The sequence below is a fragment of the Bos javanicus genome, chromosome 21 (assembly GCF_032452875.1).
Source record: "Bos javanicus breed banteng chromosome 21, ARS-OSU_banteng_1.0, whole genome shotgun sequence".
NCBI lineage: Eukaryota > Metazoa > Chordata > Mammalia > Artiodactyla > Bovidae > Bos > Bos javanicus.
Genome location: NC_083888.1, coordinates 5,623,385 through 5,911,742, shown reverse-complemented (window position 1 = coordinate 5,911,742; position 288,358 = coordinate 5,623,385). Strand labels below are relative to the sequence as shown.

The following is a 288,358-nucleotide window of genomic DNA, read 5'->3' as shown; positions in this document are numbered from 1 at the left end:
GCCCTTCCCACTGAGCAAAGACCAGCAGCCAAGTACCCCTGGGGCACAGGTCGGGTGAGGAGTTAACAGGCATCTGACAAGGACTCGGTGAAGTCAGAAGGAACCAGCCGAAGTCTCATCCACCACATGGGCTACGATGAAGGACTCAATCTGGATTAGAGGTGTCCTGAATCTATCCCACCAGACTTGTACCTGACTTACAGGAAGTCAGGAGAGGATGGAAAGCAGAGTGACATCTCCACTATCAGGTGGGGACTGAGTGACGCTCTTACACTCCTGCCGCAAGACATTTGAAACCAGGGGTGAACCGGAAGGAATTCAAGTCACGATCCAAGCCAACCCACCCAAACTCCTGATTAAACAGAAGGGTTCAGCTCCTCATCCCAGGGACCTCTTTATTACCAGAAGAGAAGCCAGCTAGGACAAAGCTGCCAGATACAGAACCGCCGTGGCCAAGGCTGACCTGAGGTCCAGCCTCCTAACTCAGCTCCAGGGGCCCATGGCAGTGACATCATTTAGTGTTTAAGCCAGTTTGATTTCTGTGGTTTCCAACCAAATGAATCTAAAGTAACACAAACACAATTTCCAACCAATATTTTTTTACAGAGTATATACAGGTATTATTACACATGCAAATTCTTGCATAAATTGGCAATACACAATTTCTGAGTCATTATGATATCCTCTAAACACTCACTAAAATTAACTTTAGAATGCTATAAATGAATGAAACAATACTATAAAATAACTGTACTATTTTTAAAATAATCATAACAAACTATAAAGTAGCCATCAGTGACTTCACAGAATGGCATTGATGTGTTTGTGTTCTAAAGAGCCCACCACCAAGCAAAACACTGCAGGATTCCTATTTTGACAGTGCCTCCTAGAAAACTAGTTTTATTATTTCACAATCTACTTCAACCACCCACAGGTTTACATCTACCATAGTGAATGAGAAGAGATTCAAATTATTACTTAAAAACCATGAAAGTGCTAGTGGGAAGATTCTAAACCGAATCTGAATGGAGAAATTAAAATAAGCATAGCAGGCAGACAAAAAGTTTTGGAGTCAAAATAACCACTCAAAAAATCAAGCATCTTTTCAAAACATCCAAAGTACCATTTTAGTGTTTAAGAATAGCCAAAAATATTTTCAAATACTCATGCTCACCAAAAAAAAAAAAAAAGAAAGGAAAAGGAAAAAAGGCTCACAGGCTCCATATTTTCATGCCAAGTTCCAAGCTGGAGTGATATTTTATGAATTAATTTATAAGGTCCTAAAAGAAGCTATAAAGGAAATAGGATCTGCCTGTCCCCTCTCTGGAAGCCCTGAATCTTTTAGCCTCTAGCCTCTGAGCTGGAAATGCAGCCTCTGTGGTACAAAATAGAAGGCAGTGATTCCTCCCAGCTGGCCTTCCCTGTGTCGGCCTCTCTGCCCCTAGCATGGTGGCTCACCTGGACTCAATCAGCGGAGCAATGAGTGCTTCACGGAGGAGAGAGTTATCAGACTTCTCTTCACCTGCCTGAGCCAGCTGCCCACTCCCAGGCCACGTCCAAGGTTGGGATAACACAAGATCAGTGACAAGGCACGATGACCTGGTGACTGCCGTGCTCAGCCATAGAGAACATGCTCCCATGGGAAATCATGAATTAATCTCATTAATCTTTCCAGGAAACTTCAAGAATGTATTCTGCTGGCACCCTGGTAAATTAATTTTTCCAGTTTCTAAACCCCCAATGTTTAAAAGTTAATCCAAACTAGATAGGGCCTAATTAACTGCTTATTAGCTAAGCCTCTTAGAAGGCCTGTTGTCTTTCTTCACACAGCAACAAAGTTTACTATTTCACACAAGCCAAGAAGGACCAGAAGCAAAATTTATACTTTTCTCCTAAGTCTGTGTTCCTACCCAAGACAGAGCCTGAGTTGGCATCACCTTAAACAAACACGTGCTCCTGCATGGCAGAGCATGTTGATGAGAGATCTGGGGGTTGGGAAGAGGATTATTTTCTAGGCAAATTCAGAAATTTCTCTCTGCAGCCTTGCATGACCACTCTTGTTTCAACTTAATTTCCATCACATCCTCCCTAGCCTGGCTTTGCACATTTTATTTCCTTCATTAAAGGCAAAACAGTCTCTCAAGAGTGCCTCCAAACTAACCTTAGGGACAAAAATGCAAATATCAGCACAATTTATCATTTTGTCAGCAATCCTTGGTATCACGACCCCAAAGAGGATGGCAGCTGGTAATCACACAAATATTCCACAATACCATCCACAGGCACCCCGAGTTTCTGGTCACTGACTAGCAGCTGACGAGCACCAACTCGAGCAGAGGAAAAGTAGGAATAAAACATATTTGCTCTTGGGTTTTACTCTGTGGGCCTGCTTGGTGGTCCTCACCCGGGAAAACCCCGCTTGCAATGGCCCACAGGTGCTATTACTCATGTTTAAAACGTCGGAGGGCAGCAGTTCTCAGCGCCAGCTGAACGTTAGAACCACCTGGGGAGGTTTCAAATCGCCAGATGCCCCGGCTGCACCCCAGACCAATAGAAGTGGCTCTCTGGGGGCAGGACCAGGGTGTGACTAGTTGTTAAGGCGCCCCACGTGATACCAATGGACAGCCAGTGCTGAGAACCTCTGCCTCCGAAACAATTTTTCAGAAATGCAGAAAACGCACAGATTTAGAATGATCACCAGTCATTCACTTTGAGAGGAGATAGAGAAAAAAATGATTCACCAAGACTGACCCAAAAGGGAAGAAGCACCACCCGCAAGCCGTAGACTATCATCTTCATCAAGGGACACCGACAGGCAGCCAGCCAGGGATCTAGCACCGTGAGAAGTCCTTAAACACCGACAGGTAATCCACAGGCTGCCCAAACAGAGCCGCAGAGTACAAGAACCCTGGGTTCTCAGCCCAAACTGCTCATCAGAACCACCTTTAAAAACACACCCAAGTCACACCAGACCAATTAGATCAGGATTTGTGGGGACTGGCTAGTGCACAGCACTTTTTAAAACAATGGCTCTCACACCTAACTTGACCAGATTTACCTGGACCCACCGCCATGGTTTCTGATTCGGGCTGGGCTGGGGATGGGTATATGAGAACACACAGTTCTAACAGGCTCCCTGGTGATGCTGGTGCTACTGGCCCAGGGGTCACACATTGAGAACCACTGTTTCCTAAGTTCCCCAGCTGACGCTGATCACTGCAGCCCAGTCAGAGGACCGCTGTATAAGAAGAGCATGCTCTGGCCATGGTGTCCAGGGAAGGAATTACTGTAGCTCTGCCACCAACCTTGGACTTGACACCGATAAGCCACTGAGGTTTTTCAAGCCTCAATTTGCTCCTGGTCTATAAAATTGAGATGTAACAAAAAGAGATACTTGGTACTTTCTACAAATGCCTTTTTCAAAGAGCTAATTACACATGAAACACTGATATAAACACACATAGAAAGGAAAAGAAAGTGGCCTTATGGGCAATTAAAAAAAAATAGCTTTCAAAACACAGGAAACCTAAGTTCTTGCTCACAGGATTTCAGTACATTTGGAGACACATCAATGGGGATGGTCTAGGGATGTGTGACAGTATCAAACAGGCACGTGCTGTGAGTCATTCACGCTGTTTCCCAGACTCACCTGTGAGGACCTTGCAGAGCTGCCCAGGTATCTGGGCCTCGGGAGAGGGGCTGGGTGTCAAGGACCATTTGCGTCTGACCAGATGCTCTTGTCCCTGGGAACTGTTGAGGGGCTGGATGAGCACCTGCTCCTGCCCAAGCTGGATGAGGCCAACCTGCCCAGAAAGAGAAAAACAGACGTCAGTCATCCTCATTCACGCCCGTCCAGGACCCCAGCGGCAGAAGCTGGGAAGGCCACCCAGCTGAGGCCTGTTCCCATGCTGGGGCTGCTGCTTTGCAGGTTCCGCTGATTCACGAAGCCCAAGAATGAGCTCATGTGTGACCTGAAGCACAGGGATCAAGCGACGGAAGGCAGAGGCTGGGGCACGACAGCACCCGTTTTCTGTGTTCACTTTCAAAGGTATATTATTCTGTTGTTTGTTTTTTTTTTTAAACTTTTTAAACTATTTTCATGTCATCCCCCGGATTATCCACTAGATCACTGAAAAAGCAAGAGAGTTCCAGAAAAACATCTATTTCTGCTTTATTGACTATGCCAAAGCCTTTGACTGTGTGGCTCACAATAAAATGTGGAAAATTCTGAAAGAGATGGGAATACCAGGCCACCTGACCTGCCTCTTGAGAAACCTGTATGCATGTCAGGAAGCAACAGTTAGAACTGGACATGGAACAACAGACTGGTTCCAAATAGGAAAAGGAGTACATCAAAGCTGCATATTGTCACCCTGCTTATTTAACTTATATGCAGAGTACATCATGAGAAACGCTGGGCTGGAAGAAGCACAAGCTGGAACCAAGATTGCTGGGAGAAATATCAATAACCTCAGATATGCAGATGACACCACCTTTATGGCAGAAAGTGAAGAAGAACTAAAGAGCCTCTTGATGAAAGTGAAAGAGGAGAGCGAAAAAGTTGGCTTAAAGCTCAACATTCAGAAAACGAAGATCATGGCATCTGGTCCCATCACTTCACGGCAAATAGATGGGGAAACAGTGGAAACAGTGTCAGACTTTCTTTTTCTGGGCTCCAAAATCACTGCAGATGGTGATTGCAGCCATGAAATTAAAAGCCACTTACTCCTTGGAAGGAAAATTATGACCAGCTTAGACAGCATATTAAAAAGCAGAGACATACTTTGCCAACAAAGGTCTATCTAGTCAAAGCTATGGTTTTTCTGGTAGTCATGTATGGATGTGAGAGCTGGACTACAAAGAAAGCTGAGCACTGAAGAATTAATGCTTTTGAACTGTGGTGTTGGAGAAGGCTCTCGAGAGTCCCTTGGATTGTAAGGAGATCCAACCAGTCCATCCTAAAGGAAATTAGTTCTGGTTGTTCATTGGAAGGACTGATGTTGAAGCTGAAACTCCAATACTTTGGCCACCTAATGCGAAAAGTTGACTCATTTGAAAAAACTGTGATGCTGGGAAAGATTGAGGGTAGGAGGAGAAGGGGATGACAGAGGATGAGATGGTTGTATGGCATCACCGACTCAATGGACATGGGTTTGGGTAGACTCCAGGAGTTGATGATAGACAGGGAGGCCTGGCGTGCTGCAGTTCATGGGGTCGCAAAGAGTTGGACACGACTGAGCAACTGAACTGAAGTCACCCCCCAAAAGTCAACCTGAGCAGGTATTCCAAAAATGTTGGGAATGAATGACAATTATATCCTTAACAGGAAAAAAAAAAAGTATATATGTATATCCCTGCTACTGCTGCTAAGTCACTTCAGTTGTGTCTGACTCTGTGCGACCCCATAGACGGCAGCCCACCAGGCTCCCCCGTCCCTGGGATTCTCCAGGCAAGAACACTGGAGTGGGTTGCCATTTCCTTCTCCAATGCATGAAAGTGAACAGTGAAAGTGAAGTTGCTCAGTGTGTCCAACTCTTAGCGACCCCATGGACTGCAGCCTACCAGGCTCCTCCATCCATGGGATTTTCCAGGCAAGAGTACTAGAGTGGGTTGCCATTGCCTTCTCCAATATATATCCCTCAGTTCAGTTCAGTGCAGCTGGTCAGTCGTGTCCGACTCTTTGCCTAGGCATCACTATTTAGACTATTTAGAATCCCTACTTAGACTATTTAGAATTTTATATAGAAACTTATCCCTGGGAATTAGTAGAATCAAATAGAGAGGATGGAGTCAGATCTTAGTGTTAATAGTTTGGTGATAGGAGATTTATAGATTTTCTTCAGTATTTCAAGAGAACTTGGCAGAGTAATGAATTAGATTTAGGTTCTAATTTAAAGTACATCAGTGATTTAGACCTGTAATTTTAAAATCTTATCAGGTTCGTAAGCAGTATCAGAATGTATAAGAGAACTTAGGACTTCTTTACAAGACTATTAACTCATTATTTACAAGAACCATTTAAGTTCTTGCAAAGGATTTATTCTTTAATCAGACTACAAAAGAACTTGAAAATGAAACTGAATATGCTAAATTTCTAAACATGGTTTTAAAGGTTTAAATGTTGTCATCACCAGATTTGTAAACAGGATCAAATGTTATCCAAAGGCTCCTTAAAAAGAATTTCAAAAACTTGCTACATTATAATGAGAACGTGATTTGTAAATTGAACAAAAAACAACTTGCCGCTTTAATAAAATGACTATTAATTCTTAAAAACATGTACACAATGCAGAGAACTTTTCCCTTCATTTGGAACCAATGCTGACAGTATTAAAAGTCTGCCCTCCTTCCCAGGATACTTGCCGCTAGCTTCCCTCTGAATCATCAACAAAACGAGGTAAACCTCCCACAAGGAACCTGACTGGCTATTATCTGTGTTTGCCCGCTGGACCCTGCAGCCCACGGCCCCTGCTCTGGGTTCATGGTTGGGACCACCTTTGCCAGCACAGATTCGGGAGATAGAGCCAATCTGTCTTAGGCTGTCACGAACATCCCTGCTTCTCTCCCCCCAACCCCACACACACACTACTTTCTAAAAGCTGTAAACGCACTAAAGCAATGGTTCCCAAACTCCAGTGTGCATCAAAATCACCTGGAGGGCGTGGATGCTCACCAAGAACACTCATTTCTAACAAGTCCCCAGGTGACACTGCTGCTGTAGGCCTGAGGACCACACTTTGAGAAGCACTGGTCTCCACCACAGCTCAGCAATTCCTCCAGCCTCAGGTACAAAGTTTACTCACACGAAAGGATACAGACTCCTCTACCTTCTGAAAGGATGCATCGATTCGAATCCTCTGGAAATAAATCAGATCAATTACGAAGATCGCCTACAATTTTAGTCCCCAAATCACAGGGTGAGACCATACTTACTGTTCTAAGCAGATTGCAAGGTTTCCATTTCATTAGAACTTCTGCCAAGAACAACTCAAGAGATTTTACTGCCCAAATAAAACTGTCTTAAAGTGGTACTGCATGACCTGCCGGGAAGCAGGGCTTTCTCCCCTCTCCTTTGAAGTTAAAACCTGAGTCTGTTCACTGTGATACTTCAGGGAGGTGGTTGTGGGGGGCAGTGCAGATCCCCACCGGAAAGCCTCAGGGCAGAACCCTGGAGAACTGTCACTGGAAACGTTCATGATTGAAACAAAGTTGGTAGATGGGCCCCACATGGAAGGAGGCCATGCTCCCTGGAGGACATGCTCCATTCTGACAGGGTCCCAAGTCTTCCCAAAATGCTCAGGCTGCGGGAGGGCAAAGCCCCCTTGTGTCTAGCACTTTCCAAGCCAGTTATCCTCCACTCAGCCCAGTGTCCAAGCTGCAGGGTAAAAGACCATTTAGCCAGTAGTTCTGATGTGACATAACACAGAGAATCTGTAAGAAAGCCTACGGGCAGGCACACATACACACACACACACAAAACCACGGTCCCACCTCCTGGTGGAGTTTTTACCTTAGAGGGTCGTTTTCACAGGGACCACATGGTGGTTTCAATCTACTCAAGAAAGAGACTAGCAAAGCTGCTGAGACAGACATATGGGCCAGAGACCTGTACTCAACCTGGCAGCCAGGTGCCCCAGGGCCCGGAATTTCACGCAGGCCTGTGGCCAGAACAAGCACCTGGAGGGGCCGCAGGGCATGGCCTGCCTGTCCAGAAGCCACCATGAGGAGGGACTCACCCCTGTCCTCCCCAAGCACTGCCACCGGGCACCCTGAAGCCTCACCAACACCCACTGGGTCATTGCGGGGGTAAGACGTTCTGTGAAAAGCGCTGTCTCCACCACCACCACCACCCTCCCTGCCACACACACACACACACATACACATACACACACAGACATACACACACACACATGCAGAGACATACATATACACACATACAAACACATACATACACAGATGCACACACACACACACACACGCCCCCCCACACATGTGCACACATATACGCCCACATATACACACATGCATGCACACGTGCACACATACACAGAGACACATATATACATACACATACACACATATACACACATGCATGCACACATATACACACATGCCCCACACACATACACACATATGCATACACGTGCACACAAACACATATACCCACACACACGTACACACATACACACAGACATACATACACACACACACAATCTCAGCATGGGAAAAACTTGTCAGCCCTTTCCCTAACCATCCTCTCCCTCCCCTTTCCCTACAAAAACCAATCCCCTTCCCTGGCACTGTATGTCCCAGCCCACTACCTGCTGTGTTAGAGGGCATGTGTCACAGCCCAGTGCGTAGTTTGTGTCTTTGAGGCCGGATCAGAATTATTCCTCCTTATTTTTCCAATGTCTGCCACATAAGAGTGACTCAAGAAAAATGTGAGTCAACTGGACTGTACTGGGATGGACTCAAATGAAATGGATGGAACAGAACGAAGTGGACGGACTGGCGCAGACTAGGAGGCCCCAGCACAGCACTCCCGCAGCCCCGCGCCCACATTCCTGTCCCCGCTGCACGCTGCAGTCCCTCGGCCGGTTCTGAGAACTCCTGAGGCCCAGGCCCCACTCCAGGCCACATGAGTTAGATCTCTGGGGGTGAAACTCAGGCACTGGTATTTTTTTAAGCTCACTGGGAGACGCTGATGCAGCCAGCATCAAGAACCACTTTCCTAGCTTTCAGCTGGCTGCTGGAGAGGTGGCCACCTCCCGCATCAATCCAGGACCTGGAGGTGCCCCGGGCATGGAGCGCCTACACCAGCCTGGGCCTTCCTGATGGGGCCCTCTGCCCTGTGGCCCCAAGAGCTGAGCAGGGCTTGCATTATTCCTCTGCTTACCGTCTATGTCGAGAAGGGAGCCACTGGGAAGTGCTCTTGCAAGGCTTCCCTGTTCCACAGACAGCAGTGAGGAAACGCCTCAGATCGCAGTATACGCAGGAGCGCTGCAGACCCCATCTAAAGGGGACTGGACTCCCACGGCGGACAGGACTGGAAGCCCAGAGGCCTCTGGCTTTTAAGGAGACAACAATCCTCAATGAAATGAAGAGAAATCTTACATCTTCTAAGATTTGGTATCCTACTAAAGAAGTTTGTTGAAGTTGCTCAGTCGTGTGCAACTCTTTGGATTCCCATGGACTGTAGCCTACTGGGCTCCTCCGTCCACGGAATTTTCCAGGCAAGAGTACTGGTGTGGGTTGCCATTTCCTTCTCCAGGGGATCTTTCCGACCTGGGGATCAAAACCAGGTCTCCCACATTGCAGGCAGACGCTTTACCTTTAAAGAAGTTTGCGGCAAATAAAATGTATCAGGTGTAACCTGATATTACAAAAGTTCTGAGTGGTTCCCTTTCAGTTCCCTTTGTTCTGGAAGCTGGCTTTGAGGGGTTTCAGTGCTGCTTTAAGAGAGCATTATAATCTGGGTATTATTAACCCCACCCAATCCCCTGAAGCAGGACTAGCTCTCCCTGCAGCTGAAAAAATGAGTGAAGGTCAGAAAGGTTTGTAACTTCCTAACATTAGTGAGACTTCTTTGCATAACATGAAAAATGCGTTTAAGAAACTCTGTTTCATGCATGTTCTGGAACCATCTGACGCTGTTCCCTCTGTCTGAGGGGACCTGCCTAGTGACTGGTGACCTCACTGTCCTACAAAGGCCACACGGGGACTTCAGCACCCAGGGAGCCTTTGAAGCCTCTCCTTTTCAGGAGGCCACGGCTTCTGGGTTCACTGGACTGGGCCTTCAACGGCCTCCTCCCTGTGGATGGGTGAGTGTAGGTGGCTGGAGAGGAGGGAGCAAGTCTGCTCCCAAGAAGGAAAAACAGTCCTGGGGCTGCAGGCCCTGCTACACTGGCCTCAGACTTTTGAGAGGCCTCAGCGGAATCTGGGGGGGCCTCAAACCTGTCCCAGAAGGAGCATCCCCGATACAGCACAGGCATGAGGGGCCTCCCAACCTCCACAAGGAGCCCCCCTTTCAGGGTCATGTTGCTGCCTCTGCAAACGTCAATTGCCTGAACACAGATTCTTGGTCTTGACTCCAAAGTCGGCCTCCCCATTTACAGCACTAGACAGTCACAGACCCCCTCCTTCAGACCCCTCTCCTGTAGTTTTCCTGTCTGTCTCCACAACCCAAGCCTTGAGGCCCATCACCTCACCCTTCCAAACGCCCCCTGCTCCTGTCCTCCCCACAATGCTCTCCCCAGGGACTTCCCGGTTAGTAGCCAGAAATGCCCCCTCATGGCCTCCAGGCCAGTGATCCTCAAAATGGTTCCTAACCAGCAGCAGCACCTGAGAACCTGTCAGAGCTCAAGCTCTCGGGTCCACCGCCAGATGGACTGGATCAGAAACCTGGGGGGTGGGGCCGAGCAATCCAGGTAGCAAATGCTGCCAGGAACTCTGATGCCAGCTCAGGGCTGAGAACCACTCATAAAGGATGAACCCCTCCCTACTCCCACCCTACAGGCTTAAGAGCATGCTCCTTCCCCTGCCAACCTTCCGAGACAGGGCCCCATACCCCACTTCTCTCTGAGGCTCACTGGGAGCCTACTGGAGGGTCCTACACACGGCAGGTATATGATAATGATCTGCTCATTTAGTCAACAGCCTTGACTGGTTGGCTGATCTATAAATGGAAAAGTCTGGAAACAGCCTGTGGGGCAAGAGAAGAAATGTGTTTCTAATGCCTTAACGTGCCAGGCTCTAGCTAACTGATTTCAGACTTTATCTTACTTCCTTCTCTCGACAGCCACACAAAGCCGATGCTATTTACCCTTGTGTGACTTCAGACAGGGGCATTCAAAGGACATAAGCGACTTGCTCAAGATCACAGCCCGGAAAAGTCTTATTTCCGAAAGAACATGGGTGTGATGGTGCACCTGTGAGCCCGTATGTGGAAACACACACGGGGAAGGTGCTGACTCTGAGTGGTTCCCCAGGACGTACTGGCTGCAAAAACATCTCCTGTTGCACATATCCAAGGTCAAGGAGCAGTAGTATCTCCAATTCAGGAAATAAGCTTCAAGAATGCTGTCAAAGAAGACATCTTCAGTCATCATCCCATCTTGTACTTCTTCTTTTTTAACAGGTTGCCAACTAAATACAAAGTTCAGGTATACACGTGTATACCTGTGGCAGATTCATGTTGATATATGGCAAAACCAATACAATATTGTAAAGTTAAAAAATAAAATTAAAAAAAAATACAAAGTTAAGATGGGAAAATCTAGCTACGTACCCTAGGTAAGTAACTAGACAGGCTTAGGTATCCGAGGTTACAGTCAAGGGCAGCCTGATGCTCACAAGCGGTGGGTACAGAGTTACCATCAAGCAGAGTGAGCATCCTCCCAGAGGAGCTGGTGGGAGGCCTTAGAATTTTTTGCTCCAGGTTCTCCTCTTCGATTTCTCCGCATCCCAAATCTCACAACTGTCTTTTCCCTCCTTGCTTTCCTTAACATTCACCCAAGTGATCCTTTTTACAAAGCTTTAAAAAATGTGTTTTGCATTTTCCAAATACATTTATGTTGTGCATGATAAATTCTTCAGTAACATTAGCTGCTGAAAGACTAAGGACTGCGTGCCTTCCCCACACCCGTATCAATACCATGATGCAGGATAACGTGCATAAAGGATAAGGTCTCTTTGCTCCCTTCCCAATGGCCTCCACACCACACAGCTTTTGCCAAGACTGCTTCCTACTCAGCTATAGTGATCAAGTAATGCTGCATTTAAAAGCTGAGCAATTTTGTGGGCAATGAAAAGCGAGTTGGGCAACTCTAAAGGGAGAGGCAGCAACCTCCCAAACTGGCCCCTTCATCACTGATATCACGCTGCCCTCTTGAGAGCATGGGCCCCCAACTCTTCTAAGCCACCTGCTGACTGCCTGGCTGACCTCAGTTCCACCCTGGTGTTATCTGGGCCACAATTGTTCCCTTATGGAAATGGTGAGCACTCTCCTAAAAGCTCCTGAGCAGACTGGAAGGAGGAGCTATGGGAACTAAGAGTGTGGGGAGCAGCACGGGCGAGGGGCTCCCGCCCCGGCCCTGCACTGTGGTCGGGCACTGGGCAGACAGAGCCCCTACCCTGTGGTCGGGCACAGACAGAGCCCCTGCCCTATGGTCGGGCACAGACAGAGCCAGGCTGGGTGGCCCATGAGGCCAGTGAGCAGCCTGAGTGACAGATACATAAGCCAGCATCTCTCGGAGCATGGATGTGACTCCAGAGAAGGTGTCCTGGGACCACCCCTGACCTTCTGTTCCTCCTGGGTGGCCTGGAGAAAGGGCCATGCCCCAGAGCTCCTGGGTGTCCCGTGTGGCCCCAGCATCTCGCCCACAGGGCACCCCCTCAGGCCACATGCTAACAGGCAGGCATGTTCCGGCCAAGGACTTCCCTGACCTGGTGCTTGTGACGCAGAAGGGCCCCTGTTCAGCAGACCAGACGCTCTGCCTGCCCGCCCTCCTCTCCTCTCACGTGGGGATGAGGACGGCCCCTCCATCCTCTTCTTTCCGACAGGCAGCACTGAGAGTCTTTTCAGAGACGGAAACTCGCTGTCTCTGGGGTTCCACCTCCACTGCCTGCTCTGGTGAATCTTAACCCGAAGTTTCTTCAGATTCCGCCAGCCTTCCATGATCTGGTCCCATTCACACAAGGCAGCTGATCCAAACTCACATAAATCCTCTGGGAGGGAAAATACCTTCTTCATATGCCCAGAGTTCATCGCTTTGAAGTCAAATACAGTTAGAGAAACTTCCCAAAACCTATGTTATGTCTGAGGACTTCTCTGAAATGTAAATAAAACGAAGATGCATAAATGTAAAACAATTAATACTTGAGCCCATGGTCTCTGAAGATCCAAAAAATGCAGCTTGCACAGCTTTTCAAGGTAAGACAGAGAAGGGAAACACCATAGACCCCCACCTCTGCCCGCTGTCAAAAAGCGGGGTTCCAAGGCTGGAGAGCAAAACGGAGTGTGAGATTTACTTCCCCTGCCCCCATGCACAATTAAGGAATGATCTATTCTAATCACGCATCTCCTTCAAACAGGTGTCAAATGTCTCCGGAGACAGCTCAGGGAGCAGAGGCTGCACACGCCTCCCTGCAGGCAACGCTCCTGATTAGGCCGTTCCGGAGACGTGAGATGCAGCAGGTTTAATTCATACTCAACACCGGAATAAAATTTTATCAAACACATACATGTCCACCTATCTCTTTACCTTCTTACGGCTGCTTCTGCACTCAAAGAGCAGTGTTGAGTAGTTGGGACAGAGACCATACGGCCTGCAAAGCCTGCAGTATTTACTACTTGGTCCTTTGCAGAAAGTTTGCCAGCCCTGCTCAACATGATTCTTCAGACACAACGAGCCTTTGGAATGCTCCCAGCTGTGGGCACCAAAACTCACCTACTGGGCATTATTCCTTTCCCCATACCTCATGGTTGAACCTGTCCTCAAAAACACACAACACCCGAGCGAGATCTCTATGGAGCTTCTACCACGGTCCAGAAGGGCTAACACAACGTTTCCAGCCCAGCGGAACTGTCTTAGGCACACTGAGTACCAAAATCAAAGTAAGGTGGGGTGTGCCTACATTCCTGCTGCTTTCTTTTCTAGAGGAGCAGGACCACTCTGCCACCAAAGAGGTCCACTCCAAGTCACCCGGCAGTCTCTGAACCCGTGCCCTTCCTCTATAGGGTGTATTAGAAAGAAGTGTCCAATGTCCAGCTTACATCTATGGGACGCACAAAGCAGACGAAACCACAGAAATACGAATTTTAAATCTAAAGTCTTAGAGGTGCCCCCACCACAGCTGGCACATGCTTAACGCAGCCTCTTTGCCTTGTTCCTTTATCTAAAGCACAGCGCCCTCACATGGTGCTGAAGGGAAGGGCAGTCCTGCTGAAAACCTGGAGGACAGAAGGGAACTCTCACAGCTCAGAGCCATGTGTGAAAGGGCCCAGCACTCACTCCGGGAGGATTTTAAATCAGTGTTATCCAGATATCCACTCTCAGATCCTTCGCAGATAGCGCCTCGCTGGAAACTTTACACCAAGAAGTATAAACTCTGACCTCTACAGAAACTCACTAAACCGCAGCAAATGGGATTCAGATGTTTCCATGTTCAGTACAGTGATGTGACCTAGACTTTAAACACTTTGGCAAAAACAGGAAAAATGATGTGGGCCTTCCAGTCCCTCCCAGAACATGATACAGCCTTGACCCGAGTCCTTCAGTGATCTGAGCCTTTCTCACCCCTGCTTAAGCCTCCTCACCCACAGCTCAGACTCCCTGCTGCTGTTCCACACTAGCTCCTACCAGGCTCCTCCACAGTCCCTTTTCCTCATTTAACCAAAGACGTCAATTTCTCCAGTCCAGCAAATGGAGATCATATTCTTATCAGAACTCAAAAAATCCTACAAGGGGAACTGGTGACGGCCAAGTTTAGAATTACTACCTAAGGTCCCCTACACTGCCGGGAAGGGAGCAGTCTTACATAAAGACTCTGACCCTCAGGGTTTCTGACCTCTGTGGCAGATTTGTGTCAACTTGTTGCACGCTATGTGGGTAAGGGCGAGAGAATTCTAGATGGTGGAGTGAGAGAAGGTGGAAATGGGGAAAGCAGTTTCCTGTGCCAGGAAAGGACAGACACAAAAGAGTATCAGAAACCACTTCCCCAGAAGATAGAGAAGCGTGCTCTGCGCCCATCCCAGGCTCTGCCGGGTGGGGGCAGCCCATCTGCCAGCCATCTGTGCTCCTTGGGGGCATGATGAGAAGCTGAGAAGTGTTGTTTGGGCACCAATGTAACCAAATGAGCCAGTGTGAGCAAAGGCAGGGCAGAGGTGCCAAGGACTTCCTCCCTCCCTCCGAGCACTTCACAGGTGCGGAAACCGAAGCAGTGGTGGGTAAGGGCAGATTACTGCCACACCCAGAGAGCTTCCAGGGACAGAGAGAGGGGCTTATAACCAAGGTCAGCATTCCTCAGGCCTAGCTGAGGGTAGGTGCCAACAAATGCCTGCTTGCAGCATAAGGTAAAAATATTAGGGACACCTTCTCTTTCCTGGCTCCTATGTTTTAACTAAGAAGAGTAGGTTAGCGGCCTGTCTGGAGACCCCTCCAAATATCCTTTCCTGAGTAAAGACTCAAAATTACAGAAAGAAGGCCAATGCTTGACTCGATCCCCAATTCAAGAACAGACGAACATACAGATCGGTGTTCCCCGTGACACACACACAGCACACCTGTGCAGAAGCAAACTGGGCTCTCTCTACATCCCGGCCAGGTGCACGTCTCAATCTAGGGGCCTGGCGGATTTCATCTGGGCATGACCTATGCTCCCTAGGCAGGCTGCGGCTATCTCGCGGTGCACCCCCACGTCGGTGCTGGCCTGACTCACCTCTGAATTTGCAGAACTGACAGCGCTGGGTAATGAGATGACTCCCCTTTCTTGCCCTCTGCTCCTAGACCCTCTGGAAGGTTGGGGGTGCTCCCTCCTGCCAGCGGCAGAGCACATCGGAGGCCCCACCGCCATCCCAGCCCTCCCCGGAGACCTCCCTTCACCCCCACCCTTGGCGCCCGGACAGATCGCCAGGCAGACCCGGAGGTGGCAAGAGCTGTACCAGGCCGCCGGCGGCGCCGCAGGCGCTGAGCGAGACGAGGGATCCGGGGTGGCCGAGCACGCTGCCGGAGTAGAAGCACAGCTCGGCTGACCGTCCATGGCGCCCGCCTGCGCCGGCCTCCTCCACCTCGAAGCCGCCGGACAGGAAGCGCAGGTCGCGGCGCAGCTGCAGGTACAGGTCGCGCCCGAAGGCCGGCAGGTGCAACAGCAGGGCGCGCTCCCCCAGCCTGGCGCGCGGGGCTGCGGGGGGCGCGCGGGGCCGTCGGCGCCTGCGGGGCCCGGGGGCGCCGGGTAGGGGCGGCAGGTGCACGTCTTCCAGGCGCACCCGCCGCGGGAGCACCACCTCCACGTCGGCTGCCGCGTCGCCGACAGCTGCGGGGAGAGACGAGACGCGTCAGCGCGGCGGGGCCCGCCCTCCCGCCCGCCTGCCGCTCGCGGGGGCCAGCGCCGGGCATCCAGCGCCAGCGCGGTCCCGAGACGGCGCCCTCGTCCCGTCCCTCGCCCGGGCATCTCCGCGCCGGCCAGCGCCGCCGCCTGGGCCCCGCGCCACTCCGGACGCGGCCGCCCGGGCCCCTCCGGGGACGCGGCACCCGGGGGAGCCGGACCCCCGGCGGCCGCCCGGAGCCGAATCCTCCGGCCGCGGCCCGCGCCCCCTCGACCCCGCGACTGTCAGCGGCCGGCCGCCGCGACGCGGCGGCGCAAGCAGGCGGAGGCCGCCGGGGAGGGCAGGCGGAGGGTGGCCGCGGGAGGCGCGGGCGAAGGGGCGGCGGGAGCGGGGCGCTACCTGTGCCCGGGTCCAGTCCCCAGAGCAGCAGCAGCAGCAGGGGTAGGGCCAGGGGGGGCAGCAGGGCGCCGTCACACATGGTCCTCGGGAGCAGGCGCCCCCCGCGCGGCCGCTGCGGAGCAGGAGCGCGCGAGGCGGCGGCGCCAGCCGGAGTGAGGCTCCCCAGCCTTCGGAAAAAGTAATTAGCGCTGCGGACAAACCCAACGTGGTAAATCGCAAGCCCCGCCTTCTTCTCGGGAGGCGGGCAACGATTGGACTCCCGCTTTCTCCCGCCCCGCCTTCCCCTCGCCTATTGGCTGGGACGGACCTGACCCAGAGTGCGTAGTTAGGTTGTAAGCACTTTCTTACACGTGGTTTCTGGGCAGTTGCGGGAATGGGGCACCAGGTGGCGCAAGGGAGCCGCGTGAAGCCGCGCGATCCTGGACCACTCGGGGAGACTCCTGACTGATGTTCAGTTTGTCCCCATATTTGGAACTCCATTTCCCTGGAAGACAGGCCAGAAATTGTCTAGCGTTAAGGGACTTCACCCATAAAGGCATATTATGTCTATATCTAAAGTAAAATGAGTTTTGGTTGTTTGTGGGAGAGCAGTTTCGTGCACAAGGTGTGCAACTTTGCACCTTGGAAGAAAAGCTATGACAAACCTATGGTTTTTCCAGTAGTCATGTACGAATGTGAGAGTTGGGCCATAAAGCAGGCTGAACGCCAAAGAATTGATGCTTTCGGAACTGGAAAAGACGCTTAGAGTCCCTTAGATTGCGAGGGGATTCAACCAGTCCATCTAAAGGAAATCAGTCCTGAATATTCATCGGAAGGACTGATGCTGAAGCTGAAGCTCCAATATTTTGGCCACCTGATGCGAAGAACTGACTTATTTGAAAAGACCCTGATGCTGGGAAAGATTGAAGGTGGGAGGAAAAGGGGACGACAGAGGATGAAATGGTTGGATGACATCATTGACTCCATGCACATGAGTTTGAGCAAGGTCTGGGAGATATTGAAGGACTGGAAAGCCTGGCGTCCTGCAGTTCATGGGTTCGCAAAGAGCTAGACACAGCTGAACGACTGAACAACAACTAGTCACATTCAAGGCAGTGATGTTTATGCAAAATCTTCACACCCCCTGTTGTCTTTATCTTCACAGAAGTCAGTGGAACTGGAAAGATCACACCCTCTGACAGGCTGAGAAACGGAGGGAGAGAGAGCTTAAGGAGCTTACTAACTCACCCAGTGAGTTCCTGTCAGAGCAAGAGCTGGAACTGTGGTCCTGACTTCCAGCCCAGTGCTGCTCACTACAAACAAGAGCCCCCCCCAACTCAAGCAGTAAGGAATTTTATCCGGTTTTACAGATTAGGAAACAGGCACACAGTGGCAAAGCCTGGACTTGGACCCAGGTCTTCCAGCAACAGAATGACTCCATTCTTTTCCTCAGAGTATAACTGAGGTCTTCAGGAAAGTTGACTCCTTTAGTTTCCTGAGGAGCATCTTGTAGAAACAAAAACGGAATGAACTGATATGCAGCCATTCTCAGCTCTCTCTCCTTCTTTCCCCGTCCTACCCGTTTTTGTTTTCTCAAAGCAGAGGGGCTACAGCACTTCTGTACTCTGCTGAGGGCCTCTCAGAATCTAAAACGTATCACAGGGATTACATGTCATCAGAAGGAATCCAGAGGTGAACACTATCCAGCTTTCGTGCCAGTTAACCCTAGGAGGGGACTGTGTCACTGACTCTTAATAAAGCCCAGCACTCTCACTACTGCTAATTCATCGTTTTGTGTTTCCCCCGGGCGTGGCTGGTGGAATCCTCTCCTGCTTTGTCTGCCCCACCCTCCACTGCTCCAGGGGCTGCCACTCATTGCTGGGCACCTGAAGCTTCTGAAAGTCTCCACACACTTCCTTTTTCTCTCCTCTGATAGCAGCCTCAGCCAAACGAAAGTTCAGCATCATCTTCTGGTGGAACAAGATATCCTGGTGAGCTTTTTGGTGCAGTTTTCTTGGCCAAAGTCCTGCCATTGAAATCCAGGGAGTAGCAGCCCCACTGCCTTTCAGGAATAGTCCTGCTGTTGGAACCCACCTGAGTTTGCCATTGTTAACCTATCAGATAGTCAGCGGTCTCCAGTCCTTTTGGCACCAAAAGGATCGGTTTCATGGAAGATAATTTTTCCAACAGGCGGGATGTAGGGAGGGCAGAGAGCAGATGGTTGGGGGATTATTCTCATAAGGAGCACGCAACCTGGGTCCCTGGATGTGCAGTTCACAGGAGGGCTTGTGTTCCTACAAATGCCACCACTGATCTGACAGGAGATAAGAGTTCAGCTGGTAATGCGAGCGATGGGGAGTGGTTGTCAACACAGATTCCCTCACTTGCCTCACCTGCCTGCCCGACACTCACCTCCTGCTCTGTGGCCCAGTTCCTACCAGGTGGGGGGCCCCGAGATAGGTGACCCTCAAACGCATTAGTCTATAGGGATGTGGAACCTGAAGCAACAGCAAGATGACATTTCATCTTCCAGCCTGTCTGAAACATAAGAGCTTGGAAATATCTTTATTTCCCTTGGTAACAGGATTGGAGAGGACACTCTCCTGCCCGTGGATAGGGGTGTACATGGGTGCAGCCAATTTGAAGAAAAAATAGACAAACTGTAGTCAAATTTAACATGTACACACCCTACAACTCTGCTATCTGTTCTGGTTAACTACAACAGACAAACTGATAATGTGTAAAAGAATGCTCATCAGACAATGTTACTAACAGCAAAAAATTTTGCAAAAATCTGAAGGTTAATCATTAGATAAATGGCGACTAGAGCCTAGAAATAAACCTGTGCATATATAATCAACTAATATTTTACAAAAGAGCCAAGAATACTCAAGGAGAAAAGATAGTTTCTTTAATATATGGTGGTGGGAAAACTAGAAATCAGTTTGCAAGAAAAATGAACTTGGACCCTGTCTGACCCCATCACAAAAAACAACTTGAAATAAATGTAAAATTTGAAATGGTAAAACTTGTAGAAGAAAACAGAGGAGAAAAGCTCCTTGACATTGGTCTTGGTAACAATTTCTTAAACGACAATTAAATTGCAAGAAACAAAACAAAAATCAACAAATGGCACTGAATCAAATCTCAAAGTTTCTGCAAAGCAAAGGAAACCATCAACAAAATGAAAAGGCTACTTACAGAATGGGAGAAAGTATTTACAGACCATACATCTGATAAGGGTTTATTATCCAAAATATATGGGATATTTATGCAACTCACTAGAAAAAATAGCCATCCAGTAGAAAAATGGGAAAAGAACCTGAATAGTTTTCTAAAGAAAATGCCATACAAATGGCCAACAAGTACATGAAAAATTGTTCCAGGCTAAGGGATTGGGGGCAGGAGGAGAAGGGGACGACAGAGGATGAGATGGCTGGATGGCATCACTGACTCAATGGACGTGAGTCTAAGTGATCTCCGGGATGGAGTGACTGAACTGAACTGAACCATCACGGAAATGTAAATCAAAACCACAATGAGATATCACCTCATATCTTTTAGGACCAGTCAGTTCAATTCAGTCCATCAGTCATGTCCAACTCTTTGTGACCCCATGAACCGCAGCACGCCAGGCTTCCTTGTCCATCACCAACTTCTGGAGCTCACCGAAACTCATATCCACTGAGTTGGTGATGCCATCCAAGCCTCTCATCCACTGTTGTCTCCTTCTCCTCCTGCCTTCAATATTTCCCAGCATCAGGGTCTTTTCAAATGAGTCAGCTCTTCACATCAGGTGGCCAAGGTATTGGAGTTTCAGCTTCAACATCAGTCCTTCCAATGAACACCCAGGACTGATCTCTTTAGGATGAACTGGCTGGATCTCCTTGCAGTCCAAGGGACTCTCAAGAGTCTTCTCCAACACCACAGTTCAAAAGCATCAATTCTTCGGTGCTCAGCTTTCTTCACAGTCCAACTCTCACATCCATACATGACCACAGGAAAAACCATAGCCTTGACTAGACGGACCTTTGTTGACAAAGTAATGTCTCTCCTTTTTAATATGCTGTCTAGGTTGGTCATAACTTTCCTTCCAAGGAGTAAGAGTCTTTTAAGCTCATGACTGCAATCACCATCTGCAGTGATTTTGGAGCCCAAAAATACAAAGTCAGCCACTGTTACCCATCTAATTGCCATGAAGTGATTGGACCAGATGCCATGATCTTACTTTTCTGAATGTTGAGCTTTAAGCCAACTTTTTCACTCTCTTCTTCACTTTCATCAAGAGACTCTTTAGTTCCTCTTCACTTTCTGCCATAAGGGTGGTGTCATCTGCATATCTCAGGTCATTGATATTTCTCCCAGCAGTCTTGATTCCAGCTTGTGCTTCTTCCAGCCCAGTGTTTCTCATGATGTACTCTGCATAAAAGTTCAATAAGCAGGGTGACAATATACAGCCTTGATGTATTCCTTTTCCTATTTGGAACCAGTCTGTTGTTCCATGTCCAGTTCCAACTGTTGCTTCCTGACCTGCATACAGGTTTCTCAAGAGGCAGGTCAGGTGGTCTGGGATTCCCATCTCTTTCACAATTTTCCATAATTTATTGTGATCCACACAGTCAAAGGCTTTGGTATAGTCAATAAAGCAGAAATAGATGTTTTTCTGGAACTCTCTTGCTTTTTCAATGATCCAGCAGATGTTGGCAATTTGATCTCTGGTTCCTCTGCCTTTTGTAAAACCAGCCTGAACATCTGGAAGTTCACGATTCACGTATTGAGGAAGCCTGGCTTGGAGAATTTTGAGCATTACTTTACTAGTGTGTGAGATGAGTGCAATTGTGTGGTAGTTTGAGCATTCTTTGGCATTGCCTTTCTTTGGGATTAGAATGAAAACTGACCTTTTCCAGTCCTGTGGCCATTGCTGAATTTTCCAAATTTGCTGGCATATTGAGTGCAGCAAGAGCTCCACTAGAATTCTATCACCTCCACTAGCTTTGTTCATAGTGATGCTTCCTAAGGCCCACTTGACTTCACATTCTAGGATGTCTGGCTCTAGGTGAATGATCATACCATCACTATTATCTGGGTCATGAAGATCTTTTTTGTACAGTTCTTCTGTGTATTCTTGCCACCTCTTCTTAATATCTTCTGCTTCTGTTAGGTCCATACCATTTCTGTCCTTTATCCAGCCCATCTTTGCATGAAATGTTCCCTTAGTATCTCTAATTTTCTTGAAAAGATCTCTGCTGCTAAGTCACTTCAGTCGTGTCCAACTCTGTGTGACTCCAGAGACGGCAGCCCACCAGGATCCCCCATCCCTGGGATTCTCCAGCCAAGCACACTGGAGTAGGTTGCCATTTCCTTCTCCAATGCATGAAAGTGAAAAGTGAAAGTGAAGTCGCTCAGTCGTGTCCGACCCTCAGCAACCCCATGGACTGCAGCCTACCAGGCTTCTCCGTCCATGGGATTTTCCAGACAAGAGTACTGGAGTGGGATGCCATAGATCTCTAGTCTTTCCCATTCTGTTGTTTTCCTCTATTTCTTTGCATTGATCTCTGAGGAAGGCTTTCTTATCTCTCCTTGCTATTCTTTGGAACTCAAAGAATAGCATTCTTTGCATTCAAATGGACTTATCTTTCCTTTTCTCCTTTGCTTTCTGTTTCTCTTCTTTTCACAGTTATTTGTAAGGCCTCCTCAGACAGCCATTTTGCCTTTTTGCCTTTCTTTTTCTTGGGAATGGTCTTGATCCCTGTCTCCTGTACAATGTCACGAACCTCCATCCATAGTTCATCAGGCACTCTGTCTATCAGATCTAGGCCCTTAAATCTATTTCTCACTTCCACTGTATAATCATAAGGGATTTGATTTAGGTCATACCTGAATGGCCTAGTGGTTTTCCCTACTTTCTTCAATTTAAGTCTGATTTTGGCAATAAGGAGTTCATGATCTGAGCCACAGTCAGCTCCTGGTCTTGTTTTTGCTGACTGTATAGAGCTTCTCCATCTTTGGCTGCAAAGAATATAATCAATCTGGTATCGGTGTTGACCATCTGGTGATGTCCATGTGTAGAGTCTTCTCTTGTGTTGTTGGAAGAGGGTGTTTGTTACGACCAGTGCATTCTCTTGGCAAAATTCTATTAGCCTTTGCCCTGCTTCATTCCGTACTCCAAGGCCAAATTTGCCTGTTACTCCAGGTGTATCTTGACTTCCTACTTTTGCATTCCAGTCCTCTATAATGAAAAGGACATCTTTTTTGGGTGTTAGTTCTAAAAAGTCTTGTAGGTCTTCATAGAACTGTCCAACTTCAACTTCTTCAGCATTACTCACTGGGGGCATAGACTTGGGTTACCGTGATATTGAATGGTTTGCCTTGGAAATGAACAGAGATCATTCTGTCATTTTTGAGATTGCATCCAAGTACTGCATTTAAGACTCTTTTGTTGACTATTATGGCTACTCCATTTATTCTAACACATTTTTGCCCACAGTAGTAGATATAATGGTCATCTTTTAGGATATCTATTATCAAAAAAACAAGAGACAACAAATGTTGGCAAGGATGTGATAAAAGGAACTCGTGCTTTGTTTGAGGGAATCTAAATTGGTACAGCCATTGTGGAAAACAGGACAGAGAAAAATCTTAATGGTACTACCACATGATCCAGCAATTCCACTTCCGGGTATATATCTGAAGGAAGACATTAAATGAAATAAGTCAGTCACAAAAAGACATATACTGTATGAGTCTGCTTATATGAGGATATTAGGTGCCTAGAGTAGTCACATTTACAGAAACAGAAGGAAGTCTAGTGGTTACTAGGGGCTGGGGGGAGGAGAATGGAGCGTCAGTGTTCAATGGAACAAAGTTTTGGTCTGAGAAGATGAAAAAGCTCTCAAGGTGGATGGTGGCAATGGCTGCACAACAATGTGAGTGTAACCTAATACCATTGCACTGTACACTTTAAATGACTTCAATGGTAAATTTTATGTTAGGTATACTTTCCCAAAATTAAAAAAAAAAAAATTTGCTTGAAAAAGGAAATCACTACTATTTGCTATGATCCTGTTTCATCTTAACACACAAATTTCCTAATTTTGTGGAAGAGCGGTGCTTAATCTCATTTCACACATGGAAGAGGGCTGGGAGAGATTAAAAGCAAGGCAAACAAGCAGATAAAAGGCCTATAGATGGAAGTAGCAGTTTAAATCTGATGTAAGGGAAGCCCTCTTTTTTTGTCTGGGGGTCAAAGCTGTCTATTGCACTCACAAATGACAAAGATCCTGAGTGTTTCAGCTTGTCTGGTGCTTTTTGTGAACTGCTCCATTCTCGTGTCAGATCACGTTTTCTGATCATGTTGTCTGGAACTGAGTCCCCAGCAGGCCAGTTATGTTGATTCTCATGGCTTCTTGGATGTTTGCATGCTGGTGACCATCATCATGACCACTACTGTTGTTACTGAAAGCAAGACAGTCCCCAAAGCAGCACAGACTCTGCCAAGAGATGCCATGTTCAAATGTCAAACTTAGAAACAGAGGGTCAGGGACTTCTTTGGTGGTCTGATGGCTAAGATTCCCAGCTCCCAGTGCTGGGGGCCTGGGTTTGATCCCTGGTCAGGGAACTAGATCTCACATCCTGCAACTAAAGATCCTGCATGCTGTGACCAAAAGACCCTGCACACCACAACCAAGACCTGGCACAGCCAAATCAATAAATTATTTTTAAAGAAAAGAAAGAAATGAGGGCCAAAGACACAGACTGTGCAGGCTCTTCAGCCGAACATGACCCTCCCTTAATTCCCCCCACTGCGAGCTTTCTTGAGCTGATGATTGATGGGTCCAGGTGCCAAGATTCACGTGCAAACTTGATCTGTATGCAGGGGGAAGAAGACCCTGTGCTCCAGATATCACTAGGCATTGGTAGGGTGCTGAGGAGAGAGGGGTACTCCACATGACAACCTCCTCTTTGAGACTAAATTCACTTGGATTTTGAGGCAAACTCTCCTGGGGGCTCGGAGGGTAAAGCATCTGCTTGCAATGTGGGAAACCCAGGTTCGATCCCTGTGTCGGTAAGATCCCGTGGGGAAGGAAATGGCAACACATTCCAGTACTCTTGCCTGAAAAATCTCATGGACAGGGGATCCTGGCAGGCTACAGTCCGTGGGGTCCCAATGAGCTACTTCACTTTCACTTTTTCACTTTCCTTCCTGGGAGCCAGTCAGATGCCACATCCTCTCCAGCAGGGGGCATCCAGCGTCAATTCTGTCTTCCCACACCACATTTGGTGTGAAACGCAGGCCCCAGCTCTGTTTGTTCCAAAGTCCTGCTTTTTCAGACTTATATTTTGCCCTTTCCTTGTTGACCTTGGATCCTCCCCCAAATTCAGCTACTTGGCTGTCAGCCTGGTCCCCAGGTGAATATGACCAACCTCTCCCTGTGGGTTTCCAGGCCCTTTCCTGGTTTCAGAGCTATGGCGGTGTCAGCTTATTTTGAAAGATACCCTGGCCGCATGAAGCCATCCCTGCCTGACTCGGGCCCCTGTTCTGTTATGGCTGAAAAATTCTAAGTTATCACTCCTCTAACCAACTATCTTTCAGTATAGCTGTTACTTGTTCAATCAGGGTTGTGTACTAAGGTATTTCTAGCCCTGCCCTTTCCCAATATCCTGGCTCTTCTGCTCCCCTAGAGTATGCTCCTGAGGTCTCAGCCTGCCTTAGAGTGAGTGTCTGTGGCCTTCAAGTGTCCTCATTGTTGAAAAGACAACTCCATCCTTATGTCCTGCTGAAGGTCACCAGAGGCATCATCTAACCAGGAGGCAAGCCTTGCAGCCCACATGTCTGAATGAACAGGATAAGGGTCTTCAGTGCCAGACTTGAGCTCACAGCTTCATCCCAACCAACTCCCCTTGATGAGGATGATTGAGAAAAGCAACATACTTTTCATTGTTTTGAAAAACACCTTTCCCTTTTCCCATGTCTCTCTCTTCTTTTAGCTTTTCCTCTCGAGATTCCCTTCTTTCTCTCCTAGTCCTTTCTTTGCTCAAAGAAGTCACCTTCTCTGGTATACTAGGCTAAAACATAATGCAAGTAAAGACTGAACAGTGGGATAGACACAAATTTATATTTGATTTTAGCTATGGTTTTTCCAGTGGTCATGTATGGATGTGAGAGTTGGACTGTGAAGAAAGCTGAACACCAAAGAATTGATGCTTTTGAACTGTGGTGTTGGAGAAGACTCTTGAGAGTCCCTTGGACTGCAAGGACATCCAACCAGTTCATTCTAAAGGAGATCAGTCCTGGATGTTCTTTGGAAACAATGATGCTAAAGCTGAAACTCCAGTACTTTGGCCACCTCATGCAGAGAGTTGACTCATTGTAAAAGACTATGATGCTGGAAGGGATTGTGGGCAGGAGGAGAAGGGGATGACAGAGGATGAGATGGCTGGATGGCATCACTGACTCGATGGACGTGAGCTTAAGTGAACTCTGGGAGTTGGTGATGGACCGGGAGGCCTGGTGTGCTGCAATTCATGGGGTCGCAAAGAGTCAGACACGACTGAGTGACTGGACTGAACTGAACTGAATGGCTGAAATTGGAATGATGATAGACTATTCAATATGAGATTGGATGATTATAAACTTGGACAAAACTTAAGTTAGATTATATAATGCTTTTAAAATATATCTGCTCATTATAACCCCTTACCCTTCAACAGGTGGAATCTAACTCTTCTGCTTTGAAAGTGTGGAGGAAGGGTAGAGAAACACTGACTTGCTTTTAATGCATAGAATGTGTTAGGAATGCTTTTTTGTGATTTCTGGGGGTAGGTCATAAAGAGAATAGAACTTGGCCTGTTCTTCTCTAAGATTACTTACTTTGGTGGAAACCATTGGCATGAAGACACTCAACAAGCCCTGTGGAAATGCCCATGGAAAGGGAACCAGTATGATAGAATTAACAACTAGCCATGTGATGGAGGCACTTTGGAACCAGATCTTCCAGACCCCGTCAAGCTTTCAGATGATTTTAGTTCTCAGCATTAAGATTCTATCCAGAATATTGTGAGCAGAAATAAGCCACACCCACTGTACCCTGAGTGAATTCATGACCCACAAAAACCAAGAGAAAATAAATTACATTAGTTTTTTAAGGCAGTATTTTTGGGGGGGGGATATAACTTGTTGTGCAGTAATAGCTAACTAATACAGATGCAGAGCACATGCTAAAATTAATTCCAAGATAGATTAAAGATTTATATGAAAACATTCATAAGTATAGGAAGTGGCCATCAGGAGTTTAGGGTACCTAGAAGCAAAATGCAGAGTAAGCAAGTTGACTACATTCACAAGAGCAGTCAGATGGTTGGTCCCTGTGCATGGCTTCTACACCAAGACTTGACTCAGATCCAGATGAAACTGACCAGCTTGTCTTGAAAGAAACGAGTGTGGATGCTTGTATCTGTGAGCACATGTGTTTGGCACCATCAGAGAAAAACCAGTACCCAAGGTAGGCAGAAATACTTTTTAAAACATGTCATACAAGAGGATTGGTTCAAGACGACAGAGAGAAGGATGTGCACTCATCTTCTCCTACCAGAGCACCAAAATCACAATTAGGTGCTGAACAACCATCAACAGGAAGACACGGGACCCACCAAAAAATAGATACCCCACATCCAGGGACAAAGAAAAAGCCACAATGAAACAGTAGGAGGGGCACAATCACGATAAAATCAAATCCTATACTCACAGGGTGGGTCACCCACAAACTGGAGAACAATAATACCAAAGAGGTTGTCACACTATTGTGAAGATTCTAGGCCCCATATCAGGCTCCCCAGCCTGGGGGAAGGGCCTGGGAATCCCCAGGAAACCTGATTTTGAAGTCCAGTGGGATTTGATTACAGGAACTCTACAGATTGGGATGTTAGTTCTAAAAAGTCTTGTAGGTCTTCATAGAACTGTTCAACTTCAGCTTCTTCAATGTTACTGGTTGGGACATAGACTTGGATTACTGTAATATTGAATGGTTTGCCTTGGAAATGAACAGAGATCATTCTGTCGTTTTTGAGATTGCATCCTAGTACTGCATTTTGGACTCTTTTGTTGACCATCATGGCTACTCCATTTCTTCTAAGGGATTCCTGCCGGCAGTAGTAGATATAATGGTCATCAGAGTTAAATTCACCCATTCCAGTCCATTTCAGTTCGCTGATTCCTAGAATGTTGACGTTCACTCTTGCCATCTCCTGTTTGACCACTTCTGATTTGCAAGGAAGTGAAACTTTCCAGAGTTCCCAACTTTCCACCAACTCCTGGTGTTCACTCAGACTCACGTCCATCGAGTCAATGATGCCATCCAGCCATCTCATCCTCTGTCGTCCTCTTCTCCTCCTGCCCCCAATCCCTCCCAGCATCAGAGTCTTTTCCAATGAGTCAACTCTCCTCATGAGGTGGCCAAAGTACTGGAGTTTCAGCTTTAGCATCATTCCTTCCAAAGAAATCCCAGGAGTGATCTCCTTCAGAATGGACTGGTTGGATCTCCTTGCAGTCCAAGGGACTCTCAAGAGTCTTCTCCAACACCACAGTTCAAAAGCATCAATTCTTCGGAGTAGCCACCATGGTCAACAAAAGAGTCTGAAATGTAGTACTTGGATGCAGTCTCAAAGACGACAGAATGATCTCTGTTCGTTTCCAAGGCAAACCATTCAATATCACAGTAATCCAAGTCTATGCCCCAACCAGTAACGCTGAAGAAGCTGAAGTTGAACGGTTCTCTGAAGACCTACAAGACCTTTTAGAACTAACACCCAAAAAAAGATGTCCTTTTCATTATAGGGGACTGGAATGCAAAAATAGGAAGTCAAGAAACACCTGGAGTAACAGGAAAATTTGGCCTTGGAATACAGAATGAAGCAGGGCAAAGACTAATAGAGTTTTGCCAAGAAAATTCACTGGTCATAGCAAACACCCTCTTCCAACAACACAAGATAAGACTGTACACATGGACACCACCAGATGGTCAACACTGAAATGAGATTGATTATATTCTTTGCAGCCAAAGATGGAGAAGCTCTATACAGTCAACAAAAACAAGACCAGGAGCTGACTGTGGCTCAGAACATGAACTTGTTGTTGCCAAATTCAGACTTAAATTGAAGAAAGTAGGGAAAACCACTAGACTATTCAGGTATGACCTAAATCAAATCCCTTATGATTATACAGTGGAAGTGAGAAATAGATTTAAGGGCCTAGATCTGATAGATAGAGTGCCTAAAGAACTATGGACGGAGGTTCATGACATTGTACAGGAGACAGGGATCAAGACCATCCCCATGGAAAAGAAATGCAAAAAAGCAAAATGGCTGTCTGGGGAGGCCTTACATATAGCTATGAAAAGAAGAGAATCAAAAAGCAAAGGAGAAAGGAAAGATATAAGCATCTGAATGTAGAGTTCCAAAGAATAGCAAGAAGAGATAAGAAAGCCTTCCTCAGTGATCAATGCAAAGAAATAGAGGAAAACAACAGAATGAGAAAGATTAGCGATCTCTTCAAGAAAATCAGAGATACCAAAGGAACATTTCATGCAAAGATGGGCTCGATAAAGGACAGAAATGGTATGGACCTAACAGAAGCAGAAGATATTAAGAAGAGATGGTGGGAATACACAGAAGAACTGTACAAAAAAAATCTTCATGACCCAGATAATCACGATGGTGTGATCACTCACCTAGAGCCAGACATCCTGGAATGTGAAGTCAAGTGGGCCTTAAAAAGCATCACTACGAACAAAGCTAGTGGAGGTGATCAAATTCCAGTTGAGCTATTCCAAATCCTGAAAGATGATGCTGTGAAAGTGCTGCACTCAATATGCCAGCAAATTTGGAAAACTCAGCAGTGGCCACAGGACTGGAAAAGGTCAGGTTTCATTCCAATCCCAAAGAAAGGCAATGCCAAAGAATGCTCAAACTACCACACAATTGCACTCATCTCACACACTAGTAAAGTAATGCTTAAAATTCTCCAAGCCAGGCTTCCTCAATACGTGGGCCGTGAACTTCCAGATGTTCAGGCTGGTTTTACAAAAGGCAGAGGAACCAGAGATCAAATTGCCAATATCTGCTGGATCATCGAAAAAACAAGAGAGTTCCAGAAAAACATCTACTTCTGCTTTACTCACTATGCCAAAGCCTTTGACTGTGTGGATCACAATAAACTGTGGGAAATTCTGAAAGAGATGGGAATACCAGACCACCTGACTTGCCTCTTGAGAAACCTATATGCAGGTCAGGAAGCAACAGTTAGAACTAGACATGGAACAACAGACTGTTTCCAAATAGGAAAAGGGGTACATCAAGGCTGTATATTGTCACCCTGCTTATTGAACTTCTATGCAGAGTACATCATGAGAAACGCTGGGCTGGAAGAAGCACAGGCTGGAATCAAGATTGTCGGGAGAAATATCAATAACCTCAGATATGCAGATGACACCACCCTTATGGCAGAAAGTGAAGAGGAACTTGAAGCCTCTTGATGAGAGTAAAAGAGGAGAGTGAAAAATTGGCTTAAAGCTCAATATTCAGAAGACAAAGATCATGGCATCCGGTCCCATCACTTCATGGGAAATAGATGGGGAAACAGTGGAAACTGTGTGACTTAGTTTTTTTGGGCTCCAAATCACTGCAGATGGTGATTGCAGCCATGAACTTAAAAGACGCTTACTCCTTGGAAGGAAAGTTATGACCAACCTAGATAGCATATTCAAAAGCAGAGACATTACTCTGCCAACAAAGGTCTGTCTAGTCAAGGCTATGGTTTTTCCAGTGGTCATGTATGGATGCGAGAGTTGGACTGTGAGGAAAGCTGAACACCGAAGAATTGATGCTTTTGAACTGTGGTGTTGGAGAAGACTCTTGAGAGTCCCTTGGACTGCAAGGAGATCCAACCAGTCCATTCTGAAGGAGATCAGCCCTGGGATTTCTTTGGAAGGAATGATGCTAAAGCTGAAACTCCAGTACTTGGCCACCTCATGCAGAGAGTTGACTCATTGGAAAAGACTCTGATGCTGGGAGGGATTGGGGGCAGAATAAGAAGGGGATGACAGAGGATGAGATGGCGGGATGGCATCACTGACTCGATGGACGTGAGTCTGAGTGAACTCCGGGAGTTGCTGATGGACTGGGAGGCCTGGTGTGCTGCGATTCATGGGGTTGCATAGAGTCTGACACGACCGAGTGACTGAATTGAACTGAACTAACTGAACTGAACAGACTGGGAGAAACAGAGACTGCAGTCTTGGAGGGCACAAAGAAATCCTTGTGTGCACCAGGACCCAGAAGAAAGGAACAGTGGCCCCAACGGAGATTCAGCCAGACCTTCCTCTGAGTGTTTAGGGTCTCCTTTAGGGGCATGAGTTGGCAGTGCCCACCATAGGGACAGGGGCACTAGTGGCAGCAGTCCTGGGAGATGTAACTCAGTGTAAGTCCTCTTGCAGTTTACCAATGGCCCCAAACTCCAAGACTGTGTCACCTGTAAATTCCAGGACTGTGTTGCCTTAAGCCAGACAACTAACAGAGAGGGAGCCCAGCCCCACCCATCAGCAGACAATTGGATTCAAGTTTAACTGAGTGTGTCCCTAGTACCCAAGGTAGGCAGAAATACTTTTTAAAAAATGTCATACAAGAGGATTGGTTCAAGACGACTGAGTAGAAGTCTGGCCACCAGAGCAAGACCCAATTTTCCCCACAGCTAGTCCCTCCCATCAGGAAGCTTGCACAAGCCTCTTATCCTCACCCACCAGAGAGAAGACAGAAGAAACAAGAAATACAATCCCATCATCTTCCAGAATTAATACCATAATCACAGAAAGGTAACCAAAATGAAAATAAATAAGATTATATCCCAGATGAAGGAACAAGATAAATACCCAGAAACATAACTAAATGAAATAGAGATAGGCAACCTTCCACAAAAGAATTCAGAAAAATGATAGTGAAGATGATCCAGGATCTCAGAAAAATAATGGAGAAGATGCAAAACAAAACAAAAAAAATGTTTACCAAAGACCTAGAAGAACTAAAGAACAAACAAACAGAGATGGACAATACACTAGAAGGAATCAATAGCAGAATAACTGAAGCATAAGAATGGATAAGTGACCTGGAAGATAGAGTGGTGGAAATCAATGCTGCAAATCAGAATATAGAAAAGAGAATGAAAAGAAATGAAGACAGCCTAAGAGACCTCTGGGACAACTTCAGACATACCAATATTCACATTATAGGGGGTCCCAGAAGGAGAAAAGAGAGAGAGAAAGAACCCCTCAAAAATTTGAAGAGATAATAGCTGAAAACTTCCCCAATATGGCCAAAAAAAAAAAAAAAATGGTCAACCAAGTTCAGGAAGTGCAGAGTCCCAGACAGGATAAACCCACGGAGAGAGACATAGTAATCAAACTGACAAAAATTAAAGACAGAGGTAAATTATTAAAAGAAACAAGGGGGGAAAGGCAAACAACATACAAAGGAAATCCCATAAGGATATCAGCTGATTTCTCAACAGAAACTCTACAAGCCAGAAGGGAATGACACAATATATTCCAAGTGATTAAAGGGAAGAACTGACAACCAAGAACACCTAGCAAGACTCTCATTCAGATTTGATGGAGAAATCAAAAGCTTTCCAGATGAGCAAAAATCAAGAGAATTCAGTTCAGTTCAGTCGCTCAGTCATGTCTGACTCTTTGCGACCCCATGTACTGCAGCATGCCAGACCTCCCTGTCCATCACCGACTCCCAGAATTTACCCAAACTCATGTCCATCGAGTCAGTGATGCCATCCAACCATCTTATCCTCTGTCATCCCCCTCTCTTCCTACCTTCAATCTTTCCCAGCATCAGGGTCTTTTCAAATGAGTCAGCTCTTCACATCAGGTGGCCAAAGTATTGGAGTTTCAGCTTCAACATCAGTCCTTCCAATGAACATTTAGGACTGATCTCCTTTAGAATGGACTGGTTGGATCTTGAAGTCCAAGAAACTCTCAAGAGTCTTCTCCAACACCACAGTTCAAAAGCATCAGTTCTTCAGGGCTCAGCTTTTTTATAGTCCAACTCTCACATCCATACATGACCACTGGAAAAATCATAGCCTTGACTAGATGGACCTTTGTTGGCAAAGTAATGTCTCTGTTTTTTAATATGCTGTCTAGGTTGGTCATAGCTTTTCTTCCAAGGAGCAAGTGTCTTTTAATTTCATGGCTGCAGTCACCATCTGCAGTGATTTTGGAGCCCCCTCAAAAATGAAGTCTGCCTCTGTTTCCACTGTTTCCCCATCTATTTCCTATGAAGTGACGGGACCATATGCCATGATCTTAGTTTTATGAATGTTGAGCTTTAAGCCAACTTTTTCACTCTCCTCTTTTACTCTCATCAAAAGGCTCTTTAGTTCTTCACTTTCTGCCATAAGGGTGGTGTCATCTGCATATCTGAGGTTGTTGATATTTCTCCCAGCAATCTTGATTCCAGCTTGTGTTTCTTCCAGTCCAGCGTTTCTCATGATGTACTCTGCATAGAAGTTCAATAAGCAGGGTGACAATATACAGCCTTGATGTCCTCCTTTTCCTATTTGGAACCAGTCTGTTGTTCCATATCCAGTTCTACTAAGCACCACTGGGGGAGCCTGATGGGTTGCTGCCTATGGGGTCGCACAGAGTCGGACACGACTGAAGCGACTTAGCAGCCGCAGCAGCAGCATCAACATATATGATCCTTTGTTAATTGTTTTGGGTTTATTTTTGTAGATCTTTCCATTCATTTATGTTTCCTGCCTAGAGAATTTCCTTCAGTATTTGTTGTAAAGTTGGTTTGCTGCTGCTACTGCTAAGTTGCTTCAGTCGTGTCCGACTCTGTGTGACCCCATAGGCAGCAGCCCAGCAGGCTCCTCTGTCCCTGGGATTCTCTAGGCAAGAATACTGGAGTGGTTTTCCATTTCCTTCTCCAATGTGTGTGTGAGTGTGTGTGAAGTTGCTCAGTCATGTCTGACTCTTTGCAACCCCATGGACTGTAGCCTCTGTCCATGGGATTCTCCAGGCAAGAATACTGGAGTGGGTTGCCATTTCCTTCTCCAGGGGATCTTCCCAACCCAGGGATCTAACCCAGGTCTCCTGCATTGCAGGCAAATGCTTTATCCTCTGAGCCACCAGGGAAGCCAGAATACTGGAGTGGGTTGCCATTTCCTTCTCCAGGGGATCTTCCCAACCCAGGGATCAAACCCAAGTCTCCTGCATTGCAGGCAGATGCTTTATCCTCTGAGCCACCAAGGAAGCCATCCTTCTCCAGTATATGTTGATAATTGCTTTAAATGTAAATAGATTAAATGCCACAACCAAAAGACATAGACAGGCTGGGTGGAAACAAAAACAAGATCCATATGCACGTCTACAAGAGACCCACCTCAGACCTATGGGCACTTACAGACCGAACATAAGGGGATGGGAGAAGGTATTTCATGCAAATGGAAATCATAAGGAAGCTGGAGTAGCAATACTTATATCAGACAAAATAGACTTTAAAACAAAGACTGTTATAAGAGACAAATAAGGACATTACATAATGATAAAGGGTTCAATCCAAGAAGAAGATATAACAATTGTAACTATGTATAGACCCAACAAAGGAGCACCTCAATACATGAGGCAAATCCTAACAAACATAAAGGGAGAAATCAACAGTAACACAATGATAGTGGGGGATTTTAATACCTCACTTTCATCAATGAACAGATCATCCAGACAGAAAATCTGTAAGGAAATGTAGGCCTTAAATGACACTTTAGACAAGTTGGACTTAACTGGTATCTATTGAGCCTTCCATCCAAAAGCAGCAGACTACACATTCTTCTCAAGTGCACGTGGAATGTTCTCTAGGACTGACCACATGCTGGGCCACAAGATGAGCCCTGATAAATTTAAGAAAATCGAAATCATATCAAGCGTCTTTTCAGATCACAACACTATCTGATTAGAAATAAAATACAAGGAAAAAACTCTAAGAAACACAAACATATGGTGGCTAAACAATATGCTACTAAACGACCATTGGATCACTGAAGAAATCAAAGAAGAATTGAAAAAAACACCTGGAGACAGATGAAAATGAAAACACATCAGTCTAAAACTAATAGGATGCCCCAAAAGCAGTTCTAAGAGGGAAGTCCGTAGCAATACAGTGCTACCTCAAGAAACAAGGAAAATCTCAAATAAACAGCCTAACCTTACACCTAAAACAACTAGAGAAAGAAGAGCAAACAAAACCTAAAGTTAGCAGAAGGAAGGAAGTCATAAAAACCAGAGCAGAAATAAATGAAATAGAGACAAAGGAAACAATGGCAAAGATCAATGAAACTAAACGTTGGTTCTTTGGAAAGATAAACAAAATTGATAAACCTTTAGCCAGATTCATGAAGAAAAAAAGGAAGAGAACTTAAATCAGTAAAATTAGAAATGAAAAAAGAGACATTACAACAGACCCCATAGAAATACCGAGGATCATAAAAGACTACGATGAACAATTGTCTGCCAATAAAATGGACTACCTAGAAGAAATGGACAAATTCTTAGGTACAGTCTCCCTAGATTGAACCAGGAAGAAATAGAAACTATGAACAGACCAATTGTGAGCACTGAAATTGAAACCATGATTGAAAACCTCCCACCAAAAAAAGAGCCCAGGACCTGATGGCTTGACAGGCAGATTTTATCAAACATTTAGAGATGAGTCAATGCTTATCCTTCTGAAACTGTTCCAAAAAGTCGCAGAGGAAGGAAAACTTTCCAACTGATTTTATGAGGCCACCATCAGTCTGCTACCTAAACCAGACAAAGATATCACAAAAAAAAGATTACAGGCCAATATCACTGATGAACATAGACGCAAAAATTCTCAACAAAATACTAGCAACCTATATCCAACAATACATTAAAAAGATCATACACCATGATCAAATGGGATTCATCCCAGGGATGCAAGGATTTTTCATCATCCACAAATCAATCAATGTAATACACCATATCAACAAATTGAAGAATAAAAACTATACAGATCATCTCAATAGATACAGAAAGAGCTTTTGACAAAATTCAGTACTCATTTATGATTAAAAACAACCTCTCCAGAAAGTGGGCATACCCATTTAATACCACAACATAATAAAGGCCATATATGACAAACCTACAGCTAGTATCATGTTCAATGGTGAAAAGCTGAAAACATCCCTCTGGGATGAGGAAGAAGACAGGTATGTCCATTCTCACCACTTTTATTCAACACAGCTTTGAAAATCCTAGGTATAGCAATCAGAGAAGAAAAAGAAGTAAAGGGAATCCAAATTGGAAAAGAAATTGAACTGTCACTGTTTGCTGATGACATGATCCTATACATAGAAGCTCTTAAAGATCTACCAGAACACTACCAGAACTCATCAATGAACTTGGTAAAGTTTCAGATTACAAAATCAATACACAGAAGTCTGTTGCATTTCTATATACTAACAACAAAAGACCAGAAAGAGAAATTCAAGAATTGCATTTACCATTATATCAAAAAGAATAAAATACCTAGAAATAAATCTACATAAGGGAAAAAAAACCTGTACTCTGAACACTGTATGATGATGATGATGAAAGAAATTGAATAAGACATAAACAGGTGGTTAGACATACCATGTTCATGGGCTGGAAGAATCAATATTGTCAAAATGACTATACTACCCAAGGCAATCTACAGATTCAGTGCAATCCTTATGAAATTACCAATGGCATTTTTCACAGAACTATAACAACAACAACAAATCTCAAAATTTGTTTGGAGACACAAAAGACCCTGAAATAGCCAATGAAATCTTGAAAAAGAAAAACAGCTAGAGGAATCAGGCTCCCTGGCTTCATACTATACTACAAAGATATAATCATCTAAACAGTCTGGTACTAGTGCAAAAAGAGAAATATAGATCAATCAATATAGGACAGGATATAAAACCCAGAAAAAAGCCCAGGCACCTATGGTCAATTGATCTGTGACAAAGGAGGCAATACTACACAATACTGGAAAGACAGTCTCTTCAACAAATGGTGCCAGGAAAACTGGACAGCCACATGTATAAAAATGAAATTATACCATTTCTTAACTCCAAACACAAAAATAAGCTCAAAATGGATTAAAGACCCAAATGTAAGACCAAAACTATAAAACTCCTAGAGGAAAACATAGGCAGCACACCCTCTGACATAGGCCACAGCAACATCTTTCCTTGCAATAACCCTGTAAAGGAAAAACACTGTCTCTCATTTCAAAATAGGCAAAGTGAGCTGAGAAATACTAATGATTTGCCCAAGGTGAGTTAATAAGTTATTGCCTTAAGAGTTATAAATTTTTAAAACTTTGACCATTTTCACGCAAACACCATGAGGTAGAGTCCCACTTTATGGAGGAAAATGTAAGGTCAACAAAGATAAGAAATTTTCTCTGAGATCCCAAAGATGTGGTGGATGAGCATGGTTCCCACTTCCTTCCTGCTTTGTCTGGAGGAAGTGATGACCATCAGCACATACATCTGAAAGCTGGAAATAAGAGAAAGAAGACCAGAAGCAAAGGCTTCATCATTACCCTTTAATGATGGCTATTATTAACCACATTCTACAGATGGGGCCATAGTGCCAGGCAGAAAAATCATTGTGCTTTTCAGGGTCACAAAGATGCTTACTGGGGCAGCTGGGATTTGACTCAATGTTGGAGCCTCTTTCATTAAGTTTAGAGTGGGGATAGGAAGATACAGAAAGTTCAAATGCCCGTGAATTTCTTTTCTCAGATCCTCAGTTTTCTCATCTGTAAAAGGAAAGGGTGACTTAGGTTATCTCCCTTTCAAACTTAAACTTGATTTTAGCCTAGCAATTCAAGCCGTTCTTGGAAACAAGAGCCTAGGGGTATTCTGGTACATTATAGGTGCTGATTCCTGTTTTTTTTTTTTTAATAAATGAATAAATAAAGAAAACAGCCATATAAAATCATATATTTCTGAAAACTAATATTTGTTGGGTGGTCAGAGATGATGACACAACTTAACAACTGAACAACCAGCACAACAACAAAGATGAAGAAGGATCAAAACCACCCTGCTCTCTAGATTCATTTATTGTCATTCTTCTCTGGGGTAATTTTAATTCACCAGGCTCATGTAGGCTTAATTAAAAAAAAAAAAAAAACAAAGGCTCAGATATCAAAAAGTTTTTCAGGCTCATTAGAAAAGGAAGCTCTCCATTATTTGAATAATACTAATATTTCTTCACAACAATCCCTCGCTGGTCATTACATCTCATGAGAGTGTATTTTAGCACCTAACACCTGAGGCATAGCTCAATACATAGCAAGCACTCAAAGAATATTTGCCAAACCAATAGGTTAAGGATTTTTTCCCCTTTCTTGTATATTATCCAGAACTGTCTTCCAAGATTAAACTGTGAAATACAAAGCTTGACAGAGAAGCTATAATCAGATCTATTCATCAGAAAACTTTGGTTGGTAATATCACATATGAGTACAAGTAAGCACAAAGAGGATGTTTGTTATAAGGTATTTATTTAATATTTTAAAATCAATCATTGCAACTCACAGTATTAACAAACTGAAAAAGAAAAATCCTATTATCATCATAATAGACACAGAAAAAGCACTTGGCAGTCCAATACTCATTCCTGATTAAAAAAAAAAAAAAAAAAAGCCCTTGGGGTGTGGGAAGGTAATACAGGAGTAGGGGGGAAAGGTTATTATGGAATTATATGACATCATGTATGTGAAACATTAAAACTGTAAAGCACTATAGAATTTTTAAAATCTTTTATTTAAAAAAAAATCTCAACAAACTAGCAACCTGAACCTACAGATAATATACTTAACAGTAAAAGATTTAAATACTTTCTCCCTAAGATCAAGAAAAAGTGAAGGATGTCTGGTTTCATCATTTCTTTTCAGTGTTGTACTAGAAATTCAAGCTAATGCAATCAGGCAAGAAAATATAAAGAACCTAGGTTGGAAAAGATAACTAAAATTGCCTTTATTCACAGATAGTATGATCATCTTTATAGAAAATGCTTTGAAATCTATTTTTAAAAAGGTATTAAGACTAATAAGTTCAGAGAGGTTGCAGGATACCAGACCAATATAAAAATTTCATTTGTGGACCTCCCTATTGGCACAGGGGTGAGAATACATCTGCCAACGCAGGGAACACAGGGTCAATTCCTGGTCCAGGAAGATTCCACATACCACAGAGCAACCGAGTTCATGTGCCACAACTGCTGAGTCTGCACTCCAGAGCCCACGAGCTGCGACTGCTGAGCCTGCACATCACAGCTACTGAAGTCTGCATACTCTAGGTCTCTGGAGTCACAACTTATGAGCCCCTGTGCCACAACTACGGGAGCCTGAGCCTGGAGCCCGTGCTGCACAAGAGAAGCCACTGCAGTGAGAAACTCGTGCACCATAAGAGAGTAGCCTTCATTCTTCACAACTAGAGAAAGCCTACATGCAGCAACAGAGACCCAGTGCAGCCAAATAAATAAATACAGCAGTGTGTACCTGTCAAAAAATCAGAAATAAATGATAGATTTAAAAAATTTCAATTGTATCCCTATACAACAGCAACAAACAAACAGAAACTAAAATTAAGAAACAAAACCACTTACAATAGCATAAATACTATGAAATACTTAGGGATGTGCCTGACGGGATGCAAAAGACCTGTACATCAAAAACTACAAAACATCATAGAGGAAAATTACAGACGACTGAGATAATGGAGGAAATGAACAGTGTTTATGAACCTCAACATTGCTAAAATGTCAGTTGTGGAAATTCCCTGATGGTCCAGTGGTTAGGACTCTGTGTTTTCACTGCCATGGGCCTGGGTTCAATCCTTGATCAGAGAAGCCAGAGAGCATGCCAAAAAAAAGTCAGTTTTCTGCAAATTGACATACACATTCAATGCATCCAAAAAATAGCCCAGCAGATTTTTGAAGAAATTAATAAGCTAAGTCTAAAATTTATGTGGAAAAGCAAAATCATAGAAAACAACTCTGAAAAAGAACAATTTGGTGGATTATCTGATTTCAAGATATTGTAAATCTACAACCATCGGGGCAGCATAGTGTTTGCATGATGTTAGGATAGATCAACGGAACATAATATAAAGTTTAGGTACATCCACATGTATGTGGACAGTGGAATTTTGAGAAAGGTGCAGAGGTAATTCAGTGGAGAAAACATGGTCTTTAAAAAAAAAACTGGATTAGAAAAATCAGATATCCATAGGAAAAAATTAGCATGTATAAACCTTCCCAAGGCACTGGTTCAACTCCACTCACAGGGGGCAGACTCCACAATTAAGAGGAACTGCAACTTAGCAGCAGCAGCAGCAGCCAACCTTCCAGCCAGCAGAAAGGGCAGCATAATTTACCCCAAACACAGTAAATTAAACAAAATTAAAAGACAGAGAAATATACAGCAGATGGAGGAATATGGGGAAAACTCACAAGACCAAACAATTGAAGAGGAAATAGGCAATCCACCTGAAAAAGAAGAGTAATGATAGTAAAGATGATCCAAACTCTTGAAAATAAAATGAAAGCACAGATAAATAGACTGGAGGCATGGATTGAGAAGATGAAAGAAATCTTCAAGGATTTAATTTAACAAATGACCTAGAAGAATTAAAGAATAAACCATCAACACAATAACAGATTAAAAATACATTGAAGGGAAACAACAGCAGAGTAACTAAGGCAGAAGTACAGATAAGTGAGCTGGAAGATAGAATGGTGGAAATAACTGAAGCAGAACACATTAAAGATAAAAGAATAAAAAGTACAGTTTCAGAGAGCTCTGAAATAATATTAAGCATAACAACATTCAAATTGTAGGGGTCCCAGACTAGGAAGACAAATGGAAAGGACATGAGAAAATATTTGATGAGATTATAGTTAAACACTTCCCTAAAATGGGAAAGGAAATATCCATCCAAGTACAGGAAGCCTAGAGAGTCCCATGGAGGATATATATAAGGAATATCAGGCCAAGACACATATTAATCAAACTAACAAAAATTAAACACAAAGAACAAATTTTAATAGCAGCAAGGGAGAAGCAACAAATAATATACAAGGAGATCCCCATAAGGCTAACAGCTGATCTTTCAACAGAAACTCTGCAGGCCAGAAGGGAATGGCAGGATATACTTAAAGTAATGAAAAGGAAATATATACAACCAAGATTACTCTGTCCAGCAAGGATCAATTCAGATTCACAAAAGAAATCAAAAGCTTTACAGACAAGCAAAAGTTAAGAGAATTCAGGACCACCAAACTAGCTCTATGGGCTTCCCTCATAGCTCAGTTGGTTAAGAATCCACCTGCAATGCAGAAGACCCCAGTTTGATTCCTGGGTTGGGAAGATCTGCTGGAGAAGGGATAGGCTACCCACTCCAGTATTCTTGGGCTTCTCCTGTGGCTCAGCTGGTAAAGAATATGCCTGCAATGTGGGAGACCTGGGTTTGATCCCTGGATTGGGAAGATCCCTGGGTTGGGAAGAAGGAAAAGGCTACCCACTCCAGCATTCTGGCCTGGAGAATTCCATGGACTGTGTAGTCCATGGGGTCGCAAAGAGTTAGACACAACTGAGCGACTTGCACTTTCACTTTCAAACTAACTCTCTAACTTCCTAGACAGGAAACGCAAAAAGAAGAAACCTACAAACACAAAACAATAAAGTAAATGGTAATAGGATTGTATGTTGTTGATGTTCAGACACTCAGTTGTATCTGACTCTTTGCGACCCCATGGACTGCAGCATGCCAGCCTTTCCTGTCCTTCACCATCTCCCGGCGCTTGCTGAAACTCATATCCATTGAGTCAATAATGCCATCCAACCATCTCATCCTCTGTAATCATCCCCTTCTCCTCCTGCCTTGTATCTTTTCCAGCATCAGGGTCTTTTTTAATGAGCTGGTTCTTTGCATCAGGTGGCCAAATATTGGAGTTTCAGCTTCAGCATCAGTCCTTCTAATGAATATTCAGGACTGATTTCCTTTATGATTGACTGGTGTGACCTCCTTGTAGTCCAAGGGACTCTCTTCAACACCACAGTTCAAAATCATCAGTTCTTTGGCGCTCAGCCTTCTTTATAGTCCAGCTCTCACATCCATACATGACCACTAGAAAAACCATAGCTTTGACTAGAAGGACCTTTGTTGGCAAAGTAATGTCTCTGCTTCTTAATAGGCTGTCTAGGCTTGTCATAGCTTTTTTTCCAAGGAGCAAAAATCTTTTAATTTCGTGGCTACAGTCACTATCTGCAGTGATTTTGGAGCCCAAGAAAATAAAGTCTCCCACTGTTTCCATTGTTTCCACATCTATTTGCCATGAAGTGACAGGATCAGATGCCATGATCATACGTATCAATAATTACCTTAAATGTAAGTGGGCTAAATGCTTCAACCAAAAAACACAGATTGGCTGAATGGATAAAAAAAACAAAACCCCTATATATGTTGTCAAAGAGACCCACCTCAGACCTAGGGACATATACAGACTGAAAGTGAGGGGCTGGAAAAAGATAATCCATGCAAACAAAAATCAAAAGAAAGTGGGAGTAGCAATACTCAGATAAAATAGACATTAAAATAAAGACTGTTATAAGAGACAAAGAAGGACTGCATAATGATCAAGGGATCAATCTAAACATAAGATGGAAACAATTATAAATAAATATGTACCCAAAAAAGGAGCACCTCAATACATACAGCTGATGCTAACAACAATTATGTGGGAAATCGACAGTAACACAATAATAATGGGGGACTTTAATATCCCACTCACACCAATGGACAGATTATTCAGACAGAAAATCAGTAGGGAAACACAAGTTTTAAATGATACATTGAGCTAGTTGGACCTAATTGATATCTACAGGGCATTTCTTCCAAAAACAATAGTTGTTGTTCAGTCACTGGAAAAACCATAGTTTTGACTATATAGACCTTTGTCGGCAAAGTAATGTCTCTGCTTTTTAATACACTGTCTAGGTTTGTCATAGCTTTTCTTCCAAGGAGCAAATGTCTTTTAATTTCGTGGCTGCAGTCAATGTCCTCAGTCATTTTGGAGCCCAAGGAAACAAATGTTTTCATTTTTTTCCTCTTCTATTTGCCATGAAGTGATGAGACTGGATACCATGATCTTAGTTCTTTAAATGTTGAGTTTCAAGCCAGCTTTTTCACTCTCTTCTTCCACTCGCATCAAGAGGCTCTTTAGATCCTCTTCACTTACTGCCATTAGAGTGGTATCTTCTGCATCTATGAGACTGTTGATATTTCTCCCAGCAATCTTAATTCCTTTTGAACTGTGGTGTTGGAGAAGACTCTTAAGAGTCCCTTGGACTGCAAGGAGATCCAACCAGTCCATTCTGAAGGAGATCAGCCCTGGGATTTCTTTGGAAGGACTGATGCTAAAGCTAAAACTCTGATACTTTGGCCACCTCACGCGAAGAGTTGACTCATTGGAAAAGACTCTGACACTGGGAGGGATTGGGGGCAGGAGGAGAAGGGGACGACAGAGGATGAGATGGCTAGATGGCATCACTGACTCAATGGACGTGAGTCTGAGTGAACTCCGGGAGTTGGTGATGGACAGGGAGGCGTGGCATGCTGTGATTCATGGGGTTGCAAAGAGTCGGACATGACTGAGCAACTGAACTGAACTGAACTGAATCTTAATTCCAGCTTATGGTTCATCCAGCTCAGCATTTCACACGATGTATTCTGCATAGAAGTTAAATAAACAGGGTGACAATATACAGCCTTGAGTTACTCCTTTTCCAATTTGGAACCAATTAGTTGTTCCATGTCCAATTCTAACTGTTGCTTCTTGTCCCACATACAGATTTCTCAAGAGGCAGCTAAGGTGGTCTGATATTCCCATCTCTTTCAGAATTTTCCACAGTTTGTTGTGATCCACACAGTCAAAGGCTTTAGTGCAGTCAACGAAGCAGAAGTAGATGTTTCTTTGGAATTCCCCTTTAACTGTTTCATGGCTTTTTGTTTCCATTATTCCTTTCTTCTCTTGATTCCTTTCTTTGTGATTTGATGGTTTTCTGTAAGTGTGTGCTTTGATTGCTTTCTAGTTACCTTTTGTGTATCTACCATAGGTTTTCGTGTTATAGGTGGGTACCATGAGGCTCACAAAAAAGCATCTTTTATTTATGAGTCTATTTTAAGCTGATAACAATGTTGAATGCATACTAAAGCTCTACATTTTTACTCTTCCCATCATTTTACTTGTTTGTTGTTTCAATTTACCCTTTTATCTTGTGTATTTATTATTATCATAGTTATTGTTGTTTTTAATGCTTTTCTCTTTTAACCTTCAATATAGATTTATATGTTATCTACCACCATTACAAAATTAGAGTATTCTGATTTTAACTGTATAGTAAGATTTATATTTTGATATGTTTTCCTATCACTAATTAATGTCTTTTCTTTGCAGTTTGAAGTTCCTTTGACATTCTTATAAGGCTGCTCTAGTGGTGATGAACTCTTTCAGCTTTTACTTGTCAGCTGCTCAGTCGTGTCCAACTCTTCATGACCCCACGGACTGCAGCACACCAGGCTTCCCTGTCCATCACCAACTCCCAGAGCTTACTCAAACTCATGTCCATTGAGTCAGTGATCCCATCAACCATCTCATCCTCTGTCGTCCCCTTCTCCTCCTGCCTTCAGTCTTTCCCTGACTGAAAGGCAAATAATGGGATAAAATTCTGACAATTCTTTTATGTATTTAAATCTTAAAACAACACTGTATTTTGAAAATAGAAAGTGGACTAGAAAAACATAGATTAAATAGTATGTATTCCTCTACCTCTATAGGACAGTAGAAGATGAGGCATCAAAGGGAAAATAATGGAGGAAAACAAAGGAGTCTTTGGGTGGCCCTATGAGGAAAACATGCACAGTCTGATTAAATCAAACCTGTCCAACTACGATCCTGTGGGCTTGGAGGACTGTTGCTGGGAGAAAGAAAGCTGGAGGGAGGACAAGAGAGAAAAAGAGAATTGTAGTGGCAGAAAACCAAAGGGGAAAATAGAGGGGTGGGAGGGACAGACAGACACATCAAGCTGAAAGGTAAATGGATTTTGTAGAAATAACTTTCGTGTTTCAGCTTTGCAAACACACACTTAGTTAATGGCCAGACAAGGCCTGAGCTATCTGCTGGTGAAGTAACGTGGCTATCAAATTCCCCTTCCCTGGAGCCCTTGGAAGTTGTTGCCAGAAACAGGAGGGGAAATCCATCTGTCTGTCTCTCCTTTCTTCCTTGGACTGGATTTCCTGTTTCCTCTCTCTATTCCCCCCAGGGAACCCTCCAGCCCCCACTGCCTCCGAGAGTAAGACACGAGATTTGGGCAAAGTGTGGAGTGAGGACAGCACTTGTGACTAGAGTTTCATGAAGCTGAAAACGGGCTCTCTGGGCCGGGTGGGAACCCAAGCCCATGCACCCCCTGCCTCTTTACAGGCTGAGGTTAGCAGGGTCCCCCACCCTTGCCTTCCTTCCCCACCTTCCTGGGTGCCAGGGGATACTTGACCCCGGGGGCCCTTGCCCCTCCTGAGCCCCAGCACCCAGCTTGGGTGAGGGTATCCTGGAGCCCGAGTCTTTCCTGCCAGGGGTGCAGGCTGGGGGAGCACCCTCTCTTGCCCCAGCCCCTCTCCACGCACAGACACCTCCCATCCACCAGGCTATGGCAGCCTCTCTGGGTCACTAGGTTGGAGAGCAGAAGTTCGCAGCCTCAGGGCAAAGCACGGACTGGGCTCCCTGGCGGGGGGGGTGGGGTAGGTCACAGCCCATTTCCACGTGGCCGGGGCAGGGCCCGGGGTTGCAGTCCCCTGGCTGGGCAGACAGGCAGGGGTGGGGCGAGGCCCTGAACTTGCCCGGTGCTGGGGCCTCCTCTAGTGTCGGGCAAGGCCCCCTCTTCTCAGACAGGAAGTCTTCATCATGATCAAGTTAGGCTCCCAAGTGTATTGCTGATCCTGTTAGCGCTGCCAATTGTCTCGCTGTTCACACTGTTCACTGAATCCAGGATAGGCAGGGTGTGAGCTAAGAGGCTGGAAGAAGACTCGAGGAGCCGAGGAGCCGTGGGAACTGCAGACGCGTTTATCCTCTCCTGGCTGATGCAGCAGCCACAACATAACCATATCGCAGCCATAATGTACTCAGAACACAGCCTCATGTAACATAATCGTGATGTCGGTCCAAGGTAGTCCCATTGCAGCAGTGGCCAGGGCTTTCGTGGTGAAGCTCACAGAGGCGTACCACACACAGCAGCCCGTGACCAAGGCAATGCTTTGTGACGTGCATAGGCAGTGTTACAAGTCATCTCAGCTGTTATATTACAACATGTGAAGGCAGAGCGAGAAGCCAAGGGGCAAGAGAGCCTGACCGTGACATCTTGGCTCATCTGCTCTCTCCCTACACCAAGGCAAAGTCAAATCAGCTGCCAGATGCACAGGACAATCTTCAGGTGGACGGAGTCACCAGCTCACTGTGCTGGGAGCAGACGACAACACTGAACAGAACAGGGTCGTGAAGGGCAGGGCGTGCTCGGGGACTTCCTGGAGGGTTGGGGTTAGAAGCGAGAAGAAGCTGAGGGGGCAGAGGTGGGCGCGTCAGGATGAGGGGCATGCGCAGGGCCAGGGATGGGAGTGAGGAGGTCTGGACGGGGAGGGGTGGACAGAAAGAGCCTGCAGACGGGGAGGGGGAGGGGGCCGTCTGCCCAGTCCACCCCGAGACCCGCGCCGCCCGTTCCACTGGCTCTCTGTGCTCCTCTTTTCCCTCCTCCCCTCCCAGGTGGTGCCTGAGAGCACAGACTCCTCCCCACAGTGGGGCCAGCCAGGCCTGTTCCCTGAGAGCTCGATTCAGAGTGGCTACGTTGACCCCTGTGTTCTTGGCAGTCCCTTCTGGACCCAAAGGCCACAGTTTAACTTGGTTTACTAAATTGTTCCAGTGTTTGGTGTTTTGGGGTTTTTTTGTTTTTTCCTTTTAGAGACAGGTATAATGAGATCATGGTCATGGTCCATTTAAGAGAATCAGGGATCAAAACCCAGCCATCATTCATCCTCTCTGTTTGTCCCTCTAGCTTGAGTTCCACTGCTGGGAGGGGAAGGAGCTAGCCTTCCCTGTCATTACTTATCCTGCAGAATCCCAACTTCTGCTGAGACTTGACAACTATGCTACATTTACAGTTATTCCCAGTTTATAACAACAAAAATGCTGAACTGCAATTGGGAGAGAGAAACTTCATGAGGTTCCGGGTGCATGCTTGCATGCTAAGTCGCTTCAGTCGTCTCCAACTCTGTGTGACCCTATGGACTGTAGCCTGCCAGGCTTCTCTGTCCTCAGGATTCTCCAGGGAAAAATACTGGAGTGGGTTGCCCTGTCCTCACTAACTTTCCAGGTAGTGGAGAGCAGAGCTTGGATTTGTCTGACTCCAAGCCTCTACTCATTCATTCTTGCCTACTTAATTCTATTTTTAAACTATAGAAGTTATCACATGTACAGAAGAGTACATAAAAGATATATGTACATTTAACAAACCCGATGGCTCAGTGGTAAAGAATCTGCCTACCAATGCTGGAGATGTGGGTTTGATCCCTGGCTCGAGCCTGGTGGGCTACAGTCCATGGAACCATAAAGAGTCTGACGTGACTTAACAACCGAACAACAACAATAACAAATAAAATGAATACCACTCAACCTATTGATCCAGCTAAGGAATAGAACATTATCAGTACCTTAGAAGCCCCCACCCCCATGCTCCCTAAATTCCTGCACCCCACTTCCCACCAAGAGACAATCATTCTCTGGACTTCTGCATTCATCTCATATTCCTTCTAAAGAAGCTGTGAATGAAAAATATCACCTGCTTTTTCAGTAGGTAAAAGATGTTGCAGTCATCAAGCCACTATAGTCACTCCCACAGTGAGCCCAGAGGAGGGAATTCAGGATGGGGAAGAATAGGATACTGGCCCTAGTTAGCGGAAGAAGTGGAAGCGTTAGTCTCTCCAACTCTTTGCAAACCCATGGACGGTAGCTGGCCAGGCTCCTCTGCCCATGGAATTCTCCAGGGAAGAATACTGGAGTGGGTTGTCATGTCCTCCTCTGGGGGATCTTTCCAACCCAGAGACTGAACCTGGATCTCCTATGTCTCCTGCATTGGCAGGCAGGTTCTTTACCATTAGCATCACCTGGGAAGCCCTTGAGGTGCATATCTAAGGCGTGATTTCAGTCAGCTCAGACTCTTGGATCTTCCCATCATAGAAAAGTCCTAGATTCGTTGACTTGAGATATCTGGTTTTCTTTAATTAACAGTAATCTTTTGGTGTTCTGACTACCTGGTTTTTGTGGGGAAAAACCTCTATATATCCTTGGCCCCTGCCTTGTCTCTTGGGGAGCAGTCCCTCAGAGCTACCTGAAAGACTGACTCCTGAGCTTGAAGTCCTCAGAAAGTCTGCTAAATAAAATATAATTCCTATCTTTCAGGTTGTGCTTTTTTTTGGATCAACAGTTTTGGCCACCAACTACAAAGGGAGCCAAATCAGATTTCTCTCCTTGGCTTGAACTCTATGAGGATCAAGAGGCTGGTACCAGTAAAGGCCTCTTGTGGAGGAGGCCTCCACCTCCTCAGAGACCAGATGAATTTGGGTGAGTCTCTCCTTGTTCTTAGTACTCTTGCCTCAAAAATCCCATTGACAGAAGAGCCTAGTAGGCTGCAGTCCATGGGGTCGCTAAGAGTCAGACATGACTGAGTGACCTCACTTTCACTTTTCACTTTCATGTATTGGAGAAGGAAATGGCAACCCACTCCAGTGTTCTTGCCTGGAGAATCCCAGGGGCAGGTGAGCCTGGTGGGCTGCTGTCTATGGGGTTGCACAGAGTCGGACATGACTGAAGCAATTTAGCAGCAGCAGCAGCTCCTTGTTCTTGGATCTCCAGATTATTGGTTGATGATACTGAGTTTTATTTGGAGACATCAAACACTTTGAAAGATATTGCCGAGTGACTCCCCCTATTGGAAAGACACCAGAGGAGTCCAGTGGAAAGACTGGGAAGATTCTCGCTCAGTTTAGACCCAGAGTGGTTTTGTTAGGGGAAGTACACTGACTGAAACCAACCACCCTGGACAGGCACCCTAGTAACCATTTGCACGAGTTGTTTTATGACAGGAGGTCCTGGTAAGGAACACAAAACTAATAAGCCACACCAACTGGAAGAGTTCAGGAAAGGTCAAAAGGAGACACCACGTGTCTGACCACTTCCCAGAATCCTTCTCTCTGGCATCCATCTTGGCTGAGTGATTCGTGCTCAGTGATGCATCCACCAGGAAGGACTCTGAGTCAGAATGATTGGCTAAAAACAACCCGGAAACTAATCCCATCAACATAAAACCTGAGACTGTGGCAGAGCAGTCCTCCTGGGTCCCCTCACCCTTGTGCTCTCTGCCTGGGTGCCCCTCCCCAAGAAAATCTCTTGCTTTATCAGCACATGTGTCTCCTTGGACAATTCATTTCCGAATGTTAGACAAGAGCCCACTTCAGGCCCTGGAAGGGGTCCCCCTTCCTGCAACAAATGGTGACTCCCCGACTGGGTAAGGAACAAGAGACTTTACTGACCTCTCTCCCCTTCTGTCTCTCTTTCCTCTCCTTAACCCTTCCTATCCTATCCTTTTTCCTGGTCCCGCGGTCTCAGACACAGGAATCTGGTCGAAGGGCCTCAGCCTGAGCTGAGGATTGGAGCCCGATCATCTCCTATTGGCAGAGAACTCGAATTCTGGTTCTGTTCTGGTCTGGTTTCTGGTAGGGCTGAGTTCCTGTCCTCTTTTCTCTGGAGGCCCAGGGTAAGGTCCCGTAATGCTTGGGTGTGCAGGTGGCAGGAGACGTCTGTAAGGCCACCCCTTTTGCCTCCTCTCCCACCTCCTCCCCCCTCTTATTTCAACCTGGTTTCCTTTCCTCCCTTTGAAATCTTTGAAGACCTGAGATATTTTCATTTGTTCTGTTAGAACTTGGATCTGAAGTTCTGTGTTTCTATAGGAGGTTTTCTGAGAGACTATAATCTTGTATTTAAGGGAGTGTCTGATGAGGACTGCCAGGTCTATGTGTGTGTTTTATGCTCTGTGTTCTGTGCTGTGACTTGTGATGGCCATTTTGCTTTGTCTGGCCCCTGTTTGGTTTAGACCTGCCGCCATTTTGTTAGAACTTGGCTTTCTTTCCTTGTGCCTTGAGACCAGGGCTCTCAGGAACACTTATCTAGACCATCTCTAACTCCTGAGACTGAGGAAAAATGGGAAGAAGCCTTTAAAATTTTATTTATTCCAACTGTTATTTATAAACTAGTGAATTTTATATTGTAATATCTATTTCATGACTAAACTTAGAAAATGAAGCTTGCATTGTGTCTGTCTGAATATGTGTGTCTCAGTATGTCTTTGTTTCAGGATAATATTTTGAGTTAATTTGTAAATGAGCACTATTTAATTGGCTTTAGAAAAGTAAGCACTTACAAATCAAATAATTCTAAATTAAACTATGAATTCCAGGTTCATGTGAACTGGGAAATATTCAGTATTAAATTAATGCCTGGTAACATAGACATGTCTTTAGATCCATAAGTAATTCTGTTCTACCTAGTTTTACTAGTGGTCAAATAAGACTGTATTTGGTTATAAATCTGTCAACAAGAAATGTACCTCATTGAGGAAAATACTTTAGGGAAACTAAGAAGTGTTTTCAGTAGGAGAAAATATGAAAAAAAATACTGAAAAGAGTTATACATGATAAAGATTTTCTAAAATTGGATTATAATTAGTTGGATAGATGGATTTGTTAGGAATGACACAGCCATAGGAAACTGGTTAGAGCCAACTAGGCCCAAGATGGCTGAGTAGACTTTCACTTGGCCTTGAGACTCAGTCAGTTCATATGCCTATTGTGACATATCAGCAAGCTAAATGATACACCCATCAGCATTGATGAAATCTGACTGAATGTTCTAAAACCCTTTTGACTGATTTTTTTTTTTTTTACAAAAGTTCCTAAATTGAATTCTTTTGATCTTTAGCTAACTTTGGGTTGTTTTAGAGGGCCACTGAAACATTCCAAAGAGAGATATTGAACTAACTGTGTTTATTTGGTTGGTTAAATGGAAAATGTTATCAAATGAGTAATAAATCCTCTCATGTTATAATGTATGGTAAATATTACTAATATACATATTCCTAACATTCTGATGCCAAAACCTTTGACTGTGTGGATCACAATAATGTGGAAAATTCTGAAAGAGATGGGAATACCAGACCACCTGACCTGCCTCTTGAGAAATCTGTATGCAGGTCAGGAAGCAACAGTTAGAACTGGACATGGAACAACAGACTGGTTCCAAATAGGAAAAGGAGTACGTCAAGGCTGTATATTATCACTCTGCTTATTTAACTTATATGCAGAGTACATCATGAGAAACGCTGGGCTGGAAGAAACACAAGCTGGAATCAAGATTGCCAGGAGAAATATCAATAACCTGAGATATGCAGATGACACCACCCTTATGGCAAAAAGTGAAGAGGAACTAAAAAGCCGCTTGATGAAAGTGACAGTGGAAAGTGAAAAAGTTGGCTTAAAGCTCAACATTCAGAAAACGAAGATCATGGCATCCGGTCCCATCACTTCATGGGAAATAGATGGGGAAACAGTGTCAGACTTTCTTTTTCTGGGCTCCAAAATCACTGCAGATGGTGATTGCAGCCATGAAATTAAAAGACGCTTGCTCCTTGGAAGGAAAGTTATGACCAACCTATATAGCATATTGAAAAGCAGAGACATTACTTTGCCAACAAAGGTCCATCTAGTCGAGGCTATGGTTTTTCTAGTGGTCATGTATGAATGTGAGAGTTGGACCGTGAAGAAGGCTGAGCGCCGAAGAACTGATGCTTTTGAACTGTGGTGTTGTAGAAGACTCTTGAGAGACCCTTGGACTGCAAGGAGATCCAACCAGTCCATTTTGAAGGAGATCAGCCTTGGGATTTCTTTGGAGGGAATGATGCTAAAGCTGAAACTCCAGTACTTTGGCCACCTCATGCAAAGAGTTGACTCATTGGAAAAGACTCTGATGCTGGGAGGGATCGGGGGCAAGAGGAGAAGGGGATGACAGAGGATGAGATGACTGGATGGCATCACTGACTCAATGAACGTGAGTCTGAGTGAACTCTGGGAGTTGGTGATGGACAGGGAGGCCTGGCATGCTGCGATTCATGGGGTCATGAAGAGTCGGACACAACTGAACTGAACATTCTGATATGTTCTGGTATTCTAATGGGAAAACTCATGACTTCACAAAGTTAACAGAAGGACTGAATGAACCAGTGAATATGCTTATAACTTTTATAGTTTCTATCTGAAAAAAATTACAGGTTTGAATCTGTGTTTTATGGAAGTAGGGAAAACCATCCCCTCAAACTAATTATGACAGTAATTTGGTAAAATTAAATGTTATAAACAAATTAAAACAATTATATTTTCTCTCTATCTGACTCCTCCAGAGATTGGAAATTCTTAGGTTTCCAGTAATTTTAACAGGTAGGTTTAGGAAGGTTATCTCACTAAGAGGTACAGAAATTTCAAGGAATTTTTGAGAACATGAAAAGAGCACTCTGTAAGGCAAATCTATGATAAGCCTTTGGCATGACTTTCCTAGTCCTGGAAGGTTTTACTTTAAAAGTTCAGTCTGAGACTCTATAAAAGTTTCAGCAAAGCAAAAAGATCTATGATCAATTATGGTTATATAAATCATCAGGCCAAGTTTATTGAGACCATACCTATGTCATAAGCAAGTCTTAATTTGGTTATATTTAGTAAAAAATGATGGTGATTTCAGGAAGAAAAAGGTGTTTGTTTCAATGAATGTTAAATACCAGTTTGTTTGGAGATCTGTATCTAGTAAGACTCATTTCCTGGATAGTTCTTTGCTGTTATGCAATATTAATGTAAATTTTAATTGAATTCTTTAAAAAACACCCTAAGTTTGTTTCTGAAGCTTATCTCAGTAATCTCTCTTGGGATAAAGATCAGATGCTTCATAAGCTGCAATCAGGACTGGAGAAAGACATAATTTAAGGGGCTGTCTCCAACCTGGATGGAAGGACCTTTAAATAAGGTACTCTTAACTGGCTCATTCACAGTGAAATTGAAGGGAAACTGACTCTTGGATTAATTCCCACTTCTAAAGGCCCCTACACTGGACTGGTCTATAGAGAGGACAGCTGACCTGATCTCACCTTAAAGTGGCGTTCAAACAGAGGAGAAACCCCACTATACCAGAACAAGAAGATGACATAAAGGCAGACACCTTGCCCAAGATGCTGGACCTGATACATGTGATCATTTATAATATTTTGTTGACTTCTTAGACCTTTGCATATAAATCAAATGCTTTTCTATCCTAGGCCTGATCCTAAGCTAGTTTTAGAAATCAATCCAATTGTTGGGTTTGTGGCCAATTACTTGTGTCTAGTTCTGGGTTACCTTGGTGAATTTCTCTATTCCAAGGCTGTAGCTGGTTGGCCCTGAGAAAATTTACTTGAAAAAATTATAGTTATATTCAGGTGACTACTGATATTGCTAGATGGAATCCCATCACCTGGCCAATTAATAATGCCTGCTCTGACTCTGACCATAAATTTGAGTTTTCTCCTTCTATTTCTTCTATTACTCAAGCTCAACCAGAGCAACAAGCAAAGTTTCAGCAAAGGGGAAAAAATCTCCCACAATTAGGGAATGGATTTATATAGATCAGATCAGATCAGATCAGTCACTCAGTTGTGTCCGACTCTTTGCGACCCCATGAATTGCAGCACGCCAGGCCTCCTTGTCCATCACCAACTCCCAGAGTTCACTCAGACTCACATCCATCGAGTCAGTGATGCCATCCAGTCATCTCATCCTCTGTCGTCCCCTTCTCCTCTTGCCCCCAATCCCTCCCAGCATCACAGTCTTTTCCAATGAGTCAACTCTTCGCATGAGGTGGCCAAAGTACTGGAGTTTCAGCTTTAGCATCAGTCCTTCCAAAGAAATCCCAGGGCTGATCTCCTTTAGAATGGACTGGTTGGATCTCCTTGCAGTCCAAGGAACTCTCAAGAGTCTTCTCCAACACCACAGTTCAAAAGCATCAATTCTTCGGTGCTCAGCCTTCTTCACAGTCCAACTGTGACCATAGTCCATACATGACCACAGGAAAAACCATAGCCTTGACTAGACGAACCTTTGCTGGCAAAGTAATGTCTCTGCTTTTCAATATGCTATATAGGTTGGTCATAACTTTCCTTCCAAGGAGCAAGCGTCTTTTAATTTCATGGCTGCAGTCACCATCTGCAGTGATTTTGGAGCCCAGAGAAAGAAAGTCTGACACTGTTTCCACTGTTTCCCCATCTATTTCCCATGAAGTGATGGGACCGGATGCCATGATCTTCGTTTTCTGAATGTTGAGCTTTAAGCCAACTTTTTCACTCTCCACTTTCACTTTCATCAAGAGGCTTTTGAATTCCTCTTCACTTTCTACCATAAGGGTGGTGTCATCTGCATATCTGAGGTTATTGATATTTCTCCCAGCAATAGCACCAGGCTATGGATAATTTAGGTTTAAAATCACCTCTGTGTTGGAGATTAAATTAATTAAATCATATTAAGGATAATCAATCTAGTAACACTAAAAAACTGGGCTATGTGCCTTATAGACAGTGCCAATATATAATTTCCCTGGAAGATAAAGATTCGTACAGAGTAGACTAAGTCAGATGACCTGGGATATACTGGGCTACATCTAATGGAAGCTCTTAGCTTAATTCTTACTTATGACTTTACTAATACTGCTGACTATGTTATTTGTATTTTGCCTGTTTTATAAAATTGCTATTTCTTACACTGAGAAATGTGTGACTGAGGCCTCCGATAAAATAATATATAGTTCCATAATAGACTGACTATGGTAACAGTATAACTCTAGATATGGGAAGAAGCAACAAGAAAAAATGTTTTCCTGGACCAAGAGGCTGATAAGACAGGTGGTCCAGAGAATTTTGGATACTGCTTTATGACCAAGTCCAGTAACAGCATATTGAGTGGCCTGTCAACAAAATCTTTGCCAGAACCTGAGAATGGACATTCTCAGCACCATGGAATGAAATGGTCATGAAATGCCCCCCTTAAAATCATGGTCAAGTTTAATCAAGAAGGGGGCCTGCCAACTGAAAACTGACACTTGCCATCTACCTCTACAAAGATTAAATCATGGCCACTGCAGCTGCTGACCTTCAACTCCCCCGAAAGGAGTTCAGGGTGGAAATCAGGAATGAGGCACTCTGCTCTGGGAGAAACTGGCAGAACAGGCCTGCAGGTAGATAGATCTTTTCAGGAGAAGCTTTTATGAGTCCCAATTCTTGCATCTTCTCATACCTAGAGAAACACTGACATCATTAATGGTGACATCTGCTTTGGCTATTAAGGAGAATTTTACAATTAAAAGTCAAAATAGAGTAGCTATGGTTCAGACATCCAAGGAGATAACTAGGTGATTCTATGGGTGTAATTTCAGACTAGACCTTGTATTGCTAAACACTTGTATTTTCTGAGTCGTATCAGGCTTGGATACAACCATTCTCAAAACAACGTCTGCTGGCAGCTAGTAACTGCAACCTTACTTTTTATAAAACTAGGCAACTGGCTACCTGGCTACAAGTCTCCCTGAAGCGCCAGGTCCAGACTGGGTTTCGGCCTATACTTCTAAAAACAAATGAGATTTATTTCATCTATTAAAATTCCAGTTGTCACCCCTCCAACTACTTCTAATTGGGTCTGTTGCACCAAAATGGCTGACAAGGGTTTGAGAGTTTAATCATATTAGACTCAGACCTAGGACTTGGAACTCAGGAATACTTCCAGTTCAGTGTCTGTTCTCCCAGCTGAGGCAGTCCTGTGCCCCATTTTGACAGGAAGTTATCACAGTCATAGTTGCCCAGTTCCCTGAATTAAAACTGAGCAGGACTCCGTGGGGCTCGAGAGTACAGATCTGTTCTGTGTTCTCCATTTCTTGTCTGTAGGATACCGGCTTCATTCAGCCTCATGACCTTCCCTGAGTTCCAAAGGGTAGATTTAGACAGTTGCTAATCAGGGAAGTGAGGGGATACAGAAACAGAGGAACAGTCTATTGTTGGTACAGCCTTGAGGCAGGGTCCTGGTTCCTACTCAAGAAATGTGCAAATATAACAATATCTTTGAGTTCTTCTGCAGAACTGGGGCCCCCACCCAGGTGGAGGATGGTAACTTCAGGCTGAGCACCAGATTCCTGGAGCACCGCGCTGTTGCCTCACCACCAACCAATCAGAACAAGGTCACACACCCTGCAGCCCTCACCACAAATGTTGCCTTCTGTTTCTGGGACCAGTGATGACCACCATCCTTTTAGGTCTCCTATTTGGCCCTGTATATTTCATCTCTGACAGGGGCCAACAGTTTCAAGCTAAATTGCTATTATTATAAGGATGAATGCTGGTTTCAGGCAAAGAATACCTCAACTTAGATTAGGTTAAGAGAGACTTCTGCTCTGCTAGGCAGGCCTACACCCATGCACAGCAGGAAGAAGTTACAGAAGAAAGAGACCTCCACCCCAGTTCCCAAGAAGTATCTTGAGTATGAAGTTTCTCAGGGGGGAGTTGTTAAGGGGAGCACACTGACTGAAACCGCCCACCCTGGCCAGGCACCGTAGCCACCATTTGCATGAGTTGTTTGATGACAGGTGGTCCTGGGTAAGGAACACAGAACTAATAAGCCACCACCAACAGGGAGAGTTCAGGAAAGGTCAAAAGGAGACACCACCTGTCTGACCCCCTCCCAGAATCCTCCTTGCTGGCATCCATCTTGGCTGAGTGATGCATGCACCACCAGGAAAGACTCTGAGTCAGGAAAATTGACTAAAGACACCCTGGAAACTAATCCCATCACCATAAAACCCGAGTCTGTGAGCCACGTGGCAAAGCAGTCCTCCTGGGTCCCCTCACCCTGCTGCTCTCCACCCAGGCGCCCCTTGATGATAAAATCTCTTGCTCTGTCAGCACATGTGTCTTCTCGGACAATTCATTTCCGAGTGTTAGATAAGATCCCACTTCCGGGCCCTGGAACAGGTCCCCTTTCCTGCAACAGTTTCATCTTCAGTTGAAAGAACCCTGAGTAGGATTGGATGGTAATTAAAGGGAAGACTGGCCTGTCATTTTTCCTTAAATTGGCTACACTAGCAATTTTATTTCAACAAACCAACCTCTGAATGGGGAATAAAGCTTTCAAAACAAGACAAAAAAGGAACAACAGATTGCCATCCTCCAACAAATACCCTAGCCAGAGGCTCTTTTATTACATACACAGTTAAATTAAAAAGCCAGCTTGATGAAAGCATCTTTTCAGAATATTGACCTTAAAAAAACAAAAGCCCTTCTGGGGGAACTTGCATTTCTCTTCCTATGCCTTTGAAATGTAAATGTTCTACTTGATCTGCCAGCATTTTGTGTGTGTGTGTGTGTGTTCACACGTGCGTGCATGTGCATGCGTGTTTTTGTAGCTATGTTTTGAAAACTTGGTCTTTGTCATCCAAAATGTACAGGTATGGTGTACGTTTGGCAGCCAATCAAATAAAGTGGGATTTTGAATGGTCTTTTGTCTGTTTGTACCAACTCCCAGGCTTTTCTTTGTTTTTCCTGTCATCTTAACTTTTGTTGTGCTGGCCTGTACAACGAAGGCCTTTACTTTCTTGGACTGTTTTTGGGAGGAAACTCTCTTAGGGTCTTGTTTAGGCAGCATCCTCCCCACTCTCTTGTGGGGAAGCCTCTTGTGCCTGATTGGTTTGAGTCACTATTAATATATATCTCATTATCGGCCAGATAATAGATGCTTTAAATTGGAGAGAGTTTTAATTGGAGAAAATTGGTAAATTTTTTGGTAACTATGTAAAAAATCAGAAGGTGGAAAATAAAAGTGTATATTTTATGTGTGAAAGTTGCTCGGTCATATCCAACTCTTTGCAACACCATGGACTGTAGCCCACCAGGCTCCTCTGTCCATGGAATTCTCTATTTTAGGCCAGAATACTGGAGTGGGTTGTCATTCCCTTCTCCATGGGATCTTCCTGACCCAAGGATTGAATCTGGGTCCCCTGCATTGCAGGCAGACTCTTTACCAACTGAGCCACCAGGGAAGCCATATACATATATATATATATATATATATATATATATATATATATATATATGATGATTAACCTAAGAACTCCCTTAGTTTAAAACAAACAGGAAAACCATCTTGGGAAATGTGTTCTCCTCTTCCCCTCAATGTGTCTTACACATGCTAATAAAATCATTAAATAATTAATGTTATTTAGGTTGTGTTCTTGCCTGGAGAATCCCAGGGACGGGGAGCCTGGTGGGCTGCTGTCTATGGGGTCGCACAGAGTCGGACACGACTGAAGTGACTTAGCAGTAGCAGCAGCAGTAGCAGATTGATTAACAGAAAAAAAAAAAATGTAGGGAAGAGCCAGAGATTCCTTTCCAACAGGTAGAAATTTTAAGGAGACTTATCCCAAATGTATAAAGAAATCTTTAGATGATTATTTTTATTTTCATTTTAAATTTTATTTATTTATATTTTGCTGCACCCTGTGGCATGGGGAAATCTTAGTTCCCAACCAGAAATCAAACCATGCCCCTAGCACTGGGGGTGCAAGAGTCTTAACCACTGAACTGCCAAAGAAGTCCCTAAATGGTTATTTTTAAATGGGACAAGTAAAACAGACATTTAATAGGTCAGAAGAAAATCACACAGAGACACCTGACCAACAATTCAGTTCAGTTCGGTTCATTTGCTCAGTTGTGTCTGACTCTTTGCAACCCCATGAACCGCAGCACGCCAGGCCTCCCTGTCCATCGCCAACTCCCGGAGTTCACCCAAACCCATGTTCATCGAGTCAGTGATGCCATCCAACCATCTCATCCTCTGTCATCCCCTCCTCCTCCTGCCCTCAATCTTTCCAAGCATTAGGGTCTTTTCAAATGAGTCAGCTCTTCGCATCAGGTGGCCAAAGTATTGGAGTTTCAGCTTCAACATCAGTCCTACCAATGAACACCCAGGACTGATCTCCTTTAGGATGGACTGGTTGGGTCTCCTTGAAGTCCAAGGACTCTCAAGAGTCTTCTCCAACACCACAGTTCAAAAGCATCAATTCTTTAGGGCTCAGCTTTCTTTATAGTCCAACTCTCACTTCCATACATGACCACTGGAAAAATCATAGCCTTGACTAGAGGGACCTTTGTTGACAAAGTAATGTCTTTGCTTTTTAATATGCTGTCTAGGTTGGTCATAACTTTCCTTCCAAGGAGTAAGCATATTTAATTTCATGGCTTCAATCACCATCTGCAGTGATTTTGGAGCCCAGGAAAATAAAGTCAGCCACTGTTTCCACTGTTTCCCCAGCTGTTTGCCAGATAATCATGATGGTGTGATCACTCATCTAGAGCCAGATATCCTGGAATGTGAAGTCAAGTGAGCCTTAGGAAGCATCACTACAAACAAAGCTAATGGAGGTGATGGAATTCCAGTTGAGCTCTTTCAAATCCTGAAAGATGATGCTGTGAAAGTACTGCATTCAATGTGCCAGCAAATTTGGAAAACTCAGCAGTGGCCACAGGACTGGAAAAGGTCAGGTTTCACTCCAATCCCAAAGAAAGGCAATGCCAAAGAATGCTCAAACTACCGCACAATTGTACTCATCTCACATGCTAGTAAAGTAATGCTCAAAATTCTCCAAGCCAGGCTTCAGCAATACGTGAACCATGAACTTCCAGATGTACAAGCTGGTTTTAGAAAAGGCAGAGGAACCAGAGATCAAATTGCCAACATCTGCTGGATCATCGAAAAAGCAAGAGAGTTCCAGAAAAACATCTATTTCTGCTTTATTGACTATGCCAAAGCCTTTGACTGCGTGGATCACAATAAACTGTGGGAAATTGTGAAAGAGATGGGAATCCCAGACCACCTGACCTGCCTCTTGAGAAATCTGTATGCAGGTCAGGAAGCAACAGTTAGAACTGGACATGGAACAACCGACTGGTTCCAAATAGGAAAAGGAGTATGTCAAGGCTGTATATTGTCACCCTGCTTATTTAACTTATATGCAGAGTACATCATGAGAAATGCTGGGCTAGAGGAAGCACAAGCTGGAATCAAGATTGCTGGGAGAAATATCAATCACCTCAGATATGCAGGTGACACCACCCTTATGGCAGAAAGTGAAGAACTGAAGAGCCTCTTGATGAAAGTGAAAGAAGAGAGTGAAAAAGTTGGCTTAAAGGTCAACAATTAATTGGGGCAATAGTTCGGCCAATGAAGCAAGTTTAAAGATTGACATAGGACGTGACGGTCTCAGAAAGTTTGCCGAATAAAACATAATTCTCAACTTACACGTTGTACTTTCTTTTTAAGTCAACATAAGTATCCCCAAGTAATACATTGTTGAATGTGGGGAAACTGAGTACCAGTAGAACCTCTGCTAGAAAAAGGCTCTCAGGAAAAGAGAAACTGAACAGTGTCCCCAAGTCTTAGTCTGATTTCAGTTCATCTGAGAGTTTCCCAAGGGCATTTTCTGGGAAAGTATGAGGGCAAGATTATGATCAAGTCCTAGAAACACAGGTCTCCCCACATTCCGTGTACTTAGAATGGCTCCAATGGGCAGGGATTGGTCTTCTGTCTGTCATATGCAGAGAACGGAATGGGATACTTAGTAACTTATTTTTAGGCTTGCCACAGCTGTTGGAAGAGAATTCCTCCAGGGGCCGTTTTCACTTCTGCGAGTCTTGTCAAGAGTCATTGATCACTTTTGCCCTAGACTATACCTATGGCTGACTCATGTTGAGGTTTGACAGAAAACAACAAAACCCTGTAAAGCAATTATCCTTCAATAAAATATAAATAAAATTTTACAAAAAGTTAAAAAAAAAAAAAAGACTATCTTTCAAAGGATATTTGTACAGCAAACAATCTTGGGAACTGACCAGGATAATAAAGATCATGTCTCCCTCTGGGACCAAGGTCAGGCCAGTTTGCTAGCAGACCCCTTGTTAATTTTATGTGTCAAATTTGACTGCCATAGTGGCACCCAGATTAAAAATTGTTTCCAGGTGTGTCTGTGAAGGAGCTGCCAGATGAGATTAGCATTTGAATCAGCGGACACCATTTAATCCACAGAGGCTTGACTAAAACAAAAGGTAGAAGAAGCAGGAATTTTCCCCTTTTTTTCAGCCTCACAGCTTGAGTTGGGACATCTTACCTCATCTTCTGCCCCTGACCCGAGTTTCACATGAAACTTTACCAGGCTATAGCAGTTTTTGACAAATCTATCTCCAAATCTTCGGAGAAGGCACTGGCAACCCACTCCAGTACTCTTGCCTGGAAAATCCCATGGATGGAGGAGCCTGGAAGGCTGCAGTCCATGGGGTCGCTAAGAGTCGGACACAACTGAGCGACTTCACTTTCACTTTTCACTTTCATGCATTGGAGGAGGAAATGGCAACCCACCCCAGTGTTCTTGCCTGGAGAATCCCAGGGACGGCGGGTCCTGGTGGGCTGCCGTCTATGAGGTCGCACAGAGTCGGACACGACTGAAGCGACTTAGGGGCAGCATCTCCAAATCTTAGGAGTACACTGAGAGTGCTTCCGTGGGGTGAAATGAGTGTCTTCAGCAGATCCAGGCAGGAGGGCTTGGAGGGGGAGCAGGAATTTAATCAGCATGAGTGAAAGTGATAGTCCCTCAGTCAAGTCCCACTCTTTGGGACCCCATGGATAGCAGCCCACCAGACTCCTCTGTCTATGGAATTCTCCAGGCAAGAACACTGGAGTGGGTTGCCATTCCCTTCTCCAGAGGATCCTCTTGACCCAGGATTGAATCTGGGTCTGCCGCATTGCAGGCAGATTTCTTAGCCTCTGAGCCACCAGGGAAGCCCCAGTCAACATACGGTCAGAGAAAATGAAGAACAGGTAAGAGCTTGGGCCACACTCTGGGGTATTCTTGCTCAGGTTATGGAGGTACTACAGAGGTGTTATTGTGGTGATGACAGTCTCTCCTGAGTCACATGCTGCATTTGGTAGTCAGCTCTCATTCTGGCAGCTGTCTCTGCAAACGCCCCTCTGGGCATCCTTTCACCAGTCTCCTCTCTGGGATCTCCTGGTTCCTGACTCCAGTCTTCCTCTGTCTTGCTTTCTCCTCTCATTTTGGTGAAGCACATCCCCAGTAGTCTCCTAAGAAGCATGCAGAGACATAAGAGAGAGTTTCTGAGAACTTGTGTATCTCAAAAAAAAAAAAATTTTTTTTTTTTTTTTGCTTTTTCCTCCTATTTGACAGTTTGGGTATAGAATTTGAGGTTGAGGATGATTTTCTTTCAGAACTTTGAAGGCATTGTCACCCTGTCATTCTGTGTCCAGTGTTGTTAAGTAGTCCAGGATCATTCTGATTCATAATTCTTTGTATGTTACCTGCTTTTTATCTCTGGACCCATACAGTGCTCTGAAATTTCATAATTTTGTACCTTGGTGTGGGTCTGTTTTCACATGTTGTACAAAACATTTGGTGGGTCCTTTCACTCATACATCACTTATCTTTCAGTTTAGAGAAGTTTTCTGGAATCATTTTGTTTTTTACTTCAACACATTTTTAATAGACTATATTTTTAGAGCAGTTTTAAGTTCACATCAAACTTGAACAGAAGGTACAGAGATTCTCTCGTACCCCTCCCCTCTGCATACAAATAGTATCTCCCACTATCAACGTGGGTGTGTGCTCAGTCGCTCAGTCACGTCAGACTCTTTGCAACCCCAAAGACTGTAGCCCACCAGGCTCCTTTGTCCATGGAATTTTCCAGGCTATAATACTGGAGTGGGTTGCCATTTCCTCCAGGGGAACTTCCTGACCCAGGGACTGAACCCGCATCTCCTGTGTCTCCTGCATTGGCAGGCAGATTCTTTACCCCAGAGCCACCTGGGAGTCTGCTCCCCGCCCCTCGGCCCCCACCCCCGACTATCAGCATCCCACATCAGAGTGGCAAATCTGTTAAAGTTGATGAACCTTCATTGAAAAACCGTTATTACCCAAAATGCATAGTTAAAATTAGGATTACTCCTGGAGTAGAACAAATATATAATGACACGTATCTACCATTACTGTCATGCAGAATGGTTTCACTGCCCTAAAAATCACCATGCTTTGCCTACTTATTCCTCTCTCTTCGCCAACTCCTGGCAAACATAGTTTTGCTTTTTAAGAATGTTGTGTAGTTGGAATTACACAGTATATAGCCTTTTCATATTGGCTTCTTTCACTTAATAAAATATTTAACATTCTCTCATGTCTTTTCATAGCTTGATAGCTCATTTCTTTTTAATGCTGACTAATATTCCATTGTCTTGATGTACCACAGTTTATTCACTTACCAAAGGACAATTTGGTTGCTTCCAAGTTTTGACAATTACGAATAAAACTGCTATAAACATCCATATGCAGGTTTTTGTGTGCACACACATTTTCAACTCATTTGGGAATGAGAGTTCATGTTGTTCCACATCCTTGACAGCTTTTGGTATTGACAGTGTTTTGAATTTTGCCTGTTCTAAGAGGTGTGTAGAGGTATTTCAGTGTTTTAATTTACATTTCCCTGATGACTTCATTCTAGTGGATTATATGGAGCATCTTTGCACATACTTATTTGACATCTGAATATCTTCTTTGGTGAGGATTTGTTAAGATTTTAACCCATTTAAAATATGGCTGCTTACTTTGCTTATTGTTGAATTTTAAGAGTTCTTCATATGTTTTGAGTAACAGTGCTTTATCAGATGTGGGTTTTTTTGGCAAATATTTTCTCCCAGTATGTGGCTTGAATTCTCATTCTCTTAACACTGTCTTTCACAGACAAGAAGTATTTAATTCACTGAATCCCAGCTTATCAAGTATTTCTTTCATGGATCATGCTTTTGGTTTTGAGTCTTAAAAAGGTCACCACCAAACCCAAGATCATCTAGATTTTCTCCTATGTTATCTGCCAAAGGGATCTCCCTTGTGGTATAGTGGCTAAGACTCCATAATCCCAATGCAGGGGGCCTGGGTTCAATCCCTGGTCAGGGAACTAAACCCCACATTTCACAACTAACAGTTTCCCCTTCCTGTCCCTTGGTGGCTCACATGGGAAAGAATTGGCCTGCAAAGCAGGATACCTGGGTTTGATCCCTGGGTTGGGAAAATCCCCTGGAGAAGGAAATGGCAACCCACCCCAGTATTCTTGCCTGGAGATTTCCATGGAGAGAGAAGCCTGGTGGGCTGTAGTCCATGGGGTTGCAAAGATTTGGACACAACTGAGCGACTAACACTTTCACTTTCTTCTAAAAGGTTTATGGTTTTTATTTGTTTTACATTTAGGTCTGTCAACAATTTTGAGTCATTTTTATGAAAGATATAAGGTCTGTGTCTAGATTCATTCTTTTGCATGTGGATATACAGTTGTTCCAGTATCATTTGTTGAAAAGACTATCTTTTCTTCATCCTAGTAACTTAACTCCTTTATCAAAGATCAGTTGACTATATTTGTGTGAATATATTTCTGGGCTCTCTATTCTGTTACACTATCTATTCTTTCACTAATAGCATGCTGTCTTCAGTACCGTAAATTTATAGTAAATCTTGATGTCAGGTAGAGTCAACCCTCCAAAGTTGTTCTTCTCCTTCAATACTGAATTGGCTATTCTGGGTCTTTTGCCTCTCCATATAAACTTTAAAATCAATTTGTCAATACTGACAAAATAACTTGCTGGGATTTTGATTGAAATTACCTTGAATCTGTAGATCAAGTTGAGAAGAACTACATTTTGACAATAATGAGTCTCCCTTCATATCCTAAGAGGTATGAACATGGAATATCATTCATTTAGTTTTTTTATTTTTTTCATCAGAATTTTACAGTTTTTCTCATAAATATCTTATCCATATTTTGTTAGGTTTATACCTAAGTATTTCATTTTGGAGATGTTAATGTAAATGGTATTGAGTTTTAACTTCAACTTCTACTTGTTCGTTACTATTAGATAGGAAACTGATTGACTTTTGTGTATTAAACCTATACCCTATAATCTTGTAATAATCACTTGTAAGTTCTGTGAGTTTTTTGGGTTTTTTTTTTAGATTTTCTACCAATACATAATCATGAAAGTTTTATTTCTTCTTTCTCAATCTATACACTTTTTATTTTCTTGTCTTAGGCAATAGCTAGGTCTTCTAGTATGATGTTGAAAGGAGCAGTGAAATGGGATAGCCTCACCTTGTTCCTGATCTTAGTGGGAAAGCTTCTAGTTCCTCATCATTAAGTATGATGTCAGCTGTAACTTTTTGTAGACCAAGCTAGGGAAATTTTTTATATTCCCAGTTTGCTCAGAGTTCAGTACAATTTGATGAGGTGTAACTACAAACAATAAAGTGAACAAATCTTGTGTTCATTTTGGAACAATGTATACCCCTGTGTGACTGCCAAACATGACATAAAACATTTATATCACCCCAGAAAGTTCTATTGTTCCCCTTTCTAGTCAGTGCCTCCTATCCCAGAGGCAACTGTTTTCTGATTCGTATGATCTTAATTTTTTCCTGTCTTTGCTGCTGCTCCTGCTGCTAAGTCGCTTCAGTCGTGTCCGACTCTGTGCGACCCCATAGATGGCAGGCCACCAGGCTCCCCCGTCCCTGGGATTCTCCAGGCAAGAATACTGGAGTGGGTTGCCATTTCCTTCTCCATTCCTGTCTTTGAACATTACATAAATGGTCATATGCAATATGTATCTTTTTCTTCTGATGTCTTTTCCCCAATATAATATTTTTTAGATTCATACATGTATAGCATATATCTCTAGTTTTATTCCTTTATATTGCTGAGTAGATTCCATTGTATAACTATGCTTTAGTATATTTATCAGTTCTCTTGGAGATATTTGGAGGTATTTCCAGTGTTCAGCTATTGCACTGGTGTCTTCTAATGAACAGAGACTTCTAATTTAATATTTTACTTCATGGCTAGTGTTTCTCATGTCCAACCTAAAAGTCTTTGTCTACACTAGAGTTATAATCATATTTTTTTTTACTGTAGTTCTATTGTTTTAGTGTTCACATTTAGATATATGATCCATTTTGGTGTGAAAAGGTTTATCTTTTTCCCATCTGGTTAGTTTTCACAGCATCAATCATTTTTTTTAAAGGCAAGAAAAAGTTCTTTCCCCCATTCAATTGATTTCTCACCTTGATTTTTTAAAGTAATTAACCGTATATGTAAGTAACTGTGATATGTGGATATTAAATTTGTATGGAAGACTCTTCCTCCTCCCACAGCTCTAACCAAGATGAAATCAGTGGTGGGTATCTTCCTTCCTAAAAAGAACTTATGACTTTCTAGAATTTTGTTCATCTCTGTTTGTACACACAGGCATTTTGATTAGCTTTTTAAAAATCATGGTTTTAAACCATTATTTTGTAGCTTATCTTGCTTCTTCTCATTGTTAGGGTGGGAGTGATGGTCTTTGAGACATTTTACAATTTAGCCAGAAGGGAATTTTCATAGTTCATGAGTTCTTTTCTTGATGATTGCCTCTCTTTGTTTATTCCAAACATTCTTTATGGAAATCATACTATTTGGATATTGAACTTCCTGGATTGGTTTTTAGCATTTTCTTAAATATTTCATCCTGTTTTCCAATTCTTTTTACTCTACTTTCTAGAAGATTTCCTTGACTTTATCTTCCAATATTGTTTTCATTTCAGCTATTATGTTTTTAACTTCCAAGAACCCCTTTCCATTCTCTGAATGTTTCTTTTCTGTGGTGTCTTGTTCTTATTTAATCTCTTCTCTTATGTCTCTAAGATTAATAGGTTTCTTGTTCTTGCACAGTGTTTCCTTCAGTTGCATTTTTGTTATGGTTTCTTTTGGTCCCTATCATCTTATTGTGGGCTGAATTCTGTCCCCCTCAAACACAGAATGAGACTGTGTTTAGAAATAGAGTCTTTAAAGGGGATATCAGTTTAAAAGAGGTCATTGCTGCTGCTGCTGCTACTACTGCTAAGTCGCTTCAGTCGTGTCCAACGCTGTGCAACTCCATAGACGGCAGCCCACCAGGCTCCCCCCTCCCTGGGATTCTCCAGGAAAAAACATTGGAGTGGGTTGCTGTTTCCTTCTCCAATGCATGAAAGTGAAAAGTGAAAGCGAAGTCGCTCAGTCGTGTCCAACCCAGGGACTGAAGCCCACCAGGCTCCTCCGTCCATGGGGTTTAGGATGACCTAATCCAATATGCTGAAGCTGATGCTGATTCTGAAGCTTATGCTGAATCTGAATCCAGACTGACACTGAAGCTGAAGCTCCAGTACTTTGGCCACGTGATGCAAAGAGCTGACTCATTGGAAAGGACCCTGATGCTGGGAAAGATTGAGAGCAGGAGGAGAAGGGGATGACAGAGGATGAGATGGTTGGATGGCATCACCAATTCGATGCACAAGAGTTTGAGAAAACTCTAGCAGTTGGTGATGGACAGGGAAGCCTGGCATGCTGTAGTCCATGGGATTGCAAAGAGTTGGACATGACTGAATGACTGAACTGAGCTGAATCCAATATGACTGGTGTCCTTACAAGAGATTAAGTTACAGACTTACATAGAGGGAAGATCCTGTGAAGACACAGAAAGAAGATGGTCATCTCCAAGCAAGGAGAAAGGCCTCAGAAGGTACCAACCCTACTGACACCTTGATCTTAGACTTCCAGTCTTCTGAATTGCGAGAAGATAAATTTTTGTTGTTTAAGTCACGCAGACTAAACAGCTTTGTTGTGGCAGTCTTAGGAAACTAATATACCTCTCTCTGAGGTATTTCTCAGATGTCTGATAATGTTCCCTCATCTGCTCCTAATTAAGAGGAACTAAAATAATCACTGAAACTCTGGGTCTGTAGGCAGGACTTATTGACTTTGAACATCACTGTTCAGTCGCATTACAGGAATATTTGGGGGCAACTTCTGAAGTCAGTATCTTGAAGTCTTTTCCTGTTGGCCTGGTTAGATTCTCCAAAGAAGAATTCTCTAAGAGACTGTCTGGAGGGTAAGAGTTTGGCTGCATACCTCTGGGAGAGAAATAAAGTTTGCCTCTACATTTATCATTCAGTATGCATATGGTCACTTAATCCTTGTTTTGAGTCTGGTGCTCCCTTTCTAGATTTTCTGTTTTACCTGCTCCAGAGAATAAACATGCAGAATTCCATAGGGTTGGGGAGAAGCAGTTGCTTAGGAACATGAATGGGAAGAAGGATCTAGAGATGAAACTGCTCTCAGATCATTCATTCATGTTATCCTTATTTGAGGGTAAGATCCTTCCCACTTTTGGGCTTCCCTTGTGGCTCAGATGGTAAAGACACCTGCAGTGCAGGAAACCTGGGTTCAGTCCCTGGGTTGGGCAGGTCCCCTGGAGAAGGCAATGGCAACCCACTCCAGTATTCTTGCCTGGAGAATTCCATGGACAGAGGAGCCTGGCCAGCTATCATCAGTGGGGTCTCAAACAGTCAGACACGACACACACGCTTCTCACTTTCAGCTGCAGAGGTATGTGATGGTGCTATTTCTTGTGCATTTTAAAGATTCAGCAGGATAATTCAAATCAACTCTTAGGTTTCCCCACTGCTTTCTAGGGGTTCAGTGCTCTTGTGCTTATTAAATCAGTTTTTATTTGTTCATTTGTTTTTCAGCTTCCAAAATGGTGCTGCTATCTTAGGGGTTTACGTCTTTTTTTTTTTTTTTAAAGAAAACCCACAGCAAACATTATTCTCAATGGTGAAAAATTGAAAGCATTTCCCCTAAAGTCAGGAACAAGACAAGGGTGCCCACTCATACCACTACTATTCAACATAGTTTTGGAAGTTATGGCCACAGCAATCAGAGAAGAAAAAGAAATAAAAGGAATCCAGATTGGAAAAGAAGAAGTTAAACTCTCACTGTTTGCAGATTACATGATCCTCTACATAGAAAACCCTAAAGACTCCACCAGAAAATTACTAGAGCTAATCAATTAATATAGTAAAGTTGCAGGATATAAAATCAGCACAAAGAAATCCCTTGCATCTCTATACACTAACAATGAGAAAACAGAAAGAGAAATTAAGGAAACAATTCCATTCACCATTGCAACAAAAAGAATAAAATACTTAGGAATATATCTACCTAAAGAAACAAAAGACCTATATATAGAAAACTATAAAACACTGGTGAAAGAAATCAAAGAGGACACTAATAGATGGAGAAATATACCATGTTCATGGATCGGAAGAATCAATATAGTGAAAATGAGTATACTACCCAAAGCAATTTATAGATTCAATGCAATCGCTATCAAGCTACCAACGGTACTTTTCACAGAGCTAGAACAAATAATTTCACAATTTGTATGGAAATACAAAAAACCTCGAATAGCCAAAGCAATCTTGAGAAAGAAGAATGGAACTGGAAGAATCAACCTGCCTGACTTCAGGCTCTACTACAAAGCCACAGTCATCAAGACAGTATGGTCCAGGCACAAAGATAGAAATATAGATCAATGGAACAAAATAGAAAGCCCAGAGATAAATCCACGCACCATGGCACTCCACTCCAGTACTCTTGCCTGGAAAATCCCATGGATGGAGGAGCCTGGTGGGCTACAGTCCAGGGGTTGCTAAGAGTCAGACACGACTGAGCGACTTCACTTTCATTTTTCACTTTCATGCATTGCAGAAGGAAATGGCAACCCACTCCAGTGTTCTTGCCTGGAGAATCCCAGGGACGGGGGAGCCTGGTGGGCTGCTGTCTATGGGGTCGCACAGAGTCGGACACAACTGAAGCGACACAGCAGCAGCATGGGCACCTTATCTTTGACAAAGGAGGCAAGAATATACAGTGGAGAAAAGACAATCTCTTTACCAAGTGGTGCTGGGAAAACTGGTCAACCACTTGTAAAAGAATGAAACTAGAACACTTTCTAACACCATACACAAAAATAAATGCAAAATGGATTAAAGATCTAAATGTAAGACCCAAAACTATGAAAGTCCTAGAGGAAAAATAGGCAAAACATTCTCTGACATAAATCACAGCAGGATCCTCTATGGCCCACCTCCCAGAATACTGGAAATAAAAGTAAAAATAAACAAATGGGATCTAATTAAAATTAAAAGCTTTTGCACAACAAAGGAAACTATAAGCAAGGTGAAAAGACAGCCTTCAGAATGGGAGAAAATAATAGCAAATGAAGCAACTGACAAACAACTAATCTCAAAAATATACAAGCAGCTCATGCAGCTCAATTCCAGAAAAATAAATGACCCAATCAAAAAATGGGCCAAAGAACTAAATAGACATTTCTCCAAAGAAGACATACAGATGGCTAACAAACACATGAAAAGATGCTCAACATCACTCATTATCAGAGAAATGCAAATTAAAACCACTATGAGGTACCATTTCACGCCAGTCAAAATGGCTACTATCCAAACGTCTACAAGCAGTAAATGCTGGAGAGGGTGCAGAGAAAAGGGAACCCTCTTACACTGTTGGTGGGAATGCAAACTAGTACAGCCACTATGGAGAACAGTGTGGAGATTCCTTTAAAAACTGGAAATAGAACTGCCTTATGATCCAGCAATCTCACTGCTGGGCATACACACCCAGGAAACCAGAAGGGAAAGAGACACGTGTACCCCAATGTTCATCGCAGCACTGTTTATAATAGCCAGGACCTGGAAGCAACCTAGATGTCCATCAGCAGACGAGTGGATAAGAAAGCTGTGGTACATGTACACAATGGAGTATTACTCAACAATTAAAAAGAATACATTTGAATCAGTTCTAATGAGGTGGATGAAACCGGAGCCTATTATACAGAGTGAAGTAAGCCAGAAAGAAAAACACCAATACAGTATACTAACACATATATATGGAATCTAGAATGATGGTAACAATAACCCTGTATGGGAGACAGCAAAAGAGACACAGATGTATAGAACAGTCTTTTGGACTCTGTTAGAGAGGGTGAGGGTGGGATGATTTGGGAGAATGGCATTGAAACATGTATATTATCATATGTGAAATGGATCACCAGTCCAGGTTCGATGCATGATAAGGGTGCTTGGGGCTGGTGCACTGGGATGACCCAGAGGGATGAGATGGGGAGGGAGGTGGGAGGGGGGTTCAGGAGGGGAACACGTGTACACCCGTGGCAGATTCATGTCGATGTATGTCAAAACCAATACAACATTGTAATGTAATTAGCCTCCAATTAAAATAAATTTATATTAAAAAAAAAAAAGAAATCTGCTATTTTAGTTTTAGTGCACTTTTGAGAAGGAATTAAATTAGATACATGTGTTCAAGCCAATATTAATACATAAGCTGAGCCCACGTTGTCTTGTATAAAAGGACAGTGTTTAAATACAATAAAGTTGATTGTAACTACTACTTATCTTGTTATAATTGATTCAAATACTGTGCCCAGTGATCAAACCAATCTCATACTACCATGTGGCTTATGTTTAGAATGGAAGATACTCAACAGAGAAAAAAAAGGGATCAGAACAAAGGTGTACATAGGTTGATGCATCCGAACATTTCTGAAAAATCTGCATGTAGACTGAATTCTTCCTAACTGAACTGTGCTTTAAAAAGTACAGTGGGACTATGCCCCTTTAAAGGGAAAGCTGCAAGGGAAGTTTTTGTAAAGTTTGGAAATTGCCCAGATTTCTCCTTCAGTTAAGTCCCCAATAGCAGGATTTTCTTCAAATAGAACTCACCTACATTGAGAAAATAAACTTGAAATTTTATTTATCTTCAAATAAAAATATATGGTGATAGGGATGACTTTGGTGCTATTAGTACAAGCTTCACATGAAATAGGGAAGGTCCTAGGCTAAGTGCTGTCATTTCTGAGCCCAGCTCTGCTTATGGAACTGGGTCACTGTATTCATTTATTCCTGACTGTGCTGAGTCTTTGTTGCTGCCCGGGCTTTTCTTCAGTTGTAGCAAGCAGTGGCTGTTCTCCAGTTGTGGTGCAAGGGCTTCTCACTGCAGTGGTTTCTCCTCCTGCAGAGCATGGGTGCTGGGGCACTCAGGCGTCAGCAGATGTAGCATACAGGCTCCGTATCTGCAGCTCCCGGCTCCAGAGGACAGGCTCAAAAGCTGTGGTGAAGGGGCTTAGTTGCTTTGCGGGGCCGCACGTGGGATCTTCCAGGATCAGGGATCCAACCCCTTGTCTCCTGTGCCTCCTGCATTGGCAGGTGGATTCTTTACCACAGAGCCACCAGGGTTTTGAACAGGTGTTTTAAATCTTAACACAGTCCAATTTAAGAAATTTCACTTTTATTAGTGCTTTTCATATCCTCTTAAGAAATACTTGCCTATTACCAAGTAATGATGATATAGCCTATGTTTTCTTCTTAAAATCTAGAAAACATTCTGGATTTATCTCTAGGCTTTCTATTTTGTTCCATTGATCTATATTTCTGTCTTTGTACCAGTACCATACTGTCTTGATAACTGTGGCTTTGTAGTAGAGCCTGAAGTCTGGTAGGTTGATTCCTCCAGTTCCATTCTTCTTTCTCAAGATCGCTTTGGCTATTCGAGGTTTTTTGTATTTCCATACAAATTGTGAAATTATTTGTTCTAGCTCTGTGAAGAATACTGTTGGTAGCTTGATAGGGATTGCATTGAATCTATAAATTGCTTTGGGTAGTATACTCATTTTCACTATATTGATTCTTCCGATCCATGAACATGGTATATTTCTCGATCTATTAGTGTCCTCTTTGATTTCTTTCACCAGTGTTTTATAGTTTTCTATATATAGGTCTTTTGTTTCTTTAGGTAGATATATTCCTAAGTATTTTATTCTTTTTGTTGCAATGGTGAATGGAATTGTTTCCTTAATTTCTCTCTCTGTTTTCTCATTATTAGTGTATAGGAATGCAAGGAATTTCTGTGTGTTGATTTTATATCCTGCAACATTACTATAATCATTGATTAGTTCTAGTAATTTTCTGGTGGAGTCTTTAGGGTTTTCTATGTAGAGGATCATGTCATCTGCAAATAGTGAGAGTTTTACTTCTTTTCCAATCTGGATTCCTTTTATTTCTTTTTCTTCTCTGATTGCTGTGGCCAAAACTTCCAAAACTATGTTGAATAGTAATGGTCAAAGTGGGCACCCTTGTCTTGTTCCTGACTTTAGAGGAAATGCTTTCAATTTTTCACCATTGAGGATAATGTTTGCTGTGGGTTTGTCGTATATAGCTTTTATTATGTTGAGGTATGTTCCTTCTATTCCTGCTTTCTGGAGAGTTTTTATCATAAATGGATGTTGAATTTTGTCAAAGGCTTTCTCTGCATCTATTGAGATAATCATACGGTTTTTATTTTTCAATTTGTTAATGTGGTGTATTACATTGATTGATTTGCGGATATTGAAGAATCCTTGCATCCCTGGGATAAAGCCCACTTGGTCATGGTGTATGATCTTTTTAATGTGTTGTTGGATTCTGATTGCTAGAATTTTGTTAAGGATTTTTGAATCTATGTTCATCAGTGATATTGGCCTGTAGTTTTCTTTTTTTGTGGCATCTTTGTCAGGTTTTGGTATTAGGGTGATGGTGGCCTCACAGAATGAGTTTGGAAGTTTACCTTCCTCTGCAATTTTCTGGAAGAGTTTGAGCAGGATAGGTGTTAGCTCTTCTCTAAATTTTTGGTAGAATTCAGCTGTGAAGCCATCTGGACCTGGGCTTTTGTTTGCTGGAAGATTTTTGATTACAGTTTTAATTTCCGTGCTTGTGATGGGTCTGTTAAGATTTTCTATTTCTTCCTGGTTGAGTTTTGGAAAGTTGTACTTTTCTAAGAATTTGTCCATTTCTTCCACGTTGTCCATTTTATTGGCATATAATTGTTGATAGTAGTCTCTTATGATCCTTTGTATTTCTGTGTTGTCTGTTGTGATCTCTCCATTTTCGTTTCTAATTTTATTGATTTGATTTTTCTCCCTTTGTTTCTTGATGAGTCTGGCTAGTGGTTTGTCAATTTTATTTATCCTTTCAAAGAACCAGCTTTTGGCTTTGTTGATTTTTGCTATGGTCTCTTTTGTTTCTTTTGCATTTATTTCTGCCCTAATTTTTAAGATTTCTTTCCTTCTACTAACCCTGGGGTTCTTCATTTCTTCCTTTTCTAGTTGCTTTAGGTGTAGAGTTAGGTTATTTATTTGAGTTTTTTCTTGTTTCTTGAGGTGTCCCTGTATTGCTATGAACTTTCCCCTTAGGATTGCTTTTACCGTGTCCCACAGGTTTTGGGTTGTTGTGTTTTCATTTTCATTCGTTTCTATGCAAATTTTGATTTCTTTTTTGATTTCTTCTGTGATTTGTTGGTTATTCAGCAGCGTGTTGTTCAGCCTCCATATGTTGGAATTTTTAATAGTTTTTCTCCTGTAATTGAGATCTAATCTTACTGCATTGTGGTCAGAAAAGATGCTTGGAATGATTTCTATTTTTTTGAATTTACCAAGGCTAACTTTATGGCCCAGGATATGATCTATCCTGGAGAACGTTCCATGTGCACTTGAGAAAAAGGTGAAATTCATTGTTTTGGGATGAAATGTCCTATAGATATCAATTAGGTCTAACTGGGTCTATTGTATCGTTTAACGTTTGTGTTTCCTTGTTAATTTTCTGTTTAGTTGATCTATCCATAGGTGTGAGTGGGGTATTAAAGTCTCCCACTATTATTGTGTTATTGTTAATTTCTCCTTTCATACTTGTTAGCATTTGTCTTACATACTGTGGTGCTCCCGTGTTGGGTGCATATATATTTATAATTGTTATATCTTCTTCTTGGATTGATCCTTTGATCATTATATAGTGACTTTCTTTGTCTCTTTTCACAGCCTTTGTTTTAAAGTCTATTTTATCTGATATGAGTATTGCTACTCCTGCTTTCTTTTGGTCCCTATTTGCATGGAAAATCTTTTTCCAGCCCTTCACTTTCAGTCTGTATGTGTCCTCTGTTTTGAGGTGGGTCTCTTGTAAACAACATATGTATGGGTCTTGTTTTTGTATCCATTCAGCCAGTCTTTGTCTTTTGGTTGGGGCATTCAACCCATTTATGCAGTCCCACTGCTGAGCATACACACTGAGGAAACCAGAAGGGAAAGAGACACGTGTACCCCAATGTTCATTGCAGCACTGTTTATAATAGCCAGGACATGGAAGCAACCTAGATGACCATCAGCAGATGAATGGATAAGAAAGCTATGGTACATATACACAATGGAGTATTACTCAGCCATTAAAAAGAATACATTTGAATCCATTCTAATAAGGTGGATGAAACTGGAGCCTATTATACAGAGTGAAGTAAGCCAGAAGGAAAAACACCAATACAGTATACTAACGCATATATATGGAATTTATAAAGATGGTAACAATAACCCGGTGTACGAGACAGCAAAAGAGACACTGATGTATAGAACAGTCTTATGGACTCTGTGGGAGAGGGTGGGAAGATTTGGGAGAATGACATTGAAACATGTAAAATATCATGTAAGAAACGAGTTGCCAGTCCAGGTTCGATGCACGATACTGGATGCTTGGGGCTAGTGCACTGGGACGACCCAGAGGGATGGTATGGGGAGGGAGGAGGGAGGAGGGTTCAGGATGGGGAACACATGTATACCTGTGGCAGATTCATTTTGATATTTGACAAAATAATACAATTGTGTAAAGTTTAAAAATAAAATAAAAACATTCTGAAAAGCTAGAGAGTGCTCTTAAATCTAGAAATCTTTCTAAAAAATCCATATTTCCTTCTTATCTTTAACATTTAGATTCATTGTCTATAGAATTAATTTTGCACATAGTGCAGGAATGGGCAAAGATACATTTTCCATATGTATCTCCAATTGAACCAGTTCTGTTTACCAAAAGTAATTGTACCAGTTATCAGTTCATCGCCTCTCAGCCCCCAGTGCACCTTGCAGTGCTCTCTGCAACAGCGGACAGAGCTCTTTAGGCGGCTCTCCGTTAAGGGGGCAGCATGGTAACCTTCAGCTTCCCTCATAGCTAATTTGGTAAAGAATCTGCATGCAATGCAGGACACCTGGGTTCGATCCCTGGGTCGGGAACATCCCCTGGAGAAAAAAATGGCAACCCACTCCAGTATTCTTGCCTGGAGACTCCCATGGACAGAGGAGCCTGGTGGGCTACAATCTATGGGGTCACAAGAGTCCACACAGCTGAGTGACTAAAGAGAGCGAGAGAGAGGGGGTAACCTTTCTCAGCAGAGACAGCTGGAGGGAGACCACCAGGGGAAGGGGCTGTCCTGCACCTTCCAGGGGCTGTGCACTGAGTCAGCACTGCAATGGGGGACACCCAGCGATGCTCACCTAAGCCACACGGCCAGGACACGTTTTCCTCGGCAACGTGTTAACCCCAGCACAGCCTGCTTCTCCCCTCCCCGTGGCTTTCTTGGAGACAGCACAATCCTGGCCTCCCATCTTCGTCAGCACCTCCACTCCTCCTGCACGCTTCCCTCCCAGCTTCCAGCTGTGGCTCGTCTGCCTCCCAAGGTTGCTTTCTGCTGGCTCAGCAACCATGGTCCAGCTCTGCTCTAGGCAAGGCCCGGAACTTCTCCACCAGGGGTGAGAGCTAGGCTGGGACCTGGGACCCTCTACTGGAGTGCTTGCACTTGCACATAGATGTCTACTCCATCTATATTCCAGCACTGGAAAACCGAGAAGCTACAAGGGAGTCAAAATAACTGTATACAGGTGCGAATGCAGCAATTATGAGCAATAAGATTCGAAAAGGCCACAAATCAACTGCCCCTTCTAAGTGCCAGGAGCATGATTCCTGTTTACAGCACTGCCACAAGGGTGTGAGAAGACTACCTAAACCATTCCTCTGGCCAGGCCCACCAATGCCCCCACCCTCAGCCCATTTAAAGAACCACCCCACTCTCCTCCAAGACCCAGTTAGGCACCTGTTAACATGTTCTCATGGTGAAGTCTTACCTGAATTGCTCATCAGACCTCTTCATTTCTACTGATTAGAGTCCAAGGACCATGGTTGATAACACTTTGAAGTTTATTCCTCCTTGGGCACTCTTCCTCAGTCCTAGGGTTCCATTGTAAGTTATATTTTCTCTTTTATCATGGCTTAATAGTATAGCTTTATATTAAACTTCCCTTGTTTAAATCACGTGTGGTTTCTGTTCCCGATTGGACACTAACTGATACACTACCATCACTTCCTATTGCCGTGTGGCATAGGTCCCTAGATCTGTGTTGGTGATTTCGTGGAGTCTGTTCTGCTTCATTTGTCTTTGTCCCTCAGCCCCTGCTTTATCATTCATTTTACAGTATTTTCAGAGGCTTCCTGGCTGGTTCACTGGTTGAGAGTTTGCCTGCCAATGCAGGGGACACGGATTCAATCCCTGGTCCAGGAAGATCCTACATGCCTCAGGGCAACTGAGCCTGGGCACCACAATAAGAAAAGCCCCCAGGATGAGAAGCCCACCTACTACAACCTGACAGAGTCCACACACAGCAACGAAGCCCCAGCACAGCCAAAAATAAACAAACCGGTTAATTTAAAAATATTTTCAAATTTTTGTTTGTAATTTTTGAACCTGGGTTATTTATAACTATAGTCTTTAATTTCTAGGCAGCTGGACATTTTCTAATATACTATAGTTACTGTTTTCTATGAACAAGAACATACTCTGTCCTGTCACAGAGAAATATACTGTGGCTTTCTTTCTGGCCCAGCATGTAGTCGATTTTGATTTGTGTATTTGACGAGAATGTTAACATTTTACCAAATGTTCTCAATGTGTTAATTAGATCGTTTGTTGATTGTCTTATTCAGATCATCTGTACCTGAATCTTTTTTTAATATTTTGTGGTCTGCTGCTTCTGTTATTAAAAGAGGTGAGTTTTAGTCTTCCACTAAAGTGAATTTGCATTTTAGTTTTGGAAAATTTTTCTGTAGTAAATTATTTTCCATGATTCTAGTTCAAACTTTCTATGTGCTTATATTTAAAGTGTATCCCTTGTAAGCAGCTTAAGGATCAGTCTGTATCTGGCTCACGTCAGGCCCTAGAATGTAAACATGGAAACTGCTTCTGGCCTTTCCTCTGAGAGCTTGGTGGGTCTTTGTCTCAACCCTAAGGTACTGCAGGAATGTCCTCTCCATTCTTTCACTGATTTTAGCTTAGCATTTTCTTCTGTGCAGTTTAACAATTTGACCAGTTCTTACCAGGTCTTCTTGTTGGGCCCTGCTGTCATCAGAGGATGTGAGAGCTCCCCCTTCTGGTCTTCTATCCTATTTAATTGAGGTTTCTGTTTATTAATTTTTTTTTTTAACAGAAGATAGGAAAGGAGGGAGAATTCAGCAAACCATAAACAAAGTAAAAAGGCAACCAAATATATGCAAATGAAGTGACCAATAAGGGATTAATCTCTAAAATATACAACAGCTCATGCAGCTCAATAACAAAAACAAACAACCCAATCAAAAAATGGGCAGAAGATCTAAATAGACGCTTTTCCAAAGATAGCCATAAAGCACATGCAAAGATGCTTAGTATCACTAGTAGAGAAATGCAAACCAAAACTCCAATGAGGTGATCAGCTCACATTGGTCAGAGAGGGTACCTACCTGCTAAGTTGCTTCAGTGTCTGACTCTTTGTGACCTCATGGACTGTAGCCCACCAGGCTCCTCTGTCCATGGGATTCTCCAGGCAAAAATACTGGAGTGGGTTGCCATGCCCTCTCTCCTCCAGGGGATCTTCCCAATCCAGGTATCAAACCCATGTCTGTTAAGTCTCCTGCATTGGCAGGTGGGTTCTTTACCACTAGTGCCACCAGAGTGGCCACCATCAAAATATCTTCAAACAATATATGCTGGAGAGGTTGTGGAGAAAAAGGAACCCTCCTAAAGTGCTAGTGCGAATGTAAATTGGTACAGCCACAATACAGAACATTATAGAGATCCCTTTAAAAAACTAAAAACAGAAGTACCATATGACCTCACAGTCCCACTACCAGGGATAAATCTAAAGAAAATCATTATTCATAACGATACATGCACCCAAATGTTCAGTGAAGCACTGTTTACAGTAGACAGGAGACAGAAGCAGCCTAAATGTCCGTCGACAGAGGAATGGATAAAGAAGATGTGGTACATATATACAATGGAATATTACTCAGGCATAAAAAGATCAAAATAATGCCATTTGCAGCAACATGGATGGACCTAGAGATTTTCATACTGAGTGAAGTAAGTCAGAGAAAGAAAAACGTCATATGCTATTGCTTGTATATAGAACCTTAAAAAATGGACAAAGTAACTTATTTCCAGAACAGAGAGAGAATCGTGATGTAGAAAACAATTTTATGGTTAACATAATTTTATGGGAGCTGAATGGGGGAGAAGGATAAAATGGGGCATTGGGATTGACATATACACACTACTATATATAAAAGGTCGCACAGAGTCGGACGCGACTGAAGTGACTTAGCAGCAGCAGCATATATAAAATATTGTGACTTGGCCAAAAAGTTCATTCAGGTTTGTGATAGTGTACAAAAACCCGAACAAACATTTTGGCCAACCCAATAAAGTGAAAGTTGTTCAGTCTTGTCCAGTTCTTTGTGACCCCCTGGACTATAGCCTGCCAGGCTCCTCTGTCCATGGAATTCTGCAGGACAGGATACTGGAGTGCGTAGCCATTCCCTTCTCCAGGGGGTCCTCCCAACCCAGGGATAGAATTCCAGGTCTCCCGCGTTGCAGGTGGATTCTTTACCATCTGAACAACCAGAGAAGCCCGAGTAGCTAACTACTATATGGCATAGGAAACTACTCAATACTCTGCAATGACCTACGTGGGAAAAACATCTAAAAAAGGGTGGATATATAAAACTGATTCCCTTTGCTGTACAGCAGAAACTAAAATCAACTATACCCCAATACAAATTTTTTTTAACTGAAAATAAGATTACAGAGAATTTATAACAAATATAACTATGGAATTAACATGAAATAAAAGTCTTCTGGAGTAAATAAATGCACTTCTCCCTGTTCTTCCCACTAAGCACAGTTATAACCTCTGGATACTATACATCAAATGAGAGCAAGAAGACACTGAGAGGTGGAGAAAAGCAGTCAGGCTGGCTGGGACCACAGGACCGAAGAACAACACAGAGGCAGGTTCCTTGGGTTTTCTTTCTGCCTCCTGTGTCCAACAGTGGGAGCTGGAGAAGCCAGCTATCCAGAAATAGCAACACAGACAGCCCTCCAAAAAGCCTGCTCTCTCCGTCTAGAACATGAGGGAAGGGGCAGCCTAGCAAGACGGAACACTTCTAGGTGATAACTCCCCTACTCCAGTCAAGCACTGTGGAAAAAACAAGGGCCTCACCCTACTCCTGTAACCAAAATATAAGAGGGGCCTAGACGCTCACAAGTTGTGACAAGACACACCCCCACCCGCAATGGGTTGGTGGTGTCAGACATGCTGGAGTGGGGAGCTGAGACTTTTATAGCCTCCCGACAACAGTGAGTCCTTATCCCACTCTGCAGTGTCAGTGTCAGAGTATGGAAGCACCAGGGTGGTGTTTGTGTCAGCGAACATCTAGTGGGGACCCTGAGGTCTTACAGTAACGGGGCACCTTCTGTCCCTGGGTGTCAGCACAGGCAAAGTAGGGTCGCTGAACTTCTACCTCCAGCAGGCAGTAAGTAGGCACTGATAAGACAGAAGACCTGAATAAAAGCTAGTGTCTCATAACACAATACTCACAGTGTTCAGGATTCAATTGAAAATCATTGTCAGAAAATCTCAACTTGAATGAGAAAATACAATCAACAAACACTAATTTTGAGAAGATGCAGAAGTTGGAATTATGTGACAAGGAATTTTAAGAAACTAATTTGGAAGAAGATTTACAGTAGGTAGGGAAAAACGTATAGTACATCCTGTGTGCTCTGTACCCCTAATCCCACGAAGGTAGCATTTTGCGTGACTATAATATCAGATCCATGATACTGACATTAGTACAACCCACAGAGTTTATTAAGGTGTTGCCAGTTGTATAAACAATCATGTGCATGCGTGTGTGTGTGTGTGTGTGTGGTTCTATGAAATTTGTCACATAGGAGCTTTGTGTATCTAGCATCTTGAGGTCCAGAACTGCTCCGTCACCGCAAGGCTCCCTTGGGCTACCCTTTTGGAGCTAACCCTCCCTCAAATCCTAACTCCTAGAAACCACTCATTGGTTTCTCATGTCTATAATTACATTAGTTTAAGAGACCTGGGTTGGATCCCTTGGATTGGGAAGATCCTCTGGAGAAGGGAAAGACTACCCTCTCCAGTATTCTGACCTGGAGATTCCATGGACTGTATAGTCCATGGGGTTGCAAAGAGTCAGACAAGACTAAGCGACTTTCATTTTCAAGAATATTATAGAAATGGAATCATTCAGTATGTAACTTTTGGAGATTGGTTTTTCTCACTCAGCATAATTTCCTTAAGATCTTGATTGTTGTGTGTAGTTTATTCCTTTTTATTACTGAATAGAATTCCATGATACAGATGTACAAATTTGTTTAACCATTCATCCCTTGAAGAACAACTGAATTGTTTCCAGTTGGAGTTATTTTTTTTTCTTTAAACATCTTTATAGAGCAGCATCCAAACTCCAGATCCAGTGGCCAAGGAGACCTATTTTGCTGTGGGTACCAGCTGGGGCATGCAGGCGGCTCAGGCTTCCCACTCTTCTGTTTAGAGACAAGGGTGGTGGGCGCTTTTCATCTTTGGCTTCCACAATGCTCACGTCCTCAGGCAGAGGCTTCTTAGGACCAGTCTTACCAGCTGGGTCCCAAGGCAGCATGCTCTTTCCCTTGACGCCCAGCACACCCTGTCTGAGCAGCATAGGGCACACAGCAGGCTCAACATAGTAGTTAACAGGTCCCCACTGTGGCTCATGAGGCCATCTGCGTGGGCTTAGCCATGCGTGGATTTAGCCCTCTGTCCTCAGAGTTTCCCAGACACTACCGCCTCGCAGCCTTTGGCCCCCCTCTCCAGGAGGAGCTGCAGCGTACCACGGCAGGCCCGCCGCACAGGAAGTGGAGGACCGACCAGTCTATAACACAGAGACTCTGCCTGGGAATGGCACACAGACCTCCTGTGGCTCCCTTTTCAGCATAAAGCTCTACTCTGCCGTCAGGGAAGCCAAATTTCTTCTGAACCACAGCAGTCAATTCCCGGAATCCATCGGCCCTTCTCACCAAGAACATTCTGTGTCCTGGTGGCCAAGATAAGGATTTCTGTCCTGGTTGGTGTAACATGGACCTCACCTCAGCCAGCTCCTCAGTGAAAGACTCATTCAGTTCACCTTTGAAGATGCCATCAGCGACGAACTTCCTCTTCTTAGCCCCAGTTGGAGCTATTACTGATAAATCTACTGTGCACACTTATATATACATTTTTGTGTGAATTGAAGCTTCCATTTCTCAGGGATAAATGCTCAAGTGCAGTTTGTGATTCGTATGGTAGTTACCTCTTCAGTTTGTTTTTTGTTTTTTAATTGCTAAACTGTTTTCCAGAGTGGATGTTTATTTTACATTCCTACAAGCAATAAATGAGTGATGAAGTCTCTCTGCCTATTCAGCATTTGGTGTTATCAATATTTTTTATTTTAATTATTTTGGAAGTTGTGTAGCAATATCTCATTGTAGTTTGAATTTGTAAATTCAAATGACTACTGATATTGAACTTCTTTACCTGTGCTTGTTTTCCATCTATATATCCTCATGAATAGAAATATCTGTTCATAACTTTTCCCCATTTTCTAATTCAATTGTTTTTTTGACATTGAATTTTGAGAGTTATTTGTATATTCTGCATACAAGTCCCTTTTCAAATATATGATTTGCAAAATTTTTTCTTAGTCTGTAGATATGCTTACCTTTTCATCCTCTTAACAAAGTCTTTTACAGAGCAAATATTTTAATTTTGATGAGGTATAATTTATCAATATTTTTCTCTTATGGATCATACTTTTGGTGTCAAGTGTAAGAATTCTTTAGCACAAGAACCTCAAGACTTTCTCCCATTTTTTTTTCTCTAACAGTTTTTATTTTATACTTTTAAGTCTGTGATTCATATAGACATGATATTTGGGTTGAGGCTCATTTAATGTCTCGTTTCTCTAGCACACTTTCTTGAAAATGCTATCTTTCCTTGTTTGAATGGCTTTTCACCTTTGTCAACATAAGTTGGACATATTTGTGTAGATGAATTTCTGGGATCTCTCTTTGGTTCCATTAATCTTTGTGTCTATCCCTTGCCAGGCTTCACTGGTGACTCAGATGGTAAAGAATCCACCTGCAATGCAGAGCCCCAGGTTCAATCCCTGGGCCATGAAGATAGTCTGGAGAAGGGAAGTTCAGTTCAGTTCAGTTCAGTCACTCAGTCGTGTCCGACTCTTTTCGACCCTGTGAATCGCAGCACGACAGCCTCCCTCTCCATCACCAACTCCTGGGGTTCACGCAAATTCATGTCCATCAAGTCAGTGATGCCATCCAGCCATCTCATCCTCTGTTGTCCCCTTCTCCTCCTGCCCCCAATCTCTCCCAGCATCAGGGTCTTTTCCAGGGTCAGCTCTCCCCATGAGGTGGCCAAAGTATTGGAGTTTCAGCTTCAGCATCAGTTCTTCCAATGAACGCCCAGGACTTATCTCTTTCAGGATGGAGTGGCTGGATCTCCTTGTAGTCCAAGGAACTCTCAAGACTCTTCTCCAACACCACAGTACAAAAGCATCAATTCTTCGGCGCTCAGCTTTCTTCACAGTCCAACTCTCACATCCATACATGACCACTGGAAAAACCCATAGCCTTGACTAGATGGACCTTTTTTGGCAAAGTAGTATCACTGCTTTTCTCTGTGCTATCTAGGTTGGTCATAACTTTCCTTCCAAGGAGTAAGCATCTTTTAATTTCATGGCTGCAGTCACCATCTGTAGTGATTTTGGAGCCCAGAAAAATAAAGTCTGACACTGTTTCCACTGTTTCCCCATCTAGTTCCCATGAAGTGATGGGACCAGATGCCATGATCTTCGTTTTCTGAATGTTGAGCTTTAAGCCAACTTTTTCACTCTCCTCTTTCATTTTCATCAAGAGGCTTTTGAGTTCCTCTTCACGTTCTGCCATAAGGGTGGTGTCATCTGCATATCTGAGGTTATTGGTATGTTTCCCGGCAATCTTGATTCCAGCTTGTACTTCTTCCAGCCCAGCATTTCTCATGATGTACTCTGCATATAAGTTAAATAAGCAGGGTGACAATATACAGCCTTGACGTACTCCATTTCCTATTTGGAACCAGTCTGTTGTTTCATGTCCAGTTCTAAGTGTTGCTTCCTGACCTGCATACAGATTTCTCAAGAGGCAGATGAGGTGGTCTGGTATTCCCATCTCTTTCAGAATTTTCCACAGTTTATTGTGATCCACACAGTCAAAGGCTTTGGCATAGTCAATAAAGCAGAAATAGATTTTTTTCTGGAACTCTTGCTTTTTCGATGATCCAGCGGATGTTGGCAATTTGATCTCTGGTTCCTCTGCCTTTTCTAAAACCAGCCTGAACATCTGGAAGTTCACGGTTCATGTACTGGTGAAGCCTGGCTTGGAGAAGGGAATGAGAGAGCTAGTTCTTAGGTAGGTAGATAAGGAGTCTAGGGCTCTTGAGGAGGAGTAAAGGACAAACTTTTTTTTCTACTCTCCTTTTTCTTAGTCATGTAAGATTTTTTTTCTTGAGCTCTGAGTTGTTATGGCAACAATCTATTTCTTCTAAGACTAACTTTCTTTAAGCCCAGAGCTAATGATTACACAATAAAACAACTCATCTTACTCAGAGGTATGTTTTTCCTTAAACTCTGTACTAACAGCACAATTGCACTCATCTCACACGCTAGTAAAGTAATGCTCAAAATTCTCCAAGCCAGGCTTCAGCAATATGTGAACCGTGAACTTCCTGATGTTCAAGGTGGTTTTAGAAAAGGCAGAGGAACCAGAGATCAAATTGCCAACATCTGCTGGATCACGCAAAAAGCAAGAGAGTTCCAGAAAAACATCTATTTCTGCTTTATTGACTATGCCAAAGCCTTTGACTGTGTGGATCACAATAAACTGTGGAAAATTCTGAAAGAGATGGGAATACCAGACCACCTCATCTGCCTCTTGAGAAATCTGTATGCAGGTCAGGAAGCAACAGTTAGAACTGGACATGGAACAACACACTGGTTCCAAATAGGAAAAGGAGTACATCAAGGCTGTATATTGTCACCCTGTTTATTTAACTTATATGCAGAGTACATCATGAGAAACGCTGGACTGGAAGAAACACAAGCTGGAGTCAAGATTGCTGGGAGAAATGTCAATAACCTCAGATATGCAGATGACACCACCCTATGGCAGAAAGTGAAGAGGAACTAAAAATCCTCTTAATGAAAGTGAAAGTGGAGAGTGAAAATGTTGGCTTAAAGCTCATCATTCAGAAAACGAAGATCATGGCATCTGGTCCCATCACTTCATGGGAACTAGATGGGGAAACAGTGGAAACAGTGTCAGACTTTGTTTTTCTGGGCTCCAAAATCACTGCAGATGGTGATTGCAGCCATGAATTTAAAAGACCCTTACTCCTTGGAAGGAAAGTTATGACCAACCTAGATAGCATATTGAAAAGCAGAGACATTACTTTGCCAACAAAGGTTCGTCTAGTCAAGGCTATGGTTTTTCCTGTGGTCATGTATGGATGTGAGAGTTGGACTGTGAAGAAGGCTGAGCGCCGAAGAATTGATGCTTTTGAACTGTGGTGTTGGAGAAGACTCTTGAGAGTCCCTTGGACTGCAAGGAGATCCAGCCAGTCCTTTCTAGAGATCAGCCCTGTGATTTCTTTGGAAGGAATGATGCTAAAGCTGGAACTCCAGTACTTTGGCCACCTCGTGTGAAGAGTTGACTCATTGGAAAAGACTCTGATGCTGGGAGGGATTGGGGGCAGGAGGAGAAGGGGACGACAGAGGATGAGATGGCTGGATGGCATCACTGACTCGATGGAGGTGAGTCTGAGTGAACTCCGGGAGTTGGTGATGGACAGGGAGGCTTGGTGTGCTGCGATTCACAGGGTCACAAAGAGTCGGACATGACTGAGTGACTGATCTGATCTGATCTGAACAGTTGTATAACAACAATGTATCTTGCTCGAGGACACGTTTCTTCTTAAGAACCTTCTGACTAATCCTGTTATCTTAAGATGCATGTTGCCGAGTGGGTTTGTTAAGACCTTTCTATTGTTAATAACCAACTGAAAAAGTATATAAAGACAGGCCTGATAAGACAGGCCAGTGGGGCGCTCTCTGCCCCTTCGATGTCTGTGTCAAACACTCTCTCTGTCCCTTTTTCACTGTGATAAAACTTTTGCCACATGAAGCTCTAAGCGCCTTAAGCCTTGTCTCTGGTCCCAAAGCTAATTTTTCTTCTTCGGAGGTCTCGTATCTGACACCATTCACCATAAGCTATCAGGAATGGCTCCCCACTCCAGTATTCTTGCTTGGATAATTCCAAGGACAGAAGAGCTTGGTGGGCTATAGTCTATGAGGTCACAAACAGTCAGACATGACTGAGCAGCTAAGCACACACACACATACACACAGACATCCCTTTACCAGTACCACTCTGTCCTGACTACTGTAAAGCTATATAGTAAGCTTTAGTATCAAAGTTTTTCCTACGACTTTATTCTTTTCAAGTTGTTTTACCTACTCTACTACCATACCTTCCCATATAGATTTTACAAAAAGCTTGTTGATGTCCACAAAAACAAACAAAATTAAGTGGTGGTTTGATAGAAACTTTATTAAAACTAGAGAATTTGCAGAGAATCAACATCTTTACTAAGTTGAGTCTTCCAATCCATGAACGTAGGACTTATCTTCTATTTTTTAAGTCTTTCTCTATTTCTTTCCTTGGAATTTTGCAAATTTAAGTATACAGACCCTGAATGTGTTACACTTATAGGTAAGTCTTTCATTTTATTGGGAAATTAGAAATGGAATCATGCTTTAAATTTGTTTCTACATGTTCTTTTTTAATAAGTAGAATTTCAGTTAATTCTTTGATGATTTTATGTCCTGTGACCTGATGAACTCATATGTGGTGAAATTTTGTGAGGATTTTGTAGATTCATTAGTATTTTTTACATAGATAATGTTATCAGAAAATAAGGAGTTCTTTTCTTCCTTTTCAATCTGTGAGCATTTTGTTTCTTTTTACTGTCTTATTACAGCAGTTAGGACCTCCAATGCCATGTTGCCAGGTGGTCAGAATAACAGTGCTAAGAGGAGACATCCTTGCCTCAATCACAGTCTTAAGGGGAAAGCATTGTCTTTCCTTTAACTATGATGTTAGTTATAGGTTTCTTTGTAGGTGCTCTTCATTAAGTTGAAAATTTTCCCTCTATTACTAGATTGATGAGAGTTTTCATAATGTGTTTATTAGATTTTGTCCAATGCTCTTCCTGCATTGATTGATAAATCATATATTATTTGTTCTTAACTTGTCCATATGGTTGCTGCTGCTAAGTTGCTTCAGTCGTGTCCGACTCTGTGTGACACCACAGATGGCAGCCCACCAGGCTCCCCTGTCCCTGGGGTTCTCCAGGCAAGAACACTGGAGTGGGTTGCCATTTCCTTCTCCAATGCATGAAAGTGAAAAGTGAAAGTGAAGTCACTCAGTCATGTCCAACTGTTAGCGACCCCATGGACTGCAGCCTACCAGGCTCCTCCATCCATGGGATTTTCCAGGCAAGAGTGCTGGAGTGGGGTGCCATTGCTTAAGGTAATTGATTTTCAAACATTGATCTAGTCTCACATAGCAGGAATAGTCGCATTTGGTGATGGTATATCATTTTAAACACACACACACACACACACACACACAAAAACCACAATGCTGGGTTCAATTTGTTAGCATTCTGTTGAGGAATTTTGCAACAAAGTCATGGGAGATTTTGATAGATGATTGTATTTTCTTGTACTGTATTTGTGGTAATTTTTGAGGCAGTACTGGTTTCAGAAATGTTTTCACCTTCTTATCTTGCTGGAAGAGATTGTGTAAAATTGGTGTTAACTTTTAAACATGTTTGGTAATTCTACAGTTAAACTGAGAATCAGCTCATTGCATTGCTTTTTCTTATTGTTTTTGCTTTCACTTTTATTCATTTCTACTTTCATTTTATTATTTGCTTCTTGACAAACACTCTAAAGCAGTTCTAAATTTTAAAAATGCCTCAAGGAACAGTTACAAAATTCTGTAAACAAATGTAAATGTGAAAAAGTTTCAGCAATAAAGATATAATAATAAGTTTCAGTAATAAAGATATAAATGAAAACCAAATAGAAATCTTAGAATTAAAAAATACAATAACTAAAATTTTTAAACTCAGTGGAGTTTTATGTTGTTTCTCTCAACAACAAAATGGAGAGGACAGAGGAAAGAATTCATGATCTGGAAATTAATACAGTAAAAATTGTCCAGTCTAAACAAGAAAGAGAAAATAGAGTGAATAAAACTAAAATCAAAACCATGACCAAACCAAAACCTCAGGGGCTTATGGGAGTCTAATGAAAGTGCTGACATTTGTGTCATTTGAGTCCCAAGTGAAAAGGAGAAAAAGAGGGGGCTGAATAAGCCTTCAAATAAATAATGACTGAAAATTTTTCAGATTCAGTAAAAGACATAAATATACAGATTTTAAAAGCTAAGCAAACACATACAGGATAAACACAAAGAAATTCATTATCAGTACATGTCATCAGCTCAGTCGCTCAGTCATGTCCAACTCTTTACCACCCCATGAATCTCAGCACACCAAGCCTCCCTGTCCATCACCAATTCCCGGAGTTCACTCAGACTCACGTTCATCGAGTCAGTGATACCATCCAACCATCTCATCCTCTGTCGTCCCCTTCTCCTCTTGCCCCCAATCCCTCCCAGCATCAGAGTCTTTTCCAATGAGTCAACTCTTCGCATGAGGTGGCCAAAGTACTGAGTTTCAGCTTTAGCATCATTCCTTCCAAAGAAATCCCACGGCTGATCTCCTTCAGAATGGACTGGTTGGATCTCCTTGCAGTCCAAGGGACTCTCAAGAGTCTTCTCCAACACCACAGGTCAAAAGCATCAATTCTTTGGCGCTCAGCCTTCACAGTCCAACTCTCACATCCATACATGACCACAAGAAAAACCATAGCCTTGACTAGACGAACTTTTGTTGGCAAAGCAATGTCTCTGCATTTGAATATGCTGTCTAGGTTGGTCATAACTTTTCTTCCAAGGAGTAAGCTTAATTTCATGGCTGCACCTGCAGTGATTTTGGAGCCCCCAAAATAAATTCTGACACTGTTTCCACACTTTCCCCATCTATTTCCCATGAAATGATGGGACCGGATGCCATGATCTTTGTTTTCTGAATGTTCAGCTTTAAGTCAACTTTTTCACTCTCTTCTTTCACTTTCATCAAGAGGCTTTTTAGTTCCTCTTCACTTTCTGCCATAAGGGTGGTATCATCTGCATATCTGAGGTTATTGATATTTCTCCCAGCAATCTTGATTCCAGCTTGTGTTTCTTCCAGTCCAGTGTTTCTCATGATGTAGTCTACATATGAGTTAAATAAGCAGGGTGACAATATACAGCCTTGATGTACTCTTTTTCCTATTTGGAAGCAGTCTGTTGTTCCATGTCCAGTTCTAACTGTTGCTTCCTGACCTGCATACAGATTTCTCAAGAGGCAGATCAGGTGGTCTGGTATTCCCATCTCTTTCAGAATTTTCCACAGTTTGTTGTGATCCACACAGTCAAAGCTTTGGCATAGTCAATAAAGCAGAAATAGATGTTATTCTGGAACTCTCTTGCTTTTTCCATGATCCAGTGGATGTTGGCAATTTGATCTCTGGTTCCTCTGCCTTTTCTAAAACCAGCTTAAACATCTGGAAGTTCATGGTTCACGTATTGCTAAAGCCTGTCTTGAAGAATTTTGAGCATTACTTTACTAGTGTGTGAGATGAGTGCAATTGTGCAGTAGTTTGAGCATTCTTTGGCATTGCCTTTCTTTGGGATTAGAATGAAACCTGACCTTTTCCAGTCCTGTGGCCACTGCTGAGTTTTCCAAATTTGCTGGCATGTTGAGTGCAACACTTTCACAGCATCATCTTCCAGGATTTGAAATAGCTCAACTGGAATTCCATCACCTCCACTAGCTTTGTTCATAGTCATGCTTTCTAAGACCCACTTGACTTCACATTCCAGGATGTCTGGCTCTAGGTGAGTGATCACATCATCGTGATTATCTGGGTTGTGAAGATCTTTTTGTACAGTTCTTCTGTGTATTCTCGCCACCTCTTCTTAATATCTTCTGCTTCTGTTAGGTCCATATCATTTCTCTCCTTTATGGAGCCCATCTTTGCATGAAATGTTCCCTTGGTATCTCTAATTTTCTTGAAGAGATCTCTAGTCTTTCCCATTCTGTTGTTTTCCTCTATTTCTTTCATTGATCGCTGAAGAAGGCTTTCTTATCTCTTCTTGCTATTCTTTGGAACTCTGCATTCAGATGCTTATTATCTTTCCTTTTCTCCTTTGCTTTTCGCTTCTCTTCTTTTCACAGCTATTTGTAAGGCCTCCCCAGACAGCCATTTTTCTTTTTTGCTTTTTTTTTTTCCATGGGGATGGTCTTGATCCCTTTCTCCTGTACAATATCACGAACCTCATTCCATAGTTCATCAGACACTCTATCTTTCAGATCTAGGCCCTTAAATCTATTTCTCACTTCCATTGTATAATCATAAGGGATTAGATTTAGGTCATACCTGAATGGTCTAGTGGTTTTCCCTACATGTCATAATCAAACTTAAAAACTAAAAACAAAGGAAAAAATTCTTGTAGCAGCAAGACACAAATAATACCTATCAATAGGGTATAAATAATTCAAATCACAGCAGATTTCTCATCAGAAACCATGAAGACCAGAAAGAAGTGACACAACAGTTTCCAAGTGCTGAAAGAAAATAACTATAATTTGATAGTTATTTAAGTATACATTTATTCTGTAATTCTATATTCAGTGAACCTGTCCTTCAGAAATGCAGGGAAAATGAAAATGTTATCAGGTAAAGGAAATGAAATATTATAAGTACCTACCCTAAACAATGTTCAAAGAGAGTCCTTGAAAAAGAAAAACACAATAAAAGAAGGAATCTTAGAATCTCAAGACAGAATAGAATACAACAAAAAGGGTACAGGTGAAAGCAAAGATGTAGCCTTCTTTGTTTAACTTTTCTAAATTAACTTTGAGGATTGGAGCAAAAATTATAACATTATCTGATGTGATTCTCAAAGTATATACAGGAAATATTTAAACAATTATAAATGTAGGATGGTAACGAGACAGAGGGAAATAAGATTCTCGCACTTCACTTGAACTTGTAAAAATGCCAAAACCAGTGATCAGTTATGTATGTAAAATGCAATACTCAGAGCAAGCAATAACAAAAAAAAAAATAATAATAATAAGGGAAAGAATACAGTAAAAAAGGAGCAAGAAAAGAACCTTCCAAATTTTTCTTTATCAGCTCTACACAATATTTATACAAAGAACATTTAGAACAAAAGTAGAAAACTGTAGAAAAATACTTTAATAACATTCATTCTAAAATGTTCAACAGAATATTAGCAAAAACATATTTTCAGTAAATTTTAAAATAATACATGACCAAGAGTTGGTTCCCTGAATACCAGGCTAGTCCGGTGGTGGTGGTTTAGTCACTAAGTCGTGTCTGACTCTTGCAACCCCATGGACTGTAACCTGCCAGGCTTCTCTGTCCATGGGATTTTCCAGGCAAGAATACTGGAATGGGTTGCCATTTCCTCCTCCAGGGGATCTTCCCAACCCAGGAATTGAACCCGGCTCTCCTGCATTGCAGGCAGATAGCCAGTAGTAAGAAACTAATATGAGATCACATTAACAGAGTAAAAAACTACTAGATCAGCACCCCAAGAAATGTAATTAAATATCCACATCCATTCCTGATTTTTAGGAAGAGCTGAAAACCAACATCCAAGGAGTGGCGGTGGCGTGGGTGTAGGAAGGCCAAGAGGAGCTACTCCACGTCCAAGGACCAGTGGCTGCGCGGGTGCAGGAGGGCCGAGAGGAGCTACTCCACATTCAAGGTCAGGAGGGGCAGCCATGAGGAGATACCCCTCGTCCAAGGTAAGGAGCAACAGCTGCGCTTTGCTGGAGCAGCCGTGAAGAGATACCCCACGTCCAAGGTAAGAGAAACCCAAGTAAGATGGTAGGTGTTGCGAGAGATATCAGAGGGCAGACACACTGAAAGCATAATCACAGAAAACTAGCCAATCTGATCACACGGACCACAGCCTTGTATAACTCAATGAAACTAAGCCATGCCGTGTGGGGCCACCCAAGATGGGAGGGTCATGGTGGAGAGGTCTGACAGGATGTGGTCCACTGGAGAAGGGAATGGCAAACCACTTCAGTATTCTTGCTTTGAGAACCCCATGAACAGTATTAAAAGGCAAATGATAGGATACTGAAATAGAAACTCCCCAGGTCAGAAGGTGCCCAATATGCTACTGGAGATCAGTGGAGAAATAACTCCAAAAAGAATGAAGGTATGGAGCCAAAGCAAAAACAATACACAGCTGTGGATGTGACTGGTGATTGAAGCAAGGTCCCATGCTGTAAAGAGCAATACTGCATAGGAACCTGGAAAGTCAGGTCCATGAATCAAGGCCAATTGGAAGAAGTCAAACAGGAGATGGCCAGAGTGAACGTCGAATTTTCTTGTTACTCCAGGTGTTTCTTGACTTCCTACTTTTGCATTCCAGTCCCCTATGATGAAAAGGACATCTTTTTTGTGTATTAGTTCTAAAAGGTCTTATAGGTCTTCATGCGAAGAGTTGACTCATTGGAAAAGACTCTGATGCTGGGAGGGATTGGGGGCAGGAGGAGAAGGGGACGACAGAGGATGAGATGGCTGGATGGCATCACTGACTCGATGGACGTGAGTCTCAGTGAACTCTGGGAGTTGGTGATGGACAGGGAAGCCTGGTGTGCTGCAATTGATGGGGTCGCAACTAGTCGCAACTAGTCGGACACGACTGAGCGACTGATCTGATCTGATCTAATGCTAAAATAAATGCAAAACATATACTTGACAACTATAAAAGATGGTGGACAGAAATCTAAGATGTAAGTAATGGGAAAATATCCCCTATTTGGACTCTTTTGTTGACCATTATGGCTACTCCATTTCTTCTAAGGGATTCCTGCCCACAGTAGTAGATATAATGCTCATCTGAGTTAAATTCACCCATTCCAGTCCATTTTAGTTTGCTGATTCCTAGAATGTCGAGTACATTATGAGAAATGCTGGACTGGAAGAAGCACAAGCTGGAATCAAGATTGCCGGGAGAAATATCAATAACCTGAGATATGCAGATGACACCACCCTTATGGCAGAAAGTGAAGAGGAACTCAAAAGCCTCTTGATGAAAGTGAAAGTGGAGAGTGAAAAAATTGGCTTAAAGCTCATCATTCAGAAAACGAAGATCATGGCATCCGGTCCCATCACTTCATGGCAAATAGATGGGGAAACAGTGGAAACAGTGTCAGACTTTATTTTTCTGGGCTCCAAAATCACTGCAGATGGTGACTGCCGCCATGAAATTAAAAGACGCTTAGTCCTTGGAAGGAAAATTATGACCAACCTAGATAGCATATTGAAAAGCAGAGACATTACTTTGCCAACAAAGGTTCGTCTAGTCAAGGCTATGGTTTTTCCTGTGGTCATGTATGGATGTGAGAGTTGGACTGTGAAGAAGGCTGAGCGCTGAAGAACTGATGCTTTTGAACTGTGGTGTTGGAGAAGATTCTTGAGAGTCCCTTGGACTGCAAGGAGATCCAACCAGTCCATTCTGAAGGAGATCAGCCCTGGGATTTCTTTGGAAGGAATGATGCTAAAGCTGAAACCTCAGTACTTTGGCCACCTGATGCAAAGAGTTGACTCATTGGAAAAGACTGTGATGCTGGGAGGGATTGGGGGCAGGAGGAGAAGGGGACGACAGAGGATGAGATGGCTGGATGGCATCACTGACTCGATGGACGTGAGTCTGGGTGAACTCCAGGAGTTGGTGATGGACAGGGAGGCCTGGCGTGCTGCGATCCATGGGGTCGCAAAGAGTTGGACACAACTGAGTGACTGAACTGAACTGAACAGGTATATGCACCCATCACAAGTCAATTCTAGGACATTTTCATCCAGTCCTTTAGTTGTCACCCCTCTGCGCCCCCACTGCAGCCTTCAGCACTCATTATCTACTTCTAGAGTCCCTATTCTGGATCCTCCCCTAAAAGGAATCACATAGTAATGGCCTTTGGTGATTGCCTTCTTCCTCTACTGAATGGTCTTGGCACTCTGGCTGAAAGTCAGTTGACTATAGAAGTGTGGGTTCATTTTTCTGGCTGCGCTGCATGACATGTGGGATCTTAGATCCCCCATCAGGGATCAAACCTGTGCTCCCTGCAGTGGAAGCACAGAGTATTAGCCACTGGACAGCCATGGATTTCCCCATGTGGGTTTATTTCTCACTCTCAGTTCTATCCCATCGATCTCTAGGTCTATCTTTGTGTCAATAAGTACCATGCTGTCTGGATTACTGCAGCTCAGTAGTAAGTTTTGAAATTAGAATGTGTGAAACCTATTGGATTCTTCTTTTCCAGGATTGCTTTATCTTTCTGGGTACCCTTCAATTCCATATGAATTTTAGAATTAGCTTACCAGTTTCTAGGTGACACTTCCCAGGTGGGGAGGGTGGTAAAGAACCCGCCTGCCTATGCAGGAGATGCAGGTTTGATCCCTGGGTCCCAAAGAACCCCTGGAAGAGGGCATGGCAACCCACTCCAGTATTCTTGCCTGGAGAATCCCATGGACAGAGGAGCCTGGCAGGCTACAGTCCATGGGGTTGCAAAGAGTTGGACACAACTGGGCACACACACACATCAGTTTCTACAAAGACGTCAGCTGGGATTCTGATCGGAATTGTGTGAAATCTGAAGATCAGTTTGGGAAATAGGGGCATCTTAACAAGATTAAGTCTTCTGACATAGGAATAGGGGATATTTTCCCATTTACTTACATCTTAGATTTCTGTCCACCATCTTTTATAGTTGTCAAGTATATGTTTTGCATTTATTTTAGCATTAGATCAGATCAGATCAGTCGCTCAGTTGTGTCTGACTAGTTGCGACCCCATGAATTGCAGCACACCAGGCTTCCCTGTCCATCACCAACTCCCAGAGTTCACTGAGACTCACGTCCATCGAGTCAGTGATGCCATCCAGCCATCTCATCCTCTGTCGTCCCCTTCTCCTCCTGCCCCCAATCCCTCCCAGCATCAGAGTCTTTTCCAATGAGTCAACTCTTCGCATGAAGACCTGCAAGACCTTTTAGAACTAATACACAAAAAAGATGTCCTTTTCATCATAGGGGACTGGAATGCAAAAGTAGGAAGTCAAGAAACACCTGGAGTAACAAGAAAATTTGGCCTTGGAATACGAAATGAAGCAGGGCAAAGACTAATAGAGTTTTGCCAAGAAAATGCACTGGTCATAACAAACACCCTCTTCCAACAACACAAGAGAAAACTCTATACATGGACATCACCAGATGGTCAACACCGAAATCAGATTGATTATATTCATTGTTTTGGCATAGAAGGACCCATAAAACAAACTTCAAATTATCAGAAATAATCTGACCTTGCCTTTCCCTCACTGCTCAATGCCACTCCCCTCTAGGTGCTCTGTCTTACTGCCATGGACAATCAGCTCGGTTTGTCTCAAAAACAGGCTGCATTGGGGATGTTTGGGGAGCTGGCATAGCAAAAAAAATTCAGGTTAAATACTCATGTTTCTGAATGTAATCATAATGAATGTCAAGAGTGCTTCCTTTTTGCAGAGAGCTTTTCACTTTTCATTTAATATTAATACATATTTACATTATTACTACATTATTTGAATGCTCTAATTATGTACAGGGACTTCCCTGGTGGATCAGATGGTAAAGCATCTGCCTACAATGCGGGAGACCTGGGTTCAAGCCCTGGGTTGGGAAGATCTCCTGGAGAAGGAAATGGCAACCCACTCCAGTATTCTTGCCTGGAAAATTCCATAGAGGGAGGAGTCTGGTGGACTACAGTCCATGGGGTCATAAAGAGTCGGACACAACTGAGCAACTTCACTTTCACTTTCACATTATTACTGCATTATTTGAACGCTCTAATTATGCACATGCATTACTCATTGCATGCATGTATGCTTAGCCTCAGTCGTGTCCGACTCCTTGCGACCCTATAGACTGTAGCCTGCTAAACTCCTCTGTCCATGGGATTCTACTGGACTGGGTTGCCATGCCCTCCTCCAGGGAATCTTCCTGACCCAGGGATTGAACCCATGTCTCTTAAGTCTCCTGCATTGGCAGGCAGGTTCTTTACCACTAGTATCACATGGGAAGCAATTATTTTAGATGCCAATGGGGATTACATGGTAGTAAGACTATGGGCTTTTATGTATATCTTAAGATAGGTACTTTTGGTATTAAAATTTATATTGCAAAAGAAGAGACTGTTGTCTCTAAACATCAGCTGTCTTAGAAAGGTAAGGACTTAAAAGTAGCTAGTTTCTGCTTTTTCATTTTTAACAGCTTTCAAGAAATTGTAATGTATATACAGAACATCATACTAATCCTAAGTGTACGGTTTGGTGATGGATCAAACTGAATGCACGCATGGAAGCAGCACCCGCGTCAAGAAGCAGAACATCGCCAGCACCCGAAGTCCCTTCAGGCCTCATCCAGGCACCATTCCTCTCTTCTCCCCAGAGCTAACCTCTGCTCTGAGTTTTACTATCATAGATTGGTTTTATCTGTTTTTGAATGTTATAAAAATGGAAACATAAAACATCTATTTATTTTTCATTAGAGTTTTTTTGCTAAACATGAAGATTGTAAGAGGAAGCTACATTGTTGTAAGTACCAGTTGGTTCATTTCCTTGCAACACAGCATCCCTTGGAGTAAATAGACCACAATGTCCACTTTACTCTTGGTGGACATTTGGGAAGTGCCCCTTTGAGTTACTGTTAACGTTGCTCGTGTGAACGTTAACATGCATTGCTTTGGCGCTCTTGTGAGTGTCCTTCTGATATGTGCCAGGAATGAAATTGCTCGGCTATATGTGCCTATGTTCAATTTTAGGAAATAATGACAAATGGTTTTTCAAAGTGGTTATAATTGTTTAAACTTCTCCAACAGTGTGTGAGTTTCCATTGTTCCATGTATTGCCATCTGGTACTATGAGTATTTCTAATAATGAGATTGAGCACCTTTTCATATGTTTATTGGTCATTTAGATACGGCATTTTGTAAAGTGTTTGTTGAGTGCCTTGTTCATTTTTTTTTTATCGAGTTGTCAGTATCGGGTTTGAGTAGGACTTCTTCACATATATTGGATATGAGCCATTTGTCAGTTTTAACACTCCATGGCTTGCCTTTTCGCTCTCTTAATGCTTTGTTGAGAAATAGAAGCTCTTTATTTTCATTTAACCTGCTTCATTAAGATGCTCCTTTACAGACATTGTTTTCAGTTCAATTCAGATGCTCAGTTGTGTCTGACTCTTTGAGACCCCATGAACTGCAGCACGCCAGGTCTCCCTGTCCATCACCAACTTCCAGAGTCCACTCAAACTCATGTCCATTGAGTCGGTGATGCCATCCAACCATCTCATCCTCTGTCGTCCCCTTCTCTTCCTGCCTTCAATCTTTCCCAGCATTAGGGTCTTTTCCAATGAGTCAGCTCTTCGCATCAGGTAGCCAAAGTATTAGAGTTTCAGCTTCAACATCAGTCCTTCCAATGAACACCCAGGACTGATCTCCTTTAGGATGGTCTGGTTGGATCTCCTTGCAGTCCAAGGAATTCTCAAGAGTCTTCTCCAACACCATAGTTCAAAAGCATCAATTCTTTGGCGCTCAGCTTTGTTTATAGTCCAACTCTCACATCCATACATGGCCACTGGAAAAAACGTAGCCTTGACTACACGGACCTTTGTTGACAAAGCAATGTCTCTGCTTTTTAATATGCTGTCTAGGTTGGTCATAGCTTTCCTTCCAAGGAGTAAGCGTCTTTAAATTTCATGGCTGCAGTCACCATCTGGAGTGATTCTGGAGCCCAGAAAAATAAAGTCAGCCACTGTTTCCACTGTTTCCCCATCTATTTCCCATGAAGTGATGGGACAGATGCAATGATCTTAGTTTTCTGAATGTTGAGCTTTAAGCCATATTTTCACTCTCTTCTTTCACTTTCATCAAGAGGCTGTTTAGTTCTTTACTATCTGCCATAAGGATGGTGTCATCTGCATATCTGAGGTTATTGATATTTCTCCCGGCAATCTTGATTCCAGCTTGTACTTCTTCCAGCCCAGCATTTCTCATGATGTACTCTGCATAGAAGTTAAATAAACAGGGTGACAATATATAGCCTTGATGAACTCCTTTTCCTCTTTGGAACCAGTCTGTTGTTCCATGTCCAGTTCTAACTGTTGCTTCCTGACCTGCATATAGATTTCTCAAGAGACAGATCAGGTGGTCTGGTATTCCCATCTCTTTCAGAATTTTCCACAGTTTATTGTGATCCACACAGTCAAAGGCTTTGGCATAGTCAATAAAGCAGAAATAGATGTTTTTCTGGAACTCTCCTGCTTTTTCAATGATCCAGCGGATGTTGGCAATTTGATCTCTGGTTCCTCTGCCTTTTCTAAAACCAGCTTGAACATCAGGAAGTTCACAGTTCACATACTGCTGAAGCCTGGCTTGGAGAATTTTGAGCATTACTTTACTAGCGTGTGAGATGATGCAACTCTGCAGTAGTTTGAGCATTCTTTGGCATTGCCTTTCTTTAGGATTGGAATGAAAACTGACCTTTTCCACTCCTGTTGCCACTGCCGAGTTTTCCAAATGTGCTGGCATATCTTGAATGCAGCACTTTCACAGCATCATCTTTCAGGATTTGAAATAGCTCAACTGGAATTCCATCACCTCCACTAGCTTTGTTTGTGGTGATGCTTCCTAAAGCCCATTTGACTTCATATTCCAGGATGTCTGGCTCTAGGTGAGTGATTATACCATTGTGATTATCTGGGTCACGAAGATCTTTTTTGTATAGTTCTGTGTATTCTTGCCACCTCTTTTTAATATCTTCTGCTTCTGTTAGGTCCATACCATTTCTCTCCTTTATTGAGCCCATCTTTGCATGAAATGTTCCCTTGGTATCTCTAATTTTCTTGAAGAGATCTGTAGTCTTTCCCATTCTGTTGTTTTCCTCTATTTCTTTGCATTGATCTCTGAGGAAGGCTTTCTTATGTCTCCTTGCTATTCTTTGGAACTCTGCATTCAAATGGGTATATCTTTCCTTTTCTCCTTTGCTTTTCATTTCCCTTCTTTTCACAGCTATTTGTAAGGCCTCCCCAGACAGCCATTTTGCTTTTTTGCATTTCTTTTTCTTGGGGATGGTCTTGATTCCTGTCTTCTGTACAATGTCACGAACCTCTGTCCATAGTTCATCAGGCACTCTATCAGATCTAGTCCCTTAAATCTATTTCTCACTTCCACTGTATAATCATAAGGGATTTGATTTAGGTCATACCTAAATGGTATAGTGGTTTTCTCCACTTTCTTCAATTTCAGTCTGAATTTGGCAATAAGGAGTTCATGATCTGAGCCACAGTCAGCTTCTGGTCTTGTTTTTGGTGACTTTATAGAGCTTCTCCATCTTTGGCTGCAAAGAATATAATCAATCTGATTTCGGTGTCAACCATCTGGCGATGTCCATGTGTAGAGTCTTCTCTTGTGTGCTGGAAGAGGGTGTTTGCTATGACCAGTGCGTTCTCTTGGCAGAACTCTATTAGCCTTTGCTCTGCTTCATTCTGTACTCCAAAGCCAAATTTACCTGTTACTCCAGGTGTTTCTTGACTTCCTACTTTTGCATTCCAGTCCCCTATAATGAAAAGGACACCCTTTGGGGGTGTTAGTTCTGAAGGTCTTGTAGGTCTTCATAGAACTGTTCAACTTCAGCTTCTTCAGCATTACTGGTAGGGGCATAGTCTTGGATTACCGTGATATTGAATGGTTTGTCTTGGAAATGAACAGAGATCATTCTGTCATTTTTGAGATCGCATCCAAGTACTGCATTTCAGACTCTTTTGTTGACTATTATGGCTACTCCATTTCTTCTAAGGGATCCCTGCCCACAGTAGTAGGTATAATGGTCATCTGAGTTAAATTCACCCATTCCAGTCCATCTTAGTTCGCCAATTCCTAGAATGTCAATGTTCACTCTTGTCATCTCCTGTTTGACCTCTTCTAATTTGCCTTGATTCTTTGACCTAATGTTCCAGGTTCCTATCAATATTGCTCCTTACAGCATGAAACCTTGCTTCTATCACTAGTCCCATCCACAACTGGGTGCTGTTTTTGCTTTGGCTCCATCCCTTCATTCTTTCTGGAGTTATTTCTCCACTGATCTCCAGTAGCATATGGGCACCTACTGACCTGTGGCATTCATCTTTCAGTGTCCTATCTTTTTGCCTTTTCATACTGTTCATGGGGTTCTCAAAGCAAGAATACTGAAGTGGTTTGCCATTCCCTTCTCCAGAGGGCCATATTCTGTCAGACCTCTCTACCATGACTCGTCCGTCTTGGGTGGCCCCACACGGCATGGTTTAGTTTGATTGAGTTAGACAAGGCCATGGTCCATGTGATCAGATTGGCTAGTTGTCTGTGATTGTGGTTTCCGTCTGTCTGCCCTCTGATGCCCTCTCTTGGTGTCAGCCTTAATCTTTGACATTTATGTTTAAATTTACACACAACACAATGTGTGGGGTTTTTCTGCATATATGTTTGCAAGAACAATTTTTATTTTTTCCTTTTGAGCCTTGTAATTTTTATTTATTAAATATTATATTGACTGAAATGAAAAATGTATGTTGAATATATTCAGGATGATGAGACTCCTTGCAGATAATGGACATTTTTGTCTAAGTGATAATAATCTCAGGGGGATAAATCTCAATATCTCCCTATTATAGGATTACATGATACTGAGTTTACAGTTTTTGAAGATGCTGTTTATCAGATAAACAGCATCTTTTCTATGAGTTTTTTTTTTTTTTTATGAGTGGGGGTGAATTTTATCTAAGGCTTTTGAAAATTTGGCTTTTTCCTTTATTCTTTTTAAATGGTTAACAACATTGTTTTTCAAATAAAATCAGCCACATATTCCTGAAATAAACCAAACTTGTTTGTCGTGTACTATATGTTACTTTGTTTAGAAAATTTGCACTTATGATTCTGAATGACTTGGCTTATATTTGTTGGGTCTTTTTCTCCAAATATCTTGTCAGACTTTAGTATCAAGATTATGCTGGCCTTGTAAAACAAATGTGGAAGCATTCCTTCCTTTTTTCTCTGGAAAACTTTCTGTAATACTTGTGCTGACTCTTCCTTAAATATTGGAAGAATTCACTGGAAAAGCCATCTGGGACTAAAGATTTGGGGGAGTAGATTTTTAAAATTCAGATTTGTTTTGTATAGAAGACTATTTGGATATCTATTTCTTCTTGTGCTCATTTTGACAAATTAGTTTTTTAATTTGACAAATTAAACTTTTGACATAAAGTTCTTCATGATGTTAGTTGCTCAGTTGTGTCCGACTCTTTGTGACCCCATGGACTGTAGCCCACCAGGCTTCTCTGTCCATGGAATTCTCCAGTGGATTGTCATTTCCTTCTCCAGGGGATCTTCCCAACCCAGGGATCAAACCCGGCTCCTACATTACAGGCAGATTCTTTACCACCTGAGCCAACAGAGAAGTTCATTGACATAAAGTTGTTTGTGATATTCTCTTATTATTTGTTAAATATCTGCTTAATCTATAATGACAGATCCTTTTGATTCCTCATATTATTTGTGTCTTAATCAGTCTTGCTAGAATTTTATAAATTTCTTTCTTTTAAAGAAACAACTTTTGCTTTTATATTCTCTATCATGTGTTTGTTTCCTATTTTACTCATTTCTCTTCTGTTTTTGAGACACTCAATCGTTGATTTTCATCAGTCTTCTTTATTTATAAAAGCTTTTAATATTATAAAACTTCCTCTAAATTTGTCACTATTTGAATCCCACCTTTTATTATTATTATGCATTTTTAAATGTTTTATTTCCATTGTGATTTCTTCTTTGCTACATGTAGAAGTACATTGCTTAACTTAAAAATATGTGACTTTTTTCTAGTAATTTCACTGTGATCAGTGATTATACTCTATAGATTTAAAATCTTTGAAATTTTTGGGATATTTTTTAAGGGCTGTCATGTGGCCAACCTGGGTAAATATCCACGTGCACTTGAAGAGAATAACTGTCTGCATTTGCTGGGTACAGTGCTCTCTGCATATATCAACTGGGTCAGTTTTGTTCATTTAATTGTTCACATCTTCTATATTCTTATTGCTTTTTGGTCAGCCGGTTTTATCACATACTGAAAGGTGTGTTAAAACCACCCAGACATAATTATGACTTTGTTATGCCTTTTAATTCTGTAAACTTTATATATTTTAAAGGTATATTATTCAGTGTCTCCAGATTTAATTTTTAAATATTTTCCTGGTGAACTGATCCCTTTCACTGTTATGAAACATTCCTCTTAATATCTGCTAGTTCTTTTTGCCTTCGTCTGATATTAGAATAGCTATGTCAAGTTTGGGGGGATAGAGTTTGCTTGGTATACCTTTCTCCCTCCTCTTACTTTCAACATTTCTTTTTGGTTATATTAATAGCATATCTCTTATAAGCAGCTTATAGTTGGGATTTTAAAAAGTCTAATCTGATACTCTGTTTTTCAATGGATGTATTTATTTTTTTAATTAATTATTTTTAATTGGAGGCTAATTACTTTAAAATATTGTAGTGTTTTTGCCATACATTGACATGAATCCGCCACAGGTGTACATGTGTTTCCCATCCTGAACCACCCTCCCACCTCCATCCCCATCCCATCCCTCAGGGTCATCCCAGTGTACCAGCCCTGAGCACCCTGTCTCATGCATTGAACCTGGACTGGAGATCCGTTTCACATATGATAATATACACATTTCAATGCTATTCTCTTAAATCATCCCACCTGCGCCTTCTCCCACAGAGTCCATAAGACTGCTGTCTCCATCAGTCTCTTTTGCTGTCTTGCATATAGGGTCATCGTTACCATCTTTCTAAAGTCCATATATATGCATTAATATAATGTATTGGTGTTTTCTCCACTGATCTCCAGTAGCATATTGGGCACCTACTGACCTGGGGAGTTTCTCTTTCAGTATCCTATCATTTTGCCTTTTCATACTGTTCATGGGGTTCTCAAGGTAAGAATAGTGAAGTGGTTTGCCATTCCCTTCTCCAGTGGACCACATTCTCCCAATATGCTACTGGAGATCAGTAGAGAAATAACTCCAGAAAGAATGAAGGGATGGAGCCAAAGCAAAAAGAATACCCAGCTGTGGATGTGACTGGTGATAGAAGCAAGGTCCCATGCTGTAAAGAGCAATATTGCATAGGAACCTGGAAAGTCAGGTCCATGAATCAAGGCAAATTGGAAGTGGTCAAATAAGAGATGGCATGAGTGAATGTTGACATTCTAGGAATCAGCGAACTGAAATGGACTGGAATGGGTGAATTTAACTCAGATGAGCATTATATCTACTACTGTGGGCAGGAATCCCTCAGAAGAAATGGAGTGGCCATCATGGTCAACAAAAGAGTCCAAAATTCAGTACTTGGATGCAATCTCAAAAACGACAGAATGATATCTGTTCGTTTCCAAGGCAAACCATTCAATATCACAGTAATCCAAGTCTATGCCCCAACCAGTAACGCTGAAGAAGCTGAAGTTGAACGGTTCAATGAAGACCTACAAGACCTTTTAGAACTAACACCCAAAAAAGATGTCCTTTTCATTATAGGGGACTGGAATGCAAAAGTAGGAAGTCAAGAAACACCTGGAGTAACAGGAAAATTGGCCTTGGAATACGGAATGAAGCAGGGCAAAGACTAATAGAGTTTTGCCAAGAGAAGGCACTGGTCATAACAAACACCCTCTTTCAACAACACAAGAGAAGACTCTATACATGGACATCACCAGATGGTTAACACCGAAATCAGATTGATTATATTCTTTGCAGCCAAAGATGGAGAAGCTCTATACAGTCATCAAAAGCAAGACCAGGAGCTGACTGTGGCTCAGATCATGAACTCCTTATTGCCAAATTCAGACTTAAATTGAAGAAAGTAGGGAAAACCACTAGACCATTCAGGTATGACCTATATCAAATCCCTTATGATTATACAGTGGAAGTGAGAAATAGATTTAAGGGTCTAGATCTGATAGATAGAGTGCCTGATGAACTATGGAATGAGGTTCATGACACTGTACAGGAGACAGGGATCAAGACCATCCCCATGGAAAAGAAATGCAAAAAAGCAAAATGGCTGTCTGGGGAGGCCTTACAAATAGCTGTGTAAAGAAGAGAAGCGAAAAGCAAAGGAGAAAAGGAAAGATATAAACATCTGAATGCAGAGTTCCAAAGAATAGCAAGAAGAGATAAGAAAGCCTTCTTCAGCGATCAATGTAAAGAAATAGAGGAAAACAACCAAATGGGAAAGACTAGGGATCTCTTCAAGAAAATCAGAGATACCAAAGGAATATTTCATGTAAAGATGGGCTCGATAAAGGAGAGAAATGGTATGGACCTAACAGAAGCAGAAGATATTAAGAAGAGATGGCAAGAATACACAGAAGAACTGTACAAAAAAGATCTTCACAACCCAGATAATCACAAAGGTGTGATCACTGATCTACAGCCAGACATCCTGGAATATGAAGTCAAGTGGGCCTTAGAAAGCATCACTACGAACAAAGCTAGTGGAGGTGATGGAATTCCTGTTGAGCTCTTTCAAATCCTGAAAGATGATGCTGTGAAAGTGCTGCACTCAATATGTCAGCAAATTTGGAAAACTCGGCAGTGGCCACAGGACTGGAAAAGGTCAGTTTTCATTCCAATCCCAAAGAAAGGCAAGCCAAAGAATGCTCAAACTACCGCAGAGTTGCACTCATCTCACATGCTAGTAAAGTAATGCTCAAAATTCTCCAAGCCAGGCTTCAGCAATATGTGAACTGTGAATTTTCTGATGTTCAAGCTGGTTTTAGAAAAGGCAGAGGAACCAGAGATCAAATTTCCAACATCTGCTGGATCATGGAAAAACCAAGAGAGTTCCAGAAAAACATCTATTTCTGCTTTATTGACTATGCCAAAGCCTTTGACTGTGTGGATCACAATAAACTGTGGAAAATCCTGAAAGAGATGGGAATACCAGACCACCTGACCTGCCTCTTGAGAAATCTGTATGCAGGTCAGGAAGCAACAGTTAGAACTGGACATGGAACAACACACTGGTTCTAAATAGGAAAAGGAGTACGTCAAGGCTGTATATTGTCACCCTGTTTATTTAACTTATATGCAGAGTATATCATGAGAAACGCTGGACTGGAAGAAACACAAGCTGGAGTCAAGATTGCCGGGAGAAATATCAATAACCTGAGATATGCAGATGACACCACCCTTATGGCAGCAAGTGAAGAGGAACTAAAAAGCCTCTTGATGAAAGTGAAAGTGGAGAGTGAAAAAGTTGGCTTAAAGCTCAACATTCAGAAAACGAAGATCATGGCATCCGGTCCCATCACTTCATGGGAACTAGATGGGGAAACAGTGGAAACAGTGTCAGACTTTATTTTTCTCGGCTCCAAAATTACTACAGATGTGACTGCAGCCATGAAATTAAAAGGTGCTTACTCCTTGGAAGGAAAGTTATGACCAACCTAGATAGCATATTCAAAAGCAGAGACATTACTTTGCCAACAAAGGTTCATCTAGTCAAGGCTATGGTTTTTCCAGTGGTCATGTATGGATGTGAGAGTTGGACTGTAAAGAAGGCTGAGCACCGAAGAATTGATGCGTTTGAACTGTGGCGTTGGAGAAGACTCTTGAGAACCTTGGACTGCAAGGAGATCCAACCAGTCCATTCTGAAGGAGATCAGCCCTGGGATTTCTTTGGAAGGAATGATGCTAAAGCTGAAACTCCAGTACTTTGGCCACGTCGTGCGAAGAGTTGACTCATTGGAAAAGACTCTGATGCTGGGAGGGATTGGGGGCAAGAGGAGAAGGGGACGACAGAGGATGAGATGGCTGGATGGCATCACTGACTCGATGGACATGAGTCTCAGTGAACTCTGGGAGTTGGTGATGGACAGGGAAGCCTGGTGTGCTGCGATTCATGGGGTTGCAAAGAGTCGGACATGACTGAGCGACTGATCTGATATGATCTGACTGGTGTTTTTCTTTGACTTACTTCACTCTGTAGAATAGGCTCCAGTTTCATCCACCTCATTAGAACTGATTCAAATGCATTCTTTTCAACAGCTGAGTAATATTCCATTGTGTATATACACCACAGCTTTCTTATCCATTCGTCTGCCGATGGACATCTAGGTGGCTTCCATGACCTGGCCATTGTAAACAGAGCTGCCATGAACATTGGGGTACACGGGTCTCTTTCAATTCTGGTTTCCTCACTGTGTTTGCCCAGCAGTGGGATTGCTGAGTCATATGGCAGTTCTATTTCCAGTTTTTTAAGGAATCTCCACACTGTTCTCCATAGTGGCTGTACTAGTTTGCATTCCCACCAACAGTGTAAGAGGGTTCCCTTTTCTCTGCACCCTGGCCAGCATTTGTTGTTTGTAGACTTTGATAGCAGCCATCTGACTGGCATGAGATGGTGCATCATTGTGGTTTTGATTTGCATTTCTCTGATAATGAGTGATGTTGAGCATCTTCTCATGTGTTTGTTAGCCATCTGTATGTCTTCTTTGGAGAAATGTCTGTTTAGTTCTTTGGCCCATTTTTTGATTGGATCATTTATTTTTCTCGAGCTGAGCTGCATAAGCTGCTTGTATATTTTTGAGATTCTTTGTCAGTTGCTTCATTTGCTATTATTTTCTCCCAATGTGAAGGCTGTCTTTTCACCTTGCTTATAGTTTCCTTCGTTGTGCAAAAGCTTTTAAGTGTAATTAGGTCCCATTTGTTTATTTTTGCTTTTATTTCCATTACTCTGGGAGGTGGGTCATAGAGGATCCTGCTATGATTTACATCAGCGAGTGTCTTGCCTATGTTTTACTCTAGGAGTTTTATAGTTTCTGGTCTTACATTTAGATCTTTAATCCATTTTGAGTTTATTTTTGTGTATGGTGTTAGAAAGTGTTCTAGTTTCACTCTTTCACAAGTAGTTGACCAGTTTTCCCAACACCACTTGTTAAAAGTTGTCTTTTCTCCATTGTATATTCTTGCCTCCTTTGTCAAAGTTAAGGTGCCCATAGGTGCGTGGATTTATTTCTGGGCTTTCTATTTGTTCTGTTGATCTATATTTCTGTCTTTGTGCCAGTACCATACTGTCTTGATGATTGTAGCTTTGTAGTATAGCCTGAAGTCAGACAGGTTGATTCCTCCAGGTCCATTCTTCTTTCTCAAGATTGCTTTGGCTATTCGAGGTTTTCTGTATTTCCATACAAATTGTGAAATTATTTGTTCTAGTTCTCTGAAAAATACTGTTGGTAGCTTGATAGGGATTGCATTGAATCTATAGATTGCTTAGTGTAGTATACTCATTTTCACTACATTGAGTCTTCCGATTTATGAACATGGTATATTTCTCATATTTGTGTCATCTTTGATTTCTTTCATCAGTGTTTTGTAGTTTTCTATGTATAAGTCTTTTGTTTCTTTAGGTAGATTTATTCCTAAGTATTTTATTCTTTTCATTGCAGTGGTGAATGGAATTGTTTCCTTAATTTCTCTGTTTTCTCATTGTTAGTGTATAGGAATGCAAGGGATTTCTGTGTGTTAATTTTATATCTTGCAACTTTACTATACTGATTGATTAGCTCTAGTAATTTTCTGGTGGTGGCTTTAGGGTTTTCTATGTAGACAATCATATCATCTGCAAACAGTGAGAGTTTTACTTCTTCTTTTCCAATCTGGATTCATTTTTCTTCTCTGACTGTTGTGGCTAAAACTTCCAAAACTATGTTGAATAGTAGTGGTGAGAGTGGGCACCCTTTCTTGTTCCTGACTTTAGGGGAAATGCTTTCAACCTTTCACTGTTGAGGATAATGTTTGCTGTGGGTTTATCGTATATGGCTTTTATTATGTTGAGGTATGTTCCTTCTATGTCTGCTTTCTGGAGGGTCTTTATCATAAATGGATGTTGAATTTTGTTAAAGGGTTTCTCTGCATCTATTGAGATAATCATATGGATGTAATTACTCATAAATTTGGATTTGGTAATTTGGGCTTCCCTGGTCACTCTGTGGTAAAGAATCCATCTGCCAATGCAGGAGATGTGGGTTTGATCCCTCGGTTGGAAAGATCCCCTGGAGTAGGAAATGGAAACCCACTCCAGTGTTCTTGCCTGGGAAATCCCATGGACAGTGGAGTCTGGCAGTCCATGGAGTTGCAAAAGAGTTGGATGCAATTTAGTGACTAAACAAACACACAAACAACAACACTGCCATTGTACTAACCAGTGTATCACTCTTGTAGTGTTTTCTATTTGTCTTGACTATTCTCAGGTTTCCTTTTTTCCTTTATATTTTATTTGGATTTAGTCTGTATCATTGTCTATTCTCGTTTATTAGTATATGAAACTGCTAGTGAGACACAACAGCATGCATGCAAAGTCCACACAGGAATAAAACTAGGTGGGGGGTCACACAGAGTCCTGATTGCTCTTCAGAAGTACCTGGGCTTGGTTAAAATGCAGTTTTTTCCCTCATCCCAGAAGTATGAAATAAAATGTGGAGCAGGCAAGGTATGTTTTAAGCTCAACAGGTAATTTAGTTGAACCATCAATAGACCCTATTTCCTCCTCCACCTTTGAAGGGTAGGTACAGAAGAGAGGGCTGAGAAAACACCTTTAGGGCCATGCTCTTCAGCATTTCCTCAGGGCCACACATCACAGGGCTCAGGCTAGTCTCCAGTCCACAAGTTGGTGTCTGTCTGCACTGCACACAGCTGAGAGGCTCGCCCTCGTCAGGCCTGGTCTGTGTGTCTCCTTGTCTGCTGTCTGTATCCCAAGGCCAGTGGCCCTCAGGTCCTAACTTGGCTCTGGTCTCCTCACTGTTCCTCCTGATTCCCCACAGGGTATTTCTAGAAGACTGACAAGTCTTTGTTTCCACCACTCAATAAGACCAGAAATAATCTCTAGGAAGCCAAGCTGAATCTACTCAATCACCACACACACACAGGGCTCTGTCTTTGTTTTACTGTAAATCATTACCATTACAATAATACTGATGGCATGGTGGACTACATTTTTATAAAGCCATTTGGTGTATAGTATGAGCTTTTGTTTGCTGTAAAAAATAGAGGTCAGCCTTAAAATTAACCACAAATGCCCTAAAAGATGTTACAAAACATGAATCTCTACCTCTTCAGAGGTAGTTTGGTGCTTCCAGCTCTCCACAGGCAGTTGGAGTTCGCTTATCAAATTTTACTTTCGATGTTCAAATAAGAAAAAAAAGAACTGGAGGATAATGAAACGACTAAACACTTTTTTACTTCAAGCAAGAAGATATTTGGTACAGAGACTGAAATAAATCAAGGAAAATGTTTCTGTTAACTGGAAAATAAAAGTAATATCTTAGTGTGACCTTTCACCAAAAAAAAATTATAGTAATAATTCAAGAGCTATGCTTGAACAGCTGTAACTGGAGGCATTTTAGATTTATAATATACATTTACATATAATGTTATTGTACTCATAAAAGCAGATATTATACAGAGAAACCCGACACATTTTTTCTGTTGTTCTAACAATTCCTCAAAAAGAAATTTTGTTGGGAAAGAATTCTGAAGGTTACCATATACAGCCTCTTTTGTGCTGCAGGGGCTGCGGCCCCCATGGGTGGAGCCTGTGTGGGCTTTACTAGTCCCCGAGGTCTCAGCTTCCACTTACTTAGCTTGGTAATACAGACCCTTAGCAAAACAGGATGAAGATGCAAAATGTGACCAAAAAATATGAGAGACTGGGTGGGGAAAAGTTGCATATGCTGCTCAGCTCTTCCCCTGTAAGGTTCTGCTTCTCCTCAGTCAGCAACCTGAGAATGCCTGAGGTGCCTCATGCGAGCCTTAGGAGAAGCACCCCTGTGGGGGCTGAGAGGTGGCTACTGACCTACCAACCCCTACCTGTCCTTCCAAAGAGGTAGGTGGCCTAGGAGGTGATGCTGACTTGGGGGCATTCTCCAGACTTTCTCTTATTCTGTGTTACTGCTTTGCACTCTGTTTGGCTTGGATTGCAGAGATTTATAGTGCAGCATCTCCTTCTGTTTCCAAGATCTCCTTCGCTCAGGAGCTCAGGTGCATGCTGCACTCCAGATGCTGGGCTTCTTGAGTAATGGTGACTCGGGGAGCAGCCTGACCTGGGTCCAGTGCCCTGGTGGACCCCATGGCCTGCTGGGTAGCTCTGCTGGCTGAGGGGGTGGCTCAGGACGCAACAGGGACACATCCCTCTCGGAGAGGAAACAAGAAACCAGCAAAATACAAGGAGTGGGGCCCAAACTCCCTTCTCTTGGCCATGGAGCCTGAGGGACGAGAACCTGGGGGATGTGAAAATTACCTTTGGGGAGCTAACAAACAGTCACCAGATTAAGTGGAAACAGCTTTCTGGGTACTTGCATTTCTAGGTGTCTCCAGACACATTTAAAAGGAATTCTTCAAGACTATGCCTTTTGTTCAGGCCCATTCAGTGTCAAGTTTCACCACGCTGCTCTCCCAAATAGGGCTGGGATCACAGTGAAAGGAGGGCCAGGGCTGGGGTCAGAGTGGAGAGAGGGTCAGGGCTGGGGTCACGGTGGAGAGAGGGTCTGGTAATAGGAACACCACAGCCTACAGTATGCACTCTCATGCCCATTATTATCTCATTTGATCCTTACTCCATCCCTGTGAGGGGAAAGGGCACGTCTGGTTCTTCCGACTGGAGAGACGCAGCACACAGCATGGAAGGCTTAAATACTTTCCACGGCAGAAGGGAGCTTGTGAGCCCTGAAGCCTGGCCCCTTAGTTTGGTCCTGCCACCACTGTTCCTTTGCTATCTCTAGCTCACTTTTGGGAAGTGAGTCATTTCTGTGGCCAAACACACCTGGAAAAGGTGGGTTGCCTTAGCACTTCTCAAATCATCATGAACACAGGCAAGGTGGGAAGGGGAAGGCCCACAACCAAGTTGGCTCCAAGTGTCTCAAATGCATGAATGGGCACAATTAGAACTAGAAGGGTTCTCTGGAGAAATCTATGAAGCCTGAGTCCTAACTCCAGTAAAATCCACTGGTATGCTTATATTCAACATTTTAACACAAAAACAACATTTTGTTAAATATATCTTAGGAGGGGGGAAGGTGGTAATAACGAAAGAAGGGCAAAATCTGTGGTCCCTCTGGGTCCTGAGGCCACAGCAGTGGAGAAGGGAGCATGTCCCACTCCCAGCAGCCCTCGCGGTGCGCTGTGCACTGGGAGCTACGTGGCCTTCAAGCTAACAGCCATGCTGACCATTGGGGATGAGGTGCCTGTTGGCTCCAAGGCTGTTCTTCAAACGGTCTGTCTCTTTGCCTTCCCTGGCTTCTTTCTTCTTCTCTTCCTCCTCTTCTTCCTCTTCATACTCATCCTCACTGTCACTTCTCACATCCCGGATGCTCTGGACAAAGAAAACAACGGGCTGTGAGAGACAGCTTTCCAGAAAGACTCTTAGGTAAATAAGCAAACAAATGGGCCCAGTTCAGAGGTATGACTCCCTTCAGAGAAAACACATATTCATTCACACAACCAAACATTCACCAAGACAGAACATATCAGGAATCATAAAACAAACCTTAACAAACTTAATTGAAATTATGAAAAGTATCTTCACGTCCTAATGGAATTAAGCTAGAAATCGTTATCAAAAAATAGTAGGAAAATTTCAAAACACTTGGAAATTAAACAACACCTTATAAATAAATCAAGGGATCAAAACAGTAAGTCTCAAGGAATACTAGAAAATACTTTTAATTAAAATAAAAATACAACACATTAAACTTGTTCATCTAGTTAAAATAGTGCTTAAAAGGAAATGTATACCTTACAAATGCTTATATTAGAAAAGAAGAAAAGGCTCTATTGATATGAGCTTCCAACTTTAAGAAACTAGGGGAAAAAAGAAATGAAAAATAAGCCCAAAGTGAGCAAAAGGGAGGAAATAACAGGGATGAGAAATCAATGAAATTGAAAACAGAGGTTACCTGAGTAGTCTTAAAACTATGAAAAAGAATTAAATATGTAGTTTAAAATCTTCTGAAAAAGAGTATCATCAGGAACAGATGGTTTCACTGGCAAATTCCATGAAACATATAAAGGAGAAAAAACACCAACTCTCTTCCAGAAAAAAAGAAGAGGGAACACATCCCAAATTACTTTATGAGGCCAGATTACCCTGATACCAAAACCAGACAAAGACAGTATAAGAAAATACAACTACATACTGATATCTTTAATGAACACAGACTTTAAAATCCTCAACAAAATGTTCCAAATCACAACTAGCAATGTATAAAAAATAGTACACCATGAGGTTTGTCCCAGTAATGCAAAGCTGGTTCAATATTTGGAAATCAGTGAATGTAACCCATCATATTAATAATATAAAGAAGGGAAAATGATTACATTAATTGATGCAGAAAAATCATATGACAAAATTCAACACCCATTCATGATTTAAAAAAAAAAAAAAAAACTTTGAAAACTCTGCAAAGAAGGACTACTTGATGGTGAATGACTGAATGCTTTCCCTCTAAGACTAGGAACAAGTCTGGATGTTCACTTTCACCATTCCTATTCACACTGCATTGGAAATTCTAGCCAATGAAATAAGGCAGGAAAAAGAAACAAAAGTCATACAAATTGGGAAGAAAGAAATAAAAATATCTTTATCTTCAGAAGACGTATTTTTTTTTAACGTTTTACTTTTTTGCTCATGCCATGTGGCATGTGGGATCTTAGTTACCCAACCAGGGATCGAACTTCGACCCCCTGCTTTGAAAGTGTGGAGTCTTAACTGCTGGACTGCCAAGGAAATCCCCAGATGACATAATTATTTATATAGAAAATATAAAGAATCAACCCCAAAATTCCTAGAATTAATATATGAGTTTAAAGGGTCAACATACACAATCTGTCTCTCTGTGTGTCTGTGTATCTTTATGTCTCTGTTCTCTTACTCTCACACACACAATCTTGACTTCTAAACACTAATGTAAATTTAAGTAAGTTAAGTCGCTCAGTTGTGTTCAACTTTTTGCGATCCCATGAACTGTAGCCTGCCAGGCTCCTCCAACCGTGGGATTTTCCAGGCAAGAATACTGGAGTGGGCTGCCATTTCCTTCTCATGTAATAAGCTGAAAATGTCCTAAAAAATATTATGTCTTAATTCCTGTAATCTGTGACAGCTAATTTACATGGTGAAGTTTTTTGCACATGTGATTAAATTAAGGATTTTTAGATGAAAGATGATCATGGCTTCATAAGAGGGGCAGAGGGGATCTGACATAGAGGAAAGGAATATGAAGACAGAGGTAGAAACTGCAGTGATGTAGCCATAAGCCAAGGAGTGCTGGCAGCCACCAGCAGTTAGAAGAGCCAAAGAACTGATTTCCTTCATGTGTGAACACACACCTGCCACACAGTTTTGATTTCTACTCAAAACTGATCATAGACTTCTGACCTCCAGAACTTCAGAAAGTAAAGTTTTGTTGTTTTAAGCCACCAAGTTTGTGGCAGTTTGTTACACCAGCCATAGTAAACCAACATGACTAGAAATTTCCAACTAAAACAGAAAGTTAAAAATGAGGAACATTTACAATAGTTTTATAAAACAAAACACTTAGGTACAAGTATAACAAAGCATGTATAGGATCTTCATGTAAAACTCTGATAAAAGAAATCAAAGATCTAAATAACTAAAGAGACATACTATGCTCATGACTTGGAGTTTTAATACAGTAAATATGTTAATTATCCCCAAATTTATGTATAGATTCCACATAATACCAATTAAAATCTTTCTTATAGATAAGCTGATTCTAAAATTTATATGGAGATGCAAAGGAACTAGAATAGAGACAGCAACAATGAAAAAGAAGAATAAAATTGGAAAACTTGAATTACCCAATTTTAAGACTTGACTATAAAGTTACAGTAAAAAAGACTGGATGGTATTAGCAAAGGGGTAAACACATAGATCAATGAAACAGAAAAGAGAATCTAGAAATAGACTCACACAAATACGGCCAATTGAGTTTTGACAAAGGTACAAAAACAATTCAATGGAGAAAGGGTAGTCTTTTCAACAACTGATGCTGAAGCAATTAGAAATCCTTAGGCAGAAAGTAAATTTTAACCTTATACAAATGTTAACATAAAATGAATCATAGATTTAAATATAAAAAATAAAACTACAAAACTTTCAGAAGAAAACCTACAACCTAGGGTTGAGTAATGAGTTCTTTGACATGATACAAAAAGCATATTCCATTAAAAAAATGATAAACTGTACTACATCAAAATTAAAACTTTTGCTTTGTAAAAGAAACAGTTTAGAGAATAAAAATACAAGTTGCAAACTGGGAGATATTTGCAAATCCCATATTCAACTTGTAGGATAATAAAACATTCTCATAACAATGTGAAAAAAAATTTTAATGGGAAAATATATAAAAATAGACACTCTATGAGGATAAAGGCTGTCCACGTGAAAAGATGTTCAACATCATGAGCCATTAGGAAAATGCAAATTAAAATCATGATTAAAAATTTAATTTAAATTAAAATCAGAATTTTATTCTAAAATTAGAATTAAACTTAAAAATTCTGAGAATACCAAGTGCTGACAAGGATGCAGAGTGACTGGAAGGAACTCTTATACATTGCTGATGGAAATGCAAATTGGTATAGACACTTTGTCTCAGCATTCCTACCCCTGAGGATCTATCCTAGAGACAGATACAATATTAATGTTCACACAAAAGCAAATGTTTACAAAAACTCTATTCATAATTGCCAAAAATTGAAAGCAATCCAAATGTTCTTCAACAAGTAAATTAGTAAGCAGTTGTACATCCATAGAGACAAACTTCTGATATTTATAAGACACTGGATGAATCTCAAAGGCTTTAAGTCAAAAGTTTGTTTCCAAAGGTTACCTACCAAAAGACATACTAATGTACTTTTCATGACATTCTTTAAAAGACTAAACTGTCGGGATGGTGAACAGGAAAGTGCTGCCAAGAGCTGGGGTGGAGGGAGGAGCTACTGGAGTGGTAGAATTATTCTATATCCAGATTATAGCAATGGCTACACAAATCTACACTTGTGTTGGAATTCATAGAACTGTACAACAGTACAAAAATATTTTACTGATAAGTTTAAAAATAAAACAAAAGCATTTCTTGTTATAAAGCAAACATGATGGTTTTCCCCAGTAAACATCTGCTAAGTAAAGTATTACTCATGTGGGCATTTTGGTTGTCAGGATATTTTTGCTTTGAGGGATAGGATGTTTCCTGTTTTCTTTATGCAGGAATGTCCTTCCAAGACAGTTCCTAATAAAGAGTTATATGTTTTTCCTTGGGTTCACAGTATTCTGAAAGGAATTTTGCCAGGAAAACTCCTAGAGGAATAAAATTGTTCCCAAGGAAGGCAGATGGAATTGTCACAGATCAGACTTCACTACAAAAGATAAAAGATGGTGTGAACTATTAAAACAATACCAAGAACTCAAGTTCTGTGCAAGGCCAGCGTTGGACATGATCTCTGACTCTCTAAGCTGGTTCACAAATGTATCTATTAACCCTAACCTAGAGCAGAAAAAAAAACATGGAAGGTGAGACTGTTTCCTCACACATCATTTTTCAAAATGACATCTATAACCATAAGGGTTTTCCCTTTTGTGACCTGAAGACTAAAACTGAATACCTCTGGAGCTTCTTGGGGTATGTGTAACCAAACACTTCTTTGTGCAGACAAAGGCCTAAACGACACCAACAACAATGTACACATTCTGCTGTCTTAATCACAGAAATACAACTCCATAGGCCCTTTTCTATACGTTCTGCTCTTTTCTACAACACAGAAAGTGTCTCAAAATAAACAAAGCTCACTGTAAACCCTGAGGAATAAACTTGGCATCACATCAGTTAAGATGCAACAGAGAGGGAGAGGGTGGGATGATATGGGAGAATGGCACTGAAACATGTAAAATATCATATGTGAAACGAATCGCTAGTCCAGGTTTGATGCATGATACAGGGTGCTCGGGGCTGGTGCACTGGGATGACCCAGAGGGTCATGGGGAGGGAGGTGTGAGGGGGGTTCAGGATGGGGAACACATGTACACTCATGGTGGATTCAAGTCAATCTACGGCAAAACCAATACAATATTGTAAAGTAAAATAAATAAATTAATTAAAAATAAATAGATAAAAATAAAAATTAGAGGGGAAAAAAAAAAAAACCAATGCAACAGAGAAAGGCAACCTTTCCACAACTGGCTGGGAGCCAGAATCAGAGTGCTGCCCCCTGCAGACAGAGTCCTTCAGGGGAGAGCCATGCTTGGTTGATGTTTGCTTTCATGGACAATGCCCCTTGGCTCTCCTTCTCATTATTTAAATGATTTTTGTAGGGAACAAGGGGAAATCTGAATCAGAACAAAGAAACTAATTTCTCCCTGAAAGTGAAAGTATGAACTGTTAGTCACTCGGTTCTGTCTGACTCTTTGTAACCCCCCTCCACTCCCCGTCATGGACTGTAGCCCACCAGCTCCTCTGTCCCTTGGATTCTCCAGGCAAGAACAGTGGAGTGGGTTACTATTCCTTTATCCAGGAGATCTTCCTGACTCAGGGTCTCCTGCACTGCAGGCAGATTCTTTACCGTCTGAGTCACCACTGACTCCACCCCTAATTTCTTCTTAGAAAGGCATACTAGCATCTTTCCACTCCATTAAAAGGTATTTATGTATTTACTTATGACTGTGTTGGGTCTTCTTGCTGCACTCGGGCTTTCTCTAGCTGCAGAGAGCAGAGGCTGCGCTCTAGCTGTGCTGCACAGGCTTCTCACTGCAGTGGCTTCACTTGTGGAGCACGGGCTCCAGGCGCACAGGCTCCAGTAGCTGCGGCACGCAGGCGTAGTAGCTGGGGCTCTCAGTCTCCAGAGCTCGGGCTCAGTAGTTGTGGCACATGCACTTGGTTGCTCTGCGGCACGTGGGACCAGGGATTGAACCTGTGTTCCCTGCACTGGCAGGTGTATTCTTAACCACTGGACCACCAGGGAAGTCCACTTCCACCCCTTTCTCAGGACTTGAGTAGCTGCTCTGGCTGAGAGATAAATTCACCCTGGAGGATGCTCACCACAGCCTGAAGCCACATCCTACATTCAGCACCCTCACCTCCAAGAAGAGGGCCTGGACCATATAGGGACTTTGGAAATGTATGACATCCTCACAGTCAGAAAGATTGACTTTCTGAACACTGTTGACTTTTAGTGAGCATTGGCTCGGGATGCCATACATCTAGCAATGTGCATGATACCCAAATGTCCTCCCAGACCTGCCTTGGTAATTATCCAGGCCTGGAACCGAACTCCATTTTACATTCAGGCACAGGAATTCTTGCATGGTTAATATATTCTCAATTCTTCAGGAATGCAACTACATACATAAATCAAAGGAAGACTATACTTCATTTTGTTCAGAACTTTACAATTTCAGAAAGCCATGTCACGGATGGCAACTCTACCAGTGGCATTTAAGACTGCACCATCTGAATTTGCAGCTGCCCCACTCATGGCGAGTCTCCACATAAGCAAACACAGCACCTGTCAACATGGCACATTCTCTAGTGCTCTCAGGTGCACGTTACACATGAAACGCATATTTTATTTCATCTTATTTCTTTTTTATTACAGTTGGGGCACTATATTGCTTTTTTGAAATCATGCTTTTGGGTGAGTGCTATTACTAGGAATTTAAATTCAGGCTAGTGAAGGGAGTGTGGGTCCAGTAGAATGGAGAACCGCTGCCCTTGGTGGTGAAGCTCAGAAAGGATTTCCTGTTACTAAGAGTTGTTAGATGCATGATGAATGATTGCACGTTATACAAACTTTAATAGTGTAAACTGGAAATTGAATGTAATGTAAATTGGAAATAAATATTAATAAAACCTCATATTATATTCAATTTCATCTTGTATATGCTACCTGTAATACGACAACAATGGCATCCTTAAAGGGTTATTTTTTTCCACTGCCTTGAAAATCCTCTGTTCTCTGCCTGCTCATCCTTCCCTCCTGCCTAATCACTGGAATCACTGATCTTTTTATTTTGCCATAGTTTTGTCTTTTCCAGAATGCCTTGTTGTTAGAATAATACAGTATTTAGCTTTTAAAATTAGCTTCTTTCACTTAGTAACAAACATTACTAAATAAAAAGAAACAAGCTATTAAGTTTTTTCACAGTTAATAGCTCATTTCTTTTTACTGCTGAAGACTATTCCATTGTCTGGATGCACATACCACAGTTATGCATCTACTCATGTATTGGAGGACATCTTGGTTGCTTCCAAGTGTTGGTAATTATAAATGAAAGTGCTATAGACACCCACACTATAAATGTGCATGTGCCAGGCACCAAACTAAGCAGTTAGTATGAACAATACCATTTCCTCCTCACAGCAATCCTAGGATATAGCACCCTTCTCTTTACTTTCATAGGGAGGAAAATGAGGCTTAGAGGGCTTGAGTAACTTTTTCAAGGTCACACAATCATGAGAGGCATATAGGATGAAAACCCTGATCTAAAGTTAGACACTTTGAACCACAGTGCTCTACAATCCCCTGCTGGAATACTTGGAGAGACAGGGCATCCAGGGGGTCAGACAGACACTGACATACCTTATTCTATTCTATTTCATTTAAAAATGATACAAAACTGATTTGGCAACCTATTAATGATCTTCAACCCCCAGTTTAAAAAACCTTGACTAAGGTGTGCTAGAAAAAAATGACGCTTTTCTAAATCAGCTGAAATCCGGAAAGTTTAAGATATAAACTACAATCTATATTCTGCAAAGTACCTTCTCAAAAGGTAAATCTTTTCCAGAAATTACAATACTTAATAAAAATAAAAAATAAGTCAAGCAAGCTCTAGGGGAACAAGGAATCTACTAATAAATACTTGTTAAAAGTCAAGCCACAGTGTTTTCTGGAACTCTACCTGTCTGCCTTGATGAGATGACAAGACTGCTTGTACCAGCAGCAGTGAGTCTTCTCTTGCAATCAGCCAGCTTCTTTTCTTGTATTGCCCTTCTCTTTGCTTGCTCTCTGCACACCAGTACCCCTTACTTCCCTATTTCTTAGTTGTTCCTGAGCTTGTAGAACTGGTCTCATGTAACTCGTTGGCCCTAACCCATCCCATAAATCATTAAGGACCAGAGAAAATCCATGCAAAAAGAAGGATCCAAAAATATCCAAGGATCTTCTTTGAAGAGTAAAGGGTGAATCTGGGCTTCAGCAAGCAAAGGACTGTAGTCACTGGGTGCACAACTCTTACATGTGCCAAGCATGTTGCAGCACACATGCTCCTTATTACCTGCTGCCAGCTGCCCTTGTTGAAGGGTTAGCTGTGTCATTACAGACATCACATTACTATTCTGATAACATTAGATAACTTTATGGAATTAGCAAAGATATCTAATACTTAACTGGTTGTTTTCCAGAAATGATGTGGGTCCTCTAGAATACATACTAACAATGTTATTCATTCCACAATTGGAACTTCATGAGTATAATTTCTGCAAGGTCTTTTAAAAGTACCTCCTTCCTCTTCTCAGCAACTCCCTTCAGTTATACAAAGTGATGGTGAAAATGAAGAACAAGTTACTTGTATAAAAGAGAACTTGTTACTGGTCTTAATAAGGGCTTTGGAACCCTCACATCACCAGTGGCACAAGTACTGGCAAATATCATTAGCCTGGCACTCCAAAAGGGCAGAGAAGACTTGCATTCAGAGGATGGTGTTGAAATCACAGTCACTGTGAAGGAAGGCGTGCAATCAGTCTGTCTGAGAGCATCCCATACCCTGAGAGAAACAGAAACTCTGCAGCTGGGACTGAAATATTCTCCCCTAGATTAAAGGCAATTGAAACCAACTTTCCCCTTTGAAAGGCATGTTCTAGGAGCAGGGGCACAGAGCTTAACTGAAGCATGTTCAAAGACTCATTCACCCAAGCACGGGAGAATCCTAAAGCAATGGACACACTTCCAACTTTTCCTAGTTAGCCTTTTTCTTTGGGAGTGGGGCTCATGAAAAAATGCTTGAACCTGTAACATGACACAGTAATTTGCTCTGGCTGGTGTCAAATGTCTCAGACACAGGGTACAGGACCAAGACCATGTCTCAGCTTCCTCAGTCCTGAGTTGGAGTCAGCAGTATTGAAAACATACCCTATAGCTGGCTTATTCATGGCTCCCAATTTTTTGCAACTGGTCTGTATACATAGAGTCCCTCTTCTTGATCTTCAGAACCAGGCTTAAAGGTTTCTTGCTTTGTAAACTGTCCCAACTCACCAGTACAAAATATATTCTATTTTCCACAGATGGTGTTTATTTTCATTACATTTGCTGCTATCTATATATCTAATTTCCTTAAGAAATTATTTCACTTTTCTAAGGCTTATAGGCTTTTAAAAATTAACTTCTAAAAGAAAAAGTAAGTTTTAGGGATAGGTAGATTCTGGAGAACATCTGGTCAGTCACATTTATTTTCCAGAAGAGATTAAAGCTACAGTAGTTGATCCCAGACAGCTCAGTGACTCGGTTTAGTGGAGAAGAACTCAAATTATAAAATGTGGCTCTTGATAAAAGTGCATGGGTTTCTTTAATATTCTCTATATTACCTGAAAATAAATTTAAAAGACTGTGTGGTAATTATCAAGTTGTGATGTAGAAAATGATTTGATATCATAAACATACTTTGCTTTGGGGATTAAAACCATTAAATTAAGCATATTTTCTATACATTCTGCATCCTTTCAACACAATTTTAAATTCAATAGCCTGAAAGTTCCACAACTCTAGTTCAGCAAAAATATACAAAACCATTTTGAAAAAAATCTTCAGGATTTAAGTAAGCAACATTTAGGAAATAACCATGAAAAGACAGAGGGTTAAGTATACAGCCCAGAAAATGAGTACTAAAATCTAAATGTTAAAGTTTGTTTCGAACGTTAGCATCAAATAAAGAATTCATATGCACCATTAAGAGAAAAAATTCAACATGACAGAAAAGCAGATAAAAGATATAAACAGATGACTCACAGAAGAGACGGCTATAGACAACTATACAAAATGCTCAAGCTTAGTAATAAGAAAAATGCTAATTAAAATAAGACAAAAATCTCATGTTCATCAAACTGGTAACTATTGAAATGTCTGATGGCGAGGATGTGGGGCAAGAGAGACTCTCAAAGATGGCAGAGGAGTCAGTGGATGTGGAGTACATCTCTCTCCACAGATACACCAGGAATACACTTTCAGACACAGAAGCACGCGCAGAACACCAGCTTAGAGCAGACAGGAGTAACTGACCAGTGGAAAAGAATATATAGAACCATGCAAAACTAGGTAGGACAAAGGAACTGGGGGAAAAACAGGAGTATTAGGAGGACTGGTGGAAAAGGAAATGGCAACCCACTCCATTATTCTTACCTGGAGAATTCTACGGACAGAAGAGCCTGGTGGCTAATTTCCATGGCATCACGAAGAGTCAGACATGACTGAGCATGTACACACACACACACACACACACACACATACACACACACACAGTAGAATTGGACCAGCCCTCGGTGGGTGGGGGAACTGAAGCAGGGGTCTGATCCCCACATCGGGACAACTGTCTGAGTCAGAGGAGAAACATTTAAGGCTGAGAGTGAAACAGCTGATCTATGGCAGCGCAAACTGAATGAGAATCAGACAGTTCTTGCTGCAGCCATACATATGCCGGGCAGGAACGTGGGTCTCCTGGAAGGGACAGCGACTAGAGTTTAGGGATTGTGGAACAATCCCAGGGCGAGGGCTGCTGTTGACTGCGGAGAGACGGACTGAGGGGATATGAGGGAGGAGATTGTGAGGGGAAATGCCTGTGGAGGAAAGCCAGGCAGCCACAGAAGCAAGAGGATACTGCTCAGTCACGCGTAGGGGGTGGAGCCATCACCATAGCCTCTCTCCCCCCACAGGCCAGTAACAGCAGCTGAACAATAGAGAGGCTGGCCCATCAAACTATGGAGGCACTGAACTACAGAGTAGGACCCCAGTCAGGGGGGCCCTCTATGTTCCTGACACACTGAACAACAGAGAAGGACCCTAGACAAGGGAGCCCTCTAAGTGCCTGAAGGGGCAGAGGTATGGAGAAAGACTGGCCAAAGAGGCCTTCTGATCGCCAGCTACAAAAGGCTCGAAAAAGACTCTGATAGGGCCATGACTCCTGTCGCGGAGGCAGTCAGAGTCCCTGCACACTTGGTGCTGCCAGGGTCCCTGCAAGTCAAACAGCTGTGCCACCTTCACGCTCAATCTTCAATGAGGCAGAGCAGCCACAGGCAAAAAATGTCTTGCGTCTATGCGTGCAGGGTCGCTTCAGTCGTGTCAACTCTTTGCGACCCTGTAGACTGTGGCCTGCCAGGCTTCTCTGTCAGGGAGGAGGGTTCTACAGGCAAGCATACTGGAGCATATTGGCCAAAACTGGTTGCCATACCCTTCTAGATCACTATATTTCCTGCTGCCCTAGCCGCCAACCCCGCTGAGTACCTGGTGCTGCCAGGACCCCTGCGACCTAAGCAACTGCACCACCTCCATACCTGGTGGCAAACCCAAGTCCTCCAGGGCAGCCTCAGGAGCTAACCCCAGTGGACGACCCACAGGTAGAGGTGGAAATAAAACTACAGTTGAGACCCAGGGACAGTGTGGCTAAGGAAGAAGACCCAAATCCCTCCCACCAGCTGTACAAGCTACAGATTAAATCCACACAATCAACTAGGCAGACTCTGTGTCTATGGAATATGTAAAAGGTCATTGAGAGCTCCTACAAAAGAAAACGCACTAGTTCTGATAGCTGTGGACCATGGAGGCAAGAACACACAGGAGTAGGACAAGATTGGAATCTGAGCTGCCCTACAACAAATCCAGAGATCAGCATAGTGTTGGAGGGCATCCTAGGGAGGTGAGGTGGACTGTGATTCCCAGTGAGGGAAAGAACTCTAACAGCAGTGACTCAAGAAAAACATTTATTATTCTTATGTTTTGACTTGTTCTGTAGAATCTTTTGGAATTTTTTTCTTTTTTTCCCCCTCTGCTGTAGTTGTTGATTTTATTGGCACTATGAAATCCAATTAAGCTTTTTATTTTTTCTCAGTCACATTTTTTATTGTTGTTATAAACCTCTGCCTCTGCATTGGGCTTTTGCAGTTCTGTGGAGTTTTCCTTTTTCTTTTTTTTTCTCTTTTTTACTTTTAATTTTTTAAACCTATTATTATTTTGTCTACATTTATTCCTTTGTTTGCTTTTCCTACTGTTCTTTTCCCCTTGCAGTTAATCTTAAACATATATTTTAACTTTGCATCTCTATTTTTCCTCTTTCCTTTCTTTCCTTTCCACTCAACATATTTGTTAGTTTTATTTTCATTGCTTTATCCCCAATTGGCACCTTGCTTTAGTTTTGTTTTCCAGTTTGTACTTTAGTTAGTTTTGTTCTGGTAGATATGACTTTTGGTTTCCTATGTTCACCGGGTCAATTTGCTTATGTGTGTATATGTATATGTGTGTATTCAGTCACACTTGTTATTGTTATAAACCTCTACTCTACATTGGGCTTTTGCAGTTCTGCGGAGTTTCCCTTTTTTTCTTTCTTCCATTTTTTTCTTTTCTCTTTTTTATAATTTTCATTTTTTAAAACCTATTATTATTTTTTCTATATTTATTCCTTTGTTTGCCTTTCCTACTGTTCTTTTCCCCTTGCTGTTAATCTTTAATGTATAAAAATCTTCTTCATCTACCTCGATTTAACTTTGCATATCTATTTTTTATTTCTTTCTTTTCCTCTCAACATATTTATTAGTTTTGTTTTCAGGGCTTTATTCCCCACTTGGCACCTTGCTTTAATTTTGTTTTCCAGTTTGTGCTTTAATTTGTTTTGTTCTTAACTGGTAAATATAATTTTTTATTTCCTTTGTTCACTGGTTCAATCTATGTACTTTATTTTTGTTGGACTGTTTTGACTTTGCTCATGGGTATATATGTATATGTGTATATTCCATTATTTTAATTATTATTTTCCTGATTTTGTAACTGTCATTTATCTGGGGATCATCTTTTGTTTCTCATTTTTGGATATTTGTTTTAATCTCACTTAATGCCATAACAAACCATTTGTGGAATCTTCGTTCCTGACCAGAGATCAAGCCCTGAGCCTTTGGAGTGGGGGCACTGACTCCAAGACCCTAGACTACCAGACAACTAACCCTAGGGGGTATCAAATAGTGAGAACTCACACAAAGGAAACCACTTGAATACAAGACCCGGCATCACCCAACTACCAGTAGCACCCTGTGCAGGACGCCTCATCTAAACAACAAACAAAACAAAAATATAAACTCAATCATCAGAAGACAGGATTACCACCTCACTCAGCCTTGCCCATCAGAGGAAAAACAAACAAACAAACAAGTCAGCACAAATCTCACCCTATACAAAGCTTACACAAACCATGGACCAATCTAAGAAGGGCAGAAACCAAAAGGAAGAAAGAATTCAACCTCTTTCAAGGAAAAAAATTCAACTTTCCTTGCAGGCTGGGAAAAGGAGACCTCAAGCACAATAAGTTAAAAAAAAAAAATGAAAAGACAGAGAAATACTACACAAATGAAGGAACAAACTAGAAACACAGAGGTCCAAATAAATGAAGCAGAAATAGGCAAACTGTCTGAAAAAGAATTCAGAATAATGACAGTAAAGATGATCAAAAACCTTGAAAACAAAATGGAGAAAATGCAAGAAACAATTAACAAAGACCTAGAAGAATTAAAGAATAAATATACAGAGGCAAACTACAGAATTACTGAAATTAAAAATATTCTAGAAGGAATCAATAGCAGGACATCTGAAGCAGAAGAACAAATAAGTGAGTTGGAAGATAAAATGGTAGAAATAACTTCTGAAGAGCAGAATAAAGTAAAAAGTATTAAAAGAACTAAGGAGAGTCTGAGAGACCTCTGGGACAATATCAAATACACCAACATTCAAATTATAGGGGTCCCAGGAGAAGACGAGAAAAAGAAAGGGTATGCGAAAACTTTTGAAGAGATTATAGTTGAAAATTTCCACAACATGGAAAAGGAAATAGTCAATCAAGTTCAAGAGGCACAAAGAGTCCCATACAGGAGAAACCCGAGGAGAAACATGTTAAGACATATACTCATCAAACTAACAAAGACTAAACACAAAGAAAGAATATTAAAAGCAGCAAGGGAGAAGCAACAAGTAACATACAAGGGAAACCCCATATGCTTAACAGCTGATCTTTCAGTAGGAACTCTGAAGGCTAGAAGGGAATGGCAGAATATATTTAAAGTACTGAAAGGGAAAAATCTACAACCAAGATTACTGTACCTGTCAAGGATCTCATTCAAAATTGATAGAGAAATAAAAAGCTTTCCAAACAAGCAAAAGTTAAGAGAATTCAGTGCCACCAAACAGTTTTATGACAAATGTTAAAGGGACTTATATGGTCAAGAAATACAAGAAAAGAAAAAAGATCTACAAAATCAACTCCAAACAATTAAGAAATGGCAATAGGAACATATACATCAATAATTACTTTAAATATAAATGGATTAAATGCTCCAATCAAAAGACATAGACTGACTGAATGGATACAAAAACAAGACCCATATATATGCGGTCTACAAGAAACCCAATTTAGACCTAAAGATACATATAGACTGAAAGTGAGAGAGTGGAAAAATATATTCCATGCAAATGGGAAGCAAAAGAAAGCTGCAGTAGCTATTGTCATATCAGATGGAATAGATCTTAAAGAAGATTACAAGAGATAAGGAAGGACACTACATAATGATCAAGGGATCAATCCAAGAGGAAGACAAAACTATTGTGAATATCTATGCACCCAACATAGGAGCACCTCAATACATGAGACAAACACTAACAGACATAAAAGGAGAAATTGACAGTAACACAGTGATAGTAGGAGACTTTAACACCCCACTCACACCAATGGACAGATCATCAAAACAGAAAATTAATAAGGAAACACAAGTCTTAAATGATACATAAGATGAGATGGATCTCACTGATATCTTCAGGACATTCCATCCAAATGCAGAAGAATACAACTTCTTCTCAAGTGCACATTCTCCAGGATAGACCACATCTTGGGTCACAAATCAAACTTCAGTAAATTTACGAAAACTGAAATCATTTCAAGCATCTTGTCTGACCACAACACTGTGAGGTTAGATTATCAATTACAAGAAAAAAAACTGTAAAAAACACAAACACATGGAGATTAAACAACATTTCTAAATGACCAACAGATTACTAAAGAAATCAAAAGGGAAATGAAAAAATTTCTAGAAGCAAATGATAATGAAAACACAACAACTCAAAACCTATGGGATGCAGCAAAGGCAGTCCTAAGAGGGAAGTTTATAGCAATACAATCCTACCTCAAGAAACAAGAAAAACATCAAATAGACAACCTAACTTTACATCTAAAACAACTGGAAAAAGAACAAAAAAACCCCAAAATTAGTAGAAGGAAAGAAATCATAAAGATCTAAGCAGAAATGAATGAAAAAGAAATGAAAGAAACAATAGTAAAGATTAATAAAACTAAAAGCTGGTTCTTTGAGAAGATAAACAAAATTGACAAACCTTTAGCCAGACTCATCAAGAAAAAAAGAGAAAAGAATCAAATCAACAAAATTAGAAATTAAAAAGGAGAGGTTACCATAGACAATGCAGAAATACAAAGGATTATAAGAGACTATTATGAACAACTATATGGCAATAAAATAGATAACCTGGAAGGAATGGACAGATTCTTAGAAAAGTCCAATCTTTCAAGACTGAACCAGGAAGAAATAGAAGTTATGAAAAATCCAATTACAAGCACTGAAACTAAAGCTGTGATCAAAAATCTCCCAAAAACAAAAGCCCAGGACCAGATGGCTTAACAGGAGAATTCTATCAAACATTTAGAGAAGAGCAAATGCCTATCCTTCTAAAACTCTTTCAAAAAATTTCAGAGGAAGGAACACTTCATTTCTGGGAGGCCACCATCACCCTGATACCAAAACCAGACAAAGACAACACACAAAAAAAGAAAATTACAGGCCAATATCACTGATGAACATGGATGCAAAAATCCTCAACAAAATTTTAGCAAACAGAATTCAGCAACACATCAAAAAGCTCATACACCATGATCAACTTGGGTTTATTCCAGGGACACAAGGATTCTTCAATATATGCAAATCAGTCAATGTGATACACCATATTAACAAATTGAAAGATAAAACCATATGATAATCACAACAGATGCAGAAAAAGCATTTGATAAAATTCAGCACCCATTTATGATTAAAACTCTTCAAAAAAATGGGCATAGAAAAAACATACCTTGACATAGTAAAGGCCATTTATGATAAGCCTACAGCAAACATTATTCTCAATGGTGAAAAACTGAAAGCATTCCCCTTAAGATCAGTAACAAGACAAAGGTGTCCACTTTCACCACTATTATTCAACATAGTTCTGGAAGTCCTAGCTACAGCAAGCAGAGAAGAATAAGAAATAAAAGGGATCCAGATTGGAAAAGAAGAAGTAAAGCTCTTGATATTTGCAGATGACATGATATTGTACATAGAAAACCCTAAAGATAGTGTCAGAAAATTACTAGAGCTAATCAGTGAATTTAGCAAAGTCACAGGATACAAAATCAATACACAGAAATCACTTGCATTTCTATATACTAACGATGAAAAATCAGAAAGAGGAATCAAGAAGTCAATCCCATTCATGATTGCAACAAAAAGAATTAAATATCTAGGAATAAACCTACCTAAGAAGACAAAAGAACTGTATAGAAAAAATTATAAGACACAAATGAAAGAAATCAAAGATGACATAAACAGGTGGAGAGATATTCCATGTTCCTTGATAAGAAGAATCAATAGTGTAAAAATGACTCTACTACCAAACACAATCTACAGATTCAATATGACCCCTATCAAACTACCAATGGGATTTTTCACATAAGTAGAACAAAAAACTTCACAGTTTATATGGAAACACAAAACACCCCAGAAAGCCAAAGCAGTCTTGAGAAACAAGAATGGAGCTGGAGGAATCTACCTTCCTGACTTCAGATTATATTACAGAGCTACAGTCATCAAGAGAGTATGGTACTGGCACAAAAACAGAAATACAGAACAATGGAACAAGACAGAAAGTCCAGAAATAAACCCATGCACCTATGGGTACCTTATTTTTGACAAAGGAGGCAAGAATATACAATGAGGCAAAGACAGCCTCTTCAATAAATGGTACAGGGAAAACCAGACAGCTACATATAAAAGAATGAAACTACAACACTTCCTAACACCATACACCACTTCCTAATACCATATAGACCATTCAGTTCAGTTCAGTTCAGTCACTCAGTAATGTCCCACTTTTTGCGACCACATGAATCGCAGCACGCCAGGCCTCCCTGTCCATCACCATCTCCCGGAGTTCACTCAGACTCACATCCATCGAGTCAGTGATGCCATCCAGCCATCTCATCCTATGTCATTCCCTTTTCCTCCTGCCCCCAATCCCTCCCAGCATCAGAGTCTTTTCCAATGAGTCAACTCTTCGCATGAGGTGGCCAAAGTACTGGAGTTTCAGCTTTAGCATCATTCCTTCCAAAGAAATCCCAGGGCTGATCTCCTTCAGAATGGACTGGTTGGATCTCCTTGCAGTCCAAGGGACTCCCAAGAGTCTTCTCCAACACCACAGTTCAAAGGCATCAATTCTTCAGCGCTCAGCTTTCTTCACAGTCCAACTCTCACATACATCCATGACCACTGGAAAAATCTTAGCCTTGACTAGATGGACCTTTGTTGGCAAAGTCATGTCTCTGCTTTTTAATATGCGGTCTACGTTGGTCATAACTTTTCTTCCAAGGAGTAAGCGTCTTTTAATTTCATGGCTGAAATCCTACAGTGATTTTGGAGCCCAAGAAAATAAAGTCTGACACTGTTTCCACTGTTTCCCCATCTATTTGCCATGAAGTGATGGGACCAGATGCCATGATCTTTGTTTTCTGAATGTTGAGCTTTAAGCCAACTTTTTCACTCTCCTCTTTCACTTTCAACAAGAGGCCTTTTAGTTCCTCTTCACTTTTTGCCATAAGGGTGGTGTCATCTGCATATCTCAGGTTATTGATATTTCTCCCGGCAATCTTGATTCCAGCTTGTGCTTCTTCCAGCCCAGCGTTTCTCATGATGTACTCTGCATATAAGTTAAATAAGCAGGGTGATAATATACAACCTTGACATACTCCTTTTCCTATTTGGAACCACTCTGTTGTTCCATGTCCAGTTCTAATTGTTGCTTCCTGACCTGCATATAGATTTCTCAAGAGGCAGGTCAGGTGGTCTGGTATTCCCATCTCTTTAAGAATTCTCCACAGTTTTGTTGTGATCCACACAGTCAAAGGCTTTGGCATAGTCAATAAAGCAGAAATAGATGCTTTTCTGGAACTCTCTTGCTTTTTTGATGATCCAGCGGATGTTGGCAATTTGATTTATGGTTCCTCTGCCTTTTCTGAATCCAGCTTGAACATCTGGAAGTTCACAGTTCACGTACTGCTGAAGCTTGGCTTGGAGAATTTTGAGCATTACTTTACTAGTGTGTGAGATGAGTGCAATTGTGTGGTAGTTTGAGCATTCTTTGGCATTGCCTTTCTTTGGGATTGGAATGAAAATTGACCTTTTCCAGTCCTGTGGCCACTGCTGAGTTTTCCAAATTTGCTGGCATATCTTGAGTGCAGCACTTTCACAGCATCATCTTCCAGGATTTGAAATAGCTCCACTGGATTTCCATCACCACCACTAGCTTTGTTCATAGTGATGCTTTCTAAGGCCCACTTGACTTCACATTCCAGGATGTCTGGTTCTAGGTGAGTGATCATACCATCGTGATTATCTTGGTCATGAAGATCTTTTTTGTACAGTTCTGTGTATTCTTGCCACCTCTTCTTAATATCTTCTGCTTCTATTAGGTCCATACCATTTCTGTCCTTTATTGAGCTCATCTTTGCATGAAATGTTCCCTTGGTATCTCTATTTTTCTTGAAGAGATCTCTAGTCTTTCCCATTGTGTTGTTTTCCTCTATTTCTTTGCACTGATCGCTGAGGAAAGCTTTCTTATCTCTTCTTGCTATTCTTTGGAACTCTGAATTCACATGCTTATATCTTTCCTTTTTCTCCTTTGCTTTTTGCTTCTCTTCTTTCACAGCTTTTGTAAGGCCTCCCCAGACAGCCATTTTTCTTTTTGCATTTCTTTTCCATGAGGATGGTCTTGATCCCTGTCTCCTATACAATGTCACAAACCTCATTCCATAGTTTATCAGGCACTCTATCTATCAGATCTAGTCCCTTAAATCTATCTCACTTCCACTGTATAATCATAAGGGATTTGATTTAGGTCATACCTGAATGGTCTAGTGGTTTTCCCTACTTTTTTCAATTTAAGTTTGAATTTTTCAATAAGCAGCTCATGATCTGAGTCACAGTCTGCTCCCGGTCTTATTTTTGCTGACTGTATAGAGCTTCTCCATCTTTGGCTGCAAAGAATATAATCAATCTGATTTCGGTGTTGACCATCTGGTGATGTCCATGTGTAGTCTTTTCTTGTGTTGTTGGAAGAGGGTGTTTGCTATGACCAGTGCGTTTTCTTGCAGGTATGACCTAAATCAAATCCCTTATGATTGTACAGTGGAAGTGAGAAATAGATTCAAGGGATTAGATCTGATAGACAGAGTGCCTGAAGAAGTATGGATGGAGGTTCGTGACATTGTACAGGAGGCAGGGATCAAGACTATCCCTAAGGAAAAGAAATGCAAAAAGGCAAATGGTTGTCTGAAGAGTCCTTACAAATAGCTGAGAAAAGAAGAGAAGCAAAAGGCAAAGGAGAAAAGCAAAGATATACCCATTTGAATGCAGAGTTCCAAAGAATAGCAAGGAGAGATAAGAAAAAGCCTTCCTCAGCGATCAATGCAAAGAAATAGAGGAGAACAATAGAATGGGAAAGACTAGAGATCTCTTCAAGAAAATTAGAGATACCAAGGGAACATTTCATGCAAAGATGGGCTTGATAAAGGAGAGAAATGGTATGGACCTCACAGAAGCAGAAGATATTAAGAAGAGGTGGCAAGAATACACAGAACTGTACAAAAAAGATCTTCATGACCAAGATAATCACGATGGTGTGATCACTCACCTTGAGGCAGACATCCTAGAATGTGAAGTCAAGTGGGCCTTAGAAAGCATCACTACAAACAAAGCTAGTGGAGGTGAAGGAAATCCAGTGGAGCTATTTCAAATCCTGGAAGATGATGCTGTGAAAGTGCTGCAACTCAAGATATGCCAGCAAATTTGGAAAACTCAGCAGTGGCCACAGGACTGGAAAAGGTCAATTTTCATTCCAATCCCAAAGAAAGGCAATTCTAAAGAATGCTCAAACTACCACACAATCCCATGCATCTCACACACCAGTAAATTAATGCCCCAAATTCTTCAAGTCAGGCTTCAACAGTACATGAACCATGAACTTCCAGATGTTCAAGCTGGATTCAGAAAAAACAGAGGAACCATAAATCAAATTGCCAACATCTGCTGGATCACTGAAAAAGCAAGAGAGTTCCAGAAAAAAAGATATATTTCTGCTTTATTATGCCAAAGCCGTTGACTGTGTGGACAATAAGCAACCCTGAAAAATTCTTAAAGAGATGGGAATACCAGACCACCTGATCTGCCTCTTGAGAAATCTGAATGCAGGTCTGGAAGCAACAGTTAGAACTGGACATAGAACAACAGACTGATTCCAAATAGGGAAAGGAATACGTCAAGGCTGCATACTGTCACCTGCTTATTTAACTTGTATGCAGAGTACATCATGAGAAATGCTGGGCTGGAGGAAGCACAAGCCGGAATCAAGGTTGCTGGGAGAAATATCAATAACCTCAGATATGCAGATGATACCACCCTTATGGCAGAAAGTGAAGAAGACCTAAAGAGCCTCTTGATGAAAGTGAATGAGGATCGTGGAAAAGCTGGCTTAAAATTCATCATTCAGAAAACGAAGATCATGGCATCTGGTCCCATCACTTCATGGCAAATAGATGGGGAAACAATGGGAACAGTGGCAGACTTTATTTTGGGGGGCTCTAAAATCACTGTAGATGGTGACTGCAGTCATGAAATTAAAAGACGCTTGCTCCTCTTAAGAAAAGTTATGACTAACCTAGACAGCATATTAAAAAGCAGAGACATTACTTTGCCAACAAAGCTCCATCTAGTCAAAGCCCTGGTTTTCCAGTAATCATGTATGGATGTGAGAGTTGGATGATAAAGAAAGCTGGCGCCAAAAAATTAATGCTTTTGAACTGTGGTGTCGAATAAGACTCTTGAGAGTCCCTTGGACTGCAAGGAGATCCAACCAGTCCATCCTAAAGGAAATCAGTCATGAATATTCACTGGAAGGACTGATGCTGAAGCTGAAAACTCCAATACTTTGGCCACCTGATCCGAAGAGCTGACTCATTGGAAAAGACCCTGATGCTAGCAAAGATTGAAGGCAGGAGGAGAAGGGGATGACAAAGGATAAATTGGTTGGATGGCATCACCAATTTTATGGACATGAGTTTGAGGAAACTCTGGGAATTGGTGATGGACAGCGAGGCCTGGTGTGCCACAGTCCATGGGGTTTCAAAGAGTTGGACATGACTGAGTGACTGAACTGAACTGAACACCATACACAAAGATAAACTCAAAATGGATTAAAGACCTAAACATAAGATCAGAAACTATAAAACTCTTAGAGGAAAACATAGGCAGAACAGTTGATGACATAAATCAAAGCAAGATTATCTATGACCCATCTCCTAGAGTAATGGAAATAAAAATAAAACTAAACAATTGGGACCTGATTAAATTTAAAAGCTTTTGCACAGCAAAGGAAATTATAAGGAAGGTAAAAAGACAACCCTCAGAATGGGAGAAAATAATCGCAAATGAAACGACAGACAAAGGATTAATTTCCAAAATATACAAGCAGCTCATACAGCTCAATACCAGAAAAGAAACAAGCCAATCAAAAAGTGGGAAAAAGACCTAAACAGACATTTCTCCAAAGAAGACATACAGATGGCTAATAAACACATGAAAAGATGCTTAACATTGCTCATTATTAGAGAAATGCAAATCAAAACTACAATGAGATATCACCTCATACCAGTCAGAATGGCCATCATCAAAAAGTCTACAAACAATAAATGTTGGAGAGGGTGTGGAGAAAAGGGAATGCTCTTCCAGTGTTGGTGGGAATGTAAATTGATACAGCCACTAAGGAAGATGGTATGGAGAATCCTTATAAAACTAGGAATAAAACCACCATATGACCCAGCAATCCCACTCCTAGGCATATACCCTGAGGAAACCAAAATTGAAATAGACACATGTATCACATTGCTCATTGCAGCACTATTTACAATAGCTAGAACACGAAAGCAACCTAGATGTCCATCGACAGATGAATGGATGAACAAGTTGTGGTACATACACACAATGGAATATTACTCAGCCATAAAAAGGAATGCATTTGAGTCCATTCTAATGAAGTGGATGAATCTAGAACCTATTATACAAAGTGAAGTAAGTCAGAAAGAGAAAGATAAACACCATATTCTAATGCGTATGCACGGAATCTAGAAAAATGGTACTGAAGAATTTACTTAGAGGGCAACAATGGAGAAACAGACATAGAAAATAGACTTATGCACATGGGGAAAGGGGAGGAGAGCGTGAGATGTATGGAAAGAGTGCCATAAATCTCTTTGTAACATATGGAAACACATTACCATATGTAAAATAGACTGCCAATGGAAATGTGCTGTACGGCTCAGGAATCTCAACCAGGGGCTCTGTATCAACCTAGAAAGGTGGGATGGGAAGGGAGATGGGAGGGAGGTTCCAAGGGAGGGGATCTATGTATACCTTGGCTGATTCATGTGATGTTTGACAGAAAACAACAAAATTCTGTTAAGCAATTATCCTTCAATAAAAATAAATAAATAAAAAAGAGAGAGACTGTCATACAGTTAGTTTGGCAAATTGTGTGGCAGCATCTGGTAAACTTGACTCAGGTACTCTACTTATAGAGAAACTCCCACACATTTCACCAGGAGACAGATGGAAGAATGTTAACAGGAGGATATGCAGACTTTAGATTATTCCATGATGGATTCTGTACAGGAGGGAAACGCACTGACCCACTGTAACACTGGCTTCTCTGGTAGCTCAGTTGGTAAAGAATTTGCCTGCAATGCAAGAGATCTCAGTTTGATTCCCGAGTTGGGAAGATCTGCTGGAGAAGGGATAGGCTACCCACTCCGGTATTCTGGCCTGGAAAATACCTGCACAGTCCACGGAGTCACAAAGAGTCAGTCACAACTGAGTGGTTTTCACTTTCACAGTAACATTTGTCAGTATGAATCATGTTATAATGAGTGAAGAAAAAAGTTGTACACTATATAAACTAAATCATACCATATATGTAAAGTTTAACAACAAAAAAAGCAATAGTTTAATTTTGGCTATATCCAAACATAACAAGCATTTAAAAGCATAGGTGGAAGGACATCAGCTTCCATGGCTCCCTCTGCAGAGGAAGAAGGGAGAGAGGAGGGGGTGAAATATACTGGGTTGTGCCATCTTCCTCCTCTAGATTTTCTGAGGTGATGCCATCCAGCACTCAGCAAGCACCCAGTGTATATTTGGTGAGTGAGTGAATGAACGAATCTAGTCCCACAAGATGAGAATCTTAAATACCATCTAAATGCAGGTAATCCCAAATTTGTATCCCAGCATGGACCTCCTTTCAGGCTTCAGGCCATTTCCTCTCAGCTGCCTGAGGCCTTGTAATATTCTAGGCTCCATTTACACTACCTTTCTTTTATTTTTTTTTGGCTGAACCACATGGGATTTTAGTTACCTAACCAGGCATTAAACCCATGCCCCCTGCAGTGGAAAGGTGGAATCTTAACTCCTGGACCACCAGGGAAGTCCCTTCACCACCTTTTTTCTCTGCCTTTCATGTTTCAGCACATGGCACTCCCATCCAAACAGCTGCTCCAGGCAAAACTGCCAGGTCATCCTCAGTCCAGGCCTTTATGGGAGACCTTGTTTCACTGCTTATCACATGTGAGGGGCTCTTTGACACAGATCCCCGAGCTCCTGTCTTAGTGGTTTACAAGTTACATCTAATCTCTGCGGTCACATCCAGATGCTGAGCTCAACTGTTCTGTTGGCAGGTCCCGGCCTAGGGCTTCAGAATTGGAGGGCAGAGCAGTCAGCCAAGCTGGGCGGTGCAGCTGACCCTCTGAGATGCAGCTGCACAGGTCTGGGTCCTGAAAGACCCCTGCTGACCCACAGTGTTCTGTAGTGCTACCTCGCAAGACTTGTGATGGCCACTGCAGATACCTCCCGCTGGACAGTGCTGCTTCAGATTCCTGAATAAGGAAAACTTTAAAATATCTAGCCTGCCTTTCTCTATGGATAGAGAAATATAATTTACTTTTAGATAACTCCCACCCACCAGCCAAATTTCAAAAGGAAATACATAAGTGGGTCATAGCTGAGCAGTCATAGTGTAGTGGGGTTTTTCTGTCAATACACGGCAGCCCACCAGGCTCCGCCGTCCCTGGGATTCTCCAGGCAAGAACACTGGAGTGGGTTGCCATTTCCTCCTCCAATGCATGAAAGTGAAAAGTGAAAGTGAAGTCGCTCAGTCGTGTCCGACTCTTAGCGACCCCATGGACTGCAGCCTACCAGGCTCCTCCGTCCACGGGATTTTCCAGGCAAGAGTACTGGAGTGGGGTGCCATTGCCTTCTCCATCAATACACGTGTTTTCCAACTGATGTTCCAGGAAAGGGTTAGAAGATATGCTGAGATACTGACCCGCTCGGGCCTTGGGGCAACCAGCAAAGCCCCAGGCTCCTCCTGCTTTGATAGTCCTGTCAGTTTCCCCCGTGTGCTGTACAAATGTTAATTTCTCTGGTGCCTGAGGTGAGGAAGCTGGGAAGCAGTGTCCTAGACTGACTACAGAGCTGAATGAAATGTTGCCTTAAGTAGCAGCATTGGAAGACTTCCTCATAAATGCAGAGGCTTGAATTAAAGATGAGAACCCATGTAGCTCCTAGGAGAGAAAGGTGTGTTCCCAGGGCAGGAGGTGAGAACTGGTTGCCTCCAGAACATGAATGATTCTGCTGGGGTAGACCCAGCATTCAGCAAGGTCAAGAGGAGAACAGTAAGGAGAGAGGATTGGTCACTAGGTGAATGAGAATGGATGAGGAACGCCCGTCCGCCATGTCCACCCTGCCTCACCCAGAGTGCCCTTCCCAGACCACCCCGCACAAAGCCAATAAGGAACAGAAAAGTGTGGCACCATCAAAGCCATCATTTTTCTCTCAGTTACACCTAAACAATTGAGCTTCCCTGGCAGTTCAGCTGGTAAAGAATCGGGAGATTTTTTGCAATGCGGTAGACCTGGGTTTGATTCCTGGGTTGGGAAGATTCTCTGGAGAAGGGAAAGGCTACCCACTCCAGTATTCTGGCCTGGAGAATTCCATGGACTGTATAGTCCATGGGGTTGCAAAGAGTCAGACACGACTGAGCGACTTTCACCCACACCTAAACAATTAGTGGCAATCTCATTCTCTCAATCCATCAGAACTTTCCAAATGAAGTTGTCTTATTTCTATAGGAAATGGTTGGCAGCCATCTGTGATTATAACTTGAGTAATCTTAAATTCCCCAACTTGAAGAAATTCTTAACAGTTAATTATGGAAAGCTAGGCACTCAAGAAACAGTGTGTTTGACTGTTCTTACAAAAACCTAACTTTTCTCTGTACAGGATGACACTGTCAGGTCGGAAAGCAAGACAATTTGGGATGAACACCAACTACAAAATGAAATCAATAAAAGGAGAGAGGAGTTTACCTATTCATTCCAGGGATTTCAGCCTGGGTACTCTTGACATTGTCAGCCAGTTAATTCTATAGGGACTGTTCTGCCCATTGCAGGAGGGTTAACAGTAGGTATTTCTGGTCTCTCTGCACTAGATGCCAGTTGTGACCACCAAAAATGTCTTAATGCTTGCTCAGTCGCATCCAACGCTTTGCAACCCCATGGACTGTAGCCCGCTAGGCTTCTCTGTCCATGGGATTATCTAGGCAAGAACACTGGAGCGGGTTGCTATTTTCTCCTCCAGGGGATCTTCCTGACCCAGGAATTGAACTATGTCTCCTGTGGCTCCTGCATTGGCAGGCAGATTCTTTGCCACTGAGCTACCTGGGGATGTCCCGGCAGGTGTTGGCGGGGGCAAAATCACTCCGAGTGAGAACCACTGATTCCAAAGATGTATCTTGAGCCCCTGTGCATTGTGTAAGACTTTGAGGATATAATAGTCTGTCTTCAAATAACTTACACTATGTTCAGTGAGCCAAACCCTAAGGTATCAAACACATATTAATATGTAGCCACACATTTGTAAGTATTATGAAATAGAGAATACATACCACAACATAAATTGGGGACCTCACTTAGATGGGAAGGAAGATCTTGCTAAGGAAATGGAACTCAAAGGCTGTAACTGGAAGGTTAAGGAGGAGTAGTCAGGGAAGATGGGATAGGCGTTTCAGGAAGAAGACATAGTGTGTACAAAGGCCCTGAGATGAATGGCATGCTCAGAGATCAGAAAGGCAGTACAGCTAAAATGTGATAAGAAAGATGATGCATGAGCTAAGAGGAAATCAGGGAGTATGCATGGACCAGATTATGGATTTAAAGGTCATGTTCAAAAGCTCCGAGTTACTTCTGTGTCCAAATGGGAGCTGCTGTGTAGCACTGTCTGAAGTATTAGGAACATATACGATACAAAAGACAAGGTCTGTATCCTCAGAAATCTTCTGCTTTCTGCGGAAACTGGTTTATATATAACAGTATTCTCTGTTGCTGTGTGAAAAGAGTTGGAAAGAATCCAGGGTGGCCCCAGGTGGAGCACTTATGAGGCTGTGGTCATAGACCAGGAGAGAAATTTCAGTGGCTTGGACTGGAGTGGTAGCATTTGAGGTGTAGAGGGGCAATTGCATAAGAAAGAATGGTGCCCAGAGGCCTCCAGATTTGGAGGGACTTTTAAGCTCATCTAATTTCTGGGGCTTCCCAAGTGGCTCAGTGGTAAAGAATCCACCTGCTACTGCAAGAGACACAGAAGATGTGGGTTCGATCCCTAGTCAGGAAGATCCCCTGGAGAAGGAAATAGCAACCCACTCCAGTATTCTTGCCTGGAAAACCCCATGGACAGAGGAGCCTGGGTAGCTACAGTCTATGGGGCTACAAAGAGTTGGATACGACTGAGCACACACACACACACACAATCCAATTTCTACATGATGTTGATATGCCTTTTTTTTTTTTTAACAACCAGAGCAGAAGATGTACATTCTCCTGCTTGTACATTTCCAGTAATTCATTACCTGTTTATTTTTCATATGGTGCTAAAATCTGCCTCTACCTAAAAGGGGTCTATGTGTTTCCTTCAGACATTGAAGTTAACCCCTCTTCAAGCCAAATATTCTCATTTTCTTCAGTTTATCCTCATGTGACATGGCACCAAACCCTTCACTACTCTACATATCTTACAAGTACCTATTTCCATCCACGGCCACCACCCTACTCTGGACTATCTATGTGTAACACAGACAGCACCACTCAATTAATACACAACTTACCACTTTCATATTCACCCCCCAAAAAAGTGAGTACAAATTTAAAGTCAAGCCCTGATGATGTCTATACTGTTAGCTTTATTTTTGTGTAATTTTGTTTCTATCTTAAGATTCCAGAATATATACACCTTTAGGAATTAATCATGATTTGTCCATTAGTGAAAGTAAGTAGCTGGCCCTGGTGTGCAGGCCTCAAAAATTATTGCAAGGATTACTGAACAAAATAAACTTTGACAATGAGAAAAAAATATGCTAAGAGGATAAAATTATGAATAATCTCTTCCACAGCACTTCCATACACTCTGGGAATGACATCTGCAACCACGGCTTCAATAAAATTGCAGAGCTGTGCTTCTGAAATGCCTTAGCTAAACTCTGTGCTTGGGAACCCGTGGCTTTACAGTAATGTCAAAAGCCCAGGAGGTCATGAATGACTCATAACGTCCCACTGCTTTTTGAATGGCTCCACATCGAAATCCACAGTTGGCAGTGAAACAAAGAACACTATAATAAGCACTTTATGCTGTTTTGAAAGAAACTTTTAGCTTTAACTGAATGAAAAAGAAATGTACTCAATAAAAGTTTTATTTTCTAAACTACTATCAAAATACATTCCTTTCTGTTATATTAGTTCTTATTATCCAAGTTGACAAGGTTACAGAAAAAAACAATTGAGTTTTTCCCTTTTCTTTTTTTCTCTTCAAAGGAGTTGCATTAAATTTAAATTGGATTCTCTGAAACTGGGCTATACATGGACATTTCCTGTCAGTTATCTGGAATATGAAATTTCTAGACCAGTGCTCCTCAAACTTTAATGCGCATATGAATCACCTAAGGTTCTTTATGAAATACAGAAAGTATCTAGTGGGGCTTGAGAGGCTGCATGTCTCATCAGCTCTGGATGATGCTGTGGCTGACAGTCAGGGACCACACTGTAGTTAGCAGGTGATTGCTGAGGTCAAAGACCCTCTCTAGACTGCTGCTCTTTGTAGAAAGAAAAAGTTGAAGTAGAGGGTTGCCTAAGGGTCTTTCACATTTTAAAATCCCAAGATTGCAAACAATTTTGATTTCCTTAACTCTGTATGTTGTGAGTCTTTTTAGAATAGAAAAACCACCAGAGATCAAATTGCCAACATCCGCTGGATCATAGAAAAAGCAAGAGAGTTCCAGAAAAGCATCTATTTCTGCTTTATTGACTATGCCAAAGCCTTTGACTGTGTGGATCACAATAAACTGTGGAAAATTCTTCAAGAGATTGGAATACCAGACCACCTGATCTGCCTCTTGAGAAATTTGTATGCAGGTCAGGAAGCAACAGTTAGAACTGGACATGGAACAACAGACTGGTTCCAAATAGGAAAAGTAGTACCTCAAGGCTGTATTTTGTCACCCTGTTTATTTAACTTATATGCAGAGTACATCATGAGAAACGCTGGACTGGAAGAAACACAAGCTGGAACCAAGATTGCCGGGAGAAATATCAATAACCTGAGACATGCAGATGACACCACCCTTATGGCAGCAAGTGAAGAGGAACTAAAAAGCCTCTTGATGAAAGTGAAAGTGGAGAGTGAAAAAGTTGGCTTAAAGCTCAATATTCAGAAAATGAAGATCATGGCATCCCGTCCCATCACTTCATGGGAAATAGATGGGGAAACAGTGGAAACAGTGTCAGACTTTATTTTGGGGGCTCCAAAATCACTACAGATGGTGACTGTAGCCTTGAAATTAAAAGGCGCTTACTCCTTGGAAGGAAAGTTATGACCAACCTAGATAGCATATTCAAAAGCAGAGACATTACTTTGCCAATAAAGGTCAAGTCAAGGCTATGGTTTTTCCAGTGGTCACGTATGGATGTGAGAGTTGGACTGTGAAGAAGGCTGAGTGCCGAAGAATTGATGCTTTTGAACTGTGGTGTTGGAGAAGACTCTTGAGAGTCCCTTGGACTGCAAGGAGATCCAACCAGTCCATCTGAAGGAGATCAGCCCTGGGATTTCTTTGGAAGGAATGATGCTAAAGCTGAAACTCCAGTACTTTGGCCACCTCATGCGAAGAGTTGACTCATTGGAAAAGACTCTGATGCTGGGAGGGATTGGGGGCAAGAGGAGAAGGGGACGACAGAGGATGAGATGGCTGGATGGCATCACTGACTCGATGGACGTGAGTCTCAGTGAACTCCGGGAGTTGGGATGGACAGGGAGGCCTGGCGTGCTGCAATTCATGGGGTCGCAAAGAGTCGGACATGACTGAGCGACTGATCTGATCTGATCTGATGTCTCACTTTATGTAATAGATGGTCGTTGAAAAATAATTAGTAAGTCATCTTATAAAATGACTCATGTCTTTAATTCTCCAGAGAAATATACTATTTAGAGAACTCTGGTTTTCTACAAAGGAAAGAATCTCAAAGTGCTTGATGCCTTGTTTCAGCTTTTTATTTGTAAGGATTTTTCAGCAGAGAAGATCTATGTAACACGAAGTCTACCACTCTTGTCAATTTTTTGCACAATGGGAGTATTTGCTGAGGACATGGGGAAGAGTGCAGCTACCTTTGTTTTTTAGAAAACAGATTGTGCAATCAGAGAAATGTCAAAGGACACTGGTGCGGAGTGGAAAGGACACACACAGCTGCGTTTCCCCACTTGATCTAGTGGCTCTCAACCTGAGGGACAGAGAAGAATCACTTATGATGAGGGAAGAAGAGGACTATCAAAATCCCCAGTGTTTGAGTCCAGTCCTTGTAGATTCTAGTTGGTCTAAATTAGGACCTGGCCATGAATATTTTTCTTAAGGCTCCACAGGTCAGTTTGGTGAAGTTGTAACTACAACTTCATAGTCAACATGAAACAAGCTGAACTGAAACAAAAAGTGGAAATCCTGGGAGACCTTTTGGAGTGAGGTCCAGAATGATACCTTATTTTTCAATCATCTTAAATTTGATTACAGTCTTCTCCTGAGCCAAAAAATAACTTTTCCCCCCATGAACTAGATTACATAGGATAGTTCTGAATTCTTTTAATAGGCCTTTTGGACAAAAGGTCTTCTGAAACATATAAGTACCTGTCACCAGATGTCATGCTTTCCCATTCTTAAACAAAAGGCTCAAATGATAAGTTGGTCAAGCAAAATGAAGTTTAACAAGAAGGAATATAACTTTCACAAAGGTCACTATCATCACAGACAATCCTGAGAGGAAATGTCGCCTGGCTTATGCAAAAAACACTTAGAGGTTTTAATCAATTTCAAGCTCATTGTGAATTAACAGCTAATGTGAACTACCAGCAACTCAAAGCGAAAGCACCATGCATTGATGCACTACAGTTTCACAGAAAGAGACATCAGACGTTCTTGGCCTTGTATTAGTCAGACCATACCTAGAAGAAACCAGTGCTCATTTAAAGAAGAATCTGGATAAAAAAGAAAAAATTACAAATTCCAGTTAGCTCCCACAGTCCTCTAGCTTGTTTCTAGGAAGGGAGCAGGAAGAGGAGATTGGAAAAGCAAGCAGCGTGGGAGTACAGGACTTAGAAGAAGCACAAACAAAATTACCCCCAGAAAGAAAAAGTGAAACCATTAATGACCTGGATGTTCATAACCCTTGCTAAAGAGAAGGAGGTCCCAACGTACGCAAGATAGGAAATGTCAGCCTCGGAGGAGCAGAACTTGAGGGAGAACTGGGTATAGAGATAAGAGTGGTACCTGGAGATGAGCAATGAGGGGAAAGAAGGAAATAGAAGAAGTAAAGTAAGGCTCCTGCAGAAAAGAAACAAAAATAAGACAAAGCATTGCTTTAAAAATAATGATCCTAAGAATAGTATCTACCTTCCTTGCTCACAAACTGGATAGGGTTTTTGAGTGGAAAGAAAGAGGTACAGCCAGCATGTTACAATTGAATATAACACCAAGGACCCCATGAGAACATATCCCACCACCTGTTGCATATGTGGTGGTCAAGAAGCATAATTGCTAGTCTAAAGCCAGAAGATATAACACCCAACGCAGCAGCCAGCCATTCACGTGTGCTTTCTGAAGTGTGGTTAGTCCAAACTCAGAGATGTTATATGTGTAAAATACACTGAATTTCAAGGACTTACTATGAAAAAAGGATGAAAAATATATCATTAATGATTTTTCTGTACTGATTGCTGAATGACTATATTAGCTTTAGATAAGAATTATAATCTTCTCCTGAATAAAATACATACCAGACAAAATATACTTTAGGCAAAATTGAAACAATAATAGTTTGCTTGTATAATGTTAAATAGAATATATTTTTAACTATTTTTATAATTACACGACTAGATAACTTAACATTATGTATGTGTCTCACACTATATTTTAATTGGACAGCACTGGCCTTGAGGGAAAAATCAGGAAAAAAGAAGGAATCACCAAATAGTTTTATTTATTTGAAAGGTAAAATACTACATCTCAGGAAGCATATTAAGTACAGCTATTTAGAAAATAAAATACTATGACTTCTGCTTTTGGCTATTATGGAAAAATTGGGACTAGATTATTCTACTGTGTTAAATAAATAAAAAACTGGATAAAACATGCAAAACAGCAGTTTTTAGACACTGGCCAATAAGCTCCTTGGGAGTGTGATTCCTGAGAAAAGGGAAATGAAGGTGGGGAGCCCCTCAGCTGCCCCAGTTACCACCTGGAGGAAGCTTCCAAAAGCTGAAGCATAACAAGGATGACAAATGGAGCCCAGTGGTGCCACTGAGGAGAGGAAACAGAGACTGGCATTCATCAAAGCCAAGGACGCTAGAATTCATGGGGCAGGATGCTGGTAAGAAAGGAGTTACACAGAGAGTGAGCTCCACAAATCTTCAGTGGGGTCCCCTTCAGCCTTTGGCTGAATATTGATCAGTGCATGTGTATAAGGAAACTACTGGAGACCAGGCCAAGGACCATCAGAAGGGAGTTGGCAAAACAACCTCTGGAGCCCACGCTGAACTGGCCATTTGTTGTCTTCTCACCACCCAGAGTGGAAAGAACTCTTTGTACACAGGCAGTAAGGATAATACTATGAAGGACTCCACTTAATAGCCATAGACTAAAGGCTGTTCTACTCTCATCTTCATAAAGCTAAAAGCAGGCTTTAAAAGTATCAAACTTACTACAAGTAACTTGGCTTAATGCAAAACTAAAATACACCAGCTGTGCTACTAAAAAAAAAAAAAATACTATCTGAAAGAATAGAACAGTATCTAGCATCTAATGCAGTAAATTCAAAATGTCTGGAATCCAATCAAAAACTACCAGGTTTGCAAAGAAGTTGGAAAATGTCACATAACTCAGAAAATTCAGTTAATAGAATCAGACCCAGAACTATTAGAGATGACATAATTAGCACACAAAGATGCTAAGATAATTATTATAAATTATGCCTCATATTCAAGGAGGTAGAGAAAAACATTAATGAAAGAAATGGAAGATATAAAAAAGATCAAAATGCAATTTATAGAGATGAAAAATAGAAATCTGAAATTTAAAAACACACAGGATAGGCTTAACTGTGGTTCAGATCAGATCAGTCGCTCAGTAGTGTCCAACTCTTTGCGACCCCATGAATCGCAGCACGCCAGGCCTCCCTGTCCATCACCAACTCCTGGAGTTCACCCAGACTCACGTCCATCGAGTCAGTGATGCCATCCAGCCATCTCATCCTCTGTCGTCCCCTTCTCCTCCTGCCCCCAATCCCTCCCAGCATCAGAGTCTTTTCCAATGAGTCAACTCTTCGCATAAGGTGGCCAAAGTACTGGAGTTTCAGCTTTAGCATCATTCCTTCCAAAGAAATCCCACGGCTGATCTCCTTCAGAATGGACTGGTTGGATCTCCTTGCAGTCCAAGGGACTCTCAAGAGTCTTCTCCAACACCACAGTTCAAAAGCATCAATTCTTCGGCACTCAGCCTTCTTCACAGTCCAACTCTCACATCCATACATGACCACAGGAAAAACCATAGCCTTGTGAAGATATAGCAATAGAAAATTTTCAAAATAAAACTGATCAAAAATAAAAAGGCTGAAAATGAATAGAACAGCAACGATTTGTGGGCCAGTAAAGTGGTAACTGAAGTCCCAGAAGAAGACAGAGAAAGAATGACAGAAGAAACTTTGAAAATGTTGTTGAAATTTGATGAAAATTATAAACTCCACAGATTCAAGAAGCTCAACAAACCTCAGGCATAAAAACATGCCAAGACATGTCCTAATCATGAAAACTAGTGCTAAAGAGAAAATCTTAAAATCAGCCAGAAGATACATTATTTAGAGTAACAAAGCTAACAGGATAGCAATATTTCACCAGAAAGTATGTAAGCCAGAAGACAATGAAGCAGCATCTTCACAGTAGTGAAAGAAAGGGGAAAAAAAGAAAAAGTAAATAAAAAAGAAAAAATTGAAGACTTTTTCAGACAAAAACTGACATAATTAATTACCAGCAGACCTGTACTACAAGAAATCAGTGTCTTCATGTGGAAAAAAGAACAGGAAAAAAAATGCTACCAAATGGATACTTATATTTACAGAAAGGAATGAAGAGAGCCAGAAATGACACATATGGAGGGAAATATAAAATACGTTAAGCTTTTTAATTTTTAAGTTAACTGTTCAAAGCAGAAAAGCAATATGTTATTTATAATACATATAACTAGTATTTACATATATTTGTTTTTTATATAAACATTACATAATTAAAACTATATAGAATTTATATAATTATTATATACAATTAAAATGCATGACAACAGTAACTCAAAAAAAAGGAGTGAGTAAGTAAATAAAACTGTTTCTGTGGTTGAGGAAGAACACATGATTTACCTCTACAGAAAAGGGAAAAGGATTTATGTGCAGATAGGAGGTGATTCCCAATCACGGAGATTTTTACCTGGGAACATCTGAGAACATCTGGAGACATTCGTGGTTGTCATGACTGTGGGTGAGAGTGTCACTAACATCTGGTGAGCAGAGCCCAGGGGTGCTGCTCAAACTTCCTACAGCGCACAGGACAGCCCCTACAACAAACAGTCGCCTGGCCCAGGATGTCTCACTGCTGAGAAGCTCTGAGCCAGAGACAGACCTGCTAACTTCAAGGATGCCTCTGGACACATGGGGAAGAGAGGCAGTCAGCACTTACAGGACCTTCTGTGAAGACTGGGAGCCAGGAGGGCCGCCTTCTCTACAGGTGATGAGAGTGAGCGGATGAGGGACCAGATCTACCAGACTCCAGCACTTGCCTCCCAACAGCTTTATGAAACTTCTTGGGAAGGCTCAGTCTGACTGCTGACCCCTTTACAGGGCAGTGTCCAGGGGCTCAGGCTATGCCTACTCACCCGTTCTCACTCCAAAAACCCTCATGTGGCAGGTTTTCTCACCAGACACCTCAGCAAAGTGTTTCAATGCTTCAGTGGGTGGGCCAGGGCTCAGTAATCTATTTTTCACAGCTCAAAAAGTATATACAACATGAGAGAAACAAGTGTCTTGGGAGTGACAGAGGAACAGGAAAATATACTGGGGTTGAGACTGACTTGGAATCATTGCAATGTTTGGTTCCATGATTATGACACTACCACATATTTCTCTATATCTCACAGTGTGGAGAGAAATTTCAGTTACTTTTGTTGTTGCTAAGTCGTGTCCAACTCTGTGACCCCATGGATTGCAGCACACCAGGCTTCCCTGTCCTTCACTTCTCCTGGAGTTAGGTCAGATTCATGAGCATATATCTAACCATCTCATCCTCTGTGCCCCCTTCTCCTTCTGCCTTCAATCTTTCCCAGCATGAGGGTCTTTTCCAACAAGTCAGCTCTTCGTATCAGGTGGCCAAAGTATTGGACCTTCAGCTTCATCAGTCCTTCCAATGAATATTCAGGGTTGATTTCCTTCAGGATTGACTGGTGTGATCTCCTTGCAGTCCAAGGAACTCTTGAGAGTATTCTCCAGCACAATTCAAAAGCATCAATTCTTCAGTGCTCAGAGCTCTCACATCTATACATGCCTACTAGAAAAACCATAGCTTTTATACAGATCTTTGCCAGCAAAGGAAGGCTCTGCTTTTTAATACACTATTTGTCATCACTTTCCAAGGAGCAAGTGTCTTTCAATTCCATGGCAGAAGTCACCATCCACAGTAATTTTAGAGTCCAAGAAAATAAAATCCACTTTCCCCCCTTTTATTTGCCATGAAGTGATGGGACCAGATACCATGATCTTAGTTATTGAATGCTGAGTTTTAAGCCAGCTTTTTCACTCTCCTCTTTCACCTTCATCAAGAGGCTCTTTGGTTCCTCTTCACTTTCTGCCACTAGAGTGGTATCATCTGCATATATGAGGTTGTTGATATTTCTCCCAGCAATCTTGATTGCAGCTTGTGCTTCATTCAGCCCAGAATTTCGCATGATATATGTAAGTTAAATAAGCAGGGTGACAATATATAGCCTCATCATACTCCTTTCCAAATTTTGCACTAGTCTGCTTTACCATGTAAGGTTCTAACTATTGCTTTTGACTTGCATACAGGTTTCTCAGGAGGCAGGTAAGACGGTCTGGTATTCCCATATCTTTCCAAAATTTGTTGTGATCCACACAAAGGCTTTAGCATAGTAAATGAAGTTTATGTTTTTCTGGAATTCCCTTGCTTTTTCTATGATACAATGGATGTTGGCAATTTGATCCCTGGTTCTTGTGCCTTTCCTAAACTCAGCTTGTATATCTGGAACTTCTTGGTTCACATATTATTGACAACTAGCTTGAAGGATTTTGAGCATTACCTTGCTAGCATGTGAAATGAGTACAACTGTGTGGTACTTTGAACATTCTTTGACATTGCCCTTCTTTGGGATTGGAATGAAAACCGATTTTTCCAGTCTTGTGGCCACTGCTGAGTTTTCCATATTTGCTGACATGTTGAGTGCAGCACTTTAACAGCATCATCTTTTAGGATTTGAAATAGCTCAGTTTGAATTCCATTGATTGCTCATAGCAATGCTTTCTAAGGCCCACTTGACTTTACACTCCAGGATGTCTGGTTCGAGGTCAGTGATCATACTATCATGGTTGTCTGGGTCATTAAGACCTTTTTTGTATAGTGATGTATATTCTTGCCTCCTCTTCTTAATCTCTTCTGCTTCTCTTATGTTCTTTATCATGCCCATCGTTACATGAAATGTTTCCTTGATATCTCCACTTTTCTTGAAGAGATCTCTAGTTTATCCCATTCTACTGCTTTCTGCTATTTCTTTGTATTGTTCACTTAAGAAGGCTTTCTTTTTTTTTTAATTTTATTTTATTTTTAAACTTTACATAATTGTATTAGTTTTGCCAAATATCAAAATGAATCCGCCACAGGTATACATGTGTTCCCCATCCTGAACCCTCCTCCCTTCCTCCCTCCCCATACCATCCCTCTGGGTTGTCCCAGTGCACTAGCCCCAAGCATCCAGTATCGTGCATCAAACTAAGAAGGCTTTCTTATCTTTCCTGTCTATTCTCTGGAATTCTGCATTCACATGGGTATATCTTCCCCTTTATCCTTTGCCTTTTGCTTCTCTTCTTTTCTCAGCTGTTTGCAAAGCCTCCTCAGATAACCACTTTGCCTTTTTTCATTTCTTTTTCTTGGGGATGGTTTTGGTCACCACCTCTTACACAATGTTATGAACCTCTGTCCATAGTTCTTCAGGCACTCTATCAGATCTAATCCCTTGAATCTATTTGTCACTTCCACTGTATAATCATAAGGGATTTGATTTAGGTCATACCTGAGTGGCCTATTGGTTTTCCCTACTGTCTTCAATTTAAGCTTGAATTCTGCAATAAGGAGTTTGTGATCTCAGCCACAGTCAGCTCCTGGTCTTGTTTTTGCTGACTGTATACAGCTTCTCCATTTTTGGCTGAAAAGACAATAGTCGATCAGATTTCAGTATTGACCATCTGGTGATGTCAATGTGTAGAGTTGTTTCTTGGGTTGTTGGCAAAGGGTGTTTGCTATGACCTGTTTGTTATCTTGACAAAACTGTTATCCTTTGCCATGCTTCATTATGTACTTCAAGACCAAACTCGCCTGTTACTCCAAGTGTCTTCTGACTTCCTATTTTTGCATTCCAATCCCCTATGATGAAAAGGACATCTTTTTTTTTGGTGTTACTTCTAAAAAGTCTTGTAGGACTTCATAATCAACTTCGATTCTTCAGCATTAGTGTTTGGGGCATAGACTTGGATTACTGTGATACTGAATACTTTGCCTTGGAAACGAACTGAGATCATTCTGTTGTTTTTGAGATTGCAAGTAATACTGCATTTCGGACTTTTTGTTGACTAAGAGGGCTACTCCATTTCTTCTAAGGGATTGTTGCCCATAGTAGTAGATATAATGGTCATCTGAATTAAATTCTCCCATTCCTGTCCATTTTATTTCCTAAGATGATGATATTCACTGATCCCCAAGATATTGATATTCACTCTTGCCACGTCCTGCTTGATCACATCCAATTTACCTTGATTCATGGACTTAACATTCCAGGTTTCTATGCAATATTGTTTTTTATAGCATCAGACTTTACTTTCATCACCAAACACATCCATAACTGAGCATCACTTCCACTTTGGCCCAGCCGCTCCATTCTTCCTGGAGCTCTTTGTAATTTCCCTTTGCTCTTCCCCAGTAGCATATTAGACACTATCCAATCTGGGGAGATCACCTTCTGGTGTCAAATCTTTTTGCCTTTTCATACTGTTCATGGGGTTCTCACAGGAAGAATGCTGGAGTGGCTTGTTAGTCCCTCTTCCAGTGGACCCCGTTTTGTCATATTCTTCACTATGACCCGTAAGTCTTGGGTGGCCCTGTACAGCATGGTCCATAGCTTCATTGACTTACACAAGCCCCTTTACTACAACAAGGCTGTGATCTATGAGGGAGAATTTCATTTACATCACAGCGTTTTATCCTTACCACAACCCTGTAAGGCAGGTAGGCAGTTATCAACTTGAATTAGAGAATGGAAGGTGGAGACTCAAATCAAGATGGCAGAGAAAGAGGACACAGAACTCACCTCTCCCCATGAACACATCAAAAATATACCTACTTGCGGAAAAATTCTCACTGAAATCTAACTGAAAACTGGCCGTAAACCTCCTATACAACCAAGACTGTAAGGAAGACACATGCAGGAAGGAAAGAGAAGCAACTGCATTTGGACCTGGGCCCTGGAGGGGACTCAGAGATAAAGGAGGTGACATGGGTGGAGATGCTTCCTAGGGAGTGAGTGGTTTGAGCCATATATTGGCCACCTCAGCCCTGGGGTGCAACAAAGGGAAGGTGAGACCCCTTGTCTAGTAGAAGGACTGGTAACACAAACAGAAGGTCTGAGCGAAAGCTAGACTCTGCTCATGAGAAGCGTGGGAACACTTGCTTGCTCCCAAGGCAGGGTAGAAAGACTGGATTGAGACCACATGGCTGTCTGACTGGTTTTCTGTGACTACTCTAGTGTGCCCCTCAGCCCAAGCTGAGTCAATACCCCAGCACTGTTTGCCTTGTGTTGCAACTCCACACGGGAGCATGGGCAATTACAACCAAGGAAAATCTCAACCGTGAAATGCTGCAGCAGCTCAAATCCAAGTGGCAACTGAGCAGGGAGCAGGCAGCCAGGCCTGGCGATTGCAGACACAGTGCCTCAGAGGCAGATCTCATCTCTGATGGCAGCTAGGCTGCTACAACCCCTGCCCTGACCCTCATTGAGTACCCAGATCCTCCTACTCCAACTCTGCTACCCTTATAAGCTGAGGGTGCCAGGGCCGGGACAGAGCACACACTTAGACAGAGCTTCTGCTCCAACAACTGGAGACATGAATCATAAATCATGAATTAATCATGATTTACCCATTAGTGAAAGTAAGCAGCTGGCCCTGGTGTGCAGGCCTCAAAAGTTATTGCAAGGATTACTTAACAAAATAAACTTTGACAACGATAAAAATATGCTAAGAAGATAAAATTATGAATAATCTCTGCCAAGCACTTTCACACACTCTGGGAATGACACCTACAACCACAGCTTCAGTAAAATTGCAGAGCTGTGCTTTTGAAATGCCTTAAGTAAACTCTGTGCTTGGGAATCTGTGGCTTTTTTACAGTAAGAGCAAAAGCACCAACAAAGGGGTGACACCCACTGGGCAGAGGTAGAAGCATTACCTCACCCACGGCTTTGGTTCTAGCTCCTCCTTCTCCAGGCCCACTTCCTTCCAAGGTGGTAACTGCCAGTTCACCCTGAAGAAAGGCATGACTCGTGTTCATGCCAAATCCAGCTCTCCCAACAAGGCCAGTGGGCACATGCAGACTGCATAGGGATGCTCCCCCATAAGGACACTCCTTCGAGACTGTGATAGGTAATTATTTTACCTAATTTCATAGAGAGAAGAAGACAAGCAAAATAAGACAGAGGAAAATCTGTCTCAACTGAAGGAGCAAGAGAACCCCCCTGAAAAAACAACACTAATGAAACAGTAATAAACAATTTACTAGATAAAGAATTCAAAGCATTACTAATAAGAATGCAAACTGAATTAGGGAAAAGAACAGATGAAGACAGTGAAAATTTTAACAAGGAACTAGAAAGTATAAAAAAGATCCAGTCAGAACTGAAAAATACAATAACTTAAATGAAAAAACAAAACACTGAAAGGAATGAACAGCAGACTGGATGATACAGAAGAACACATAAGTCAACTAGAAGATAGAACAATGGAAAGCACACAATCAGAACAGCAAAAAGAAAAAACCATTTTTCTTAATGGAAATAGTTTAAGGGATCGTTGGGATAACATCAAGTATCCCAGAAGGAGAAGAGAGAGAGAAGGGGATTGAACATGTATTTAATGAAATTATGGCTGAAAACATCCCAAACCTGAAGAGGAAAACAAATATCCAGGTATAGGAAGCACAGAGGGTCCCAAATAAGATGAACCCAAACAGACACACACCAAGACCGATCATAATTACGATGGCAAAAGTCAAAGAGCCAATTCTAAAGGCAACAGGAGAAAAACAAAGAGATACAAGGGAACCCTTTGTATATGATAAGGATAACAGCTGATTTTTCTGTAGTAACTTAGCAAGCTAGAAGGGAGTAGCATGATACACTAAAAGTGTTGAAAGGGAAACCCTGCAACCCAGGATATTCTACCCAGCAAGGTTATCATTCAGAATCCTAGTACAATTTTGTGAGGCTTCCCGGATGGCTCAGTGGTAAAGAACCCACCTGCCAATGCAGGAGACTCAGGAAACATTGGTTCAATTGCTGGGTCAGGGAAGATCCCCTGGAGGAGGAAATGGCAAGCCATTACAATATTCTTGCCTGCAGAATCCCATGGACAGAGGAGCCTGGCTGGCCATAGTCACAGGGTTGCAAAGAGTCAGACACGACTGAGTAACAGAGTGTATGTGCACATACACACACACGTACATGCACACACACACGCGCACGTGCACACACACACACAGAGTGTTTGTGGGATTGTATATTTATCCAGCCACTATGGAAAACAGTGTGAAGTTTTCTCAAAAAAACTAAAAACAGAATTACCATATGATCCAGCAATTTCACTACTGGGGATATATCAGAAGAAAACAAATACACTAATTTGAAGATATAGTGCTGCTAATGCTCATAGCAGCATTATTTACAATAGCCAAGGCATGGAAGCAACCTAAGTGCTTATCAACAGAAGAATGGATAAAGAAGAATGTGGTGTACGTATATATACTCAATGGAGTATTTCTCAGCCATAAAAAGAATGAAATTCTGCTAATCACAACATCAGTTCAGTTCAGTTGCAACAACATAAATGGACCTCAATGAAGTAAGTCAGATGGAGAAAGACAAATACTCTACATTATCACTTATAAGTGGAATCCAAAAGATGAAACAAATGAATGTATATAATAAAACAGAAAAGGTCTCATAGACATAGAGATAAAACTAGTGGTTACCAGTAGGGAGAAGGAAGCAGGAAGGGACAATATAGGGAAATGGGATTAAGAGACACAAACTACTATGTAGAAAATAAATAAGCAACAAGGACGTACTGTACAACGTGGGGAAATAAATATAGCCATTATTTGGTTACAGCCTTAAATGGTATATAATCTATAAAATATTGAATCACTCTGTTGTACATTTGAAACTAATAAATATTGTAATCAACTACACTTCAATTAAAAAAGAAAGAATACAGAGGATGGAAAATAAATAAATTCTTTGAGGCTTCACATCTAGGTGTTTGGGAGCCCATACCCTCTGATCTCTAGTCTGCCTCCCTACAGAGGGTAGACCGAGTTCTCTTTGTGGGGGCTGGTATTAGGTTTGGGGTAGGGCAGGCAGAGATTGGAGGCCATGTGAACCCCACGATGCACAGCCCAGAAGCCCATTCAGGACCACAGCTCTGATTTCCCAGCTGTGAGAGCTTCCAGCTGTGTTCTTCTCTGGTATTATCCTAGGCTAAAGGGAGCTCCCTTGACCAGAGTCATGCCCCTCTCCAGAGGGCAGCCACATCCAGTGACAGGTTAGTGCTGGGGTACAGAGGTCTGGCCCCACTGCTTTAGCTGTAATATCTCTGAAGGGCCACTCAGCTCTAGCGTGCTCTAGAGGGTGGGCTGAGGCCTTTGTAGCAACTGTACCACATTTTAATTTCTCCCTCTGCCCAGTTCAGCTCCCTTCTCTCCCTCACAGATGTGGAATCCCAGAGAACCCCTAAAGACCTCTGTGTATGCATCCACACACATACACACTCATCCTCGCACGTAATATGGGGAAGAAACAATGGCTACAGAAAGGAGATAAAGTCTGATTGGGTCTCTTCTATGCCTTCACTGAGTTTACCTCCCCCTCATTATTCTTTTTCTGGATAGCCAAGATCCTGGGGCCTCCCAGAGGCTGGACTTTCTCCACACTCTTCATATCATCTTGCACCCAGAGAAATGGGTAAATTGATTGTTGGGGGTGCAGAAAGGTTGACTGGCTTCTATCAAATCATGATGTAAGTAGCCACCTAGTGAAGCTACTGAGTAGGACCAGTATTCACCTTAGCCTGCAACCTCATTGTGGCCAGGCCTCAATGCAGTGCTCCAGTGATGGGATTGGAGGTCCCAACCCAGCCAACAAGGAAGAACAGCCAATTCCATTTCCTTAGAAGACCTGACCACGGTTTCCAGGTTCACACCAAAGACATCACAGAAGCACACCTACAGACCTGAGCTGCTCAGGGCAATGTTGAGGAGATGACAGGTCTCAGGGCAGACCTGCAAGACACACTTCAGAGCCACAGGAAGGGAGCATGTACCGAGTGCTGCTCGCTTTTAAGATTTCCTGAGCCTGACACGTGTGGCAAGGAGATACTAATTGCAGAAAATAGAAAATAGCGCCCCTGAAAGTCAGAGTTCCACAGATAGCATGCTTGCTATTCCCTAAACAGAACTCGGATAAAGCCATCTGCATCATAAATCATTCAAGTGCTAAAGCCCATATGATAAATCAAAATGAAAATGTTTTTTAAAAATGAACTAGTTTTATCCATATCTACAAGCAAAATGAATTTTCAGGAATAGGTTCCCTTTGTGTTATGTAAAATCCTCTCCTGAGTCTTATGCAGTAGGGGCACGGAGGGGTAACGGCCACGGAAAACCGTGGGAGAATAACAGGCACAGGATCGGCCAGGCACACTCTTCCCTCCATGTGCTCTGACCAATCTCTCCAGCCCAAGAGCCCATTAATAAAACTTTCACATTCTGGTGTGAGTGTGTAGATTTATTAAAAGCCCTTGTCTAGGCCGATACAGAAACCAAAACTCAAGTTCCATATAAAATATTTGTGTGTGTGTGTGTTTATGTGCATGTACTTATGCATTTGTTTCTCTACTAATAAAATGAAGAATATCTATTCCTTTTAGAAGTATATAAAAAGCCATTCCATTTTGTGAAATTATTTTTTAAAAACATGAGTATAAGAGATGTCGGAGTTTCTTTTATCTATTTTCACTTCGATCTTTCCCCCATAGTCCCCCTTCCTTTTCAACTTTAGCAATACACTATGAGAGGAGCATCAGGTCAACATTTGGGACAAAGGAACTAAAGGCAGGATTTAAGCACCCATTGCTGTCCTCAAAAATACTTCATGGGACAGCGCTCACCAGAACTGGAGCCCTCCTGCAACAGCTTCAGTTAACCGCTTGTCCATCAAATAACTTATGTAGTCCAGTACCTCCAAGAACAGCATCTTGATAACCATTGTTAGAAAACAGATAAGACAGGAAACTTAAGGGTACATGCATAGGAAGCCAAAACCTGATAAAGTAAGTGTGGAAAATCACCATATAATTACATAGTTCATGGGCAACTGCAGGAAAGGGAGGTTTGTCATTTTTAGACAGACACCCAGCAGCTGAAACCTCCTAGAGGGAACAGGTCCCACTCAGCTACTAGCACCCAGCTGCTTTTCATGCCTGATTCCAAAGGAACAGAGGGTAGCTGAAGAAAACTGAAATAAAATCTCGTTTTTACTTATTTAAAAATCCTAATATAATCTTTCTCCCTCAGAGGTCAGCGTGCTTGCAATTAAGAGCTGAAAAGCTACACTGTGGTGGTCAGCCGCAGGAAGAGGGGTTGCCTCCCAGTGACGGGTGTGCGTCTTGGTATACGCCTCCCAGTGACTGTTTGGACAGAAGTAAGAAACAGTTTAGAAAAAAACCAACAGAAGAATTGCCAAATATCTTAGAAAACATACTGACCCATGCCAGTGTAAGAAAATGCCTGCATAATGCTATCCTAGGGTGAAAAAGAGGTATTCCCTGAGAAGGATGCTGGTGGTTCCAGTCTGGATTTGCATGGCCTTAGGAAGTCCCTTCCTCCCTCCACGCCTCCGATTCCCCTTTGGGCAGGTGATCCTCTCCTTCCAGTTCTCTGCCACTTCCACCTCCACTGTGAATGTGAGGTTGAGGCTTCTCCCAAGAAACCACCTCAGGGTCCTGGCTATACATGTGGGCCTATTGCGGAGGCCTCTCAGTAGAGGGCGAAGCAGCATGGGTTCCGTTGCAGGCATGGGGCTTAGAAGAGGCCAGTCTGCTTGTGGGCTTGGCCCTCACTCAGGATATGTTATCTCTTTTATTATCTTTGACTTCTTTAAACAACTCTACACTCAGGTGTAAAAGAGGTTTATGATTGATTTACACCAGAAAATCTCCCAATGGGAATTTGCCCTCATTGAGATTTTCTGAAGAGCAGCCTCTATGAAGAGCTGGAATTAATTGATTATTTGCCAAGGTAACCAAGCAAAGTCAATGACAAGATCATGAAGTTTGTGGGAAGTGACCATAAGCCACACTAAACACACACACACAGATGGACACTGTTCCTGGGGAGGCAGAGAACAGCATTAATTTAACCTCAAGAAGCCCCAGTCCTGGGTGACCCAAACCACCATCCACATGGACGTGTGGGGTAGGCGGCAGTAGCAACACCGTGAGGGGACCCTGGTTTCCTGCCAGACACTTAGTGGTCTCTGCTAGCTCTGAAATCCTACACGATTCTCTACTTGTGGCTGGGCTGAACGTCAAGCATAAAGAACATTCAAATCTGAAATTCTTTAAGTCCAGTAACTTTGAAAAATTGTTTTTGTTATCAAATTTTCTAGATTCCACTGTTGTTTCTTGAATAGATAGTTAAACTAATTAATCTACATAATACCCAGATATATGGAAATACAAATCGACAGCATTTTTATAACACTGTACTTCAATGGTCAGTCTTTGTGATATTTTTATGATGTCTTGTTCAGCTGTTTTTACATCTACTATCACCGACTAACAAAAGAGAACTGAAGTCTTCTTGGAAGTTACAGATTTTATGTTTCTTCCCTAAAATGCTGATATCTGAGTGAATGTGTCCAAAGTACCATCTAGAATGTGAGTTGTGGAAGTCAACTGGCAGAAGACAGCTTAGGAAACTGTACCGGAGCCACTGGCAGAAAGTCAAGGACTCTGACCTCTGACATCAGCTGTAGCTTTATCTAAGCAAATGGAAGACAGAGCTTGACTGCAAGTAAACTGCCAGGTCACTTGAAACTCACAGGGTCTCTGGGATTCAGCACAAGGAGTAGTGCTGCTTTATAGCAGTGACAGTGATGATGGCAGCTAACATTCTCCATGTGGGCACTGGGTGCCAGACACTCTACTAAGGGCTTTCTCCTACAAGGCAGGCACTAATATGATCAGCCTCATTTTATAGGTGGGGAAACTGAAGCAATGAAGAGAAATAATACTGCTCAAGATATGAATCTACATGGAGCCATTAGTCTTAGCTATTACCCTAAATGCTTTCAGTTCAGTTCAGTTCAGTTCAGTCGCTCAGTAGTGTCTGACTCTCTGCAACCCCATGAATTGCAGCACGCCAGGTCTCCCTGTCCATCACCAACTCCCGGAGTTCACCCGAACTCATGTGCATTGAGTTGGTGATGCCATCCAGCCATCTCATCCTCTGTCATCCCCTTCTCCTCCTGCTCCCAATCCCTCCCAGCATGAGGGTCTTTTCCAATGAGTCAGCTCTTCACATGAGGTGGCCAAAGTACTGGAGTTTCAGCCTCAGCATCAATCCTTCCAATGAATACCCAGGACTGGTCTCCTTTAGGATGGACTGGTTGGATCTCCTTGCAGTCTAAGGGACTCGCAAGAGTCTTCTCCAGCACCACAGTTCAAAAGCATCAATTCTTCGGCTAAAGTGAAAGAGGAGGGTGAAAAAGTTGGCTTAAAGCTCAACATTCAGAAAACTAATATCATGGCATCTGGTTCCGTCACTTCATGGAAAATAGATGGGGAAACAGTGGGAACAGTGTCAGACTTTATTTTTGGGGGCTCCAAAATCACTGCAGATGGTGATTACAGCCATGAAATTAAAAGACGCTTACTCCTTGGAAGAAAAGTTATGTCCAACCTAGATAGCATATTGAAAAGCAGAGATATTACTTTGCCAACAAAGCTCCATCTAGTCAAGGCTATGGTTTTTCCAGTGGTCATGTATGGATGTGAGAGTTGGAGTGCAAAGAAAGCTGAGTGCCAAAGAATTGATGCTTTACTAGGAGGTAAAAACGTAAAGATTAAAAATCATTTAAAAAAATAATTACAAAACTATTTTATGCTTTTAAAAAGTTCAAAAATAAATTGAAAGATCTATGTTTTAATCTACTATTTTGATTATTCAGTTTGTTTCTGTACTCACTATTTTTTATTCCATACAACTATTTTAAATTAATTTTCTGGTTATTAATCTTCCCTGAAAAATTAGGAAAGGTTAAGTATTATAGGGCTTCCCAGGTGGCAAGTCTTAATGACCCGTGTGGTCATTCATCTAGAGTCAGACATCCTCGAATGTGAAGTCAAGTGGGCCTTAGGAAGCATCACTACCAACAGAGCTAGTGAGGTAATGGAATTTCAGCTGAGCTATTTCAAATCCTAAAAGACGATGCTGTTAAAATGAAGCACTCAGTATGTCAGCAAATTTGGAAAACTCAGCAGTGGCCACAGGACTGGAAAAGATCAGTTTTCATTCCAATCCAAATAAGAGCAATGCCAAAGAATGTTCAAACTACTACAACTGTGCTCATTTCACATGCTAGCAAGGTAATGCTCAAAAATTTTTCAAACTAGCCTTCAACAGTACACTGAGAAATTCCAGATGTAAAAGTTGAGTTTAGAAAAGGCAGAGGAACCAGAGATCAAACTGTCAACATCCTTTGGATCATAGAAAAAGTAAGGGAATTCCAGAAAAACATCTGCTTCATTTATTATGCTAAAGCCTTTGACTGTGTGGGTCATAACAAACCAGAAAATTCTTAAGGAGATGGGAATACCAGACCACCTGACCTGCCTCCTGACAAACTTGTATACAGGTCAAGAAGCAAGAGTTAGAACTGGACATGAAACAATGGACTGGTTCAAAACTGGGAAAGGAGTACCTCAAGGCTGTATATTGTCACCTTGCTTATTTAACTTATACAAAGAGTACATCATGCGAAATGCCGAGCTGGATGAAGCACAAGCTGGAATCAAGACTGCTGGGAGAAATATCAATAGCCTCAGATATGCAGATGACACCACCCTTTTGGCAGAAAATGAATAGGAACTAAATGGCCTCTTAATGAAGGTGAAAAAAGAGTGAAAAAGCTTGCTTAAAACTCAGCATTCAAAATATAAAAATAATAATGTTTTTCTTGAGTCTCTGCTGTCAGCGTCCTTTCCCTCGCTGGGAGTCACAGTCCACCTCGCCTCCCTAATATGCCCTGCAACACTGCACTGGTCTCTGGACCTGCTGTGGAGGCAGCTCAGACTCTAATCTGGTCCTGCTCCAGAGGTTCAAGAGAGAGGGGACATATGTATACCTATGGCTGGTTCATGTTGATGTCTGACAGAAAGCAGCAAAATTCTGTAAAGCAATTATATTTCAAAAAAATAAATTTTTAAAAATATCTCAACATTCAAAAAAGTCATGGCATCCAGTCCCATCACTTCATGGCAAATAGATGGGGGAAAAATGCAAACAGTGACAGACTTTATTTTCTTGGGCTTCAAAATCACTGCAGATGGTGACTGAAGCCATGAAATTAAAAGACACTTGCTCCCTGGAAGAAAAGCTATGACCAACAGCATATTAAAAAGCAGAGATGTCACTTTGCCAACAAAAGTCCGTATAGTCAAAAGTATGATGTTTCCAGTGGTAATGAATTGATGTGAAAGTTGGACCATAAAGAAAGCTGAGTGCCGAAGAATTGACGCTTTTGAACTGTGGTGTTGGAGAAGACTCTTGAGAGTCCCTTGGACTGCAAGGAGATCAAACCAGTCAACCCTAAAGGAAATCAGTCCTGAATATTCATTGGAAGGACCGATGCTGAAGCTGAAGCTCCAATACTTTGGCCACCTGATGTGAAGAACTGACTCATTGAAAAGCCCTGATGCTGGGAAAGACTGAAGGCAGGAGGAGAAGGGGACAACAGAGGATGAGATGGTTGGATGGTATCATCAACCTAACAGACATGAATTTGAGCTAGCTCCGGAAAATGGTGAAGGACAGGGAAGCCTGGCATGCTGCAGTCCATGGGGTTGCAAAGAGTTGTACATGACTTAGCAACTGAACAACAACAATTATAAATTAAAAGACTCAGGGTCTTCTAGTCTTGACCTTACCATACAATTACTGTGTGAATGTGGTTGGGCCTCAGTTTCCCTTATTAGAGTGTTCCTTTCTCTAACTAAAATAGTTCTGCATGTGTTGAAGTGTCATTCTGTGAACTTAAGAGACACTGCTTGTCAAGAGCAGATGGCTAGGGCCAGTTGCCAAGGCACTGGCTTCTCCAGCCTGGCTGTAACAGCTGCAGGCTACAGTCCCACCTCCATGTTCTGGCGATGTACCAGTCTAAGATGTCACAGAAACATGCTTAAGTTGGCCAGCACCCAGTATGATATTTAGAAGAAAGAAAATAAAAACTTAAGAATGATCAAGTTCTAAGTAATATCAAACAAAAGCATGCTACGCTTCTTCTAATTTCCTCTGAAAGCAGTTCTCATGTTTGCAAAGAGAGTAAGCTTAATATGTCAGCCCATCATACTTCCTGATGTGATGTGTGGGCTGGTAGTTCATCACAAAATCCTCCATTTTATAGGAACCAGTTAAGTTTCAATGCCAATTCTTGTTTTCAAAAGCAAGCTGCCTGATAACCATGGTGTGTATATGTTAGTGTCTTGAAATTACAACAATATTGTTAAAGTAGCAAATTCATCGTAAGTATGCAGTAATCCTATTGCTTAGGGAAAATAAGTTTTTCTTATTCTTAAAAAAAAATCACAATTTTTTTTAAGAATAATCACTTTTATCTTTTCAGTCTACCATGAAAATTCATAGAGACCATAAACAGATTCATAAATTATTTTGTAACTTGTTATTTTGTATACCGTGACTTCTTTCCCAAAATTATTTATTCATTTGCATGTTCAAAATTACTTATTAGGGGCCTGTCAGACATAAAGAACTTGAAAAGACAAACTCTCAGTCTCTGTTACAGGGTTTTTTAAAATCCTCCTATTTTGGAGGCCTACAGACCTCTGCAATTCCATTTTATAAATATCAAGAATTAGTCACCTTAGTAACAATTGTGTTGTGTGTAAAATGCTAAATGTTTATTAAACAGAATTGAAAACTGACTCGTTAGATGTCCTCTAAAAATTTCAGCTCCTGCCTCTATCCCTCTCCTCCCCTTTGCAATGCAACTACGCCTTCAAACAGCATTCTTTAAAAGGCGGCTTTATGGCTTTGGAGGAAGAAGCTGATTTCACAGCCAGATTTGCCACTGCTGTGGAAAACAGAGTGCACATGCAAGCCAGCTGAAGTCATAAGGGCTGCAAGGATTAGGGCCACGGGGGCCTCCACTGCTGCTGTCAAACTGCAATTGGAAACAGCTTTTCCAAAGTACAGCATGAGAAATCAGGAATTCCTGTCCACAGCTCCCCAACCCACAGGGTTTTTAATCAGGCTTGGTATTACCCATTAGAGATCAGAAATATGAAAATCATGATGAAACCAAACAAGAGTATTTTCTAGTTTCCAAGTTTTGTTCTGCCTGGATCCCTTCCAAGCCTGTAATTATTGTCACTCACTAGGAGATGTGGGTTTGATCCCTGGGTCAGGAAGATCCCCTAGAGATGGGAATGGCAACCCATTCCAGTATTCTTGCCTGGAGAATCCCATGGACAAAGGAGCCTGGCAGGCTACAGTCCATAGTGTTGCAAAGAGTCTGACATGACTTAGGGCCTGAACAACAACAATGACCAGTTAAAAAGGGAACCGCTTCTGACTGAGACAGGAGCTCTAGGAAGGCTGGACCCGAAGGCAGGGCAGGCTGAGTTCAGTGACCTGCCTTCCTTCCAACCCCTGGATATGCAGATTGTCTTAACTGCTCAAATTCAGTTATTTCAGCTGTACCTGTCACTTAGGGATAAAGTAATTTTTGCAGAGATCATAGAAAAACTATTGAGAACATTAATAAACTAGAATCATTCAATGAAAGGTTTATTTTCTAAGCCACTCAATGGCAACCCACTCCAGTACTGTTGCCTAGAAAATCCCATGAACGGAGGAGCCTGGTAGGCTGCAGTCCATGGGATCGCTAGGAGTTGAACACAACTGAGCAACTTCACTTTCAATTTTCATTTTTATGCATTGGAGAAGGAAATGGCAACCCACTCTAGTATTCTTGCCTGGAAAATCACAGGAACGGGGAGGCCTGGTGGGCTGCCGTCTATGGGGTCACACAGAGTCGGATATGACTGAAGCAACTTAGCAGCAGCAGCCAGCTAAAGAAAAGATATTTTTCTCAGGAAAACAAGTTCAAATCATCAATTTAGTTTAAAAAAAAATTCAGGATTTGATTTGGGGTTAATCCAGATGTAGCCTAATTTCCAATACCTTCGTCTAGATTTAGAAGACCTAGAGGTCATTTGGAGAAGGAAATGGCAACCCACTCCATCGTTCTTGCTTGGAGAATCCCAGGGACGGCAGAGCCTGGTGGGCTGCTGCCTATGCGGTCGCACAGAGTCGGACATAACTGAAGCGACTTAGCATCAGCAGCAGCAGCAGCAGAGGTCATTTACGGCAACCTAAACTTCATTTGTCAACTTTTCAATGATCCTTGAGACACAAATGCTAAACTAGGAAAATAAATTAATCAGAGATTTGATTTAAAAAATGAGCTTATCAGATAAACTACAAGCACATCTGTTACATATGTCACTCATTCTGATCATGATACAATGCTATGTTATACAGGGATTAGGTAACACCCAAAAGTGGGCCAGCTGTAACTTTCACCTTGAAAGATTCTTAATTAAAATTCCCTTAAATGTATGACTGCTAGGCAAGGAAGGAGTTATGACTTGATTTTTTTTTTAACTTGCCTTAAAAATTCCAGTCAAATTCCATCTATACAACCAAACTTTCCCTGGTCACCTTGAGTCAATTTCTCTTGTTTTTCACAGCAAGTTTCTGGGATCTCTCTTCGGCACATAACAAATATAGTTGCTGCTGCTGCTGCTGCTGCTGCTAAGTCACTTCAGTTGTGTCCGACTCTGTGCGACCCCATAGACGGCAGCCCACCAGGCTCCCCCATCCCTGGGATTCTCCAGGCAAGAATACTGGAGTGGGTTGCCATTTCCTTCTCCAGTGCATGAAAGTGAAAAGTTAAAGTGAAGTCGCTCAGTTGTGTCCGACTCTTAGCGACCCCATGGACTGCAGCCTACCAGGCTCGTCCATCCATGGGATTTTCCAGGAAAGAGTACTGGAGTGGGATGCCACTGCCTTCTCCAAATATGACTGTGGCTCAGACCATGAACTCCTTATTGCCAAATTCAGACTTAAATTGAAGAAAGTAGGGAAAACCACTAGACCATTCAGGTATGACCTAAATCAAATCCCTTATGATTATACAGTGGAAGTGAGAAATAGATTTAAGGGCCTAGATCTGATAGATAGAGTGCCTGATGAACTACGGAATAAGGTTCGTGACATTGTACAGGAGACAGGGATCAAGACCATTCCCATAGAAAAGAAATGCAAAAAAGCAAAATGGCTGTCAGGGGAGGCCTTACAAATAGCTGTGAAAAGAAGAGAAGTGAAAAGCAAAGGAGAAAAGGAAAGATATAAGCATCTGAATGCAGAGTTCCAAAGAATAGCAAGAAGAGATAAGAAAGCCTTCTTCAGCGATCAATGCAAAGAAATAGAGGAAAACAACAGAATGGGAAAGACTAGGGATCTCTTCAAGAAAATCAGAGATACCAAAGGAACATTTCATGCAAAGATGAGCTCGATAAAGGACAGAAATGGTATGGACCTAACAGAAGCAGAAGATTTTAAGAAGAGGTGGCAAGAATACACAGAAGAACTATACAAAAAGATCTTCACGACCCAGATAATCATGATGGTGTGATCCCTGACCTAGAGCCAGACATCCTGGAATGTGAAGTCAAGTGGGCCTTAGAAAGCATCACTACCAACAAAGCTAGTGGAGGTGATGGAATTCCAGTTGAGCTCTTTCAAATCCTGGAAGATGATGCTGTGAAAGTGCTGCACTCAATATGCCAGCAAATTTGCAAAACTCAGCAGTGGCCACAGGACTGGAAAAGGTCAGTTTTCATTCCAATCCCAAAGAAAGGCAATGCCAAAGAATGCTCAAACTACCGCACAATTGCACTCATCTCACATGCTAGTAAAGTAATGCTCAAAATTCTCCAAGCCAGGCTTCAGCAATATGTGAACTGTGAACTTCCTGATGTTCAAGCTGGTTTTAGAAAAGGCAGAGGAACCAGAGATCAAATTGCCAACATCTGCTGGATCATGGAAAAAGCAAGAGAGTTCCAGAAAAACATCTATTTCTGCTTTATTGACTATGCCAAAGCCTTTGACTGTGTGGATCACAATAAACTGTGGAAAATTCTGAAAGAGATGGGAATACCAGACAACCTGACCTGCCTCTTGAGAAATCTGTATGCAGGTCAGGAAGCAACAGTTAGAACTGGACATGGAACAACAGACTGGTTCCAAATAGGGAAAGGAGTACATCAAGGCTGTATATTGTCACCCTGCTTATTTAACTTATATGCAGAGTACATCATGAGAAACGCTGGACAGGAAGAAACACAAGCTGGAATCAAGATTGTTTGATTCCATGGGAGAAATACCAATAACCTCAGATATGCAGATGACACCACCCTTACGGCAGAAAGTGAAGAGGAACTCAAAAGCCTCTTGATGAAAGTGAAAGTGGAGAGTGAAAAAGTTGGCTTAAAGCTCAACATTCAGAAAATGAAGATCATGGCATCTGGTCCCACCGCTTCATGGGAAATAGATGGGGAAACAGTGGAAACAATGTCAGACTTTCTTTTTCTGGGCTCCAAAATCACTACAGATGGTGACTGCAGCCATGAAATTAAAAGACGCTTAGTCCTTGGAAGGAAAGTTATGACCAACCTAGATAGCATATTCAAAAGCAGAGACATTACTTTGCCAACAAAGGTTCATCTAGTGAAGGCTATGGTTTTTCCAGTGGTCATGTATGGATGTGAGAGTTGGACTGTGAAGAAGGCTGAGCACCGAAGAATTGATGCTTTTGAACTGTGGTGTTGGAGAAGACTCTTGAGAGTTCCTTGGACTGCAAGGAGATCCAACCAGTCCATTCTGAAGGAGATCAGCCCTGGGATTTCTTTGGAAGGAATGATGCTAAAGCTGAAACTCCAGTACTTTGGCCACCTCATGCGAGAGCTGACTCATTGGAAAAGACTCTGATGCTGGGAGGGATTGGGGGCAGGAGCAGAAGGGGATGACAGAGGATGAGATGGCTGGATGGCATCACTGACTCGATGGACGTGGGTCTGAGTGAACTCCAGGAGTTGGTGATGGACAGGGAGGCCTGGCGTGCTGCGATTCATGGGGTTGCAAAGAGTCGGACGTGACTGAGCGACTGATCTGATCTGATCTGATCTGATATAGTTGCTAGTAAATGAATATTCCCCAACTAGATTCTGAGCTGTTTCCCCAAAAGCAACAATTGTGTCTTATTCATTTCTTTAAGCCATCTCCTCCCCTGTTCTGAAATTAAAAAGTAGAATTCTAAATAAACAAACAAAAAATTTCTCTTCCATTGTCTAAAATGTATTATTCATTTCTTAGGGAAGAAAATATTTTCAGAAAAAGAGTATTGACAAATAATGGACAAAATTTCAGAAAGGAGAAGAAAGCTCATGGGGGGAGAACATTATGCACAAACTGGACGATCAGTAAAGGTGAACTAAGGATCTGAAACAGCACTTAACTCTCACAATAAAGCCTGCCCCAAACTGGAGCAAATTTAGACTCGTTAGGACTTTCTTCAAGAAGCAGCAATCAATTCTTGAATAAAAATTTTCCAGAAAATCCTTGTCCTCTAATAAAAGCAATTTCTTAAGAACACCTTGGAAATCTACTTAATGACCATAAACAGATTCATAAATTATTTTGTAACTGGCCATCCAAAATACTGCAACTTCTTTCCCAAAATTGTTTATTCATTTGTATGTTCAAAATTACTTATTAGGCACCTGTCAGACATAAAGAACTTGAAAAGACAAATTCTCAATCTCTGTTATAATATTTTAAAAAATATTTTGGAGAAATTCTCATCAAGATGGTCAAATCAAGAAATAATTCTTGGTCCATCATCTGGGCCTCACCTTTGTTCTGGCAATGAAATCTACTTGCTAAGAGCAATAAAACCTGAACGGCCTTACCTTCGTGAATATACTTCTTTTGAGCATCTTCAGGATCAAGTAACTCCAGTAAAGATTAAGAACTTGGAGGACCATGAGCTGTAGGTTGAGGAAGATGTATGAAAAGAAGGGTTGAAGGTAGTGCAGAGGCAGAATCAGCGTGCAATATAAAATCCTGAAAAACCAAACAAATGAGAATGTTTCGTTACAGTCAAAGCACTTCCGAATTTTCAGTGAGGAAACAGGTACTTTTTCTCTGAAAGGCATACAACATTTATTTAATTTCTAATAATGTTCAGGAAAGACCCACAAGAAAACAATATGGTAATATCACCTTTTATATCATTTTTGGAAAGTCACAAATGTTCCTCTACATCAGTTTGCTCTCTGCAAAGAGAACTGTATATCCTAACCCCACTCACCTTCCCGGGATTGGAGAACATGAGATAATGCATGTGTGCATGGGGTTATTATTGCCTTTTGGACACAGTCTCATCTATTTGGCATCAAAAGTGAACAGGAAATTTTACATCAGTAAATTTTCTGGATAAAACAGACTTTTTTATAGACTTTTATAGAATAAAAATTCTATTATTACTTTTATAGAATAAAAATTCTATTATTACTTTTACTTCCACTTTCTGAAGTGAATTGAATACTTTATTAATTTCATAAACAGACTCCTGGACACAATATGAACTGCCCTCAACGACCAGGATGCACAGTGCTTTCAGATACAATTGCAGTATGAAGGCTATCTGTTGTCTTCCCAAACTGCAAACATTGCTGTTTGTAAATATAGTTTTTTGTATATACGTTTGTAAATATAGTTTTTTCATACAAAATTGGAAAAATAAGAACGCTGCCCATAAAATTACAATTAAAAAAAATAATACTGTTATTTTGTGCATTCTTCTCTAACCTTTCTTACATATATTTAAATTTTATTTTTAAATTAACATATAGTAAAATTGACTATTTGGGGGTGTGCAGTTCTACAAATTACAATAAAAGCATAGATTTTTGTAACCACCACCACGATATTGAGACAGAGTGGTTCCATCAACCCCCAAACCCTGGTGCTGTCCCTTTATAGTCATGTCTCCAGACCTAGCACTTGGCAACCACTTGTCTAGTCCCCATCCCTTTAATTTTGTCTTGTCAAGAAGGCCATATAAATGGAATCATACAGGGTGTCAGCTTTTGAGATTGCATTCTTTCACTCAGCACAGAGCCTCTGAGATTCATGTAAGTTGTTGTTGGTCTCAATAGCACGATTTTTTTAAACTAGTGAGTGGTATTCCATTGTGTGGGTATACCCATTAGTGACCATTTGCATTGTTTCCAGTTTTTGATACTTGTGGACAGACTGCTATAAATATTTATGTAATATATATGTTTTTGTGTACACATGAGTTTTCATTTTTTAACGGTAAATACATACAGGTGGGACTGCTGGGTATCACACTGCCAAGTATACACTAAACTTTGCAAGAAACTGAAAACTTGTTTTCCAAAATAACTCTTTTGCATCCCAATCAGCAAAGAATGAGAATGCCAGTTGCTGGTCATCTTCAGCAGCACTTATTATTATTCTGTAGAGACTTTGCCACTGTAGTAAAAGTATCACTTGTGGAATCTTACATTCAGTTTCATTTAGCTTTAAATCAAAACAGTTTACACACAATCCCTAGAACCTTATTTCTGACAAACAGCAAGGAGATCTGGATCCACAGGTAGGGACAATGCCCACGGTCAGCTTGAAGCGGTTACAGAAGATGGACCATCAGCCCCTCTGCCACTTATAAGGTTTTAAGAGTCCAGACTCCTTGAGGGGGAAATCTTACAGCATGCAGGTAGCTAGATATGAGCAGAGAAAAGGTAGCAGGAAATCACATATCTTGTAAACAGCAGGGGTCCACAGATAGACAAAGCAAAGCAGAAACCTTCAGACTGATAGGAAATTGGGTGATGAGGGTCTGAATAGAAGACAAAGAAAGGTGGGGAAAGGTGGGAATCTCCTGTGTTCAAATGTAACCTTTTGCTCATTATGATCTTATTAAAAATAAAATTAGCCTTATAGATAAGAAGTACCCATCATGTACTGACACTTCTGATTTAAGCTAAATAAGGACAAAAATCCCTCTTCCTTTCAGGAAAATGGAGCTGGCATGAAAACCAGGGAAGATGCCCCCCAAATTACTCCTTAGTGAATATCATGCCCCTTCATTAGTATGCTCATCATAACCAGTTTAGCAAAGAAATCCAGTGTGGCAGCTCCTCACCTGCCTGCTCACTCTCCCTGAGAGCGTATCCTTACTTAAATAAACCCCCACTTTACGTTCTTAAAAAAAAAAAAAGTTTACACTGTTTGAACAATTTGGTGTGTTAGGGGAAGCACACTGACTGAATCTGCCAATCCTGGCCAGGCACCATAGTCATCATTTGCATGAGCTGTTTTATGACAGGAGGTCCTGGTAAGGACATGGAACTAGTAAGCCACCACCAACCGGAAGAGACACCACGTGTCTGACCACTTCCCAGAATCCTTGTCACTGGCATCCATCTTGGCGGAGCAATGTGTGCACCACCAGGAAGGACTCTGAGTCGGGATGATTGGTCAGAGACAACCCAGAAACTAATCCCATCACCATAAAACCTGAGACTGAGAGCCATGGGGCAGAGCAGTCCTCCTGGGTTCCCTTACCCTTCTGCTCTCCACCCTTTCCCAATAAAATCTCTTGCTCTGTTAGCACGTGTGTCTCCTCAGACAACTGGTTTCTGAGTGTTAGACAAGAGTCCATTTCTGGGCCCTGGAAGGGGTCCCCCTTCCTGCAACAAATGGTGACTCTGGTGTGGACTCTTCTTCACCACCACTGACATCCTGACTACTTGGGGTACTCAACTGACATACTGACCACTCAGGGTGCTTGGGGACCAGCTTGCCCACCAACGGACCAGACCCAGCAGCTCCAACTGGGACCCTTTTGTCCTTGGTCTCCTCCTGACGCAGACAACTGGCCAGGGTGCCCCGACCGGGTAAGGAACAAGAGACTCTACTGACCTCTCTCACCTTCACTCTCTCTTTCCTCTCCTTAACCCTTCCTATCCTACCCTTTTTTCTAGTCCCCCAGTCTTAGACACAGGAATCTGGTCGAAGGGCCTCAGACTGAGCTGAGGATCGGAGGCCAATCACCCCTGCTTGGCAGAGAACTTGAATTCTGGTCCTGTTCTGGTTTCTGGTTTGAATTCTGGTTCTGTTCTGGTCTGGCCTGGTCTCTGGTAGGGCCGATTTCTAGTCCTCCCTTCTTTGGAAGCCCAGTAGTCCCATAACACCTGAGTATCTGCAGGTGGCAAGAGATGTCTGTAAGGTCACCCCTTTTGTGCCCCCATCCCACCTCCTTCCCCCTTTTCTTTCAGCCTGACTTCCTTTCCTCCCTTTGAAATCTTTGAAGACTTGAGATTACTTTCATTCACTCTGGTAGAACTTGGATCTGAAGTTCTGTGTCTCTATAGGAGGTTTTCTGAGAGAATGTAATCTTGTATTTACGGGAGTGTCTGATTAGGATGGTTGGGTATGTGCATGTGTTCTGTGTTGTGATTTATGATGGCCATTTTGCTTTGTGTGGCTGCCATTTTGTTTAGACCTGTGCTGTTTTGTTAGAGCTTGATTTTCTCTTCCTTGCCTTGAGATCAGGGCTCTTAGGAACACTAATCTAGACCATCTCTAATTCTTAAGACTGAAGGGCAAATGGGAAGAAGGTTTTAAAAATATTATTTATCCCAACTGTTATTTATAAACTAGTAAATTTTATATTGTAATATCTGATTCAGGACTAGGTTTAGAAAATGAAGCCAAATCTTGTGTTGTGGCTCTCTGGATATGTGTGTGTCTCAGTCTCTGGATAATATTGTTGAGATTAATTTGTAAATGAGCTCTATTTAAATGGCTTAAAGAAATGTAAGTGCTTACAAATCAAACAATTCTAAATTAAGCTAAATGAATTTCAGGTTCTTGTGAACTAGGAAAAATTCAATATTAAATTAATACTTGGTGATATAGACATGTCTTTAGAACCATCAATAAGTATAATACTTCTGTTGTACCTAGATTTACTAGAGGTCAAATAAGACTGTATTCTCTTTGTTACAGATTTGTTAACAAGGAAAGAAACAAACACAACCTGGAAGACAAACTTTCAGGGAAGTGCTTTCAGTAAGAAAAGGTGTGAGAAATGAAAAAGTAGTGAAATGAGTGAGTTACGCATGATCAGGACTTTCTAAGACTGGATTACAGTTAGTTGGGTAAGTAGATTTTGTTAGGAATGACTTAGCCACAGGAAGACTGGTTAGAACCAACGGGGTCCAAGATGGCAGAATGCACTGCCACTAGACCCTGAGCCTTGGTGTGTACACCCACTGTGACACACGCAAGCTAAGTGACACACCCCACAGTGTTGGCTAAATCTGACTGGCTGTTCTAAACCCTTTTGATTTTGGGGGGACAAAATTTCCTAAATCAAATTCTATCGAAGTTCTTTTGACCTCTAGCTAACTTTGGGATGCTTCAGAGGGCCCCTGAAACATCCCAAAGAGAGATATATTAAACCAGTTGTGTTTATTTGATTGGTTAAATTACATGGGAATTATTATCAAATGAGTAATAAATCCTCTCAGGTTATATTGTATGACAAATGCTACTTATATAGATAACCTAGAACTTATACGGAGTTCCTAAAATTTTGTCATGTTCTGATATTCTAATGGGAAACCTGATGACTTTACAAAGGTTAACAAAAGGACTGAACTAGTGAACATGCTTATAACTATTATGGTTTCTATCTGAAAAAATTTACGGGTTTGAATCAGTGTTTCCCAGGAGTAGGGTAAATATTCCCCTCAAGCTAATTATGACATTAATTTGGTAAAATTATAAACAAATGGAAACAATTATCTTTTCTATATGACCCCTCCATACATTGGAAACTCTTAGGTTTCCAATAACTTTATCAGACAAGTTAGGAAGGTTATGTCACTAACAAGTATAGAAATCTCAAGGAATTTTTCAGACCGTGAAAAGTGAAGACTTCACCCAGATTTGTTAGGCAAAATCTGTGATAAGCCTTTGGCATGACTTTCCTAGCCCTGAAAGATTTTATTCTAAAAGTTTGGTCTGAGATTCCATAAAAGTTTCAGCAAAGCAAAAAGTCTATGATCAATTATTGTTATATAAATCATCAGGTCAGGTTTATTCACACCAGAACTATTTTGCAAACAAACTAGTCTTAATTTGTTTACATTTGGTAAAAATGAGGGTGATTTTAGGGAGAAAAAGATGTTTAATAAATATTAAATCCCAGTTTGTTAATGAAGGTCTGTATCTACTAAGACCCATTTCCTGAATAGTTCTTTGCTGTTATGGTATATTAATGCAAAATTCACTTGAATTATTAAGAGACACCCTAAGTTTGTTTCTGAAGCTTATCTCAGTAATTTATCTTTGGACGAAGATCAGATGCCTCACAATCTACAAGCAGAACCGGAAAAGGACATAATTTAATGGGCTGTCTCCAACCTGGATGGAAGGACCTTTTTATCAGGTACTCTTAACTAGCTCATTCACAGTGAAATTGAAGGTAAATTGACTCGTAGATTAATTCCCACTTCCAAAGGCCCTTACACTGGACTAGTCTATAGAGAGGACAGCTGACCTGATCTCACCTTAAAATGACACCCAGAGGAGAAACTGTACTACACCAGGATGAGAAGAAGACAACATTAGAGATAGACAGTTTGCCTAAAACGCTGCACCTGATTCATATGATCATTTATAATGTTTTCTCGACTTCTTAGACCTTTGCATATAAATCAAACGCTTTTCTATCATAGGCCTGATCCTATGCTAGTTTTAGAAATCAATCCAATTGTTGGGATTGTGGCCAATTACCTGTGTCCAGTTCTGGGTTATCTTGGTGAATTTCTTCACTCCAAGGCTCAGATTGGTTGGCCCTGAGAAAATTTACTTTACAAGGAAAATTATAGTCATGTTCAGGTCACTACTGATACTACTGGATGGGATCTCCTCACTTGGCCAGTTAATAATGCCTGCTTTGACCCTGGTCATAAATTTGAGTTTTCTTCTATTACTCAAGCTCAATCAGAGCAACAAGCAAAGTTTCAGCAAAGGAAAAAATCTCCCACAATTACAGGATGGATTAATATAGATAACACCAGGCTATGATAATTTAGGTTTAAAGTCTCCTCTATGTTGGGAACAATTAAGTCATACTAAGGATGTGAAAGTCGGACTGTGAAGAAAGCTGAGTGCTGAAGAACTGATGCATTTGAACTGTGGTTTTGGAGAAGACTCTTGAGAGTCTCTTGGACTGCAAGGAGATCCAACCAGTCCATTCTAAAGGAGATCAGTCCTGGGTGTTCTTTGGAAAGACTGATGCTAAAGCTGCAACTCCAATACTTTGGCCACCTCATGTGAAGAGTTGACTCATTGGAAAAGACTCTGATGCTGGGAGGGATTGGGGGCAGGAGGATAAGAGGATGACAGAGGATGCGATGGCTGGATGGCATCACCAACTGAATGCACATGAGTTTGGGTGAACTCTGGGAGTTGGTGATGGACAGGGAGGTCTGGCACGCTGCAATTCATGGGGTCACAAAGAGTCAGACATGACTGAGTGACTGAACTGAACTGAAGGATAATCAGTCTAGTAACACTAGGAAACTGGGCTATGTACCTTATAGACAGTGCCAATATATAATTTCCCTGGAAGATAAGGATTCATATGGAATAGACTAAGTCAGATGACCAAGGATATACTGGGCTGCATCTAATGGAAGCTCTTAGCTTAATTCTTACTTATGACTTTAATACTGCTGGCTATGTTATTTGTATTTCACCTGTTTTACAAAACTGCTGTTTCTTACATTACCAAGTGTGTGACTGAGCCTTTGATAAAATAATATGTAGTTTCATATGAGATTGATAACAGTGTAACTCTAGATATGGGAAGAAGAACAAGAGAGAATGTTTCCTGGACCAAGAAGCTAGTAAGACAGGTGGTCCAGAGAATTTTGGATACTGTTTTATGGCCTAGTCCAGTAATAGCACATTGAATGGTCTATTGGAGAAATATTTGCCAGACCTGGGAATTGTCAGCATTCTCAGTACCATGGGAGACAATGGTCATGAGATGTGCCCCCAAAATCACAGTCAAGCTTATGACCATGAAGGGGCCCTATCAACTGAAAACTGACACTTGCCATCTACCTCTACAAAGATCAAATCATGGCCACTGCAGCTGCTGACCTTTAACACCCCTGAAAGGAGTTCAGGGTGGAGATAAAAAAACAAAGTGCTCTGGGAAAAACTGCAAAAACAGTCCTTCAGATAGATATTTTCAGGAAAAGATTTTATGAATCCAAATCCTTGCAACTTCTTATACCTAGAAAAACACTAACATTGTTAATTATAGTTCTGCTTTGGCTATTAAGGAGAATATCACAATTAAACATCAAAATAAAGTAGCTATGGTTCAGATATCCATGGAAATAAGTAAGTCACAGTATGGGTGTAATTTCAGACTGAATTTGAGTTTTCTGAGCTGTGTCAGACTTAGATGCCACCAGACATTCTCAGAACAATGTCTGCAGGAAGCTAATAACTGCAACCTTACTTTTTATAAAACTAGGCAACTGGCTACCTGGCTACAAGTGTTCCCAAAGTGCCAGGTCCAAACCTGGTTTCACGCTTATTCTTCTGAAAAGAAATGAGATTTATTCTATTAAAATTTGAGCTGTCACTCCTCCAATTACTTCTAGTTGGGTCTGTTACACCAAAATAGGAGACCAAGAGATTGACATTTTAAACATACAAAACTCAGATCTAGGACTTGGAAATCAGAACTACTTCCAGTTCAGTGTCTGTTCTCCAAACTGAGGCAGTCCTATGCCCCATTTTGACAGGAAGTTATCAGTCATAGTTTCACAATTCCCTGAATTAAAACCAAGCAGGATTCTGTGGGACTCTAGAGTACAGATCTGCTCTGTGATCTCCATTTCTCGTTTGTAGGATCTAGGCTTCACTCAGCATCCTTGACCTTCCCTGAGTCCCAAAAGGCAGATTCAAACAGTTGCTGATCAGGGAAGGGAGGGGATACAGAAACAGAGGAGGAGCAACCAAATGGTGGTACAGCCTTGAGGCAGGGTCCAGGTTTTCATTCCAATCCCAAAGAAAAGCAATGCCAAAGAATGCTCAAACTATCGCACAACTGCACTCATCTCACACACTAGTAAAGTAATGCTCAAAATTCTGCAAGCCAGGCTTTAGCAATACGTGAACAGTGAACTTCCAGATGTTCAAGCTGGTTTTAGAGAAGGCAGAGGAACCAGAAATCGATTGTCAACATCTGCTGGATCATCTAAAAAGCAAGAAAGTTCCAGAAAAACATTTATTTTTGCTTTATTGACTATGCCAAAGCCTTTGACTGTGTGGATCACAATAAACTGTGGAAAATTCTTCAAGAGATTGGAATACCAGACCACCTGATCTGCCTCTTGAGAAATTTGTATGCAGGTCAGGAAGCAACAGTTAGAACTGGACATGGAACAATAGACTGGTTCCAAATAGGAAAAGGAGTTCATCGAGGCTGTATATTGTCACCTGCTTATTTAACTTATATGCAGAGTACATCATGAGAAATGCTGGGCTGGAAGAAGCACAAGCTGGAATCAAGATTGCCAGGAGAAATATCAATAACCTCAGATATGCAGATGACACCACTCTTATGGCAGAAAGTGAAGAACTAAAGAGCCTCTCGATGAAAGTGAAAGAGGAGAGTGAAAAGTTGGCTTAAAGCTCAACATTCAGAAAACGAAGATCATGGCATCCGGTCCCATCACTTCATGGGGAATAGATGGGGAAACAGTGGAAACAGTGTCAGACTTTATTTTGGGGGCTCCAAAATCACTGCAGATGGTGATTGCAGCCATGAAATTAAAAGACGCTTACTCCTTGGAAGCAAAGTTATGACCAACCTAGATAGCATATTGAAAGGCAGTGATACTACTTTGCCAACAAAGGTCCGTCTAGTCAAAGCTATGGTTTTTCCGGTGATCATGTATGGATGTGAGAGTTGGACTGTGAAGAAAGCTGAGCGCCGAAGAATTGATGCTTTTGAAATGTGGTGTTGGTGAAGACTCTTGAGAGTCCCTTGGACTGCAAGGAGGTCCAACCAATTCATCCTAAAGGAGATCCGTCCAGGGTGTTCACCTGACAGATGTTGAAGCTGAAACTCCAATACTTTGGCCACCTCATGCAAAGAGCTGACTCATTTGAAAAGACCCTGATGCTGGGAAAGATTGAGGGCAGGAGGAGAAGGGGACGACAGAGGATGAGATGGTTGGATGGCATCACCGACTCAATGGACATGGGTTTGGGTAAACTCCAGGAGTTGGTGATATACAGGGAGGCCTGGTGTCTGCTGCTCATGGGGTCGCAAAGAGTTGGACATGCCTAGCGACTGAACTGAACTGATAAGGACACAAGCAATTTATGAAAGAAGAGTTTTATTGAACTCTCCAGCCAGTACCAATTCGGTTTAAAATTTGCTAATTTAAAAAATAAAACAATTTCAGCTTGCATTATTTGCAACCTTTGACAGTTCCCTTAGTAGTTCTACTTCCTTTTTTTGTGAGTTGTTAATTCAAGATTTTTATTCAAAAAGCAATGATATGAACTCTGAACTCAATAGTCATTTATCCATTTTACTTACGTAATTTTTTTAGAAACTTAGGAATTACAGAAAATATAAAGAGGTTAAAGTAAAAATCACTTAAAATCTCACAACTCACAGGTACCCAGTACATACTATGTCTGATAAACATAATTCAAAACATCTTTCTGAAAAATACATTTTTAAAGTGTTTTGTCCCTTCCCTATTACCACGTGGTCTTATATAACAGATTTTGTACCCTGCTTTCAGGCTTCCCTGGTGGCTCAGGGGTAACGAATCTGCCTGCCAGTGCAGGAGGCAGAGTTTTGATCTCTAAGTTGGGAAGATCCCCTGGAGAAGGAAATGGCAATCCACTCCAGTATTCTTGCTGGGAAATCCCATGGACTGAGGAGCATGGTGGGCTACAGTCCATGGGGTCACAAAGAGAGTTGGACACGACTTAGCAATCAAACATGTTACAGAGAGCTTTCCATGTCAGTGAGCATATTTATAAATTAGGGATCAGCAAACATTTTTTAATAGGGACAAATAATAAATATTTCAGGCCTCTGGGCCATTTGGTCTCTGTTGCAACTGCTCAAGTGACCACTGCAGTGTGAAACTAGCTATAAACAATGTATCAGTTAGTAGGTGTGGCTGTGTGCCAATAACATTTTACTAGCAAAATAGTTCACCGAACTGGATTTTGCCTATGAGCCAATTTGCCAACCCCTACTATATACCATTCTATGTAATAAATGCACAGAAATCCATTTATACATATCATAACTTATTTAGCTAATCTCTTATTGATAGACATTTAAGTTGTTTCCAAATCTTCATTACATTATGAAGAACACTGTGAGAATGTTACTTGTGAAGACATTTTGATTAAATTGTTCACTTCCTCCCAAGTTGCTAAAATTCTGAATCAAAGAGTATATTCATTTTATATTTTAGAGTGTATTGCTAAGTGCTTTCCATCAAGACTACACCAATTTATATTCTTGCACCAGCCATGAAATTAAAAGACGTTTACTCCTTGGAAGAAAAGTTATGACTAACCTAGATAGCATATTCAAAAGCAGAGACATTACTTTGCTAACAAAGGTCCGTCTAGTCAAGGCTATGGTTTTTCCAGTGGTCATGTATGGATGCGAGAGTTGGACTGTGAAGAAAGCTGAGTGCCGAAGAATTGATGCTTTTGAACTGTGGTGTTGGAGAAGACTCTTGAGAGTCCCTTGGACTGCAAGGAGATCCAACCAGTCCTTTCTAAAGATCAGTCCTGGGTGTTCTTTGGAAAGACTGATGCTAAAGCTGAAACTCCAATACTTTGGCTACCTCATGCGAAGAGTTGACTCATTGGAAAAGACTGTGATGCTGGGAGGGATTGTGGGCAGGAGGAGTAGGGGATGACAGAGGATGAGATGGCTGGATGGCATCACTGACTCGACGGACTGAGTCTGAGTGAACTCCGGAAGTTGGTGATGGACAGGGAGGCCTGGCGTGCTGTGATTCATGGGGTCGCAAAGAGTCGGACATGACTGAGCGACTGAAGTGAACTGAACTGAAATGAACCCAGTGTATGAGAGTGTCTGCTTCCTGGGATCTTGATCAACATTGTAGTCTGTCAGCTTTTACTAAAATAACATTACACTGCTTATATATTTACATTTTTATTTCTTGTGAAATGAAGATATATATGAGTTTTTAAAAATTATTATTATGATTTGTACGTTTGTGAACTGCTTCTTCATGGTATCTGTCCAATTTGGCCGGGGGGGATGTTTACTTTTTCTGCTGACTCCTAAATGCTCTTTATATATTAATGATAATGCATTACTTTTTAATCATGTTAAATGATATCACATGGTCTGATTTTTACAACTTCATTTATAATTTTTCTTGACTAATTTATAAAACAATTTTGTAACCAATATTATCAATTATTTCCCTTACAGTTGCTTTCTCTATGTTATGCTTTAAAATGTTTTTCTCACCCCTAACATTATAAAATATATCCCCAATATTTTCTTAAAATCCTGACTCTATGTAAGCTGAGTCACTTTTTTGTGTATATTCTAAACTACAAAATGGAAGCAATAAATACCTACCTTATTCATTCACTAAATATTTATTAAGCACCAAAATGATACCAGGCACTTTGTGGGAGCCAGGATGAATAAAACAGACTGAAATTCCTGAGCTAGTAGGGCTTACATTTTGGTGCCTGCATCCACAGGGGTTAAGGGAAATAACATAAATAAAGCCTATTTGCTATTATGATTTGCTGGGTCTTTAAGCAACTGTGTGCCTTATTTTGCACTCTCTCAGTCTAGAATGCCCTTCCTTTTTTATCTGAAATTCTTCTCACCTATCAAAGCATGGACTCCTCTACAAAAAAATATCTCCTGATCACCTCTTATAACTTTCTTCAGGGCTCCTCTGCTACGAACTTCTTTAGAGCATTGGGCTGATTCACTCTGCCTTACAGTGAAAGCTTTTATATGAGCTGACTCCTCATTAGCCAGCAAGCTTTCCACAGGCAGTGGCCATGAAGCCTTCATCTCACATGTATTCTCCCATCGCCTACTCCAGGACCTAGTCCCATACAAGGCTCCCTAATGGGAATTTGTCACTGTCAAAATTAACAAAGGAATCTACTCAAAAATACCTCCTTTATACATCCTATCAAGAATGTAAATAGCTACCTAAACCTACAATTTAACTGTGGTCCATGCAAAGAAAAAAAGAAAAGAATAAGGGAGAATATTCCAGGGTTTTGACTGAATGGAGATTTCCCTCTTCTCTCTATAGCTGAAGGGGAGACAGAGTTGGAGGGAGTGACATGTACAAACTCTCAGGTGGAGGCATTCTGGAAAATTCAAGGGCTAAAAAGAAGACCGGTGTGGCAAGGTGGGTAGGGGCAGGGGGTGGGATGGGGTGGAAGAGGGGTGACGTGGGCTGGGTGTGTAAGATGAAGATGGATTGGTGAATGCAGCCATCTCTCACTGGCCTAGAAAGCCAAGGTCAGAGGTGTGGCCTTCCCTGAAAGAGCTTTGGGAACCTCTGTAGGTTTTAGGAAGGAGAGTAATATAGGCCCTTATACTCAAAGCTATGGTTTTTCCAGTAGTTACCTATGGATGTGAGAGTTGGACCATAAGGAAGGCTGAGCACTGAAGAATCGCTGCTTTTGAATTGTGGTGCTGGATAAGACTCTTGAGAGTCCCTTGGATTAAAAGATGATCAAACAAGCCAATCCTGAAGGAAATCAACCTGAATATTCATTGGAAGGACTGATGAAGCTGAAGTTCCAATACTTTGACCACCTAATACAAAGAGCTGACTCACTGGAAAGGACACTGATGCTGGGAAAGACTGAAGGCAAAAGGAGAAGGAGGTGGCAGAGGATGAGATGGTCAGACAGTACCACCGACTCAGTGGACAGGAATTTGAGCAAACTCCGGGAGATGTGAAGGACAGGGAAGCCTGGCATGTTGTATGTGGTCCATGGGGTCTCGAAGAGTCAGACACGACTTGGCGATTGAACAACAAAAACAATACTTGGCCTAGCATCATCAGAGCTGGGCTCTGGGACTGAGGCTGCTATTTTTTGCCTGGCAACCTACACAACCTCCTGTTCCTTGGGTGAAACTAACCCCACCTCTCTGACTAAGGCTCCAGAGAAACCCAGAGTCAGCTTTGCAAACTTAAGAGTTCTAGAAATGGAAGAGACTGCCATTGACAAACAGCTCCAGAGACGGAGAAGCCACTAGAGAGGAGAGGTCAGTCAATAGCATGGGTGCTGGAGCCTGCTACATTTGGATCATGGTTTCCTTGGCATCTGCAGCAAGTTACTGGCTTATCTGGGCTTCAGTTTCTTCTGTAATAAAACAGAACTCACCTCATTAGGTTGTCGTGAGGATTAAATGAGTTGACAAATGGGAGGAGCTCAGCATACAGTGAGCACTCAAAAATGGTAGTTATAGCATTATTATGACCACCACTATGATGAGACGGCTTCCACCACCACCCGCTTTCCTACTGCAAAGGGCTAGTTAATACCACATGGAGGGCAACACAGTGTTTGGGTCCAGTCTGTAGATTCTAGTATTGGTCTGAATTAGAACCTGGCCATGAACATTTTCTTAAGGCTCCACAGGTCATTCTAGTGAAGTTATAGTTTACATAGTCGGCATGTAACAAGCTGAACTGAAACAAAAAGTGGAAATCATGGGAGATCTTTTGGGGTGAGATCCAGAATGATACCTAAAGGACAGTCCAATCTGTCAGCCTTAATTCTTCTCATCCTTTACCAAAAGAATAGGAAGGAAAAAAACAAAACTTATCTGCCCGTCTAAATTTTGTGTGGCTCAAATACACGTGTATCAAGTATGTGTCCTGAACATACATGTATCAAGTGTGTAGACACGTGTGAACACACAAACACTTGCACATTTACCTTGTGGGGCCTATGGAATCTCCCTTTTCTCAGAGAATACTCCTGAGTTCTGCTCTGTACACTGGCCTTTAACCTGTCCCAGTGGACACACTACCATGGTGCCTATGGATGGCAACGCTTGGCCTTTTCTCTGTTTGGGGTTTTCTTCCCCATCTTTACTCTTTCAATTGCTAAAGTTTACATGGTTTGAAAAAATCACATTGTTGGTATAAATTGTTGGTTTTGCTGGGCTGGATAAGGCAGTCACCAAAAGCTGTTTTTTTCTAATAAAAATTAAAGGTCTTTTTTTCTTGCTAATTGTGGGTGTAAGCATTAAGCCTTTTCAGGATAACAAATATTGGTTCTCTAGGTGTTTAATTGCCTATCTTACATTTTAAAGATGGCTTATATTTCTAAGTGACCAAATAGTTGAAGAAAACTTTCTAAAACTTAGGCAAGGCAGCCATGTCTGCTCTTATCAAATTAAGTAATTTAGTTGGAAACATACCTGTTTTGTGTTTCAAATGTCCTGTTTCTGGTCTTGATACTTTCATAACTAGCAGTGCTATCCTAGATCTATCTTAACTTCTCACGTGAAAAATAAACTAAGTCGCAACACTTCAACAATGTCTGCGACACGAAAGGCAAGGAGTACCCAGTAGAAGAAGAACTATTTCAGGCGGATGACATCTGAATGCAGAATGTGATCCTGGCCAAATCCGGTAGTGAGGGGAAAAAAGCAATGAAAGGCACTATGAGATCAACTGACAAAACCAAAACACCGATGGTAGATTGCTACCTTTCTTGAAACTGATGGAAGATTCTGTAGAAGACTGTCCTTGTCCTTAGGAAATACACACTGAACTATTTAGATTAAAAGGGCATGATAGTTTCAACTTTGGTTCAGAAAAAAATGTGTGTGTATATGTGCATATATATATACACACATATACACACACATGTGAGCGTGTATGTGTGTGTGTATTGAGAGAGAAAAAGAAAGAAATACAGCAAATCAGGGAAATGTTAACTGGTAAATCTGGGTAAAGGGAACAGGTAAGAGTTCTCTGTAATATACTTGAAATTATTCTGCAAGCTTGAAATGATTTCCATACAAATAAACAAACAAAGGGGTTGCACTAAATAATGAATAAAGCCCCTCATTCTAAAGTTCTATGGACTGTGGTAGTTGTCTTTCGTAAGTTTACAAGCAGCAGCAGAAGTACCAAGCCTGTGGGGTGTGGGAGGAGCTCCCCACCGAGCGAGACTCTGAGCAAACATGTGTGGTGACTTGTGCTGTCTCCTCCAGAAGCCGTGTGACTGGAAAGTCTAGTTCTGAGATAGGCATCTGCAGGGCGGTCCCAGGGAGCAGCCCCAGCTACAACAGAGCCCTCTGGCCTAGCGTCTCCTCTGGTGACTGAGGGAAGGACACTGCTATTCCAGGCGGGTGTGGAAGCTGACGGGACCCCAGAAGACCCCTGCCTGCCCCTGCCTGCCTGCTCAGAACTGAGGCCTCAGGCGTTAAAAGGCAAGAAAAAGACTATCATGTCCTCACTCTAGTTTCCCTCTGATGGACTAGAGGCTTTTGGCTCCATTGTGTCTCCTTAAAACTGTCCTCTAACAGCCATTTCAAGGGTTTATATTGTCTCATTGCCCACAAAATTCTTTTACATATGAGGCTTCTCAGGGTACCATTTTTTTGATACCAGTGAGACCTGGATCATCAAAAGATGAAGCCCAAAGTCCTGTGAACCAGTGGTGGGGAAATAAAGTTACCACTAGCATATGTATCCTTGGAGGTAAGGAAGTTGTTTTCACAGTTAGAAATGTTTTATTGTTTAACCATTTTTAAAACTGAAGTATAGTTAATTCACAATGCTGAGTTAGTTTCAAGTGTATAGCAAAGTCATTCAGCTATATATATATACACATATATATATATATCTAATCTTTTTCAGATTTTTTCCATTATAGATTATTTATTATAAGATATTGAATACAATTCCTCTGTAGGTCTTAGTTTTTTACCTATTTTAAATATAGTAGTGTGTATCTGTTAATCTCAAATCACTAATTTATCCCTCCCTCACTTTCTCCTTAGGTAACCATAACTTTGTGTTCTACATTTGTGACTCTGTTTCTGTTTTGTAAGTTCCTTTGTATCATTTTTTTAGACTCTACATATAAGTGATATAACATGACATTTCTCTTTCTCTGTCTGACATTTCACTTGGTATGATAATCTCTTTAAGTCCATCCATGTTGCTACAAATGCTATTATTTCATTCTCTTTTACTTCTAAATAATATTCATTGTAAATATGTACCACATCTTCTTTATCAATTTGTCAGTGGACAAATTAGGTTGCTTTCATGTTGTGGCTGTTACAAATAGTGCTGCTATGAACACTGAGGTACATGTATTTTTTTGAATTAGAATTTTTGTCTTTTCCTATATGCCCAGGAGTGGGATTATAGGATTACATGGTAGCTCTATTTTTAGGTTTTTAAGAAGCTTCCATATTGTTCTCCTTAGTGGCTGCACCAATTTACATTCCCACTGACAGTGGAGGAATATAGGAAGGTTCCTTTTTCTCCTCATCCTCTCTAGCATTTATTATTTGTAGACTTTTTAATGATGGTCAGCCATTCTGAACAGTGTGAGGCAATATCTTATTGTAGTTTTGATTTGAAAGAAATGTCTTACTATTTTCTTTTTGGAATATCCAAAAAACACAGTTCAGTATTAATACTCTTCAAATATATGAATAAGGTGGTGGATACAAAGATCTATTCTACTGCCATCATGAACTCCTGCAGGCGAGGAGCTGCATCTCATTCACCTGTGAGCTCCTCACAACATCTAGTGATGAGCTCAAGAAATGGAGTGATGACCAGCATTGCTACCTGGAAACATCAGCTACAACACGCTCCTTCCCTTCAGGTCAACCATCTGGGACTAAATCAGTATCTGCTCTTTTTATTTAAGGAGAAAAACTGTCAGGAGTCAGGGGAATCGTTTATCTGACCTTTGGAGGATCTTTTTCACTGAATGGGCTTCCCTGGTGGCTCAGTTGGTAAAGAATCCGCTTGCAATGAGGGAGATCTGGGTTGGATCCCTGGGTTGGGGAATGATTCTCAGGTGGTATTTGTATAAAGCAGAGAAATACATCCAATAATTCGCAAATATAGCAGCCATTATTTTAATACAATAGTTTGGAATACAATGTGAAAAACATAAGCCTGAAATTTAAACACTTTTGAAGAAAAACGCAAATAAATAGGGTAACCAAGCAATTAGATTAAAGCAGTTTGGCCCGTGCCAACTGGAGTGTCTACCTAATGTTGACAGTAGCAATGCTTAGAAAATCAAACCAGTTAACTCTTGCTGACATTGACTGAAAAATGGCTATAAGTTCCCTGAAAAGAACTGGAGGAAAGGAGAACTGGCAACACAGTTGTACAAACACATAAGGAAATTCACAAGGGGAAAGCAAACCTGCTTGAGGCTGAGGGAATAAAGGGAAGGAGAAGAAAGGGAAAGACACACGTGACGTCAAACTCCTATTCTTTTTCTCAGGGTTTCAGATCCCTTTCAGATGGCAACACCCAGGAGCTTTCTCCACACTCAGTCCTTACATCTCACTACAAAATGCGTAGCAAAAACAACTGAGAAGAACAGAGCAACTAGATGGCGAACTGCCTCCCACAGCACCTCTAAAACGTCTGAATCTTGAAATGGGCCTCTTGTCTGCACCTTGTTTGGTTCACGGTAAATTCCCAACAAATCTGGACTAATAAAATGTCCTTAAGAAGTGAGTCTGCGGAGTTACAAATTTTAGACAGATGTCTGGAGCCAGACTCACAACAAGGAACTGACTTTTCCTCTTTGGCACCACAAGATGGTTGTGTAACAGGTTCAAGCTGATGGGACAGCTATTTAAGCCAGAGTAATACACTACAACTGATGCTTTTGAAAACCATGAAAAACCCAGCTCCCAAACTTCCAATAGCTTGTTGAGGTTTTCTTTAACCCTCCAAATGAGGATCAGTCAACATCAGTACAGAAAAAATTTTACCCACAAAAAATTTTTATAGTCAAGTCTACTAATACTGGTTTATTTGCAGCCCAAACTCTCTGAAGACAGCAAACAGTGGTATTGGCTGCCCTCTGCAGTGAGCTGGTGAATTCAGCAAAATATCAGGATCAAGAAAATGCCAAATGCATGTAACTAATTCTCCTTGAAATCCAGAAATGCTGGCAAGAGAATGAGTTCTTATGTCTAGGATTTTAAAGTTGAGGGTGTATGGGAAAGTAACACACCACCTCCCAATCACTCAACCCTAACCTGATGTTCAACTGTGAGGTTACGGTAAGCTTGCCTGTTGATTTTGAGATGTTAAAGTAAAGTTCTAGGTGAGATCCTTTGTTGCTGAATCACAAATCAACCACAGCAGCAATACTTAAAAGCTTTTCAGAGAGTTCTCTAGACTGAGAACTTCCATGGTATGTGTTTTTAAAATATGTCTATAAATTATTTGAAACTACTCCTAACAAGAAGTGGAAGCTAATTTTCCTTCCTTTAAATATGAACTGGCCTTAGTGACCTGGATCCAATGAAGAAAATGAGGTTGGATGTGACATGCTATGACATCTGAAGCTGAGTTACAAAAGGAAACACAGCATCTGCCAAAGCTCTCTCTTGAACTGCTCACCCTTAAAATCCATCTGCTGTCCTAGGAAGAGATCAGGCCAGTGAAGGGGCATGGGCATGCAATCCAGCTGACAGGCCCGCAGCAGTCCCAACCAACAACCAGCATAAACCAGCTGATGTCATGGGTGTCACCTGAGCCTTGCACCTGAGGAAGCCTTCAAGAAAACTCCAACTCCGGCTGCCCAGCTACCATCTGACTGTGACCACATGAGTGAAAACCATGAAATGAGGTCAGTCAATTCCGAGATCCATAAGAGGTGATAATAATGATAATAATAATAATGTGTTATTTTAAGAGAGAAGCCTGCCAACTACGGCTTGTTGATAAAGTCTGGCCTGTAGAGCATTTTTCTACAGCCAGTGATCTAAGCTGGGTTTGGTACATTTTTAAAGGATTGTAAAAGAAACAGAACAAAACAAAGAAAAACATGCAACAGAGACCATATATGGCTCTTAAAGTCTAAAATAGTTATTCTATGGCCCTTTATAGAAAAAAATTGCTCACTACTGTGTTAAGCCACTAAGCTTTTTAAAAGGTTTGTTTTACAGCTATAGATAACTGGAACACATGGTACCTTTGAAACAAAATAAGCAGTGGGCATATGCTAGATTCAGAGCACCATGAAAGTCACACTAAAAAGCCACAACTTAACTGCTATCTGCAAGTCAATTCTTATCCTATCAATACTGTACAATATTCTAATTTCACAAACACACTTGATCAGCCAAAGTGAAAGTGATGGTAATATGATTCATCAACCAAGAAGAGCATCTTAAACATGCATCTCAGATTTGATTCTGAATTAAACTCCAAATTCTCAGAGACTCATTAATAATTTCAGTAATAACAGCTGGCATTTACTGAGTCTTTACTATGTTCCAGACACTGTTCTAAGCTATTTAATATTTATTATCTCACTTAAGCCTCATGACAATCCTTACATTTTACAGATGAGAAACTGAAGCAGAGAAAATTGATCTAATCTGTACAAGATCGCACAGGTAGTAAGTTTGCAGCAAGGACTGCCTTGCACCCATGAAATGCATCACTGCACTCTGCTGTTTCTCTCTAGAAAAAAGTATCTAATCAAGACACCCAGTCTTACGTTAAAGAATGCAGCTGGCTTCCAGAGAGTGGCCAGCACCCTTTGAACTCTCTAACCAGTCTTCCTGTGTGCTCTCCTCTCACAAGGAATCAGCCCTGCAACCTGGGTCTCCATCTCTTTCCCCTGGAACCTAGGACTTCCAACAACATTAGTTTTTCTGTTGAGAGTATCTGAAACTCCTAGGCTAGCCCCAAACTACAGTTAGTTTTAAGCTGTTCTTTCCAAACCCTCAAAGTCTTCCTCACATTTTTCCTCTGGTTTCTGTCAATCGACACATGGGAAATTGCACTTGCTGAAGGAAAGGCTGTCAGGAGAGACACAACATAAGTTCTACACTGCCAGCTCTTGGCTAAACAAAATCAACAGACTGAGCAAGAGCCAGTGGTCCATACCACTGTTAGGACCAGAGATCTGGAAGAATGAAATCAGCATCAGTTTCCTCATACGTGAAGTGGAAGTGATGACACTTATCTTTATGGTTTGCTGTATAGCTAGTGCCAAGATGTATTAAGGGCCTAATCCAATGCCTGGCATTCAATTAATGGTGGTTATAACTATTGCAATTTTAACACAGAATTTGCCTCTCTTTTAAAGAGCTGATAACTGACCAATGACATTTCACTGAATAACTGGAAAAGTTGTTAATTGCAAAAAAGATCCATGTTCATGAGAGCAGACATAGAGTAAGAGATGCTGCTTTCCACTGGTCACACATCTTTTATCTTCCTTTGTAGCAAGCCTTTCACATTAGAAGGTGTGGTTTTAATTATCTATAAAAATGACTGTTCACATTCTTCTGTCCAGCTAAACTTGGCACAAATAGCTGGAAATCAGTGTGAGAAAGAAAGGGCAATGCTCCAACCTGAACAACATGCAAGGCGACCTCAGCATAGCGACCAAAGGCATACACAGCAGCTTGTTTACTCACCAGAAGGGAAAAATAATGAGGCGACTGATCAAAAACACGGTGGAGAAGATGAAAAACAGGGTGTTACAGGTTTGCTTCCATCCGGCATAAGAAAACATCTTAGCAGACTGAGGAAATAGAAAGAAATTGCATTCAGATAGGGTGATAGTTGTGTAAAATTAAATATCTATAAATTAAATTACACCTGGGATTTGCTTCAAAATCTTGGTGCGAGTTGGGTTATGGATAAAAGTAGATGAAATAAGATTGGCCACATTAATAACTATTAAAGCTGGATGGTGGGTCCATTGGACCCATTATATTCTTTACCTTGTCATATGTTTGGAACCTTGCATAATACAACATTTAAAAAATTAGCTAGAATGACTGTAATATTACTCTTGTATTACATAAGCACTACAAATTAGCATAACTACTTTTACCATGTATGTTAGCTTGACATTTATTGAATTCCTACATTTAACTGGGAGGAGAGCTGGACTGAAGAAAGGCTGGGATATAAGTGAAGCCCTGGGCTGGGCTGGGCATGCTGCAATCAAGGCAGCTACTTTCAGGCAGATGATAAAGAGTGGAGTTAGGAGGCAGCCCTTAGAGCCCTATCCTGGTTGAAGCAGAGTTTCAAGCACTTGATTTTTCCTGCTTACTTCATGCTAGTCTGTAATGTTCATATGATTTGTGTCGAGTAAAAAGAATTATACAAAGTGCTGTTTAATGTGGTATTAATGTAATGAGGATTCTCTTGCTTTATCCAGTGTAGCTCAAGGCTGAATGGGAAAGTGTCTGAAGGTGGGTGTGGAAGCTGGGCAGAAGTGTGGCTTAGGCCTGCCAGTTTTAGAACTGAAATCTCCCAGGAAAGTCAAGGTCCATCTAGAACAAGAGAAGTAGCTTAATACACTTCAGGAATGGTTTACATTGCATTTTCCATACTTTTCCCTGCTTACCAAGGGGTAGGAATGTGATCAGACTATAGGGTTAGGAGAGGCCCAAAAGGAAGTAGCCTTCACTGCTGAAATGGAAGGCTGGCATGCCAGTGAGGCCCAACTTGGATATGGGGAGAAAGCCAGAAGGTTACAGGGCTTGGAATAGAGGGAGCTGTTTGAAGGGTCGGCAGCCAGGCCCAGCAGGAAGCTGGAGATATGCATAGATGTGAAGAGAGCCACTTGAGTTGGCAAAGTAGCACTTCTTTGGGCCCATACACATGCCACCTATGCTGGACTGTGCAAAGATGGATATCAGACAGTAACCTCTCTCCTTTGCAGTCAAGGTATTGTTAAAGTGTTGGGTCCTGGATCCAAACTTAACATGTAGAAAAAGAGGATCATGAAGATACATGAAGAAGGCACAAGACTGCTTATGAGTAAAAACTGTAGATGCTGAAGCTGTTCTTCCTTGCAAAGAAAGAACTAAGAAATGACCCAATAATTCTTTTGAGGAACAGGAAAGATTAATAGTCTCCATCTTTAGGAAGGTCTAAACAGGTCACCTAGGGAACCTATGTCATATCAATGTCAGGGTAGGCAGGGACAACACGGTGCTTATTCCCAGTCCTAATACCTAATCTCCCTTTTAGTTAACACAGAGTAGCACAAAGTTTTAAAGTCATAGCCAATGTGGTCTTAATTTTCAGGAAGGGTTACTGAGATATGATTGGAGGAGGAGGTCATTATAACAGAGATGACTACATTCAGAGAGCAACACATGGAAGAACTGGCATAATCCTCCTTCTGCTAAGTCATTTGCTGCTCTGAAGCACATATAATAATCTTTACCCTTAGAACTGGATTTACATGTCTAATTATGGCTACATACAAGAAACACAATTCTGTACTTAGCCAATTTTAACAGTAGCCAATTTCTTTGAAATGTCTTCAAATGACTTCTGGGTACACCTACAACAGGATTTGGCAAATCACAATTCAGCCTAGGGACTAAAGCTTCTCAGCCCCTTGAGCTAAGAATGGTAAGAATGGTTTTCACATTTTTAAAGGAGTATAAAAGAAAAGGAAAAACAACAGAAAAAGAAGAATATGTGACAAGAGATTGTATGAGGTCCACAAAGCTAGATTTACTACCTGGCTTTTGGGGGCAAGAGGAGAAGGGGACGACAGAGGATGATATGGCTGGATGGCATCACTGACTCGATGGATGTGAGTCTCAGTGAACTCCGGGAGTTGGTGATGGACAGGGTGGCCTGGAGTGCTGCGATTCATGGGGTCGCAAAGAGTCGAACACCACTGAGCGACTGATCTGATTTGATCTGATCTTTTTGCCAAAAAGTTTGCTGAATCCAGCAAGGCTATAGTTTGTCCAGTAGTCATGTATGGATGTGAGAGTTGGACTATAAAGAAAGCTGAGTGCCAAATAATTGATACTTTTGAACTGTGATGTTGGAGAAGACTCTTGAGAGTCCCTTGGAGTGCAAGGAGATCCAACCAGTCCATCCTAAAGGAAATGAGTCCTGAATATTCACTGGAAAACTGATGTTGAAGCTGAAACTCCAATACTTTGGCCACCTGATGCGAAGGGCTGACTCATTTGAAAAGACTCTGATGCTGGGAAAGATTGAAGGCAGGAGGAGAAGGGGACAACAGATGATGAGATGGTTGTATGGCATCAATGATTCAATGGACATGAGTTTGAGTGGACTCAGGGAGTTAATGATAGACAGGGAAGCCTGGCATGCTGCAGTCTGTGGGGTTGCAAAGAGTCGGATACGACTGAGCAACTGAACTGAACTGAACTGGCTGAATTCTGATCTAAAAGAACAAGATCTTATTAATTTCTTCCATATCAACTCACATTTAATTATTAGCCCTTCAAGAGGTTATCCTGAATGCAAATATGTTAGTATCATTTCCCCCAGCTCAGGCTTCCCCTGTGGCTCAGCTGGTAAAGAATCACCTGCAATGTGGGAGACCTGGGTTCAATCCCTGGGTTGGGAAGATCCCCTGGAGGAGGGAAAGGCTACCCATGCCAGTATTATGGCCTAGAGAATTCCATGGACTGTACAATCCATGGGATCACAAAGAGTCGGACCTGACTGAGCAACTTTCACTTTCATTATGAATGAGTATATGTAAATAGTGAATAATGTGGCTCTAAGTATAGCAGGACCCACTGTCTCAGGGTAAACAGAACCGATACACAACAGAAACACGTAGAGGAAACAATCCTAATTTTGCTTTGTTTCTTATATTTTGTATAACTAGAGATTAGGGACTCTTGTTTTAAAGTCTCCTGCTCTGAAACATTGCTTCCTTAGAAAATAAATATCATTTAAATAAACATTAATTCTCATTCCTTAAAGCTGGAGGAGGAACATGCAGGGCAGTGCAAGCATTCAGTGCCTATTTAACTTTGGCTTAAGTGAATATATGGGGCCAATCAGCTTTAAAAATCCACAATGCCATAGTCCAAGTTTTCCTTTTAAAAGATGAGAATTCATTTTTTCTTCAGATACCTCAGCTTACTTCCTAAGCTAATATCTGCATGCACGTTGCAGAAATAGAATCCCACAAAATAACCCCTCTCTCTGGATTACCATGGAGAAAAAAGATTAGAAACTAAAAACTGAAAGCTTTCCTTTCTTTGAGCCTGAAAGACCTGAGGACCTAGAGATATCCACAGACTTTAGGTGTTTTCAGAACTGAGAGCTCTGCTAAATCACTCACAGAGAGTTCTTCCTATAAAGAGTCACGGTTAACCCAGGACATAGTACTGTTATTAGTTTTTAATGGCAAACATTTACCTCTAGCCAAATATCGGCCACATCATGTACAATCATCACGAGGGTCCCACTGCGAATATAATTAGCACACCAAGAGAAGCTCATCAAACTGACAGCAGCCAGGTGGTGGATGACATTAGCTAGAAAATCCTACATAATGAGGGCAAATGGAGACCATTAAGTAAATGCAGCTATTTTCCAATCAGTTGAATAGATAATAATAATAATTTAAAAACTAACAACTTACATCTGCATATTTTGAAATTTGTAAAATGCTTTCACTTTCATTCTTAAACACAATTCTTATGAGAGAGATAGAACAAGTGTTATCCTCATTGATGAAGTCATTTAACTTTGAGATAACACTGAATAGTTGCCATCTAAGTCCTAATATCTGCTGTTCTTCCCACTGCTCTACACCAGATATATGTACACTTTACACACATATGAAAGACATATATATACATAAGCATATTCCTATGTACATTTACCTTTATTGTTAATTTCCTGCCTAATTCCAAGACAGATGTAATAAAATTACACAACCATTAAAATAGAGTTACTGCATATGAAATAAGTAACAAGTAAAAGTGGAATAACTACATTAGTGAAATATTGAAGTATTTTGCTAATACTAAACAAAGCAACAAACAAAAATAAGCACTGGCTAGAATGTTGTGAAGTTGGAACCATTATACGTTACTGGTAGGAATGTAAGATGGCATGGCTGCTTTGTTAAATAGTCTGACAATTCCCCTAAAGGTTATACATAGGACTGCTATATAGTACAGCAGTTCCACCCCTTGGTATATATCTGAGAAGAATAAACATGTATGTTCATGTAAAAATTTTCATATAAATGTTCACAGTAGCATCATTCATAATAGCCAAAAAGGCAGAAACAACCCAGATATTAATTGATAAATAGATAAACAAAATGTAGTATTTCCACATAATGGAATATTATTCATCGATAAAAAGGAATAAAGTACTGATGTATGCCAGAACATGAATGAACTTTGAAAACATCATGCTAAGGGAAAGAAGCCAGATATTAGGTTGGTGCAAATGTAATTGAGGTTTTTGTGAATTTTATTTATTTATTTATTTTTAATTTTATTTTATTTTTAAAATTTACATAATTGAATTAGTTTTGCCAAATATCAAAATGAATCTGCCACAGGCATACATGTGTTCCCCATCCTGAACCCTCCTCCCTCCTCCCTCCCCACACCATCCCTCTGGGTCGTCCCAGTGCACCAGCCCCAAGCATCCAGTATCGCGCATCGAACCTGGACTGGCAACTCGTTTCTTACATGATATTCTACATGTTTCAATGTCACTCTCCCAAATCTTCCCACCCTCTCCCTCTCCCACAGAGTCCATAAGACTGTTCTATACATCAGTGTCTCTTTTGCTGTCTCATACACCAGGTTATTGTTACCATCTTTCTAAATTCCATATATATGCGTTAGTATACTGTATCTATGTTTTTCCTTCTGGCTTACTTCACTCTGTATAATAGGCTCCAGTTTCATCCACCTCATTAGAACTGATTCAAATGTATTCTTTTTAATGGCTGAGTAATACTCCATTGTGTATATGTACCACTGCTTTCTTATCCATTCATCTGCTGATGGACATCTAGGTTGCTTCCATGTCCTGGCTATTATAAACAGTGCTGCGATGAACATTGGGGTACATGTGTCTCTTTCCCTTCTGGTTTCCTCAGTGTGTATGCCCAGAAGTGGGATTGCTGGATCATAAGGCAGTTCTATTTCCAGTTTTTTTAAGGAATCTCCACACTGTTCTCCATAGTGGCTATACTACTTTGCATTCCCACCAACAGTGTAAGAGGGTTCCCTTTTCTCCACACCCTCTCCAGCATTTATTATTTGTAGACTTTTGGATCGCAGCCATTCTGACTGGTGTGAAATGGTACCTCATAGTGGTTTTGATTTGCATTTCTCTGATAATGAGTGATATTGAGCATCTTTTCATGTGTTTGTTAGCCATCTGTATGTCTTCTTTGGAGAAATGTCTATTTAGTTCTTTGGCCCATTTTTTGATTGGGTCATTTATTTTTCTGGAGTTGAGCTGTAGGAGTTGCTTGTATATTTTTGAGATTAGTTGTTTGTCAGTTGCTTCATTTGCTATTATTTTCTCCCACTCTGAAGGCTGTCTTTTCACCTTGCTAATAGTTTCCTTTGATGTGCAGAAGCTTTTAAGGTTAATTAGGTCCCATTTGTTTATTTTTGATTTTATTTCCAATATTCTGGGAGGTGGGTCATAGAGGATCCTGCTGTGATGTATGTCAGAGAGTGTTTTGCCTATGTTCTCCTCTAGGAGTTTTATAGTTTCTGGTCTTATGTTTAGATCTTTAATCCATTTTGAGTTTATTTTTGTGTATGGTGTTAGAAAGTGGTCTAGTTTCATTCTTTTACAAGTGGTTGACCAGATTTCCCAGCACCACTTGTTAAAGAGATTGTCTTTAATCCATTGTATATTCTTGCCTCCTTTGTCAAACAGAAGGTGTCCATAGGTGCGTGGATTTATCTCTGGGCTTTCTATTTTATTCCATTGATCTATATTTCTGTCTTTGTGCCAGTACCATACTGTCTTGATAACTGTGGCTTTGTAGTGGAGCCTGAAGTCAGGTAGGTTGATTCCTCCAGTTCCATTCTTCTTTCTCAAGATCGCTTTGGCTATTCGAGGTTTTTTGTTTTTCCATACAAATTGTGAAATTATTTGTTCTAGCTCTGTGAAGAATACTGTTGGTAGCTTGATAGGGATTGCGTTGAATCTATAAATTGCTTTGGGTAGTATACTCATTTTCACTATGTTGATTCTTCCAATCCATGAACATGGTATATTTCTCCATCTATTAGTGTCCTCTTTGATTTCTTTCACCAGTGTTTTATTGTTTTCTATATAGAGGTCTTTAGTTTCTTTAGGTAGATATATTCCTAAGTATTTTATTCTTTCCATTGCAATGGTGAATGGAATTGTTTCCTTAATTTCTCTCTCTGTTTTCTCATTATTAGTGTATAGGAATGCAAGGGATTTCTGTGTGTTGATTTTATATCCTGCAACTTTACTATAGTCATTGATTATTTCTAGTAATTTTCTGGTGGAATCTTTAGGGTTTTCTATGTAGAGGATCATGTCATCTGCAAATAGTGAGAGTTTTACTTCTTCTTTTCCAATTTGGATTCCTTTTATTTCTTTTTCTTCTCTGATTGCTGTGGCCAAAACTTCCAAAACTATGTTGAATAGTAATGGTCAAAGTGGGCACCCTTGTCTTGTTCCTGACTTTAGAGGAAATGCTTTCAATTTTTCCCCATTGAGGATAATGTTTGATGTGGGTTTGTCATATATAGCTTTTATTATGTTGAGGTATGTTCCTTCTATTCCTGCTTTCTGGAGAGTTTTTATCATAAATGGATGTTGAATTTTGCCAAAGGCTTTCTCTGCATCTATTGAGATAATCATATGGTTTTTATTTTTCAATTTGTTAATGTGGTGTATTACATTGATTGATTTGCAGATATTGAAGAATCCTTGCATCCCTGGGATAAAGCCCACTTGATCATGGTGTATGATCTTTTTAATGTGTTGTTGGATTCTGATTGCTAGAATTTTGTTAAGGATTTTTGCATCTATGTTCATCAGTGATATTGGCCTGTAGTTTTCTTTTTTTGTGGCATCTTTGTCAGGTTTTGGTATTAGGGTGATGGTGGCCTCATAGAATGAGTTTGGAAGTTTACCTTCCTCTGCAATTTTTTGGAAGAGTTTGAGCAGGATAGGTGTCAGCTCTTCTCTAAATTTTTGGTAGAATTCAGCTGTGACGCCATCTGGACCGGGGCTTTTGTTTGCTGGAAGATTTTTGATTACAGTTTCAATTTCCATGCTTGTGATGGGTCTGTTAAGATTTTATATTTCTTCCTGGTCGAGTTTTGGAAAGTTGTACTTTTGTAAGAATTTGTCCATTTCTTCCACGTTGTCCATTTTATTGGCATATAATTGTTGATAGTAGTCTCTTATGATCCTTTGTATTTCTGTGTTGTCTGTTGTGATCTCTCCATTTTCGTTTCTAATTTTGTTGATTTGATTTTTCTCCCTTTGTTTCTTGATGAGTCTGGCTAATGGTTTGTCTATTTTATTTATCCTTTCAAAGAACCAGCTTTTGGTTTTGTTGATTTTTGCTATGGTCTCTTTTGTTTCTTTTGCATTTATTTCTGCTCTAATTTTTATGATTTCTTTCCTTCTACTAACCCTGGGGTTCTTCATTTCTTCCTTTTCTAGTTGCTTTAGGTGTACAGTTAGGTTATTTATTTTACTTTTTTCTTGTTTCTTGAGGTGTACCTGTATTGCTATGAACTTTCCCCTTAGGACTGCTTTTACCGTGTCCCACAGGTTTTGGGTTGTTGTGTTTTCATTTTCATTCGTTTCTATGCAAATTTTGATTTCTTTTTTGATTTCTTCTGTGATTTGTTGGTTATTCAGCAGCGTGTTGTTCAGCCTCCATATGTTGGAATTTTTAATAGTTTTTCTCCTGTAATTGAGATCTAATCTTACTGCATTGTGGTCAGAAAAAATGCTTGGGATGATTTCTATTTTTTTGAATTTACCAAGGCTAGCTTTGTGGCCCAGGATGTGATCTATCCTGGAGAAGGTTCCATGTGCACTTGAGAAAAAGGTGAAATTCATTGTTTTGGGATGAAATATCCTATAGATATCAATTAGGTCTAACTGGTCTATTGTATCGTTTAAAGTTTGTGTTTCCTTGTTAATTTTCTGTTTAGTTGATCTATCCATAGGTGTGAGTGGGGTATTAAAGTCTCCCACTATTATTGTGTTATTGTTAATTTCTCCTTTCATACTTGTTAGCATTTGTCTTACGTACTGTGGTGCTCCCGTGTTGGGTGCATATATATTTATAATTGTTATATCTTCTTCTTGGATTGATCCTTTGATCATTATGTAGTGACCTTCTTTGTCTCTTTTCACAGCCTTTGTTTTAAAGTCTATTTTATCTGATATGAGTATTGCTACTCCTGCTTTCTTTTGGTCCCTATTTGCATGGAATATCTTTTTCCAGCCCTTCACTTTCAGTCTGTATGTGTCCTCTGTTTTGAGGTGGGTCTCTTGTAGACAACATATGTAGGGGTCTTGTTTTTGTATCCATTCAGCCAGTCTTTGTCTTTTGGTTGGGGCATTCAACCCATTTATGTTTAAGGTAATTACTGATAAGTATGATCCCGTTGCCATTTACTTTATTGTTTTGGGTTCGAGTTTATACACTGTTTTTGTGTTTCCTGTCTAGAGAATATCCTTTAGTATTTGTTGGAGAGCTGGTTTGGTGGTGCAGAATTCTCTCAGCTTTTGCTTGTCTGAAAAGCTTTTGATTTCTCCTTCATACTTGAATGAGATCCTTGCTGGGTACAATAATCTGGGCTGTAGGTTATTTTCTTTCATCATTTTAAGTATGTCTTGCCATTCCCTCCTGGCTTCAAGAGTTTCTATTGAGAGATCAGCTGTTATCCTTATGGGAATTCCCTTGCGTGTTATTTGTTGTTTTTCCCTTGCTGCTTTTAATATTTGTTCTTTGTGTTTGATCTTTGTTAATTTGATTAATATGTGTCTTGGGGTGTTTCTCCTTGGGTTTATCCTGTTTGGGACTCTCTGGGTTTCTTGGACTTGGGTGATTATTTCCTTCCCCATTTTAGGGAAGTTTTCCACTATTATCTCCTCAAGTATTTTCTCATGGTCTTTCTTTTTGTCTTCTTCTTCTGGAACCCCTATTATTCGAATGTTGTAGCGTTTAATATTGTCCTGGAGGTCTCTGAGATTGTCCTCATTTCTTTTAATTCGTTTTTCTTTTATCCTCTCTGATTCATTTATTTCTACCATTCTATCTTCTAATTCACTAATCCTATCTTTTGCCTCTGTTATTCTACTATTTGTTGCCTCCAGAGTGTTTTTAATTTCATTTATTGCATTATTCATTATATATTGACTCTTTTTTATTTCTTCTAGGTCCTTGTTAAACCTTTCTTGCATCTTCTCAATCCTTGTCTCCAGGCTATTTATCTGTGATTCCATTTTAGTTTCAAGATTTTGGATCAATTTCACTATCATTATTCGGAATTCTTTATCCGGTAGATTCCCTATCTCTTCCTCTTTTGTTTGGTTTGGTGGGCATTTATTCTGTTCCTTTATCTGCTGAGTATTCCTCTGTCTCTTCATCTTGTTTAAATTGCTGAGTTTGGGGTGTCCTTTCTGTATTCTGGCAGTTTGTGGAGTTCTCTTTATTGTGGCGTTTCCTCGCTGTGCATGGGTTTGTACAGGTGGCTTGTCGAGGTTTCCTGGTTAGGGAAGCTTGTGTCGGTGTTCTGGTGGGTGGAGCTGTATTTCTTCTCTCTCCTTTCGAAGAGTTGGGTTGCTTTTCTGGGTGCCTGATGTCCTCTGCCGGCATTCAGAAGTTGTTTTGTGGAATTTACTCGATGTTTAAATGCTCTTTTGATGAATTTGTGGGGGAGAAAGTGTTCTCCCCGTCCTACTCCTCTGCCATCTTGGCTCCTCCCCTCCCCGGTTTTTGTGAATTTTAAATCATTATAACTAGGCTCAAACACATCTTTATTAATCAAAATAGGAACCATTACAATCAACACATTTTTGCCAGTGAAAAATAAGTTTGTTTATTCTTGTAGCATAAAAATCCGTGCTTCAATTTGTCAAACTCTTGGAAAGCATTTCCTGCCTCCTGCTGGTTGCAGAAGCATTTTGCCTGCAAAAAGTTGTTGAGATGCTTGAAGATGTGGTAGTCAGTTGGCGAGAGGTCAGGAGAATACCGTGGATGAGGCAAAACTTCATAACCAAATTTGTTAATCTTTAGAAGCATTGGTTGTGCGACATTCAGTTTGGCCTTGTCATGGAGAAGTATTGGCCCCTTTCTGTTGACCAATGTCAGATGCAGTCATTGCAGTTTTCGATGCCTCTCATTAGGTTGCCGAGCATACTTCTCAGATGTAATAGTTTTGTTCAGATTCAGAAAGCTGTAGATCGGACAGGCAGCAGACCACCAAACAGTGACCATAACTTCTTTTGGTGCAAGTTTGGCTTTGGGAAGTGATCTGGGGCTTCTTCTCAGTCCAACCACTGAGCCGGTCACTTCTGGTTGTCATATAAAATCCACTTTTTATAACTTGTCACAAACTGATCAATAAATGGTTCACTGTTGTTGTGTAGAATAAGAGAAGATGACACTTGAAAACAATGATTAAAAAAAAATTTTTTCAGTCAGTTCATGAGGCACCCACTTATCAAGCTTTTTCAGCTTTCCAATTTGTCTCAAATGCCAGAAGACCACAGAGTGGTTGACACTGAGTTTTCTGGCAACTTCTCAAGTAGTTGTAAGAGGATCACCTTCAATGACTGCTTTCAGTTGGTCTTTGTCACATTCTGATGGCCGGCCACTGCGCTCATGTGCAAGGCTCTCGTCTCCTTTGCAAAACTTCTTTAACCACTGCTGCACTGAAGGTTCGTCAGCAGTTTCCTGGGCCACATGTGTCATTGATGTTGTGAGCTGTCTTTGCTGCTTTACGACTCATTTTGAACTTGAATAAGAAAAATGCTCAAATTTGCTTTTTGCCTAACATCCCTAGTCTAAAATATAAAATAAACAGCAAGTAATAAGTCATTAGCAAAAAAAATAGAGTGAGTAATGTGCATTAAAATGATGTATAATATTATCACAATTTATTTAAGAATGTATTCCAATATCAAATGGGAAAGTTCAACAATGCAAAACCACAATTTCTTTTGCATCAACCTAATACAAAAAAAAATATATTGTATGACTACATTTATATAAAATATCCAAAAGAGGCAAATGCATAGACACAAAAAATAGGTTAGCACCTGCCTGGGTCTGTACAGGTTAGAAGAAATGGGGAGCAACCGCTCAAGGGTACAGAATTTCTATCTGAGCTGATGGAAATAGAATTGACTGTAGTGATGATTGCAGAATCCTGTGAATATACTATAAAAACCATTGTATTATGTATTTAGACAGAAGAGTTGTATGGTATGTGCATATCTTCATTAAAATGTTTTTCAGTTCAGTAGCTCAGTCATGTCTGACTCTTTGTGACACCATGAACTGCAGCACACCAGGCTTCTCTATTCATCACCAACTCCCGGAGCTTGCACAAACTCATTTCTGTCGAGTTGGTGATGCCATCCAACCATCTCATCCTCTGTCATTCCCTTCTGCTCTCGCCTTCAATCTTTCCTGGCATCAGGGTCTTTTCCAATAAGTCAGTTCTTTGCATCAGGTGGTCAAAGTATTGGAGTTTCAGCTTCAGCATCAGTCTTTCCAATGAATATTCAGGACTGATTTCCTTTAGGATTGACTAGTTTGATCTCCATACAGTCCAAGAGACTCTCAAGAGTCTTCAACACCACAGTTCAAAAGCATCAATTCTTTGGCGCTCAGCTTTCTTTATAGAAAGAAAGCTCACATCCATACATGCCTACTGGAAAAAGCATAGCTTTGACTATACAGGACCTTTGTCAGCAAAGTAATGTTTCTGCTCTTTAATATGCTGCTTTAATAGGTTGATCATAGCTTTTCTTGCAAGGAGCAAGTATCTTTTAATTTCATGGATGCACTCACCATCTGCAGTGATTTTGGAGCCCAAGAAAATAAAGTCTGTCACTGTTTTCATCATTTCCCCATCTATTTGCAATGAAGTGATGCGACCAGATGTCATGATCTTAATTTTTTTGAATGTTGAGTTTTATGCAAGCTTTTTCAGTCTCCTTTTTCACTTTCATCAAGAGGCTCTTTAGTTCCTCTTCACTTTCTGCCTTTAGAGTTGTATCATCTACATGTCTGAGGTTACTGACATTTCTCCCGGCAATCTTGATTCCAGCTTGTGCTTCATCCAGCCTGACATTTCACATGATGTACTCTGCACAGAAGTTAAATAAGCAGGGTGACAATATACAGCCTTGACGTATTCCTTTTCTGATTATGAACCAATCTGTTGTTCCATGTCTGTTTCTAACTGTTGCTTGACCTACATACAGATTTCTCAGGAAGCAGGTAAGGCAGGCTGGTATTCCTATCTCTTCAAGAATTTTCCATAGTTTGTTATGATCCACATAGTCAAAGGCTTTGGCATAGTTAATAAAGCAGAAGTAGATGTTTTTCTGGAACTCTCTTGCTTTTTTGATGATCCATGGATGTTGGCAATTTGATCTCTGGTTCCTCTGCCTTTTCTAAAACCAGCTTGGACATCTGGAAGTTCCTGGTTCACATATTGCTGAAGCCTGGCTTGGAGAATTTTGAGCATTACTTTGCTAGCATGTAAAATGAGTGCAATCGTGTGATAGTTGGAACATTCTTTGGCATTGCCTTTCTTTGGGATTGGAATGAAACCTGACCTTTTCCAGTCCTGTAGCCACTGCTGAGTTTTCCAAATTTGCTGGCATACTGACTGCAGCACTTTCACAACATCATCTTTTAGGATTTGAAATAGTTCGACCGGAATTTCATCACCTCCACTAGCTTTGTTGGTGGTAATGCTTCCTAAAGCCCACTTGACTTTGCATTAAAAAAAATTTTTTTAATGTTTTTAAAAAAACATAAAATTTCAGTTTCCTTGTAGCCAAAGTAAAAAAAAATAAAATAAAATAACAATACCAGCCTAATTTATTGAGTACTTTCTATATACCAGAAAGTGATTTAAATGGATTAACTTGTTTAATCCTCACAACAACTGGAGGAGATAGAAACTATTTTTAACTCTATATATGAGGAGATTAAGTTTAGTGAATATAATCAACTAGCTTGAAATGTTAATGAGTGGTGAAAACGGGATCTACACTTAGACAGTGTGACTTCAGAGCCTGTGCTTTACCCAATTCTTAACAGTTTTTTGTCTCTGAAAGTATGTATTTTTAAATATATGATGTATACCTACATTTAATTTTTTGAAAGGTGCTATAAACCTGTAAATAATAAAGAGAAAGCGACTATTGAAAAAAATCAAAGGCTCAAAAGTGGGAAAAGGATGATTATGGGGTCATCCTATCTGAGTCTGTCTATTAATACCTTCTAAATAATGATTATTTTCAATTCTATCCCTTGAGAAAATGCCTCAATTAAAATTTGATATATTCATAGCCTAAACTAAGTTAATAATAATTAAACTATAGTGATCAAGTTTTCTCGAAAAGGAAATCATTTCAATCAGTTTCCACACTATGTTCTCATGGTTTATTCTGTAAGTTTCTTTTTAGATCTTCAGTTGAGCAGATGACTGTGCCCCTTAGTGGTAGATAATGTACACCATCATTTAAACATCATTTAGTCAAGCCAGCTTAGTTTTAGCTCCTTAATACGAATTCCACCGAATTTTATTTATCATACGAATTTTGCTACAAATTGATGTTTTATATAGAGCATAAAATATAAAGTACACGCCAAGAGTATCTGTCATTTGCCCTGTACTGCTAGTGTACACGAGGAGATCTGTGCCTGCACTGAGAGTCTAATATGATTTTCTGTACCAGCAAACAGGAATCAGTAGCAACCAAACAGTTCCTAAAAATACCTTACTTTGTGACCTCAGAGGATGCATTTAGCATGCCTGTGACTCAGTTTCCCTGCAAATAAAGCAAAGCTAATAGTGCCTGAAGCAGTATTTCCTAACAAGAATCTTGGATAAATTAAAGCAAAAAAAATGTTTTCAAAGTCACTGAATACATGAAAGAATAAAGTAGTCTGTAATCAACTAAAAGATACAGTTCTAGAGTTAAAACTACCAGCACTTTTCGTCTTTGCACCGCAGAACACTACATTCCCAAACCAAGAGAAAGGAACAGACATCGTAAAGGAGAGTCCTTTTCTCGTGGAACAAGAGTGGAACTTCAAAGTTAAAGTTTTTATAATATTTCACTACAAATACTGATCAAGTCACAAAATAACAAGCATATTTGCACTATTCTATGTGCTATAAAAGTACAAAAAAAAACAAAAACTTATCAACTAAAACTAAGAACACAAAAAATATAATTTAAAGATTAGGATTTGGGGAAGGGGGATGAACATTTTTGAAAAAAATGGATAAAGCAGCTTTGTAAATAAGACACTTACCTTTCTCTTGATATCAGAGCCAAGGCTAAATAAGAGAGACCAATAAAAACTCATCTCCAAAATGTAGTACCAGTACTGGGATGGCAGCAAGGGCTGAGGAAAACAAGAGTATTCACTACTTTAATGCCACCATATAAACAACTCATTTTAAGGATTAAAAATATTGTTTATACCTATTTGGCTATACAGTCCATGGAATTCTCCAGGCCAGAAAGCTGGAGTGGTTAGCCTTTCCCTTCTCCAGGGGATCTTCCCAACCCAGGGATCGAACCCAATTCTCCCACATTGCAGGGGGATTCTCAGCTGGATTCTGATACCAGCTGAGCCACCAGGGAAGCTTATATACCACAAATTCCTCTCAAATAATAATGTTTTACATTTCAACTTCTGAAAAGGAATTAGAGACAATATTTTGAGGCATTTTCTTTCTAAAAAGGGAGACAAGAATTCCAAAATCAAGTTAAATATTTTGTTTAAAATTTAATAAAACTACCACAGGTGTAACTGCATTCTTTTAGTTGATTGAGAGTTAAATTAGATGGAAAAGTTGTTTTGCTGGCTCAACAAAATATCTTGTTTTATGTTTATTGAGTACTACTCAAATCTGATGTCCTAACCTCTTTTCTGGTGACAAGCTGGTGACCCAAATTGGCCCATTCTCAAATGGGACAGTAGTAAAATATATATAATTATTTAGGTAGTCTAAAAAGGTCTCCTAAAAAACAGAATGAAATTCCTACAGCTAGAGTTTTCTTTAAAGTAAGGGGTGGTGTGCTTCTTTTAGATAAGCTGAGACATTATATTACTTGGTGTGATGGGTTGTAACATTAATGCCCTCAATGAATCTCACCTCATATTCATGTCCTGGTACAGTCACCTCCAATATGACCAAGAATTTGAATTCTGGGCATTGGTCAAGGTGACATAGCAAATATGATGCAATCAGAGACCTCATAAGTACCAAGTAAGAAACCGGAGGCTAAAGCCTTTGACTGTGTGGATCATAACAACTGCAGAAAGCTGTTAAAGAGATGGGAATGCCAGACCATCTTACCTGTCTCCTGAGAAACCTGTATGCAGGTCAAGAAGAAACAGTTAGAACCCTGTATGGAACAACTGATTGGTTCAAGATTTAGAAAGGAGTACGACAGGGATGTCTGTTGTCACCCCGTTTGCTTAACCTATATGCTGAGCCCATCATGAGAAATGCCAGGTTGGATGAGTTACAAGTTGGAATTAGGTAGGTGGGAGAAACATCAACAATTTCAGACATGTGGATGATACCACTCTAATGGCAAAAAGTGAAGAGAAATTAAAGAGCCTCTTGATGAGGGTGAAGGAGGAGAGTGAAAGAACCAGCTTAAAACTAAATATTAAAAAAACGAAGATCATGGCATCCGGCCCAATTACTTCATGGCAAATAGAAGGGGAAAAGGTGGAAATAGTGACAGATTTCCTCTTCTTGGGCTCTAAAATCACTGAGAATGGTGACTACAGCCATGAAAACAGAAGACAGTTGCTTCTTGGCAGGAAAGTTATGAGAAACCTAGACAGTGTGTTGAAAAGCAGAGACATTATTCTGCTGTCAAAAGTCCACGTGGTCAATGCTATGGTCTTCCCAGTGGTCAAATATGGTTTTGAGAACTTGACCATACAGAAGACAGAGTGCCAAAGAATTGATGCCTTTGAACTCTAGTGCTAGAGAAGACTCCTGAAAATCCCTTGAACAGCAAGGAGACCAAACCAGTCAATCTTAAGGGAAATCAACCCTGAATATTCATTGGAAGGACTGATGCTGAAGCATCCAGTATTTTGGTCATCTGGTACAAACAGTCAACTCATTGGAAAAGACCCTGTTGCTGGGAAAGACTGAGGGCAGAAGGGGAAGAGGGTGTCAGAGGATGAGATGGCTGGATGGCATCACCAATGCAGTGGACATGAACTTGGGCAAACTTTGGGAGATGGTGAGGGACAGGGAGACCTGGTGTGCTGCAGTGCAAGGGGTCTCAAAACATCAGACACGACTGGGCAACTGAACAACAAGAAACCTGAGCTACCCTATCGGAGGCCACAAAGTAGAGAATCAAGATGTCCACTGACAAAAATACAAATGAGGGCACATGAGCTATCCCCTAACCAGCCTGTGAACTAACTGAAAAATACATTAATGAATTCAGTTAACACCACATGGAAAAGAACTGCTTGGCTGTGCCTAGCCCAAATTGCTAATCCATATCATAAGCAAATAAGTGGTTGTTGTTTTTAAGGTACTAAGTTTTGGTGATGATTTATTATGCATCAGCATAAACTGACACACCTGAGAGGTGAAGAGTAAGGCTAATACATTAAATGGAATAGATTTCTGATCAACTCATCATCCTTGATAAGGCCATAAAAGAAAGAACTTCTGCTTTCTTCTATGACAAACAAGTCTGTATGAGACTAACCCTCCTAGTGAGAACTACTTTAAAAATATGGAAAAGTACAGTTAATATCTGTTTGAAGGTAACAGGGAACAACCAAAGCATCTTGAAGCATCCCATGGAGCCAAGATTTCAAAGAGAAGAAAAATGCATTAAATGGAATCTTTTATTTCTACTGCATCCTTAATTCAAGAAATACTACAGACCCTACACAGGATAATTTCAAAGAAAACCACACTTATGTATAGCATAAAGTCCGTGTTTGCTGATTTACAAGCATTATAGAGCCCAGAGACTCTATACACTCTATATTCTCTGAGGTATAAACATTCCTTTATCTTAAAAATATAGTGAAGAGAAAATATCTAGATATTCAAACACAATGTTATTTCAAACATAGAAAATGTGCAACTGAAACAAATGAAAGAGAGTTTCTAGAAAACACCAGCTCAGATTCCTAAGCAGAAGTTAAGTAGGACTTTTGGTAATCTCACAGTGCAATGAAGCAAACTGATGTTCAGGGCCAGCCAAGGAAAAGGAGTCCTTGTAAATACTATAAGCTTTTATTTAAAACCACTGTAAGAGAATGCCCTAGAAATACAGATGAGTTATAAATATATCTGCCCTTACAAAGACTGGAATTCACATAAAATCACTTCAAAACATATAAAACTTAAGATGATCTGTCTCAACTCTAACTGCTTTACAGAAGCAAAAATAAGTCCACTCAGGAGGTAGATAATATTATTCCTAAGTATAATTTTTCATATGCAGTGTCTATCATTCAACCAAAAGTTATCAAGCAAAAGAAAACAGGGATAAGAAAGAAAACAGGTGATCAAGGTATTGGATTTATCAGGCGATGACTTTCAAATGACTTTTAAAATTAACTAGGTTTTTAAGGTTATTTTTAAAAATTAGTGAGAATTTTTATAAGAGAACTGGAATCCATGGAAAAGAATTAAGTGAAAAGTTGAGAACTGAAAAATACCATAATTAAAATTGAGAACTCAAAGGATGTGCTTCAGAGTAGATTAGACACTGCTGAAAAATGTACTAGTGATCTGGAGGATATGAAGTAGAAAATATCCAGAGCTGTGAAGTGTCTGAGATTTTACCCTACTTGCAAGTTATCTTGCCACAGTTCCATGAATGCTGGTAGGATATATGAGACTCCTGGGTCAGAGATAAAGGATAGTTTACTGTTCACAGTACTACAGTTGCCAGAATAACAATATTTGGGCCAGTTCTCCCATTCCAATTCCCACGGCTAAACAAAAGGGTCAGTTCATGCAAAGACGAGCACAACAAAGGACAGAAATGGTAAGGACCTAACAGAAGGAGAAGATATTAAGAAGAGGTGGTAAGAATACACAAAACTACACAAAAAAGATCTTCAAAACTCAGATAACAACGATGGTGTGATCACTCACCTAGAGTCAGACATCCTAGAATGCTAAGTCAAGTGGGCCTCAGGAAACATCACTACGAACAAAGCTACTGGAAATGATGGAATTCCAGTTGAGCTATTTCAAATCCTGAAAGATGATGCTGTGAAAGTGCTGCACTCAATATGCCAGCAAATTTGGAAAACTCAGCAGTGGCCACAGGACTGGAAAAGGTCAGGTTTCATTCCAATCCCAAAGAAAGGCAATGCCAAAGAATGTTCTAACTACTGTACAATTGTACTCTCTGACACACTATCAAAATAATATTAAAAACTCTCCAAGCCAGGCTTCAACTGTACATGAACTGAGAACTTTCAGATGTTCAAGTTGCATTTAGAAAAGGGAGAGGAGCCAGAGATCAAATTGCCAACACCAATTGGATCATCAAAAAAGCAAGAGCGTTCCAGAAAAACATCTACTGCTTTATTGACTATGCCAAAGCCTTTGACTGTGTGGATCACAATAAACTGGAAAATTCTTGAAGAGATGGGAATACCAGACCACCTGACCTACCTCTTGAGAAACCTGTATGCAGGTCAAGAAGCAACAGTTAGAACTGGACATGGAATAAGACTGGTTCCAAATTGGGAAAGGAGTATATCATCAAGGCTGTATATTGTCACCCTGCTTATTTAACTTAAATGCATAGTACATCATGTGAAATGTCAGGCTGGATGAAGTACAGCTGGAATCAAGATTGCCAGGAGAAATATCAATAACCTCATGTATGCAGATGACACCACCCTTATGGCAGAAAGTGAAGAGGAACTAAAGAGCCCCTTGATGAAAGTGAAAGAGGAGAGTCAAAAAGTTGGCTTAAAGCTCAACATTCAGAAAACTAAGATCATGGCATCCAGTCCAATCATTTCATGGCAAATAAATGGGGAAACAATGGAAACAGTGACAGACTATCTTGGGGGCTCCAAAATCACTGGAGATGGTGACTGCAGCCATGAAATTAAAAGATGCTTGCTACTTGGAAGAAAAGCTATGATCAACCTAGACAGCATATTAAAAAACAGAGACATTACTTTCCGAACAAAGGTCCATCTAGTAAAAGCTATGCTTTTTCCAGTAGTCATGTATGGATGTTGAGAGTTGGACTATAAAGAAAGCTGAGTGCCGAAGAATTGATGCTTTTGAACTGTAGTGTTGAATAAGACTCTTGATAGTCCTTGGACTGCAAGGAGATCCAACTAGTCTATCCTAAAGGAAATCAGTCCTGTATATTCACTGGAAGGACTGATGCTGAAGCTAAAGCTCCAATACTTTGGCCACCTGATGTGAAGAACTGACTCACTAGAAAAGACCCTGATGCTGGGAAAGATTGAAAGCGGGAGGAGAAGGGGACAACAGAGGATGAGATGGTTGGATGGCATCACTGACTTGATGGACATGAATTTGAGTAAGCCCCGGGAGTTGGTGATAGACAGGGAGGCCTGGCGTGCTGCAGTCCATGAGGTCCAAAGAGTTGGACACAACTGAGTAACTGAACTGAACTGACATTTGCACATGCAGTGGGTTTTGTTACCAGAGAGGAACCCTGAAATAGGGAACCTTAATCTTCCATAATGGACAATAACATGTATATCTATTGTTCCAGAGGAGAGACTGCCTCCATCTTCCAAGCTTGTTTGGCATACAAACATCCTTCAAAAGACAATACAGAACAAAAGTCAGCCTATGTTTCACTTCATATGACATGCAGAAATGCAAGAGATCTGTGGAGAACTGTGTTCCTATAGACTGAAGCAGTGAGTTAGAGGATAGAAAATATGAGAAAAAGCATGTAAGAGATTTGGGACCTAGTGTAAAAGTCTAGCATATTAGCTCACTTGTAAATTGAAATTCCAGAAAGAGAGGAGAGAGAAAAAAGAACAGAAGCAACAGCTAAGAATTTTTCAAAATGGATTTAAGACATTAAGCTACATATTCAAGAATTACTATGGACAATAAGCAGGATAAATTCAAAGACGACGACATTTATGCCTATCAATCATACAGCTGAAAGACAAATACAAAATGTTTAAAACAGAGGAATAAAAAGACATCATTCAAAGAAGCAAAAATAAAATGGACAACTGAATTAAAGAAACTGAGGGGATCCAGAAGACAATGGAATGACATTTTTAAAGTGCTCAAAGAAAATAACTAGTAACCCAGAATTCTATGCCCAGCAAAACTCCTTTTAAAAAATAGGGTAAAATGATGACGTTTCCAGACAAGCAAACCAAAGGGGCTTCTTCAGCCATAAGGATAATAATGCCAGTTCAAAGTGTGGAAATGCAAGATGCCAAATAATATCAAGCAAAGGGCAAGTTGACATTTACAAATCAATTATAGTAGTGACTTGTAGGCTTTTAAATATTTGAAGGAGGAGACAAGCATAGTCTGATGACCTTTCACTGACTGGAAAGAGGTAAGAGCATTAATTTGTATCAGACTCTAAGAATTGAAGAATGCTAAAGGTAATCTCTTGAAAAACTACTGAAAATGAATGTGTGCATGCATGCTAAGTCACTTCAGTCGTGTCTGACTCTTTCAGACTCTATGGACTATAGTCTGCCAGGCTCCTCTATCCATGGTAAGAATGGTCCAGGCAAGAATATTGGAGTAGGTTGCCATGCCCTCCTCCAGGGGAATCGTCCTAACCCAGGGACTGAACCCATGTCTCTTATCTCCTTCACTGACAGGCAGGTTCTTTACCACTAGTGCCTGTATAACTGGAAAGCTAATATTAGGGAAGAAATAGAGTAATAATTTTTAAAACTTCACTGTCCTATAAAAAAAGTAATAAGAGAGTACCAAAAAAGGAAATGAATCCAGTGATACAAGTAGAAAATAAATAGTAAGATGGTAAATTTAAATTCAAATACATAATTACATTAACCATAAACAGTAAAGGAATGAGACAAGTGATGGCTAAATAACGAATAAGAATGAGTAAGCTCCAGTGGACAAAGTGCCAAGGACTGCATGAAAGTGGACACAGAGCAGGAAGGGACTCAGACCTAACTCAGGGGGCAAGCTGCTGAGGAGGGGAGGGACTACATCAGAAGGACTTACCTGTCTGGGATAGCCCTTCCAAACTTCCCACAGGTCATATACCCAAGGTTTCTGAAAAAGCAAGGAACCAAGAGAAACTGTTCAGAGTCAAAGGCTGATTTCAGCAGAAACCTAAGCCCTTCCTGATGTCTCTGATAGGGAGGAAACATGCACAGTAAGATACTTTCATCACATTCCTGCTCCCCCAGCAGTATATCCCTCCTTCCGCAGGTATTTCTACTTGTTCTTATACAATACCTCTGTGACATGCAAGAGTTCTAGTGAGTCTGGGATCGATAATAGTCCTGACTCTCAAAGGAAATTATTTATTTCAAACAAGTGCTCTTCTAATGAAATTGTTTCTGGACCAATTAGATTACTGCTTCTGTAGCAATAAAAAATCTTGAAATATTCATAGCAATAAAATATCTTAAGAGAAATCTTAAAAGAATCTTTAGAGACATCTCCAAAAGCTAGTTATCTTTTTTCTGTTAACAATTTACTATTAATTTTATATATCACTTAATGAGATAATCATTTAATAATTATTTTAACAGACAATGCAAAGGGAATATGATAAGGAGAGATTTGATTTCTGATGGGCAAGTAATGAAAGTTCATAAACAAGTGATTAGAGTGAGTAGAGGATTAAAAGCTGGTTACCTTATTGAAAGTATATCTCAAGGGATTTGTAAGCAGGAATTTTTAAAATTAAAGACAAATTACAGTCAAAGATATATCAGAAAGAAAACTTACATCATAAAGAAATGCAATTCCAGCAATGGTAATAATTAGGTAAAATGTAAATCGCCAGCTGCCAAAAGAAATAAAACACTTGTTAAGGTGACTGACATCTGAGGAGAAAAACATTTTGGATAACAGTTTAGAAAGAATGCACATTCTGGAGTCAGAAAAATCTAAGTTAATATCCTGATTCTGCCACTTGTTGGATGGCTAAAAGTTCAAGTATGTCACTTAATTCAAGTAGCCTTAATTTCTTAATCCATAAGCTGAAAATAACAAAACTTACCTCCAAATGTAAAAATATGAAAAATTATGATATAGTGCCTGGTATGAAGTAAGCAACCAGTGTTAGCTATTGTTATTACTAATAAGCCTAGCCTAGTTCCTGACACACAATAAATGACGTTTGATAATCAATTCAGTTCAGTGCAGTCACTCAGTCATGTCTGATGCTTTGGGACCCCATGGACTGCAACACGCCAGGCCTCCCTGTCCATCACTAACTCCTGGAGTTTGCACAAACTCATGTCCATTGAGTTGGTGATGCCATCTAACTATCTCATCCTCTGTTGTCCCCTTCTTCTCCTGCCTTCAATCTTTCCCGGCATCAGGGTCTTTTCAAATGAGTCAGTTCTTTGCATCAGGTGGCCAAAGTACTAGAGCTGCAGCTTCAGCATCAGTTCTTCTAATGAATATTCAGAACTGATCTTTAGGATTGACTGGTTCGTTCTCCTTGCAGTCCAAGGGGACTCTCAAGAGTCTTCTCCAACACCACAGTTCAAAAGCATTAATTCTTCGGCACTCAGCTTTCTTTATAGTCCAACTCTCACATCCATACATGACTACCGGAAAAACCATAGCTTTGACTAGATGGACCTTTGTTGGGAAAGTAATGTCTCTTTTTTTAATATGCTGTCTAGGTTGGTTGTAGTTTTCTTGCAAGAAGCAAGCGTCTCTTAATTTCATGGCTGTGGTTACCATCTGCAGTGATTTTGGAGCCCAAGAAAATAAAGTCTCTCACTGTTTCCATTGTTTTCCTGTCTATTTGCCATGAAGTGATGGGACTGGATGCCATGATCTCAATTTTTTTTAATGTTGAGTTTTAAGTCAACTTTTTGACTCTCCTCTTTCAGTTTCATCAAGAAACTCTTTAGTTCTTTGCTCTCTGCCATAAGGGTGGTATCATATGCATATATGAAGTTACTGATATTTCACCTGGCAATCTTAATTCCAGTTTGTGCTTCATCCAGCCCAACATTTTGCATGATGTACTCTGCATAGAAGTTAAATAAGAAGGGTGACAATATACAGCCTTGACGTACTCCTTTCCCAATTTGGAACCAGTCTGTTTTCCATGTCTGGTTCTAACTGTTGCTTCTTGACTTGCATACTGATTTCTCAGGAAGCAGGTCAGGTGTTCTGGTATTCCCATATCTTTAAGAATGTTGCACAGTTTGTTGTGATTCACACAGTCAAAGGCTTCGGCATAGTCAATAAAGTAGATGTTTTTCTGAAACTCTCTTGCTTTTTGATGATCCAATGGATTTGGAAATTTGATCTCTGGTTCCTCTGCCTTTTCTAAATCCAGCTTGAACATATAGAAGTTCACGGTTCACATACTGTTGAAGCCTGGCTTGGAGAATTTTGAGCATTACTTTGCTAGCGTGTGAAATAAGTGCAATTGTGCGGTAGTTGGAACATTCTTTGGCATTGCCTTTCTTTGGGACTGGAATGAAAACTGACCTGTTTGATAATTCTGTTATCTAATTACTCACTTCATCCAAATTTAATCCCAGTGAAAAGGTTTCTATGTGGCTAGACTTTAGTCGTGTTTCTGAAAAGCACATTTTAAAAGAATATTTTTTTCTCATGTATGGAGAGGGAACTATATAGATTAAGAGACACTTAAAAGACCAATTGTAATGCACAGGTCTTATTTAGATCCTGATTCAAATAAACAAACTACAAAGAAAAGTATAAGACAATCAAGGAAATTTGAATACTGATTGAATATTTGCTGCTATTAAGTACATTTTTAAGGTATGACAATATCTAAAATGGGCTTCCCAGGTGGCATACTGGTAAAGAATATGCCTGCCAATGCAGGAGATTCAACAGATGTGGGTTTGACCTCTGGGTCGGGAAGATCAACTGGAGGAGGAAATGGCAATCCGCTCAAGTAGTCTTGCCTGGGAAATCCCATGGACAGAGGAGCCTGGTAGACTACAGTCCATGGAGTCACAAAGAGTCAGACATGACTGAGCACACACACTCACACACACAATATCTAAAACAGTTCTTATCACTTAGAGATACTAAGAGATACATACTAAAATACTTACAAATGAATCATACAATGTCTGATATTTGCTTCAAATGTGATCTTCAATAGTAACTGGAGGAAGGTGATCACAAGGTACAAACTTCTAGTTATTATTTAAATTGGTACTGTGAATGTAATGTATAACATGATGACTGTATTTACACTGCTATATGGTATATTTGAGAGTTGTTAACAAAGTAAGTTCAAAAAGTTTTCATCACAAGGAAATTCTTTCTTCTTTTTCCTTTATGTATCTATGAGACGACAGATGTTAACTAAAATGACTGTGGTAATCATTTCACAACATTTGTAAGTTAAGTCATTATACTGTACACTTTAAATTTAATACAGTGCTGTATGTTAAATATATCACAATAAAATTGAAAGAAAAATATCCACATCCAAAAAATATAGTAACAGAGAGAAGTGGACGGGGGCAGAGATGACACAGGACAGCCGTGAGTTGATAATTATTAAATTTGGTGATGAATACATAGCATACAGAGCTTATTAAGCCAGTCTTCCTACTTTTTGTATATATTGTGTGTGTTTATCTGTGTGTGTGTGTGTGTGTGTGTGTGTGTGTATTAGTCACTTAGTCATGTCCAACTCTTTGTAAGTCCATGGACTCTAGCCAACCAGGCTCCTCTGTCCATGGGATTCTTCAGGTAAGAATACTGGAATGTGTTCCCCTGCCCTCCTCCAGAGAATCTTCCCAACCCAGGGATCAAACCCAGGTCACCCACACTGTGGGCAGATTCTTCACCATTTGAACTACCTGGGATGTTCTGAATATGTTTACTACTTTGCTGGGCTGGATGAAGCACAAGCTGGAATCAAGATTGCCAGGAGAAATATCAATAACCTCAGATATGCAGATGACACCACCCTTATGGCAGAAAGTGAAGAGGAACTAAAGAGCCTCTTGATGAAAGTGAAAGTGGAGAGTAAAAAAGTTGGCTTAAAGCTCAACATTCAGAAAATGAAGATCATGGCATCTGGTCCCATCACTTCATGGGAAATAGATGGGGAACAGTGGAAACAGTGGCTGACTTTATTTTGGGGGGCTCCAAAATCACTGCAGATGGTGACTGCAGCCATGAAATTAAAAGACGCTTACTCCTTGGAAGAAAAGTTATGACCAACCTAGATAGCATATTCAAAAGCAGAGACATTACTTTGCCAACAAAGGTTCATCTAGTCAAGGCTATGGTTTTTCCTATGGTCATGTATGGATGTGAGAGTTGGACTGTGAAGAAAGCTGAGCACTGAAGAATTGATGCTTTTGAGCTGTGGTGTTGGAGAGGACTCTTGAGAGTCCCTTGGACTGCAAGGAGATGCAACCAGTCCATCCTAAAGGAGATCAGTCCTGGGTGTTCATTGGAAGGACTGATGTTGAAGCTGAAACTCCAATACTCTGGCCACCTGATGAAAAGAGCTGACTCATTTGAAAAGACCCTGAAGCTGGGAAAGATTGAGGGCAGGAGGAGAAGGGGACGACAGAGGATAAGATGGTTGGGTGGTTATACTGATGCCAGTGACTTTGGAATGAGTTTGGGTAGGCTCTGGGAATTGGTGATGGACAGGGAGGCCTGGTATGATGCAGTCCATGGGAACACAAAGAGTTGGACACGAATGAGCAACTGAACTGAACTAAACTGGAGGCCATTCCTCAGTTCACACAGCCAAGCAGTGACACAGTCAAGTCAGTAACATAGGTCTTTGAACCCTGAATCCAGTAGTGTTTCCGGAAAACTGTCACTGCTTCTGAGCTACATGATGGTTTTCCTTCATTGCTTGTTTTGATTAAGGAAAAATGTAGGGTTCAATTACTCAGAAAGTTGAACCACAAAGTGAGCCAGTTGAGACTTGTTCCCACTTGTTTCATTTACCGCTGGTTCAACAAAGCCACGTGCTTAAATGTAGAGAGCATTTCCTTGATCCTTAATTATTTTGGCCAAACAAGAAGTACAAAAATAAGATGATGAGATCTGTCAGGCCCAAAGGAAGCCATAAGTGTGGTGGCATATCTCGTATCATTTGTGTCTCAAACATGTATTGATATCTTAATCTTGTTTCAGGAACCATGCTAAGCATACTTGTGTGATGCCATATTTTCTTCTTTACAACAAGCTTATGAAGTAGCTCCTTTTGTGGGTTGTTGCTTGGTTCTCACAACGACACTAAAAGGTAGATGAGATGAAGACTAAAGAATGCTAAACTTGAGAGAGATCACATAATTCACCCAAGACTGTATAGTAAAAATCAGTATTGTTGTTCAGTCACTAAGTCATGTCCGACTCTGCAACTCCATGGACTGCAGCACGCCAGGCTTCCCTGTCCACTATCTCCCGGAGTCTGCCCAAATTCATGTCCATTGAGTCGGTGATACCCTCCAACCATCTCATCCTCTGCCTCTCGCTTCTCCTTTTGTCTTCAATCTTTCCCAGCATCAGGATCTTTTCCAATGAGTCAGCTTGCTGCATCAGATGGCCGAAGTATTAGAGCTTCAGCATCAGTTCTTCCAATGAATATTCAGGTTTGATTTCTTTTAGGATTGAATGGTTTGATCTCCTTGCAGTCCAAAGGAGTGTCAAGGGATTTCTCCAGAACCACAATTCAAAAGCATAAATTCTTTGGTGTTCAGTCTTCTTTATGGTCCAACTCTCACATCCATACATGACAGATGGAAAAAACGTAGCTTTGACTATACGGACCTTTGTTGGCAAAATAATGTCGCTGCTTTTTAATATACTGTCTAGGTTTGGCATGGCTTTCTTTCCAAGTAGCAAGCATCTTTTAATTTCATGGCTGCAGTCACCATCCATAGTGATACTGGAACCCAAGAAAATAAAATCTGTCCCAATCAGATGCAAAAGTAAAATCCAAGCTTCACATGCTCCCGGACCAGCCCTATCAGGTCTATTACACTATTTCAGGGGTTCTCAAAGTCAGGGATCTCTGACATCAAACACTTTCACAATGATAATGAAATGTTATTTGTCTTATTTCTTACTCTCATTTCCTCCCAAGTGTCCAGTGGCATTTCCCAGAGGCTACATGTTCTGTGATGGTATCATTGCTCTGATAGCTGATGACATATGCGCTTGTGTAATCTTATATTTTAATTTCCATTTCTAGTACAGTGGACATCAATAGGTATAACTCACACAAGCAGATGCACTTTGGGATCTGTAATAGTTTTTAAGAGAAGAAAGGGGTCCTGAAACCAAAAACCTTGGGAGCTGCTCTGCTTCACTAATTGTGAAGCAATTGACTAATTGTGCTTCACTAATTTTCCTTGCTTCAGATGAACCTAAGGCAGTAAAATGTCCTTTTTTTCCAGGAATGGCTGAGACAAACATAATTGTGAAGGATGAAAAAAAACCTCTTGGAAAAAAACAAATTCACTTGTTAGACAAAGATGGCAAAGCTGAAAGATGAAGGCGTGCTGAGTGAGGTCAGGGAGGAGCTGGACAGCGGGAACTTGGGCGACATGAGACAGGACAGACATGGTTCTCCATGGTGGCAGGGCAGGATGGAGAAGGCGGTGGACCTGCCCAGTGGCCAGCTGGGCAAGTGGCGGTCCACCCAGCAAGAGAGTGCCTCCCACCAGCACAAGACACACCAGGTACTTGGAAATTGTGTGTGTGCATGCTTAGTCATGTTGGACTCCTTGTGACAGCATGGACTATAGCCTGTCAGGCTCCTTTATCCATGAAACTTTCCAGGCAAGAATATTGGAGCAGGTTGCTATTCCTCTTCCTCTTCACCCCAAGGACTGAACCTGCATCTCTTATGTCTCCTGCAAGCTACCCTTCGCCTAAGGTCAGGGGCGGCGACCAAGATGAGCTACCCCACGCCCGAGGTCAGGAGGGGCAGCTGTGAGGAGATACCCCTTGTCCAAGGTAAGGAGCAGTAGCTGCACTTTGCTGGAGCAGCCCTGAAGAGATACCCCACATCCAAGGTAAGAGAAACCCAAGTAAGACGGTAGGTGTTGCAAGAGGGTATCAGAGAGCAGACACACTGAAACTATAATCACAGAAAACTAGCCAATCTGATCAAATGGACCACAGCCTTGTCTAACTCAATGAAACTAAGCGATGCCGTGTGGGGCCACCCAAGACGGGCGGGTCATGGTGGAGAGGTCTGACAGAATGTGAGCCACTGGAGAAGGGAATGGCAAACCACTTCAGTATTCTTACCTTGAGAACCCCATGAACAGTATGAAAAGGCAAAATGACAGGATACTGAAAGGGGAACTCCCCGGGTTGGTAGGTGTCCAATATGCTACTGGAGATCAGAGGAGAAATAGCTCCAGAAAGAATGAAGGGATGGAGCCAAAGCAAAAACAATACCCAGTTGTGGATGTGACTGGTGATAGAAGCAAGGTCCAATGCTGTAAAGAGCAATATTGTATAGGAACCTGGAATTGGAAGTGGTCAAACAGGAGATGGCAAGAGTGAACATAGACATTCTAGGAATCAGCGAACTAAAATGGACTGGAATGGGTGAATTTAACTCAAATGACCATTATATCTATTACTGTGGGCAAGAATCCCTTAGAAGAAATGGGAGTAGCCATCATGGTCAACAAAAGAGTCCGAAATGCAGTACTTGGATGCAATCTCAAAAACAATAGAATGATCTCTGTTCGTTTCCAAGGCAAACCATTCAATACTGGGGTAATCCAAGACTATGCCCTAACCAGCAACGCTGAAGAAGCTGAAGTTGAACGGTTCAATGAAGACCTACAAGACCTTTTAGAACTAACACCCCCAAAAGATGTCCTTTTCATTATAGGGGACTGGAATGCAAAAGTAGGAAGTTAAGAAACACCTAGGGTAACAGGCAAATTTGGCCTTGGAGTAAGGAATGAAACAGGGCAAAGGCTCATAGAGTTTTGCCAAGAGAAAGCACTGGTCATAACAAACACTCTCTTCCAACAACACGAGAGAAGACTCTACACATGGACATCACCAGAAGGTCAACACCGAAATCAGATTGATTATATTCTTTGCAGCCAAAGATGGAGAAGCTCTATACAGTCAGTAAAAACAAGACCAGGAGCTGACTGTGGCTCAGATCATGAACTCCTTATTGCCAAATTCAGACTTAAATTGAAGACAGTGGGGAAAACCACTAGACCGTTCAGGTATGACCTAAATGCAATCCCTTATGATTATACAATGGAAGTGAGAAATAGATTTAAGGGACTAGATCTGATAGACAGAGTGCCTGATGAACTATGGACGGAGGTTCGTGACACTGTACAGGAGACAGGGATCAAGACCATCCCCATGGAAAAGAAATTCAAAAAAGCAAAATGGCTGTCTGGTGAGACCTTAAAAATAGCTGTGAACAGAAGAGAAGCGAAAAGCAAAGGAGAAAAGGAAAGATATAAGCATCTGAATCCAGAGTACCAAAGAATAGCAAGGAGAGATAAGAAAGCCTTCCTCAGCGATCAATGCAAAGAAATAGGGGAAAACAACAGAATGGGAAAGACTAGAGATCTCTTCAAGAAAATCAGAGATACCAAGGGAACATTTCATGCAAAGATGGGCTCGATAAAGGACAGAAATGGTATGGACCTAACAGAAGCAGAAGATTTTAAGAAGAGGTGGCAAGAATACACAGAAGAACTGTACAAAAAAGAGCTTCACGACCCAGATAATCACTATGGTGTGATCACTGACCTAGAGCTAGACATCCTGGAATGTGAAGTCAAGTGAGCCTTAGAAAGCATCACTACGAACAAAGCTAGTGGAGGTGATGGAATTGCAGTTGAGCTATTTCAAATCCTGGAAGATGATGCTGTGAAAGTGCTGTACTCAATATGCCAGCAAATTTGGAAAACTCAGCAGTGGCCACAGGACTGGAAAAGGTCAGTTTTCATTCCAATCCCAAAGAAAGGCAATGCCAAAAAATGTTCAAACTACCGCACAATTGCACTCATCTCACATGCTAGTAAAGTAGTGCTAAAAATTCTGCAAGCCAGGCTTCAGCAATACGTGAACTGTGAACTTCCAGATGTTCAAGCTGGTTTTAGAAAAGGTAGAGGAACCAGAGATCAAATTTCCAACATCTGCTGGATCATCGAAAAAGCAAGAGAGTTCCAGAAAAACATCTACTTCTGCTTTATTGACTATGCCAAAGCCTTTGACTGTGTGGATCACAATAAACTGTGGAAAATTCTGAAGAAGATGGGAATATACCAGACCACCTGACCTGCCTCTTAAGAAACCTGTATGCAGGTCAGGAAGCAACAGTTAGAACTGGACATGGAACAATAGACTGGTTCCAAATAGGAAAAGGAGTACATCAAGGCTGTATATTGTCACCTTGCTTCTTTAACTTGTATGCAGAGTACATCATGAGAAATGCTGGGTTGGAAGAAGCACAGGCTGGAATCAAGATTGCTGGGAGAAATATCAATAACCTCAGATATGCAAATGACACCATACTTATGGCAGAAAGTAAAGAGGAACTAAAGAGCCTCTTGATGAAAGTGAAAGAGGAGAGTGAAAAAGTTGGCTTAAAGCTCAACATTCAGATAATGAAGATCATGGCATCTGGTCCCATCACTTCACGGGAAATACATGGGAAACAGTGGAAACAGTGTCAGACTTTATTTTGGGGGGCTCCAAAATCACAGCAGATGGTGATTGCAGCCATGAAATTAAAAGACGCTTACTCCTTGGAAGAAAAATTATGACAAACCTAGATAGTATATTGAAAAGCAGAGATATTACCTTGCCAACAAAGCTCGGACTAGTCAAGGCTGTGGTTTTTCCAGTGGTCATGTATGGATGTGAGAGTTGGACTGTGAAGAAGGCTGAGCGCCGAAGAATTGATGCTTTTGACCTGTGGTGTTGGAGAAGACTCTTGGGAGTCCCTCGGGCTGCAAGGAGATCCAACCAGTCCATCCTAGAGGAGATCAGTCCTGGATGTTCATTGGAAGGACTGATGCTGAGGCTGAAACTCCGATACTTTGGACACCTCATGCGAAGAGTTGATGCATTGGTAAAGACTCTGATGCTGGGAGGGATTGGGGACAGGAAGAGAAGGGGACGACAGAGGATAAGATGGCTGGATGGCATCACTGACTCGATGGACATGAGTTTGAGTGAACTCCGGAGTTGGTGATGGACAGGGAGGCCTGGCGTGGTGTGATTCATGGGGTCACAAAGAGTCAGATATGACTGAGTGACTGAACTGAACTGAACTGAAGTTTCCTGAGACTTCTAAAATGCCTGGGGCTAGGTATGTCTTGCTATGTTTCCTGTAGCACATCTCATAGATGAGGGAAAAAAGTGCGGTCCCTACACAATTAAAGAGCTTTGCATTTTGCTTTAGTTTATTTATTTGATCCATAATAACTTTTAATAGTTCACTGACATAGGAAATTTGTGAATTCCTATGTCCTGCTAAACAATAAGGTAAAGCTTAAATTTTATTTGTGGGTTCACTTCAGTCTCCTAAATACACTGTACTGCTTCTTGTCTTGCCTTACTTAAAATATGCTGCCCTCAAATCATGCTTTCTTTTCTTGTGGAAATCTGACCCATCCCTCAAGGTCCAGCTTGTGCCTGACCTCTAGAAAGCTTTTGTCCAGTGTATCCAGCCCTGCTGACACCATCTCCTCTGAATGTCCAGAGTACATCTGAACATGACGATAGACTGTGTGCCATATATAGACTATGTGCAGACCGTGTGCTATGGTCTGGATGGAATGGAACGACAGATGTTGTAGTTTCATAAGTGATAGTGTTATCTCCCTGATTAGTTGCTTCGGGCCAGTGACATACTTTCCACTTCTACTTCCCTCTTAAAATCTACATGTCCACAGGGTCTAGGATAGTTCCACATACTATGAAGATGGTCCACACAACCCTCTGCATTGCCTGATGATTGATAATGGCAACTCATAATTCCCTTCCCTAACCTGAAATTTGTGGCTGACTCTTGGTGGACTCACTGACAGCCAGACTCCCAATGTTGGACTCTTCTGACCCAGTTACTTGACATGTGGGGGCCCCTGCTTCTGAGAGGTCAGCATTAGGTAGCAGGGGCCACACAGGAGTCAGAATATCTGAGGGCAATTAGATATGTGCAGTTTCTCATTTCTCATACAAGGCTAGCCCCACTTGCCCTGACTTCCCCACACTGTGAGATGCAGGAAGGATCAAACCAAGATTATTTATAAACTGTAAGGCACTATGATTTATAAGAAATTACCATACTCCTTCACTGGAATATGATTCAGCTCTGGGAGAGACATAGTCCCTGCTTGGGACTTTATTTAAGATAAAGAGTCATTTGCTAGAGAGGATAAATGATAACAGAAAAACAGGAAGATATAAAGTGAAACCAGTTCCACTTTGTAGTTTTTTGTAGTGATCGTCAAGAGAGATTCACCTGGGCCAAGCTTACATAGTGGCAACCCAATATTAACTAATCTCGCAAGGGCTAAAACTCAGAGATAAACAGAAAACAAACCAGGTCATACACCTCCAGCTACTGTGGGAAAGGCAACAGTAAGCCCATGATGAGAAAAAAAAAAGTTTATTGCCGGGAGCCAGTATGGGAGCTCCCATCCATGACAAAGGTCATGCGAAGAGGATCTGACATGCAAAGGCGAATCAGAACTCGAGAGGCCCCCTGGACCTGCCCGAGCATCTACCCCAAAACCAAAATCTGTCTGTTTTACTGTTTCACGACTTTCACCAACTCTTCTGACATTAACGGGGGGCTATCCCCGACCACCTTTCTCTGAAGAAAATCAACTTAGAGCTCTAGTTAATAAGTCTCCTGGGCATAATAGGAGTGTTTCAATTCAAACCCCTCTGATGACTTTCTAGCTTGCCTGACAGGTTTGTTCAGACTCCTGCAGCTACGCATGTGATTGCTCACAGCCTCCCAACCATGAGAGGCACAGGAAGCTTAAGATACTCTAACAATGCAGAGCTTCTCAGAGAATTAAAATTGTTAGAATAGAACTAGTAGAGGATTTCTTTCTTGAGCTAATGCTTGCTGCCAAGTTTCCACATCCCTTACCTACTGTGTCCCTGGGAGTGTATTGATTAATATAGTTGGTATATAGAAATGTAAGTAGTAGCTTTAATGTTTGTAACCTTGGACCCTTGAGTTAATTCTTTTCTTGTTATAGCCCACCACACTTTTGCCCCATAGGAATGCAACTTTATCTAATGCTTTCGGAGGGTGGCGCCTGACTTTAGAATAATCACCTTTAGAGAAAATAAGTTTTCTGATTGACTAACCATTATTTAGAAGAAAGGGTCATAAAATGTTAACAGGCCTCCTGGCCAGAAGATGATGTAAATCACCTAAAGCCTTTGCATATGATAAGTTTGCAGAAAGAAAGCCTGGCTTCTATATAGAGTCAAGGACTGCTGACCTTGCATGATTCTACACCCCCTATTATCCTTAATGCACAACTTGAGGTATAAAAGCTACTTTGGAAAATAAAGTTGTGGGCCATGCTCATCAAGCTTGGTCTCCCATGTCGTTCTTTCTTGTTTCCTTTTCTCTCCTTTTCTTCTCTGTTCTTCCTTCAGGATGACTAATTTGGAGTGCAGGGGCCCTCTGAGACCACTTATTTGCCCCAGCTTCTAAGACCCACTCGAGAAGGTGCCTAAGGTGGGGTACTTTCCGCGATTTGAGAGGGCGCCTGTGGCCTCCGTGGTCAGTGCAAACCTGATATCATAGGTTTTATTGGCTTTCTGTGTAAACCAATTAGTTCATGCCTCTGATCTCTCTGCTGTGCTATCCTTTTCGCCAAAGCCATCCTCCCGAGGGAATCCATGGATCCAACCGGGGCTGGACCCCAGCAGTTTATCTCGAAGACACTATGAAGAATTGATCTGTGCCTCTAAATATACATCACCAGTCTCACAGTTGAATGACTGTACTCAGGAATGTACAGGTAGTTAAAGAAAGTCATTAAAGTTTAGCCTCTCACAGGTTTGATTTCTTTGAGAGTCTTATACCAAATCCCTATCTGGTGATTTGATAATTTGATAATTTGGTGATTTGATACCAAATCCCCATCAAAACAAATCTGGTGAAAGTCATTAGGCAATCTTAGGACCTTAAGAAATAGGCAAAATGAAAGAATGCTATTGGTATGTAGAATTTGGCATCACACACAACCCAACTAATATTTATTGGTCTGGATGTAAAGAAGAACAACAAAGTAATAGCAATGACCTAGACCCTCGTTTTGGCACAGGTGTCAGTTTTTGCCCCCAAGGGAGTGACCTAAAGTACTATAATACTCTGAAGAAGAGGAAAAAGCAGAATTTTAATAAAGCCAAAAATAAGTGTGATACAGTCACACTGCCCTCGGAATGTATCTGAAGTAGCCAGCTATGCAAAAACTCTATGTGGTGCCCAGTCCATCCAGACCTCCTGCTAAACTGGTGGGGAAACCGAGAGGAACTGTGGTCCAGTCCACAAGCAGGAGTAGGGTAAGAGTCAAGTTGAGACAGAAAGAAGCCCTCCCCACCAGTACTGAGAGAAGAGGACAGCGCCCTCTCAGACCTCCTCCGCTCTTATAATGTGACAGAATAACTACAGTGTGATTGGAAACAGGCGATAGTCTGGTGAGCAGGGCCAAGTGCTACCCTAGAAAAGATAAACACCAGTTAAGACATTTTTATGATTTTTCTGGACTTCAAGATAAGTATATAATATATCTCCTGTTTAACTGAGACAGCTCATATCTTACCTTGTTTGATAAAGAAGGAAAGTGAAGCACAAGAGGTGGATGAGTGGCTAGTATCAAACTCTTGATTGGTAAGTGATAGAGCAGGCTCAAACCCTTCTGCTGCTGCAACCTCAGGATTCTTTCTGAGATGACTTTTCTGCTCCATACAAAATGGTACCATTTGAAAAGTTTTAACTATCCTTCTTACCAAGATTCCTGGAATTTCTTCATCCTGCAAGGCCTATCTTGATTCTGCCGTCTCCTAAACCATCTTTCAACCTGGCGCTCTGTCAAGTTACACTTCTTTGCCAGTCCATAAATATCAGTCTGAAAGGGGATGAAACAAATGAGTGAGTGCTTAAGAGCAGAGTAGGCTGGCTTGCAAGCAAGAGACACTGAGACCAAGTTACAAGCATTTGTGGAGATGAGAGAGATTCTGCATTAAACCTTGGACCAGTGCATTTACCCCTTTTGTTCATGGAATCACACACACCCATCCCAAAACAGAGAGAATGTTAATTCCCAGAAAACTCAGTTGCTAAGAAAGACCAATTCTCCATAAGTTGGTAGCAACCCATACATTCAAGTTCCATACATGGCTTACTTCTTCAGCCAATTTTATTTAGGGCCTCCTAGGTTCCACGTAGAGTAGTATAGTTTAAGATGTTAATCAAACCCAATCTCTGTATTTTTTCCTGTGAGAAAAATGGGACTCCAAGAGTTTTAACAGCTTGTCCAAGACCTAAAACTAGTAACAAAGTGAGGATATGACCTTAGGCTCCTGCCCTTTCTGTCATTTCATACAATGTTTCTAATAGATCCAAAACTTTCACATTTAATCATATGCACAGCTCATTTTGGAGAAGGAAATGGCAACCCACTCCAGTATTCTTGCCTGGAGATACCATGGACAGATGAGCCTGGCTGGCTACAGTCTACAGGGTTGCACAGAGTCAGACATGACTTAGCGACTAAACAACAACAGCCGCATGTTTTAAACCAACCTTAAATAATTCCAATTGTAAAAAATAAGGATTGCAGATTATAATAATGATGACTGCTTCTCTTCTGGAAGGCAGAAGTTGCAGGTTATGGTTTACAATTTAAAACAATGTGGATGATAGATTTGCTCAAAGATAACAAATGTGAAGTTCTCCCAGGGCCAAACAAGAACCCCAAATGACTGACAGAAGCAGCTCTGCTTCCTAGTGGTATTTTAAGCTGCGTTCTTTCAACACGGGCATGTTTTATATGCTAGACCTACAGTACTTTCCACTTCCACAAGGAAATAAGCTCTGTAATTTTTTTGAGATACCAGTCTTCTTGATCTCTCAGTTTGCAATGCTGAGTACAAGAAATATTTCAGTTTACTCCTAAATTAATGCATGTTCAGTAGCTTCAGTCGTATCTGACCAGGCCCCTCTGTCCATGGGATTCTCCAGGCAAGAACACTGGAGTGGTTGCCATTCCCTTCTCCAGGGGATCTTCCCGACCCAGAGATAACTGCAAGCCTATTACTTAATCTGAAGAGAAAGAAAGCAAAACAAAATATAGACAAGACATATTATACTGTTTCCCTGTAAACTGTCATCTCTAATACTATTATTTTACAGGCCAAGGTTTCACCTCCTGTTCTATGTTGTTTTGGTTTGTTTTTGTGTTTTTGATGGCCCTAAATTGGCAGCTATTCATGGGTGAGTATTTTCTGCAGGCATTGTGCTTGGCACCGAAGATCTGAATGAACAAGATTAGCATTTATGGGGCCTCCCCTTCATGAGGTAAAGTCTGTCTGGTAAGGAAGTCAGAAAATGCAACAAAGAATTCTAATAAATTATGATGAGCACTGAAAGAGGGGAAGGTCAGGGTACCATGGGACCTAACTTCATGTAGGCAATTCCTGGAAGTTATACTTATGCTAAACCCTGAAAAATGTCCCAAGAAGGAGAAGCTGAAGAAGGGAAGTGTCCTGGCAGCATGTGAGGTCCTCTGGGAATGAGAGCACAGAGGAGCTGGGAGTACTCAAAGGACAGAAAGAGGTCTTACAGGGTAGAAACATACAGACAGGTGAGGAGGAAAGATGTGGTCAGGGCCACCGCAAGGAGGACCTTGCCTAGAATTATCTGAATTTATCTTCAAAATGTGTGCATTTTGAAGGCTTCCTCTTGCAGTGTGTAAAATATGAAGCACCAGGAATGAGTGGAGGTGGAGACAGTGTTTACTTTGCCCTATTATCCCTGACCTCTCTCAATGAGGTCCGCACGGCAAGGACCTCACACTCCAGATGGGACAAGTCTGGAGGTCTGATTACACTCTCCCAGGCAGCACCAAACTTGTCACAGCCCTATAGCAGGAGGAGAGAACACGGAAGGTTTTGAGGCAACAGAATGCAGTAGGAATGGAAGGGAACTAAAAACAGAAGATTGAGTTCTGCTACTTCCTAGCTCTGCAGCCTTGAGCTGTGTACTCTGACCCACTGTGGAAAATGGGGCATTGACAATGAGTGGTTGCCTCTTGTCTCGTGGGAATGATTTAGGATCTTGGGGCTCTATCTAATCATCTATCATGTGCTACATCAATGCTAGAGATTATGGCTGAACACAGAAAGGAGACCATAGACTGAAAATCATTTCAAAAAATATATTCCTCTACTCCTAAAATAACTTGTAAGCTTGAATAGATTCCCCCACACAGAAGATATAATTCAAATCCTACTGCTTGCTCCATAGCAGAACATATTCTGAAATGTAGCAGCGCTATATTCTGTACCCTCTGAGACTGAAGGGCTCTGGGTCCAACTTGATTGTTTTAAAAGTTTTATTCATTTGATCATTCACAAATGTTTACTGAGCCTCTACTCACTAGTGCCAGTCCCTATTCTAGGCACTGGAGATTCAGCAATGAGCAAAGTCCCTGTTCTCACGCTAGAATTTTCCCAGATCTGAGAACAATACAATTTTACTACCTCATCATTTCTACAGATACCTGATGAATAAATGCATCTAGAAGATGGTAATCAAACATGATTTGAAGCATTTTTCCTGATTAGGAGCACAGATGAATCTAATTCAAAATCTTGACAACACTGGCCTCATATATCTACAATATTATTGGGATAGAAGTCCTCTTGCAAACAGAAGTCTTTAGTAGTATTTTGTTATTAATATATGAAACAAACATTTATTGAACACCTGCTAGGTACAGAAAGTTGTGTTAAGATATTATGGGAATACCAACAAGCATACTTGGGAAACTACTGATGTTCCCTTGGGATAATTAATGTTGGGAAGATATATTTGAGAACGTTCCTGTAGAAGTCTACATGATAGGTATAACATATGAATAATAAGAGCTGACCTTGACTGTGTGCCAGGCAGTATTCTAAGTACTCAATTCAATCCCTGAATTGAGAGTCCTATGAGGTAACTGCTGTTAACACACTCAGTTCACAGAGGTGGACACTGAGGCAGAGGGGTTAATCTGCTCACCTTCACATACAGTCTGTTCTCACAATTCGTGTTTTTAGCCTGGACACTACAGAGAATGTGTCTGTGGAAGGGAAAGGCTCTCAGACAGAACGTAGAAGAGAAGCTGCTGCTGCTGCTAAGTCGCTTCAGTCGTGTCCAACTCTGTGCGACCCCATAGATGGCAGCCCACCAGGCTCCCCCATCTCTGGGATTCTCCAGGCAAGAACACTGGGGTGGGTTGCCATTTCCTTCTCCAATGCATGAAAGTGAAAAGTGAAAGTGAAGTCGCTCAGTCGTGTCCTACTCTTAGCGACCCCATGGACTGCAGCCTACCAGGCTCCTCCGTCCATGGGATTTTCCAGGCAACAGTACTGGAGTGGGTTGCCATTGCCTTCTCCAGAAGAGAAGCAGTGTGGCCTAAAATGGAGCCATAAGGCCTGGCTACTTGATGCAAAAACCAACTCTCTGGGACCGTAGAGGAGCCACTCAACCTCTTTGTCTATCACATGTCTCACCCATAAAATAAAGTGGACTAGAGAGCTACAGAGCCTTTTGCTCTAAACATGTTTGAATCCATGGTTGAGACAAGCTAGCAACCTGGAATGCCTCTATGGACCCTTCTCCAACTATGGACCACAATACCTGCTATATGTCAGTCTTACGTTTTCTTTAAATTACCTTTCAGAACTACACATTCATTTGTTCTGCAATAGTTCTCATTGTGTTCTTGCAGAGGAAATGGGCTAGTTAATAAGTTCTGCTGTTCTTTCATTTTACCAACAGTAGGAAAAATGATCCGTTGGCCAGAGCTATTGGTATGTTATCATGATTCTCTCTTTGAATTTCATCTTGAAATTGTCATGGAGATACACAGAGAGAGAGACATACAGATATATAAACAGTGGGCACACAGCTGCACATACACAGTCACAAAGAAGTGTGTGAAACACAGAACAAAACTCTCAGTGGCAGTTCACATGTATAGCTTTTTGGACCTCATCAATACCATGTTATATCCTCTGTGCTAACCAGCATAGAATTGATACTGTGTATCTGAAATGTTTTTGTTTTTTTGGTGCAGTCTGTAGCAGCTGAAGAAGAATCCTCGATTTGTGTCTTCAGTTGTCTTAATAAAGTCACGTTATATACCTGTATTACCACTGCAGTGCCCTGTGACTACGGACTTGAAATACTTTGTTAGAGGTGATACCCACCCATTCCTTGAACCAGCACAATTTTTTTTAGTCTTCCTAGCAACTTGTCTTACCTCAGCTATAAATTAAGCAAAAATGCTGTCTATGTGACATTGGCCAAGCTAATGTGTGGGAATATTGTGGTATCATTTTGTTTCCACATCTGAAATCACTATTAAGTCATCTACTTTGCCTTCTTCTACTATATTCTATCTTCCTAAGTTCTAGTACTTTTATTCTACGGGCATTTTACTGGCCAACTTGTTGTCATCTTGATCTGTTATACAAATACTACCTTGATTTTGTAATCTATGCACAATATAAATTAGATGTTTTGCTTATGTCCCTTCATCTTCATAGTTTAGTAGAGGAAGCTTTCTAACACTTGGGGGTTGATATATAACATTTCTTCTATTACCTGATGCAAATGTCCAAATTATAACTTACTACCATACTGTATTGTCAACTGAACTAGAATAATTACTTACAAACATAGCTCCAGCCTCTGAAATACATTTTCAACATCCTGTACACAGTTAAAGACATCATTTAGGCATATTAGAAGCAGCACTTGACAGGGAGTCCCGGGCCAGGGTCCAGGTTTGGATTCAGCCATTAATTAGCTGCATGACCTAGGACAGGTCCTCTGTTGACCTTAGTTTCCTCATCTCAATGTGTAAAGAAGAAAGATGACCTAATCGCTAAATTTCTTTCAGCTTTTCTTCACTTTTCTTTAACTGTCAGGTGGCTAATTTATCTTCATAGCTGAGAAATTTGATAAGAGCCAAATTTTCTACATAGACCTTGAGCCTCGGTATATACACCCATCATGACATATCAACAAGCTAAATGATACACGCCCATCAACATTGACTAAATCTGACCAAATGTTCTAAGCCCCTTTAATTGACTTTTTTGACAAAACTTCTTAAATAGAATTCTTTTGAAGTTCCTTTGACCTCTATCTAACTTTGGGGTGCTTCTGAGGGCCCCTGAAACATCCCAAAGAGAGATATTAAACTGTGTTTATTTGGTTAAAATACATGAAAAATATTATCAAATGAGTAATAAATCCTCTCATGTTATAATGTACTATAAATATTACTAATATAGATATCCTAGAAATTATATAGAGGTCTTAACATTCTGATATGTTCTGGTATTTTATGAAAAACCTGATGACTTCACTAAAGTTAACAAAGGACTGAATGAACCAGCAAATATGCTTATAACTTTTATGGTTTCTATCTGAAAAATTACAGGTTTGAATCTTGTGTTTCCCAGGAGTAGGGAAAACCTTCCTTTCAAACTAATTATGAAAATAGTTTGGTAAAATTATACGTTATAAACAAGACAATTATATTTTTTATCTGACTCCTTCAGAAATTTGAAACTCTTAGGTTTCCAGTAAGTTTATCAAATGAGTTAGGAAGGTTATCTCACTAACAGCTACAAAAATCTCAAGGAATTTTTGAGACCTTAAAAAGGGAAGAATTCACCTAGATTTGTTAGGCAAAATCTGTGATAAGCCTTTTGTGTGAGTTTCCCAGCCCTGTTTTATTTTAAAAGTTCAGTCTGAGACTCTATAAATGTTTCAGCAATATAAAAAGTCTATGATCAATTATGGTTATATAAATCATCAGACCAAAATTAGTGAGAACAGACCTATTTTGCAAACAAACTAGCTTTAATTTGGTTATATTTGATAAAAATGAGGGTAACTTTAGGGAGAAAAAGATGTTTCAATAACTGTTAAATCCCAGTTTTAAATAAATAAATAAATAAAATTATTCTCAGATAATAATTATTAGTTGTTCTCAGATAGAAACAAAGGATAATAAGGATTCTCTAAGAGAGTCCTAACTTTTCATAAACACAACTAAACAACTTCCCCTCTACAAAACGTAAAATGATGCTTAAGCATTATTATCACCAGAGGTAACAGCAGTATTTAGGTGAATGACTTCAGTCTTTTAGAGCAGGTAGAAATAAAGAACACACAGAGATGGCTTGTCAGACTGTCCTCTTTTTAGAAAAAAAAAAAAGGCACACACAGAAGCTGATGGCAGACAAGTTAGAGACAGTGCCGCTAGCCATGAATAATTCTGTACGTGATGCCTGGTGCTATGTGGTCAGATTTCAATATGCTCATTTGTGCAGGGAGCCCGCCAGACCAGTAACAGAAAGTGTCAAAGAAGACGCAAGTGAATTCAGCAGACAAGTTCAGGACTTTAAAAATCTATCTATCCTAAAACCACATTAGTACATATTTTTGACTTAAAATTACTAGTGAGAGATGTCTGTATTTGTCGGAGAGAGTGTGCCACTTTTGGAGAAGTTTTTATTTCATCTCATTTAAATGTGGGGTATAATGAAACTAGACTTGCCTGGACACTACTATTTCTACATAACCTTTACGTTAAAGTCTTTTTCTGTGGTGTAAACACGCAGTGCACTGTAACATTTCATCAAGTACATCTTGTGTAGAGAAGAGAATTGTGATTCTCCTAAGGATTCCATCCCTGGGGAGTGGGCAGGAGCACAGACTATTTCTGAGTATTTTGAAGCCGTGGATAAAATAAAGGGTTATATTCAGGAAAGCCACCCCAAGGGACACTTTTGTAATGTGTGCCCTGTGTACTGACAGTGTCACAGTCATCAAAAGTGTCAGGTATGGGCTACTCTGCCTTAATAATGATCCATTTTCATTGGTATACTTTGTATATATCCTACCATTGAAAATTAAATTTTGATCTTTATAGCCAAATTGTCAGTGTTCAACACTAGTTAAATGTTACTTTATATCATTATAAATGTATTTTTATATTGTATATTATTATTGTGTCACTTTATATTATGCTCAGAATGCTTTATAACTTATCAACAGAGGAAAAAATCCAAATGAAACAAATTATTTGCTGCTCAACTGAAACTAACTTTTTGCATAGATGAGGTAAGCAACAGATGATGGAAATATTAAGAAAGGAGATTTTAAAATCCCAAAACAAAGAATTCGTACTTACTTGAGATGGTTTCTTTGTGGAATGTTTGAAAAAATTCTCTAAAACAGAATTTGGTATAATCTTCTTTCGAACTTCCTCTTTAATGCCAAATGTTTTTGCTAGAGGTGAAGCAATAAACCTATGAAAATGTAAACAAAAGAAAGAGTCAGAAATGGCTGAGAAACTAACACTTGCTTTTCAAGTTCAAAATCTGAGACTGAATCCACAATGTCCTCAGCAAAGTCAAGCTGTAACTTTAGATTCCAAATGAAAGATAAGTCATTAGACTACCTAGAGCCAAAATCTGCCTTACAGAAATTCAAAGAGCAAAATTTGAGATTTTTATACAAGCAATAACTTAAAATACAAAATACACTTGACTAAACATATGGAGGTGAGGGGTGCTAACAGTGCAGTGAAAATCCTCCTCATATAGCTTATAGTCAGCCCCTAGGTAAGTGGTTCCTCCTTATTCAAGGTTTTACATCCATGGGTTCAACCAACCGTAGATTTAGCACTGTAGTATTTACTACTGTAAAAAATCTGCTTACAAGTGGACCCTGCAGTTCAAACCCTTGTTGTTCAAGGGTCAACTGTACTTGAAGTGAAATGAAGTGAAGTGAAGTCGCTCAGCCGTGTCCAACTCTTTGCAACCCCGTGGACTATAACCCACCAAGCTCCTCCGTCCATGGGATTCTCCAGGCAAGAATACTGGAGCGGGTTGCCATTTCCTTCTCCAGGGGATCTTCCCAACCAGGGATTGAACCCAGGTCTCCTGCATTGCAGGCAGATGCTTTAACCTCTGAGCCATAAACTCAAATACATTTATATGTAATATCCAGGAACCAAGATAAACCATTCTATTTAGTTTCATTTTTAAGACTACTAAAGATTAAGATAAATGTTTTGTTATTATTTTCTTTGGTGATATTACCTTAAAGAAATTATTATGTCCCCTATTTAAAGTTCTAACTAATGAAAAATAGCATGACTCTTGAGTAAATACTTAACAATGGGATTGATAGGTTGTATGGCAAGTATACACTTAACTTTATAAGAACTTAGTGAATGTTTTCCAAAGCGTCTATACTATTTTACATTTCCATCAATAATGTGCCAGAATTCCAGTTATTCCATATCTCTGCCAGTAGTTGGTATTGCCAGTCTTTTAATTTTAGCAATTCTACTGGGTGTGTAGTGGCTTTTATTGATTTTATATTCTAATTTCTATTATTTCTTAATTTCTGCTTGTTATAAATTCAGTTTGCTTTTTTCCCTGGTTTATTAAGGTAGAAGGTTAGATTACTGATTTGAGATCTTTTTTCTTTTTAAATATATGTGGTTATAGCTATAAATGTCCTAGTAAGCACTGCTTTTGCTGAATCCCATAAGTTTTGGTATGGTGCTTTCTTTTTCATTCATCTTATAGGATTTTCTAGTTTACCTGTGATTTCTCTTCTGACCCATAGGTTATTAGAAGTATACTGTTTAATTTCCATATATTTGCTGATTTCTCTCTTTTTTTAAATTTTATTTTTAAACTTTACAATATTGTATTAGTTTTGCCAAATATCGAAATGAATCCACCACAGGTATTCATTTGTTCCGCATCCTGAACACTCCTCCCTCCTCCCTCCCCATACCATCCCTCTGGGGGATGTCCCAGTGCCCCAGCCCCAAGCATCCAGTATCGTTCCTTCTGTTATGGACTTCTAATTTCATTCAATAGTGGTCAGAAAACATACCTTGTATGATTTCCATCCTCTCACTTTTATTGAGATTAGTTTTAAGGCCTAACACATGGTCTATTCTGGAGAATGTTCCTCGTGCACATGAGAAGAATGTGTATTCTGCTGTTATTGGTGATGTGCTCTACAGATGTGTTAGGTCTAGTTCAGTTATAACACTGATCGAGTCTATTTCTTTGTTGATTTTCTGCCTAGTTGTTCTATCCATTATTGAAAATGGGGTATTGAAGTTTACAACTATTATTGTTGAATTGTTTATTTCTCCTTTCAATTCTGTTTGCTTCATGTTTTGGGGACTATGTTGCTAGGTACATATACGTTTATAATTGTTATATCATCTTGATATGTTTACCCTTTTATAGTATAAAATATCCTTTGTTTCCAGCAACTATTTAAAGGATGTTAAACTGTCTGGTATTAGTATAGCCAAGGACAGAGGAGCCTGGAGGGCTGCAGTCCATGGAGTCGCAAAGAAACGGACACAACTTAGTAACTAAACAACAACGATAAAGTATAGCCATCCCAGCTCTCTTTTGGTTATTGCTAGCATGATATATTGGAGAAGGCAATGGCACCCCACTCCAGTACTCTTGCCTGGAAAATCCCACGGAGGGAGGAGTCTGGTAGGCTGCAGTCCGTGGGGTCGCTAGGAGTTGGACACGACTGAGCGACTTTCCTTTCACTTTTCACTTTCATGCACTGGAGAAGGAAATGGCAACCCACCCCAGTGTTCTTGCCTGGAGAATCCCAGGGACGGGGGAGCCTGGTGGGCTGCCGTCTATGGGTTCGCACAGAGTTGGACACGACTGAAGTGACTTAGCTTAGCTTAGCATGATATATATTTTTTCATTCTTTCACTTTCAACCTATTTATGTCTTTGAACTTAAAGTGAGTCTTTCATAGAAATTATATATTTGGATCATATATTAATATTTCTATCCAGTCCTCCTATCTATGTCTTTTAGTTGGAGTATTTATTTCATTTACATTTAATGTAAATTACACTTAATTACTGATAAAACAGGATTTATATCTGCCACTTTGCTACTTACTTTCTATACAGCTTATGATTTTTTGTTTCTCTATCCTTCCATTATTATCTTCTCTGTGTTAAACAGATATTTTCTAGTGTATTCTTTTAATTCCTTCTCTTTTTTTATTATTTTTAAAAATCATCTTCTTAGTGGTTCATCTCGGGATTACCTAGGGATTACAATTAACATCTTAATTTATAATTTTCTAATTCAGATTAATAGTAAAACAGTTTAAGCACTATACAAAACTCCATTACCTCCCCTCTCTGCACTGCTACTGTCATATAAAGTATGTACTTATAAATTGTGTTCTCATCAACAGACATTTATGATTATTACTTTATGCAGCTGTCTTTCAAATCAGATAGGAGTAAAACATATTACCAAAAAAATGCATTTATTCTTTTTATTTCTTATGTGGGTCCTTTATTGGTGCTCTTTATTTCTTCATGTGGATTCAAGTTACTGTCTGCATCCTCTGCTTTCAGTCAGTAGAACTCCCTTTAGTATTTCTCATAGGGCAGGTCTGCTTAGCAACAAATTCTTCCAGTTTTTGCTTATCTGGAAATGTCTTATTTTCTCTCATTTTGAAGGATAATTTTGCTTGGTTGACAGTTTTTTTTTTCTTGTTATTTGTCCTCCTACTGGCTTTGGCTTCCACGGTTGCTGATGAGAAATCAACTCAATCTTATCACAGATCACTGTTATGTGATAATACGCTTCTCTCTCCTTGCTTTCAAGATTCTATCTTTCAACAGTTTGCTTATGATATATCTAGATATGAATTTCTTTAATTAAGCTTATTCTTCTTGGAGTTTGGTTAGCTTCCCAAATTACAGATTAATGTGTGTCATCAGATTTGGGGAAATTTTAGCCACTTATTTCTTCAAATATTTTCTATCCTGTTCATTTCCTCCTCTTCTTCTGGAATTCCCATTATATATATGTTGTTATGCTTCATCAGGGCCCACAGGTCTCTGAGGCTCTTCATTTTTCTGTATTCTTTTTATTTTCTGTTCCTTAGACTGCTGACTCTTTCTTCTCCCTGCCCAAAAATGCTGTTAAGGCCCTCCAGTGAATTTTTAATATGAGTTATTATACTTAACAAGTCCCAAATTTCTATTTGATTTCTTTTTATAATCTATAATTTTATCTCTTTACTGATATTCTTAAGTTAGTGAGACATTTCTTTCCTTAGTTTTTAAGCATGGTTTTCACTAGTTCTTTGAACATTTTCAAAATAGTTGACTTAAAGTCTTGTCTAATAAGTTTAACATCCAGGCTTTGTAGGTGACACACTCAGTTGACTGCTGGTTTTTTTTCCTGTGTATGAGCTATACTTTCTTATTTTGTTGCATGTCATAATTTTTGCTTAAAAGTAGACATGCTTACTAATATAATGTGGCAACTCTGGAAATCAGAATATCCCCCTCTTTAGAGTTTATTGTTGTTCGTGCTGTTTGTTGTTGTCCATTTGTTTTTTACTTTTAAAATCCGATCTGTAAAGTCTATATTCTTTATGTGTGAGCACTAAAGTCTTTATTAGGTTAGCTTAGTGGTCTACTAACAACTAGACAGAGATGTCCTTAAATGTCTGGAACCAATAAATCTTCCAGTGTTTGCTAAGGGGCTCGTGTACACTTCAGGGCACACCTTTAACACTCAACCAGGCAGTGGACAACTTTGCCTTAGCCTTCACTTCCTGTTTGCAAAAGCCTTAAGGTCATCCAGAGGTGAGAGCTTTGGACTCACTTCTAGATCATACTTCTTGATCATGTGGGTTGCCCTGAGCATGGCCAAAGCTCTACAAATTCAAGTGGCCTTCTAACTTCCAAGAGTATGTCAGAGCTTTTCAAAATGCCCTATGGACATATTTCCCAGCTTGTCTTTTAAAAAGGAAAGCTTTTTGTTTATTGTTTGACCCATTAATTATGCACTACCCTCAGTTCAGTTCAGTTCAGTTCAGTCACTCAGTTGTGTCCAACTCTTTGCCATCCCATGGACTGCAACACACCAGGCTTCCCTGGCCATCACCACATCCTGGAGCTTCCTCAAATTCATGTCCATAAACTCAGTGATGTCATTCAACCATCTCAGCCCCTGTTGTCCCCTTCTTCTCCTGCCTTCAGTCTTTCCCAGCATCAAGGTCTTTTCCAATGAGTCAGCTTCCCATCAGGTAGCCAAAGTATTGGACCTTCAGCTTCAGCATCAGTCCTTCCAATGAATATTCAGGACTGATTCCCTTTAGAATAGACTGGTGGGATCTCCTTGCAGTCCAAGGGACTCTCAAGAGTCTTCTCCAACATCAGAGTTCAAAAGCATCAATTCTTTGGTGCTCTGCTTTCTTTATAGTCCAGCTCTCACATCCATACATGACTACTGGAAAAACCATAGCTTTGACTAGACAGACCTTTCTCGGCAAAGTAATGTCTCTGCTGTCTAGGCTGGTCATAGCTTGGAGCCCAAGAAAATTAAGTCTGTCACTGTTACCACTGTTTCCCCATCTATTTCCCATGAAATGATGGGACCAGATGCCATGATCTTAGTTTTCTGAATGTCGAGTTTTAAGCCAACTTTCTCATTCTCCTCTTTTACTTTCACCAAGAGGCTCTTTAGTTCATCTTCACTTTCTGCCATAAGGGTGGTGTCATCTACATATCTGAGGTTACTGATATTTCTCCTGGCAATCATAATTACAGCTTGGGCTTCATCCAGCCTGACATTTCACATGATGTACTCTGCACAGAAGTTAAATACGCAGGGTGACAATATACAGCCTTGTTGTACTCCTTTCCTAATTTGGAACCAGTCTGTTGTTCCATGTCCTGTTCTAACTGTTACTTGTTGACCTACATACAGATTTCTCAGGAGGCAGGAACAGTGGTTTGGTATTCCCATCTCTTCAAGAATTTTCCAGTTTGTTGTGATCCACACAGTCAAAGACTTTGGTGTAATCAATAAAGCAGATGTAGATGTTTTTCTGGAACTCTCTTGGTTTTTGATGATCCAATGGATATTGGCAATTTGATCTCTGGTTCCTCTGCCTTTTCTAAATGCAACTCGAACATCTGGAAGTTCATGGGTCATGTACTGTTGAAGGCTGGCTTGGGCAATTTTGAGCATTACTTTCTAGCATGTGAGATGAGTACAATTGTGCGGTAGTTTGAACATTCTTCGGCATTGCCTTTCTTTGGGATTGGAATGAAAACTGACTTTTTCCAGTCCTGTAGCTGCTGCTGAGTTTTCCAAATTTGCTGGAATATTGAGTGCAGCACTTTCACAGCATCATTTTTCAGGATTTGAAATAGCTCAACTGGAATTCCATCACCTCTACTGGCTTTGTTCATAGTGATGCTTCCTAAGGCCACCTTGACTTCGCATTCCAGGATGTCTGGCTCTAGGTGAGTGATCATACCATCGTGGTTATCTGGGTCATGAAGATCTTTTTGTATAGTTCTGTGTATTCTTGCCACCTCTTCTTAATATCTTCTGTTTCTGTTCAGATCAGATCAGATCAGTCGCTCAGTCGTGTCCGACTTTGCGACCCCATGAATCGCAGCATGCCAGGCTTCCCTGTTCATCACCAACTCCCGGAGTTCACCGAGACTCACATCCATCAAGTCAGTGATGCCATCCAGCCATCTCATTCTCTGTCGTCCCCTTCTCCTCCTGCCCCCAATCCCTCCCAGCATCAGAGTCTTTTCCAATGAGTCCACTCTTCGCATGAGGTGGCCAAAGTACTGGAGTTTCAGCTTTAGCATCACTCCTTCCAGAGAAATCCCAGGGCTGATCTCCTTCAGAACGGACTGGTTGGATCTCCTTCAGAATGGACTGGTTGGATCTCCTTGCAGTCCAAGGGTCTCTCAAGAGTCTTCTCCAACACCACAGTTCAAAAGCATCAATTCTTCGGTGCTCAGCCTTCTTCACAGTCCAACTCTCACATCCATACATGACCACTGGAAAAACCACAGCCTTGACTAGACGAACCTTTGTTGGCAAAGTAATGTCTCTGCTTTTGAATATGCTATCTAGGTAGGTCATAACCTTCCTTCCAAGGAGTAAGCGTCTTTTAATTTCATGGCTGCAGTCACCATCTGCAGTGATTTTGGAGCCCCAAAAAATAGTCTGACACTGTTTCCACTGTTTCCCCATCTATTCCCCATGAAGTGATGGGACCAGATGCCATGATCTTCGTTTTCTGAATGTTGAGCTTTAAGCCAACTTTTTCACTCTCCTCTTTCACTTTCATCAAGAGGCTTTTTAGTTCCTTTTCATTTTCTGCCATAAGGGTGGTGTCATCTGCATATCTGAGGTTATTGATATTTCTCCCAGCAATCTTGATTCCAGCTTGTGTTTCTTCCAGTCCAGCGTTTCTCATGATGTAGTCTGCATATAAGTTAAATAAGCAGGGTGACAATATACAGCCTTGACGAACTCCTTTTCCTATTTGGAATCAGTCTATTGTTCCATGTCCAGTTCTAACTGTTGCTTCCTGACCTGCATACAAATTTCTCAAGAGGCAGATCAGGTGGTCTGGTATTCCCATCTCTTTCAGAATTTTCCTAAGTTAATTGTGATCCACATAGTCAAAGGCTTTGGCATAGTTAATAAAGCAGAAATAGATGCTTTTCTGGAACTCTCTTGCTTTTTCCATGATCCAGCAGATGTTGGCAATTTGATCTCTGGTTCCTCTGCCTTTTCTAAAACCAGCCTGAACATCTGGAAGTTCACGGTTCACATATTGCTGAAGCCTGGCTTGGAGAGTTTTGAGCATTACTTTACTAGCATGTGAGATGAGTGCAATTGTGCGGCAGTTTGAGCATTCTTTGGCATTGCCTTTCTTTGGGATTGGAATGAAAACTCATCTTTTCCAGTCCTGTAGCCACTGCTGAGTTTTCCAAATTTGCTGGCATATTGAGTGCAGCACTTTCACAGCATCATCTTTCAGGATTTGGAATAGCTCAACTGGAATTCCATCACCTCCACTAGCCTTGTTCGTAGTGATGCTTTCCAAGGCCCACTTGACTTCACATTCCAGGAAGTCTGGCTCTAGGTCAGTGATCACACCATCGTGATTATCTGGGTCATGAAGATTTTTTTTGTACAGTTCTTCTGTGTATTCCCACCATCTCTTCTTAATATCTTCTGCTTCTGTTAGGTCCATACCATTTCTGTCCTTTATCGAGCCCATCTTTGCATGAAATGTTCCTTTGGTATGAAATCTCTGATTTTCATGAAGAGATCTCTAGTCTTTCCCAGTCTGTTGTTTTCCTCTATTTCTTTGCATTGATCGCTGAAGAAGGCTTTCTTATCTCTTCTTGCTATTCTTTGGAACTCTGCATTCAGATGTTTATATCTTTCCTTTTCTCCTTTGCTTTTTGCTTCTCTTCTTTTCACAGCTATTTGTAAGGCCTCCCCAGACAGCCATTTTTCTTTTTTGCATTTCTTTTCCATGGGGATGGCTTCTGTTAGGTCCATACTATTTCTGTCCTTTATTGTGCCCACCTTTTCATGAAATGTTCCCTTGGTATCTCTAATTTTCTTGAAGAGATCTCTAGTTTTTCCCATTGTATTGTTTTAATCTATTTGTTTGCATTGATCTCTGAGGAAGGCTTTCCTATCCCTCCTTGCTATTCTTTGGAACTCTGCATTCAAATGGGCATATCTTTCCTTTTCCACTACCCTCAGGCAGTTCCAAAGTTAATCAATTATCTCTAATTGTTTCAGACAAGTACCCCTTCTCTCCCCAAGGGAAAAGGGAAATAAAGACAGTTTATGAGTAATGCCCTTTCAAGGAACCAACAGACAGGTCAGAGAATGACAATTCTCTGGGAATGATGGTTTGAAGGAGCTCCAACTCTGTTCTGCTTCCTTCAGTGGTTACCAGGCTGCTGGTTTCCATTGAAATTGTGGGTTGTTGGTTTTTCAAAGCTATCAGAGAGGAGGAAAGGTAAGGATAGAAATAGGGCAAGTTAAAATGCCACAAAGCTTGCTGCTCTTTCCAACAGTCAGCTGTTTTTTTTCAATAACACTCTCTGGATTGCTGCAAGCCTCTGGTTAATTCTGAATTCTGAAAAGTTAATTTGACAGTTTTTGCTAGTTTCCTGATGTTAGGAAGGAGAAAATTTTCAGAGATCCTTACTCTGACATTTTCATTAACTTCCAGTGCATAGTGGTTTTACTTTGCATTTTGGTAATGATTAATGGTATTGAACATCTATGTGTTTACTTGCTATTAATATCTCTTTTGGTGAGATTGCTGCTCCAACTTTCGGCCATTTAAAAAAATCAGGTCTTTTCGTCTGTTATTGAGTTATGAGTTCTTTACGCATTCTGACTTTAAGTCCCTCATCAAATATATACAAAATGTCTTGTATAGATTTTCTAAACTGACTTACCACTCCATTTTATCGACATCTTTTAAAAATAACTATTAATGCATTTTTACATATCATACAATTCATCATATCAAGTATACTATTCAGTGATTTTTTTTTCAGTAAACTTACCAAGTTGTACAATTATTACCATGAATCAGCTTTAGAAAATTTTCATAATTCCAATATAATACCTCATATATATTTACTTTAATCCCTGCTCCCTGTCAATCCTGTCACAGGCAATCACTACTCTACTTTCTGTCTTTATAACGGCCTTTTCTGGATATTTAATGTAATAGAATCATATAATTTGTGGTTGCTTGTGCCTGGCTTCTTTCATTGAGTAATGTTTTTGAGATCCATCAATGTATCTGGATGCATTTGAAGTTCATTCATTTTTATTGCCAAATAATCTACTGTACAGATTTATATTTGCATTAACAATGCCTTCTGAAGAACACTTTTGCTATTTACCAGGAGAAATAAAAGCATATACCTACACAAATTCTACTCAAATGTTCACAGAAGCTTTATTCGTAATAGGCCAAAGCTATAAACAATCCAAATTTCCATACTAGTTAAAGGATAATAAATTTCAGGATAGCAATATGTTGAAAAGACTACTCAGCAATGACAAAGAATCACTGATACATATAGTAACATGAAAAAAAAAAAAAAACCTCAAAAGCATTATGCTAAGTGAAAGAAATCAGACATAAAAGACTATAATCTATATGATTCCATCTATAAGAAATCCTAGAAAAAGGAAAATTATACTGACAAAGCATTTTAGTGATTGCAAGGAGGCAGTAGGTAGGAAGAGAATTAACTACACAGGGTACAGGGATGTTTTCAGCCAATTGAAATCTTCTACATCATAACTGTGGTGATAGTTACATGCATTTGTCAAAATGCATCAAATTTCAGATGAACTTTCTTATATGTAAATCATACCTCAGTAAAGCTGATTAAAAATCACATGTCCCTATTTTTCCCTTAGGTCTAACAAAGGCTCCATTGTCTGATAGGTCAGGCTATTCTAGTATTCAGAACTTTCTGTATGTAATTAAATGCTGGAAATTTAGTTATGAATGATCATTTAGCCCTTAAATTCATTTTTATAACCATGGAATTGAATAAAAAATTTCCTAGGGATTTCCCTGGCAGTCCAATGGTTAAGACTCCAAGTTCCCAATGCAGGGGGCATAGGTTTGGTCCCTGATCGGCAAACTAAGATCCCACATGCTGCATGGTATGGCCAAAAATAAAAAAAAATAAATTTTAGGAAAATTCTCTGATAAAATGTATTAGTTAGCCTTAGTGTTGAGCTGCGCAGTCATGTCTAACACTTTGCAACCCAGTAGACTGTAGCTGGCCAGGCTTCTTTGTCCATGGGATTCTCTAAGCAAGCATACTAGAGTGGGTTGCCATTCCCTTCTCTAGGGGATCTCTGTGACCCAAGAACCGAACCTGGGTCTCCCACATTGCAGGCAGATTATATACCATCTGAGCCACCAAGGAAGCCAGGATAAAATGTATAAGCCAATCTAATTTCCAGATGACCTAAGTTCTCCTGGAAATGGCCTATACATTTCAAAGCCAAATAAAGTATAACATTTCCCTCTGAGGGTCATGTGAGAGATAAGCATACACAATGGATAAAAATACATATCTATAACATACTTGCTGATATGAGGAAAACATCTACAGTCAAAGCATTAATTTAAAGAAGAAAGAGAAATAATAGTCCTGTTTGTTAACATGTCCAGGCTTCAAGAACAGAAATTACATTTTCAGTAAAACAGAGGAAGTATATAAGTACAGTTTGCTACTTTAGCATTATATTTCTTTTCAAAAGAATCTAGACAATCAATTCACCTTTTACTTATGTATTCACTTATACTTATGTAAGTATACATAAATATGAATAGGTGCTTAATTAAAAACTTATTTTCAAAAAGGAGAGAATAAAGAAACACAATAAATATTTGATAAACTGAACTTTAAAAAGGAAGGAAATGACAGGTCTTAGCTCTATAAGGACCTTAGACATGAACCTGCCTGAACTTTCATTGTATTGATGTGGAATAGAAGGGGAAAATCTCACAGGAAGAAAAGAGAATGTGAACTTCTACTCCCGTGTAAAATGGTTCAAAGTTAGATTAATTACCAGGGCATGAGTCACAGGTTTGCTACTATTGTACAACTGAGCCCTCAAATGGCCTTGTTCAGACACCTCTTCACTTGGCACTACAACAGTTACCTGTGAGCCAAAAGCAGAGCAATCCCAGAGCACTACCCCACACATATTTTTTTTTCAATATTCTTTTATGGAATAAAAAAGAAGGCAAGCCTAGGCATTTATTAAGCATGTGAAGTTTAAATACTTCTAGACAGAAACAACAGCCTACTGCCATTAAGATTGATTCCTAGTTCCTAAGAATTGAAAGGCTCTATGATCAGAGTTTAATCAGAAGGTTTTATATAAAAGAACACAGATCTGAAGCAATGCAAGTCTCAGATAACATTTAAGTCCAAGGTATATATTTTGAGACTTTCAACTGAAGATAGTAACAATCCTTTTTCAATTCCTGTAAACTGCTACACCTACCCTTCTTTAAAGAACCCTTAATGCCCTCATGTTGCTCAGTGGAAATGGCAGAGCCCAGAAATCTACTCATTGTATCATTAAAAGTAAAAGAAAAGGGCTTTCCTGGTGGCTCAGTGGTAAACAATCTGCCTACCACTGCAGGAAACACAAGTTCAACCCCTGATCCTGGAAGATTCCATATGTCGCGGAACAACTAAGACCATTTACCACGACTACTGAACCTGTGCTCTAGAGCCCACAAGTCACGACTGCTGAGCCCATGTGTGCTGCAACTACTGAGGCCTGAGTTCCCCATTGTCCAAGGGAAGACACTGCTGTGCGCTGCAACTAGAGGGTAGCCCCTGCTTGCCACAACTGGAGAAAAGCCCTCAAAGCAATGAAGACCCAGCACAGACAAAATAAATAAACAAAATTATAAAAGTAGAAGAAAAAAAGCTTACCTTCAGATTTTACCACCCTTACCCTTGCCCTGGACTCTTCCAGGGCCATAATTTACTCGGGGATAGTGTGCTTATTCCACATGTGCTTAAATTTGAGTAGCTTAGATCCCCTCTAAATCATACTTAAGACACAAAGAAGGATGTACAGAATAATCTGGATGTACTAGTTAGTAACTGCTATTCTAGACCCCTCCCCCCAAAATATCAAAGCATAAGGCACAAATTAAAACTTGTAAGGAAAAGAAATTCTAAATACAAAGCAAATGTCAGTAACTTTCAAATGATCTACTTATTTGTTCTTCATCTGTCGGTCTCTGTACTCCTTTCTGGGGAGGGCCCTTTCTCATTTTGAATGGCTCCTAGCTAAGATAAAAATGAGCCAGACAAATCAAAACTCCAGGTCACTTCCTAGAATGAGGAGGTATAACACAAACATAATGCAGGGCAAAAGAAAGAAGCTTTCTTGTGATATCACAGGATATGCTGAAACATGGTATCAAGTGTACATGAATTTTGATAGGAAAGTTCACATTTGCTATCATCTCCTTAAGCCATATCTTCTATATTCCCAAAGGATATCAATTTACTCTCTTTTGCCATCATGAGTATTTCATTGTGAAAGCCCTAGAAGTTCTGGTTCAGGAGAAAATAAAAACTCAGCAACCCTGAATCTGGTGTCATAGCATGTGGGCTCAAGTTTCAGGTCTACTCTTTACCTACTAACCATGTGACCTTGGCCAGCTCACTTAGCTCTCATTTTCTTGACTGAGATCATACCACTTATGATTTTATATATCTCTTAAACTTTAAGCTTCTATTCAAATGCAAGGTGTAAGTAATATCTTATGATCTAAGCAGTTTAATCTAATGAAAATTACATAAAAGCCCTGAAAAAATATAAATTTCTACTTCAAAAAGCATGATCTTGCTCTCATGTTAAATTTTCCTTCCTTCTTTTGCATTAAAACAGATATGAAAAAGAAGAGATATGAGATTAGTGGAGCAACACAGTTTTCTGTAGTGTCATGGGTTGGAAAAAACTAAGGGTGAGTTATTGGGAGTTAAAGTTATAAGGGGGTAGGAAAGACTATACTTAACCCCTTGAGAAGAAGTAAGAATGGCCTTAAGGTTTAAAAGAAGATTTTATTCCTTCCTGATAACTGCTGGAGAGGCCAAGACCAGGACACAGCAAGTTGGTCTTCCTCAGCTATGCTGTGTTGGCAAGCAAAACACTTTTCTAGTTCACTGTCTGATCAAATGTTGAAAATGGAGCTGTCCACACCAAAGTAGGAAATCTGCAAGTGTACAACCTGGATGTCAAGTTCAAAGCTCATCAGACACTACTCAAGAAAAGCAAATATTTCAGGACAGCAGAGTAATTTGCTAATTTACAAGTGCAGCAGCACAATTCTAATTTAGGCATTCTCTGACAAATCTAAACATGTGAGTAAAAGCAGAGTTAACTGTCAAAAAGGAAAACACTATCAAGCATTCTCAGCTAGAGTTTAGTGGTATCAAGCGGCTTTCTTTTCTTCCCCCTATCAATAGCACATTGCTGGCCAAAGTAAAGTTGTTATTTGTACAGAAACCTCTTGGACAATCCATTAAACAGAGTTGGTTAAACCCTTGGGATGAGAACCCTGCAAATGGTCATAAACGTACAATATGCACCACAGTTAGTCTTGGACAAAATGATCTTTATCAGATTTTGTCTTGAAAGAAAGTGAAAGTGAAGTGAAAGTGCAAGTCATTCAGTCGAATCTGACTCTTTGCGACCCCATGGACTATGCAGTCCATGAAATTCTCCAGGCCAGAATACTGGAGTGGGTAGCCTTTCCCTTCTCCAAGGGATCTTCCCAACCCAGGGATCGAACCTAGGTCCCCCACATTGCAGATGGATTTTTTACCAGCTGAGCCAGAAGGGAAGCCCAAGAATACCAGAGTGGGTAGCTTATTGCTTCTCCAGCGAATTTTCCTGACCCAGGAATCGAATTTCTTGAACCCAGGAGAACCAGGGTCTCCTGCACTGCAGGCAGATTCTTTACCAACTCAGCTACTGGGGATTCTGTTTTAAGTTCATCCAACTCTTGACATTTGAATATTCTTTTGCTCCAAAAAAAATTAATGTGCTAATAACAATTTTTTGAAATAGAGACAACTACCAAAATTATAGATGAACATTTATCTTCAGTTACCATAACACTAGTACAGTTTTAATAAAAAGGTTGGAAGTAATATCTATTTAAAGTAAATTAAGAAAAAAAATAAATAAAAAAATAAATTAAGTAAATTAAGAAAAAAAAAAGGTCACTTTTTCTGAGAAAGCAAATTGATATTTTTTCTTTGATTTCTTTATCCTTTGGAATGAAGGCTTGCTATTAAAATTTTCAATAAACCTTTAAACTATGCTATAAAACAATATTGTTTGGTATTTAATAAACCATTTCTGCTATTTTATAGCCATTCTAAAATGATAATGCATCCGCTAGTTATACTCTCCTAATATTGCTGACAAAGGACACAGGCACGCATGTCTGTTGTCAGACAACATGGTACGTGGAAGATGAGCTAAGTTCTTGCACCATCATTGACACTAATAAGCTCTGTGATCCTTAACCTTTCTCAATCTCAATTATCTTCACTGTGAAACTAATGTACTTGTGGAGACAGAATTTCTGATTTTATTTGTTTAGTTTCTAGACAACATTTAGTGTGCATCTGATTTCATGAGTGCCCATTAGTGGTGACCTCTGAGCAACAGATTAAGATTCTTTAAGGATCTTACCAAAATCCTTTATTCTAGAGGTGGGGCAAAGGGGGATGGAGAGGAAAGACACACAAACATTACTTACTTTTGAAAAAAATGTCTGATAATTATCAAGACAAAAGCATATGGAATGGTCATATATAAATGAGAGGGCTTCACAAAGATGAGTCCATCGTGATCTTCAAGATCTGACCATTTTACTGTTGGAGGAAGCCAGAATCTTTCCAACCAAAACCATTCTTTAAATGTCTGAAACATTCTAAAAAGATGAAACAAGAATATATTAGACTTATAAAACAAATACTTAAAACTGAGACAACACTGACACCTTTACTCAAAATACCTAAGCTAGAGAGTTCTGAACAGAGGGTAAGAACGAAGTACTATTATTTAATGGGCGTCATGGCTCTTCATTGTATTAAACAGGTATCATTCTGCAGAAACTCTCAGAACAGTTTTGGTCATGGCATGGAAAACTGAAGTTTAACACACCACTGTTCATACTCTTGGCACAACATACATTAATATTATGAGACTGTATCTTCCTCTTACATATTTCTATCATATGAAAATTAGTTTAACAATAATCTCTATAAGTTCAATATTCCAAAGGCCAACCTCATAAAATCTCCAAGCAGGTATCCTAAGAATTTCTCTAGAAGATAAAGGACAAGTATATTTAACTTTGTATTACAATGAAGAATTCAAATTACTCCATGTCAACAAATATTTACAGAGATCCATTATTTCTCAAGCCCTGTGCTAGGCACTGAGGATGCACTGGATTAAAAATCCAGTGTTCTTCCCCTAAGGACCTTATATTCTGTGGGCAGGGCAGGCCTGAATGACTGACACACTTGTTTTTTTAGGTGCAATAAAACAGGTTTGTGGTACAATAAAACAGAGTGCTGTGGGCTTCCCTGGTGGCTCAGATGGTAAAGAATCCATCTGCAGTGCGGGAGACCTAGGTTCAATCCCTGGATTGGGACGATCCCCTGGAGGAGGGCATGGCAACCCACTCCAGCATTCTTGCCTGGAGAACCCCCATGGACAGAGGAGCCTGGCAGGCTCCAGTCCACAGGGTCTCAAAAAGCCAAACACGACTGAGTGACTAAACATATGCACACACAGAGGGTGCTGTGGAACACGACAGTCAGCACCAAGCCCAGCCAGGACATGTCAGGGAAAGATCACTGGGACAGGTGACCCTTGCGGTGTCTTGAACAGTGAAGTGAAGTGAAGTTGCTCAGTCGTGTCTGACTCTGCAAACCCATGGACTGTAGCCTACCAGGATCCTCCATCCATGGGATTCTCCAGGCAAGAATACTGGAATGGGTTACTATTTCCTTCTCCAGGGGATCTTCCTGACCCAGGGATCAAACCCAGGTCTCCCGCACTGCAGGCAGACACTTTACCCTCTGAGCCACCAGGGAAGCCTTGAACAATAAATTGAAATAAACCAGAGAAATGGAGGAAAATGGGAAAGAGGAAATAGAAGTTCTAAAGAAAGAAAGCACACTGATCAAGTAACTAGAAATATAGAATATATAGATGCTCCAGTCCCATCATTTGTGCTATGACAGTTTTAATCTTGACATTTTGCTCTTGAGGATGTTTTGACCTCATCATTCAATAGTTAATCAGAGAAAGAAGTAAAAATGTCCTCAGATTCACTACAGGGTAGTCAAAATAACTTTATCAAAATCTCTTGACTGATAAATAACCCAGTGCCCATGGAACACCACCAGCAGTGTGGTTCAGCCACACTGTAAGAATCCAAGGTGTGGGATGCTTGGTCACACACAGGTGCCCAGAGCCTCAGCTTGTTGTCCTGCCATAATTACTAATAGTGCCCCTTCCTTTCAGGAGTGTCCCAGTTTGGGTAATTAACCATACGGTGACTGTCATCAAAAGCCTGGTGAGACAGTTCAGACTTGGTCACAGAGGATCTGCAATCCATGCTAAGGAGCTTGGGCTTTAGCTAATGGAACCAATGAAGAGGATTATGCAGAAGAATAAAATGATCAGATATTTTAGAAAGGCTGCTTGGGCACCTAGGTTCTCTGTGAGCCCACATGGTGTCTTTGTGCTGACTAGAGGATGGTGTCCCCTCTGGGCAGACTCAGCACATGAGAGCTGGGTTTCAGCCCCCTGAGTCCCCCCTCCTCCCACCCCCAGCTAGGCACACACATGGCTGCTCTCTGGAAGTGTTAAACGATGCACATTTCAGGACACTGGAAGACTGGAGAGCAATTCCGAGTTTGAGGTAGCAGATACAGTTAGAAATGGGAAGGTGCAAAGAGCAGTGGCATCAGGGAGCTGAACATGCTGATAACAATGCTGTTCACAAGATTACACATGAGATCCAAAGTGGGCAGAGAATAAAGAGAGGCCAAGAAAGAAGTGAGAATGAGGGGAAAAACAGAAAATTCAAGCAGCTGGAGGTCAAAGAACAAGTCTGGGGGGAAGGAGACTAAACACCCGAAAGAGCGTGAAGACTCTGTCAGAGGTGAGGTTGAGAGTGGAGTACCGACATTACAGATTTCTGATTTCAGATGTAGAGGAATTCCAGAGTGTGGACTCCAATATCCTTTAGAAAAATCCATACCAAAACCAAACAACTAAACCTGGTGAGATACTCCCTATTTTATTTCATTTCTCATCCACTGCTCAGAGACACGCACATTCAAAGTAGCAGGAACCCAGGCACACCCACACCTGAAAGGTTTGTGTGGAGAGAGAGAAGGGCTGCTTTCTTTTTCATGTATTAATCATTTTACTACAACCTCTACCCTGGAGGAGGATAAGCACCATTAATACAGTCACAAAATTGTGCAAATATGGTGGAATAAAGATCATTAAGGAAGATTTATTGAATACTTTCCATCAGTTTTGGGGGCTACAGAAAGGAAAGGGATGATCCTAAAGGGACTTTAGGGAGCTTAGAACTGAGTGAGAACTGGCCTGGATCGGGCTCAGGAAGAGAGAGTGCAAACTGATGAAAGAGACGTAAGGAGGAAAGAATTAACACACTTCCATAGGCGAACTGAGGATTCAGGGAACTGAACGCACCGGTTGCCTGGGCCATCTGACATACCTGACCGAAGACGGAATCAAGAGAGGGAACCTATGATGAAGTGCACAGTCAGATACAGCTCAGAACAAGAGGAGACACAAGTCTTTGAGTCAGACTACAACTAAAGTTCAAACTTCCTATAGATTTTATAAATGAGCCCAGGCAACAGAAGTCTCTCTCATCAAAGACAAGACTTGTTCCAGGCCTGTGTCCTTCATTGTATCAGAATGAGCTACTCCTGCAAAGGCAAATCTATTTCTTCCTAAAAGTTTGCCTCAGCATGTTCATTACATTATTGGCTCCAAATTTAATAAACTATGACTCAGGAAACAAATAGTGGCAGTGAGTTTGTTTTGGTATTATTATAATAATCTTTATACAAAATAGTTCACTCACTCCTAAAATGCATCTCCAGGCAGTACAGATTATTTTCTCCAGTGTGCTGCTGCTGCTGCTAAGTTGCTTCAGTCGACTCTGTGCGACCCCATAGACGGCAGCCCACCAGGCTTCCCAGTCCCTGGGATTCTCTAGGCAAAAACACTGGAGTGGGTTGCCATTTCCTTCTCCAATTGTCCAGTGTGAAACATAACTAAAAAATAGCTTTCAATGGTTATATAGGAGCTGACATGCTAAATAATATGCAAGCAATAAAATGAGATTTGTTGAAAGCCTAGTAACTTTAACACCCAACAACCAAAAAAAAAAAAAAATATAAAGGGAGAGAGAAAGAACTTAGAGTTGCAAATGATCCCCTGGAAAATGTAGCTCAAACTGAGAAAAAACTACATTATTTACTATTTCTCCATGTACTGCCACCAAATATCAATTATTGCTGCTTCAAAAGAGTTAAGAATCTCTTCTTTACAGAATACACAAAAATTAACTCAAAATGGAAGCACAGACCTAAATATAATGGCTAAAATAATAACACTCTTTGTGTAGGAGTAAATCTTCATGACCTTGGGTTAAGCAAAGCTTTCTTGCTTATGACACCCAAAGCACAAAAATAAAAAACAGATAAATTTGGCCTCATTGAAATTTTGGTTTTCAAACAAACTTTTTGGTTCTCAAAGGATACCATCAAGAAAGTTAAAAGAAAATCTGTAGAGTGGGAGGAAATATTTGAAAATCATAGATCTGATAAGGGACATGTATTTAGAATATGGCAGAAAGTGAAGAGAAACTAAAGAGCCCCTTGATAAGGGTCAAAGAAGAGAGTGAAAAAGCTGGTTTGAAACTCAACATGAAAAAAGCTAAGATCATGGCATCTGGTTCCATCACTTCATGGCAAACAGATGGGGAAAAAGTGGAAGCAGTGACAGATTTTATTTTCTTGGGCTCCAAAATCACTGCAGATGGTGACTGCAGCCATGAAATTAAAAGATGCTTGCTTCTTGGAAGAAAAGCTATGACAAATCTACACAGTGTACTAAAAATCAGAGACATTACTTTGCCAACAAAGGTCCATCTAGTCAAAGCTATGGTTTTTCCAATAGTCATACATGGATGTGAGAACTGGACCATAAAGAAGGCTGAGCACCAAAGAACTGATGCTTTTGAACTGTGGTGTTGCAGAAGACTCTTGAGGGTCCCTTGGACAGCAAGGAGATCAAACCAGTCAATCCTCAAGGAAATCAGTCCTGAATATTCACTGGAAGGACTGATGCTAAAGCTGAAGCTCCAATACTTTGGCTACCTGATGCAAAGAGCTGACTCGTTAGAAAAGACCCTGATGCTGGGAAACACTGAGGGCAAGAGGAGAAGGGGGCGGCAGACAAAAAGACAGTTGGATGGCATCATGACTCAATGGACATGAGTTTAAGCAAACTCCAGGAGATAGTGAAGGACAGGGAAGCCTGGCGTGCCACAGTCCATGGGACTGCAAAGAATCCGACATGACTTAGAGAATGAACAGGAACAGTAATGCTACTACATGGATGGCTCTTGAAAACATGCTCAATAAAAGGAACCAGGCACAAAAGGCAGATTTTGTACGATTCTATTCATGTGAAATGTTCAGAACAGGCAAATGTATGGAAACAGGTTAGTAGTTTCTTGGGGTGTACAAATGGGTGTCAGGGGAAATGGGGAGTGACTGCTAATGGGTACAGAGTTTCTTTGGAGTGATGAAACTGTTCACAAGTTGGGTGTGGTGTTGACTGCATAACTCTGTGAATATACTAAAAAAACATTAAATTTCACACTTTAAATGAATGAACTGTATGGTATGTGAGTTACATCTAAAGAAAAAAAATATTAAAAACTCCCCTTCTAAGTTTCATCCCCTTTAAACCTTTACATCTTTTAATCCATGGCTCAGCCAGAACTTCACGTTAAAGCTTCCTATCATCTCATTTAAGGGGTTTAAGAGTTATCTCCCAAATTCACCTGAGTCATGATTGTGTCCAAGGGGACTTCCCTGGCAGTACAGTGGTTAGAGTTCTGACCTTTCACTGCCAAGGATGCACGTTTAATCCCTGGTCAGAAAACCCAAGATCCCTCAAGCCGCACAGTGCAGCCAAAACAAAACAAAACAAACAAACAAAAAAACAACTGTGTCTACGAACTCAGAAACAGAAGTAAATGAAAGACTATATCCAGATTCAGACTTAAGCATGATTTTAAAGTTAATGGCTTTCTGGAAGGAAAAAAGTTCATGCTTTAAAAAGCAAAAATCAACTAACTCCTCTAAGGAGAAGTGGTTTTCCCAGATGATAGTACAGATGGTACAGACTGTTCAATAGATGCCCACAGGCCAACATTCCAGCTCTGGGCAGTGGCTTTACCCATCCAGACTGTTCCTCCAGCCAGCCGCTCTACCATGCCTGCTCTCGAGATGCGATCTGGGGCTAAACTGCGACAAGCACTTTCCTCCTCCTTCCTGCCGTTGCAGTCTAGCAGCAGGAAGCCGGTCACATTCTCTTAGCCTCTCAGCAGCCGTCTTAGGGCCACAGGCCTGTTCCAGCACTGCGGGCATCCTTCACAGTCAGCCTTCTCTGACTGTAGCATACAGGATGTGCCGTTCTGGAGGGAGCAGGGCACCCAGCCCTCATGATAGCAGGGAAGTCACTGCTGTGTGTGGATCTGGTGCCATGCCTTTCCCTCTGTGAAAGTCAAGGTGGACAATTCTCCATCTGCTGGCTGTTGGCCTGGGCTGGCCTGGGTTTGGCCAAATGGACACTTTGCCCCAGACTTTGAATCTGGAGCAGACAGGGACAAGAGGGAGTGCAGCAGCAGATGGCATTCTACCCGGCTGCTGCTGCTGAGAAGACAGCTGTCATCTCTCGGCTTCCTGCCCTTCCTGATCACTGTGGTCGCTTGGTTTCTACTGTGGTCCAGGTTTGACCTACCACCTTTTTTGGTGCTGCTGTGAGTCACTTTCAGTGAAGTCTTTTTTTTAAGGTAATAAGAAACAGGTGGCTTCCACTGCTTATAATCAAGAGTGATGACTGATACACCTAGCATTTTCCTTACCCTCTTTTAGGAGAAACTGACAGCTCCAACTCAGCTGTCTGAACCTTAAACTTAGCAACAGTGCCTGTTCTTAGGGTTTTCAAATGGAGAAGCAGGAACTCCCTTGAATAACTGAGGAGGGGCAGGTAGCTTGCAGCATCTGCCAATTTCTCCCTCTGGTTAGCCACCAATCTCTCTTGCCCACAAAGGCACTCACTGGTCCCCTTTCCTTTCTTTCTCTCCCATTTTTGCTCCTGTTCTGCATACTATGTTTCAAAGTTGACAGTTATGCTCAGTCATTACTTAAACTTTTTTTTTGGTTGTTCAGCATAACACAGGCTACTGGCCTCCCTAAGCCAGCCTTAAAAAGTTTGGTGAATGACAAATATTATCTACACAGAGTGGAATGGTACCTGATGCTGTATTAACTAAGTATCATAATATTTAAACAATCCTTAGATGGAAACAAAATGAGATGGAAAGATCCCTGTTTTTAAAACCAGACAAGTTACTGCTTAAAAAAAAGTCCTAAGCATTTGTAACAATGAATCTTATTCTGGGACCCTACCCATGACTCACTCACTCTTGAACACTCTGAGAAGCTCACTAAATATCATATCAAACTCATAGCCCACCTCTTGTCTTTATTAATTTGGCTGAAATCTAGGTTTTTCTGGCAACTGAAAATTGCCAAGAGTATTGACAACTCTTCAGTCTCTGCTTAGAGTCCTCTGGGAAGCAAACGTATTCATTTACTCCTTGGCCATTCTCAGTCCCTTTTTTTCTCATCAGCTACTCAAACTCCATTTTCCCCATCTTTTGTACAATCTCTAAGTACTGAAATCCCTATTTACATAAAAAGGATATCTGAAGGAACTTCAATTTTTACCTATATAAAAAATCTGAAGCTATTTTTTAAAATAGGAAATATTTGCAAGAAAAGTACCTGAAGTTATTTCCTTTTACTTTGGGGAAGTAATGGAAGTGGCATCTTAACCCAGCTGTGTTTTCCCACTAATACTGTGGAAATTTTAAACCCTATTTTCAACTCCAGCTGCCAGCAGTTTGCGGGAAAACCATCTAATGCATGTAGGTTTTTATGACTCATTATTTTCTGACTTCATGGATACAGAACCCAGCAGGGTGAAAGAAGCCTGCTGAGCCACTTTTTTAGACACACACTATTAAATCTGACCTAGGACTTGAAGAAATAAAATCATCTGGGTTACAAGTTCATCACTATTTGAAGCAACATTTTTGTGTTGCTTCACAAAAATGTGTTACTCCAACTATTGCTGAGGTAAGAACTCTAAATCAGGCTGAGGTTTTGGACAGCTTCTGATATCTATCAATCCAATCCCAACTATAAACACCACATTAGTTGAGAAGATAGCTCTACAGAACATATCTCTTGGATACGAGGGGAATGAAAGAAAGTGTCTCTACAGAATAGAAAATATTGCTCAGATAGAGCATGGTGATGAGAAATGGGAAGTTAAGAAAATAAGTTTAACTGAAGTAAATTCCTGAGCAATGCGAGTGAAAGAGAGACACTCTTGAATCAATATTCTTTGGTCTTTGAGTATTATTATGGTTGGAGGATATGAAAGTTGGTGAGAGTTTTTGAGACTGGGAGACCAGCTGGATTAAGTGGGACCAGGGTTTTCTGGTGAAGAAAAGTCAGCTCCAGAAGAGCAAGCATCTTGCCCCGCTCATTCACTGCTGTATACCCAGAGCTTGCCACACAGTAGACACTACCTAAGTGTCTGCTGAATGAATCAACGGAGGGTTTATACTACGGTCAAAAATGATATCTAATTTAACTATGTACAACTTCATTTTTATTAGTTGCAAAACAACTTAAAATTTGGTGCAGGAGGTTAGGCAAACATGTTTATTTACCTTCTATTTTTTTTTCCTTTGGAACTAACTCTACTAACTCAGTCAAAACAACTGGTTTATGCCTTTAAGACAAAACAGAAAGAAAATATGAGCACCTAGTTGCTTCCTGTGAACTGTGCCAACTGTAAATTCCGATTCTAAAAGCATTTTAAGTTGTGCCTTTTCAAATGGATAAGACAATGCAAAGGACAGAGCAACTTAACTCTGAAGGATATTTATTATGACTAAGTTAGTGCATAAAAAGTTAATAAATACCTGGGCTTATAGCTTTAGAAAACTGAAAAGAAGGGGAAAAAAGTCCTATACTTTAGGTAAAGAATTAACTTACAACAAGAAAAAAACAATTTTAATTCTCTCATACTGAATTTCACAGTTATATCAATTTAAAGCCTTGAAGAAATTCAGAATAGATTTAGAGACTAAAAGGAAAATTTCTGAGGCTCTGTAGCAAAAACATGGTATCACCTCGAAGATGCCACTGAGGGGCATCAGGATGTCCTAGGTATCCATTCATCCTGACTTTTAGTTACAGATCCCCACCCTAACCCCCAAGTTCAACCTGGACACGTGGCTGCCCTGCCATGCAAGACATTTCCCAACCTTCCTTTAGCATGGCTAGATGTGGCCATCCGTGACTATGTCTCAGTCAACGACACAGGAATGGAACTGATTTGGGTAATCTTCCCAAAGACCAAGCTGCATGCCCTGGTTTCTCTCCTGCCCAACAGTTGAAAGTGGGGATGACAGACCTGGAGCAGCCTTTGAAGCCAATCAGCACATTAGCCCCAATCTACCCATATCTGGACTGTTATGTGCAAGGGAAACAAACTTCTATCCCATGTAAGTCACTGAATTTTGATGCTGCTTACCTGCTCTGTGAAATGATTCTGGTCCCTTCAGTCCCTTTACCTATTTCCCTTTGCCAGCTGGCCCAGGAGCTTTGTAAGTAAGGAGTGGTGGAGAGACACTGCAGGAGCAGAGAGTTTTGTTTTTGGCTCTGGTGTGCTTCCAATGAAGGCTCCAGGAGCCCCCAGCAGCCAGCAGAACCCATCAGTGCCTTCCTGAGGAGTTTTGTGGCCAGTACCTCCAAAGAAACACTCCCCAATTGACAGCACCCTAGAGAGCAAATTTCTTGCAAGTTCCTGAGGGCTGCTTCCATAGCCAACCAGTTCTCCCGGTTCCAATAGCAACCCTGTATGCTCTTTCAACTCCGGGAGTTGCTGATGGACAGGGAGGCCTCATGTGCTGCAGTCCATGGGGTCTCAAAGAGTCGGACATGACTGAACTGACTGAACTGATGCTCGTTCAACAGAGTCTGCACATCAGCCTTGGGGGCTACTTCCTTGTGTACTCTATCTCAGCCCCAGGGGTCATGACTGCTTCCTACACCTGTGATTCCTATAATCTTAGAGTTCTTCCTACTGGCCAAACCTTCATTCTCCAATGCTTCCTGACTTGATGGAAAAGTCTAACAAACTTTATGTGCTTACTCTAATACCAATTAACAAAAGCTGAAGTTATACTGAACAAAAGGCCTCTGAAATTGAAATGAGAAGAAAGAGCCTTCTCATTTTCCCCTTCTGATGCTGTACATAGAGTTTGCTTAGAGATTAAGGGTAGACTTGAGATTTCAGGAAGATGTGCTTCTACATTTTTGCTTCCACTGATTCCAAAGCATAAGTTAACGTCTCCATGAGCCAGCTATCACTTTCTACTAAGACAATACTTTTTCACTGTTAGTAAACATTATGGAAAAATTTCCAGCAGAGCTAATAAACCCTTAAAATGCCAACAAGGCACTTGGCATCTGTACGGGGTCACTTTCTCTCTCAAGCCAAGCCCCTTCCCTGGTGCTGTTCTCTTCAGGCCATGTTTCTCTTGGCTCTAAGAAAACTGCACAATACGCCTTGATCTAGGTTCCTAACTTAAATAGCCCCTTCCTAACTCAAATAATGAGCCAGTTCAGTTCAGTTCAGTCGCTCAGTCATGTCCGACTCTTTGCGACCCCACGAATTGCAGCACGCCAGGCCTCCCTGTCCATCACCAATAATGAGCCAGTAACATTTAATTCCTAGAAAAGTACAGGCAGGGTCGCCATTTGCTGTTGTGTGCAGAAGAAACCCCCTTGGGGATGGCTTTGCCTGTGGCTTATTGTCCAAAGCAACTCCAGCTGTGTTTGGAGGTGGCTGTCACTGCCCTTCCCCAGTGCGCACTCTCTTAGCGCACACTCTCACACTCTTCCCCAGGGTGCACTCTCACTGCCCTTATCCAATGCACACTCTCTCAGTGCACACTCTCACACTCTTCCCCACTGCGCATTCTCTCAGTGCACATTCTCACTCTCTTCCCCACTGTGCATTCTCTCAGTGCACACTCTCACTCTCTTCCCCAGTGTGCATTCTCTCAGTGCACACTCTCACACTCTTCTGCAGTGCACAATCTCACTGCCCTTCCCCAGTGTGCACTCTCTCAGTGCACATTCTCACTCTCTTCCCCACTGTGCATTCTCTCAGTGCACACTCTCACACTCTTCCCCAGTGTGCATTCTCCCAGTGCACACTCTCACACTCCTCCCCAGTGCACACTCTCACTGCCCTTCCCCAGTGTGCACTCTCTCAGTGCACACTCTCACACTCTTCCCCAGTGCACACTCTCACTGCCCTTCCCCAGTGAACACTCTCTCAGTGCACTCTCACACTCTTCCCCAGTGAGCACTCTCTCAGTGCACACTCTCACACTCTTCCCCAGTGCTCATTCTCTCAGTGCACACTCTCACACTCCTCCCCAGTGCAAATTCTCACTGCCCTTCCCCAGTGTGTACTCTCTCAGTGCACACTCTCAAACTCTTCCCCAGTGCGCACTCTCACTGCCCTTACCCAATGCACACTCTCTCAGTGCACACTCTCACACTCTTCCCCAGTGCACACTCTCACACTCTTCCCCAGTGCACATTCTCTCAGTGCACAGTCTCACACACTTCCCCAGTGCACACTCTCTCCGTGTACACCCTCACACTCTTCCCCAGTGTGCACTCTCTCAGTGCACACTCTCACACTCTTCCCCAGTGCAGATTCTCACTGCCCTTCCCCAGTGAACACTCTCACACTCTTCCCCAGTGCACACTCTCTCAGTGCATACTCTCACACTCTTCCCCAGTGCACACTCTCAACTGCTCTTCCCCAGTGCACACTCTTACACTCTTCCCCAGTGCACATACTCTCAGTGCACACTCTCACACTCTTCTGCAGTGCACACTCTCACTGCCCTTCCCCAGTGTGCACTCTCTCAGTGAATGCTCTCACAGTCTTCCCCAGTGCGCACTCTCACACTCTTCCTCAGTGTGCACACTTCTGTGAGTGAGAAATTTGTAGCACGGCCCTGGACCACTGGACCCCCAGTCTGCTTTTCTAGGCTCTCTTCTGCTCCCTTTCTCCCTCACTTTCTGATCCCACAAGCAAGCTGGTTGACTTTATGACCCTTAGAGCAAAAGGCAAGCCAACTCCTTTCCTGCCTCAGGGCATATGCATAGACTGCTCCTTATGCTGAGTTCACCCATCTTCACACTACTCTCGCCTCCTTATCCTTCAAGTCTCAATTTAAGTGCCTCTAAGATCTTTATCAAAACTTTCCATGACCCCTGACCCCATCACTCCTACAGCTAAAAGAAACATTCCTGTTAGATTCTTCCATTACTGCCTTCTTTTTCTTCATAACATGTATCAAGCTTGTAATTTTATATATGTTGATTTGATTAAAGTCTGGTTCCCTCCCCAGACCTCAAGGTCTACTAGAGCAAGGACTACAGTTGTTTTGCTCACAATAGTATCCGTAAGTTGGCCTACAGAAACTGAAGGAACAGTAAGTTCTCAATAGATATTAAGAGAGTCAACCACACGGACTTTGGAGACAGACGGTCTAGGTTCTAACACTTTAACTAGCTATGTGCTCTTGGACAACTAATGACAATTTCCTTATCTACAAAACAGAAATAATAATAGTACTACACTGATGAAGTTGTTAAAATGACAAAGTGAATAAATATTTGTAAATGACTGTATTATATGCCTGTTAAATTGTAAATTGGAGTCAAGTTATTAAATACCATGTTGCCCTTCTAAGGAGTAGAACTAAATGAACTTCCACTTCCTAAAATTCTATACATGACACCTATTAAATTAGAAGACAAATTTAAAAATAACACTCAGTGCTAATGATGCTATAAATGTTTTATATATATCATTTACATGTAAATATAAAACCATTACATTCCTATGTTACTGGTGGCAACATAAATGATACCATCATCCTGGAATGGAATAATAAATTTTAGGAGTCATGAAAATGTTCAAGCCTACCTAGAAATATGTGTTATCTGAGCAAAAAAACTTAAACCCTGGTTAATAAATAACACTTTAGTGTTAGTAAATTATGGATTTTAAAAATCTGTAATGTTTAAATACATTTTAAAATGTTAATTTTATGTAATAATACACAGTTAATGCTAAAAATTGTGAAATTTATTGGAGAAGACAATGGCTCCATACTCTTGCCTGGAGAATCCCATGAACAGAGGAGCCTGGTGGGCTACAGTCCAAGGGTTGCAAAAAGTCAGACATGACTGAGTGACTAACACACAGATGAAATTTATAAATATGAAAAGTTTTATAACATGTTTAAAAAAAGAAAACTCAAAATTACATCTATACTATGAGCACATGATAGTGTATGGTCTATATAACATACTATTTTAATCATTACGTATATGTGTGTGAGCATGTTTGCAGAGACAAAATCTAGATGGAAACATGAAAACAATAATTGAAAACAGCAAAATTCTGGGTATTTAAGATTTTTAAATTGTTGCTTTCCAAGTAGGCACCCAGCTTCCCATGACTAAAAGATGTTATTAAGGTGATTTATTTCACCTTATTTTTTTTAAGGGGCTAATTTTTAAGTTAATGTTTCAAACACAAAAACTAATAGCTGATTTGAAATAAGGCAAGTTTGTTACCTACGTAAAACTTAACACAGCCTTTCTATACACACAAACAGGTAACTAAAATTTTAAAATGTGCTTATTTGGTCAACAGGAAGACAGATTCTTGAGATCTATAAACTGACTTTAGATTCTGGAGATAATAAAGATAACACAGCAAAAGGCATTTAAGGAGGCTGCTGCTGCTGCTGCTAAGTCGCTTCAGTCCTGTCCGACTCTGTGCGACCCCACAGATGGCAGCCCACTAGCCTCCCCCGTCCCTGGGATTCTCCAGGCAAGAACACTAGAGTGGGTTGCCATTTCCTTCTCCAATGCATGAAAGTGAATAGTGAAAGTGAAGTTGCTCAGTTGTGTCTGACTCTTTGCGACCCCATGGACTGTAGCCCACCAGGCTCCTCTATCCATAGGATTTTCCAGGCAAGAGTGCTGGAGTGGAGTGCCATCGCCTTCTCCGATTTAAGGAGGCAGTGGTCACCAAAAAGTAATTCTCCTGGATGCCTCTTCACCTTAATCTGGTTCATCTCTGACCTAGTCATTAATTGACAAAGACTGCCAAAGGCCAGCTCAGGACAGAGAGAGGCAAGTTACTGACGAAGTGTTTTCAGACTGGTGACGTGGATAGGAGCTCACACAAACACAGCTACGGCTGAAATCAGAAGGATGTAAAGCAACGTTACACAATAGGTAAGCTTCAGAAAAATGCACATCCTAGGGTTCAAAGAAGAGGGGTCCAAGATGATTGAGAAGAAATCTATGAGAAAGTAATACAGATTTGATAATTTTCCCTTCAAAGGTAGAATTCCCTTTCTCTCTTCTCCCTGCCCTGCCCCTTTTAGCTAACTTTGGAAGCCTAAAATACAAATTAATAGCTGGATAACCAGAAAATGGTGTTGCAATGGAAAGAAATCTTAACTCAATTAGCATCATGTCAGCATTTCCTTTCCAGTTGCTATTAAATATGTTGCTCTTCTCCTCCGCGTCCTTTCTTACAGGCTCTCCTCCCTTGTCTGGTGAGTCACACATCTTGCTTCACAAATTAACCTGTTATTAGTCCCAGGCACAAGTGAGTGACGTAGGCAAAAGCAAGGGAGTTGAGAACCTTGTTGCTGCTAGTAACTCAGAGGAGCCCAAGTCGAGGCCCTCATTCTGTCTCAAGTTTTCCCATTGGAGAAACTGGAGGATTGGCTGGGTGCAGAGCCTGCAGAAGCTCCCGCCTCACTTAGTCTCAGGTCAGGAAGACTACCATACAAATCATAAACCTGAAATCAAAGAATTAAAAAAAAAAAAAAGGAATGCAGTGTTACATACACCACCTCAAGTAGCTCACTGTCTTTCAAATGGCTGAAAAGAAAGAACTTTGGATCTAGAGTCAGATGGCCTGGGTTCAATCTGTCACTTAATAGCTAAATGGTCTTGGACAACTCAGCCTCTCTGAATATTCATCTGAATTACCATTAAATGGTGCTAATTCTACAAGGACCTGTTGTGGATTAAGAGTGATAAAACAATGGCACCCCACTCCAGTACTCTTGCCTGGAAAATCCCATGGACGGAGGAGCCTGGTAGGCTGCAGACCATGGGGTCGCAAAGAGTCAGATACGACTGAGCGACTTCACTTTCACTTTTCCCTTTCATGCATTGGAGAAGGAAATGGCAACCCACTCTAGTGTTCTTGCCTGGAGAATCCCAGGGACGGGGGAGCCTGGTGGGCCGCCGTCTATGGGGTCACACAGAGACGGACACGACTGAAGCGACTTAGCAGCAGCAGCAGCAGGTATGTAAAAATACTTGAATACAGTGAAGTACGGAATCAATGTTATATAATGATACTATCTTACTATCCTAATCTTATTGGGTAGGGGCAAAAATCTTTAAATCTTAAATAATAAGATTAAATGCTAAGTTTAAAAAGATTTTCCAAGGGAGAGGAATGGGACACCTCCTGTCCTTCATAGCTGCCTTCCTGCCATGAAGTGCACATCTCTCACTACTGAGAAAAGATAACTGATTTCGTATTTTTCTTTCAGTAAAGGGAGCCCACATAACAGACACAAACTGTGCTAAACAGACAGCCTGGAGACAAGCCCTGAAGAGGCTGTATTGTGTAGCGTCACCTGGTTCCGAACTCCACAAAGATCACAAGGGGGATGCCCAGACCTCCCCACACACAACACACTGGGACAGAATTTCAGGACAGGACGTGTAGGAACCCAAGGCCTACTGATCTGTCAAGAATAAGTGTTTGGGAATCTGAACACACATCCTCACCCCTTTAAAGCTATATGATCTCATCTGTAAAACATGTATAACAGTTTTTATGTCTGTAAAATCTAGGTCAGGATTAATGAGGCTGTGTGTCTAAATCACTTTGCATAATGCTTGGTGTATAGTAAGTGCCCAGTAAACTGCAGGTGTTGGTACTGTGGTCACTATTTACATTTCCTCCTCAACAGTATTGTGGACTTTCAGGTGGCACCACAGCCAGCCATCATTCACTGATTTCCTACAATACCTTGATCAGTATTGAGGTTACTCGACCAAGTATTAGTTGGGAAAAGCTTTTCTGATGGATAATTCATTTCCTTGACAGGGTAGGTAATTAATCTTCCCAGTGTCAGCAAGATTTCTTACATCATGATACTTGTCCTGTGCAGTCTCAACAAAGGAATCTTCTATGACAGAGAGTGAAACCTATAGAAGGGTGCACAGCCACATCTTGACCAAGACAGAATTTGGGGATTTCCCAGGTGGTCCAATGGTTAGGAATCCATCTTGCAATGCAGTGCAATGCAGGGGATACTTGTTTGATCCTTGGTCCATGGAGCAACTAAGCCCATGTGCCACAACTGCTGAAGCCTGCAAGCCACAGAGTCCTGCTCTGCAATAAGAGAAAGCCCAAACACTGCAATGAGAAGCCCAAACACCGCAACTAGAGAAAGCCTGTGTATAGCAACCAAGCCCCACCGCAGCCAAAAATAAACAATTTTTTTAAAAGGAAGGAATTTGGAACATCTGTCTTACTCACTGATAAAGAGGAGGCAAGTTTACTTTTAGGGAAGGACTTAGTGGCTCACCAGGGAAGGCTCCCCTGGTGGCTCAGATGGTAAAGAATCTGCCTGCAATGCAGGAGACCTGGATTCGATCCCTGGGTTGGGAAGATCCCCCTGGAGAAGGGAATGGCTATCTACTCCAGTATTCTGGCCTGGAGAATTCTGAGGACAGAGGAGCCTGGCAGGCTATAGTCTATGGGATCGCAGAGAGTCAGACTTGACTAAGTGACTTTCACTTTGGTGTTATCAGGGCAACATGATGAAGCAAGCCCCCAATTTTAATATTTAAAATATTTGCTTATGAAATATTTTCAACTGCCTCTGCAGAAGGAAGCATCCCTTGGAAAAGAACAAGATGACAAAGATTCGCATAGTCTTCAGATAAGGGTGGCATGCATGGGCGTGACGGCCTACAGCACAGGACAGGGATGCAGTGAAGAAGTGCAGAAAAATAACCTCAATTACACGTTCCCAGCAGCTTTCTTCTTTGACTAAGAAATCATTAAAAAATAACAATAGAAAGGGGGATTTTTTCCCCCTAGCAAGTAGTGCTGGCATGAAATTGGGAAACTGGGCACCTTCTGCCATAGTCACTGTTTCCTCCTTTGAGCCTTCCTCAACCAGGGCAACTTCACTGCCTACGGCCACCAGCTCTCGCTACTTACTCACCCAAAGAAAATAACTTGTAAGACGTCAAAACTGAAAAGAACCAGTCATTCCTGTCCAGGTCTATCTAATGCAAGAAGTTCCTTAATGAAAAAAAATGCAGGTAACACCCAGGTTTTAAGTAGACGGGGGAAAGACAGAGACAGAGAGACGGAGACAAAGAGAGACATGTGGCATATTTGCAAAGTCTAGAATACAGAGAAAATATCTCATCTATTAATTATACTTTTGGGAGAATTAATGATTAAAATCATGGCTTTAAATTTATGGATCTTTTGCCTGCAAAAGTACCTGGAGGGAAAAACATCCTGGGTATATTGTATGAAAATGTAACATATTATTTAAAAACAAAAATTTCCCTAGGTTTCTACACTTCTCAAATATACATTCTTTTGAAAAGGGCATCCTTAAATTTCTTTCCAATATATATTTATATGATTTTCATTTGTCTCTTGGATTTCTGCCATTAGCTGCTGTGAATCAAAGAAAATACCACGCTGACACATACCAAGGTCCCAAGTCAGTGCCACACCAGGTATAGCACCAACTCCTTTTCCCTTGCTGGGGAAGCTCCAACATGTGCCAGTTCAACCTGCTGCTACTCTACTGATCATGAGGTGGGATCTACAGGTTTCTAAGCCTTTTTAAAATTTCTTCTTCTCTAAACTAAAATTTATTGAGTATTTCCTCAATTTTTTTTTTCTGCTAAACCATACAGTAACCTGATTCTGTAAAGCAGGGGCACTTGGGAACCTAGAGAAAAGTGGTGGAACTGGGGCTGGGCTGACCCACGGGGCAGGTTGCTGGTACCACGTGCTGTAAGAGGGGATTCCAAGTTCCCCTGTGTCATTCATGTTGGTGAAACTTAATTATAAACGTCTTAAGGTTGACCAAAAACAAAAAGATGCTGGGAAAGTAAACAAAATAATCGTATGATATTCAATTCCTACTGTACTGAAGAGCACAGATCCAGAACTTTAATGTTTTACCTGTCACATCCATATTAACACTTAGATCTTTATACATTTTGAGTTTAGAAACAAGATTTTCTCCATATAGATATTCAAATGGTCATTCTTTCCTTATAGTATCTATAATGTTATAAACCAAGGGTCCAATATGTATTGGAGTTAATGTATTGCAACTGATACGTAAAGCAGAGGTCTGTTTTTGGAATTTCTAGTCTTTTTCATGGGTCTAGTGTGATTTTGACTTTAATATATATATTTTAAATTACCTGGTTAAGTCTTCCTTTCAGCTAGTACTGAGAAACACTACCAGCTACAAAGGCTTTCCTGGTGGCTCAGTGGTAAAGAATCTGTCTGCAACACAGGAGACTCAGGTTTGATCCCTGGGCCTGGAAGATCCCTTTGAGGAGGGCATGGCAACCCACTCCAGTATTCTTGCCTGGAGAATCCCATGAACAGAGGAGCCAGGCAGGCTGCAGTCCATAGGGTGGCAAAGAGTCAGACATGAGTGATGCATGCACCAGCTACAAAATTATTAGGTCAGGCCAGAAAGGTTATGCAGTGGAATGGAATAGAAGAGAAAACATCAATACATATCAAATATTGTTTGGGAAACTTTTTCCAATTAATGTGTGTGTACATTCTAAGTGGAGATCTGGAAGTATTTACCATCAGTGATCACCAAAAAACAAACAACAAAAAAAAGGTTTGAAAACCACTGCTAAAATGTAACCTGTGAAAAAATTACTTAGGAAAATCCAACCTGAATATTATTTTACAGCCATCATCTAGCAAAGTTCTGAAGTTTTTCTCTTTCACAGGTGGTCGTAGACCAGAATTCACAGAAAGCAGATATACAGGAAACAAGCACGGGAAAGCCAAGCTAATGGAACAAGAGGAGCTCATTACAAGTCTGTAGTGCTGACCCAAGGTCAGAAGGAACAGTGAGCCTGTGATGGGAACATCACACATGAAAACTGCTCATCTGCACAGTTTGAGATTTGTTCAGCATCAGCATATTTTACAGTTTTAAAGCTTTAATCAGATGTCAAGCAAGAAAACAAAATTTGAGGGGAAGAAATTGAAGCCAATGTAGTTATTAAATGATGTTAAGTAATCTTCATTATTGAAGAAAAGGCTCTTAGAATTTTTGCTTGAATCTTGAAATAATTATTGTTCAGCCTGTCAGTCTAACCAGTGAGTATTTATTGACTATCTGCTAAAGTATATCTGGCCAATGAAACCAAATAAAAGAAATAGGCCTTGTTTTTGAACATAAGGACTTTATAAAGAACAAGTGGATTGTGCCATATGATTTTCCCTTCCTAATTACTTCATTGTAGAATATGGAAATGTAAGTAAAAATGATTTCAAATCCCTCAATGTAATATTTTATCTTTTCAAATAACCTAAATATATGTATTAGCTGTGAATTTTACAGTTTTCCCATTAATGAGAATTGTATTTGGTAATTATTTCACAATATATACAAATATTATTATGTAACAACATCTGAAACTAATATGTAAATTATATCTCAGTTTTTTAAAAAGCTAGAAAACTGCTTCCATTTCTCCTTTCTCCAGGCCCAGTGACCACACACCATGTATTTCAGAGGGCAGAAGGCCCAATCTATCGCACTCTATGACATGAGAACTACAGTTTTGCTGCACACACAAAGTCTGTATCTTTTGATTTTGTTTTTATATTATGCACATGAATGTGTGTGTGTGTGTGTCTGTGTCTATGTTATGTGTGTGCATGTGTGTGTGTGTCTGTGTGGGGTATGTTTGTGTATACCAATCCTGAGCAGAGGGATTTAGAAATTCTGGTTAAGTATCTCAGTTTCCTGGTATTTCCTGAAGATATAATTCAGGGAAAAAAGGGAACCTTTTCATTGAGTTGGAATTTCTGTACACTAAATGCCAGCTATGCATCAGGTCTCTGGTCAGCTCAGTTCACACTCCTTAGAACACTAAACAACTGCTCTCCAAAGACTTGCCAGTGACCACGTGGGCAAAAAAATAAAGAGAAAATGGTTTTTAAAATGAACCAAAACATTTTCTATTTGAGCAGCATATAAACACTCACTGCCTGGAAAATTCTAAATCCTCCTACCTGGGAAAGGAGGAATGTATCTCAAGGTCACATCCCCTCTTACACAGCTCTCTTCCATTTGTTAGTGGGTTTCTGCAGACTTTAAGGTCTGATAATAATGAAATTTCAAAATAATTTAACTGTTTCAAAACAGTGATTTCTGCAGTCCACTTATAATCAAACGTCTGTCCCCCATTCACAGAAATCCCTGGAGAGAATTCAGGCTATTACAGTATTATATAAGGTTAAAGATTCTTAATCTCTCCATCCACCTGCTCTTTGAGGGTTTATTACCTAAGCCTTAATTAGGCTTTTAACTTAGTTTATATTTTCATCCTTTAAAATCCTTGCTACAAGACACAATCTTAAGGCAACGTGACCCATAAAATGATGAGACTGATCGTTGGACTGGGCTTACAAAAGTAAGTCTTGTCACTTTACAAAGCCTTCTTTCATAATGCCAACTCTCTGGTCTGGGCTGACACAGAGTTGTTCAGTCATTCTGGGTCTACCAACTACATAAAAAAACTCAGGGTGTATAAGACCAACAAGGGCAGTGGTATTGGGTATGCAGGTGTTGCCAGGAAAAGGAAGAATACAGTTGTATTGGATTCCAGAGGGAGCTTCCCTGTGTCCCTCTCGTATCTTTCTGAGATGATCTGCAGTTTATTGGGATTCAAAGTTAGGGACAGATGCCAAAATACTATTCTTGATGCCAATTGGCCTACTTAACTCCAGGCTTTTAGCTGGTAAATAAGTCAGTTGCTCTTGCCCTCAATCTGTCTTTATAAAGGTATATTATCTCCAGTTCAAGCTTTGTCCCTAAATTCACACTGGGAAGGCCCTGGAAAGCCCAGGGCTCTTGAGTAGATGGCCTGGGACCTAAAGCACATGAATGGTTGCCACACTACACTCTGTTTCATGAGTTCTTGGAGCCAGACCCTCCTCCCACACCTCTCCTGTCAGTAATGCTTCTACTATGGCTTTGTGGGCCCAGGACAACTCAGATGAATTCTCTGTGTGTGCGCGTGTGTGTAAATGTTTGCATAAAAGCACATCCTTCCTGACCTCTAACTCTGAAATGATTAGCAGAACAAACTGACTTTTGTAAAAGAAGTATCTGATGTTCTTGCTTTTTGCCAAATTCTACTATATTTTAGGGGAATCTTGACACAGGACTTTCATTACCCTGCTTCAGAGGCTATGTCAAAGCCAGACTGTATCCACGATAAAGGGTCTCAATAATCATAATGTAATTTTCACAGAAAGTCAGTCACACAATGATATAATAAATAAGCACCAGTCAGCTCCATGAGGGCAGGGTCTTGCCTCTGTTGTCACTGCTGATATCCCCATGCCCAGAACAGGATCCAGCATGTCAAAGCTTCAACAAGTTATTGGAGAAATGACTATTATTGATCGAAAGTCTACCATTTTTCAATCATGCAGATGGCACTTTCGTTATTTGTCTCTCTAGTCCTTATAACAAGGCTATATGATGGACATTATTACAATTAGCTTATAAACAAGGAAACTGAGGTTTGAAGAATTTCACTAACTTGCCTAGGTCACATAGCAGGGACTCAAATCTAGGTCTGTCTGCCTTTCTAGTCCATGTTCAGTCAACTTCATCATGACTTCACTCCCAGAGCAGAAGCAAATATAGATTCATGCTTGGTCTTTTGCTCTATCAGATATCAAAATTTTCATATTATGGATTCAGAAACTCCTCCATGTGACAAGGACTCATAAAGGGCTGATGGAAAAGGATAGGAATACAGAGGGCTCCAATCATACATATATTCTGTGTGCAGAAAGGCAACAGAGTTCTGGCTCTCTCACCTCCCTACTACGCTGCTATAAATCTGAGACTAAATTTCCTTATCTGAAAATGACATGAGTCTTGTCTCACTGAATTAAATGTGAAATGCATAAATACACAGTAAGGATTCAATTAGTGCAGTTTACTGCTAAACCCAGAATTATCTTCAAACTTATGGAAATTAATGTGATTGCTTTTAGAAATGACAGAAATTTTTTAATGGGAAGACTATACAATTATTATCTGTATCTATTTTCCTCTTCAAGAATTTATCCCTTTGTCCAGGATTTTACTGATGAAATTTTAAGTGGAAACCCAAGAGAAATGAAAGGTGTTGTTTAAAGTCTGAACCCTCACTTGTAGTGGAGAAAGACCTTGTATATTGCAGATTAATGAATGAATCATCATCCGGCAAGTTCCCCAAATTTCTTTCCCTTGCTCTGTATAAGGCTTTTCAGGAAATAAAATTGCTCAAAAGAATACCTTCACTAAACATGGGTTAGAAAAAATAGAGTTTTGCTTTTGTTTTGTTTTTCTGCACAAAGCTGGAAGTTTTAGAATTAATCAGCTAATGTCTTCTGGACATGACATTATCTCCCTCAAGATGGAACAAGCTTAAAAAAGCTTGTCACTGTGAGATGAGCAAGTTCTGCCTTGTTCCAAATTTATGACATTCTTAAGTAGTCTGAAGTGGCCTTTTCCATGCTGCCTGGAGATCCATGGGCACCCTTTTCATTTCAGCTTGAGTCAAGGCTTTCCAAATAAATCAAGCTACACTGACGCAGCGTTCAGCCTCACGTGATTTCACTCTCTGAACAATTCTTCCTGGGCCTTCACTGAATCAGTTTAAACTTGCCAAGAGCAAGTAATACAGGTTAGAAGTTTGAATTCACCATTTACTCATTACTAAAAATGTATCAAGCAAATGGCTTTGAACTTCTGTTTTCTGTCTCTCTCCTGCATCAGGCCAAAAAACAAACATTTTGATCATTTCTCTCTCTCTCTCACGCACACACACATACACAGAGTCAAGACCAACTTGGTTTTGAAGGTACTCAAATAATAACAACATCCGTAAGATGGTGCCTACCTTTCTGAAACTTCAGTGCACAAAGATGCCCCTGGCTTGTGAAAACAGTCAGAGCCAGACTCCCAGCGCTCCAGCCAGCTTCGTTCTCATCAGAGAGCAACACACCTCACTGCTGTGTAAGCTCTGAAATTCTTTCAGAGACCCACCCTCTAAAGTTGCAGGTCAAGATTTCTGACTGAGGGCAATCAGTGACGTGGGGCACAGCTCCTGGAGGACACCTTCAGGTTCTTCCTGATGCAATGCTGTTTTCTGTTTCACCACTTGGAGAGGAGAAAATTGGAATCCATTGAGACAGTGAATCACAAATGCATCAATTGCTTCATCGTCATTGCGTTTCAGTGCACACAGTAAAAAGTTATTCGTCAACTACTACTCAGGATAGTCTTGCTCTTTGTATTAAAAGGAAGGGGTTTAGTGGCTGAGAGAGACCCGAAACACTGCTAACAGCCCTGCACAGTTCTCTGAGCTGGTCTGACAGTGTATTACTCTCCAGAAGCCTGAAACGTGGGCATGGATTTTGCTAGCTAAATCACCACCACCACCACACCACAAAACTCATTAACTAAGGAGCATCACTCTTAGAAATGCAATTTTTCCACCTGTTTCCTAGCAATTGAGAAAAATCCCCTTTCTGAACCATAAAATGACCAAAAAAATCAGGTCTTTTCTTTTTAGAATAGTTGGATGCGATTCGCTTTCTTTTGATTTGTGTCTCAAAGAATAATCATCACAGACAAGGAAAGACAAACTCAGTAGCATGATAAAAACGTTGTTTGCCTGCTTCAGATGCTTCCATTTTAAAGGCAGGTGTCCCTCATTTTACAGAGCTTGAGATGTTACACCTTTTTGGGACCATTTTCACTTTCCTTTGTCTGAAGATGAAACAGCTGCAACCGTGGATTATTTAAAGATGCTCTGACAAGTAAAAAAGCTTCAACAAGTTGATTCCTGTCCGTCTCATAAGCCGAACCTTGCCTCCCAGGAGGTCTGGGCAGTGCTGCCTCCCTGAAAGCCTGGTTTGAAGCTCTCCTCATTGGCTGACTCTAACCGCTGAAAGACAGCTTTCTTCTTCTGTCAGCTTAATAGCTGACAGCAAAATAAAAGTTGACTAGAGGCAGAGAAGGGGAAAATGCCAGTTTGAAGTTCTCTGAAACTTTACAGTTTCTCAAATTTCCCTAATGAATTTAGTTCAAAGAAGGAAAACTGGTCAAGGCCCTTTCACTCAGCACTTACTTATGCAATTCTCCTAGTCTGGTTTTCTCTTCTCAGATTTTTTCTATTAAAGGTTTCATAAATTTTAAAGCTCATTTGGCAGGCGGTGATCTGTCAGCAGATTGGGCAATGAATGCACAGACTGTGGTTCAGATCTTACCAGATCTTGCCAGGAGACTATGCAGAATTACCCCACACTGTACATTTCTAGTCTGTTGTTTAGTCGCTAAGCTGTCTCTGACTCTTTGCAACCCTATGAACTGCAGCACACCATGCTTCCCTGTCCTTCACTGTCTCCTGGAGTTTGCTCAAACCCATGTCCATTGAGTAGGTGATGTCTTCCAACTATCTCATCCTTTGTTGCCCCCTTCTCTGCTTGCCCTCAATCTTCCCCAGAATCAGAATCTCTGCCAATGAGTTGGCTCTTTGTATCATGTGGCCAAAGGATTGGAGCTTCAGCATCAGTCCTTCCAATGAATATTCAGGACTGATTTCCTTTAGGATGGACTGGTTGGATCTCCTTGCAGACCAAGGGACTCTCAGAGTCTTCTCTAGCACCACAATTTGAAAGCATCAATTCTTCGGTGCTCAGCCTTCTTTATGGTCCAACTCTCACATTTGTACATGACTACTGGAAAAACCAGAGCTTTGACTATATGAACCTTTGTTAGCAAAGTGATGTCTCTGCTTTTTAATACTCAGTCTAGATTTGTCACAGGAGACAACCAGTCCTTTAGACTCTCCTCTTGCCCTTTCCCACTATTGTCCAGGCAACAGAAGCAGGCAACTTCCATGCCCGTCCATTGGCTGCTTTCTGCTCTCTCTTGCCTGATGGAAGTCTGACTCACCTGCCAAGTCCCACAGCTCTGACCCCACCCTGTTGTGTGTTTATAATGATATTACAGCACTCTACTCTACTATTACAACTTAGCTGGTTTTGTATCTGCTTCCCCACTACCCGGGCTTCTCTAGTGGCTCAATGGTAAAGAATCTGCCTGCAATGCAAGAGACACAGGAGATGTGGGCTGGATCCCTGGGTTGGGAAGATCCCCTATGTCTTGGAAGGAAGACATAGCAATACACTCCAGTATTCTTGCTGGGATAATCCCGTGGACAGAGGAGCCTGGCAGACTACAATCTGTGGGGTTGCAAGAGAGCTGGACTCGACCGAGCATGCATGTAGTCCCCACTACATTGGTAATTCCTCTGGAATATGCCTCACACATCCTTATATCCCTGGAGCTTAGCACCATGCTGAGCTGTTCAATACATGTTAATAGTTAACACCCCAACTTGTGGGCAACCAACACTGTTTCACTCTGCAGATATCTGGGGAAAAGGATACTTCTGAACTCTACTCTGGATTCCCTCAGAATTAAATAAGCCAAAACAGTACTGTAGGATCACAAGTTTGTCAATCATGTAACTAAATATATGTCACCTACTGATAAGATGTATGTACAAATCAAAGATAAAGTATTTATACATAGCTCATAGCTTCTCTATCATCAAAAGAATCTCACATTTGCTATATTTCTTGAGTCAAGGACAAGGTATAGTTCCTCCTTCTTTAGAGACAGATGAAAAACCTGTACAACAGAGGACAGCAGCTAGAGGGATAGAAGGGAGGAATTCTGGAGGTTTACTGGTTGTGACCTGGGGGAGTTGTTAGCCTGAGTTCCTCTGAGGAGTTTCTCTGAGGAAGATAAACACAAACATGTTCCTTCCAGGACTCCTAAGGTAATGATTTTCTTTTTCCCTTTTTTTTTTCTCTTTCTCACTTGTGCCTCATGATAAATGTATCAGTTCATTGCTAACAGAAAACAGAGAATGCAAAGGAAGCATGACAGAGCAAGATGCATGTGTGGGTGTCATTTCCAGGAAATACTGTTTCATTTTATTAAAAAACTTTAGGACTTAAGACATTAAATCAGTTTTATATATTTGAATCCCCATTCAGTTCAGTTCAGTTCAGTCGCTCAGTTGTGTCTGACTCTTTGTGACCCCATGAATCACACCATGCCAGGCCTCCCTGTCCATCACCAACTCCCGGAGTTCACTCAGACTCAGGTCCATCACGTCAGTGATGCCATCCAGCCATCTCATCCTCTGTAGTCCCCTTCTCCTCCTGCCCCCAATCCCTCCCAGCATCAGAGTCTTTCCAATGAGTCAACTCTTCGCATGAGGTGGCCAAAGTACCAGAGTTTCAGCTTTAGCATCATTCCTTCCAAAGAAATCCCAGGGCTGATCTCCTTCAGAATGGACTGGTTGGATCTCCCTTCAGTCCAAGGGACTCTCAAGAGTCTTCTCCAACACCACAGTTCAAAAGCATCAATTCTTCGGTGCTCAGCTTTCTTCACAGTCCAACTCTCGCATCCATACATGACTACTGGAAAAATCATAGCCTTGACTAGACGGACCTTTGTTGGCAAAGTAATGTCTCTGCTTTTCAATATGCTATCTAGGTTGGACATAACTTTCCTTCAAAGGAGTAAGCGTCTTTTAATTTCATGGCTGCAATCACCATCTGCAATGATTTTGGAGCCCAAAAACATAAAGTTTGACACTGTTTCCACTGTTTCCCCATCTATTTCCCATGAAGTGATGGGATCAGATGCCATGATCTTAGTTTTCTGAATGTTGAGCTTTAAGCCAACTTTTTCACTCTCCTCTTTCACTTTCATCAAGAGGCTTTTTAGTTCCTCTTCACTTTCTGCCATAAGGGTGGTGTCATCTGCATATCTGAGGTGATTGAGATCTCTCCTGGCAATCTTGATTCCAGCTTGTGCTTCTTCCAGCCCAGTGTTTCTCATGATGTACTCTGCATAGAAGTTAAATAAGCAGGGTGACCATATACAGCCTTGGCGTACTCCTTTTCCTATTTGGAACCAGTCTGTTGTTCCATGTCCAGTTCTAACTGTTGCTTCCTGACCTGCATATAGGTTTCTCAAGAGGCTGGTCATTAATAGATATTAAATCATTTATTAAAATATTAGTGATTCACTACATTTTAAAAAGTGAATATTACCTCTGACAATAAAAGGTAAGCAATCAAGCCTGATAAGAGTGGAGAGGTTTCGAGGGGAGTAATAAGACATGTGTTATAAAACGGATGAGTTTTTATACACAGAGCAATCTTGTCACTAAATGTTACTAAAGTAAGAAAGAGTGTAAAGAATAGTTCACAGTGTAAAAGAGGGGCAGAGGATAAAAGCACGCAAATCCAATCCGGACTTTGGAGGACTATTTTGGAACTTAGAGGAGGAACATAGAGGAAGCAGGACACAGGGAACGGACTGTGGGCCCCAACGGGAAGCAGACCCCTAGATATGGGGCCACAGCTCCACTGGCAAGGACCAGAGGGCACCCAGCTGCATGTGGTATGGACATGGAGGAAAGGGAAGCAGGGCAGCTTCTGATATTCTAAGCTGTGTGTTATATTTGAGACCAAATCTTAATTTTCTAGAGAAGAAAATATAAGTTTAATAGAGTTTATCTGCTTTTCTCCTCAAAGGAGAGAATCTCTTTCAAAAAACAGTTATCTGGCTATGTGAGCAGGCTCTCCACAGCCTTGTTTACCAGCCCCGGTGAGGGCCAACCAAACGGTCTCTGCCTTGGTGATGGGGCAGGCCACATTTCAGCTGGTCTCCTCCAGAAAGTTTTTGCTGCTGAACCCAGTGCCTCTTCGTGCTCATTATGTGATCTTACTCTTACTGACTGCGTGACTCCAGACAAGTCACTTAAGTCTCAGTTCCTCGGGTTTCTCAGCTGCAAAATGGGGAAAATAACAGCAATATCTTACAGAGTTAGGAAAACATTAAATTAGTTAATATCCATCAAAGCTCTTAGAAGAGTACCTGGCACATAGTAAGCACTTTGTAGATTTTAGCTATGATTATAATAACCAATATTATTAATATATTTAATCTATATGCTTTATTCCTATGTTTATTCCTAATAGACTTTATTTTTTTGCACATAGACTTAGTTTCTCCAATTAAATCTTGATTATAAGGATTGTATAAAGTTTTCAAGTAGCACCCATGACCATTCTCTGAACACAGTATTTGTTCATTATCTCACTTAGCATGCATTTACTGGCTTCATACTATGTGCCAGACATAAAACATTATGTGTTTTGAAGGCTCTAAGGATCTCAAGAATAAAAATACAGAGTGACTTCCCAAACTGATACAGATGCATATTCACAGAGATGAGCAGAATTGTTCACTAACCCTATAATAAAGAGTGCAGAGGGAAATGGACACATGTACATGTGGTACGAGTATATCTATATGCTCTACCCAGGCGCACACTGGGACCATAGAGGAGACAGACTTCAAAATTTACTACTTCATAGCCTTTGTGCATGCAAGTATAAGCCATGGATTTTAAAAGAGGAGCTCAGACTGCATAGTATGGCATCAGGAAACAGACTGGAGTTGGCAGATAAACTTTTCATCCTCAAAATCATTAACCCCATGATTGTTCCAGTCTGTGAAGGCTTGAATTGGTAGCTTTAACATCTATATTCCCTTAATCCAACATTGTGCCAAGCATTCCATATACCTTATGAGTTGTACCAGCACTACACAGGTGTGAAGAAAGAGGAGGTAGGAAGGAGATGAGTGTTTGAATAAATATCTGGGCCACTGACACCATGTTATGAATACCAGACAATCAGGAAACAAAATGCCCCTTATATATCCAGTCATCATTCATTCATGTATTGTATAAGCTGCTTGAAACACAAAGATGAAAGCAAGACCCCTGAGCTCAATGAGCTTCCTGTCTATCTTTTCCCTCTCACTCACCTTCTCCCTCTATCCCATACCCTACACACCATGTGCCAACAAACAACCAAGAGAAGGTGTGCTTGGCAACCTGAGACCACCAAGGATGGGCACCTCTCTTCAGCTTGTGAATTCTTGGGAGAAAGTTTTTTAAAGGCAGGATGGAGTCCTTTATGAAAAACACAAGCTGGACTAAATTTCATGATGACAGCAACTAAGATTCATTCCCAAGAATAAGAACTCACACTTCTCTCTCCTTATTTGACTTTGATACTCCACAGGGCATTAGAAATACAGACCAGGCTTGAGACAGAGACTGAGCATGTGTGGGTTTGTGGCTGTTGAACAGGTGCAGACAGCCTTTGGTCATTTCCAGACCCTCCTAAAATAAAGTTCTAGGACAAATGCATTTCCCCTCATTGGTTGTATTTGTGCCACCAAAGCATCTACAGTGACCAGAACACTGTGGTGTGACTGAAAGTAGTACTGAAATTCTAGTCCTGGGGTCTGTGTCCTGTCTCCGTCTAGTCTCTGAGGGAGAGCTGCCCTCCTCCTTTAGAGCACTCTAAAAACACAGCCTACAACAAAATACTTCCTTGTTCCAGAACTTACGGCTTCTTTATGCTGGTTACGTGAAATCTAACTTCCACGACTGTCTATTTCCTAGCCACTCCTCCAAACTATGATCCCAGGCAGCCTATCCCACTTTGCTCCCCACTGTCCCCCAATACCAATCTCCTCTTGGGGTGAGCCAGTGGCTATGCTCATGCCCTGCCTGCTATCCCTCCTTATCCAAGCCCCACCCATTTCCTCTGGGAAACTTTGCCTCTCAAAGCAACTTGAATCAACCTTTCTCTTTACATTTATCATCCAAGTCATACCATCAGGCCCATTTTATGTGCAGTCCCATTCTTTAATAGTACAGCACAAAAATCCTCTTGTAACTCAAATTGATCAGTATATTCCTTGTCTCCCCTAGGCTGTAAACAGCCTGTGAGCCCAGATCTCACCCCAGAAACACTACTAGGTTCATAGGAGACGCTCAGTAAATACTAGTTACGGATCTGATAATATGCTTTCCTCCTATGTTTTAAGCTGCATGTACCTTCTGCTGCTGTTCTTCCTCCTTCCATGGTATTTTCATTCCTTCAACAATTATTTATTGAGCACCTCCTATGTGCCTGGAAATAGGAAATCACAGTGAACAAGGCAGCGATGGTCCCTGCTTTCTAGCTACTTAAGGATCTCAAACTTTGGCTATTGCTGGAAAAAGCAAGCACATTCCCTGAATGTCAACACTCATTTGCTCTATTAACAGATCAACTGAACTACACAGTGAGTGCTGGAGTCTAACACTTTGAAAGAGACTAAAGGGATATGAGCAAAATACCACTCAGACTAATATAAAGTGCCCCTCACAGGTTTCTACTGAGATCCAAATTGAGGAAAAACAATCCCCCACCTTCTTAACCTCTTTTGTGTTAGGCTGGTTTTGAATTAGAAATTTAGATTATCACTTTGTTTCACTGTTGGGTGCGGTCTGAAAGTGTCCAATAGGACAGGATGATTTCCATTCATTTATCTCTTTTTAAAATAGATGCCTTATCATTTCTCTGGAATAAAACTGCCAAATATTAGTTCCTCTTAAAATAAATCAGGTATAAAAATTGTTTTGCTAAAAACTAATAAGATGCATCACCAAATATTTACATGAATAATTTATGGTTATAATGTTCATTAATTCATACATTTGTGGAATTCCTATCATAGCAGTTACCAGTAAGTACGGTTAAAAAAAATAGGTTGCTTGATGATGGTAAACTGTTTGCAAGGTCCATTTGAAAAATAAAATATTAGCCAGTTACAATTAAATGTCTGACTGACACATTAGAGAATAAATTATACATTGGGAAATTAGTTTCAACAACTATAGTCCAAACTTTAAGTTATCTAAATCCTTAAAATAAAAATCAACCAACCAACTAGTCAACAAATAAACACAAATACAAAATGTAAAAATAATTATTATAGCAAGCATCACTGACTGAATGAACAAGAATCTGAACAAACTCCAGGAGATAGTGAAGGACAGGGAAGCCTGGCATGCTTCAGTCCATGGGGTTGCAAAGAGCTGGACACCACTTAGTGACTGAACAACAACAACCATTAAGAGCTTTAAATTTTAGTTAAAAAATTTAAAAAATCTCTTATCAAAGCTGAAAAGAAAAACATCTTTGAATAGCAAAACCCCTTTGACATCAGATATGCTCTGAATCAGGTTTTTAGAAAAAGTAACATCATAAGTAGGACAGATCAGAAAACTCTCAGATTATTTAACTTCATTACTGAATTTTAGCAGGGAAAATGCAAAGCAAAGATCTTCATATGGTCACACATGGCAACAACAGACATAACCTATAAATCATGCATATTTTCACAATAACAATGATGGGGTTTGTGGCTTCTATTATCAGCAACCACTAGAGTGACTGATCTCATATATTGGAGCAATTTTACCATTCCATTCCTTACACATCAACAACCATCTACAATGAACGTGATGGATCAGATACCCAAATACATGCCATGCTAATACCATGTAAAGTAATTATAAAACATGGAGCTAATTAGGGCAGAAATACCATTTGACTCTTTCATAGTTTCAATCTTTGCAAATAATTGTTATCAAGATAAATTATTATTACTGCAAGGTTACTTTCTATACATGTAACATATTTGTCCTGATCTAAACCTGTAACAATTTTTAAGATGTAATCCACAATAAGTAAACTTTATATTACAACCTAGTACAAATATACCTATTAAATATACATAACTGGAACCTGACCCAATGGTTCAGTGGGTAAAGAGTCTGCCTGCAATGCAAGAGACTCAGGAGACACAGTTTTGATCCCTGGGTTGGGAAGATCCTCTTGAGGAGGAAATGGCAACCCACTCCAGTATTCTTGCCTGAAAAATCCCATGGACAGAGGAGCCTGGTGGGCTATAGTCCATGGGGCCAGAGTCAGACACAACTGAGCATGCTCGCTCAACTCAAAGTTTCACAAAACAATACTTATCCATACTATTTATAATGTACTCTCTTGTCTATTCTAATCTTAAAAAATGCTGGTCTGGACCTACTAAATTTGTTTACTGAACAATTAATGGAAGATAAGGCACAATTTACAGTAGGCAAACCAACCTAACTGGATCAATTTACCCTTTCTACAACTTCACATTCCACCCCACCCCCCCATTTCAGTTGATTTAAATTTAAATGATTTCTTTTACCCCCCATTTTCTGATGGGGTAAAAGAAAAACTGGAATAAACATCAAAAATCACAGGGTGATTTAGGCCTACAAGCTATGACTATGAGGAATAGGATGGGTGCCTTTTTCATCTTTGAGGTCCCAGCACCCAGATCTCACAACCGGGTGTAAACACATACTGGGTCCTTGATACATTTGGTTGAATTTTAGAGTAAAAAAAGGGTATTGTTAAGAGTTTCCTTAAAGTCACACAGGGATAATAACTTTCACCTGAGAAAAACGAAGCCCCTGCAGAAGTGCTGGCCAGGGATACAGAGGGCACGGCGGTCTGTGAATCGAGTCTAGGCCTTGAGTCCACTTCCGGACAGTCCCGGGGTCCCTTACCTTGAACTCCACAGAAATGTGGGCTTGACCCCTAGTCACCCGAGTGAGAAGATGGAGCCAACCCAGCAATTCACAAAAACCCATGAAGGCAAGACAAAGAGGGAAACCCGCTTGGCACTGGAGTCCTGGGACAAGTCTAACCGACTTTGCAAGGCCGGTAGGCAGACTGCAGCGAGACGGCGGAGACTCGGCCCAGGACTGGGCAGGGCTGCGGCCTGATGGAGGCCAGGGCCGGACCTGGCCTCGACCTGCGCCGGGAAGGGGCCTGGTACACGGCTGACCGGCGGACGGGGCATGGCCTCGGCATGCATCAGCACAAGGGCCTCTGACACGGCCTGCGCGGGGACCGGACCGGGACAGACCTCAGCCTGCGAGGCGCCGGCACGCAGCAGGCCGCGGGCCCCGAGCCACACCCTCTCCGCACCTTTCTCTCTCGGGCCTGAGGCTGGGTTCCGTCGCCAAGCCGAGCCAGGCGGCCAGTGCGGCGGTGCATCCTGGGATACAGGGCGGCTCATGGTCGCTGAGTGCGCGGCGCCCGGGCTGGGCGGGGACTGGGGGGCCCGCAGGCCGCCACCCACCAACAATGTGCTGACGGTGGCAGGGACTTCACCTGGGGCGGCACCTCCTCCGACATGCACACTGACACGGTAACAGGGGCTAAGTAACTTGTCCACGGCTGCCACATAGCACAACTGGGCTTTGAATCTGGGTTTTTCATTATTTCAAACCCGGTGCCCTTGCTACTCAACTACACAACCTCTCCAGGGGGCAAATACCACTGTAACTGGCCTACAGACTGTTTACAACTTGGAGCGTAGGGACAGGAATAGGACCCGCATTTGCAGTGATCTCTCATTACAATGTTGAATGAAGACATAGATCGGAACTGGAAGACATAAAATGGGGCAGTAAAAAAAAAAAAAAGCTCCAGTAAAAGGGGAGTGTTATTCTTTTGAATATTTTATTAAAATATAATTCTATGACAGTCGTTTATAGATAAGATAGTATAGTGTGGTAAGGAAAATGGGCTTTGGAGCCAGAGAGTCCTGGGTTTAAACTTTGACTCTTCAATTTATTAATTTTGGGTTGTGTGACCTTGGACTTTTTAGTATTTTTAAATGCTTTTTTCCTCGTGAGTAAAATAAGGATAATAATTACTCGTTGCAGGTTGTCCTAAGGATTAAATGAGAAAAAACAGTCTGGAGTGTATTTAGTATGCTACTGCTGCTGCTGCTGCTGCTGCTGCTGCCAAGTCGCTTCAGTCGTGTCCAACTCTGTGCGACGCCATAGACGGCAGCCCACCAGGCCCCGCCGTCCCTGGGATTCTCCAGGCAAGAACACTGGAGTGGGTTGCCATTTCCTTCTCCAGTGCATGAAAGGGAAAAGTGAAAGTGAAGTCGCTCAGTCGTGTCCGACTCTTCGCGACCCCGTGGACTGCAGCCTACCAGGCTCCTCCATCCATAGGATTTTCCAGGCAAGAAAATGGAGTGGGTTGCCATTTTCTTCTCCAGTGAAGAAGGGCAGAGTTCAGATATTCCACCAGAATACACAGAAAAGAGAACAAAGTTAAGAGTGTTAAGAGAGGAAATTAAGCATGGAGATTAGAAAGCAGAAGCTCAATCTGCAAATAAATGGTTTAAAAAATGAAATGTAAGCACTTGCCATGAAGGCATGGCAAAAGGGACCCCGGGGAACATATCTGGGATGGTATGTAAGACTCATCTTGTTCCAGGCAAGAATACTCAAAAGGGAGCCAGACCTAGACAGAACCTCAGGAAGTTCTTGAATTTCAAGGACAATACATTATTTTGGACACAGCCATCAGAAAATCAGATAACCTAAAAATAATCAAATAAGGATGGTTTCAGCTTTCTCTTCCAGAAGCTAGGGATAGAAAACAATAGAATAAAAATGGCAACAGTTTAAGAAAAGTTGCAACACAAAAACTATTCCCAAACAAGTTGTCATTCAGGTCAACAAAATGAATGGTAACCAAAAGACATTCTGGTACACAATATAGGAGGTCTCAGAAAATATATCCCTCTTCCTAGAAAAACTGCTGAGAGGTACCCTAGACTTCCCTCTTGGAAACATTACCCAAGAGGAGCCAAAATTGAGATTAGTTCATTGGATACAGTGTGAAACAGAGTTAAGACTAACAAATAAAATGGTGATAATAAAATGGCATCTAAAAGGCAAAAGTAAAATTTGTGTCAGTTATACATTCTAGAGGAAGCTAGAAGCTTCCTAGAAGCTTTGGGGGGCCGGGACGGGGCGGGGGGGGGGGGACAACATTTTGGTTAATGAATTCAGATGAAATTAATAATGGCCAGAAAACTAAATGGGGCAAGAAAAGGAAAAGTGAACTAAATTTGGCACATAATGGAGTCTAGGCTTATGGCTTCAGTCTTGGCTTTGATGATAAAGGAATTTTCAAACATGTTTTTTGAAAGCATAAAAGGTAATGATTTGTATAGTTTAAAAAGTAGGTATGTTTTCCAAATAACTACAAGACGTAAGTACAAATTACTAACAATCCATTTGCAAGCCAAGAGAAAACAGGAAATATTAAGGAATAATAAACTATCATGGAAAATATGTAATTTATGACAAGAAAAATCATCTTAAGATTAAAACTATGTTATATTTTAAAAAGGAACAACTTTTCAGCTATTAAAAGGGAACAAATTTTTGATTGTGTTTATAATATAAAGTCCATTTATGTATTATCTGCTGATTACACATGATCAGACCAAAGAACTCACACCCAAAGTTTTAGCTTATAAGTCACAGAATACATTTGGAACCTCAAACCCTGATCTTCAGTTCAGTTCAGTTCAATCGCTCAGTCGTGTCTGACTCTTTGCAACCTCATGAATGGCAGCATGCCAGGCCTCCCTGTCCATCACCAACTCCCGGAGTTCACTCAGACTCAGGTCCATCACGTCAGTGATGCCATCCAGCCATCTCATCCTCTGTCGTCCCCTGTTCCTCCTGCCCCCAATCCCTCCCAGCATCAGAGTCTTTTCCAATGAGTCAACTCTTCCCATGAGGTGGCCAAAATACTGGAGCTTCAGCTTTAGCATCATTCCCTCCAAAGAACACCCAGGGCTGATCTCCTTCAGAATGGACTGGTTGGATCTCCTTGCAGTCCAAGGGACTCTCAGGAGTCTTTTCCAACACCACAGTTCAAAAGCATCAATTCTTCGGCGCTCAGCTTTCTTCACAGTTCAACTCTCACATCCATACATGACCACTGGAAAAACCATAGCCTTGACTAGACGGACCCTGATCTTGGATGGTCCCAAAGCACTTTTCTTCAAATACCACAGTGATTTTTTTCTCATCAACTGGTTCACAAATCAAGTAGCACAGCCTGGGTGGAAAACACAGATGCATGAGTTCGAGTGTCATGTATTCTGCTTATCCCACTGCTGTGTTTGTGAGTCCAGCCTCCTACGATGGGTATGTCACCACTGACCTACAACAACTGGGATGACATTCCTTTGCTGCAGATGGCCCTTTAGCCACCCTCCGTAACAGACTATTAAAGAACAAAACAAACAATACTGTTAACTAACTTTTTACAATGCTGTTATAAAAGAAATACTTCTGATGGAATCTTAGTGGTTTCTTCATTCTGCATGCTGATCCAGGAAGTGCAGTGCTGTTCAAAGTCCATTCCCAAATCCTCATGCTCATACTGACATACTTTTTACCCAAACAGACATTTCAGAGAATGGGGCTGTTTGTGATTACTCCTAAATGTTACTCTGGTTTCACTATTAGTTTGTAATAAAAGTCATTTGTATAGGGAAATGCGGTTGCCAATCAATCTTGTCTCCTAGTCCACCACTCATTTCCCTTCCATATAACCATCAAATCATTCATTTCACACATTAAAAGTGACACACAAGTAAGAGGACATGTGCCATATTCAAGCAAAGAATGCTACATGATACCAAAAATTATTTACTTGTCAACAATCTAGTGAGTAAGGGAAATCTTTCCACTTTATTACAGGAAAAAAAAAATAGCTAAACCAGAAAAAAATTTTTAAAGACAATTTACAGGAAAATTGGCAGTCAAAATTCAATTCTATTTTACAATAGTGGGCTATACTACTCTTAGGTTTTATAGACATGAACAAACAAAAGTCAGCAATTTAGAAATGAAAAATAAACTTCCCTTCTTAGCAAATTAAAAAAAAATTTGCAGGAAAACTTGTTCAATAAATTAAAAAGCAAAGTCATAAGCAATCATAAATGTGCTGCTGGCATGTTCACTCTGTGGGCCTCCAGAGAGAAGTGTGTCTGGCAGGAGGTCTAAAGGACTTTTTTAAAAAAAGCGTATGCTGTCATAATGCCACAGACAACCCCAATCCCCACTCCTAGACAATATTTGTAATATAAACCCATATTTCAAACTCTACAGCTTTCAATGATTAGGGAGATGCTTGTCTCAAACCAGACTAAAAATGCTTAAACTTTTCTCACTGGTAAGGAAATCATACCCTGATAACATTCCATTTCTCAATTCCTCTAAGTATTAGGAAACTATACTTTCCTTGAAAAAAAAAAAATAGCAAAAATCCCAAAGAGAGAAAAAAAATGCAAGCAATCCATGGTATATATAAATATGTATTTTACCCAATATGGTGAGAAACTGAGCTACAGTTTAGTCAATCTACTTTGAAAGGTTAATGTCATGGCAAATGTAGAAGGGGACCCCTGTTTTTCTACATCTTAAAAAATATACTAGTGAACCGAATAATTAGGAGGTTAACTGTGAAGGCTTTGATCTGCTTCGTTCAGCTTCACTTTCCTTAGAATAATCAGAAAAACTTACAGTTGGTTTGCTAGTCTGACCTATGATTAATAATACAGTTAGAAAAGGCATTTTACTTGGCAAAACTAATACAATTATGTAAAGTTTAAAAATAAAATAAAATTTAAAAAAAAAGAAAGAAAAAAAAAAAGGCATTTTATCGACCACAGTTTTCAAATGAGTATTTTAATATAAAGCGAGATAACTCTATATCGTGTCACAAATGATATAAAAGACCAATTAAAGCTCAGCATTTAAGGTCCCATTCCCACACCCCTGAGCAGTCGGAGTGGGCTGCCTGGGCTCTGAGGAGGGAGGTAAGAGGCAGGTCCAAGCCCCAGCCTGGGCTCCATGACCAGACGCTGCCTCTGGGGAAAGCATTCAGATCCATGCCAACACAGGCATTTCACAGATGCCACGACAGATCCTGGTGTTCAGAGGGACAGAGAACACAGATCAGTTGAAAACCACTGTCCTCGTGGTGTCCACCTCCTCTCCCGAGCACGCCTGGGGCCACACGTGATCTCTCTCAAGTAACCAACAGCTTCCTGAAGGTTAAAACACCCAGAGTCTTCTTCGTAGATACTAAACTCCACATAAACTTGCCTGTTCAAGCCCTACCTGACCTGAGTTTCTGCAAAGCATTTCTTGTTTTCCTGCCTCTGAAATTCTCTCAACTTTCCTTCTTCATCTAGGCCTCTTTCCTCTCCTCTCTCCAGCCTCAGGGAGATCAGACCTCTCCCATGAATTTCATAATGCTCTACGAAGATGACTCCTGCTGTAATGTGGACCTTCTAATTTTCAACACCGGATTTCTGTCTGTCTGCTTGGCGTCAACACGTGCTGAAGAATGCCTGAGTCACTCAGCTGAGAGCAGAACACATTCTCCTTTGTGGAGACTGTGAGGCTCCACTTCCCGGGAATAGCAGCAGGAGCATCTCCCGCCACACAAATGCAAGTGAGAACGCAGCGCCTGTCTCAGGCTAATTCTCTTCATCCTTTATAAAAATTTTTTTTATAAAATTGTTTTTTTTTCTCCCAGTTATATGTTCATATATTGTTTAAAGACTCAGTCTTTCAGTTCTGGAAATTTTTCCTGGACTACTTTAGTACTTCCCCCTCTCTGCTCCTACTTTTCTATCTAGAACTTGTGCTATTCAGCTATGGAATCTTGTGAGCTGTCCTCAAATTTTGTTGTTACTATTTTCCAATTTTTTTTTTTTTTGTCCTGCTGTTATACTTTTTGAAGATTTCCTCAACTTACATTTCTATTACGTTTTTCATTTCTGCTATTATTCGTTTATAAGTTTATTTCTCCTCCTGAATATTCTAAGTGTAATATCTTTTATAACTATTTATCTCTGAAGATATTACTAATTTCCTCCTTGCTTAGTCTGTCTTCTTTTAGGCTCTGTAATGTTAAGAGACTTTCCACAAATGCCTTGTGTTCCTTGGCTATTCACTCCCATGTAAGAGTTGGACACCTAAATGCAACTAGAAACTCTCCCCATGGGTGAACTTTGTGACTGTGGACTTCAGGGTTGGCAGGCTTGGCAGAATAATTTCTTTGGGGAAGCCCCCAAACCAGTCAGTCCTAAAGGAAATCAACCCTGAATATTAATTGGAAGGACTGATGCTGAAGCTCCAATACTTTGGTCACCTGATGTGAAGACCTGATTCACTGGAAAAGACCCTGATGCTGGGAAAGATCGAAGGCAAAAGAAGTAAGCAGAGAATGAGATGGTTATAGTATCACCGACTCAATGGACACACATTTGAGCAAACTCTGGGTGACAGTGAAGGACAGGGGAGCCTGGCGTGCTGCAGTCCATGGGGTTGCAAAGGGTTGGATATGACTTAGTGACTGAACAACAACAGTGTATCTTTAGGTCTTTCTCTTAGCTTGGTCAGACTCCACAGACATTTCCTCTAATTTTCCGGGGGAAAATGTAATGGGGTGGGTGGAAGTTGGCTGTCAACATTGAGATGTGCCTAATTAATCCCATTGCAGTGTGGTATCCCTGTCCTCAGGTGTGTCTGGTGTCCCTCAGTCCAAAGACCTGCTAAGACATTGGCTTTCTTGGACTGTAAATCAGTCCTTGCATGGCGCACTGCTCCTTTGTGGCCACAGGACTGGAAAAGGTCAGTTTTCATTCCAATCCCAAAGAAAGGCAATGCCAAAGAATGCTCAAACTACCGCACAATTGCACTCATCTCACACGCTAGTAGAGTAATGCTCAAAATTCTCCAAGCCAGGCTTCAGCAATATGTGAACCGTGAACTTCCTGATGTTCAAGCTGGTTTTAGAAAAGGCAGAGGAACCAGAGATCAATTTGCCAACATCTGCTGGATCATAGAAAAAGCAAGAGAGTTCCAGAAAAGCATCTATTTCTGCTTTATTGACTATGCCAAAGCCTTTGACTGTGTGGATCACAATAAACTGTGGAAAATTCTGAAAGAGATGGGAATACCAGACCACCTGATCTGCCTCTTGAAAAATTTGTATACAGGTCAGGAAGCAACAGTTAGAACTGGACATGGAACAACAGACTGGTTCCAAATAGGAAAAGGAGTTCGTCAAGGCTGTATATTGTCACCCTGTTTATTTTACTTATATGCAGAGTACATCATGAGAAACGCTGGACTGGAAGAAACACAAGCTGGAATCAAGATTGCTGGGAGAAATATCAATCACCTCAGATATGCAGATGACACCACCCTTATGGCAGAAAGTGAAGAGGAACTCAAAAGCCTCTTGATGAAAGTGAAAGTGGAGAGTGAAAAAGTTGGCTTAAAGCTCAACATTCAGAAAACGAAGATCATGGCATCCGGTCCCACCACTTCATGGGAAATAGATGCGGAAACAGTGGAAACAGTGTCAGACTTTATTTTTCTGGGCTCCAAAATCACTGCAGATGGTGACTGTAGCCATGAAATTAAAAGATGCTTACTCCTAGGAAGGAAAGTTATGACCAACCTAGATAGCATATTGAAAAGCAGAGACATTACTTTGCCAACAAAGGTTTGTCTAGTCAAGGCTATGGTTTTTCCTGTGGTCATGTATGGATGTGAGAGTTGGACTGTGAAGAAGGCTGAGTGTAGAAGAATTGATGCTTTTGAACTGTGGTGTTGGAGAAGACTCTTGAGAGTCCCTTGGACTGCAAGGAGATCCAACCAGTCCATTCTGAAAGAGATCAGCCCTGGGATTTCTTTGGAAGGAATGATGCTAAAGCTGAAACTCCAGTACTTTGGCCACCTGATGCAGAGTTGACTCATTGGAAAAGACTCTGATGCCGGGAGGGATTGGGGGCAGGAGGAGAAGGGGACGACAGAGGATGAGATGGCTGGATGGCATCGCTGACTCGACGGACGTGTCTCAGTGAACTCCGGGAGTTGGTGATGGACAGGGAGGCCTGGCGTGCTGCAATTCATGGAGTCAGACACGACTGAGCAACTGATCTGATCTGATCTGATGGACAGAGGGGCCTGCCGCTGGAGTTCAGCAAAAAGGCTTAGCTCCTCCTCCTCCATTCTCATTGTCCCTGATGCCAGCTGGATGTTCCCAGGACTCTTTCCAGTCTTTTCTAGTTGTCTGCCTAGCCACTTGTATCATACTGCTATTTAAGTCACTTTCTTCACACACAAAACCAGTCACTGACTTGAAAACCACATGGGCTCTCCACTGCCCACAAAACAGTCAAAACTCCTTAGCACAGCACACAAGCTCTTGGATGAACTGGCCCTAAGCTAGCCTGCCAGCAGGGCTTCTCTTCATACCACTCACTGCACTCACTGCAACAATGTTAATATTAATAGTGCATCACCCCATGCTTGAAGTCAGTCAGTTATGGAGAGGAGGTCAGAACTAGACTGACTAAATCCATTATTTTGATTTTACCACCTTACCAAGTTAATCTCATCTGCAAAACAGGGATCATGATAGTACCTGCCCATTATTATAAGGATAATCTGAGCACTTGGAACAGCAACTGGCATAGTGTGACTGATGTACAAGTTAAAGATTTTAAGTTTCTGCACACCTGTCTGCCCCAGGAGACTATCAAGTCCTTGGAGAGGATCTCTTCTCATTTATTCAACACTTGTGGTTGTGTTTATTATAATGGGGCAGACATGATGCTATTCACAAGGGATAATGTAAAAAGAACATGCCAGATGGAGGCTGTTGAAAAGCTATTAAAACATAATGTGACAAATGCTATGATATAGGAAAGAACACAGTGAAGAAAATACAAAGCAGGTAGGATCTAATGGTTCAAAACAGGTGGAGGAGTTTTCACAGGTCCAACATTTAAGATGGGGCTTAACCAAAAAACAAATACAATTTTAAAAACCTACAACAAAAGAAAAAAAGATGGGGCTCGACAAATTTATAAGGCAAAAGGCGGTGTTCCTAAGACAGGGGGTTGGGGGAGAACCACAGGTGAGGCTAGAGAAACAGGTTGGGGCCAATTACACAAGGTCCTGTATAACCTGTTTCAGTCTCTATTTTGTTTCAACCACTATCAATTTCACCATCCTGGCACATTGGGAGTGCCATCTACAATTTTAAGGAGTTGTAAGTATTTTGTTATGAGTAACAGCTGAAATGCAACTACTTGGCAATTATTTAAAAAACAAATTAGACCATGTTCCAAATATCATTGAAGAAGCCATATATAAAAAAACATATACTCTAAGATCCATTTACATAAAAGACAAAACCAGGCAAAATTAATCTAGTTGTCTCCTTTTAGGGTATAGTTACCTTTACCAGTGAGTTATGACTAGAGAGGGTTCCCAGGGGGACTCCTGAGCACCAGTAATGTTTCTTGAGTTGGGTACTGGTTTCATAAACATGCTATTTGTGAAAAGTCAAGTCATATATGTCTGTATTCAGAGAAGGCAATGGCACCCCACTCCAGTACTCTTGCCTGGAAAATCCCATGGACGGAGGAGCCTGGTAGGCTGCAGTCCATGGGGTCGCTAAGAGTCGGACACGACTGAGCGACTTCACTTTTGCTTTT

At 41.2% G+C, this 288,358-nt stretch overlaps 2 protein-coding genes, 1 long non-coding RNA gene and 1 pseudogene across 6 annotated transcripts in view; 1 reads left to right on the top strand and 3 right to left on the bottom strand.

Moving 5' to 3' along the window:
* The window catches only part of ADAMTS17 (ADAM metallopeptidase with thrombospondin type 1 motif 17), a 407,285-nt gene extending 390,572 nt beyond the window's left edge, over positions 1-16,713 (bottom strand). For 2 of the 3 annotated variants that reach the window (XM_061394239.1, XM_061394240.1), the window contains exons 1-3: positions 16,445-16,711; positions 15,662-16,032; positions 3,650-3,803 (exon numbers count right to left, since the gene is read on the bottom strand). In XM_061394239.1, the coding sequence (XP_061250223.1) occupies positions 3,650-3,803; positions 15,662-16,032; positions 16,445-16,523 (604 nt within the window). In that variant the 5' untranslated portion in view covers positions 16,524-16,711. Of the gene's footprint in view, positions 1-3,649; positions 3,804-15,661; positions 16,033-16,444 lie in introns of all 3 variants that reach the window. The other variant, XM_061394241.1, reaches the window with a different exon arrangement.
* Positions 16,714-45,332: 28,619 nt separating this feature from the next.
* Positions 45,333-96,785, top strand: LOC133234089 (uncharacterized). Its single transcript, XR_009732004.1, has 4 exons — positions 45,333-46,089; positions 48,049-48,210; positions 91,840-92,071; positions 96,526-96,785. It is a non-coding gene; the product is annotated as an uncharacterized LOC133234089 (long non-coding RNA).
* LOC133234053 (small ribosomal subunit protein uS3-like) lies at positions 81,302-86,012 on the bottom strand (annotated as a pseudogene).
* A 12,491-nt stretch (positions 96,786-109,276) lies between the features above and the next one.
* Positions 109,277-279,008, bottom strand: CERS3 (ceramide synthase 3). Of its 2 annotated transcripts, none has more exons than XM_061394236.1 (11): positions 278,932-279,008; positions 245,810-245,983; positions 230,766-230,883; positions 223,294-223,412; positions 210,046-210,103; positions 209,311-209,361; positions 202,374-202,466; positions 191,228-191,356; positions 187,480-187,586; positions 166,583-166,736; positions 109,277-111,715 (listed from the first exon to the last, which is right to left on the bottom strand). In XM_061394236.1, the coding sequence occupies exons 2-11, from the start codon at positions 245,980-245,982 to the stop codon at positions 111,554-111,556; spliced, it is 1,164 nt and encodes a 387-aa protein (XP_061250220.1). In that variant the 5' UTR covers position 245,983; positions 278,932-279,008; the 3' UTR covers positions 109,277-111,553. The 2 variants fall into 2 exon arrangements, with proteins under 2 accessions (XP_061250220.1, XP_061250219.1); XM_061394235.1 differs by lacking the exon at positions 278,932-279,008 and adding an exon at positions 268,845-269,095 and having other exon boundaries at positions 109,892-111,715.
* Between the last annotated feature and the right edge of the window lie 9,350 nt (positions 279,009-288,358).

Bases quoted from the DNA above. Each gene is read 5' to 3' on its own strand.
- CERS3 (XM_061394236.1), bottom strand. From the start codon at position 245,982: ATGTTTCAGACATTTAAAGAATGGTTTTGGTTGGAAAGATTCTGGCTT. The intron at 210,104-223,293 runs GTAAGAAGGATA...TTCTTTTGGCAG, and splicing joins AAGAAATTCCAGGAATCTTG to CTGGCGATTTACATTTTACC. The intron at 202,467-209,310 runs GTAAGTCCTTCT...TGTTTTCCTCAG, and splicing joins GGAAGGGCTATCCCAGACAG to CCCTTGCTGCCATCCCAGTA.